This window comes from Rhinolophus sinicus, chromosome 8 (assembly GCF_057876585.1).
Source record: "Rhinolophus sinicus isolate RSI-liver-muscle chromosome 8, RSI-T2T, whole genome shotgun sequence".
Lineage (NCBI taxonomy): Eukaryota > Metazoa > Chordata > Mammalia > Chiroptera > Rhinolophidae > Rhinolophus > Rhinolophus sinicus.
In genome coordinates, this window is record NC_142508.1 from 58368683 (window position 1) to 58657040 (window position 288358).

The 288358-nt window shown below is 41.2% G+C and overlaps 2 protein-coding genes and 1 long non-coding RNA gene across 5 annotated transcripts in view; 1 reads left to right on the top strand and 2 right to left on the bottom strand.

Moving 5' to 3' along the window:
* Positions 1–106061: 106061 nt before the first annotated feature.
* Positions 106062–230053, top strand: ADAMTS18 (ADAM metallopeptidase with thrombospondin type 1 motif 18). Of its 3 annotated transcripts, none has more exons than XM_088800226.1 (23): positions 106062–106596; positions 106698–106785; positions 109716–110032; positions 164522–164804; positions 166796–166989; positions 167258–167341; positions 168894–169053; positions 170385–170490; positions 173458–173595; positions 178367–178520; positions 186243–186338; positions 191294–191442; positions 197453–197625; positions 199831–199961; positions 200828–200951; positions 201666–201910; positions 214971–215112; positions 217337–217463; positions 220576–220780; positions 222135–222320; positions 224318–224530; positions 227447–227594; positions 229897–230053. In XM_088800226.1, exons 1-23 carry the CDS (start codon positions 106507–106509, stop codon positions 230010–230012), a joined length of 3669 nt encoding a protein of 1222 aa, XP_088656352.1. In that variant the 5' UTR covers positions 106062–106506; the 3' UTR covers positions 230013–230053. The 3 variants fall into 3 exon arrangements, with proteins under 3 accessions (XP_088656352.1, XP_088656353.1, XP_019566502.3); XM_088800227.1 differs by having other exon boundaries at positions 199831–199898; XM_019710943.3 differs by lacking the exons at positions 106062–106596; positions 106698–106785 and having other exon boundaries at positions 109894–110032; positions 164522–164808.
* On the bottom strand, positions 222329–240784 carry LOC141567485 (uncharacterized). Its single transcript, XR_012490125.2, has 6 exons — positions 235879–240784; positions 230045–230192; positions 229226–229320; positions 226589–226740; positions 224048–224606; positions 222329–223257 (listed from the first exon to the last, which is right to left on the bottom strand). It is a non-coding gene; the product is annotated as an uncharacterized LOC141567485 (long non-coding RNA).
* A 46119-nt stretch (positions 240785–286903) lies between these two features.
* Positions 286904–288358, bottom strand: part of SYCE1L (synaptonemal complex central element protein 1 like) — an 11633-nt gene continuing 10178 nt past the window's right edge. The window contains exons 8-10 of the mRNA XM_088800754.1: positions 287799–287868; positions 287619–287706; positions 286904–287356 (exon numbers count right to left, since the gene is read on the bottom strand). Coding sequence (XP_088656880.1) covers positions 287032–287356; positions 287619–287706; positions 287799–287868 — 483 coding nt within the window. The 3' untranslated portion in view covers positions 286904–287031. The remainder of the gene's footprint in view (positions 287357–287618; positions 287707–287798; positions 287869–288358) is intronic.

Genomic DNA, 288358 nt, shown 5'->3' on the forward strand with positions numbered 1-288358 from the left:
TAAAGTGGACTCTGGATTGTGATAATCTCTGTGATCTTGGACTGTCTGCCCCTCCTTCTGGCTTCCTATGTGTTTTCCAACAGTAACCTTCCTCCAAAATGAACATCTTAAGTCCGAGTCTAGGTGACTCTGGAACTGTTGGTTTTAATCAGCAAGCTTAACTGATTTCTCCATTTTTACTCAAAGAAATAACCGTAGGAGCAAAACATCATGTTTTGATGTCTGTGCAAATACATCATCACTCTAAACGTCAACTTATCATGGTTTGCGTGCTGGTTGAGAATGATGGTGTGACCCATATCAAATGTGAAACCTTACTCTCCCTTCAGGCTGCCATGTTCAGGAACATTCCATTTAGGCGATATTAAGTGACTGGGGGATAAGTCACGCAGGACTGAGAAGTGGGAAACTTGGGCCAGGAGCTGTATTTCTGCTTTAGATATGTGTCCAGTGCACAGATACTGAGGAATGCTGTTAATTTATTGTGAAATAGACATAAACCATTTTCATATTGCTTTATCATTTTCTTCTCTTTCAGGAATCTAGGGAAAAGGTTGTAAGAAAATCATGTTAGAAATCTGCTGTGGGGGTGGAGATAGGGTCTCTAGCATTGCTATTTGGCATGAATTACGAATCTTCAGCTTATACAGTATATGTGGATTTGGTTTCTACTTGTGGAATCAATCTTTAACCCACTGCTCTTTCTTCCCTCATTACATCAGTCTCTCGTAGCCCCTTCTCCGATTTGCTAGGGAGAGTCATTGAAGAGAAGTAGAACACAAGGGTTTGGTGTTAGGCACACCTGTGTTTAAAATCGCTTCTCCTTTCACCTATTTGCTGTGTGATCCTGAACAAATAAATCAACTTCTCTAAGCCTCTGTTTTCTTATCTGTAAAAATTCCCAGAGCGGTTTTCAGGATTAAGTGAGATCCTCCCTGTGCCCACGGGTCACGGGCGTCACAAGGAAAGTGGAAGCTGCCACGCTTATTATCCGTCCTCCGTAGTAGCTTCCTCAGTAGCAGCCTGTGGATCTGATAACAACTGCTGTGCCTCACTGCACAGCAGGGCTCCCCCAGGTCCTGGCATATTTTTACTTTGCTCTCAACTTGGGCCCTCGGTGCCTCAGGGCCAGTGGTGAGCTGGCGCAGGCTCCGACTGGCTTCTAAGAGCTGATTACACTCGACTCACCCCAACTCTGAGTTCAGAGATATCATACTGATAGCTTGAAATCAGCCATACTGAGAGTATTTACACTATGGCAAGTGGCTGTAATGGGGGTGTCTACACCGTGGCTTTACAAGGTACAGCTCCTTCCATCTGGAGCCAATTATTAAAGGTTTACCAGCACAGATCTTCCCAGGGCTGTTTCTTCAGAAAAAGAGTCTGAATTACTAGTCACCCCCTACCATCTTCAAAATGCCTCTTCAGCCATCGCTTCCCCTTTGTTCTGTCTACTGGGCCACTGCAATAGCTTGTTATATTTTTCCTTGGTTGCCACTCTCTTCTTCTTCATTTCTTTCCTACACTGTGCTGTCAGAGGAGTATTCCAAAAGCACTGATTTCATCAGGCCCAGAGATTCCTGCTCATACTCCTTCCATAGCATCTGTGCTGTGGTGTGTCCATGTCTTCTCAGAAGAGGGATTTCTTCTCTCCACTGATGGACCTGGTGTCCATAGTATGTGGGAGTCTATATGGAAAGAGCATGGGTTCTACCTCAAGGAAGACTTTAGTTAGATTCCTAGCTCTGTCTCCTTCTAGCTGAGTGACCTTGGGAAATTTACTTCCTGTAGGGTTGCTATGGGATTACAACTGTTAGAGCATGTACCATTCTAAGAACAGTGACTGGCACACAGTCAGTGCTCAATAAATGTCACATCTTGTTATTATGATCCTTCTCGTCAATGAGCAGCCTCCTCTTGAACCTGCCCAAGGTCTTCCGTCTTCCAGGAAAATGTCAGGCTCAAGGGGACCTGTTGCTATTTTCCAAATTGAGGATGTTCTTTCCTCTGCAAATTCAACCACCCTTTAGAGATGAGAGTCTAGCCTTCCCTCACCCAAAAAGTCCTCCTTAACTTTCTCAGGCCTTCTTTATATCTCCCTACCTAAGAAAGGAACTGAAATTCCAAGAGTTGTCAAATTGTTGGGTCATGTTCATTGTGGGTCAGCGTTGTTAGGCAGAGGGGTGTTGCAGCTCCTGCCTTCCTGAGGATTACGCATTCCTGGTTGGAATATGACTAAATAAAGATTCCATCACAATACAGCACAATAAAAGTGGGGAAGAACAGGACTGGAGAAGCACAAAGGAGGGGCATCTTGTCCACAATGGTGGATTTCAGGGCGGGCATCCCTGAGGAAGTGACACATAAATTGAGAGCACTGAAGGGTGTGGACATTATCCAGATGGAAATGGGAAGAGGTGTGGTGGGATTGGATTGTTCTAGAGAGAGAGAAAAAAGGGCATGTAGGGAGGCCCAGTGATATCATGGATTTAGAGAAAACATGGCGAGATAGAATAGCACAAGAGAGTCCATTGGGGCTGGAACGTAGAGTCTTGAGGCTGAAAAGATAAAGGACAATACACTGAAGTTGGATCATTAGAGCCTTGGCTGTGCCTTTAGAAGTTGAGCTGTTGTCCTGAGGACCATAGGTGTTAAGCAGAAGAATGAGCCAATTAGATTTCCATACTTACAGCCTGCTGTTTTGCTCAGTTTGTTTCTGTGTCACCCACAGTTATGTCCATAAATAAAACACCACTGTTCTGAATCTCAATCTCATCTTCTCTAAAATAAGGTAATAAGTTCACAATTTTGTTGAGTATACTGTAGGAGATAATGTGTGGGAAAGCACATCAGAAATCCTTAAAGCTGTCTACACATGGGAGGGATAATTATTAATTTTGGGTGGAGGGAGTGGCCTCATGCATCCTGGTGTACTGGAAAAAGCTGAGTTCACACCCTAGCATTCCCACTGCTTGGGAAAGTTGCTTAACTTGTAGATGCTGATATCATTATTTCCATTTCACAAATGAGGATAATACCTAATGCAGAAGGTTCTAAAGAAGACATGTTTATAGCGTGTGATTTTAGGACACAGAGCAGTTGTTCGATGAATGTTAACCTCTACACACACACACACACACACACACACACACACACACACTCACTTACACATTCCAACTTACTTTCCTTATATAAGGGCAAAACGTATCCACATCTTAAGAAACAAAGCAAAGAATACCTAGCACAGCATCAGGGAAATAATAGTAAATTATGTCATAATGTTAAACTAGATGGTAGTCTTCTCCTGCTGTGTTTGTCATTAGACCAACTAAGTCAAAGCCCCGTCTTCAATTTCCCTCACCTTGAATGCATGCAGTTCTCTCTCTCTCTCTCTCTCTCTCTGAATTAGACTTTTTGATCCATGGGTCTTTGGAGTGATGGTTCACATTTCTTAATAACTGAATACGTACGTTTCAGATTCCTTAATATACTCGTACATAACTGTTCCGAAAGCAAACAGAAGCTTAGCATGGCCTGTATCCCTTGATAATCAGCAACACTGGATCTGTGAGGTAATTCCAGGGAGCAGTACACTCGAGGTACACTCTGAGGTTTCAGATTCAAGTGGGGTTTAACGAAGGAGTTCTCAAGTTTGCAAAATGATGGCCAAGCTTTCCTGGAACCCAAGGAACTGCTGGTCATGCTAGAGCTTCCTCCTTTATTGCGAGGGGTTTTCCACTGAATTACACATACGATTTGGCACACATACTATAAAATATATGGTTTTCATTTTCTGGGACTAGATAAGCCTAGAGCACAAGGGACTAATTAAAGACAGCAGGCGGGAGTGATTCCTCTTCCCATATCTAGTTCTAGGAGCCGTTCAGCATATCACTCTTTGGTTTGCGTTCTTTAACATAATTTGGAAACAGGGTTACACTCTCCTTATAGGTGAGGTACTATAAAGAAGATGGGGGGAAACTGCAGAGTCATGGATTTCTTAAGTACCTGAGAATGCCAAGGGTCATTGGAAATAATGATCAGCTCCATGAATCAGGTTTTGAGCTTCTGGTTTTGTTTCAAGTGTGATATTTTCTTAACTGTGGTTTTCTATAGGATTGGCCTTTATGTTGGAAATCTGGCATTAGTTAAAAGTTGGCTAAACTAAAGAGTACCTTCTCGAGTTTTATCAGTTCCCTAGCCCTGCCTCTGCAGAGCCTTCCATGTCTCACACAGAGGATGGCTGTGTCCTATCTAGTGTTCACAGACAGGCGGTGTAGACGCCATGATGGTCTGGGAGTGTGAGTGAAAACTGAGTGGGGGTTCTTACCCAGAGTACACACCAGCGTCTCCTGGCGTCTTTGTTCTGCTGCCCTCTTCCCCTCCTGATGGGGTGATGACATAAGGAGCTGGGCCTGCCTGCCTTACGTCCCATTGGCCCCCCTCCTCCCCACCTTCAACAAGGACGGAATATGTACTCTGTCTGAGGAGCAAAGCTAAGTGCTCACTCTCTAGTGGGAGCGATGACACTCACACACAAGTGCTTTTGTCACAGTGACATATAGTTATTGTGAGTTGATGGTGGTCTTCCCGGAGTTCAGGACTATAGACATTGTCCCTTTTGTGTTGAAGGGACAATGAAAGGCCACTGATAGGAGAAGAAGGATGTGAGATGGGCCCTCAGACATGGAAGGACACAAGGAACATGAAGGCATTTCACTAAAGAAGAAATGTAACTGTCTGGAGAACAAGGACACGAGTTCAAGTTCAGGGGTAAACACAAGCTAATATAAGTAGATCGGTATGTTTTATGTCCGTTGGCAGAGTTTTTTTGTTTTTTTGTTATCTTCAATGGAATTCCCCAAGGCTGGCAAGAATAAAATGAAATGTCCACATTCAGACCTTAAGAGGTAGTCTAATATATCAGCTATTCCATGTTCGATAATCTATTTGAAGGGTTAGAAAAAAATGATCATATTTATTAATTAAATTGTTAATTAGCAAAAAATGGAAAAATGGTCTAAATTACCCACAACCAGGGGATGGTGAAGTGACTGTTAATGGATAAAAATTATATAGCTCTCTTCAATGATGTATGTGAAGAGTTCATAACAGCATAAAAGTTCTTAGGAAATATTAAATGGAAAATTTAGGAGAAAATATTTATATACGCATATAATGAAAATTATTTTAAATGAACATAACAAAGCATAAAGGAAACAGACTAACATGCCTCCAGGGGTTATCTTCAATATTTACTAAAAAAAAAAAAAAGAATGGCTAGAATTTTAAGGACGATGCTTCAGATGGGAGGAAGCTGTGCGAAAGCACCTTCGTAGACGTCAAGAAGCTATCGTCTCAGGCCCCCCAGCTGATACAGATCTTCCTTAGAATTATTTTTAAGAATTATTTTTAGATGATTAGAGTTTCTTCTACTGAAGCCCCTTTCAAGATTTTTATAGTAAAAAGTGACAGAAGCATCAACAGGCCCCAGAAAACCAGCAGGCCTTGCTAAATAAATGGTAGTTTTAGTTTTCATCAAGCTAGAGCTGCCCCATGCTGGGCAAGAACGCCCTTCCTCGGTGACGGTCATGGATTGGGATGGAGAAAGCCGTACTGTGCAGAAAGACGCAACTCACGGCATCATTTACCTGCACAGAACTGCAGATCAAAAACCCAAGAATATATCTGGAAACAAATTACCCTTGATTTAAAACAAAAGAAAAAGCCATCAAACTTTATTCCCCTTAACTCTTTCCTCCCTGATTAGGCTGGGGAGTAGGAGACCTGGCTCTGGCCTGACATTTGCTCACTGTGTGACCCTGGTAAGGGTTTCCTCTGTCTGGACTTCAGTTTTTCCATCTATAAAATACATCGGAGCCAGCTCTGAACAGCTGCGGATGGAGCTCAGGCCAGCAGATCTTAAGAGCAAAATTTCTTAAGGATAAACAGGAGACCACAAAAATCCATGTATGTTTGTGTTTGTTCTAATCTAATCTAACAATCTCCAAGTAAAATTTGCAGACCAGTAAGATGCAATATAAGCAGATTTTGGCATGGAATGCCAAAGAAACACAGGATATTTAATTGATTTTCAAGGGTCCTTCCAGTCTTAGCACCCCAGCATCTCTGGGGTTTGAATTCCCTCCGAGCTCTACATTTCTGAGATGAGCACCCAAATCCACGATTTTCTTCAGCATCCATTGTGGCCTGCAGGAAAACAATTTAAGCTTAAGTGTTTGTTCTCTAGGCCAGGGTCTTGGTCAAGGGTCCTATGCATTTTAAACAATGATATGATGTTTCCTCAACTATCAAGAATCCAGGGGCCAAAATCTAGTATCTATTAATATGTGTATAGCCCCATCTTCTTTCTGTCATCCTCAAATCTAGATTTTTAGCTCCAAGAAAGATGTTAAAACTAATACTCAGTGTAATAATATTATGTCATGATTATAATATTCCTTATTAGAGCTATAAACACTAGTAATAATATTAGTAATGTTAACTGAATGAATTAAGGTTGTTTTAGAAGCAAGTCACTGGAGCTTCTCTGGGCAATCAGCAAAAAGGAGATTTACTAAAAGCAAGGGGGTTTGAAGGAAACATTGGACAATCAGACCTCAGCAAGGACAGGAAGCAGGGCTTTTTAAGGGAAGAGATAGCAGGAAGTAATAAACAGCTTCTTTGGGTAATACTTTTAACATGAATCATCTCAATCGGTTTAATTCAATTTAAATGAGAGAGAGAGAGAGAGAGAGAGAGAGAGAGAGAGAGAGAGAGAGCTAGCTGGCTGGGTTTACAGACCCATTGCCCAGGAGAAGAAACAAAAATCTCTACCTTTTTTGACCATTTGTGTGACCACATACAAGAGACTCTATCCTAACACTTTATATACAGTACATTATTTCTAATCCTCAGCACAAACTTTCAAAGAAGTACTCATATATCTCTTCTACAGAGAAAGCCCCTGAAGTTCAGAGAAGTTAAGTAACTTGCACAGGGTCACACAGTAGAGTTGCTGAGTGTCAAACCTGGGTCTTTCTGATTCCAGTCCACAGTCCCAGGCTGGTCTCCATGGTTCTTGCTCATCGAAAAATGAGCTTCTCATGGTCCAAACTCTACTTTTTTAATTTCCAATTTGTCTCCTAAATCATCTGATTGTCTTTCTTTTCTACTTTGCAAAGTTTGATGTCCTGAATCAAAAAGAAAATATTCAGTGTGCATGCCTATCAATCTTCTTACTCTGCTGCCCCCTAGCATGTATTCCCTTTCTTTCCAGAAAACAGCCTGCCATTGTATGATATACTCATTTATTTGGGTAATGCCTGATACCCTACTTGAATCTATGTTCTGCAAGAGCAGGGGTTTTAGATCCCCACTTCCCCCGAAGAGGCTCTTGATAAATATTTCTGGAAGGAACGAATGCACCTGGTAGAGGCAGGCTGGGTGATGAATTTAACTCCTTTCCTTGCCCGTTAACTAATTCCAAGTTTATTCCCCAGTCCAGCTCTTCCTCCTCCTCCCCTATTTCAGGTAATTTCTCCTCCATCCTCCTGGTCAGCCAGGTTTAACTCTTTCAGGTGTTTCTGGCCCTTTAAACCAGAGGCCATGCCTGCAACACACCCGTCAGGAATATCCGTGACATCAAATGGCTGCAGGACACATTTCCGACCCAGGCCCATTTCTTGGCGCTCTTTCCTAACCTTTTTCTTATAGCAGCGTATGATCATCTTGGCTCTAGATCTCACCCATCAGTCTTTGAATTCCGCATTTGCTTGACCCTTCAAACTTGAATCTCAACACCATTGTCTCCACAAAGGACCTTTGCCCTTTCCGTTCCTCTGGACAGCTATTCTGGCATCCCACCCTGGTGATATTACCCAAAGCCTGACGTCGAGGGCCCCCTGGCTCGGCAGGTCTCCAGGCCTCCAAAGCCTGTGCACAGTTCCACAGCACAGACACACCCATTCGCCTCGGGTCCCCTGGGTGGAAGTCAGAAATGATATCTCCCTCATTTCTCATGTCCACTCAAGGCCCTATTTCTGCCCAGTCTCTCACCATCTCTCCATTTCCAGACAGCTCACTGTAGTTCAGGCATCCATGACCTGTCATCAGACATGTTCCACCATCCACCTTCCTCGTCTCCCTGCATCCAGGTTCTGAGTCAGGGAGTTTGTAATCTACCCAGGCACAAGGGGGAGCCAGACAATCTTTGGAGCAAGGAGGCCCATGTGAATGGCTCTGTGGGTAGAGGGTCCCTGGAGCCGGGCAGCACCTTGCAGGAACTTTGGGGCCCCTCCTCCTGCCACGATGGGCCTCTTTACTCTTAAGTCTGGTTACATGTCCTCCTGTGCCCCCCAGTCCAGCCACACTGGCCCACCACCCTTCCCCTTTGCTCTGATTTCTTTTATTTCCAAGGGAAAATACGATTAAGGAACTCATCACACTGCCATGTTCCACCCTCGGAAACCTTACCCATATTTCAGGACCCAGCTCACTGCGGCTTTTTCCATCGCGCCTTCCCTCATCTCTGTGGTCAAACTCAGCCTCTCTCTCTCTTTGGGCTCCTATTACATCTCCTGCTTTTCTTAGAAGACAAGTACCATCTGCTTTGTATCATGACTGGGGTCTGTCCCCCACACCAGACCAGCCATTCTCAAGTGGCATCCTTAAATCCCTTGACAAAGACTCACCCGGGAAGGGAGGCAGGGATGAAGGGTTCCTGTTAAAATGCATATTCCTCAGCCCTCTCCAGGTATGGACTCCTGTTCTTCATGCTGTCCAGCATTTATTCCTGTTCTTTCCAGAAACAGAGTCCTAATTTCCCTGCGGTGCATTTCCTCCCCTCAGTGCATGTTTGGTCTCAATGGAATAATCCTGGAAGGTACGCGCCCTCTCTCTCATTGAGGGACAAGCAGGTGACACATTCCATTCTCTTCCTAGCAGTCTGACTTTGGAGCAAGAAAAAAGGACAGAAAATAGTTATCTGAAGATTTATCCCTTAGTTCCTCCAAGCTAAAACACCCACTGCTTTTCTGACTAAGTTAAATTTAAAAAGGAAAGTATTGTAAGGACCTGTGATACGTTATGAAAGCCTATGGTATCTCATTGAATAGAAGGAAAGCTGAACATTCAAACCTCAGAATGGGCAGCTACTGGGGTCAAGTTTTGTTGCTTCCAACGTAAGAAATAAAAGATAGAACGACTCAATCAGAATTCTCAGAATAAGAGCCAAGAGGTATGCATTTTTATCGGAACTTCCCCAGCTTTTTAAAAATAAACTTTGGGACAGTTTCAGATTTACAGAAACGTGGTGAGGATAGTAGAGGGTTCCCTTATACATCACACCATCTCCCTGCTGTTAACATTTCACTTCTCTGTTAGTTCCTGTGACCTAAAACACCTGCTCTACTACATTTGTTAAGACTAAGAAACTGACACGTTTCTGGTACGTGACTGTTAACTCAATTCCAGACTTGGATTTCACCAGTTTTCCCATTAACGTCCTCTTCCTGTTCCAGGATCCAATCTGGGGTACCATCTTGCATTTGGTCATGTCTCCCTCCTGTCCTTTGGCCTGCTACAGTCTCTCAGTCTAACTCTCTTTTCGTGACCTTGGCAGTGTTGGGTTGTACAGGCGGGATATCCTGTCGCATGCCCTCTGTCTCTTCCAGTGATTTTGGCACCACGCCAGCCTCTGAGTATCTTGAAGATAGGGCTCAATCAACATTGTCACTTTTACATGCTACATGTTGAGTGTGTGCCTGGCACAGAGGAAGAGCTCAATGAACACTTGGTGATGTCATGCCTGCTGCCGCCTGTCTCGCCTTCCTCACCCCTGCATTTCCCACTACACCTGATCACGCAGCATTTTGTGACAGGCCTGGAACAGCTCCCACCATGGAATGGAGCTGAATGCATTGGACCCGGGTAGGGTTTTCGGACAGAAACAATCACGTAATCACAAAGGGACACTCTCATTGCGGTCATCTGACCACATTCTGACATCTCTCTCTCTCTCAGTTCATTCATGAATATGTCGGTCGGGGCCCAATCAGATAGAAAGAAAGGAAGGAAAAGGGACTGTTGGGCTCTCTCGTCAGAGCTGGGAAGACCGGCTCTTGCTCTAGGCATGTTTATAAATTTAAAAAATATTTCAGATGCTTTTGCGATGTTGCTTATTCTGGTTCAGTGGTGAGGGGGAATGTGTTGGGGGGTCGGCGTTTTGTGTAGTCGAGCTGCTGCTGGTTTGTCGGTGCTGCTGTCTCTGCCAAAGGGGAAACGCTGTGCTTGGGGCTGCAGTGGCAGAGTTAAGCTGGGCAGACTCAGTTCAAACGCTGAAAACAACACCAATCAAAAGCATTTATCCAGGATAGCTCAGTGGATCTTTGCACTATATTAAGTACATCCCATACATAAATGTCTAATGCTGATACCATTCTAAAAAGCTCATAATTTTCGTTCTACTTTACTGGCGAATAGTAAATGAGGAAAGAATAAAGGCTCAAGAGAAGAATGCTCAAGACCGGGAGGCTTGAAGTGGCAAAGCTAGGGGTGGAACGCAAATCTGTAGTGAGCTCCAGCCAACACGTTGGTCATCACCCTTCAGAGCTGGCAAACGCTGTCTGCCTTGTCTTCCAGGTATATATGCACATGTGTGTCATCTGTCGCTCATTTATTGTTGTGACTATTAAATCAACAAAATTAATCTTTCCTATTATTTTTGCAATTCAATACACTTTATATCCAGCATCATATAATACAACATTCTTCAAAGTTTGGTCCATGAGACAAATGCATCACAACCCCATGGGGAGCTTGTCAGAAGTGCCCATTCCTGGACCCCAATCCAGACCTCCTGAATCAAAACTTGGGGAGCGGGGCTGCAGCTTTAAAAACCCTGTAATTGATGCAAATTCTTTCTGAAGTTTGAGAACCTCCACCGTAGGGCAGTATGCAGGACTGGAATTGGGGGGGCTCTGGGACTTTCTAATTGGACAAATCAGGGCCTCAGATGTAAGCTGGGTAGTTTCTCACTTTGCACGTTGCTGTTAAGATTATAAGAGAAAAGGTGGACATAAGTCTGCTATCCCCGAGAAAGACGGCATCTCACGGTTCTATGTAAGAGAGGAGAATGCCAGAATACCGTGATGCTGTAATGTTGTATGTTTCTCATCTGGCGGCAGGAAGGCTTTGAGGTGGCTTTACACAACCACAAATAGTACAAAGGGATTGAAACAATCCCTAGAGGGACTTGTGCTGAAAGGAAAGGATTGATACGAAAACACAAAAGCCAGGTGGAAGGGTCATATTTAATAGCACAGCCTCTAGACTAGGGTTTGTCAGCCTCAGCACTATAGATACTTGGGGCTGGATAATTCCTTGTTGTGGCGGCCTGTCTGGAGCATGGTCGGATGTGGAGCAGCACTCCTGGCCTCTACCCACTAGGTCCAGCAGCATCTATCCCTGGTGGTGACAAAAACAATGTTTCCCGCCATTGCCAAACTTCCCCACAGGGTGTGGGGTGTGGGGTGTTGGGGCTAGGCAGAACTGGCCCTGGTTGAGGACTGCTCCTCTAAGGGGGATAGAACTGGTTCAAATCCCGGCTCTACCACTTAACCATCTGTGTGGACTTGGCAATGTGTTTAATCTCAAAGCCTTGGTTTTCTTAGCTATAAAATGGAGTGGCGATAATACTCGAAGTCGCTACCCCACAGAGTTGTTGTAAGGATTACATGAGAAAACATATATGAAGAGTGTAGCAAAATTCTTGACTGTGTTCGTTGTGTGTGTGGTTTCATAAGTCTTAGAATTTTTCCAGACTTTAAACATGTGAAATATACTGTCTTCCTTTTCCTTCTTTTTGCAGAAAGGGGTTTTTAAAAAAACTGAGCATTCTTCACTTCAGGTCCAAACCCACAAACTGAGGATGTTCTCATTAGGATGGGGGCACTGAAATGTCTGAGCCGAATCCAACATTATTTTCCCTAGGAGCAGAAAACTGTCGACACCTCAGGTTCTGTAGAATACTGCCATTTTGGGACCCAGCCCATGCCGACACTTTTCATGAGGCTGCAAGTGACATCATTTATCTCGTCTCGGTGCGAACATGCTGGGGGGACACCCAGGTGGAGTTGAGGCCGAGGAGGTATTTGGTTTAGCTCTCCCCTGGTCTGGCTGTTTGAACACTGAATCTGTAGATGGCTGATCTTTCAAGAGAGCGGGAGGTTTTAACATTTGGGACAAATTAACCAGTTTGACAAAAGCAAAACAGTTCCCCTTTTAAGATGAAGTGCTCCTTAAGTGCCTATACAGTTTCCATCCCAGACCGCACATTTCTCCTCCCCTGTCTGGTCTGAAGGGGCATTGGAACCCAACGTGTGAGCAGATAATCAGACGCGGTTCTCCTGTGGGCCCAGCTCTGCAGAGTTGAGTGATTAGGCCCCGATAACAATCTCAGTCGAGCCTGAACTTGGCCTGAACCCAGAGCTCTCTGCTTTTCCTGCCATTTCTGTGGATGACTCTGGTGTGTCCCCCACCCCCATCTCTCCACCTCCCACCATTTGAATCCTTTCTCTTCTATTGTTTCTCCATCAACAATAACCATGATATACAGCTCGATACTTTCCTGGCATGGGCCCAGTTCTTATGAATATTAATCAATAACCCAAATCCTTTCTTCCAAAATCCCTCCTATGTTTTTGGAGCATGTCACATCCTGCGTGCCGTTAGTTGGTTAATGAATGTCACAAAGAATCAAGTTGATATACGTCTGCTTCCCTCTCCCTTGAGTAGCTTCCCATAGTGGCAGGACCACTTGTGGGTCACCCACTCTTTGATAAAATACTTCCAGGGACATGAACCTCATTACCTTACAAAATGATGTCTTCTCTTGTGGGACAGTGTCAGCTGTTACTCCCCATTGCAGCAGGCTGGTCCTGTCCTACCTAATGCTCATGACCCTCTGTAACTCTTTATTGTTCATTTGTTGACTGTCTGCGCCCCCTCCCCTCAACAGATATAAGCTCCACGAGGATAGCGAATTGCTTGATCTGGTGTACATTTGGTTCTGATGTTTTCCTTGAATATCAGCTGAATCAAAAGACGAAAAAGTGGAGTAAGTAGTTCACTGCTTGAGCCAGACCAATCTCCTGGTGTGCAGAGTTTGTGTCTGTATTCATATTTTGCCACCAGCACTTAGACTGGGTACTATCACAGAGAAAGCATCAAAATGTGTTGGAAGGAATGTAGATTTAGGGGCCAGATAAACCTATGTTCAAATCCCCCTTTTTCCACTTGCAAGGGCCTCCAGCAATGAACATGTCTGAGCTGCAATTGGTTCAATCTGTGAAATAAGTTTAACTGCATAGGACAGCACCCAACTCAAAAGTCATTGTGAAGATTAAGAGAGATTTTTCTAAAGTACTTACTGCTTGGCACATAGTAGGTGTTCGATAAATGTGCTTTGAATTACATCAAGTGGCGGGGTGATTATTACCAGCATGGTCAGGCGGGACCTAGGTCCCAAGGGGTGGGGATGTGGCCCGTCCATCTGTCCCCGCTAAGCTGGACTCTGTGTCTTTCCAGAGGTTAGCAGACTGAAATGGCCTGTTCATTCATTCTTGAAAGCCGTTCCAGTACACCAGGCACCTCCAGAAGTGTGCCCACAGATGTGGCAGCTTCATTACAGCGGAACTCTGAGCTGTGGCTAACTGCCATACTTATTTCATAGTATAATTGAAAATAAATACACTTATTTCATAGTGTATTTATTTTCCTTTCCTTCCAACTTGTGGCTGCCTGGATTTTTAAACCATTTATTCCCCCACATGTGCCTGGATCCTGGATGCTGCACAAACACACACACACACACACACACACACACACACACACACACTTCTCAGGCATTTGTCTGTCACTGCCTTGAATTAAGAACAAATCGCAGTCAGTTTAAATCTCCCAATTTAATAAAGAGCAGATCCCCCAGCTGTCAGAGTGTCTAGTCTTTTGCAGCGTCTTTAACTTGTGGTTCACATTTGAGCCTAAGGAAAAAAGTGGTAGATGACATGGAATCAAGAGGGAGGTGTTGTGGGAGCAGATGGGTTACTCACCAGGCCAGGAATGTGAGGACAAGTGGTCTGGGCCGCTCTCTGCCATGCAGCTGGACCACGCACAGGCCTTCTGGTCTCTGTGGACCCTGCCGGGGTCTTAAGTTCCAGTCAGGACAGCCCGGGCGGCTGCCTTACGATGAGCGGTTAGCTGTTGAGCAACAGGGATTTTCTTCATCAAGATGTGTCTAGACTGGAAGGCCTTCCAGTTCCTAATGGGATGTCAGCTTTCCAGGGCCCAAGGAGACCTCATCCCTGCCTTCATTTCGCAAAGCTGTTTTGGCCAATGGCTTGGACTGTACCCAAACTGTGCTTCTTTTTATTGTTGTTGATATTGTTCATGGGAAGACCTTTTAAAGCAGTGGGATTTGGGCAAAGGGCATGGGAGCCAGAGTTGATCCTAGGCCTGAATGTTCCATAAACTTTTTTTAGGGGTCCTAAAAGAAGTCACTTCCTGCCTCTGGACCTTTGTTTCCTCATTCATGACCTGAGGGAGGCCTCAGATCAGCTGCTTTAAAGTTGTGACCTGGGCAGCGTCGGGAGGTTTCTAGGTATTAAGGCTCTATCCCTTCCACCTGCACTTGGACCCAGGCAACCTCACCACGGGGGGCTGGGTAGTGGCCCAAATGTTTCCACATGCAATTCCTGGGCTTCTATGTCACCTGATGTGGCAGAAGGGACTTGGTGGGTGTGATGACATTACGGATCTTGAGATGGGGAGAGTATCCTGGACCATCCAGGTATATTTAGTGTCATCAGAAAGCTCCTTGTAAGAGGGAGGCTAGAGAGTGAGAGAAGGAGATGTGGTGCAAGAGGCAGAGTGAGGAAGCTCGGAAGGTGTGATGCTGCTGGTTTTGAAGATGGAGGAAGGGGCCACGAGACAAGGAACTCAGGTGACTTCCAGAAGCTGGAAAAAGGCAAAGAAAGATTCAGTCCCTGAGCCTGCAGAGAGAAGTACACCCTGCTGACACCTTGATTGTAGGACTCGTGACCGCCACATAATAAATCTGTGTTGTTTTCAGCCACAAAGTGGGGAGCAATTTGTTACAGCAGCTATAGGAAGTGGATACAGCTACCTTTATTTGAATTACTCATTGGGATTTCACCAAGATTTCATCTGAGGAAGGATGTCAGTGGGCAAAAATGTTTGAAACGGAGATTCATTGCTCCTTAAAACAATTATAACTGAGACCTTAGTATCAAAGGACAACTCTGGAGACAAAGAATGTGATGGCTTGAAGTCCCCGTGGGGCTAACACACCCATTTTGTCACATCCTTCTCCATTGTCAAGCCCGCTGTACCTCAGGAATGGCCCTTCTCTTCCTTTGAATCTGCCAACTCTACAGGGTGTGGGGAGAACTTTTGCTCTTCCAGGATGCCCTCCCTGAGAGGATAATGTAGGAGTTTTTCCTCCACTCTCTCAGCCATTTCCTGAGGCAGCTCCAAGAAGCACCCTCCATCAGGATGCCTTCTCTGATAACCTCTCGCAAATTCTCTGTGAGAGTGCAAACTCCAGGAGGTCAGGGCCATGTCTGTTCTGCTCACCACAGTATTCTCTCTACCTGGCCTGTTTTAGCTGCCCAGTGACTAGTTTTGGAATAAATGAATAAATTAATGAATAAAAGACCCCTGGTCCTTCTGGGGATGCAAAATGGTACAGGCACTTTTGAAGACAACTTGGCAGTTTCTTACCAAACTAAATTTAGCCTTAACCACAAGATCCAGCCATCATGCTCCTTAGTATTTACCCAAATGTATTGAAAACTTATGTCCACACATAAACCTGTACACAGACATTTATAGCAGCTTCATTTATAATTGTCAAAGCTTGGAAGTAACCAAGATGTCCTTCAAAAGAAGAATAGATAAATAAACTGTGGTCCATCCAGACAATGGAATATTATTCCGCACTAAAAAGCAATGAGCCATCAAGCCATGAAAAGACCTGGAAGAAACTTAAATGCATACGCATACGCCAAAACAAAAGAAGCCGATTTGAAAAGGCTACATACTATGTGATTCTAACTATACGACATTGTAAATAAGGCAAAACAGTGAGGACAGTACAAATATCAATTGACAGGGGATACGGGGGAGGAGAGACGTGACTAGGCAGAGCACAGAGGATATTTTAGGACAGTAAAGCAATTCTGTGTGATACTATAATGATGGATATTTGTCACTATACATGTGTCCAAATCCATAGAATGTATGGCACTAAGAGTGAACTCTGATGTAAACTATGGACTTTGGGCGATGATGATGTGTCCTTGTACGTTCACCGATTGCCACTCTGTGCCACTCTGGTGGGGGATGGTGATACAGGGAAGGCTGTACGAATGAGGGGACAGAGAGTATGTGAGGACTCTGTACTTCCTGCCCAATTTTATATGAACCTAAAACTGCTCTGAAAATCAAAGTCTATTTTTAAAAAGAAAAAAACAAGGCCTCCAAAGACATGGGTCTACTTGCAATTTCCTAAACAAACCATGCTTTTCTGCCTCTGCACCCTGTGAAAACGATTATCCTGAGAGAAAATTCCTTTCCCTCATTCTCTTGCCTCCTCTGAACAACTCCTTCTTATCTACGATTCTTCTGAAGACTTTTCTGTCTCTCCCCCTCCCCCCCCATATCACCACCACCCAAGCTGAGGTCTGTGTCCTCAGTTTTGTCCTCGAGACTTCCCAGTACCCACCCGTGCTAACTCTGCTGTGCCATGCATCCATGCTGCACTGTCATTGTCAATACTTATCGTGTGACCTATTGGCTATGAGTTATTGAGGTGCTAAAAATGTCTCGTATTTCTGCGTCCCTAATTTCCAACATGGTTCCTCACACATGGCAGGGCTCAGTCAACATTTGTTGACTGAATGATTGAGGTTGAAAGATTTGAACCTCAAGATTGTCACCCGCTGTACAACAGTTAAAATTCAGCTGACTGTCTTAATATTTAGAGATTTGTAAATACATTATTTAAAAGAAACTTGGAAGAAAAGTAATGGGAACTAAGAGTCAACAGAATCAGTCAGGTTCAATTCTGCCTTCCTAGTTTCCGAATAGGGCTAATTAGAGACAGAGAAATGCTAAGACTATGTATCTCTGGTTTTTAGCAACACGTATGATAATCATTGGGAAAATCAGAAAAATATGGCTAGGTTACAATACACTGAGTGACAAGTTGGTATCCAAAATAAGGTTGATGGCCCACAAGTAACTGGAGGTGTTTGATTAACAGAGAAAATAAAAACACTCAACTGGAGCATTGTAGCAGGGAATAGAGCATTAGATGGGACCTGCGACCAGGTAGGTTTCTAATCTTTCCTCCATTCCTAAGAGTCTATACTCTTATAAAAAAAAATACGTATATATTCAATCTAGGTACCAGAACTCTCAGATAGGAAAAAAAAAAAAGTACTCTCACAACAACAGCAGTTCTTTAGTCTTTTAGGACCTTATTAGCTTAATTCTGGCCAGTTATTTTTTATAGCTTTCATGAGTCTAATTCAAAACACATTGAGAAGCCAAACCTTTGCTGGGCTTGAGAATGTAACTAATAAAAAGGCGAATACATCAAGGTTGCCAAACACTGCAGAAGAGAAGTATATGACACCAGCTCTAATGTGAGAAATTGTACAGCCTTATTTTTGTTCTCCTTTTGATAGGAAACATAAGGGCTGTCTCACACTCTTGGATGGAGGCCCTCACAATACTGAGCAGTGACTTTAAAAATATCATTCTCTAACGAGAAGAACTTTCACACTGTGGCAATGAGCTAGGTAGAATCCAGCACTGCCCTCTTCTCTAGGGAGCTCCGTGCAAGGCTCGGCCGCTCAGATTTAGTGTCCTTTGGCAGCCAGAGAAACCTCAAATCCTGTTGAAAAACCAAAACCTCACATCGCAGCCCCCAAGGTGAGGCTGATGTCATGCAGGTGGCTGAAGACGGGCTGTCGCGAGGGCCAGTGTGGACCTTAGGGTAGAGAACCTCCCTTCACCTTCATTGTCGGGTGTCTCCTGCCTCCCCATCTGCTGCTCCACCCAGTGCGCATATGGGCAGCCAAACCAGTGCCCCCTTCTCCGAAGCCCTTGGTGGAAGCCCTGCAGACAGAGGACCCGTGTGCCCATTCCTTTGGCAGAGTCATGAATGGTTTGGCCAAGTGTGCAATGGCACCTCTGGTGTATCCTAAGTGATTGTCATGAAGCATATTCAAAATCGAGTTTATTTTAAAAATTCTAGCTTGCAGATTTCAGTGCCTTTCACTGAGTACTATTTCAGTGCACGTGAAGTATATGCGGGATCCCATTTCCTTATTGAATTTCACGGCATTTGGAAAATAATCCTGGGCTACCTGGAGAACAACTTTCTACTGCTCCAGGTATAAAGACCAAACTCTTTCATGTGGCTTCTGAGTGTGGTCTCTTCAAAGTAACCTCTCACACCTGTCCCCTGCGCCTCGCACAGACGGGGCTTTCTGTACGTCCTGCTCCTTCCACGTGGAGGATTCCTCTTTTCCTCCTCACCTGGTCATCTCCACCTCATGCTTCAGACCTCAGTTCAGCCATCAATTCTGCTGGAGAGCCTTCCTTCCTGTCCCCGTCACACCTACACACTATGCTCTAGGAACATCAAGCACTTCTCCTTTTAAAACTCTTAGTGACATTCTAATTTTCCGTTCACCTAGGGGATTAGTGATCAATAGATATCACTTCCGCTGCACTGTAATTTACATGAGGGCTTCCAATTTTTGTATATTTTTATTTCTAACATGTTGCATAGTGTTTAGCACATCCTTGAAAGCTCCATAAGCTTTTGTTGAATGAATGACTTTGCTCAAGTCACTGCTCACATCTCTGGGTTCAGTTTTATTCTATAGCATCAGAATATCTATACTTCCTACCTTAGGGGGCTTTTATTAGAATCATATGAAATACTGCATGGCATTTGGCGTATTATAGGAACCCAGATATTCGCTGAAATGAATGGCTGAACTTAAAACATTGGGCAGCATCTCACAACTGTGATGTACCTTACGTTTTATATTTTTATCTTCCCCCAACAAACATCTCATCCTGGACTTTCCCTTTCCCACTGTAATTTCACTGCTTGGTATTTTTCTCCCAAGGTCTCCCTGCCTTCTAGGCATAGCCTTGGAGTGACGATGGTAACAACTTTCATTTGTGTATTTCTTACAAGTTTATGAATTGCTTCGCCGCACTATTCATACATTCCATCAACAGTAGTGGATTAAAAAAATACTCTAGTATATTCACATAATGGAATACCACACAACAAGGAGAACAAATGATTAAAACTACTCGCAACCCTATGATTGAATCTAATGAACACGGTGCTGAGTAAAAGAGAAGGACGTGAAAGGGGACATGTTGCATGATCTCATTCATAGAAAGTATAAAAAGAGGCACAATTAACTTTTGATATTAGAATCGGGACAGTGGTTATCCTTGATGGCTGATGGTAATGGAAGGGAGCTTCGCATTGTGCTCTGTCTCTTGATCTGGGTGCAGGTTACACGGGTACACTCAGTGTGGGGAAACTCACCAAGCCGAACACTTCTGAAAGGCACACTCTTTTTTTTTTTTTTTTTTACCTCAATGAAAAATTTGTGAACTGCTTTTCCTGTCAAGATTTAATTTAATTTCTGCCTCGGCTCTGTGAGATCAACAGGCAAGTATTTTTCATTCCATTTTAGAGAAGAAAACAATGATACTTAGAGAGTAAATGCTTTCACGAAACTCACATCTGTCTCACGTGTTATGCCTAAGATTAACACCCAGGTGTTGTTAGTCTAGAACTCTTTCCGTTAGACCGTATTATCCTCAGCAGGTCACAAAATACTATTTAAGTGTGCACAGCTCCCAGAGGCCCATAAGGAGTGGTATGAATGGTAGAAACCTTAGGTAATTGCCGAGCATCTTATCTTGGATTGGGCAGGCTCTCTGATACACTGCAAAGCCTGCCATGTTGGTGGCTGCCTGGTTGGCGGTCCCCAATTTCTACTTGAAGTAGAGTTTGAGGGGTATTTGTAATGGTGGGCTCTTTTGCTTGTACCACCTCCCATATTAGTTGCTGATGGCTGGATAGGGAGGTCCAAATGAGCTCCAAGGACTGAAACAGTGACACTGAGAACATATGCAGAATATGACACTGTTGAACAGATGTTAGGCAGCTGGACCTCTCGCTAGCATACCCAGGCAGGTCCCAGGTGAACTGACTCAATGTCTGTGTTCTTCTGGTCAGCACTCCGTGTGCTAATCCTTGCAATGGGAAGGCAGTCCTGCCTCGCACCTCATCACCGAGGGCTTAATGCAGGAGAAGAGGTTTTGCAGGGCTCTTTAAAGATACAGGGGGCTTGCTGGTTGGTGGAAGGAAAAAAGGTTCCAGATGTAAGTACACTACAGGAGTGTGGTCCAAGTTCACGGCAAAACCGGCTACAGGATTCCATGGGTGCAGAAGACACATAAAGGGACAGGAGACATAGGAGTCTTTTGCTTCTGAAGAGAGAAAATGTACAAATCTCATGAGATACTATTTTAAGATGCAAAGCTTAGGCCTATCAGCTCCAGTGCTAGAACCCAAGGCTCGTAGCTTCTTGACCAGTGCCTCTGTTGTAGTCAGTCACCTGCTGTGTGACATTGAGCAAATCATTCCACCTCTCTGAGCAGGAATTGGGTGCATGATACTCAAGCTTGTGGTTATGCCCCTCATTTGACAATGCATCCTAGCAACCACAGCCTGCTGGTGGAGAAGGAACAGAAAAACAAGTTTGAGGGATCATAAAAATATGTTCCATCGAAGGAAAAATGAACATTCCACAGTTTCCTTTGAAAAAACAACAGATACATATCTCAAAATATTTCACAGAGCACATCTAAACAGAATCCGTATTAAGGATAAATGTATAGCATTCTTTTGACTCCCTCTTTTTAGGAATTGAAATGATTTTTATTTGCTTTTGTTTCATTTTCTTACTATTTTCTAAAGTTGCCTCATGTCGAAGGTCTAAACTTGGCCCCATTTTTGTGTTGGCTTCATTGAAGAACACTTTCTCTAGTTTTTTAAATGGAGATTTCCTGAAATCTAGTTTTATTTTCCCAATCAAAGCCCCAAAATCCATATTGTGATTTTTTTCTTATACATCTTTTGCTTCTTAATAAGAAGTTCCCTTGTAATAAAGAAACATGTGCTTATGCCCCTCACAGAAGTTCACTAATCAGAGTTCATATTCCTTTCACACAAATATTCGAACCTGCCAGGTTTTCAACATATTTAGAGCAGTCCAGCACACATTGGTGGACATTCATCTTATATTTTGAGTAGGACGCCGAAGCTGTCATCCTTCGGTCTCACATATCTCAAAGCTTGTGTTTTTACCTCTGGATGGCTTCAATCAGCGTGATAGACGTGAAGCACGGACTGTTGAAAGTGGGTTCTCCTCTGGTGGACTGCTGCTTATTTTGGCTTTGTCTCTTTCTTGCAATCTCATATTTTATCGAGTGCATAATTTCCTATCAGCTGCAGACACCAGAGTCACCAGCTGAGAAAAAGTTGGGAGGCCAGTCTCTGACAGTGGTAAATCTGATTGTGCTTTAAAAAACCCCAACCAACACACACCATCTGCTGCCATCCAAAGGAAGACTTATTTCATGGTTTTCAACTTTATGGCCTTAGATTTCAACATGACGTGAATGATGTAGAAGGGAAGTACGTTTGGATGATAAGATGAGGGTAATTTGTACTGGGAAATTATTTGCAATTGTGATAAATATCCCTGGCACATAATAACAGAAAATCTCAACCCTTGAACTGAATTATGTATGTTTGTGTCTCATAAACAAGGTAGAAAATACATTTTTTAAACTGCTGTGTTTGCAAAGTCCTTTCACTTCCAAGCCATCCTCGTTAATAATCATAAAGAAGCACATTTCGAAGCTCAGAATCACATTAATCTCCCCACACGTGACCTGATTATGCACTTTGGAGAGAATGGATGGGATGCAGTTGCCTTTGTGTGTAACTATGTGTGTTTTTTCTTGTTTTCCTGGTGGATAGCTCGGAAATGCAGAGTGGGGGAGACTGATGGAGAAACCAGTATGATAAAAAAATTAGTGTTTCAAGAAAATTGGACTTTTTGTGGTTAATCACTAATGCAATGATGGGATGAAGAGATGAGTGGAGGTTTTTGTGTGTGTGTTTCTTCCTACACTCAGGGAAGGTGAGAAGGGAATAATGTTTCTGTTCTGACTCATGAACCCTACCATCACATCTGGAAAAGCTGATGGGGAGACTTAACAGGACTTTTCTTTTGAAAGCCTGTGCTTATAAATGTTATAGAGTTGGACTTTCCAAGAGGGGGAGGTTATCCAAAGGTTGGGGGACAGGGGAATGGCTATATACAGGAAAGAACGTGAGGATTCCTCAAGAAGGGGATGGGAATGGCAGCGGAGAAAGGAAATGGTGGGATGAAGCAGATGAAAGATAAGGTAAACAAGCAAGGTTGGCTCGTACCTGCCTTTGAGGCTGCCTTCCGGGGGAGGATAAACCTTGGATGGTACATGATGACTAAGTGATTCCCGTGAAGGTCGGACACTAAGTTTGGGACCTTGAGAGACGTGAAGGTTTGCTGTGGTCAAACATGCAGTCAGTGGAAAAGAAGAATGTCTTTTTCTGTCAGGTCCTGCCATGTTAGACTACGTACAGACGACCGGTACCCAATGTTGGTTTGGACGACCTCGCTGAAGGAGCTGTAGTAATAACGGAAACCACCATGGTGGATCAAAGTCAGGCCCAAATCCATCTGATCAGAATCACACACACTCTGCTACCCTTCTTCCATACCATGCCAGCTCTGCTGCTCTTTTTATTTTAAGGTGCTTCATAAGATTGCATCTGAAAAGGGGATTCTTTTAATAAAAATCAAAGCTTGAGGACCATTGATTGAGTTCAACCTCTGCATTTATCAGAGGCAGAAACATGAGTTCCAGAAAAGTTAATCCCCATCCATATAGGAGAAGGGAATACAAAGCCACTGAAGCAGCCTCAAATAATGCAAACGGGTGGGAGCAGACACATGGGAAGGTCAGATCAACTTGTCTTGACTCCTCACAGGATACCATGCAGATCAAGTGTATGCAATTACTTTGTCTATAATCAAGCTTTATTGCCTCTGTTGCTGACCTGTTGACTAAACTCATCCAATATGTAGTTTTTATTAAGAATTTATGACTATTATATAATCAGTTCTAAGTGACGCTAACAACTGGCGGCAGAACTCCTATTTCAAAAACCATGGCGAAATGCTTTTAGGTTGAATTCTACAATCAAGAGAAAGAGAGAGAGAGATTGATTGCTTGACTACCTGGAGGAGCTTGGTACACAATAGAAGACCCTAGGGTTTCTTAGAAAGAGCTCACCTGTGCTTTAGAGGGCAAGGAAAGTGTAAGGGAACCACATGAGCAGAGAGGGGTTGGAGTCGAGCCCTGAAGAATTGCTAAGATTTGGCTAGAATCTATTTTAGAATCTAAGAACCAGAAGAAGGTCTGGGATACTCTAGTTCAACTTCTAGTGAACTATAGGCAATTCCGGGGTGTCATCACCCCAGGGATAATCTGCTCAAGCTCTCAGGGAACTTTTGCCTTATATTATCTTCAACTCACGCAACCTTGGAAAGCTATGACTGTCTCCATTTCTTAGGAGGACAGTGCTCAAGGGTATTCGATGGCTTGCTGGCCTGCCCAGGTAGTAAGGTGAAGCTTTGCAAGTCGATTTGAGCAGTTAGGAGCTAATGCTTTGAAATCACACAGGCCTGGGTTTGACAATGGGCTTTGACCCTTCGTAGTTGGGCAACCCCTCTGAGTCTCAGCTTCCTGGTGTGTAAAATGGGTTCATCACAATACATCCCACAGAGAGTTGTCATGAGATTTAAACTAGAGTTCCCAGACAGTCTTGTGAAGCACTTCAAACGGAGTCTGGCGTGTTTAGGGCTTGGCGAATGATGTGTTTTCAGTATCAGGGGAAGGAGAGAAAGAGACATAGACTGGGGTCTGAGACGACATGTGGCTTTGACGAGGGAACTGCCATTACCAGAAATAGAGGATTCAGTATCAGGTGCTGGGTGTGGGTGTCAAATCCTGTCTGTCGCCCACAGTGACAAATGTGTGTTTTCTCTGTGTTTTGCTCAGGGTTTTTCAGCCTCAGCGCTATTGATATTTGGGGCTGCATAAATTCGGGGGGAGGGCCTGCAGGGGTGAGGGCCGTCCTGTGCATATTTAGGATATTTAGCAGCATCCCTGGCCCCCCTCCCTTGGATGCCAGTAGCACTTCCCTCAGACTTGTGACAATAAAAAATGACTCTAGACATTGCCAAATGTCCTCTGGGGAACAAAACGGACCCTGGTGGAGAAGCATTGGTCCTGCCATTGCCTGTGTTTCTCCCACTGCAGCAGGACCTGGGCGACCCCCTGTAGAAACCCTGGCACAGACTCTGGCAGTGCCTCTCAGCTGGAAAGTCCTTGCACGACTTCAACAGGAATATATAATAACTCAGTCCGAGACTGTCTTTTTCTTTTTTTCTTCTTAATTCCCATGATTGTACAGTGTTTCTTTTCAGTTTTCAGCCCTGGGAATTTGTCTTTTCTCACTCGCCAAAGCCACAGCTGAGAACAACCATCAGAAAATGATTAACACTGTCTGTCTGTGCCGAAGCTATTGAACAATCGCGAGGTATATGTGTCCCGAGTACAGTTTGAACTTACCGTGTGACCCCAGTTAAAGACAACATGGTTTATATTTTTTACTGTAAGAATTTCATGGGGGAATATTTTTCTTCATTTTGTTTTCTTTTCCAGCTGTTAGAAAAACTAACATTCTTTAACTTCATGTCCTGCCGTTCTTCTCTTTGTGTCACTTTAAATAATCACTAGGAATTTCAGCGAGGGGTTAGGGAGGTCTTCAAGAGGTCACCGAGTTTAGACATGTCTGTATGGGCAGTGAGTATGGTCCAGCCCCTGTGGGAGTGGGCTATGCACTTTAAAGTCTAGATTCCTGGATATTCCTCTTGGGGGGAAGAAGGGAACTTGCATATACATTTGGGGAGGAGCCGGAGGGCTCTGGTATTAATTAAGCACCCAGCTAAGCATCTCACGCCATTATCTCATTCAACCCTCACAAAGGCATGATGTGAAATGGGAATGATGGTAATTTCACTACAGAGAAAATGAATGAGGTTCAGATAGAGAGACTCACTGACCCTGTACCACTCAGTTTATGATCCCAGCTGGGCTCCAAGCCCAGCTCTCTGATGCCACAGCCGGCCTCCTTGGCAGCAATCAGTGCAACCTCCACACGAATGGGGGCTGATGTGGTAAGATTTTGCCCAGCATGCTCACATCATTCCTTTCCTTGAATGTAAATACCATTAGAGCCTTAAATCCGCGGATAGACTCCTCTGTAAGAGCTGGCCAGGAGGACCAGGCAAGGAGATTTCCCTAAATCACAGAAAGCCTGCAGGTAACCAAGCAGGCAAGTCAAGGCTTGACACACCTTGACATATACTTCATATACCTCAGTTCCAGGATTTACTGATAATGGGCAGCCAGGGGAAGTGCAGCGTGAGACAGGAGATCGAGGGACTGGGAATCGAATATGGGTCTGTAAGACCCTGACAAGTTATCTCTTGGTTTTCTCACCTTTGAAATGGAAATGATGATCCCAGTTCACAGGCCGGGGGGTCCTGGGAAAGAGGAAATGCTCCATGAAAGCTTCCATGTCTCCTTTGGCTCCACCTTGCTATGATTATCAGGCATCAGTATAGATTTCTCCACACACCTCTCCTCCCCTGTGTCCTGAGCCTCAGCCTTGATCAAGGTCAGGAGTGATGCATCTCTTCCTCGCGGCACTGATAGCGTCTGAGATCCTGCCAATTCCCGAGGATGCTTCCAAGAAGCAGGCCTCTTTTCCCAACTCACTGGTCCTCCCAAACTTTGTCGCCTCCCAAGTTTGGGGACCCTCTCTCCTCACCGGTACACCCCTTGGCCACGGTTACTCTGAGCTTTCTTGTTCCCTCTGATTCTTGCTTGGAACGGCCTCACCCACTGTGCTATGTGGGCTCCGACAGTCACCATATCCTTGCTGACCACTGCGTGGTTGGTTTTTATTTTATTTTATGTATTTACTCATATATGAATGAACAAACAAACCTGTTCTTGTTTTTTTTTTTTTTTGGTTTTTTTTTTATGGTAACTACAATTGTCTCCTAATGCAAACAAACCTAGGCATGGTCTGACCAAGAAATGTTTCCAACTTATTTGTATTTAATATAGAAAACATTTCCATAGGACATACTTTTCCCCCCAAGCACTGTTCTAAGCACCTGACACATTTTCAGTCATATAAACCTCATAAGGAAGCCAAAGAAGCAGGTTCTTTTATTATCTCCGTTTTGTAGATGAGGAAACAGGTCTGAAGGGTGAAATAACCTGTCTGAGGCCACACAGGGAAGGAAGTGGTGGAACTGAGTCCTAAGGCCGTGATCTTAACCACTTGCATATTCAATCCTTGTGAAGATAGTTCTATGAAAAGTCTTACGATGGTATAAAATCCATTAATTTATTGCCAGATGTAAAATGTGATTTAACTGCTTATTAAAAAGGATGAAATTGAGACCGGACTGTATTTTATTTCTGAAAAAGTGTACTCGTTGGTGTGTTGGAGCCAGCTCTGAGGGCTTGCTTCTCACAGGGGAGAAATGAGAGCTTACAGACCACCAGTGAAGTTCCCTTTAGCATTGCGTGTCTGAGGGAGGAAACTAACGCCACTTATGTGGATGGCCTCATTGAGTTCCCCTCTCGATGCCTTTCTTTCCCTCAGGCTTGGAACGGAGGCAGCAGGCTCCCAGTCTCGTCCCCACACCTCCCCCAGGTGCGCACATTCAGAACCCATCCCCACGTGCCTCCTGGATGCCCCCACTCTTCCTCCTTTCCTGCCCCTCTACTCCCTCCCCTACCTCTTCCTCTACTCCCCCTGCACAGACCTGGCTATTGGTCCATGGATTTTGTCTGTTGATTTCCTTGGTTGGTGATTTGACAAAAATCTCAACTTAAAACTCTCAAATATATTTCACAATTAAACAGTTAAATATACAAATGAAATGAAAAAATGATTTATTTTTATTTTAAAAGTGATATATACGAGTACGCTCATTGTAAGTGGTTGGGGGGAAAAAAATCACAGGGTCCAGAGAAGAGAATAAAAATTAACCACAGTCCAAACCAATCAGAAATACTCCCTATTAATGTTTAGGAGTCTTTTCTCCTCAGGATAGATATACAGATGTAGATATAGCTCCTCATATATGTGCATCATGTATTTATACAATTTGATTGGTATCCCATTGTATCAACTAGTTTTAATCCTGCTTTTCTCATCCAACTTTTTATCAATAACATTTTCCCATAGTGCGTAAAGCACCCTCTCAGATGCCTACCTGGGCAAAATGTGTGCATCACAGTTTTTAAATTATTGCTCTGCTTGTTGGCTGTCTAGCTTCTTTCCAATGTTTATGCCGAAATAATCAACATTTTTCTATATACGAGTATGTGTCTGTCAGAGTTTTTCCCCCTTTCTTTGTGTGAATATTTTTATATTTTTGTTACAAAGTACAGAGAGAGACATAAATTGAATTTTCTTAGGATAGGTTTGAGGAAATCAATGGGGAAAGCAAGGGACATGTTTTGGGTTTTTTGAAGAATTTTACGCACATTATAAAATAATTTTCTAGATAATTTGTACCAATTTGCACTCCCATGCAAAGGGAATCAGACTATCTGTTCCAGTGCTCCTTTGCCAAAAATGTTTGACTTTTGAAGGCTTAATTTATTTGATAAGTAAAAAAGAAAACCTCATTTCAGTTTGCATTTTCTAAAAATTACTGGTGAGACTGAACATTTATTCATGTCATTAGTCACTTTTAATTTATATTTTAGGTATTATTTAGAGTTTTATTTCTTATTGGCCACTTGTATATCTTATGTGAAGTGGCCACATTTTTTATCAAATATTTCCATTGGGATTTTGAGGCTTTTCTTGTCAGTTTTTTATGGGTATATTTCCTAGTTTACCTACCTTTTCATTTTTATATTTAATTTTTAACAGGTTTCCAGATAGGAAGGTCTGTCAATGGTCTCTCATAGTGAATTAAAAAAGTAGTTATGCCTAGGCACACCTTGCTGAAATTTAGAAACAGATAATGTTTGTCATCTTTTTGAAAATACTATAAGTTGGGCATTGTAACTTCTGTGTTGATACTTCTACATATCCAGGAAACAGATATATTTCATATTGTCTCGTCTTTTCAGTTTGTTTTCTTGGAGATTTCTTTAACCTGTCTGCACTTTTCTGGGTGCTCCTTTTTTAGTGCATATTCTATGGATAGTATAAGTTCTGAAATCTCTTTGAAACGTTAATAAACATTTGCTGTTAAAGCTATCTTTTCTCCCTTGCATTATCTATTTCCTCCAGGATCATTTCTTTTTCTATTTACCTTGTCTTCTCTAATTTTTATGTTGGACAATTTTCTCAACTAATGATTGATATTTAATATTGAACTGGGGTTCTGTGTGTCCGGGTGGGGTTTGTGAACAGGTAGGCTTCATATTTGGTTGATCAGGAGATGGTGAGTGGCCACCACACCAGTGAGCACTGGATGCTATGAAGTGGACAAAGATGAGGTCTGCTACATGAAATGGGTAACGTCTGCATGTAGAATTCAAGTAAATGTCTCTTCCTACCACACACTCCTCCATTTTCATCCCATATCTTATTCTAATTCTCAGTGATACCTGGTTTTCACAAGTTCCAAGACTCCATAGGGTTTTATTAGGCTAACAGACTCCTTCCTTCCAAGGGTCCCCGTCCAATCTACACATCTGGGCTATAGCTTCTTTCACTCTAGGTAGCAGATGTCCCTAGAGCCTGGACTCAGTCCTTCAGCCTCATCACCACTGGCCACTATGGCTGCAGTGGGCAGTTCATGTGGGTTTGGACTCACTTTACACTGACAGTGACTCACCTCAGGCATGTGCAATGTTTTCACATTTTGCTCCAGAGTTTCTCATGCCTTACAGATATACAAAGGTACCTGTCTTCAAGCAAATGTGAGAAGCTCATGAGTTTAAGGGAGTTACTATCTCCATGGACAGTGTCAACCAATGCGGTAAGGGGAGAGAATCGATCGGTATTTCTCTTGGTCCTTGGATGGACAACTCATTCTAAACCAACCTCAGAAGCTCTGGGTGGGATTGAGCTTCAACTGCACGTAGTGGTGACCGTGGTAACCTCAATAACACACTCTTATACTGATTTTCCCTCTTTTTCTCCCTCAGTACTACTTTCTGGATTTCAGTCTATCTTGTCTTTGTCTCAGGTTTTTCTTTCAGGAACCCAAGATTCCTAAATATTTACCCTTCCATCCTCTTCTTTGTTTTTCTGTTTTCTGAGGACCCCTCTCCCATTCTCTTCAGTATGTGGAATTACATTTTGAGGCAACATTCACAAGCATTTTGATGTGAACTCAGTAAGGAGAGTTTTGAATAGAGAATTGAATCTATTGAGATTTTTCTCTCTGCATTTAAAAAAAAAAACGCTCTTGAATCTAGAGTACACATTGCTATATACCTTTTGAGGGTAGGATTTATATCAGTTTCTTCAGAGAAGACAAAGATATATCATTCACTGTGCCTCATCCAGAAAATGTTGAATAAGTGAATATATTCTCAATACCTTTTGGCCAAAAACCACCAAAAAGTCACCTACCATTGAACGAAATACAATTTATTTACTTGTTATAATGAGAGCAAAGGCGCACCATTGGAAATTGTGGATTTTCTCAGTAAGAGGGCTTTCGGAAGGACTTGTTATAGGCTTGTGTTAGGTGCTTGTGGGGAGGGCTCTAGGGAGTGGGGCTTCACCCTAGATTGGATGCTGTCAGAATGTGAAGGTAACTCTGTGATTCGAGTCATAATAATTTCTATCTAGAAGGCAGGTGGAACAAGGCAAAAGGTCCAACTATAATTGGTAATGAAGTAGCAATCACTTGTATTTGCCAGGAAAGGCTGATGTTGGGGCTTTTTAATTAATGAATATTATCATCCTCATCACATTTTGTTTGGACCATGTAGTTGTTTTTGTCTTTGCGCAGCCCTGCTTGTGAAGTGGTCTTCAATTTGTCTTGCTCCATCACAGTCACTTCCCCCATGCTGGTGTTCTGTGAAATCATTTGTCCTCAATAGGGCTACATCACAACCTGGCTGGCTGCAAGTGCCGGAAGGCTCTTACTGACACCAGGTTTGCCTGACCGTGCCATTCCAGTCCCCAGCTGTCAGGAGCTGCCTTTCTCTTTCTCAACCTTAATAAACGTTCTTCGCAAACTGGGATGTGATGCAATCTCCACGCCAGTTTGCTGGAGCTGTAGTTCATTACTGATATTAACAGGCTTTAGAGTCTAATACACCTGAGTTTTGAATTCTATTTTTGCCACTTGCTAAATGTCTTCTTTGCTATATATTAAGCTCTCTCGGGCTGTTCCACTCCATGTAAATGGTGGTAATGATCCTCATTGAACTCTGGTTTAAGGTAGTAGTTGACAAAGTAGAATATGTAAAGTACCTGGAAGACTGTTTGACCCTTACTAGGCTCATGTCTAATGTAAACTCTCCTTCCATCCTTTCCCTTCTTCATTTTGATAAGCACATTCTCCTGAAAAACCATTGTCCATAAAGGACCCACCTGCACCTGAGTGGCTATGAACATATCCCTCCCCCAAACCTTGAGGAAACCTGCCCGCACCCCACCTCCTCCACCCCTTCTCCTCATCTTCCACTCTGACTTGCTCCTGGGGCGAATTTTCACTCTGACACAAAGTTGGAAAGCTGAAGACTTTTTTTTTCCCCAATTCAGATTTGTATTACATATGAGATGTTTTGGGTCAGTGTTTTTCCTTTTTCTTTAGAAAGCTGGTAGTAATTAATCCTGCTATACTTGCAACAATGGAAAAATTGATAGGCGTTTTATTTTTTTAAAGGTTTTTATTAAAATATAGCTAACATACAACACTATATTAGTTTCAGGTGTGCACCGTAGTTGTTCAACATTTATAGACCTAAAGAAGTGATCACCATGGTAAGTCCAGCAACCATCTGGTACAGTACCTGCCATCACAATACTATTGACTATATTCCCCAGGCTGTACATTACATCCCTCTGACTTATTTGTTTTATACCTGGAAATGCGGACCTCTTCTTCCCCTTCACCTTTTACCCCCTTTTTAAATTTTCAATTACAGTTGACATTCAATATTATTTTATATTAATTGAGGTGTACAGAATAGTGATTAGACATTTGTGTAACTTAAGAAATGATTCCTTCCCCCTGACTAGTCTAGCACCCACCTGGCACTATACATAGTTATTACCATATTATTGACTATATTCTCTGTGCTGTACTTTCCATCCCTGTGACTGTTTTGCAACTGTCAGGTTGTACTTCTTAATCCCTTCACCTTTGATAGACATTTTAAAAGCTGCAAAAACTCAAATACAATCTAAAGTATTCTCTCAAAGTAATGTATCTGTGACAATAATGCATGATATTTAACGGCAAGCATTAACTTCTTGGGCATAATTTTAGCGAATTAAAAAAATACAAAACGGTTTAGGACAATGGATGTGATCCTATAGTTGTGCGATAGAGTTTATGAACGGAGTCCTCACACATATCAACCGTGCTCTGATGCTTTTGGTTCTGCCCTAAAAGCTGCCCCTGAGCAAGGATTTAAATGCAGGCAGTTTACCTGAGGCAGGAAGGAAACACCAGTAGAGGAGTGGATCGTTGAGATGGGAAAGGGTAGACAGCTAATAAAGCACGCATTATCAAGCCAGGAACTCCTGTGACCAAGGGTTTTTAATGGCGCTGGGAGCCAGTGCAGAACCAAGGCCTCCTGGAGCTCTCCTGACACAAGGCAGCTGGCACATTTATTCACTAACTCCCTCCAGTCATTGGTTGTGGGACGTTCCTGAGGGACTTTGTTTCCCAGAACATGCAGGTGGGCATGTGCATGTGGGCAGATCAAGTGGGCTTCAGCAACCAGAAAAGACAGCCAGGTTAGAAGCCAGAGAATACTCCAATAGTAAGGGTGAGGACATAGGGTCGGGAGCCAAGTGTTACAATACGGAACGCAAATTTAAATTTGAGTTAGATTTGACTTAATGGGAATGCCTTATTTTTAAAGGCAAGTGGCCTTTCCAGGGACATTTTCAGGGAGCAGCGTAGATTAGTGAGAAAGACCTAGGATCTGAAGTCAGGAGGGCTTGTTTCCAGCTGCTTCATGGTGGTTGCGTTGCTTGACTTCTTTGGGCTCTGATTCCCTTGTCCCTTCTGAAATCATAGCCAATGTCAAGTGCAGGTATCATACCCAGCACAGGGTAAGATACTTGGTAGGCATTCAAGGAACTGTCATTTATTTTTCATTTTCTCAGTAAAGAATGTTTATTTGGCCCCACTTTCAGAAAGTTTTCGAGAGAAAACTAAAAGAGAAAAACTGAAAGAGAAAAAGGAGTTTGAAACAATAGTTTTCGCCTACATGGGTTGTGACTGTTCTGTGACTTGCTGCTTCCCCAGACGGTCCAGAGAAGACTTCTAAATCCCAGGACGTGATGTGCCCTGGACTGTTGTTGTCTTTCCCTGCCCCTGCTGCCAACTGCCATAGGTAGAACCCAAGGATTATATGGGCCTTCCATTGTTCGTTGGTGGTTCCAATGGTTGAAATCAGAGCTATTATTTTCTTTCGCTGAAATCTGTTCTGATCAGGCGTGACTTCCAACACATCAAACCTAGAGAAACGTTGTCCTCTGGTTGGTGTTTGCTTATGTTTGTTGATGGACAACACTTTTCTTTTTCTTTCCATGTCACTTGGTTGAGAGATCAAGTGTTAGTTAGCCGCAGACTCTGTTACTACTACTACTGTTACTACTACTGCTATGAAACTGTTCTGGCTGCTATTATACTATTACTATTTTAATGCTACTATTACTTCTGCTGCTGCTGCTGCCACTATTACTACTGCTAGTATTACTACTGCCACTATGCTACTGCTCGTACTAGGACCACAGCTGCTCTGCTTCGGAACCGCTTCTAGCTGCTGCTGTCCTTTGACTGTTGTTAGCACAGGGCCTGGCAAAGAGATGCTGTAGGTAACGTAGGCACCTTGTTTGCACACTTAACATGTTTATCCTCAGAGCAACGCCAGAAGCAGGCACTGTTTTTTTTTTCTCCATCTTAGAGGTAAGGATTTTCAGACTGAGAGAAGTTAACTAACTCATCCAACATCAAAAGTCAGTAAGCTCCAGAATCAGAATTGGATTTTCGATCTGCTTGACACCCGTGCTTAGCTCCTAATCACTCCCCTCTACCGCTCCTTTTGAACACTCTCACTCCTATGTTTCCACTCTTTGCAGAAAGTCAAGCTGCATGAGTGTAACACAGGAGGCCTGACTATGCTAAGATGGATGGTGGTGGTTTGATTCTATGCAATTTAATACCCGTCTAATGGAGTAACACGGGAATGGGAAAACCACACGACTTACAAAGCGTGGTGAATGCACAATGCTGCATCCTCTGGAACGAGTCTTTGAGCCCCTCTGAACCTCAGGTTTCCAGCTCTATCGGGCTGAAATAGCAACAACACCGAACTTGCAGAATAGTTCTGAGGATCAAAAAAGATGACCTCTTTGTGAGAGCCTTTTGTAAATTATAAGCATAGTCAATCATAAGCTATTATTACTCTAATAAATTTTAAGGCTGTGTGATGATTAGAGAAAAATGTTAAGTAAAGCTCATAAATAAAGGGACGTAAGCAGTAGCTTTAAACAAATTATTCTTTTTCTACTTTGTTTATTGTTCTAAGGTCAATTGTCACATGAGAAATATTTAGGAAAACGGTCATCTGATGTTCCTGGTGGTTATGTGCAGAGTGAGGATGACTAAATGAAGTAGAAAAAGTGCTGCCTCTTCGTTTCTAATTCCTGGCTTCTCTCACCCTCATCTCACGCATGCCAGTGCCTGAGGGATGAGCTTGTCTCATCCAGCAGTCTGTCCTGCTGGCTTCTTCCCACCCCGGGGTGGGAAGGGGAAGAGCCAGAGCTCCTGGTGTTCCTGGCACTTTTCACAAATTAATTATTATTTGTCAAATGAATGAATGAATGAACGGCTCTCAGATTTTTACTTTAAGAAGGGTCTTAATTAGGAGATGTAAAGTACAGAATAGAGAATATAGTCAACAATGTTGCAACAACTGTGTATGGTGCCAGGTGGGTACTAGACTCATCCAGGGGATCACTATGTAAATTATATAAATGTCTAACCACCACGCTGTGCACCTGAAACTAATATAAAATAATATTGAATGTCAAGTGTAACTGGAAAAAAATAATTTTAAAAAAATCCAACCAAAAAATTATATGGAAAAAATAAAAAAGAAAAGAAGAGACTTAATTACCTCTCCCTTCTATTATTAGGCAACCTTATATTTGCTGGTTAAGGACATATATGGCATTCTAAAGAATATATAATGTAGTCATTTATTTTCAGTTCAGATCCTAACTTCCAATCTCTACAGAATCTATGATGAGAATAGCTTCTGTACTCCCTTCAACTTGTCCCAACCCCACTCTTCAATGGGCCTGGGTCATAGGGCATGGACTCTCAGGGCCTCTTTACCTGGCCACCCTTTCCCCACGGCCAGGAGAGGAACCCTTCTTTTGAAATGGTTAAACGTCTCTCTCCCTTTTCCCTCCATGGCCACTTGGAACATTTAGTCCCTTTGTTCCTCTCCTCAGCGTTCTACTTCTGTGTGGATTATCCTCCATTCTGCTCCATTTCAGGTAAGGCTGGGGTGGGGTGGGAAGTGAGGGTCATGGTCTTCTTCATCATACACAGGATCCAGTAAAAATGCCAGTCCTGACTTCCATTGAGAATACCTATTTTTCCTTTTGGGGCTAAAGGAATCTTCATTTGCTTCTGTCATAGTGAATTGCATTCCCTTCTCTTCCACTACTCACTGAACCTAAATTTTGTCTAATGAAAGGTACGTATTGAAGCTTGAAAAAGTTTAGCAACTAGTGCATAGTACATATTGGAAAATATCTGCTCAATGAAGATATAATAGTGCAGATGAAACTTTAGAAGTGAAGGTTTAAGACATTCAGCAATTCCCATAAACAGGAGGCTTTCCACCCGGTGTTTTTATCCCTGGGAAATGTCTTTTTTTTTTTTTTTTAAATCAGCCTGTTATATTTCAGTAATATTTGAGCGATGTCTTATCTTGTTGAATTCAAATCATCATGGAACAAAATGCGATGATTTAAACATTCTTAGAATGATTGACCACAGCATTCTTTTCAGGACAGGTGTAATTTCTGTTGGACATGGACGGTGGATGGGGCATATGTAGAGATTTAAATTCAGTTTCCTGATTCTTATCTGAAGAAAGTGACCTGTCACTCAGTGGAGTTTGGCCTCCACCAAAGTGCTATTTGTTTGTTTGTTTATAAGTCCTTTGGTTTCTCTTATTTATTTATTTTATTTTTTAATTAAATTAATTGGGGTGATATTGGTTAGTAAAATTATATAGTTTTCAAGTGTACATTTCTATAATACATCATCTGTATATTGTATTGTGTGTTCACCACCCAAAGTCAATTCTCCTTCCGTCACCATATTTTTGACCCCCTTTACCCTCTTCTACCACCCCTCTGCCCACTTTGCCCTCTGGCAAACTGCTGTCTGTGTTTATGAGGTTTTGTTTGTTTGTCTGTCTTGTTCATTTGTTGCTTTCAGTTTTATATCCCACATATGAGTGAAGTCATATGGTTCTCAACTTTTTCTGTCTGACTTATTTTGCTTGGCGTGATAATCTCAAGATCCATCCATGTTGTCGCAAATGGCAGTGTTTCATCTTATGGCCAAGTAGTATTCTATTGTGCATATGTACCACATCTTCTTTATCTAATCATCTGTCGAAGGCCCCTTAGGTTGTTGCCAGGTCTTGGACACCGTGAATAATGCTGCAACGAACATATTCCAGTTTCTCTTCAGGTCACATAAATCTTTCACCTTTTACAAAATGCTATTTAAAGAGTTCAGAGGCTGAACCTATACATCCCACAGTGAACTGACAGTGACCTGGTCTGGATAAGATGGGCCCAATTGTCCATCATACCCGGCTCCATGATCCCTCTCATACACATTTTCTTTGTTGTAGAAAGTTAGGCCCGGATTTTTTACCATTGAGTTTTGTTTCATGTGTATTCCAAGCAGATACTTAACCACAGAACTAAAATTATGCATTAGATTTGTGGGCCTCTAAGTATTTTATTTTAACCTGAGATGCAACATTCCTCAGTGTAATTAGGAAAAATCAGCTAGTATTAAGGAAAGCATATTTTTACTTTCATTTATTTGGACAAACAATTTATAGCTTAATTAAAAATATGTCATCTTTTCAGCTAAGATATAATTTTGTCCTTAGATCTCCTGGCTAAAAAAAACAGTTAATTTTTTTTTTTTTTTTTTTTTTTTAGAAAGAATGCTAAGAAGATATATGAGCACTTTTAGAATAATGATTAATGAACAAAACATTTAAGAAAATATTTCTTTAAAGCATCAAAATTTCTGCTCCCAAATTCTGAGATCTGGGAGATTCCAGTTTTGAAAAGAAGTGTACAAACTTGACATTTGAGGGGAAGTACCCAAGTCCTATAAAAGTATCTATTGAGGTGTTTTTTTTTCCCATCAGAATTAGTTTCACAGATGAAGTTTCACAGGCTAAATTTTGTATGGGGTCCAGGCAGCGTCCAGTATGATTTTAGGTCTAACAAGCAAAACTGGTTGTGCACTCTTGCAATTTTCCCCAGTCTATTTATGTAGTATGTTCAGTCACGTGTTCAGATTATCTCCTCTGTTGCCTCCACTTTGTTTTCTTAGCCTCTGCTTCCGGCAAACAGAATAGCTGAGTGTCTCTAGTGTGTGCAGCTGCTGTGTGGTGTTCCTAGTTTTATTCTCAACATTTTACTCACCCAGCTCCCTCACCCCTGAATTATAACCCTACCCCTCTGTTGAGTTGTAAATCACAGACGGACTGGTTAAAGGAGCACCAAATGTAACACAAGACACTTCTCTCCCCTGGCTACCAATTTGTCTTGCACTTTATTAGGTACCATGATGGGAAACACTCTAAGATGCTGCTGAGGCTTTGGGAGTAGCTGCAGGATGCTTAAAAGGCCTGGCTGCCAAGAAGTGGACCCGAGAAATAAGTGCAATTTTATGACTTGGCTCTGCTGAGAATTTAAAGTGGGAGGTTTCTCTGAAAGTCCTGCATATTTCAGCAGGTAAAAAGTTGGCTTCCAGTTAGGACTAGAATCAAGAGATGCGTGGGGTCTTAGCAACCTTCTCGCCAAGGCATGGCTTTCTCCAATGGTGGTTTTGCAGGTTCTGGCTAAATACGACTGCTGGTAAGAGCTCACTGTCTCCCACACATCCCTGAATAAGTGTAGTGTTGGGGAGTCCTTGCTAATAATTATTATATGTAGTAATAATACCATAATAACTAACATTTATTGAGTGCTTTTTTTTTTTTAATCTGTGAGACCTATCCTAAGCGTTTTGCTTTTATTAGTTATATACTGAGCAAGGTACTAATGTTATTTCCAGTTTACAGACAAGCAGACTGAAGCTCACAGATGTCAAGTTATTTACCCAAGGTCACACAAGGTTAGATTTCCAAGCCTAGTCTCTAAACTACTGTACATATTAACCAAATTCCTACTCATTCTTCCACGCCAAGCCAAACTTGCCCTCCTTTTCAGGCTGTCACATGAGTTCTGTGTCTCTGTTCTGGGGCTACATGGAGCAAGCCCGTCTATGTTTTTTCCTACTTGTTTTCATTCTGGACACGTTGACAGAGCACGTCTGTGCTCCAGCCCCTTCACATACAGTGTCTACATTAACTGATGTGTTTATCGTATGAGATAGGTGTTAATACTTTCATGTTGCAGAAAAATAACTTACGATACTTTCTGTGACCACAGCTCTGTTCAGAGATGACCAACGGTGTCCCTTTTGACTCAAGCCTCAGTTAATCTAAGGGAAGGGCTACTCTTGACACATTGGAAAACAATCCATTCCCATATTCCCATTTGTTAAGCATTTTTTATTTATTGTCTGTACAACATATGACAAAATCCTAACTAATCATCTCAGAGTTGATTCATTTTTTCACACACTTTGTGTATTATTCATTCAGCACTTAATATACAAACACACACGTTTACCAAGAACTGTATGCAGAAAACACAGACAATCCCTGAGTCCTTTGTATGCTATAGTTTATAAGTCCCTGATGTGTCAAATAGTTGTATTTTGAGGAGTGCAAATTAGGTTTCTAGAGGTGTTTTTGATTGGGGAGGGGGAGAGAAGAAACGCTGGAATCAGTTTGCCATCTCTGTCTCCTCTTTCTCACCCCTACAATTTCTTTTTGAACTCTGCTGCTGAATCACACATTCTGCCAATTCCTCTCTCTAGCAGTGAAGTATCTGTACAAGTTTCAGGTCAGCATTCACAGGTAGTAAGTCATTTTTCCTACTGCTTTTCTTGGAGTCCCCCAGCAGGCCCAGTGAGAGGAATTTCCCGAATGCATAATTTACAGTCCCCTCACAAATGATGGATTTACAGTTTCGTGATGAAAATGGAACACTCATCCCAGCTACCATTTGTTTGGCTGTTGCACTTTGGAAAAAGACATATATTTAAAATCATTTCAAGCTTATAGCTAGCCTAGTTTTGAGTTTCAGGAATTATAAACTATTTATATTACAATTATAATATTGAATTAACACACTTAACTATTTTAAATATTTTGATAACTCCTTTACCATGTTAAAGAGAAACTGTTGAAACACAGAGCGCCTGTTGAAGAACCCCTTTCCATAGGACACGGTAATAAAAAAACATTCCTGAGAATGTACTTTGATCTTAATGTTTAAAAATCTGGTGCAGACAACATTTTAGATGATTTTCCTTCCGCCTTTGATGTTTCCTATGATTGGCTGACTTATGTTTATTTTCCAATATTCTTCATGAGAGCAGAATAGTCCATATGTTCACTAGTATATCATGGAACCTACACAGAGTGGATACTTCATTATTTGACATTCAAAAATATTAAGAGTAAGTGCATCGTGCAAAAAGAAGTTAGTTGCAAAGTGAATTTCTGTTGAAGTTCATTTTTCTATTTGTTTATCTCCTAGCAAAATATTAGGAGACACTTTTCCACCTCACCACCCGATCCCTGTAGGCAGAGCATCTCATAAAGTTGGAAATAGCTTACCCTGAATAGTGCTAAATTACCTTGTGCCAGTGGGAAGAATGAGCTGTATTCCTTCCTTTCTCTTGCCACCCTAAGGGCAATTATTCTAAGCCAGAGTTTCTCGGCCTATGTTTAGCAAGCATCTTTTGGACCCCAGGTACTGTTCCGGACACTGAGATTATAATGGTGGATGAAAACAATAAGGTCCTTTAACTTTCATGGGCGTTATATTCTAGTGGGTAAATGAGACACCAAACAAGCAAATAAATAAATGTGACGTGTGATTAGGGTTAGGGAGGGAATATGCAGCTTAAGCAATAGGTGGGAAGAAATTGAGATGTTCAGGGAAGATTCCTGGGAGGAAGGATGTTTATTTGATCTGAGGCTGAAGGAGAGGAGTGAGCCAGCAAAGAAGATGAGGGAAAAACATTCTAAATAGAAGGGTAAGTGCAAAGGCTAGAGAGGGGAAAGGTCTTGGCCTGTGAGTCAAGTTTGGCCAATGTGGCGAGAGCCCAGTGGTCAAGCGGGTTTTGTAGGCTGTAGTTAGGATTTCAGTTTTATCTAACAGCCATTTGGGGATCAAGAGCTTATTTGGTGCTATGTGGAGAGTAGATGGGATGGGGCAAGTTATTGTTCCCTCCTGTCTGGACAAAGCTAAGTGTCTTGGCTTTGGAAAATGGCAGTGGAGATGGAAAGAAGTAGAGGGATTCAAGATATATGTCAGAAATTAAAATCCGTAAGATTTATGATGGCTTGATTAGAGGGCAAGGGAAGTGGAAGGATCAAAGATGACCATACAGGAAGGCTGGTGGATCAGCAATATGAGAATGTCATTGGGCGTCTAAGGTCAGAATGAGTGGGGCCTGTGAAACACTTCTGGTTTCACAGAAATGGTCCACATGGTCGTTGATGCCTGATTTGGATTATTGTCCATGACAATGACTGGCTTTTATGGAGCTATAACAGAGCTTAGGTGTCAAAATCCGGTATCCCTTTTGTATCCACTGCTGTTGTTCTACGTGGATAACCTGAAACACAGGGTCACTGGATCCTCGACTGTCACAATTGTTGAGCCCAAACATTTTCCAACCCTGATGGTCAGAGCCATGGGTATTGGAAAGCTTTCATGGTCAAGCACAGATAGATGCATGGATTGGTCCTTGCCATGTGTTAGGACTTGCAAAAGGACTTCCCCTGCTGGATAAGAAATGTGAAAACCACCTAGCCCAAACCGCTAACTTTCCAGGTGAAAAGACCAACAAGCAAGTACGACCACTTGTCCCTGAGTAGGCTCCAGAATTCCTGTCTTTGGCCTTCTTTTTTTATTTTTATTTTTATTTCTATCCTACAAGGATACATAATAAAACAATTTGGGTGAGTCAAAAAAGTATGTTCATATACACCACCTCCCTTAGTTTTCATCTGTATTTATGAGGACTATATCCCCCCCCCGCCTCCATTTTTCTAGGTGGGGAACTTGATGCTTGAAGAAGCCAAATGTCATACAACTTGAGTTTAGCATTGCACAGTTGGAACTTGATGCCAAGACTTCTTACTCCAAACTTAGTCTATACGCCTATTCTCCTCAAACAAACGGAAAATGGCCTGGATTTTTGCCATTCCTCAATTCATTTAAAATGGATGGAGAATTTACCAAGAAGGAATGGTTAACATTGTGAATTCAGTTTTTAAAAAGCCTGGGCACAAACCTAGTCTCTCTTTCTTTTAGTACGAGGAATATATGAGTATGAACTAGTCACATCAACTATATAGGCATCGGTTTTCTCATCCATTAAATAAAGATGATGATGCATATTTTGGAAGGTTGTTAGAAGAATGAAAGGAGGAAATCACATGAAAAACAGATGACTAATATAGAAATAGCTACTTCTCAGGCCCTGGACCACTGCTGTGACAACTTGATTCTGAACTAGACACTGTTGTAAAGGCAAATCTGAACGAACTCTATTTTTAATCCCAGGGTTTCTTCATATGAGTGAGAGAGCAGAGCCAAGTCTACTCTAATTGTTCATCACTATAAGTGCAATTATATGAACAAATGATTGTGACTCCCTCTTTCCCTCCATGTTCCATGGTAGCACAAGAGAAGAGAAGGATCAACTCAAATAGGAAAGCTGTAAAAGATCTGGTGCAGGAGGCTGGATTCAAGGGGAAAGGGGAGGCACAGCCCCTAAATCAGGCACGTCCCACACATCAGGCACTGCATGAAGCACTTCATCCATATTTTGTTTGTTTGTAAAACAAAGTGAGTCATTGGGTGGTCAGCTGACATTCTTCAGAATCAAGCCCTTGCCCCTTAAAGAGCCTTCCTGACTCTTCTTCTGGAACAGAGCTCTTTATCTTGTTGCATGTTCTTTGCAGAACTCTTTGATGCAGAGAATATATTAAGCGCAGGAAAAATTAGATGTGTCTATGCCTCATCAATCCCAACACACTGAGACTCCTTTGAAGGAAACACTTAAATATTTTTTAAGTGTGTGTGTGTGTGTGTGTGTGTGCGCGTGTGAGTGCGCGTGTGAGTGCGTGTGCACCTACTTGGTATAACAAATAGACTCTGGGGTCAGATGGCCTGGGATCAAATCTTGACTTCACCTCTTACCAGCTCTGGGTCTTGTTTCAGTTATTGCATTTTCTCCATCCTCAGTTTCCTCAGTCTATGCAAAGGCATAATAATAGAACCTACCCCATAGCATTTTTGGTGACGATTAAATGAATTAGAATGTGCACAGCTCTATATGGCACGTAGCTCTAAATATATAGTTGCTGTTGTTTTTCTTGTTGTTATCATTTCACATGGTTTTGTGGTTTATGTTTCTTGAAATGCTCTTCTTCCTCATGTAAACCTACCAAATTCTTACTCATTCTTCCAAACCAACCTTGGCTGTCACCTCCTGAGAGAGGTCATTTCCATCCCTTCTCTTCTCTTTTGGCTCCTTAGAGCACCTACACTCATTCCTCTTTATGGCATCCCATGTTGGATTGTGAATTTGAGGGCATGAAGCCTTCAAACAGGCCATGGACAGCGTAGGGAATCAGCAAATAAAAGCTTGGAAGAGTAAGTGAATATAGAGGAGGATCTCAGTGAATTTTGTTCAATTAATTATCATCAAATTGAAATAAATGGGTTGAGCTCATTGGTGGGCAGATACTCCAAGTAACTTTGAGAGTTGAAGAAGTTGGCTCAGAAAAGGCATGTTCATGTGCCTTTAAGAGAACGAGTCAGCTAAACCCAAAGCAACAAGGATGCTAATTAACTCTGATTAGAGAATTTATTCTCAGTACTTTGTAGAGGGATAGATAATTGTAATGTTTGTAGTGAACAAATTACTTATTATCTCTTTGAGGCATTCCCACTTGGCCAAGAGCTCTTTGATCATGGGGACATATACACACAGGCGATCATGTATTAGTTTTACATATGAAAGCCTTGGGTTCCTTTAATCCTTACGGGACAGAAAGATTTATCAGTGGAAAACAGATCTGAACCCTCCTGACCTCACCTCGACACAGAAATCCTTAATTCTGGTATAACGACAGACTGAAAAGAGCAAATGCTTTTAACTAACGTCAACACACTTTGGCACCCTTTGTAATTAATCAGGGCAGAAAATTTGCAGACAAGGAGTAACATAGGCCTCTGCAAGTCATATTCCTGTCTAATCAGCAATAGCACACACTTTTTCTTCACTCCACTTGGCGTTTCAAAAGGACCATCATTTGAAAATGACAACTGCTATTGTCGGGACTCACTGGAAACTTGGTCAGCCTTTGAAGACCCAGTGTTTATTGTTGCAGGCAAGGAATGGTAATGCACTTTGGTTTCAATTAGTTATCCCAAATAATTCCCCCCTAGAAACTACTAAATCCAGCCCTCTGACTGTGACAAAGCCTGTCTGTATTAAATCTACGTATTATTTTATATAACAAGAGAATGGAAAAGCATGAAAAAAAATGATGGCTGAGAATATAAATAAAAAACACTAATGTAAGGGTTGGAGTACCAAAGTGAATGGTTTGATTCGTGCAGAGCTTACAGTTGGTGACTTCACATTCCCAGCACGTGTGACTGCAGTCTCCACTGGACTGAGAAGCAGTCAAGGCGATTGCCAGAATAGTCTGAATACTTTCATACTTTTATCATGAGTTGGTAAACACATTAAAGATGACATCTTCAAATGAGGGGCAGTTAGCATTTTTTAAATGAATTGGAACAGTCGAGAATGATTCTCATATTTTTAATTGGGAATTTATTTTGAAATGGCTTTCATTACTCAAATTGGGGAGGACGGTGAGGCATGAGGGAAAGACTCACACGGAAAGAGACCCAGATGTTGGCTTTTGAGGAAGTTATTTAACCACCCTGAGCCCCAGGCTCTTATAAAATGAGGACAAAAATGCCTACTCTGTAGGTTTATTTGGGGATTATATGAGATTGTGCCCATAAAGAATCAGAATATAGTAGGTACCTAATAAGTGATCGAGGCTGTTGTGTTTTGTTTTGTTTTTTATAACCACGAGGAGCTCATTTATATTCTAGGTTCCAGATAGTATCTGTGAGGATAAGAAATCAATACATGGGCCAGAAATATTAAGGAAATGGGTATGGTGAAATCAAATGTCTTCTAAAACCTTTCTGTAGAAAGTTTAATATGTTTAACAGCAATTAAAATAGGTGAAGGCCACGTCCTTAGGGTTGGGAACCGGGGCTGTCTGTGCCAAGCTTTAACCCTTCGATTGTTGGATCGTATAGACATGGTGTTTGAGACAGTTGGGGCAGTTAGAGGCTCTCTAGCGTTGGGAAAAGACATGGAGGAAATGTGTGTTTATCAAGCCACTTGGTTTCCATCACATGTAGAAATATCTCAGTACATAAATAACCAATACAGACATACTGGTACCAGTGCCTACTGGCTATCAGCTTTATCTGTAGAGAAATTAGTCGTGAAAATAGTTGTACACAGTGCTATGAGGGTCGTGTGACATGTGCTGTGTTCCTCCTGTATATATGCACGGCTCCGTGTCGGGGTGGGAGGTGGTCCGGCTTGCGTAGGGCAGAGATTGATCTCCACTCATCTGGGACTAACTTCTGTTCATAATGAGGCCAGCCCAGGACTTGGATCGGACTCTATGTTTTGCTTTACTGTCAAGTAGTCAGACCTCTGCTGGGTTCTCATTCTCTCCACTATGTGGTGCCCTTAGAAGTCCAGAAGCCTGTATAGTTCAGTCCTGTGGCAGCGCCACCTTCAGGAATCACAGTTCATCATGCACAGGCATGACTGGCATCAGTTGAAGGACATTGAAGGGCACCCAAACACCCAGTCCACGATTATACTTATTAATCCTGTTTCCTCTTCCAGTCCCTTTCCTTGTCTACTTTAGCATCTTTCTCTTAACTCCTCTGGTTGGGGTCTGTGTATATGCCGCGCTTGTGCATATAGGAATACATGCACTGTAGGGAAAGAATCCTCTTCTACCTCAAATATACTCAGCATTTTTGCTTTGTATCTCTTTCTTTTCAGCACATTATTTAACTCAAATTAACCTCTGATGAGCAAGAAAGAAGAGGATACTGGGCTAATAATCAAAATATTTTTTGTTTTTGTTTTATTACTTGGGTGAAAAAGAAAGACTGGGCAATCACATGAAAAATATTCTAGTTTATTACAAAGAAAATTAGGCCTTTGGGTTCAGTGATCACTTAGCTATCTCTTTAGACATAAGTCTAAGTCAGAATGTAATCCAGATTCTTAAAATGTCAATTGAATAAAATAAATGAAGAAATATTATATAATGTGTTCATGAATTGGAAAATTCAATATTTTAGGATCGCTTCAATTTGCATCTCCTCAAATTGATCTATAGCTTCAATGCAATCCATATCAAAACCACAGCAGGCTTTGTGGGTGGGGGTAGAAATTGACAAGCTGACTTTAAAATTTTATGATATGGTAATGTAAAGAACTCATAATAGCCACAGCAATTTTGAAAAAGAAGAACAAAGTTGGATGACTTATATTATATTAGTTCAAGAACTACTTAAAAGCTACAGTCATCAAAACAATGTAAAAAGAGACATAGCTAGATCAATCAAATATAATGCCAAATCCAGAAATAGAATAAAACAATGAAAGGTAATAGGGTAATTTGATGGAGAAAATATATCCTTTTTCAAAAAAAATAATGAAGGCACACCAGTTTTTAGATATCTAAATGAGGAAAATAAAATTATTGACCCTTACCTCACACCATATACAAAAATTGATTAGAATCATAGACTTCAATGCAAAACCTAAAGCTAGAAGATAATATATATGAGAAAATCTTTGTCACCTGTAAGTAAGTAAAGTTTTATTTAATAAGAGATAAAAACTACAAACAGCATTTTTTAAAGATTAATTGAACTTATTAAAATTAAAAATGTTTGCTCTTTGAAAGGCACCATTAAGATAAGAAAAAACATTAAGCCACGGACTTACAACTCAATAAGAAGATGAATAGCCTAATAAAAAATGGGCACAATATTTGAACTGATACTTCCCAAAAGAAGAGATATGAACAGTTAATAAGCATATGAAGAGATGTTCAACATTACTAGTCATCAGGAAAATGCAAATTAAAACCAAACTGAGATACAGCTACCAACCCACTGAATGCCTGAGATTAAAAAGACTGACAAGTGTTGACAAAGATGTGAAGTTACTGGAATTCTCAACATGGCTGATGAGAGTGTAAAATGGTGCAACCATTTTTGAGAACTGTTTGGCAATTTTTTGAAAATTTAGTCATGCACTTACCATACAACCCAGAATTCTACTCCTAGATATTTGCCCACAAGGAGTGCAAACATAGATTTACACAAAGACTTTACACAAATGTTCATAGCAGCTTTATTAGTAATCGCCAAAAGCTGGAAACAATTCACCAACAGATGAATGGATGAAATGTGGACTACCCATGCAATGTAATACTATTCAGGGGGAAAAAAGAAATATTGAGACATGCTACTACATGAATGAAATGCAAAAACAGTACATTAAGTGAAAGAAGCCTGGTGCAAATGGCTACATATTGCGCAATTTCATTCATGTGATGTGTTCAGAAAAAGTAAATTTATATAGAAAGAGATCAGGTTAGTGATTGCCAGAATTTTGGGCTTACGAGAGTTGACTAGGAAAGGGAAGGAGGGACTGTTTTAAGGTGGTGGAAATGTTCTATGTCATGACATAGTGATGTTTATCTATAGGAATCAATTCATCACACTCTGTCTTCTAGTGTGTGTAAATTATAGCTCACCAAGTTGGTCTAAAATAGTTGAATAAACATTTTATTTATCAATAGTGAATAATGAACAACAACAAAAAAAAACACACGCCTAATACTGTATGTTGTTAAATGAAGCAGTGGGTATGTTACCCAGCAAGTACCGGAAAATATTAGGCTCTCAAGATTTCTTTCCTTACCTTCTTATTCCTGCCTGCCTCCCATGCTCTCTCCTTTCCTCCCTCCTGCCTCCCTCTTCTCTTCCTCTCTTCCTTTCTTTCTCCATTCATGCCATGTTATTTTCTGCTTGACAATTCACCAGTGCTGATCTCCGCTAAGGTACGAATGGCCAATAGTGTCTCAATGTGCAGTTGCTCTCGGGGTCTCTTACTGAGGAACTCTTGAGATGGTCTATCCATGGCCTTTGTGAGGGATAGGTCCCTGGGGATAGAATATTTTCTGTGTACTAGACTTTGAAAGAAAGCTGTTATTAATTAGCCCAATGTATTCTTGGCTGGGGAAATGTAACCATTTATTTAGTAGAAAAACAAACATAAATCTCCAGATAGGCACTCTGTATTAATCAGACAAGTGGAATTTCAAGCTTTGTTTCTCATGTTTAGTCTTTGTTGCTGTAGGAGGCCGGGTAGTTTTGTGGAATGAGCATCACCTTTTAAGTCCAGCAGACCTCCGTTTGAGTAATAACACCGCTTGTTAGTTATGTGACAGGAAGCTCCTCACTTTAAATTCTTACTACAATTTGATGTTTGGAAACTAGGCATTCAAGAGACATCAGAGCCAGGCTAAAAGAAGTTCACCCTGAAATAAACAGAGGAGTTTCAGTCTCCTAGGTGGACCTAGGAACTCATGTCTGGGGCTCTAGCTAGTCAGGGGACATACGACTATTCTAATGAAACAGGACCTAGAATCTGCTTTTATTTTTATTTCCTATTTTATTCTTTAGTGGGCATGGGAATGCAGACACAACCAATAGTGAATTGTATATAGGTGAGGTACAAAATGTGAAACTACATGGTTAGTTGCTTTGGGCTCCAGTTATCTGGAATTAAGATCCAGAATATATGTTAAAAAATTCTCAAATATTACATTCACAAAGCACTACTTTGCTCTTTGGAGGATATCATTTTGTTTGATTATCACAAAGGTTCAGTAAGGAGCGGGTCTAAGGATACCATCCATCTGCGTTGTTTGAAAGGCAAAGGCACAGAAGCCGAGATGTGTTAAGTGGTTGTTCAAGATTCATAGCTGGTCACTGGAGAAGGCTGGCGCGGAATTCTCATCTTTGCTATGGGGCTTTATCCTTGAGTGACACTGTGTGTTCCCCCCAGAATGCGGTTTTCAGTGTCAACCGTTGTTTCAGTCTTTGTAGTCGTCATCTGTGGCCCTCTGGGCAGTGTTGGACATTACAGGTCTGGGTCATGTGTTACATGTTAGGTCATCTTTGCTTTCAGATGCATAAAGATCTTTGTGGAAGTCACACAGCAGATCTTCAGGGAGGCAACCTGGTTGATTGAAAAGTCCATAGGGTTTGTGAACTGACAGCTCTGTTCTGATGTTCTCTGTTCAGAAAATTTTGTGCAAGTTTCTTATCACCACTAAATTCCTGTTTCTTCCTCATTCACATGAATTCCTATGAGAAATGAAATAACCTATGCCCAATTCCTGGCCTGAAATAATCCTCAAAACAAATGATGGTTCACCTCCCCCCACCCCTGCCTATGCAGCTTTGGCCAGATTTCATCTTACGAGAAAAGTAATAGTCAATAGAAGGGGTGATGAAGTCCACCGAGAGGGAAACAGACCCGCCTTCCCTTCTGTGTTTTCTGAGAGATCTTCGTAGTTTCCTACGGTTAAGTTTCTGCCACTACTGATAACTTTGAGGAATTTTTCAAACTCAAGTGCAGCTTTTAATTCTCTAAAGCGGAGGTGGAGAGAACATGAGACAACTGATTTATTTTCAGTTCTCCGTCGAAACATAGTCTCTGTTCATTCTTGCTTTGTCTGCAGAAAGAGCTTGCTCTTCTAGTCACATAAACATCAAAGTTTAGCTATTGGTGTCTCTCCAATAGGGATGGATTATCAGCATTTCTGGAGAGTGTGGGATGTACGTGTCCATTCTCTCATGTGCTGGAAGGAGCTTGAGAGATTATACGGCACAGTTCTTTCATTTTACAGATGAAGGAACTGCAACTTGAGAAGGAGAAATGTCGTGTCCAAACTCACCCACGGAGAAACCAGTGTCACCTTTCCGTTCCCCTGACGCTTCCTCACTGACCTTAATGAAGTATGAAAATCTCAGAGGTGACTGTTTGGCATCATTCGATAAGCTTTCTTGTAACTTTATCAAAATGGGAACTTACCCATAAGAAATAAAACTATTTAGAAAAAAAAAAGTTTCAAGGTAGGAGTTTTGTTTACTTCACAGAGCTATTTCTATGTGCAATTCATTGGCAAACCTTTTATTTCTATAGGAAGATCCATGGATGGATTTGCAGGGAACTGTGAGGATCTGAAAACAAATGCAAAACTTCCTATGTACTTCCTGATGAGAGGGGTCAGGTAGATCTTAGAGCCCCCAGAGTGAGCCAAACATAACCTCCCTTCAAAGGCTGTTCTACAGAGTAACAAAGGTATCATTTCTTGACTATATTGGTTTTTAATTGGAGAAACTTCTAGACTTTTTTTTTATTGGACAGGCTTGAACTCACTTGATTGTATGTGGTCATTGTGGAGACTGGGAAACATGCAGTGAAAACTCCAACAACCCATCTCCTCTCCGGTAGCTTGGTTGGGTGGCATCGAAGAATCTAGTGGAATCTCTGACCTCCCCTCTCTCCCCATCACTTTCGTCCCAGCACCCTGTCCCTAACAGTCAGCAGGATATCAATTCCAAGCCCTCTGCTTCCCTGATAGCTCAGGCGGCATTACAAAAGCATCACTCTCCTCTTGCTCCTTCCTCTTCTCTTCCTTCTTTAGGGAGTTTTTCAAGGGTAATTTTGTATTACAAATGATTTGTTATTTATGTGGTGACTTAAAAACCTTACCCTTGAATAATGTGTGACTTCAGCATGTGTGTGTGTATGTGTGTGTATATCTGTGGACCTCTCTGACTTCCAGATTTGTTACTGTTTCCTCCCTTGGAACAATCTTTTTCCAATTTGCCCTGCTTTTTTCAAAATGAGAACAAATGCAACATAATATCCTTTGGGAATAATTAATCCAGAGATATTTTGGATACCTCGTATTTTTATCAGTGGTGATTGGAGCTGTGAAAAATAAAGATGGACAAGACATTTTTTATGCTACCATAGGGATTACAATTTCATTTCCTGTTCCCTGCCCCCCCCCAAACACCACCATTCGCCAAGTACCTACTATGTTCAAGGTGCGGGGGATACGAAGAAAAACTCCACAAGTCTTGAGTTCAACCCAGTGACCATTTTATACGTGTACACGTTGTGGAACAGCCAGATGGATCGTTTAGGTTTTTCAAGTTTGAAATGTAATGAACATTTGTAATTAATGTAATTTAATGTAATTAAATGTATTTCTTATTTGAAAGTTTTAAAATGTGAGGGACAGGGCAGCCTGCCTGCCTACTGGCCGAGATGCAAAACCCTCACGTGCTGAAGGTGTTGTTGAGGAGCCTTCCTCCTCAGAAAGCAATGGCCCCTGCGAGCCTGCCAACATCAACATAAATCTGTGCAGAGAGTCATCCTGCTACAGTCACCCCAGCCTCCCAAACTGATGTGCCCACTTTCCTTCTGCCCTCAGCCTATCAGGAGCCCTGCTTCTGCTTCGGGGGCTGAGGTGGACATCTGTTTTCATGCAGGCTTCTGGGAAGGACCCGGTAATCTGTAGTTGGTCACAGGTCTCATATGAAGTGCAGCAGTCTTGTCAATGTTTCTGCATTTGGTCTTTTGGCCAAAGGACATGGTCATCCCTGGGTCAACTTTACCATGAGAGCCTTTCCACTCGCCAAAGTATGAAACGTCAACTTCACAGCTGCAGCCTGCACAAGGAAATGGAGTCCTGTGTGTCCTGTTGGACCATTAGAGAAATGAGGGGGCCGATGTGAGAAGTAGGACACAGGAGAGAGTTGAAACGGTCAAGAAGCCCCGTGACCCAGAGGAAGAGCTCTGAAAACCACAGTCAGGCACCTCCCTCGGTGGCCTGACCCCCGCCTACCTCCCTTCTCATGCTTTACACCTTCTCTCTTTGCCCTTCACACGCCATCCATGTTAAATGACCCCCGTGCTTCATGTTCTTTCTCAGTGCTGGGAGATGGCACCCATGCCACCTTCATCTGGACTATTTCCCTCTTCTATTTAGCTAACTACAGATTGTCATGGTTCTCTTTGTATCTCTTCTGTTAGCAAGCTCCCCAGAACTTTCCAGATGAGATAAATACGCCTCCTTTATGCTCCATACCCCTATGATCGTCCCACTGTATAAAATGTGTTCATTCCACTTAAGGCAATGGCTTATTTTTTTCTTGTAACCTCTTAGCGAAAGAGACCTTGTCCTCAGTACCGAGCTCAGGACGTTCCTGTTGGGCACATGCAGAAGGAAGATCGGATACTAGTAAGCATCTTGGGTTGTTGAGTCAGAGTCTGAACCATACTTTGTCGCTGTGTGATCTTGGGTACCTTCCTTAATGTCTCTAATTCTGCTTCCGTCTTTTTGAATTGGCAATGGCACCACGTTCCTTGTAAGAGTGTAGTAACGATTAGAAGGAAACTTCAGAAGGTGAGGGATATGTTTATGGCACAGATCGTGCTGATGGTTTCATAGCTTGATGCTTCTCTCCAAATATATCAAGTTGTTTGCATTAAATCTGCCCAGCATTTGATGTCAGTCAGACCCCAGTTAAGTGGTTTAAAGATTGAAAGGAGTTAATGGGCACAACATACTTGACGGCTGTTATTTATAAACACTAAAGCAATTCGCATGGAATGGGCAGCACCAGTTTCAAAGAGTGTCCCTGGCCTTCCACAGAGATAAAGGAAGAAAGAGCCTCCAATGTGGGCATAATGGAAGCTAATCAAGTCTAACAAAAATAAGTACATACTTACTGGGCATCAGCTGAGGGCCCACATACTATGTGCTTTACGTGCATTACCTCTTCAATTCTCACAGTCACCTTACAAGATAGGAATTAATATCTCCATCCTGTGCATGAGGAAGCAGAGTCTCACAGAGGGTGTGTAACTTTCCCAAAGCCACAAACACTGTAGACTAAGAATTTGAACCCATATTTGTCTAGTTTACTGTTTCACAATCGGGTGATTTTTACCAGCTCCCTCCCAAGGGACCTGTGGCAAGATCTGCAGACATTCTTTCTTGTCACATACTGGGGAAGGAGGTGCTGCTAGTATGTGGGTAGAGGCCCGGGATAGTACTAGACATCCCGCAGTGCGTAAGTCGGAGAATGATCCAGCCCCAAATGTCAGCAGTGCTCAGGGTGAGAAACCCTGGTCTAGCCTTCTCTGCATCACTGTTTTCCTTCTGGCATCCCAAAGATAAAACAATATTTCATTAATATGGTTTGGATGGTACGGAGTCCTAAAAGAGGCCTGTGCCACTGCAGAACGTCTTCTGTGCCAATAAACTCAAAGAACTCTGTGCCCTATAAAAAGTGATGGAATAAAAATGGCCAATGTAGACATTTACACGTTGAACAACCCAATTATAACTCAGGCCTGTTTGTGGTTCAAAAACTCCACACCCAGGAATCTTGGCTATGGGAGGGATACAGAGTGTCGGAAACAAAAGGAATGCAGGCGGAGGTTAGTTCCACCCCCTGCTCGACTTAGTAGCTGGTTGTCCTTAGGAAATGTAACGGATCCCCCAGGATTTATTTTCTACATCGGCAAAATGGGGCTAATTGATGCCTGACGAGAAGAGGTGATGTGATGGTCGTGTGAAATAACGTGGTTGAGTGTCTAACAAAGGAGGTGGCACATCAGTGGGTTCCATGTTACTCCCAAATGAACCCCCACTTTGATATGATTCTTTGCCTATTTCTCGGCCACGTGTAAGTGGAAGGAACTGGATCGTTACCCAATGTTGACGTGAAAGCTTGTGCTTCTTTACCTCTCCTGGACACCTTCCCAGCACTCACCTCTGCCTGATAGGACTCATATGTCTGGAGTGGACAAAGCCAACCTCCCACCCCCACTATCCTTGAACACAACAGTAACAAGTTAGCGCTTTACTTGGGTAAGATTCCCTTGCATTCTTTTTCCCACTATCCCCTCTAACCTTCGTTTCTCTGGGTGCAGAGTGGAGATTTCTCTGGTCACAGTGGGTGGGCAAACTGGGGCACCTCCAGAGAGAAAGGGTGCCGAGGACATTTGGTCTCTCTGGTCATCTTCATACTACCTCTGGTGATCTCCTCACGTGCTCTGTCTTCACGTAGTAGGTACTCAGTTGAGCAAAATGCCACTTACTCGGCACCTCCAACATGCCACAAAGTTTGCGAAGCACTGTATGTGCCTCATCCTATTTTATCATGGAGCCCACCGAGATATTCAGTGACTGTTTGTTAAGTGAATGTCATACGATAACCTGATGAAGTCAAAGCGACACACCCAGAGGCTCTGAGAAGCTAAGCAACAGGCCAAGGGTCACATGAGACCTCTGGGGAAGGACCAGCACTAGGCCACCATTGTCTGACTCCAACGCCCACAGTCTTAGCCAGGACACAATACTGCTGTGTGATGAGCAGGAGATGGCACACACGAACCGTGACAGCAGGAGTCATTCCCGGGGCTGGCTGTAAGTACGTCCCCCTTCTCTGACTCATGAAAACGTCTCCTTCATACATTCACTTATTCAACTGCTACTGACTGAATTTCAGCATCATTCCAGGTACCGTGCCAGTCTTTATAAGAGTAGGAAAAACAGACTAAGACTACTGCCCACATATAGTGTACACACCGGTGAGGTGGCAGGTGATAATCCTTGAACAAAGAAACAAATTGCAATCTACAAATCCTGAGTGTCACCAAGGAGCGGAATGGACCACTCAAGTAGAGAATAAAGGCGGCAGCTGGGAAAGCCTCACAGAGCGGCTGGTATTTAAACAGACTCTGAGGAACAAGGAGTCAGACGTGCAAAGGTTCCAGGAAGCGTGTTCCAGGCTGAAGGAGCTCAGGCTAGAAACAGCTGGCGTGTTTAGGGACCCGAAAGGAGGCTAGAATGCCTGGGGTGTAGTCGACAAAGGAAGAGGACAAATGCCGGACAAGGACATTATTCTGACTTTTTCCTACTATAATAGATGCTGGATAACTATATGGCTCTCAAACTTGGACACGTTATCATGAAAAAATGTTGCAGGTTGAATTGTGTCCCCCAAATACATACACTCCAGCCCTAAGCCCTGCTACCTGTAAGTGCAACCTATTTGGAAACTGGTTTTTACAGACAGAGTTAAGGTGCACATTACAATGAGGTCATGCTGGGCTGGGGTGGGCCCTCATCCAACATGACTGATGTCCTTATAAGAAGAGGAAGAGACATGGGGACAGACACACACAGAGAAAAGCAGGCCGTTTGACGGCACTCAGAGGGCAGACAGCCATGTAACGGAGGCCGAAATTGGAGCTATGCAGCTAAGAGAGAGAGCATGGTTCTGCCCTTCCAGCCTCCAGAACGGTGGAAGGATACGTTTCTGTTGTTTCGAGCCACCCGGTTTGCGGTAGCACATCAGGGCAGCCCTAGGAAACTCATATAAAGCCTCATTATTCACAGTGATTCTCACAGCTGATCACCATCTATTGAACAGAGAACCCCTGCTCATGAATGAGCCACGTCTGAGATGCTAACAGTCCTTGCTGGGATCCCTCAGCCGGTGACAGAGGGATCCCACCTGTCTGAACATAGCGCCTGTCCCCTTGCCAACCTTCCAGAAGGGCCGCATACCGCTTCTCCAACGTGGACTTTGTCAGAAGGCACGACACCTTGAAGAGTGGCAGTCACGCATGAGCAGCGGGCAGGCCCTTATGTGCAGCCTGGCCTCGGCCCTGACTGTCGCATGAGCTAAGTAAGGAGTCAGTTCTATATCTTGGCCCAGCAAATGGCGTTCTCAGTGCCTAAGCTTTTTGGAGTCATGGCTTCGTTCACTCCGAAAGGGTCACTCCCAGGTCCTCACATACCCTGCAATTGGGAAAGGGGGGGGGGGATAGGGTTATGCAGACTGCATCCTCTCTGTGGGGAGGTTTGGATTACCCTAACATAGACGTCAGATAATTAAGAAAAAAAAAATAAAGTTTCATTTGCCCCACAGTGCTTCTTTGCTTGAACAAGTGTTCCTCATTAGCTAAATCAGTTTTTTTCCACCCTGAGCAGCATTTGCTTCTTCTTGCTAGCACCAAGTTCTTTGTCTAAGGAATTGTTTTAAAGAATTAAACAGGAATATGTTTGAGGAAATGCGCTGAATTCACTGTTGGCACGAGAGTCTTCCAGGCAGGCTGCTGACGGCAGGCATGGGTGCAGATGCACTACGTGATCTGCGTGAGTTCGTTAACCTTTCGGAGAAGCAATCGTTCCTAATTCATAGAGTTATTATCCAGAGTCAGTAAAAGAATGTATCTACGGCTCTCAGAAGTGTCTGCCATTCTTAAGCACTTAGTCAAGGACCCTCATTGTATTATAGCTACACGGCAGCCTCGGTGTTCGTTCAGGAGCTGGGACCTGGTGAGAATGGCTCGTTAGCAGCCAAGGTATCTCCTAGGATGCATTATCTGAGGATGTGCAAACTACCTGCATGCTTTCTGGAGTGGCTTCTAGATGTTGTTTTGATGGCAGGAGACAAGGAGGAGGATGTTCGTGTGGATTTCTCGGGTCATTTTCCCTGTTTGCCCGGGAAGCTGCCAGTGTGCTGGAGTCTGAGATGGTACCCGACTTGCCATCTAACAAGTTAATCAGCCAAGGTTTTCTGCATGTTGGCAGAAGACATGACATTCCTGGGTCAGCGACAAAGCACCTTATTACTCCTGGCACAGGACCCAGCATGAGCTTCACATTTGTGTCAGCTTCCCTTGCCCAGGCTCCCAGGGTCAATGCAAAGAGGACCAGGCGACACATGCACAAGTTAGAGGGTGAGTCACAGAAGAGGAGCCATCAGCTTAGGAAGCTGAATCTCTTATGCTGGACAGTAAGCAAATGCCTGCCCATTGCTCTAGAGCAGCGGTGTCCAAACTTTTCAACGTTTTTCACCAAGGGCCATATGCGGTAAAATACACAAACAGCCGGGCCACTCACTCAAGGTGAAGTACGTATTGCCTCACCTGGTTTATTTAAACTAAATATATTTTTGGAATTTGCTGCGGGCCAATTAACAATGGATCATGGGCCGCAGTTGGCCCACAGTCCGCAGTTTGGACACCCCTGCTCTAGAGCGAGATACTGTATCTTCCAAGCCTGTCTGCTCTCCAGCCTTAAAAAGATGGTACATAACAAAGGCAGTCAGTGTCTCTGCTCACAAGATATGCAGGAATGTGTAAGACGCATAGAAAATTGTCTCCCAACAATACTATCTATTCCTATTCTGTGTTAAAATGCTAAAACTGCCCCATGTCACTCAGCTTTCCTCCCTTTTTCTCAGCCCCTTTCCTGCTTTTAATTCAGAGACAAGTGTATGGTGAAAAGAACACAGTCCTTGGAACTTGGTATAGTTAAGGTTGCTGGTGTTAAAATCTTGATTTGCTTCTGATTCATTATAGAAACTTGGGCAAGTGACTTACTATCCCTGAGCCTCAATCTTTTCATCTGTGAAATGGGAATAAGAATGCCTACCTCGCACGGTAAAAAGAAATTTGGAACATAACACACACTTAAAGAATACTGCCTTGCTTGTATTTATTTGAATGGGCATGTGATTGCATTCTTGCCCTAGGTCAGTCAAGAGGCATATAAACTTTATTTGAATGCTTGTATCTCTGCAAAGTGGGTACCAGGATAGAGGCTGGCCTGAAGATGTGATGTATGTTGAGCAAAGTTGCACAAACAGAAGCTTGCTCTCCCCAAGCTTCCCTCTGGGCTCCTTGAGGCAGACCTTGAGGTGACAGGAGACCTCACAGGTGACCTTGGTGGAGGCTCCTGAGCAGGCCAACCTCTCCTCAACCTGAAATAAGGCAGTTTTTGGACTTATACATGGAGCTCATATCCCAGGACGTATGTGTATTCCTTTATGTTTTCCATTTTGCCTCAACTAATCTGATGCAAAACACCCTCCATACTCCCACCTTGGCCTACTTTCTACCTCGTCTTCACCTCCCGGGGCCCTGACCTTCAGATTTTCCCTTAGCTGCCGCCTTTACTATGTAGGCAGGCAAGCCATATCTCACTGTCAGCCCCTCCTCCTCCATCCTTCCCAGCAACTCTCATCTTTCATCACTCCAGATGGGCTTTGGCCAGCCTCTGCAGGGAAGACAGGGTAGGAGCGAGGTGATCAGACATACCCCTGCATGCTTGGCTCTCGGAATAGAGGTAGCTGAATTCCTCCCAGTGACTTACTCTGCTTCGCTCATTCCTGATGTTTTTGATTTCCCAGGCAGGGAAAACAAATGAAACCCTTGGCTCCTTGAAGGGTCCAGAATCAAAAAGAGTTAGAGGCCCCCTGCTGATAACCAGGGCTCTGATTCTAGGGGTGGACCTGTCCCATGAGAACAGCATCTGTCACCTCAGATTCCTTACTTCTGCCCCGGGTGGTGACTGTACATGGGCAGAATGAGGCAGCTCCTCACACTGAAATCTCTTTTCTGATATTTAGCTGGTCTGTAGTGTCAGATCCCTTTTTGTGATGACTTCTGAGTGCTGGTAGTGATGACGAAGGAAAATGTCTGTTCATTCAAACAAAGTTAATCATCAATTATCTATCCATCTATTCATCCATTTATATATCATCTATCTACCTGCCCATCAATCCATTTCTCTCTCTCTCTCTCTGTGTCTCTCTCTCTCTCTCTCTTCCCCCCTGGACGTTATATTTTAGATGACCTAAATGTTACTGATGGAAACCATGGCATTAAGGATGAATGTCTGTAGTTATTGTTCTTTCTTTTTACCTGATGAGGAGAATCTGTATGGTTCAGAGTTTTATGGACATTCATTAGTTTCCAACTTCTATAAAATCCTGGCATTCGTGGCATTTACTGTTCTGTCACACATGGAGAATATGTGTTTTGTGGGTTTTAGATCAGCCCTGACAAATATTCACTGACCGTTCAGGGTTTTGGTATTACAATATTAGAAGTCTCATTCAGAAACTTTATTAACTGGAAGCATCTCTTTTCTACTTGAAGGAGAAAATTTAATTTTGTTTTAAAAAAAAATACAAAGCAGCTCTGAGGCCAGGGTATTTCTCCACTCTTTTTTTCCCCAACGAAAGCAGAAGATGTGATGATGGATCCCACATCACCATGTATTCTCGAAAGAAGAGGCAATACCAACAAATGCAAGCAGGCCCTGGGCAACTGAGAGCCTTGACAAAAAGTGGGAGGAATCACTGCAAAAAGAGGGAACCGGAAGAACAAAGAGCATGGACCCAGTCCTGCGGGGTGGGGACGGGGGGCGGGGGGGTTCTGCCTTTATCAGAACAGAACTAGGCAGTGGGTGCTGGGTCCCAGGGTTGGGCAGGGCAGAACCCTCACTTCTGAGCAGGGTCTCTGAGCAGAGCCAGATCATCAAGTATTTAACCAAAGGCTCCTTCCATCGCCCTTTCGATGACTCTGGCATGGTTCTAGAGCCTGGCGGGGACTCGAGTGGCCTGAGTTACACAAAGAAAAGTGGTGTGAGGGTTTGAGGTGCCTTACAGATCTACCCTGAGGTCCTGCGAAATTGTGGAAGAATCATTTACATGTGTTTATTCTTCTTTATTGATAACATAAAGACACCGATGTTCAGCCACAGTATAGAAAAAAATGGGTAATTGGTAACTTATTGAAATATTTCATTTCTTGAAAACTTCTATGTGATGTGGAGGTATATTTATGAAGATAGGCATTTTACCTAATCCTGTGTAATGCACAGATACAATACTTGCTGAAGGGATAAAGGCGTGGAGGCGTGGATAACAGGACCAACAGGAAAATGTCACAATTATTGATCTACTCTCATCTTCAGTCCAACGAGCCTTCATCATCTGGGTCATGCTCTTTAGTCGTCCATGGTCCCTGGTTCAATGTTCCTCCCCCCCTCAGAAACGATAGTTACTGATCACTGTGTCTTAGTCTCATTGTAAGTCACTGATTCTGCAACCTCAGCTACACTTACTTCGTTTCTCATTGGGAACAAAAGACTTTATCCCAAGGAGGCAGAATGGGGTAGACTCACTAAGGGGGACCTTTGGCCAACAGTGAGCTGGGAACTGAGGCCTCTTCCTGACTCCCCTAAAACTTATATCTTCTCTGTCTGCCCTCAGACACTGCCTTGAGTCTAAATTTTCTTATTGGCAAAATAGGTTGGGTATATGAACCTCAGATAGTTTTAGAGCATCCAATGGCAAAATGCAAACATATTTGTATCGCAAATACCTAGTATAGTTCTTGGCACATGATACATGCTCAAAATCGTAGTTACTGTTATTGCTCTTGCTAATGTCACCCTCAGTAATAGGGGCCAGGTTAAAAGGATGAAAATAATCATGCAGCAAGACTTTCTAAACATATTACATTTATTTTAAAGCTTCAGACAAATATATGGTGATGGAAGGAGAACTGACTCTGGGTGGTGAACACACCATGTGATTTATAGGTGATGTAACAGAATTGTACACCTGAAATCTATGTAACTTTACTAACAATTGTCACCCCAATAAACTTTAATTTAAAAAAAAGATACCAAAAAACCACTTTAATTAAAGAAAAGCTTCAGAAAAGACATGTCATCACTCTATTGAAATATATTAGCGATTGCTTATAAAATATGATTGTGATATAAGTCTTTGCTTTAAAGATCGCAGAGAACCTTGATGATGGAGCAGTTCCTTTGAGAATACCGATGGCGAAGTGAGAAAGCGTCAGCCTGGGGGTCCATACAGTGAGGATGCAATCCTGACACACAGAGAGATTCACACTTTGGGAACCCGCCTTCTGAATGTGAGGACACTATTTTCCTTCCTGGCTTTCATGCTGGAATTTCAGTTCTTTTGAAGACAGATGTGTCCAATTCAGACTGGGGTTCAAAGACCACAACATACTAAACACTCTGAAGAGCTGGGGATGTTCAGGTTTCTAATTTCTGGGTGGACATGTTGGAACTTCTCTCCAACTAAAGGATAGCCGGGTCCTGCAAACATTCCTGCTGAGATTCAGGCAGCCTGAGTTCAGTTAGCGTGTTCATGAGCTGAAAAGAAAGACCTAGGTGAGTGAGGAGTAGCCTGCGGGTCAGAGAAGGGCCTCCCTGCTCTCTTCTCTGTTCTTCTCAAACGTTTACTGACCACAGCTGGGTACCCCCCTGCCCTGTACCCACTGAGGAGACAGCAACCAAGACCTATCGTCTGCCACCAAGGTGCTCACGGGTTAGTAAAAGTCACGGTCACGCTAATACATCCTGCACACGCTACTTAAGTATGAAGGATTACGGAAGCACATTGCATGTAGCTGCTCAAGTTTCTAGAGATTCAGGGAAGACTCCTTAAAAGAGATTTTTCTAGACTGAATGTTGGTGTCCCTCAAAATTCACCTGGTGAAGCCCTAACCCCCCAATTGATGGTCTTTGGCAGTGAGGCCTTCGGGCGGTGATTAGGTTTAGAGGAGGTCCTGAGGCTGGGGACCCATGATGGGATTAGTGCCCTTATAAGAAGAGAAACCAGCGCTTCCTCTCTCTGCCATGTGAGGACGCAGCCGGAAGGTGACTGTCTGCAAGGCAAGCAGAGGGCTCGCACCAAGAACTAAATCTTGTGGCACCTTGATCTTGGACTCCAGCCTCCAATCCTGTGAGAAATACATGTGTGTTATGTAGGCCACCCAGTCTGTGGTGTTTTGCTATAGCAGCCGAGCAGACTAAGACAGGGGTGACATTCGGTTTCACTCCTTTAAGGATGCGTCTTAGTTTAACAGGCAAGCAGAACTAGTTTTAGCAACACATGGAAGGGAATATGGACCAGCACAGCATGGACACCACATCTGACCTTCTTTGCTCTTTGTGACTGGACTACAGATGCAGTGAGATGAAAGAGAGATGGTCAGGTACCAGTTGTGAAGGGTTTTTGTGCCAAACTGAGGAGTTTGGGTTCAACTTATGGGCAAATTCGTGGGTCTCTCCAGCCAAGTCATACCTCCTAGTTCACTGCTTCTCTGCCCTGCCCTTACATCTCATAGTAAATTGCAGTAGGGTATGCTGAGTGCGAATTTGTTATTTGTTTCTCCCACTAAATAGAGAATTCGTTGAGATCACAGATTCTGGGTTTTTCTTTCTTTCTTTCTTTCTTTCTTTCTTTCTTTCTTTCTTTCTTTCTTTCTTTCTTTCTTTCTCTGTGTGTGTGTGTGTGTGTGTGTGTGTGTGTGTGTGTAGGAATCCCAATGCCTAACACATAGTAGGAGCTCCAAAAATAACTATTCCATAAGTATTCAGATTAGGCCTTTGAGCAGAGATGACATTTCAACAGGGGCCTGGGTAGAGCTGAAAGAAGAGCTTTCTAGGTAGTGAGAACAGGCACGAAGGCCATAGGGCTTGGTGCACTTGTGTGCTTGCGGGGGACACAAAAGAGTTACAAAGGTGGGGGGGGTATGAGGAGGCCAGAGAGAAGTTCAGAGGCGTAGGACTTAAATGCCTTGTTTGGAAATACTTTGACTTCCAGTTCTTCCTTTGCTGCAAAAAGGCCCCAACAGTAAATAGTGATTGTGGCAGGCTCACAGACGACCCCCAATGATCCCCACCTCCTGGCACTCACGTCCTTGTGTGATCCCTCCCACCAAGTGTGGGCAGGACCTGTGACTGGCTTCCAACCAACAGAATATGGTAAAGGTGGTGGCATGTCATTTCCAAGATCAGGTTATAAGAGACTGTGATTTCTGTCTTGCATCCTCTCTCTTTCTCTGACTCGCTTTCTTGCTACCATGATATGAGGTGCCCCAATGGTGAGGCCACATGACAAGGTACTAAGGATGACCTCTGGCCAATAGCCGGATCGGAACTAAGGCCATCAGTCCAACAATTCTCCAGAACTAAATACTTCAACAATACACCCCATGAGCTTGGAAGCCAGTCCTTCTCCAGTTGAACTTTCAGATGAGATCCCAGCCCTGGCTGGCCAGCTTGACTGCAGCTATGAGATACCCTGAAGCAGAGGGCCAGCTAAGCTGTGTCTGGATTCCTGTGCATAGAAACTGTGAGATAATAAATGCATGTTGTTTTAAGTCGCTAAGTTCATGCTAATTTGTAATGTAGCAATAGATAACTTATGCAGTAACATTCCAGAGCTGCTGTGACAGAAAGGAATACGTAGGATGGGAGAGAAGCCCCAGTGTGACCCAGCCACACTGCTTCCTGGAGCGTTGAGCCTGGGAAGCTTCTGGGTGTGGCCTGGTTATGATGTTAGCAGAGACCCACAGCAGACAAGTCTGGCATGGTGGAACTTGGAAAAAAGTTTCTCCTAGAAGGAGCCAGTGAATCCAAATCTTCGCTCCAACTCTCACAATCCCTAACAGGAACATCCTGTGGAATCTTCTGGGATACAACTGAAATGGAAGCACCTACTTACATTTCAGCCAATATTACAGAGAACAACTGCTATCAACACAACCTAGGGAGTTGAAGTAAGGACTTGGCAGGCCAGACAGAAGGAGAAGTTTACGAAAAGTATCATAGAGCTCATTCAGAAAATCTGTTTTCCATTGAATGTTTTCTTGGGTCTGAAAGAGTGTGCAGATAAACGCTGCAATAGCAGTTGTCTTTTTCTCTTTCTGCTCTGTTCAGTGTCTGAAGCTCAGCTGAAGGAATCACTCAGGACTCTACTTGCTGTATCATATGCACTGAACTTTAAAGAAAACCAAAAGCCTTGTGAATGCCAAGTATTTCTTCTCGATTCTCCCTGAATATACTTCTGAACTTGCCTAAAGCATGGGGATTATTTCTCCAACCATGTTTAGTTGCTATTTTCACATGTTAATGAGGATCTATTTCGAGTGTGTGTTTGAACTTCACTCTAAGTGACATATTTGGATCTGAAGCTGTGCTTTCAGGGCACTGTCAATGCTGGGGTGTTTTCCTCCAAACTACATGCACTTAATTGCTTTGATCTCTTCAATACATTAGGGTTCTAGGTGAGATTACATTTGAAAAGCACAAAAAGAGGCCCAGTGAGAAAATAATTATTAAAAAATCTTAAAGTGTCCCCAAATCCACTGATTTTGAATATCTGCAAAAGATGCCGGCCATCTGCACCATGACAGATTGCATTTATTTTCATATTTAAAATGTATTTGTGAATATAATTTATTGAGTAATTACCTCATGTCAGGTGACTGGGTGAATTTATTTCAAACATCACTGTGTCATTCATGCCATGGAAAGAGCTTCTTAGCCCCTAGCAGAGAATAAAATGAGCTCTCAAGACAACCAAGGCATCTTGACCCCTGCTCTTTAGGATCTAGTGACGAGGCAGGTGACACAGTGACCAGTGTGGCATAGGACAGGGCTCAGAGCAGCTGCGCTCTGCCAGGGACAGTTCCGGTGGACTGGAAGAATGAAACGTCCCCTATTACACTCTTAAAAAGATCCTAGTTTACAAGATAAACTATATAGTTCGCCCTACTTTAGGCTGATTTGCCGAGAGTCGTATATGTGTAACAAGTGCCTTTTGGTAAAATCAACCATATTTTTTGCTTCCACCTAATGTAGCCAAAAGTTCATCACCACCGTTGATATGTTCAACTGGTATTTTGTTCGGTTCCTTTCTAGTGCTTTACCATGCCATGAACTACTGGCAATTTTCTGATTCTCTTGACCAATATGCAAGATTAGTTTTACCCAGGTCAGGGGAAAATGATCTTTAGTTGACCCACTTCTTGCAGCTACGACCGGTTCCCAGTTGCCGTGGATACCATGCATCCATTGGAAAGCATACAGATCTGCTTTCCTATACGGAGATGATGACGATCATGAATTTCTGGGGACAAAAACCTACCACCCACACTGTACTTTCTTTTACTTTTCACTCCTCCGAGGAATAATTGTGAATCAGAGAATAGCTATATGGAAATCAGAGCTGAAATAGCCTATAAATCACAGTTGTCATCATTTCCCCAAACTGTGGTTGATTTATGATACACCCTAATGCCTCATTGCTATGGCCACACCATTCTCGTGATATGAAATCACATACACACACCATCAGGGACTACTTACAGACTATAAAAAGGGAGAAATAAAAACAAAACAGAATCAAAATTGGAGAGCACTGAGTCACGTAGGGGATGCAAACACATCAGTGGAAAATCTGGGGGATGCTGGAAATAAATGTTCACAGTACGGAGAGCAAGGGGGAACTATCATGGTCAACACTGGATTCTCTTGGCTAATGGAGAATGGGGAGGCAGGCAAACGCTGAAATAATTGAATGCTTGTCTCTAGGTACAAGGATGCTCCCATGACCTCATCCTCATGCACTGTGATTTGGTTATTTCTTAGCAGAGGAATGGTCAAGATGAACTCCCAGTCATGTCAGTAGCAAAATGTGTTTGGGGAAAGCTAAGAGCATGGCCAGGAAAGGAAGAAGACGAGAGGAAGTGGGCTGACTATGGTCTTCTTCTCTCCTTATCTAAGCTAGACATTAGACATCTGGGGAGAAACTTGGGGAACTGCCCCCCATCCATGTCCACCAGATTAAAATTGCAGAGCTGGGATTCCACTTCCAGCCTCCATCAACATTACCTCAAGAACTTATTTCCTCTGATGAGTCAATAGTTAAACTTGCTCTCAGTGGAATGTCCTTCATGAAAAAAAAAAAAAAGAAAGAAAGAAAGAAAAAAAAAGAAAAGAAAAGAAAAAGAAAAAGAACTCTCCCAGTCCCATGAATTCCAGAAATCTGTCTGGGATAATTTTCTAAAATATTTCAACAAAGAGAAACAGTCAATGATGAAGTCATGGGGGAAGCTAATACGAAACCTAATTGTCCTCCTCATGGGCTGCCATGAATTTTCTCTCCCTCCAGGGCACGTCCAGAATCAGCTAAAACCCATCAAAGCAGTGTGAGGAATAGGCAGCGACACAGAGAGAGAGGCATCTGGACTGTGGTTGCCGTTGCAGGGGCAGCTCTGTCTCTTCCAGCAGCCTGTCTTTTCCAATTGTAAGTGATTTCACTGGTGCTGGTTTTTGGGAGATGATTCCACACTTGTGGGTCTTCTTCCGTCACATGTTCTGCCACTTAATTCATTTCAAGTTGCCTAGTTACTTGTCATCACTTTGGGACTTGAGCACAACCTCTTGGCCAGATGGACTTCAAGTCGTGGCTCTGTCTCTTGTAGACTCTGAGACCTCGATCAAATTATCTAATCTTTCATTTGTAAAATGGACATAATAACAGCTAGATTGTTAAGTGCTTATGACGCAAATGAATATAAATACCCCGGCATATTGCCTGACATACAGTAAGTACTTAGTGTGCCCATGCATGTGTGTGTGTGTGTGTGTGTGTGTGTGTAGAAACAGAATCAACAGGATGGCATATCTTCCTTCCTTCCTTCCTTCCTTCCTTCCTTCCTTCCTTCCTTCCTTCCTTCCTTCCTTCTTTCCTTCCTTCCTTCCTTCTTTCCTTCTTTCCTTCTTTCCTATCTAAGCTATCAAACGAGAGATTCATTTTAAGGAATTGACCCATGCCATTGTGGAGGCTTGGTAAATCCCAAACCTGCAGAGTCAGCTGGCAGGCTGAAGACCCAGGAAGAGTTGCACTTCCGGTCCAGAGGCATCCTGCTGGCAGAATTCATTCTTGCTTGGGAGGCCAGTATTTATTCTATTAAGACTTTCAAAGGATTGCATGAGGCCCATCCACATCGTGGAGAGTGATCCACTTTATGCAAAGTCCACCAATTTACATTGTTAATCTCATCCAATAAATACTTTCACAGAAACACCCAGGATAATGTTTGACCAACTATTTGGGCACCATGGCCCAGCCGAGTTGACACATAACGTTAACCATCACAGTATTTAACCATATATTTAAAGCTGGTAGCGCTGTAGCTCCTTAGATGCATTGAATGATTATATGCGTCAAATAATTACTGGCAGTATAGACTTCCTAATACATTTTGAGTAGTTACTGACTTTATGTGGAAAACAAGTTCAATAATTTTGGCTGGTCATCCCAGACCCCACATTTTGGATAGTTCAAAATCTATTCCACTCTAGTTGTCTGTGCCAAATCTTGAGTTAAGCAAAATCTCCTCTCTCAGGCTGACTGACCTGAAGCAAATCTTTAGGGGAAAAAACTGAAGCATGTCTAGGCAAGATAGATGCTGAAAAGAGAGGAAATCCAGTTACGCTCTCCTCAAAGAGACATGTGACCCCTTCTGGAACTGTAACTCCTCATTTTGGCTTCAGTGGCGTCATGCCACAGCTTTGATGGAGAGACCATTTCGCTTTGTCAGTTCCTTGAGGTCTATGGGCCTTCTCGGTGTGGGCAGTGAGCTGTTCATTCTTTTCCCACCCAAACCACACGGAGCATATTTTGCACTCATGGCAATCTTTCGACCCCCTTGAAATGAGCCCTTTACACATACGAGGATGGGCTCTCGGATCGTCAGACATTGCAAACCCATGGCACACGCAACAGTTGTTCACGAGGCCTGCTTTCCATAGTTTGCCTCTTGGCTTTGGAGACACTAGTCTTGGCTTCCCCACTTGTCTCTCTCAGATGATGGTGTCGCTTGGTGTCACTAAGTTATATGTGGCTTTGACCACACCCGTGAGCTACCTCCCCAGAAGAATATTTTTAAGAAAATGCTGTGCCTCCCTGGTCCTCTCCCTGCTTCTGGCTTTTTACTTTCTTCTTGATGCTAACAACCATCTTAGAAGATAAAACAGATGTGAAATGAGATAGGACAAGTTGGATAAATTGGTCCTTAGATATTTTAGGTTGCTCTTAAGGCAATTGTTCCAGATTGACCACATTTCCATGGATTCCTGAAGAGGCCCATATTCCAGTGTTTTTCTGAGTTAGCCAATGCTGCGTTTTCAATGCCCCCCCACCACCGTTTTTAGCAGACATGTGAGGTGAAGGTTTTCTCTCTCATCTCCTCATAGCCTCTCACGTATGTGCCATTTTCCTACATCTCCTCTCTCTTTCCTGCTAGGCCACCTAACAAACTCTTACTCATCCCACCATAACTCCTTCCAAGATGCCTTCTCTGGAAATTTAACCACTTTCTTCTCCGTGTTTCCATAGATTTTACATGTCTCAGCTACAGTTCTTATCAAGTTAGTGTAATTGTTAGATGCACGTCTCTCTCCCTGTTATACCATAAGCTCCCAAAATGGACGGGGGAGTCTTCATCTTTGAATCTCCATCATCTGGCACAAAGAAGTCCCTTCATAGAAGTTTGTTGGATGGATGGATAGATGGATGAAAGGAGCCTTCAGGAAGATCTCACAGGCGTCCCAGTCAAAGTTTCAGTGCCAACTCTACCACCAACTTGCTGTGTGACATTGAGCAGTTTACTTGCTCTCTCTGGTTTTTCTCATCTGTCGAAATGAAGGTGCCTTTTAGTTGATAACCAAATACTTTCCTGTTCAAATAATCTGTGCTTCCCACCTGCCACGAGGTTTGTGTGTGGCAGGCAGCTTCCTGCCACAGATTCATCACTATTGTATGGTCTCAGCATCCTATGCAAGCCCAGAGCATGTTGTCACTACCAGCTGGGACTCAAGCAAAAGTCTTGTTCTTCCCACGCTATTTATTGCTTGATGCATTGGGGTGAGAAAAAGGCACATTAAACTCTCAGACATCCTTCTCCGCAGAATTCACATATTGTGTGAAGACAGTTTAGCAGCCTGGTCAGGAACAGAGATACTTTGGTGACCCCAGTTGATGGCACAGCCTGAGAGGTACAAGGGGGATGCCAAAATTAGCAAGTCAAAACCCGGGAGGCAAGGCATGGAAAGCAAGTCATGAGAATCATAGACGCCCAATATTGGAAGTGACCGAAGGTCCGTGGCTGCTGCCCCCTGGGTCAGAGGCGTCTTTTCTCAGTGGACATTCTACACCTGCTCTCTTCCCCTCTGTGTTGTTCAGCTCACTACATGCTGAGGCCATCCACACTGTTGTCAGCACACTCAGAAGGAAGAATGGCCAAACTCTACTCGAACTTCCCCAAAGCCGAGGCCCGCATTACTCGAGAACAGCAACAGCTGTGACCCTGGGTCTCCCTATGGTCCAGCAGTTGGGAGTTTGAGTTCTGCATTCAGCTGGCATGAGTCAACCATGTGCTGTGTGACTTTACACAAAATACTGAACCTCCTCAACCCATTTCCCCACCTTCCAAATGGGGGTAATGATAGTATCCAACCTGTAGCATCATTATGAGGTTGAAATGAGACGATGCATATAAAGTACTCAGCACAACTGGCAGAAACTAATCACATGTATTAAACACAGACTGTATCTAGTAGCACATCAACTGCCGTTCAGAGGATCCCCATTTCCTCTGTAGTGGAGAGATGATTCAAACAGACACCGAAACATGTTTCAGACACCAGTTACATGAGAATCACGAAAAGGGGGTTGAGTTTGGAATCAGAGTATTTGGTTTTAAGTCTCAGGTCTGCCACTTCCACTAGCTGTGTTGCATTTTGTAAGTTACTTTGGGTATCAGTGTCCCTGTCTGTAAATGAGAAGTTGTCACTAAGGTAACATTACCCCCTTTTATCATAACTATAAGCAGCTCAACCCCTTGAAATTTCCAAACAGAGTAAATTGTTTGAACCACATTGAATCTAAGCAGTGCAATCATTTTAAAATATTTTTAAGTGCAAGCATGTATTTCCCCCTGGGAAAATCGGATCTATACCTTCCCATTTTCTACCCTCCCAACAAGACTTCATGCACACCAAGGAAAATCTCTGTCCTACAAGGTTTCTAAGTTTTCTCTTCCAGTCTAGAAATGCTTGCCTATTATGTGCATGGAAAACAACCAATGGAAGTTATTACTCAAAAAATTATCATAGACATTTGTTCATTTTGTCAAAAAAAAAACAACACACAAAAAAACAAGAAATTTGAATGGAGGGGAACAGTGGTATAATATTTCATAAGGTCTTTCCATCGTATATTTAAAACTAAGTGAAAGTTAGCATGCAGTGGAATAAAAGCATAGTGGATCAGGACTAATATTCATTATCTTAAAATATTTGTGCACACACGGAACTCTGGTGTATTCATATTATCCGTCCCACAAGGAATTGAAAAATCATTAAGCCCACAAAAGTTCTATTTATCCGTAGTGTCTACACCCGTTCTTTTCTTCTTCTCCACTCATTCATCAGTGACTCTGTCTTTTCCTTCTCTTGGGCTCTACTTCACACCACTGCCCATCTCAGAAGGCATGAAAAAAGGCTTGCAAATACCTGAACAATAGGTTTCCCAGGCTGGATGACTTCTTACCTCCAACCCCCAACGGCAGCATCTTTGCCCCACATTTCCTTGGCTCCCACCCCCAAAGGCAGCAAAAGGAAACAATAGCTGTCAGCCCCCGCTAAGCTGTGTCTTTCTGAGATGCAGCTGAATAATCAATTACTGGGTGAGTGTATCTGAATTTCCCTGGCTGCCTTCCACATGCCTTCAGAACATCAAAGTCTACAGGAGCGGGTCTGCGGGGTCCTCCTCCCAGATGCTCTCACTCTCCTGTCACTCATCCTGAGCCTCCGCCGGCAGCTCCTGCCCTCACCAGCCTCTCTTTGCTTCATCCCTCCTTTCCGCAAGGTGTCTGGAAAGAAAGACTGTTGTTTCCTTAAGAAAGGGACTAGTTGGAAAGGAGAGAGTGCAGACGGCAACATTTGGCAACTTTGTGGCTCAGGGTGTGGACCAGGAGCTATGAAATAGATACTTTAAACAAGTTGCATTTTCATTTCAGTATATTAAGTGGCTATATGAATAGAAAGCAAATAGATCCACCCTGTGAGGACCTTCTGTGAGAAACCGGAACCCTGAATGCCCTCATGTTTCCATGTACCCAGAACCCACACAGTCAGAGAAGGCACCGGTGCTTCTGGTTGTCTGTGGCGTTTACTATAAGAAAAATCAGAGTATCAAGTGATTCAACAGAGGCATCTTGCCACCTGTGAGAGCAAGCTGGGAAACAGTTTAAGGAACAGAAACATTTTTGTCTGTGAAGATGTCCAGTTTTTCTGAGTGTTGGTGTGGATATTTATGTCACTTGGGGAAAATGATGGCACTGGGAGAGTACCTGATGGGAGGGTGGTTGGCAGGCAGATCAGACAGCAGATTGTAATGGTTCCGTTTAAAAAACAAATATTGTTTATATAACAGGTCCCACACCAGGCCAGAGTCAGCCCTGTTAAGACAACATTTTCTAAGAGGTACGACTTAACAGCTTTTGCATTTTTCTGCTTGGCTGAAGCTAAGGACACAGATCTGTGTGGAGCAAGTGGGTTCATAATTCTCAGCCTCACCCAGCTTGCGAGGGGGAACCAGACTCGGGTGTTCTCATCTGTAAAATGGGAGCTACAGTGGGTGCCTTTACAGATGCCTGTGGTGGAGGTAAAATGAGAGGATTACCAGCTGCCAGAGAGTGGGTTTTTTTGTTTGTTTGTTTCCTCTGGGCAACACGATAAAGTCATAAAATCCACTAGGTAGCAATATGTATTTTGAAAAGTCTCTGGAGGGGATCTTGAACTTGAGAATGTATGATGACAGCAAAAAAGATTTTAACTAGATCCAGTACAAACGTATTGAGTGCGCTGGGAATTAAGATTTGTTGTTCTTTCATGCATTTAAAACATAGAAAGTAGATTACTTGTTGCTCAGGGTTGAAACTGTGGAGGGGAAAAATGGGGAGTGACTGCTGAAGGGGGTAACGTTTCTTTTAGGGTGGCAATAAAAGTCTAAAATTAGATGGTGGTAATGGTTGCAGAATCCTGCAAATATACTCAAATACATTGAATTGTATGGTATATGAATTATATCTCAATAAGGCTGTTGAAAGAACAGCAATATGTAGAAACATTATAAAATTTAAAAAAAAAAAAGAAAAGAAAAGAAGCTAGAACAAAACAAAACAGAAGAAAATAGGTCTTGGACAAGAATGTAACAAGTTGACTTGGTTTCTATCCTCACGGAGCTTAAAGTCTTGGGGGGTAGCCAGACACACATTTGCTAATGGGTCAAATAAAGAGGGGATGGGGTAAAGAATAAGTGGGCATGGGGCAGTGTCGCAGGTGCTGGTACCATCCGGGTCATGTACCCCCACCATATAATGTCCACGTTCTCTGTCCTTCCTGAGAACGGGCGCTGCGCTTAGATGCAGCTTTGCAGCCAGGTTTGTTTGGAGGACTCCGCTCTGGCCAGTGGGTGTGGACAGGTGTCACGTGTGCACTTTCCAAGTCATGTCCCTTAAAGCGAGCGCTGTTTCCTTTTCTCTTCTTTCCATGGACTGGGGAACAAGCTTCGGCCTCCTGAACAGGTGAGCACTTTGTGGATGGTGGAGCATTAAGACAGCATGGCCTGCTTCCGGCTCAGGGCCGCCTCCGTGCCTTCTGGCTGGCTGGCCTCGCTTCCGATGAGAAATCTGCTTTCATTGTATGTCTCTTTTTTCCCTCTGGCTGCTTTTAAGATTTTCTCTGGACCCCTGGCTGTAAGAAGATGTTAATTATGTTTTCGACTATTTTGAGCAGGTTTTGATGATGCTGTGCCTTCCTCTACTTCTGTTCGTGTCTCTTATGAAAGGGAGATGCTGAGTTTCTTGATCTATGGATATACAGTTTTCATTAAATGTGGGGCAGGGGAAAACAATTGACCCCTATTTCTTCAAATACTCTTTCTGCCTCCACCTATCCTCGCTTCACAGAATACAATTACACATATATTAGGCTGCCTGAAATTGTCCTTCAGTTCACGGATACTCTTTTTTTTTTAAATGTTTGTTTATTTCAGGTATACAGCATAATGATTCAATATCTGTATATATTGCAACATGATGAGCACAGTGAGTCTACTTAACATCCTTCACCGTACGTAATTGCAAAGTTTTTTTTTCTTGTGATGAAGGCTTTTAAGATCTACTCTCTTAGCAACTTTCAAATATACAATACAGTAGTATTTTAATTATTTTTTTCTCTTTGAGTTTTATTTTGAATAGTTTCTATTGTTATAGCTCCAAGTTCACTAATATTTTCTTTCATAACATCTAATCTGGAATCAATCTCATCCAGTGTATTTTCCATCATACACACTATAGATTTCATCTCTAGAAGTTCAGTGTGGCTCTATTTCAAATCATCTTTTTAAAATCTTTTATGTCTTTTTAAGTCAAAGTCATCTTCAGTTAAAATGTAACTTTTGAACATCTGGAATACAGTTATAATTGTTTTAATGTCCTTGTCTGCTAATTTTAACATCTGTGTCAGCTCTGGGTCAGTTTCAATTTATTGATAATTCTCAGTTTGGGCCCCATTTTCTGGTTTCATTGCGTGCCTGGTTATGTTTGGATGTTAGCCATTGTGAACTTTACCTTGTTGGGTGATGGATATTTTTATATCCCTATAAATATTTTTGAGATTTGTGAGGGGGATGCCGTGAAGTTCCTTGGAAACACTTTGATCATGTTGGGTCTTTGCGGTTATGATTTCCTAGGCAGGTCTGGAGCAGAGCTCAGTCTAGAGCTCATTACCCCCTACTACAGAAGTAAGACCTCCCGGAGGACGCTCCCCAGCGCCCCATGAAATATGACTTCTAGCTGGGATACAAGGCATTATTCCTGGCCCTGTGTGAACGCCAGACAATGTTCCCTTTAATCCATTGGGATGGTTCTTTCCCTTATTTCGAGTAGTTTCCTCACATGCATAACGTTGATTCGTATTCCGCTGAAATTTCAAGGAGGGCCATCTACTGATCTTTGGGGTGCTCAGTGCAGCTCTTTCCTCTCCAGAATCCTGCCCTCTAGTCACTGTGGTCCACGTGCTCTAGCTGCCTCGGTCTCCCTAGACGCTCAAGTGAAAGAGGCTTCCAGGTCTCATCTGGGTTGCCCCTCATCACACCACAGACTGCAGACCCTTTCAAGGAAGCCAGCTGGGGCAATCACAGTGCTGGATTTCCTTTTTTCCTGTCTCTCAGGGGATCACTGTGTTTTGTTGCTTGATGCACAGTGTCTTGAAAATGATTTTTCTATATCCTTTGCCTCTTTTTGTTTCTTGGTTTGTTTCAGATGGGAAGGTGAATCTTGTTACTCTATCTTGTCTGGAAGCAGAAGCTATGCCTCCCAGTATCTTATTTCATCTTATCAATGGGCCTTTGAAATAGTTAACCCCACCCCCACTGACAGGGGAGGAAGGTGAAGTTCAGACAAGTAACATAATTTGTCTGAAGCTCACACAGCTTGTGCGTGGTAGAGCCCAGATTTCATACTAAGTTTGTCTCTTGGAAATCGTTGTTTATACTATTTCCTGTGCTCTGCATTCCCTCCACTTCAAATGCTCTGGGGTGAGAGGGGAAGTGGGAGGAGAGGGGTTAGGCTTGAAACAGGACCGCAGAATATTCTTTAGAACACTGTGGGCCTGTCCCCTGCTCCTTCGGGGAGTGAAAATTCAGTCGGGGTAGAAATTTGAATACACGGTCTAGACACAAGGACTCACCAGTAACAGTTCTTTTTTCTTCTTCATTGCAAAGAGTCTTCTAGCTCAGTGGGTCTCGAAGTTGAAAACAATCAAATAAATGAACTCTTGACCCATGCGTTATTAAGAACAATAAACTTGAGAAAAGACAGAAAAAATTGAAAATTAATATTCTTAATTTTTCCCCCTGAGATGTTGGCATGTGCCCCTAATGAGAACTAATATCTTAATATCTAGGTATACATTCTTCAACATTGAGAATTTTGCACTCTGTGTGAAAGTGTGTAATTATTTATTTTGTTTCAGCACCCCACTTTCTTCTGTGGATAATCTACTCCATTCTGTTCAGTTGGGGTCAGCTGAGACATGGTGGGGCATACAATGCAGACCCCGCCAATCACCTGACCCATGGCAATTGGCCCAGCTTTTAGTTCTATGCCCCATGGCGGGGACGGGGGGGGTCATTTCAAGTTCTTCCCCAGGACTTTGTTCATCTAGGGCTGGAAGAAAAGGGGTTTCGTCTTTTGGGATACAAACCTGGAAGGCACAAATCAGGGTGATCAGGGAGCCACCTACCAAAACATGCAAAGAAAACGCGTGTACAGTAGGAGAGGCTCAGACAAGAGACAGGAGAAACACAGCCAAGAATCAGAGTACAGTGAGGAGGAGGGGAATACATCAAAAACTAAAAAGAAAACAAAGCCATCAGAGTCCAGCCATTGCTGGTCTCCAGATCCCCCAGTGCCTGAAGCTAATGCTTGGATTTCCCAGTTGTGTCATCCCATAGACCCCATTTTATGTTTAACTTGGTTTGAAGTTGGGCTTCTGTTACTTACAACCAAGAAGTCTTGGTAAACACAGAGAGGAAATAATTTACCCAACATAAGATCCTAAATTAGTAGCAGGGCTGAGATGAGAATTCTATTTTAGATACCGTGTTTCCTCGAAAATAAGACCTAGCTCTAATGCGTCTTTTGGAGCAAAAATTGATTTTAATATTAAAATAAGACCGGGTCTTATATAAATATAATATAATATAATACCAGATCTTATATTAATTTTTGCTTCAAAAGATGCATTAGAGCTGATTGTCTGGCTAGGTCTTATTTTCGGGGAAACACGGTGTACCAGGCAAGAGAGAGGACTTAGGACCCTGGAGTAAGCAAAGGTTGTCCTGTGTACAAAAACTAGTAACAGTCTTCACTATCGTTAGCGCATTATGTCAACACCATAAAATCTTAGAGCCAGGCACATTCTGCAGGTATGATATGACCTTTCTACAGCCTGTGAAGAAAATCTTGCTCTGGTCTCCCTTTTGAAGATGAGGAAATGGAGGCTGGAAGGGGTGAAGTGCCTCCAGCCCAGAACTGGTTGGTGTTGGATCCAGGGTTCTCAGATGAAGGCAGCCTGACTTCTCAGCCATGCTCATGACCTCTGTGCTGTCTCGTCCCTGTGCTTGTGTGTCAGTCACTGCTTTGGACACCAGGTCTCCCCAGGAAATGGTCTTTGACCAATCACTGATGGCATAGTTGAATCCCAGGCACTTTCATCCAGATTGCTCACTGGAGAAGTAAAGAGCAAGTGGAAGTTACATTTCAGAGCACAGGAAGAGAGAGGAACAGGAATGTTCTTCCTGTGGTGAAGCTGTTTTCTCGGTTCATTCTCCTAATGATTCCCCATCTGATGTTTGCTACGCTTACGAGAGTGCCGGTCAAGATGGCGGAGAGTGAATTTTGGTATACAAGGGAATATCCTTAACATAAGTTTCCAGAAAGATTCACTATCCCATCTCAGATGTCATTCGAGCAGAATTTAGATGCAATTCCTGCTGAATCAGTGACTCTGAAACCAATCAATGTACTTTTCCTTCAGTTACACCAAAGCACTTGATTTTACAGAATTCACCGTGGCCCTGATTACACAATGAGCAAAGAAATCCCCAAAGGGAAAAAAAATCGGGACCAGTGTGATCTTTGCAAGTTTTAGCAGGTGAATGTATACACCATCTGTGATTCAATTGGAGGCACGCACGTTACTCTCAGTGGACAGATGCCTCTTTGGACAGGTGAGGCCAGGAAGCAGTTTTCCTTATGGTGAATTTTGGTTGGTTGGTTTGTTCGTTAAAAAGTAAGTGAGCCTACAACTTTCAGTGAGACCAAATCTAATAAACAAAATGACACAGACACCTCTGGCATTTGCTCTGATGGCTTTATTTTTTGGCTTTTATAAGCAGTGGGGATTAGTGAAGTTTTGCTGGGATGTCTGAAGGGAGCTCAGTAGGGGCTGCATGTTTAGACAGGGAGGGGCTGGGAAGCAATCAGAGGAGGCCCACCCTGGGTTAGGGCTATGGGAACAATAAACACAGGGGAGAGTCCCATGTCATAGGAAGGAAGAGACCATCATTAAGCTCTTTGGAAGAACGGAACTGCCAGGTCTCCAGTGGCTTTGGGACTGGTGTCATCTCATCCCTGGTGTCGTCATCACACGTCTTTCTCACACACCAGATGGTCGCTGCCTCGGAGTTGGCAAGCTGAGGCGCCTCTTTTCCCAATTGGCCAATACCTACAGGCTAGAGTTCGTAGGAAGAAAGTGCGTTTGGAACTGAGAAAAGTGGAAGATTGCCCCAGACCTGCTTGGGCAGCTTCACTCCACAGATGGCGGACAGGGAGCCAGAAGTCATTGTCTTGGCTCTGCCACTCACTAGCCCTGTGAATTTGGGCAAATTCCATTACCTCTGAGCTCCAGAGGTCTCATCCGAAAAGTGAGCAGTTGCAGCCTGAAGAAACCTTAGAGAGTATCTCATTGAAACAAGCTATGATTCTAAAAATGAAGGGTGCGTCCAAGAGACTATGGTTCTCCTGCCTGTAGAATCTCCAGGAGATTCACAACTCTCCATATTTGTTCTCTACCCTCAGGTTGGAAGTAAACGTAGATTATAGAGAAACATCAGAATCTCTCAGAACATATTCAGAGGACCCTGTATACACTAGTATTTCTTTAATATTCATTCATCTTTTAGCAAACTAACTTTTCCCCCTCCAAATAGAAGTACTTAAAAAGGAATCTTTCTACCGTTTGCACAATAAGAATTTTAAAACTTTGTATTATTTTCATTGTATTTTTTTTTTTCAATGACCTTCTGATTAGAAACTTGTGCCTGCCAATGGTTCTAGCCCTAGGCTTGTTCTCTCCTCAATGCTTGCTAATCTCTCTTTTTAACAGAGAGCTATTAAAGACCTACTCATTCTGAGCCAAAACACTTCCCCTCGATGTAATCAGCAAGTGAGAAAGTGAGTCCCTTTCCATGATATTCAGTCCCTGCGATTGCATTGTTATTTTGTCCCTGGACTTCTGAAACCCATCTGCAGGACCCTACCAATGGTGCCTGGCTCCCATTTTCTCATTCAGATTGGGGAATGCAGACTCTCCCATGCCTAACCAGGAGTCCAATTAAATAGTTTAATCTTTGGTTGGCCGAAATCACTCTGGCCATTAGGGAGATTTGCAAAGGGCAGGACCCTGCACTTTTATCACTGTTTCCTTGGGTGCAAGTTTATCCAGGTCTTTCATAAAAATAAATTCACAGGTAACCCGCGTATAACACAGTTGTTAGATTCCTAAATATGCAAATCTGTGTTACACGAAACAAAGAACTAGTACAAAAAAGGGGGTTAGGTTCCAAAAATTAAAAAAACAAACAAACATACTATTATATTTTTATAATTAAGAGAAATATCTTTATTAAAGCATTTTCACCAAAAGTATAACATATTAATATGTATTAAATAATGTTTTCTTTGTCATCACTACTAAGCACCATTAACTGAGAGCATTTTCTTTTTGACAAGATATCTTCATCCTCTGAACTTAATACCCATGAATAAAATGGATTTAAAATTCTAATTAATTTTAAAATTCTGCAGTCAAATCTGATACAACATCCATGCTCGAATGAAAAATTTCAGAAGAGATATCTTTTGCTCTTAAAAGCTCTTATTACACTCTGGTGTTGTTTCTCTAATTCTCAAACCGTGTTAGAGTGAAACCATGTGCTAGGATGCCGTGTTGTGTGAGGGTTTCCCCCAATTCTCGAACCATGTTATAGAAATGCCGTGTTACACAGAGGTTTCCTGTATTCTCCAGCAATACTGCTCCTGGCCAGTCCTTCCTAGACAGAGACAGAATAGAAGCCTCAGCAACTAGCATGAAGCATCGTACAAGTCATCCCTCTAACTCTTCTGGAAGGTCAAGCTTCTTGAGAACTCGCGAAGTTTATAGTCATACATAGCTGTTAAAGTCAGGCTCTTCCTAACCACACAAAACATCTGTGAGCAAGTCCACATAGGTCCAAAAACGTATACACAGCAGTAGAATTGAAGGGCGAAGAGGTTTGGCAGAAAGTACCTGTTTTTCTTTTTTAAACAGCGAATGTTAATATCCGAGTGTGATGGTGGGCAGTTGAGGAGGATACAACAGGAAACGCTGCTGATAGTTAATGAAATTCACATACAAGTGACTTGAGGACCAGGTCTTCAGGCCTGGGGCTGCTGCTCCCAGACCAGGGGCTGTCAGAGAGCTTAGGTCCCATGACGAGACAGGAGGGGCCTGGTTAGGGGGGGTCCGTAGGCTCATTTATCAGGAAGGAAGGAAATGATGCTGGTGACGGTGGTGGTGGTAAGAATACCTTCACTGACCACCTGAATTCGGGAGCCGATTACTCATCATCTCTCTAGCCTTTGCCATGACCAATTATACAGGTCGAATGACTCCACTTTTGCAAAAACGACTCTGAAACGCAAAGAGGTTAAGCTACCTACAGTTGTAGAATCAGAGCTCCCTGGAATAAGGAGGGAGTTCAGTCTTCAGAATCAGACCCACTTTATTGTGTTTCCTGAAATATTCAGCCCTTCTGAGCCCCCAGGATGAATCTCCTGTCCCCAGGGGGCACCAGACCTTCATCCTCTGTCACGTGTGCTTTGGTTCTGTGGAAGCTCCAACTGGAGCATTTGCAATGCAGAAGTGTTATGTTTCAAAGACATTTATATCCTCCTTTAGCACACACACACACACACACACACACACACACACACACACAATCCTAAGTCTAGATATGAGACTAGATATATTTGGAGGAAAAGAGTTTACTAGGGTTTCCTTAATGGAACCCTGACTAAATTATATGGGGACTTTTTTCTACCCATAATAACTCAAAGAAACATATGCTATTTTGAAGAAGATTTGGAGCTAAAAAAGAAACTATATCTTTGCTGGAGAATATCTACTGAAGATGGAAAAAGAAAGCTCACTCAAATTTGATGACTTATCAAGGGAGTTTGATGTACTCTGGCTACGTTTACTTCTTCCACCCTTTAATTAAAGGTTTTCTTTAGCACCTACTTGAGTACCACTCAGGGTCCGAGGGATACCAGTGTGAATGAGCATTTGGGGGAAAGTGCAAGCTGTGATGGGAGCCTTCGATGGGGAACTAACCTAGTCTGCGGCCCATAGAGAGACTCCACAAACACACGATTTTTTTTCAATTAAAGTTTATTGGGGTGACAATTGTTAGTAAAGTTACATAGATTTCAGGTGTACAATTCTGTGTTACATCATCTATAAATCCCATTGTGTGTTCACCACTCAGAGTCAGTTCTCCTTCCATCACCATATATTTGATCCCCCTAACCCTCTGGTAACCACCACTAAACTATTGTCTGTGTCTATGAGTTTTTGTTTCTCATTTGTTTGTCTTGTTCTTTTGTTGTTTTTGGTTTATATACCACATATCAGTGAAATCGTATGGTTCTCTGCTTTTTCTGTCTGACTTATTTCGCTTAGCATTATACTCTCAAGATCCATCCATGTCGTCACAAATGTTCCTATATCATCTTTTCTTACCACCGAATAGTATATGACCCAGCATTCCCTCTCCTGGGTATCTACCCCAAAAATATGAAAACATTTATACATAAAGACACGTGTGCTCCAATGTTCATTGCAGCTTTGTTTACGGTGGCCAAGACATGGAAACAACCAAAATGTCCTTCGATAGATGAATGGATAAAGAAGTTGTGGTATATATACACCAACTTCCTTTTGAAACAACTTGTATTATGCATTTCAAGATGAATCAACCAAATTGAATGACTCAGTCATTTATCACTAGTCAGAGAAAAGATAAAGGGTAAGAAAAGGGGATGTGATTTATATTTATTTATGTATCAAATTTATGGAATCTTTGGCAGCCATGAGGGGTAATCAAATGACATATTAATTTGACCAGTATTTTGACAAGCTGCTCTGGAATGTAAGTTTTCAGAATTACTTAAGATCAATAAACAACATTCCTTGCTGGGTAAGGTGGCAGGCACCCTAATCAGCGATCCTGGAAAGGAATGCGACGCATAATACATTCCATTCTGCAGACCTCGGGCTGGCCACAGTGGGATTTCTGGGTGGCCCAGGAGAAACAAGAAGATGCAAATGCTTGGTCTTTGGGGGACACGCCTGATGAGTATCAAAGCGACAAATTGTCTTTCACAGTCCCTAGAGCTGGATGGCACACCACGGTGGTGGCTCAGTATACAAGTCACATTCCACTCTTGCAGGATTGTGAGGAACCAAGCCCAGATCTCAGAATCCTTCTGGATCCGGCCAAACTCTCCTCCTTGGGAGAGCACCACCCGAAAGCAAACACACCCCAAACACAGTGCATGTTCCCATGCACAACTCCCAAACTGTTGCCTGTCTCAGCACAATCTCAGCTTTTACAAAACAAAAGTAGAAGACCCTTCTCTAGGGGAAGGGTTTATTTCTGATTCCCTAGGAATCAGCCCTCTTTGCCAGTCGCTTCCAATTTGAACAGCAGAGAAAATGTCTCTTTGGGGCTTTGATAGGTCTTAATCGCCATGAACTCCACCATCCCTTCACGCCCGAGCGGGGAGTTTTAAATCCTGATTTCATTTCTCCAAACTTCGCCCATCACATTTTGTACATTCAGGGTATTTCCCATATTTTGCCTCCTATTTCTGTGTTTTCTCTCTCTCTCTTTTTTCCTTTATTACCCCTCATTAGTTACATGTTTCTGAATATAAAGGTCTTGTCTTACTCATGTTTGCCTGTATTACAGCACCTACAGGCTTGAAACAAACATGGTCTCAATATTTTTTTATGGCAGATAAATTCTGTGAATTTTGAAAGCTGTTTCATAGTTGCCTGTGGGTTTCAAATGTAGAGCTCTCATTGTTGCTTTATGCATAGCTGTGCTAAAGTTAACATTACAACAAACTCTGATAAATGTACTAGGGGGATATGATAGAAAAAATGATGTAAGGTTGTCATGGCACAAAATCTAGTGGTAGTATTTCAAAAGGAGAGGAATAAATCGAAATGATACAGTTTTCTTTTTAATTTACCACAGGAGAAATTGATATAACAAATGTCACAATTTATAGGCTGTCTAATATCTACAAGCCATTAATGTGAGGCCTGATGGGATAAATACAAAAGAGAAGGGTCTCTATTAGAACAGAACATTTGAAAACTTAACAGTATATATAATGCAGGTGTAGTTTTAAACAACATATTTGTGCCTGAGTGATAGCAGTATAAATTATTTTAAACATAAATAGTAATATACATTAAGAGGAAATACTAATACACTTTGACCCAATTCTCTGTCTCAGGGCAATTAATATCAAGGAAATAATTCAAGTAGATAAAAGGCAATCCTTTACTAGTATAGACAAGATTTTTTCATATTTATACAAAAAATAAATTGAAAAACTATATAGTTATTAGACTTTCAATGTTGTAAGATCTATATTATAGTCCAGACAGCTGATAATCTCAAACTTTGCTGAAATGTTACCGTTAGAATATATAAGAGCACAAACAAGAATGTATCTTGATACTAGTTTAAAAATGCAAATGTAAAAGTATATCAATGATTATGAATAGGTAAAATATGCATGCATGTAAACAAAAACCAATTTCTTTTAATTATTGGGCTGAAGGAACTCAATTAAAGAAATACACAGATTAAAACAAAGATTTGTGAGCTAATTTTCTCACTTTGAAAGATGACAAATAAATCAGACATGGCAAAGGAAGAAGAGCTGACTTGTTTGATAAAAAAGAAAAGTATTGTCCATGTAACGTCTATTCCTCTCCCTTGCTGGTTTGAAATGAAGCTGCATGTCTCTGTCTTCTAACAGCAAAGAAAAGATCAAATACATTTTTGAAAAGCGGAAACTTTCCTAGATAGGAAAGAAGATAGTGATCACACACATAAAAGCAGATATCTTCCTTCAGGGCTTGTGAAAACAATTCTAGGGTCTGAAGATTCATTAGCATAATTTTCTGTAACTTGAATTTTATTAGCAAATAGGAAAGGGTGCCATTAGATTTAGAAATATACAAATGTTCTAACATGGAGGCTAGCTGCTATTTAAGTCACCAGTGTAAACCAAAGTGACTTGATCTTTTGAAAGAGAAGTCATCCTCTTTTAAAGAGCCTAATGCAGTTCATTAAATGGATGAGCCTTTTGCCAGTGCGTGTTGATGGCTAAATGTGTTTTTGTGCCAAAGGAACTCCACACACTATGTTGATGAGGCTGGTGGGTCCCGGGGATAAAGGCATCCTGGCTTCAGAAAAGCATTTGATGAAGTTTCCCTGATAGGCGTGTGTACAGGATTGTGACATGGGAACTAGATGGCAGGACCGTGGAACACAATCAGAGATGACTGAGAAGGTTGATTAATGACTTCTTGTCAACTTGGTGGGAGGTCTGTGGCAGAGTGACATGGGGAGCCCTCCCGGGCCCTGTCCTGTTTGTCACTTTTTATCAGCTCCTTGGGTTGAAAGTATGCTTATCACATTTTCAGCTGCTACAAAGTGGGGAAGGGAGTGCTAATAGCATCGACGACAGAACCAAGACACAATGAGATCACCAGGCAGTAACAGTGGACTGAACACTAGAAAATGGAATGCTAGGGACAAAAGGAAGTCTGCACTTTTGGGGGCTAAGGGTAAACTCTATCAGTTTATCATGGGAGACACGAGGCTTGGTTAGAAAAGAGGGACAAGAGGTCTGAGTGTTCTCAGCCTTTTCCAAGGCACACATGGATCTTTGGAATGGTGAGGGCATTTACATTTAAAGATCAGAATGTTTATCTCATGGGGTCTGACAGCTCTACCTTCCTTTGCATCAGAGTACTTCTGGAGTATTGTGTCTGGATGGGAACCTCACATTTCAAGAGGTTCGTAAAAATACAGGAGAGAAATTGGAGGAAGTTCAGCGAAACAGTGAAAGGGAAAAGAAAACCAACAGGTACTGGATTCTTATTCAGTACTTGGCAATATGGATGCTGGGAACTTTGTGACATGGGCACTGTGTTCACCAATTTATGGATGAGGAGCTTGAAACGCAGAATTGAAGGAAGTTGCCCAGAGATGAATGACTTTCAAAGGGCCAAACTGAGCTTAGAGTTCAGGACTGGAAGCTGTCTAAACTGAATCTCCTTTCTCCTCCAGAAAAACCATCCAAATTTATTGAGGACGCAGGCATTATCTTTACGTATTTCAAGCATTAGCCTATGGAAGAGGACACAGACAAGAATTGGGTTTCCAGAGACAAGAAGTGAGGCGTTTGGTGCAGTTTCATAGAGCAACCGATGTCTGATTACATGAAGGAAGAAATTGTAATGAGTAGAATTATCCACCAGTGCAAAGATCTGTCCACATAAGTCTTGGATTTTCTTTTCCTGAAGGTATGTAAGCAGAGAGAGAATAGGTCCTCTCTCGTGGATATGTGGAAAAGATTCCTCATTCTGTATGGGAAAGAGGTTAAGCTCAAAAACCTGTCCCATGCCTTCCAACACTAAAAATTCTGAGCCTCAAAGCCAAGCCCACAAGACATTCAAGTATATTCAGAAAGGACAAATTTGCAGCTTCTCTGCTTCAGTACTTTTATTTTATTTTATTTTATTTTATTTTATTTTATTTTATTTTATTTATTGGGGAATATTGAGAAACTGTGTGTTTTACCAGGACCCATCAGCTCCATGTCAAGTCATTGTTTCCAATCTAGTTGTGGAGGGCACAGCTCACAGTGGCCCGTGTGGGAATCGAACTGGCGACCTTGGTGTTCTGAGCACTGCGCTCTAACTACTGAGCCAACTGACCTCCGTGCTTCAGCACTTTTGAGCGCCTGCTGTTTAATCCCATGTACATTCCAGATGGCTGGAATTTAGTATCCAGTTCTACAACTTGCAAGCCCCATGGCCGTAGATCAGTTACTCGGTCTCTCTAGTATCATTTTCCCGTGTGCAACATGGGGGTGATAGGAATACGTACCTTCTTCCAATGGTTGTACAAACATTGAATGAAACATTCACTTAAAAAAATACTAGACATTATTCCTCGATCATAGCAAAATCTCAATAACTGAGACCATTGTTATGATAAACAATGACTTAGATTTTTTTTTCTTCTTTAACTTGATGCTTCCAGCAAGGATTTCAGGCTGCTCACTGAGGAGTTTGAGGCTTGAATGGGCCAGAATATCCGAGGCACCTTTCTTCTTTTTCCACAGCACAGCTGACCTTAGAATCAAATCAGCCCCTGGCTGCGTGCCAGCCATTCTGAGTAAGGTTCGAGATGCAAATCAAGAACCAAGAGCCCCTTCCATGGGCACCTTTTGTCTTCTCGCTATTTTTATTTTTCAATATCTTTTTAATCGTTGACATGTATACATAAGGCACATTCATTGTAACATATTCAAATCATTTGCAAGTATGTACAATACAAAATGGGATTCCTCCATCACGCCATGTACTAACCCCCACCTCTAGCACACACCTCCACATACACACACATTCCCAAAGGGAGAGCTTCGTTCAGAACTTGATGTGTGTCCTTCCAGATATGTTTTTTCTGTCCAACCACAGAGAGTTTCCACTTCACTGTTTCATTTATATCCTCAGCGGTCATATGAACTGTTACTACTTTACATATGATGGCTATAAAGATCAGAGCGAGAGTGGGACGTTCTCCTACAGGTAGTAAGTAGCTGTTAGGGTGGGAACTCTGCTCTAAATCTGTTGATTCTTATCCCAACACCAGCTGCCTTGAGGTTGTTAAACCAGCCTCTTGGCTTATGGCACAAAGAATCATGCGAAAGATGATGAAATCAAAATTGAATTCATTAGTATTTGCTTTGAAGCTTTTACATTTAAGAGGAAACTAACTTATAAAACTCCAAAGAAATAGATAACTGAAATCTTTATTATCCAAGAATGTGTCATAATTATTTTCTTTAAAATGTAAGACAAAGCAATAACACTTAAACTTTTAGGAGGCAATTTAGACACTTTGATATTTTATGTTTGGAATAAAATATGATTTGATGTAGCCTCAATTTCTAGCTAGTTTAGTCTTTTCCTACCATCAGCTCGTGAGAGGAGAAGCAATTCAGGGGAAGAATATGTTTGTCTTTCTCCATAAAGCTTCCTTTTTTGGAAGTTGTTTACTTAATAATCAGAATCAGACATTTTTTTGCAGGCTTGGCAAGTGGCTACCAGTTTTGGATCCATTCTGGTTTGATTCATTGGACCACAGAGAAGACGCTGGAGCAGAGCTGACTAGATGTTTCCCTTTTTGGAAGCTAAACATTTGGGCTTTGCGGCATTTTTTTTTTTTTTTTTTTTGCCTGTATACATGAGACCACAGTGTATATGTTCTTAAATCCGTGGTTGAATTTAGAACATTTCACATTTTATTTTGCGATACCTTCTCTTCCTGATGGATAACTTGTTGAATTTTCAATTCAGAGCTCATTGTACATGAAATGTTCCAATGTGCAGTGACATGTCTGTGACAGGTCCTTGGTGTGGCTAGGGAGCCCTTCCATATGTCACAGGGTGACATGTGGTCAGGTTATGCAGACCAGAGTTTCCCAGGCAACCTAGCTGTGCCCTATGGGGATTCCTTGGGAAGTTGAAAAAAGATGTTAGAGATGAGAGGTCTGGAGCCACCATGTCTCCAAGCCATTGTTTGCTTTCTTTTGTCTTCTTCCCTACATTCCCCATCATTCTAACTGGAGTCTCCAACTTGGGGAGTGCATTCCACTGCTGGCACTCCAGAAGGTTCTTGGGGCACACAGCATTAAAACCAAAAAACGTATAGCTTAATATATAAACTATTAATATATTCACATTAGATAAAATCATTTTCAAGTTTGTAAAATGAATCAAGTTACATAAAAATAAGTAAACAGTTCAGTTGATACACAGATTTGGCAAAAGGAAGGGAGGGAGAGAGGAAGATTATGAGGTTGGCACAGGAACTATTGCACTCAATTTCTAAAATTTCTACCATTCTAGTTTTTCTATTTATGGCGTTTTTTTCTTATTTTCTTAACAATGATAATGATACCTAACACTTTATTTTCCTTCAAATTCACAACATTTTCATATCTATCTGTATAAACTGTATGCTCTTCCTTGCCTCCCCCCCCTCCACCCCCAACAAGGAGGAAGAGTTATTATCTGTTGGCTGGAGAGAGAGAGGGACCCTACTACCCTGCCTCCGGGTTCATATTAAGAGAGTTTAGTCTGGAGTCAGAGAAGGCTTTGCTTAATCCCAGCTTCATCATTAGCTAGTCAAGTGGCCTTGGGTAAGTGAGTTGACCTCTTTGTCCCTCCGTTTCTTTTGCTGTGAAATGGACAGAACAACAATACCTTCCTTGTAGGATTGTGGTGGGGATTAGATGGCGAACGCATACAACCATGTAGCATGGTTTCCAGCACAAAGTAAGCACCCACTAAATTCTAGTTCTTGTTTATTCTTCTTCCTACCATCCTGTTTCTAAGATGCAGTTAATTACACAACACCTTACTTTACAATGGTTAAAATGCAAAGAGAAGTGTGTTTCAGAGGGACAGTACATGACATCTCTATAGGGAGGCTTTTGGAGTCCTTATACACACCTCGTCAGTTTGCATCATTATTGCCTGGTAATTTACACGATTTTGGATGATATCCCTGGTGCCAAGGTTTCCTCTAAACTAAAGTTAACTAATGGCTGTTGGCTAGGGATGTCTTTGGAATTATAATTCTCGTATCATATTTTAGGATATGACATGTATGGCCTGCTGCTTCATATTCTCAAAGGGCTAAGGGAAAAAAAAAGTGAAATGCCTCAATCAATCTTAGGAACATACTTATTTCTATCCAAAGATGCAATAATGCCGAGCTTTGAAAGTTTACTTTCTTGTAACAACCCTGGCTTTTGTTGTTCAAAGAATAGGTCCCAGGTCACCTTCTAGAAACATACTCATTTGTCCAGCCATTTTGGAATCTCTCGCAACTCCTGATACATGTTTTGTAATTTTATTGCAAAAGTGCATTAGAGATGATAGTTCTGAAAGAGATGAGGTCCTCCAAAGTAATATGGATGTTGTAAAGCGATGAGGTTCTGTGCAGTGAGAAAAGTCAAATGGAACAATTGGCATCATCCATCCTCATATATGTAATACAGGGCAATATGTAATACAGGGCAATACAGGGTTGCTTGTACTTCCTTAGAGAAAAGCAATGTAACAAAGATAGTCTAATCTGTCTTAATTTTTTTTTTTTTTTTTTTTTGCTAAGTTGAAATCATGTCTCAATTTTTTCACAATTTCTTCAATGAGGCTAGAGGTTCAAAATAAATGCCCCAGGTTACCAGATGGGATGCAAAACTCAAACATACTCTCTTCCCCACCCCACTCCATTATTACACACTGGATCTTAGAAAAATGATTCTGTCAGAAAAGGGGTTGATATTATTATTCGATCAGTGATTTACTCACATAGTATGTCATTCCATAAGCAATAGTAAGAGTCTTTCTGTTGTACATTGCACAGGGTAATGATCACTAAGGTTTGTCAAGCACTTCCTATGTGCTAAATATTACATCGTATTAATATAACCCTGGCAATACATGTATGCGATACAGACTACTTCCCCCCATTTTACAGATGGGGGAACTGAATGCTGGAAGGAGTAAGTAAACTCATTCAGATGGCAGAGCCAGTTTTATCCCAATGCAGTCTGCTCTATTCTTATTTTTTCTTCCTCCCCCCTCCTCCTTTCGTCTTCATCTTATTGTACAAACCTTTATAGAACCCCTGCTATATATGAGTCACACGTAGTAGGCCCCTCCAGGATGGATCCTGAGACCTCGCGTCTTCTCACCCTATACTCCCTTTATATGCTTCAACCTGAGACATAGATGTGTGAGTCACTTCACATTTTGATATCTCCAGCCCAAATCTTTTCTCTGAGATCCTACTCCAGGCTTATACCTGTAAGTCTCAAGGGCAGTGAAAACTCAACATTTTATGAGCTTAATTCTTTGTGTCTCACCCCCCACCACGCACACCCTGTCCCAAACCTGATGCTTTTCAGACATGTTACCTCACTGAATGGTGGCCCCCTTCTTCTAGCTGTACCAGCCAGAAACAGCACTCATGCCAACACCTTTGTCTCCCTCACCCCAGCAGAGTCTCCCAGTGCCTCTCACTTCCCTCCATGTCTCCAGCTCCCTGGTCTGCTCTGCCTCGTCTCCGGCCTGGACCACTGCACTGCTGCCCTCCTGACTGTACTTTACATTCTTATTCCTTCCCAATCCATTCTCTACCCATCTATCAAAGTGGGATTTCTCTAAATGCTGGTCTGCTCATGTCGACCTACCCCGGGTGCCATGATCTTGTAATGAAGACCAACATTTGAACATGGTTTCGAGCGTCCATCCTGTCTCAGAATGCTTTGTCCTTTCATCTCAGTACTTTGGCCACCCTGATCTTCTGTCAGTTCCTTAAATCAGCCACCATCATCCAGATGCAAGGCCTTGACATGTGCTGTTTCCTTTGCCTGAGTAGCCGCCTCTATTCCAAAGCTTATCAGCATAAACCTATGTTTCCTATGTGTCTCAAGTACCACTTCCTACTGAAGCTTTTCTTAACCTCCCATAGTGGGTCAGCTCTGTAAATTTTTCTCAAAGCACCTTAACTAATTTGCTGCTTATATACTTATTTGTGTTTGATTAACATCCATTCTCTTGGCTAGAAGATAACGTCATGAGAACAAAGATCATGTCTCTCTATTTACCATTAGACCCTCCTATGCCCAGCCCATAGCCCAGCACATAGAGTAGTTAAGTAAATACTTGAACAAATACACTGTACGATAAAGCATGATAAGATTATTACCTAATTAAACTGACTTGTGTTCCAGTGATTGGTGAGAAAACAGCATCTACAGAGCAGGGATTCTCAAACTTTAGTGATAATCAGAATCACGTGGGTGCTTGTTAAGGGTGCTGGGTCTCACTTCCAGAGTTTCTGATTCAGTAGGTGTGGGGGGTGTCAAAAGTGTGTGTGTCTTATGCGTTTCCTGGTGATGTTGCTGCTGCTGGCCTGAGGGCCAGGCTTTTAGAACCACTGCACTGGCCCATAGATGTTTTTGGAAGATAGTTCTTATCTCAGAGTGTTCCCCACATTTTTGAGAAACCACATCTCTCCATTTACTGCTAGGCAGAGCCTGGGGTGCTCTGGGAGGTGGACACGGTTGCTCTTTCCTGAGTCACTCCTGGACCTGGGAGAAACTTCCATATTTCAATGGCCCTGCCTGGCGTTGCCCAGGGATTCAATTTCCAGCAGGGATTTGCTTACTAGCAGGACTCCCCTCATTCTCAACAGGGACAAGTGCCTGCAACTTAAAGTAAAATGGGGAGGGAGAATGGGGAGGCTTAGGTTTCAAACATCTTTCACTGAGGAATTAGTTTTAAAGAGACACACAACAATAAAGCATGAACTGAGTCCAGACGCCATCATTCACAGTGAGCTTACCCTCTGAAACTGGCTCCATGCCAGCCTGGAACCAGGTGCCTCCCTTGGATCTGAGTCAAGTGCCCTGCGGCCACCTACAGAGCACTCAGGTAGGATCCTGAAAGCCTCTCACCTCCATCTACCTTGCTTGATTACTATTTCAGGTCCCATTAAAGGACTCCCAGCTGGCCGATAGGGGTCCTGAGGCTCAGGCTCACCCCCTCACATCACTCATGCTGCCCTGGGGAGGAAGGGCACGACCCTCAGGAGAAGAATGGCCATTGGACCACTTCCTTTGCTTGGAGCTCACCTCAGAGAAGTATTGTTTACACATGATTACAGTATTTATGGGTTGTTATCCCAGGCCTAGTAGCTGCAGAAAGAAACAGGAGGGCCAGACAATCAAAGCTGAGATACAGGTTTTAATATGAAACCAAACAAATAATAGGACTTTGGGGGGACGGTGGGTGGAGTGGGAGAAGATCCACTGTACATAGAGAGGGGCATGTATAACATGTCCTGCAAGCAATGAGCTCACTGGGTTTAAGCTAGTACCACAAATTGATGCTTGAGTGCAATTCAGAGGGCAGGCAGGTGACATGCTATTTGCCCAAAAGGCACGTGTTTGAGTACATGCATGTCTAGTTGAATTGAAGGCAGAGGATGGGTGCACGTTTTATTAAACATTTAAAAGTATCTAGTGTGGTGGTCATGAGAATGCCTCAGAAACATTCAACTGCAGGGAGGGTAACTGACCGAGGGCCCAGCTGCCATGTGCTGAATTCTATTGCTGCATTTGTGCCAAGAACACACTTTCGGTGGGCTGCTCCTATCCAGCGAGCAGGCATAGCAGCAGTACTAAGGCAGGCCCATTCCTAGGAGGTATGTTCAGGACTCCTCTGATGGCTGGCTTTGGCTTAGGCCTCTTCAACGACCTTCTGGAACATTCCTTTTACTATGTGGAAGTCTAAGATGCTTCTACTCAACTATCCTTCCTTCTCTCCTTCAGACAGATGACTTTCCCAGCCTTTCTGGCTCCCCCCCTCTTCTTCTCACAGATATTACCCCTAAGATCCTTCCACATTTACTCCTTCTCAGAAGACCCTGGTAAAATGAAAAGGCACAAAATATTCTTGACCTGTGTGAAGAAATAGCAACATTTACTGAAAAAGGATGGATTGAGATGATAAGAAATGGAGATGTTTCTTTGTCAGTTGGTCCAGGTTCTCTTCATGACCATCATCTACCAGGATTCTCTTTCTGTTTTCTGCCATCTATTACGTCCCCTCTTCTCAGCATGCATGCATGCATGTGAGGGCATGTGTGCACACACACACACACACACACACAAAATTTATTCTCTTGCAGAGAGTCTTCAAGAAAGGTTCACCACTCCTAGGGAATAATTTACCATTCGACATCCCCTACAATCATAGTCCCCTTTTAGACTTCCTGTCTCCTTTCTTACCTTAAATGACAATCTAGCATCTCTAAAACCACCCACCATAGCCTAGGCCATTGTCAAGCCATTAAATACACAAAATGAGATAGCATCAATAATTGTATAACAGCCTTATGCTTTATATACTATGATTCCTAATTGCTTTTTATTTGGTAGGCAATTGTGTGCCATCGCTATGAATCAGGAAACATAAGTCAGATGATGTGTTGGCTTAGGAAAATTACTCAACCTCTCTGAGCTTCCACGCTATCATTTGAGATGGTGACATTACAGAGGTATTATGAAGGTTACAGAAGATAGCACTGTATGTATATGTGAAGAGTTAACCTAGCACCCTACATCCTTGAATGCTCATTGGGTGTTTCCTATTATTGTCACAAAAATAGTAATGGTAAGGAAACCGGCACATGGTGTTTCCAACCCTTAGCACAAGAAGTGATACAGACAGTGCTTAATAAATATTTGCTAAATGAATAACCTTTAAGATCAAGTTTTCTCAACCTCAGTTCTACTGCCATTTTGGACTAGAAAGCGATTTGTTGTGGGGGTTCTGGCCTGTGCAGTGTAGGACGCTTAGTGGCATACTTGGCCTCTATACACTAAAAGCTAACAGCAACCCCTGTTCTAGTTACGACTGCCAAATATATGTACCCCCCCACACACCGAAATGTCCACAAGGTATAAGGAACATCCTCGGTTGAGAACCACCATTTGAGAGCATGAACATAACCCCTTGATCTCAGAGGCTCAAAGTCTAATAGGAAATCCATCCACTTTATTTTAATTTTTTGTTTAATTTTCAATGTTCTGTGACAGAGCAAGATACTGAGTGTTCAGAGAGCATACAGAAGGGCTATCAACCCATTTGGGAGAGTTTGGGGATAGTTTGAGAGGCTTCCCATGGGGAAATCCAAGCTCAGCCTCATGCTAATTATGGCCTATTGGACTGACCTTTTATAAATGGACTCATTAGGTCAATCTGAACTGGTGAGAAAAGATCGGGGTTGGTTTTACTCCCAGCTCCATGCTTGAGAGAAAGCATTCCAGCTTTTATATTTTAGAAGTTGACAAAAACAATATTATTTTTGTCTGAAGGCTAAACTGATGATTAATATTTCTACCTTCTGAGGGAAATGGCGCTCTCTATAGTCATGAGGAAATCAATCTCTTTCCAGCTTCTTTTCACTTGGGGGGACTAGGTAAGCAGAAAGGCGATCAGAAATATCATCAGTGCTTCTGTTAGTTATTCTGTTCTACTGAAATAGAGTGAAGCAAGGAAGAAGGACCTTTTATTTCTGCAGACCACATTAATGAGTCATTTGATATGCTAAGATAGGCCTGCCTGGAACTAGACAGGGGGTGGAGGTTAAATTGTTCTGCACAAAAAGCAGGAGAAAAGGAGAGTCTTTGGGTTTATGGAGACATTAAGAAACATGGTGGGTGGCCAAATGGCTTATAAGAAAGGGCTATCTGATATCACTTTAAATCGGCTTAGACCTCCGTGATGTAAACCCATTTGATGGTGGCGATGGTTAACCATATTGTGGATGCACTTAACATTACTGAATTGTACACTTTCGAGGGGTTAACATGGCAAATTTTATGTTATGTGTACTTGCGATGGTTAATTTTGTGTGTCAACTTATCTGGGATAAGGGATGCCCAGATAGCTGGTAAAACATTATTTCCGGTTGTGAGAGTATTTCTGGAAGACATTAGCATTGGAATGGGTAGATTGGGGTAAAGAAGATTACCTTCACCAATGTCTGTGGTCATCGTGTCATCCATGAAGGGTCTGAAGAGAGCAAAAAGGTGGGGGAAAGGCGGATTCTTTCTGCTGAGCTGGGACGACCATCTTCCCTTGTACTAGGACGTAAGAGCTCCTGGTTCTTGGGGCTCAGACTGGGACCTACACTGTGGCTCCACTGGTTTTCAGGCCTTTGGATTTGGACTGAGGCTACACTGCTGGGTTTCCTGGACCTGCAGATTGCAGATAGCAAGTCGTGGGACATGTCAGCCTCCATAATGGGGTGAGCCAATCGCTCATAATAATTCTCTTCCTATATATCTATATCTATATCATCTGTATCTATATTTATCATCTGTCATCTATCTAGCTCCCTCCTATTGGTTCTGTTTGTATGGAAATCCCTACTATAGTATTCTATCACTATTAAAACAACAACAACAACAACAACATTTGAGTCCCTGAACTTTAGTAACAACTTTTACACACACACGTGCCTTTTTTGAGTGGTTCGGGGCAAACAAAAGAGGCTATCTGGTATGGGTTGATGCGGGACAGCGGAGAGAATAGGGGAAGAGCTGAGAGTCAGTGACATTGAGAGTTTAGTGGGAGCCAGGAGGAACATGAGAAAGCAGAATTCTAGGAAGTCACTCAAATCCGGCAAGGCTGCTGGACTTCCAATAGTGTAAGGGACTTAGGGGACTTAGGGACTTAGGGATGACATAGACTGTGTCTATATTTAAGGGACAGAGTGAACCGAGCTTATGTAAAGATGGAGCCAAAAAGGTTCAAAAGGACTGTAATCTATGTTCTAGCTTAGAGTTTATCAATTGCTATTTATACTACCTATCTCATAGGGCTGTCGTGTCAAAGTGGTTAAATAGCTATGCAAATTTAATACGTACCCATTTTTATTATCTGATGCTACCTTTCACACACCATTCCCTCTCTTTGCCTCTATTATATGGTTTACTCACTTGTCTTTACACGATGTTCCATCCATTTGATAGTTATTGTCTTTGTTTTTTTCTCTAAGTTTTTATCCTCCTAAATTTCCTCCTTTCTCCAGCACATGCCCTAATTTTTGCTTCTTGCAATTCCTTTCCCCTGTACTTTAAGCATATAAATGCCATCTTCTGACACCCAGGGATAGCTCATGTGAATTATGAAGGTCCTTTTGCTGAACTCTGAAAGTTAGGATGAATTCCAAACACTGCCCATTCCCAGCTGAGGTCTGGTCTGGTCAGGCTTTCCAGGATGGATACACAGACATCTGCTGGTGACTCCGGGAGTACAAGGGTTTCTCCTCCCATAGTAAGAGTCCCTGGAAACCTGAAAGTACTGCTGGCATGACTGGGAGTGGGTGGTACCCACTGGTCCAATGTGTCATGCTGCCCAATAAAAGATGGTAACATGGACCTTACATGTGTTTCTGGAAAACAGCAGACCTACTTTCAAATTCTACCACCACCACTTATCCAAATTATGTCAGCTGCTAATCACTTAAAATTTCGTGGTGCATCAGACATTCTTACTTTCACTTTCCAGATTAGTAAACTATTTTGCAGAGACTGTGATGCTTATTTTCTAAAAATGTTCACAGAGCTCGGCTGAGTACCAAGTCAGCCATCAATGAGTGAGAGGAACTTGGATCGTGGTTGTCGTTACTACTGTCCATTTCTCAGTCCAACTAGAGTCTCTCTTACCACAGTGGAACTTCCTGAGACCTGTGTATACCTTGTGCTTCTGTTTTCCTGCTGCAAGATTATTAACGAAACCTGTGATGGTCTTCATAGGCAAAACCGAATTCAAAATTGTAGCTCTAGGGAAAAGGTACAGCCTTGCAAATCTAATGTTTGTGAGTGCTGTCACTAGGTTTGTGAGGAATAGCACCCTTGAAATGTAAAGTAGAAGTAAAGGTATATATGCAACATGTATTCATGGGGCACTCCCCTTTTGTACCGTGTGAGACCAACAACACTTGAACTCCAAATGTGTGCTCTTTTGACGGCACAGCTGTGTGTCTGCAAATGGATGAAGAGTGAGAATGAAGAGAGGGCTGATCTTCATCCTGGCTCGGCCTCACTAGCTCTGTGACTTTGGCCCATGACATCACCGGTCAGTGAACTCCAGCTTCCTTATCTATTAAAGGGAATTAGTAATAACTCCCTCGCGATGTTGTTGGAAGATTGGTTGAGGGTACCGTGCCGAACATTCTCCGGCACAATGTTTGGCCCAGAGTAACTCAAGGAGAATTAGTCTCCACTGCCCTTCCCCGTTAGAGGGCTGATGGCGCAGATGTCACCATGCTGCTGTATCTGTTACAGCTCCGCTGTCGCGCCCAAGGGAGCTTCCAAGTTCTTGTTAAGTGTGTTATAGTACACTCCTTTGATGGGTTATGTCCCAGCCATTGACAATGATGGTACCAGAAATTTTAATACCTGCAGCATATTCTATAGAATATTATTAGTTGAATGAAGCAGCCCATGTAAGTATACACAATGCTATCTCAACTACGTGAAACAATGGTTACAGAAGGAAAATAGCATATTATCCGCTGTTATCTTTGAGGGGTAGATTATGAATGATTCTTATTCTCTCGTTATACTTTATTTTGCAGTGTTTCCAAAAAGAGCTTTATTGGCTTTGTTGTCATAAAAAATAAATATTTATTACCATTTTTAAATTTCATGATATGTGCAAACCCTCCATATTAAACCTACTTGTCAGCTCTACAGTGTAGGTGGCAATTGATCTGCTTTTACTTTTCTTTGGGGGGAGGGGTTGTTTTTGTTTTGTTTTTGACTGCATTCTCTTTATGTGCTTTTTAACCAAACGTGTTTCATAATTAAAGCAGGGTGTTCAAAGCTCTGTGTTGGTGAGAGATCTTTCATTTACTGTACAAGTAATTCATTGGACAGAGCAATATTTAGGCAATTGTGAAGAAGTGGGTGTTTTTTAGGCATGAAGGAGCATGGGGTGGGGAGAATTTCAATTGTAATGATTTTCCTCTGTGTCATTTAGCCGTTTTCCAGGGCTTTTTCATTATGGCAGCACTGGGCCTTTTGAGGTACCTGCTTTCTAATCAGCCTGGCTGCCTTCCAGGCAGCCTCGGCGGAAACTCACTAGGCACAGGGTTTAATTGGGGCCACCCACCATGGAAGCGCTTCCCCTCTTTGTCCAGAGAGATGGAAGCTCTTAATGTGATGCACATAAAAACGTCCAGCACTGCAGGGCAGGCACAAGCGGCTCTGATGTCCCGAGGCTGTTATTATGTCCCAGCTCAGTGTTAGCTTTTCAGAGAGACTCCATCCAATCACGGGGGAGCTAGAACTTTACAGAAAGAGAGCAATATAAAGTATTAGGTTGCAGTCTGGACACAACCCCCGATGTTTGGAACCTCTCGAAATAGATCCCAGACTGCTTGAAAAATAAGAAAATACCCCCTCCCATCCCTTTTACTATTATCCCTCTGGCACCTTGGATTCCTTAAATTAATTCCTTGCAAAAACCGGTTGAGTTCCAATAATTGTTTTTCAATGATCTGCTTCTTGAAATTGTGCCTTGCAGTCTCATGGAAACACCAGCCTCGAGTGCAGTGGGGCCAAGTCTCTATGCAGCTTCTGGAAACAAACTGCCTGCGTAATAACGGGGTACAGGCTCTGTGCAGCCCTCTCAGAAGAGCGGTGATTGTGTGACTGAGCAGATACGGTGTCCAGAAGGCCAGATCATGGCGGTGTTGTGGGTGATGCAGATAAACAAGCGCTCTACGACCTCTTAGCGTGCTTAAAATCGGGAATGTTTCATGTGGATGCGACTGTGGCATGTGCAAGCCTCCTACGGTCTGTGCTTCCCAGGGTGACACAGTCAGCATCCTGGGAACAAGGACTATACTTGCTCTGCTTGGACCCCACCGTAGTGGGCAGAGGGATGTGGGGGCGAGGGGGAGGAGAGAGAGAGAGAGAGCTAGGCTACCACTCATCAAGTGCTTGGTCTGGCCCTGCACTTGATGGTCACGGTGACCCCTTTCACTCCTCCCTACCTCCCTGTGAGACAGTGCTGTTCTTAACGCCATCCCGTAGACGGGGACACTTAGGGCAAGAAACTATTTCAGTTCACTCATTTTGTGTCCACGGCCTGTCCCTCTGACTCTCCTGCAGCACTTCTGGAAAGTGAACGTGCGACAGTCACCTGGGCGCTTGATCTGATGCAGGTTCTGATTCAGCAGGTCCAGGGCAGGGCCTGAGACTCTGCATGTCCCAGAGATTGTGGCTGCTGCTGGTCTGGGGGCTGCACGCTGAGTATGGAGACTCTCGACAATGGTTGGCTCCACCTGGCTGCATTTTAGAGTCACCTGGAGCCAGGGGGCTTTCAAAGTGTTCCCACTTCTGACCCATCGGTTCAGAATCTCTGGGGGTGGGACGTGGCCACCATGCACCCAGGTTGAGAGCATCTGCTGGGGGGGGGGGGGGAACTGCATGGCTAAAATGGTCCAGGTGAGCCTCGAGGCACTTATTTTAACAACAGAAACAGTATTGTTTAGTGCAGAAGGGAAGGAGAAGGAGAAGGAAAGGCCACTGTGTGTATGAGAGGGTGTAGGAGGGAATGGAAATGAGGTGAAGCTGGGGACTGAGGGAAAGAGGGAAAACAAACAAAAACAGCTGGAGCTAGCTAGTTCACGGGCAGGTGTGGCACCTGTTCTGTTCTGTTGCGGAATTTGTTCCTTATAGGAGGCAGTACTAATAAGGTTCCATCGCTGGGGTTGATGATATCAAAAGTGCCCGTCTCAGCTGTCCGGGTCAGTTTCTTTCTGGGCAATGAGGTTCCCGATTCAATGTATTTCTAGGTGTCTAAGTGCTAGCCCCGTTCTTGGTACCACAAACAAAGGTGACAGTGGTGCACTCTCTGGGGTGGGCAGTTGAGGAGGGGGTGGTGGTTGGGTGGGGTCGTGGCCTCCTTTGTCCTTGGCTCACTTATCTAACAGAGGCCTGAGGGAATAGTAGGTGGGTGTGTGAACAAGGAAGGTGTGCTTAGCTCAACCAGGTGATGGGGAGGTCTGTCCTGGCGGAGCGGTCCCCTTTTCTACCCTTAAAGGGTTCTACCCTTAAAGGGTGACCGATGCTCAGAGCCTGAATGAAGGCAATCAAGGGGAAAATGAAGACTGATCCTGAGGCATTTTTAAAGTAGGTTTCGTGACCAACTGACCCTCCTCTGCCCCCCTTCACCTCCCACATGCAGGGGAGGCGCCCTAACCTCCCATCTCGGGATTCTGGGCAGGTGGAGAGTAGTGGATGGTTTATGCTTGGTTTATGCCTTGAGCTTAAGTTCCCACTGATGCATCCAGTTGAAAATTCCCTGTACGTGGTTGAAAATATGTGTCTAGAGCTTGATACAGAGATTCGGGCTGGAATAGCAGATCTGGGAGTCATCAGCAAAGCAGACGGGATCTGAATGCGCAGGAATGGAGATTATTTTGAGAAAAGACAAAGGACAGGGATGGAAGTCTGGGGAGCACCCATGTTTAAGGGACATCAAAACAGCCGGGAAATAATTATAAGTACCAATTAAACAAGGAAGGAAAACACAGGACAAAGTAATGACCTGGAAGCTGAGGCGGTGAGAGGGTTTTGAGGAGGAGGCAGTGATCCTTAGTTTCAAATGCTACAAGGGTTTAAAGAAGGCTCTGTCTAAAAACGTTTTTAATGGTTTTCTCTGAATGAAAGGAGTAGGGTCTACCTCTTTATATTTCTCTGGATTTATTGTTCAATAGCTTTATTGTCCTTCCATGATTATGAAGTTATTCTTCGGCGTCTGTCCTTGGTGGGAGAGTTTCAGGCAGTGGAGGGCAGAAGGGAAGCGTAAGTGACTGAAGACATAACGTGTCTCCCTTTCCCTGCATATCCCAGCCTTGGGAAAAAGCACCTGAGGTCGTGTGAATACCTGGGAAGGATTCTGAGTAAAGGGTGGGAAGCGATGAAACTGGTAACTCGGAAATAGTAATGCAGGACATAGCAGTGGGTGGGGCAAATCTTTCCTGCTATTAGCTGCCGAATCCAAGATAAGAAAAGGCCTAACAGGAGGTCGAGACCCAAACTGGGCACTGTGAATGGCTGTGTCCTGTCTGGGCGTGAGTTGAAATGAAATCCAGTTGGTCTAGTCTCCTAAATCCTGTCCACAAAAGGGGTCATTAGCCCAAAGGGGGCAAATTGTCCTAATTTGCATAGCTTTCAACTTTCGGCCACTTTCTCATGCCTGTACTGAAGGAAGCCCCATTTTTTAATGCACGCACAGGTGCTGTGTTTGGGAGCTGCAGCCCTGAAATTACATGGGACATGTTGGGGTTCCGCCTGGCGTTTGGGCAAAAGAGCATGCAGATGGCATCCATCTCCAGGCAAGAATCCGTAGCCTCAGGAAGTGGAATAGCTGCAGGAATAAGAGTCAAAGGATGGCCATAAAAGGGGAGAACAGCTACCATTTATTGATCACCGATGCTTCTAGGTTCTGCATCACACATCTCATATACAGAGGGTGCCAAAAAATGTACACACATCTTAAGAATGGAAAACATTATTAAAATTGTAATACTCAATATATACCGATAACAAAAGATGAATACAAGTCATGTGTACACATTGTTTTTTGCCCCCCCCCCCCAGTATGTTGCTTCATTCAACCCTCATGGGAATAAAAACATGTGAAGTAAGGATTCTCCTTGTGTGAGGGGGGCACATTAAGACTTTGTGTTCAAGGTCACAGAAAAAGTACTAGGATTATATCATTGAAGGTGATAGAAACCCAGTACAGACCAGTTGAAAGGGGAAAAGAGAGTTGGAGAGAGGACTTGTGGCTTAAATGGTAGTGATTTCAAAGTTTAAAGAATAGGTAGATGAATCATGGCTTCAGACTGGAACCTGTTTATTTTCCTCTTTCTTTCCTACTTTTTGATGCATTTCATTTTTGCAGCCTAGGAAGATAGCCGCTGACAACTCCAGGCTTTACTCATATACTGCGACCACCTCAGCTGAAAGATGGGTTTATTCTCCCAAACTGGGTAGCTCCATACCAGTCAGTGATTCTAACCAGCCACACTGGAGTCCCGATCACACCTCCTGGGCCAATAATGTTTGCCTAGCAGAGAGTGTTAGTATATGTTTGAGCAGGTCCGTATCATGGATTAAAGAAGGAAAAGGGAGATAGAACTGTTTAGAAGGCAAATTACCCTCTCCTACCGCAAATCTCATCAGACAAAAAGAAATGCCGCTCATCACTAATAGCAAGGATTCAATCCCAGGCCTGTCCTGTAGTCTTGCTGTCATACGTCACTTTCTGCATAAATAAGAAACGAGCCCAAGGTATCCCAGAAGCTTCAATCCCGTTGACTAGGAAGTACTCCTGGCATTCAAGTGGAGGTGTAACTACCGTGGGCCACAATGACTGGTTTGTAACATATTTAATTACATCAGAAACACGCAGGTGTTGGTTAAAAGACAGATGTCTGGGCCTCATCCCAGACCCACTTAATTGGCATATTCATAGGGATGCCCAAGAATGCAGTTCTAACAACCCCCCGGGTGATGTTGATGAGCAGTAGTAGTTCCCCGTCCGGGCTGTCCCAGGTAAGGGGAGGATTGGCTGGTGTTAGAGATGCAAGTCGGGGGAATCGCTGGGGCAGGTGTCTGAGCCTGCGCATGCTGAGATCTTGCTGCTGAAGAACGAGAAGACTTCATGTGAACAAAAGTCATTTCTCTCTCTTAGGCAGCCTGATGTTTTTGAGGACTTTTGCGAGGTGTACGAGTATTTTCCATTCTTCCATTGTGCAGAGAGCTCAGAACTTGTCCTTGGGTTTGTGGAAATAGTCTAGATCTAATGCTGCCTCTAGCCTTGGGCAACAAAATACTTTTAATAGTCTGGCTTGGGAAAGGACTAAAAAGAGAACAGGGAAGCAGCACGCGTAGTCAGAGCATCCACAGAGGGAAGCTGAGGTCAGAAGAGACAGCCTCGTCCTGTAGGTAACTCAGAAGAGGGAGCCTCATCATACAGGTAAGTCAGACAAGCACAGGTTGCAAAAGGAAGAGATCAGTGCCAGCGTCCTCAGCAAGTGCCATGTGAGACTGAATGTAATGCAAGGAGGGAGAACAGTCGATAATCCCTAAATTGTGTTTGATGACAATCTATTTACAAAGCTAACTGTTAAGCTACGAGGTTCTGCTTCCCTGCTTCCTGTGCTGTCACTGACAAACAGAAAACAGAAGTTGTTGCATGTCACTTGTTTGAATTTTGCTCTATTTTGTGTTCTAAAGCAAACAGCTTCTCTTTCTGGATGGTTATCTCTAAAGAAGATAGAAAAAGTTCAGGCCTGCTGCTCTGTAGTCTTCCACCCCTCCTGCCTCCTCCCCACTTTAAAAAAAAATTATTAAGTTTATTGGGGGGACATTGGTTAGCAAAACTATATAGGTTTCAAGCATACAATTCTATAATACATCATCCATATATTGCATTTGTGTGCTCACGACCCAGAGTCAGTTCTCCTTCCATCACCATATATTGGATCCTCTTTACCCTCTTCTACCACCCTTCCCCACTTATCGTCTGGTACCTTCCCCACTATGTTTGAGGATAGTGTTGCTAATTGCACTTCTGTTCTGAGACACTGGCCAGAAGGCAGCCAGCCCTTCTCAGGACTTAAAGGACGATAATATAATACATTTCCATGCCTTTATTTTTCTTTTTGGCTACTGTGTTGAAATAAGTTAAGCCTTGCTTTCTGTTTCTGTTTCACCCCGTGCTAGGTTTGGATGCATGGCTCTGGATGTCTTTCTCTTTGGGCACGAAAATACTTTCTATGGGAAACTGTCAGGAATCTGTTAAATAAAACCTGACGGAACTATTCAATGCAGCTTAAAAAATGCCAGAGGAAGGGCAATATCCTTCTGCGCTCTGCATGGGAAGGAGAGGAGAAAATAGGGGTTGGTTTATAGCACAGGAAGTCAGTTGTGGTGGGAGAGGGGCTAGAAGTCTCTTACTTTCTGTGGAAAAGACGCGTGCATTTTCATGGAGCAGAGATCCAGGGAAAGGGAATAAGTAACGGGGATTGCCATTTATTTCTTGCTCTGGCCAGGAGGAGGTACTTGACTTGAGGTATATTATTGTGAAGAAAAGGTGAAACTTATGTCAGTGTAAAAAGAAGAAAAGTCAATGCCTCAAACTGTACCACTGATTTCAGAGAGGAAAAGGGGAAATGTTTTTAAATAGTTAAGAGTGAAACTGTGCAATCTCTTCATCTCAAATTTTCCCACCATTTCCTTCCTCCCCCTCCCTCTCTCTCTCCCTCCCTTTCTCCTTTCCTTCTTTCCTACCTACCTACTACTTACAAATATTTACTGAATGCCTGTTGTGTGCCAGGTTTGGGCTATGTTTGACCAAATACAGCACAACAGGGATTTTTTTCCTCTTTTTTCTTTTTCCCCATTGGTGTATACAATGGACTGAATGTTTATGCCCCTCCCCCCCATTCATATGGTGAAACATAATCCCCAATGTGATGGTATTTGGGGCTGAGTCCTCAGGAATGGGATTAGTGCCCTTATAAAAGTGATCTCAGAGACTGGCCTTGCCCCTTCCACCACGTGCAGACACAATGAAAAGAAGGGTCTCTAGAACCAGCAAGCAGGCTCTTACCAGGCAGAATATCCTCTGGACACTTGATCTTGGCCTTCCCAGCCTCCAGAACTGTGAGAAACAATTGTTTCTTGTTTATATGCCACCCAGTCTATGGCATTCTGTTATAGCAGCCTGAAGAGCCGGAGTCAGATCACTGTAAACTTCAGATATTCGTTATAGGGTCTTAGATTTATACTTTAAACATCAGCTAAATTTTGTATTTCCAAGTAACTTAGAAGTGGATGCTACTTTGCAATTCATAACAGAAAGGATGGGCCATTTGCTCATGACTCTTCTGTCACCATCTAGAGACAGATTATACATATATATATATATATATATATATATATATATATATATATATATTGCAGGGCAGTTCCTGGAATATTGATGGTATGGAATCATTCTGGAAGGTATGGCTTTGCAATGTTTGCAGACCAGCCCTACAGAAGAAGTTGGACCTGATCATCTGCCAATGAATAGAACTGGAAATTTGGTTCTCTAGGACTAGTGGTATGTGAGAAATGGGTCTTGGTTTCTGTACCAAACCATGGAGGGCTGGGAGCTACCAAGTGCAAAGGTTTACTGGGATACAGGAGAAGAGCTGTAAAATCAGTAGGGGATGGGACACTGACATTATTATGTTCAAGAGGAGGCCTCCAGTCCCTCAAAGGGTGAGCACTCAACAAATACAGGGGGTACCAAAAAAAGGATACACATTTTAAGAAAGGGAAAACTATTAAAATTGTAATACTCAATATATACCGATAACAAAAGACGAATACAAGTCACCTTTGATGTCTGCAATGACAAGAGGTGCTCAAAGTGGTTACCATCAGCATCCAGACACTTCTGATTATGGCGAACTACTGCTTGAGCGACGTTGACCAAAGTGCCCACTTGTGTACATTTTTTTGGCCCCCTGTATTTATTCAGTTGAATGACAGGCTATGGGGCTCCAGGTTGATGGAGGGAAACACCACAGAAGAGGACTGGGATCCACACTATACATCCAGATTCTCACCAGGGGTGATTTTGCTCCCCAGGGAACATCTGGAAATGTCACAACATTTTGTCACAATTGTGGGGGTGCTACTGGCATCTAGTGGGGAGAGGCCAGAGATGCTGTTAAATGTCCTACAAAACACAGGACAGCCTCCGTCACAAAGAAAGATGCAGCCCCAAATGTCAATCAATAGTGCGGAGGTTTAGAAATGCCAGTCTAGCAATGAGCATAGGTCAGAGTGGGTCTCGGAGACTGTAGACCTGACCTTGGCGAGTAACCTCTATGACTGGCCGCCAAAGAGGGCGACCCAAGGGCGATGGCTGGCTTCGTGCACATATGTCTCAGTGGAGAGATGCAAATGAGGAACGTGACGATTTTCAGTGGAGTATGAACACAGCATTTACACCTCGCTTCCTTTAGTGTTTACCTGATGATACAATTCCCAGTGCTGTCCTTCCCAGTCTCCTTTCTAATCCAGTCTGTTGCTTGGTGATAGGACTTCAAGCCCTGTTCGTACTGCATGCCCTTCATGTTCAGTTTCCTTTCGTATCCTGTTCTTGACCGAAATCACATAAAGCACCGGAGTCCCCGGTGTCAGAATCACCCAAGGTGCTTGCCACCAGTGTACATTTTAGGCCTACACCAAAACTACCAAATCAGAATTTCCATGGCTCAGGGCTCAGGAATCTGCATTTAAAAATAATTTTTTTAAATTAGTTTCAGGTGTAGGAATCTGCATTTTAAAGCCAGTAGCACAGGTGATTTTTCTGCACATTAAAGTTTGACATAGGATGCATGAAGGTACAGAAATATGGGATATCGTCTCTTCTTACTTTTTAAGTCCCTTTATGAAGCTCAGAAAAAATATATTCACTTAATCCTTGGGATACCCTTTTGATGTATTACATGTATTCCTGTTAAAAAATAGAGGCCACAGGAGCTTAAGCAGATCACGTAGAGAAAGCCCCGTGTTTTGTTTAACCTGGATTTTCTCACTGTGAGGCCATTCCAACAAGTTTTGCCTTGGGCAGAGTTGTACCACTTCCTCTGTGTCTATAGACGGAGTTTACCTCTTTGTCACCGTGTCCAATGAAACAGACTCTGCATGGTGAGCTGTCACTTGCCCTAAGCACAGACCTCATCTTAACCAGCTCAATACCCTCAAGACTGGAGTAGGGTATATGCCTCCTCCACTGCCACCAACCTGGTCCAAAATACCGTCATTGCTCACCTTGATTTTAGCAACAGCTTTCTTATTCCCCTGTGTCTCAGCACTTTCAATCCATATCCACAGGATCCACACCGTTTTTATTGGAGGAATGTTGCCTCCTACCTCTCTCTCTCTCTCTCTCTCTCTCTCTCTCTCTCTCTCACACACACACACACACACACACACACACACGCCCCTTAAATCTGATTCCTACATGCTTCACCCCAGCCTGCAAGGCCCTGTTGACCTGGCCTTCTGCTGTTTCTCTCTCTCTCTCTGGCCTGTATCTTTTCCATCATGGCAAGCACTTTTCCTAGTTCAAGACCTTCACCTATGCGTGCCCCCTCTCCTGACACTCGAGATCTTTCTCCTTTCCTCATAAAACTGACCCACTCTCTTTGGTTTCATTTGAAATGTCAACTCCTGAGAGACATCTGACATACACACTCTTATTCTCACCCCCACCCCCAACTAAATTCGATTCTGCTGTTACTCAACTAATTTAGGAGCCTATGCTTTTCCTTTAGAGTATTTGTGATCATTTGGTTCTAGTCTTGTTATTGAGTTATCCAATGAGAGCCTTTCCCTCTGGCCTGTGGGAATACGTTTTGTTTGTCACTGCAAACAGCAGGGATCAAATAAGTGTACTGAGTAAATGAATAGGCATCCCGGAGATGGGACACCCATTCCTGGTGATGGCAGCACTGTTTGTAATGGCTGATTTCTGCAGGTTGGTGTGTCTGGAGCGAGGATTCCATCTTGAGGAGTCGGAAGCATGGTCACTTGGAGAAAACATCCAGGAGAAGAGGTGAGGCTACCACCAGCTGGCTGTGTGTTCTCTTTCTTTTCTTTTTTAAAAATTAAATTTATTGGGATAACATTGGTTAATAACATGATATATGTTTCAGGTGTACAACTTTATAATACAACATCTGTATACGCTACTGTGTGCTCACACCCCAAGTCTCTAGTCTTCTTCTGTCATGCTGCAGGCAGTGACAAGGCGCCAGCCCCCCAGGCGGCCCTAGATTTGCGAGTTGAGATTATACATGAATAGCTAGGCTATCTTGAGCGCATCTAAGCCAGTTTCTTCATTTTTATCAAGGGATTAATAAGTCCCACTTTTGCAAGGATAGGGCCCCAGGTAAATGAGATAAAGCAGGGCACAGTACCTGGCATTTGGGAGTTGCTGAGAACGCTCAATACTTGGGTTGTCTCGCCAGGCAGAGGACTTGTAAAGAGAAGGCAGCAAAGAAGTCGCGCCACTTACCTGAGCCCCCCCTTCTCAACTCATCTCTACGTGCACTTAAATTACGTTTTCTAAGCCTGACCCAGGGCGCTCCGCTCCCTCTCTCGGCGGTGGGTCCCTCCCTCCCCCTCACGCTCACCCAGCCTCCCTTCCCCCCTCACCCCCTCCCTGGGAGCGGGAGCTTGGAATCCCACGCCCTTGCACCAGCCCGGGGGCTCGGACGGGCCCAGGAGCCGCTGGTCGCCAATCACCGTGCGGTGGAGAGGCGGGCGCTCGGCTCTGGCGCGCTGGGGGAGCCAGCTGGCGCTGCTTTCCCTGGGAGCCTCAGACTCTTGCACAGACCCAGACAGACGCACAGACTGGCGGGCAAGCGCGCGGGCAGGCACGGACAGAGTCCCCCGGCCGTTTGCGCTCGGAGGCGCGCGCCAGCCCCGGCCCGGCGAGTCTCGCGTTCCCCGCGGGAAGCCGCAGGCGGCAGCTCCGCAGCCGGCACCGGCAGAAGGGAGGGCGCGCAGGCGGCCGGAGGCTGGGAGGCCCCAGCGCGCCCGGCCCGTGATGTGAGCGGCGGCGGTGGCGGCTCCCACCTGGCGCCGCACCTGGAGCGCCGCGCTCCGGGGCGGCGGGGAGAATGCGCGCCGCCCGCAGCCGCCGCGCCCGCACCTGACCATGGAGTGCGCCCTCCTGCTCGCGTGCGCCCTCCCCGCAGCTGGCTCGGGCCCACCGTGGGCTCCGGCGGGACTGGGGCGCGTGGCCAAGGCAGGTGCCCGCCGAGGGGCGCGCCTGGCGCGGGTGGCAGGGGGCACCAGGCGCAAGCCCAACCGCGTCCCTCACGCGCGATGTCACCTTTTCTCTTGCAGGCGCTCCAGCTGTGCTGCCTCTGCTGTGCGTCGGTCGCCGCAGCCTTAGCCAGTGACAGCAGCAGCGGCGGCAGCGGATTAAACGACGGTTCGTATTTGCCCCTCACCCCCAGAAGGGGTCTGTCTAGGCACTTTGTCTCCTCCTTACACCCTAAAGAGAGAAAAGGTAGAAAAGTTCACCCCCTTGTTTCCCCCCCACCCCCACCCCTCCACGGGGCAGGTGTGTGCGCGTCTTGGATATGGTTCCTGTTGGGGGGTGGGGAGGATGTGGCAAGGATTTTGAACTTATCAAAAGAATCAATGCCTCAAGCTTCAAGTCACATAAATGAGAAAACAATACTTTCCCTTGTTCACAGATGGCTTGTTAAAAAAAAAAAATCCTACTGCAGTGAGAAATTAGAAAGGAAGTGGACATTGACCAAGTGGTTGATATCAAAAGGCACCTTCCTCATTTCCTTCCTCTTCTGGGAAAGCAGGCAGGAACTAATTCTTGCTGGGGGATGAAAGAATATAAGGCCTTTTCCTTCCCCATCTTCCCCCTCACTCTCTTTTCCTAGTCTTCCCTCCCTGTCCCCTTGTGTCCAGGATTCCCAAAGACCACTGTTACAGAGAGAAAAGCAGATAGCTTGGGGTATCTGGGGTCTTTATCACTTCTGAGGTTCCCCAGCTGAAAACCTCCAGAACACTCTTCATTTCTGTCATTTATTAACTTCTTGATGGCGCCCAGAAGGAAAACCCTTGTTTCCATTGTTCCTACTACCAGCTACAGGAGAAGGGCTGATCTCTGATCCAAGGTGTCTAGCAAGACCTTGATGTCCAACCAGATTCCCTAATTTTCAGCCTTGCAGGGTTATCTCTTTCTCCTGTCAGGGGACACGGGATCACACGGGGGAGGAGGGAATGGCAGAGTCATGGAGAAGGGCTGTACCAGGGAATGGGTGAGTGAGGGAACAGAAGAAAGCCAGGAATTAGCTTTTGAGATATTCACCTTTTGTCCAACCAGCAAGGTTGGCTGCAGTTTCTCAAACAACCTCCCATTGTTCCATTAGGGCCAAATGGCTGCACATGCCCTGTGTTCCAGCCACCACCTATAAGGACCTCATCTTTAGTCAGCGTCTGAGCTGACTGATCAGATCATTCTCTACAGGGGCTCTGATTGCCCTGCTTCCCATCAAGGACTATTGCCATCAGCCTGCTCATTCTCCCCCTTGGAAACAAACTAGGAGCAGGTGTCTGGGTGGGTGGGTGGGGAACTAGCTTTGCCGGCTAATCCATTAAAGGCTGGCTGGGTAAGGCTCCAGCCTGGCCTCTCAGCAAAAAGCAGGCAGAGTTTCAGATGGTTTTGGACAAGGAGGTAAGAAACAACTTATTGGAGAGACTCTGTCTGGAGCATGTGTCAGGGGTGGTTTTCACAGTTAGGTTTTAGTAAGGGAGGAGGTGGTTTTTCGCTAAGAAAAACCTGTATTTAATCTAAGAGCCACATACCTGTAAAACAACATAGTAGAGATTTTTAAAATAAGAGAAATGGTATACACCTGCTCAGTTTGTTGTTGTTGTCTTTTTAAAGGTTAAGAGAGTTTCGAGAAAAGCTTTTTTTCTCAATTACTCTTTAATATGCATCTCAATTCCCCAGTATTTCTAGTTAAAAGAGACAAAGATGGGAGAGACAGGACATAAAGGATATTGTAACAATGAGAGTTGCTCAAGCAGTAACAGTCACAGATGATGATACAGAAGAAAACATTTAAAAATTGTTATTTTTTTCCAGACGTAGGCCCAATTAGAATAATCCTTATTGATCCCTGATAGCTACAGGGCTTTTTTTTTTTTTTTTTTTTTTTTTTTTTTTTTTTTTTTGGTGTGTGTGTGGGGTGGGGGGAAGGGGGCATTGACTATTTTGGGAAAAGGGAAATTCCTCTTTTCCTCCTCCTGTAACCAAGGACCCAAGTGACTCAAACATACCTCTTAGTTATTCGGAACCTTTCTAAACACTTTCCAAATTAGTTTCCCATTCTGTGCCTAGAAAATAGAAACGCAGAGATTTTTTTTTAATTTTTTATTTTTCTTTTTTTTCTTTTTATGCACAGAGGGCATATTCCACATCATTTTGTGGGATGATACTTTTCAGTTTCAATGTTTTGTGATAGAAAACAGTGGGCTGGTTTCATTTTTTTTTTCGAGCAGCAAATTGTTTTTTGGCTCCTCCTCTCTAGAAAAAACAGCAATTAGTGCTGCTCTAGGGAGCAGTGGTGAAGGTATTTTTAAACATGCCTTTCCAGGTGTCCCTGATCTGACAACATGTCTGAGCAATTTTAAACATCAGACTATATAGGAAAAGTTCTGACAGTGTCGAGGCATTTTTCTGCATCCACTCTATTTTGTGCTTATAATGAAATGGGATTGCCCCTGTGAAAGCTCACAGTAAAATGTTAAGTGCTACACGTTCTGGAGTTTTATTGTCACGTATAATTAATAATGGGAATATGAAACTGTGGTTACTTGTTAATTTTCTGAGGTATCATCTCAAGTTACTCAGCACTGAGTTATTTGAAATGTAAAGTCTGCTCCCCCAAACACTCCCTATTCAGTGTAACATAAAGATATTCATCTCCTTGAAAACAATTTGTCAATTTTTTTTATTACTTTGGTGGTTTTATATTAATCTTGTCTCTAAAAAGTCAATTTTTTTTGTCGGGATGGCTCTACTCGACTAACATATAAAACATCCATCCGTCTCTCCCCAAGCCATGAGAGTTGTGGCATTTTCCACAAACGTTGGCATTCATCAGGATTGTGCTTGACTTTTAGTTTTTATAGGAATGGCTGTGGCAGGGCTAATTGTAAAGAGCACAGGGTTCTGCTCTTCGTGGGCTGCTCTAAATTATATTTAATCCAGGTTCAAGGCAGTTGGAACAGAGATACCTTTGAGTTGTGCGTTGCTCTTTGCCAGCCCATTGGCTGGGGACCGTGTGGCCTTGTGGGCTCTGGGTGCTGACAGCTAACCCTTTCCCCTTGCAGATTACGTCTTTGTCACACCGGTAGAAGTGGACTCGGGCGGGTCATATATTTCACACGACATTTTGCACAACGGCAGGAGAAAGCGATCGGCGCAGAGTGCCAGCAGCTCCCTGCATTACCGATTTTCAGCATTTGGACAGGAACTACATTTAGAACTTAAGCCCTCGGCAATTTTGAGCAGTCACTTTATTGTCCAGGTACTTGGAAAAGATGGTGCTTCAGAGACTCGGGGACCCATGGTGCAGCGATGTTTCTATCAGGGATTTATCAGAAATGACAGCTCTTCCTCCGTCGCTGTGTCTACGTGTGCCGGCTTGGTAAGTACCCTGCGCTTTGAGTCAACTCCCCCTTTCGTGTGTGTTTTGTATAACTTGAATGAACAGATGTCTGCAATATTAAATGCTCTTCCAGCCAACTCGACCCATTCACACTGTCAGCTTTGATACTTATAATATTCTCAATTGAATTAATCTAATCTGCTCCCAGAAAAAGAAAATATAATAGAACTTTAATTACCATTTAGAACATTCTTTTGATGTTTAATGGTCTGGGCCTCTTCATTCTCCATGTTTGAGACGATCCCCAAGGAAATTAATTTGATGGATGCCATTCGCTTTGTGAAGTCTTGAGAGACCAGGCATTATATAAATCTAACAAGCTGCATGCATGCCTCCACGTTGCTTTGAAATGGGAAAACTGTATTTCAGTGCAAAATTGCATTCAGCAGCCCTGTTAAGCCCAACCTTTGCTGTAGAAGGGAGGCCTTTTGTTTTCTTTTAACTAATCTGTTCATGTTGTACTGCTCACGTAAGACGTCCTACTAGAATGTGGCGTGTTCAAGAGCTGGTAGGGTGAAAGGTGCTGGGCAGGGAAGTAGAACACTTGGAAGCATTTGGGACAAGTGTTATTTCCCCTCTACATAATCCCCATCTGTTGAGCTCCAGGCCAAGAATACTGGTGTAAATGATACTTGCCTCAGAATTCAAATGTATGAGGCAGTAAATGGTGTTTGTGGTTGATTTCATTCTGTGTTGTCATTGAGAAGTATCTTGAATTGACAGAGTGTGTGTGTGTGTGTGTGTGTGTGTGTGTGTGTGTGTGTGTGGTGGTGGTGGAGGAGGAGGAGGAGGAGGAGGACATAATGGTCATGTTCTGGGATGACTAGAAGAAGGAAAATCTAAGAAAGCCCAGTTGAGTGTGTGGTTAGTAACAAGCATGGCACATCATGACACAGAGCAAGAGGCGGTGGCTTGGGTGCTGGTGAATGAGGACTCCCACATTCCTGGCTAGTGGAAACTTTATTATTTCACTTTTTCCCCCCATGTTTTAGCTAGAACTTAGCTAAAATCTGTCATCACCACCAGAGTAATGATATTCTTTGGTATAGTATTTAAAGTATAAAGTGAAGCAAAGACTTACCAATTCCCAACTAAGTTTGATCCATTTAAGTATCACTATGGCTCACCGATGACCTCTATATGGTTATACACACACACATGTACATGCACAAACATGAATATATCTTGGGCTTTTTGTTTTGTTGTCACATGTCTTCTGCTCTTTTGGGGGGCATCCTCACGTATCTCCCTCTCTTTTGTCTATTCCAGTATCCTAACGTCTTCAGAAGGAATTTAGGTACCCCGCCAGAGTAACTTAAACTATCCCATTCCACAAAACATAGTGATTAAGAGCAGTCTGTTCAGGGTGATTCTCACACAAACACTTAAGTAGGACCTCGGGCAAGTTAGTAATTTCTATGCGTCTCAGTTTCTTCATCTCTAAAGTGAGAATAACAGGACAGTTTACATGATAGGGCTGTGGGAATAAGTGACTTCTTACATAAAAAGTGCGACAGGAGTTCCTAGAAGGCAATAATTGCTCTCTATAGATTCTAGTTCCAGCAAAACTTAGTCTCCCCATGTTTAGCTCTCCCAGGATTCCACTCTCTGTGAGTGACAGGAAATCTGCTCAGCTGTCTCATATTAATAGACATCGGGTGATTTTCTTTTGAACAGGGAGCAAATGATCACTTAACACCTGAGAATGAGGCAAGTTAATTTGTGATGGATGTGAAAGAGGTATTTGGCCATCACATCTGCCTGTGTATAAGGCTGATATAAACTGAAATCATGAAACTCAGATTCTTTCCCACTGTTCAACAAACCAGCTGCATATACTTAACTTTATTTCTCCAGACCTCAGTTTCCTCTCCTGAACCTGTAAAATGATTTCTAAGACCCCTGCCATCTCTAGGCACCTGACTCTATTTGCCTATTTGTTGGCCCTGGCAGGACCCACTTGGTGTGGGATAGAGAGAGAATCAAGCTTTTCCATTGCATTACCCACCTCCTCATGACCCTGCCAAACACATACTCAATTCAACAATAAGAAAATAAAACAAGAAAGAGGACAGAGCCACATCTGAGAAGTTGAGACACTGCTCTGTATTAATTTTTGTAACCTTGTGTTGACATATATGTACAGAAAAGTACAAAATGTATGTGCAGAAAAATGCAAAACTCTTGGAGTACAGCCTAATGAATTTTCATACAGTTCATACCCATCTAGCTATCAATCAGATCAAGCAAGACATTACCAGTGACCCAGAAGACCCCTCTGTGTCCCCTTTCCAAATGGGAGGTAACCACAATCCTAACTTCTAACATAGCTGAGTTTTGCCTTTTACATAAGTACAATCATACAATATTCCTCTATATGAATATTCTTCAATGTTTCCATTAAGTTGTTGGCGGACATTCTAATTGTTTCCAGTTTGGGGCTGTTATGAAGAGTACTGTTAAACATTCTTGTATATGCCTTTTGATGAACTTACAGACATATACTATTGGAAACATACCTAGGAATGAGGTTGCTGGGACACAGGATATATATATATATATTCAGCTTTAGTAAATTCTGCCGAACAGCTTTTCACCATGGTTCACTAATTTACACTCCCATGAGCAGTGTCCGAGTTCCAGTTGCTTCACATCCTCACCAATACTTGCTATTGTCTATTACTTCCATTTCAGCCACTCTGATTGATGGGTGTGAAGCAGTATCACATTATGGGTTTAGTTTGTGTTGTCCTGATGGTTGTTGACGTTGAATACCATTTCTTATGTCTGTTGGCCATTGATATGCCCTCTTTTGTGCTATATCTACAACATATATGGACAAGAAATAGTACAAATGTTTTCAGCCTATATTGTGTTTTTTCCTTTCTCTGTGAGTAGAAATGAGAATTCCAAGCAAAAACACCTTTGTCAACTGAACATCATTGCCATGACGGCTTTGAATCTCTACCAATGCATTGATCTGCTTGGGAAACACTGTCAAGTAGCTATAGTGAGCTCTGTGAGATCACGTGAGGCTCCACCTTGAGGGAACCCTTCCCTGGGGACACTGAAGATGGGGATGGAAGGACATAATTATGACAGTAGGAAGAATTTCTTCCTCCTTTTGGTAACCTGGAACCCATAGACATTGCCCTGCGTCTTTGGCCAAACAAGGGGTTAATACTTTCTCTAAAGTTAATTAGCAACTACGGTAACGGATTCAGCACAGTGAATGATTCAAGAGTTCAGGAGAGGGAAAAGCCTCCAACATGCTTGTTGGAGAGACTCATCAAAGTTCACGTGTTACGAATGGAAACTGACATGTCGGGAAGGAGACTAAGAGATGACACTTCTTCCACTTGAAGTTTCTATGCCAGTGTTTCTTCAAAAGTCGGGGCTGGGCACCTGGCATCAGACCGCCCTTAGGGGTTAGAGCTGTCTTCCAGAGTGCATACAGTGTGTCATAGGAGAGTAATAAGTCATCTGTACATAACAAAGGACAAGGTGAAAGCTAACCATTATCTTGACTACTAGGGAAACCCCAGGAGAGAGCGAGAATGGTTGGAAGGGTTATAATTGTGAAATATATGTGTACATACATGCAGACTCCAGCTAGGATTTCGCTGGCAGGGAATTTCCCCCAATAATTCAGAATTAAACTGTGCTTAACATATTTTCTTAAAATGTGTTTCCCTCTTCCCCGCCCCCAAAACTGGCAGATCTCTAGGAGTTGACTAGGCAGTTATTTACTTGGAATAATTCATAAAACAGGAGTTGTGAACTTCCCTGAGTCCTGCCAACTTTTATGTCTGTGGTGATTATTTTTTTTACATTTTGAATGTTTTTAAAAAGGAGCTCTCTCTCTCTAGCTCACCACTGCCCCCTACGCACGTATGCCTTGTACTCTGTGAAGGTATTTGGGTTTTGTCGCCTTTGTCCCAGACTCTCAGGGTTGCAGATTAACCTAATCTAATCACTGTATCTGCCAGGTACTTCCTTTTTACAGTATCCAGCCTCTCCTTGACTACCACAGGGGTGAGAAAGAAGGTCACTACGTCCAGGAAGTCCATGCCATTGTTGAGAGACGCTTCCTCTTGACATTAAATGACAACCTGTCTTCTTAGGACTTTTACCTGTATTTCTTAATTTTGTTTTCTGGAATGATAGAACAAACCTGTATCTTCCTTCTTACATACTGAGAGATCTAAAAGACCCTTCTGCCCAGAAATGCTCTACCATTAGTGCTCCTTTTTATTGGGACAGTGATTTTCAGAGTGTGATCAGATGCACTAGCTTCACTTGAGGAGTTGAAAAATGGAATTTCTTTACCCACAACAGAAGGTCAGGGAATGTATCTTTTTAATTCTGCAAATGATTTGAACGCATACTCACATTAGAGAACCATGTGAGGAAGACACTGGACATACAGGAAAATTTTTTTTTAATTTGATTTGCTTGTTGCTTTGACAGATTGATCCCATTTCTGAAACTTAGTGGAAATGTATTTTGAGAAGTGACCAGAAAGATGCACTGAGTGATCATTTACACTCAACAACTGTTGATGAACCTGTTACGCCGGGCTCTGTTCAGAGCACAGTGGTAAAGCTGTAAACAAGATGGATGCCGTATTCCAGTTCATAGGAGTTCATTCCAAGGGAGAACTGGAGTAGGAATTCTAGAACTAGAAATTGCTGTTTTATTTTGAGCCACGCTATGATTCAACAGAACCCTGGAATAAAGAGTTCATGGGGTTCATAGGTTTTAGAAAAGAGGGAAGCGCGGTCAAATTAGTGTCAAATGCCATCTCTAGGAGCTTTACCATGCACATCAGCATACTAATAATCCAGAAATGTCCTACATTAAAGATGTTTAACTCTGTTTAAACCTGGAGTTTCCCTCATGTATTTGGTCCCGAAAACTTTTTTTCAAGGAACATCTCTTCGTAGTCTGGCCGTGACAAGAAAACCACCAAAACAATGATACCCGAAAGAGATACTATAATATTATGTATTGATTTCTAACTGTGAAGAGATGCTTCAGGAATAAATGGGTTTCATGACCATGTAAGTGGTTTCATGGCCATATATTCCCATAAAGTTAGAGAAACATTTAGGTTTAAACGCAATTGGGCAAATGTTTTCTATAATACACTTCACATCGTTTAATATGCCATTGTGCATTGTGAAGCTCCAAGAGGTGGAATTTTGGTACTAATTTGACTATTCCCTCCATTTTTAAACCATCCCTCCATCAACAACCTGTCCGGGCTTCTGTGGTTTACCATCAAAGAGCAATTCCTAGGTCTAAGATTATTTGCACCTTATTAGAACCTGGTGAAGTTCCAGTTGGGGAAATGCACCCCTTGCTTAAGAAACTTTTAACACCAAGAGACAGTTGCAATGTGAAGACCAAGTGAAAAGACATGCAAAAATGGTCACCCAGCTTGCATTTCCGCCCAGATCTGTAATACGTCAATACTTTACCTTTGATGAATAACCTTAGTGAGGGCCCAGCTGGCGAGAGTGGTAAACTGCTGCTCTGTTCCTCCTGGCATCTTTTGTACATTTGCTGCTTAGGGTCCAACCTCAGCAGGGCACCAGGGGCTCAGAGGGGAATGTGTGCCATGATCCAGACTGCCAGGAGATCCCTCCAGCTCAATTCCTGATGCACTGTCCAATTTTGTCACTTGATTTTCCTTCCTTTGTCTTTTCTTTGTCCCCAACCATTAAACCATAAGTGGCGTCTCTTCTCCACGGCTGGCTGCCCTAATGTCCTCCTTGTAGCTTGCGTAGTGGTGGCCTTTTTAGACTCTGACTGCTGGGACCCATTCTCCAGAGAGCCTGGGTCCCTGCGAGGAACTTTGGAAGTAGTTAGGTTTCAATAGGCGGTTAGGGACGCTTTGATCTCCCTCTTTCAGAAGTATTTTATGACTCAGAAGGCTCACCCATTGAGTTGCCTGTTGCTGGTCACTGCCTGCCCAGGAGTCTTTAGAAAGCTGATTTCCATTCATAAAACGGCTGAAGTTAAATGATCTTAGTCCAGATAGGCAGAAAGAAACCAGGCTCTGCTGCTTTGTGGGGCCTTGTTACCTAGCAGGGGTTTGCTGAATTGCATATACCCGTTGGAACTTTTCAGTCACTTGAGGAGATCGTGTCAAATTAAGGATTACATTGGGTTGTATTTACAAATTTTTGGATACAGGCTGACCCAAATGAGAAATATTTTCTCAGGTTGTTACTTGATTCATCAAGGGTAAAAAGACTTTTTTTTTTTTTGGCCTCTTTTCTGTATGCTCTCATTTGTCATGGTTTGTGAAGACAATTATTTGCCCATAGCAAAACTTTTAGCAAAATGCCAGCCAATCTCTTTTTTTCCTTCCTTTTACAAACACTTGTGTTGAAGGCTGTCTTTCAATAGATCACAAGCCAGTCTCTTCTTTAAAAAAATAGCCAAAGTTCTTACCCGAGAGCTGGACCCCAAGGCTGAATCGAGGGGTGCTCACATGGGAGGGAGAAAGGCTGCTCCTTTCCCCCAGGCTTTCTGCCTTTTTGTGATGGCCACTGAAGCACTGGACTCCCTAAGACTTCTTCATATCACCGCTCCTCAGTTTTCTCATCTGTAAAGTGGCAGTGGTACCTTTATCTCTCTTGTAGGATTATAACACCTGGTGATGAGTGCTTAGCCAGGCACGTACTTGGTTATCCTTGACTTTGGGCGAGGAGGGTTCTGGGAAGGAAATGGCAGTTGATGCTCCTTCCTGGAGCCCCTTCCAGCCTGTCAGAACAGGACACAGAGCACTGGGGGTGGCTGTCATCCTGGTGAGGACATGTGGGGATTTTTGTGGGGCAAAGTAACCGCTACTTCTTCAACTCTGAAGAAATAAGATGGAAGACAGATAAAGAATCAAAGACAGGAAGGATCAACAAATAGATAAAGCGTGTGTGATAGAGCAGAGCAGCGTAATGGCTGTGAAGGCAGACTCTGAAGTCTCAGCTCAGGTCCAATTGCTCACCCTCTCTGGGCTTCATTTCCTCATTGATAAGATGAGGATAATGGTGGTACCTCCCCCATAGGGGTTATGGATTGTTAATTGAAAGAAAAGATACTCTATGTACATTGCTTCAAACAGTGCCTGGTACATAGTAATCACATTGGTAGTGGTAATGATAGCGTAATATTGTCATTATTGTGGACCTTCTCCCATAAAGGAGTCTTCAAAATTGGCTAATGTCAATCCCCCTTACCACCCCAGGCAGGGAAGTTTTAGCCTAGACAATAATAATAGTTTATGAGCACTTATTAAGCTATTAAAACTGGAGCCATGGAGGGAAGAGTCAGCTAAGACGCAAGTCTTGGCCTTTATACTATTTATCCTCCAGTCGGCATATGGGTATTCAAGGTGAAAAGTAGCATTTTGTTTTTTCTCCATGCATTTCTAAAAGACCTGGGCACTTTGGAAGACACAAACAAAAAACCCCAACTTGTATAGAGGATGCCAAAAAAATGTATACACACTTTTAAGAAAGGAAAAAACTGCATTAAAATTGTAATAATATATTCCGATAACAAAAGATGAATACAAGTCATGTGTATACATTTTTTTGGCACCCCCGGTATTTAGGCCCCACCCCTGAAAATTCCGTAGGTCCTGGGTAGAGCCTGAGTGTTCATTTGAATAAAGGAAAGAAAAGCTTCACAAGTGGTTCCAATGGGCACTGGCGAGTGTGAATCAGTGTGTAAATGTGTCTGCAAGGGACCTTCTCAGGGGAGACAGAGGACCATTGGAACCTGTTTGCTAAGGGGGCAGGCGGGGGTGGCTAGTGTGAATCAAAATATAGAGATTGTTCTTATTTATATATTATAGGACGTTTCAGTTGCAAGTAGAGCAATGCCATCTCTATCTACGTTAAGCATTAAAATATATTTTGTGGCTCTGAGGTCATCCTTCTAATTCATCCCTACCCCCTTCCCTCCCTCCTGCCTTCCTTCTTTGTGTTAGGATGGCCAGTTTTTAGCAAGGTTTGATCCAAGGGACCCAATGATGTCCTCACTGTTCTCTTGTCTCAAGTCTCCCAGCAATGTGCCCTTGCCAGTCTTCCTTCTGTGCACAGGACATCCTGAGTTCCAAAGATAATTGAAACATGTCCTCGAGTGCCTGGTATCTCATGAGACTTACTCATCAATAGCATCACAGCTGTCACCTATATCATACATGAGAACACGTGTGTGGGGCGCTGGGCTTTATTTGCTCTCGCACCTGTCTGAAAGCCCCAGAGGGTGACGCTCAGTTCATCTGTGTATCGGAACAAGGTTCCATTACATTTTAATTTATGTATTGATAGGTGAAGTAGTGCACAGAAGGAGGTCTGGCGTGATGCACAGCAAGCCAAGAGATCCACAGTTATCTATCAGTTTGAAGCTCTTTTTGAAACCAGAGTTGATTATTTCTGGTGTGTGCGCACATGTGTGTGCGTGTGCCTTTGTGTGTGTGTGCCTTTGTGTGCGTGCATTTAAAATGTATGTAAATTGTATTAGTCAATACTTTTCCTGAGGTGTTTTTTTGGTGGGGAAAGGTGAGTGCTTAAAAATAATGTGTGTCTCGGAGTTCCTTCCTTATCACTACATACACATCTATCTTTTTCTCCTTCGCTGCATTGTTAATCATTCTATTCTGATTAACATGTTTCTAGTTTTTTGCTGTTGCTGAAAAGAACATGCAAATATATGGATCTTCTTAGTTGCATGGAGTTCTGTATTTTAGGAGAGGGAGTGCTCAGGTGCCAAACACATCCTGTGGCCAGAGATTTGCTTGTGGATGATGACGTTAGCAACCCAGTATCACTGTCATGATCCCTTTGGTTGTAGAACATGCAAAGTTACTGAGAGCTCATTTCCTCTTTGGTTTCCACGAGCCTAACTGAGTCACTTAGAAGAATAGTACTGTTCGCCGCTATGGAAGGCAGTGTGGAGGTTCCTCAAAAAATTACAAACAGAATTACCGTATGACCCAGCATTCCCTCCCCTGGGTATCTACACAAAAAATCTGAAAACATTTATCCATAAAGACACGTGTGCTCCAATGTTCATTGCAGCTTTGTTTACGGTGGCCAAGACATGGAAACAACCCAAATGTCCTTTGATAGATGAATGGATAAAGAAGTTATGGTATATATATATATATATATATATATATATATATATATATACACAATGGAATACTATTCGGTGGTAAGAAAAGATGAAATAGGACTATTTGTGACAACATGGATGGATCTTGAGATTGTAATGCTAAGCGAAATAAGTCAGACACAAAAAGCAGAGAACCATGTGATTTCACTGGTATGTGGTATATAAACCAAAAACAACAAAAGAACAAGACCAACAAATGAGAAACAAAAACTCATAGACACAGACAATAGTTTAGTGGTTACCAGAGGGTAAGGGGGGCGGGAGGTGGGAGATGAAGGTAAAGGGGATCAAATATATGGTGATGGAAGGAGAACTGACTCTGGGTGGTGAACACACAATGGGATTTATAGATAATGTAATACAGAATTGTACCTGAAAATGAACACCTGAAATCTATGTAACTTTACTAACAACTATCACCCCAATAAACTTTAATTAAAAAAAAAAGAATATTACTGTTCCACGGAACATATATGTTGGTGAAATTGCAATGGTGTCCCACCATCGGCAATAAGCAATTTAAGAGAAAATCGTACTGAAGTCCAGCTATAAACAGGCCCAATGATACTAAGGCTTTCATAACCAAAAATATTTGCCCGGGCTGCCTACCTATCTCTGCCCACAGGCCCAGGAGTTCCCCTCAGTTACATCAAGTCATTCCCATGAAAGTCTGTCCCCATGGCTTTTCTATCCAATGACAGGGCAGAGTGCACTCAAATACCCTCATGCAAAGTCTGGCGAAACGGGTCTGTCTGGAAAGCATGCTCACCCCTCCTGAAGGGGTGCCTTTGATGTATCTCAGGATTTCATTTTCAGCTGAATTCTTGTGATGGCTTATTCACGCTCCTGAGCTTTGGAGTATTTTTACCTGCCCTTATTACCACTACAAGTCAAGGGGGCATGCTTTCTAATATAAATTATATAGTGCACATCACAAATTTCCTAGATACTGGCTGTATGCACAGCCCTCTTTCAGAGAAGGCACTTGAAAGGGATTGCGGTCAGCTAGTGAAAGGAGATTCCAATGATTTACTCAGTTCTACTGCAGAGTGCTTGTTAGTGTCTTACGGGTTCGTTCTGTGATGTTACAGTTCCTCATCTCCCTTTGATATTTTACTTCGCCATTTCCTGGAGGCAAAGAAAGAGTTACCCAAAGTTAATTTCTGGAGAAATAATGAACCAATTTTTTTTTTTTTTTGTTCTACCTTAATTATTGAGCTTAGTTAGGTCTATTTTATGCAGCAGGAAGAAAGTACTAGTTCAGTACATTCTTACTCTTTAAATATGTGCATTTAACATGTGCACTCTTAGATAAATGCATTTTGTAGCACAGGCTTTTGCAGTCCTTGTTTTCCATTAAAAATGCACTGAAGTCAGATAAATTCCATTCTTTCAAAAGGATTCCTTTGGTGTGTAATTTCTGTTTAATATGCATATTTAACCCTGTCACTCATGATTAAATAATGTCTAGTTCAGTGATGCTTAACATACAGAGCTTTAAACAACACAGATGCCCAGATCCCACCCCAGAAGAATGAAAGCAGACTGTCTGAGGGGGAGGCCCAGGCATCTGCATTTTTTTAAAGGCTCCCCAGTTGTTTCTAATGTACAGTAAAAATTGAGAACCCCTGGTCTAGATGAATGTGCTTCAGAGATGCTATCCCTTTAGAAATGCAATAGTTACAGGAGGCAGGATGGTATGGTAGAACGCGTGGGGTTTTAGAAGCCCATTTCTTTCACTTACTACTTATGTGATTTTGGTGAAACTTTTCCTTTGGAAGACATTTTATTTTGACATAATTTTAAACTGACAAGAAGTTGCAAAGATAATACCGAGGGTTCCCATGTACCCTTTTGCCCAGTTTTGGGACATTATCAAATTATCCAAGAATCTAGTTTCCTTGTCTGGAAGGTGGAGATGAAAAGTTAGCTTCAAAGGGCTGCTGAGAGAATGAAATGAGATGATGACACCATACACACACTGTGCTAGTGAGAATTCTAAGTTGGCCCCTCAGTGATTCAATCAATCATTAATTTACTGCTGGGAAGGGATTTTTCAGATGAAATCAAGGCTTCCAATCAGTTGACCTGAAGATAGGGACATTTTCCAGGTAGGGTTGACCTAATCATATAGAATCAGGAGAAGGAAAAGAGGTGCATAGCTAGAGGAATTTGACATGTGAGAAAGTCTCCATTTCTGGCTTCAGAACTCAAGGGGGCCACGTGGCAAGGCACGCAGGTGGCCTCTAGGAGCTGAGAATGGCCTGCAGCTGACAGCCAGCAAGGAAATGGGGCCTGAGCCCTGCCACTGGAAGGAACTGAATTCTGCCAGCAACCTGAATGAACTTGAGAGCGGATTCTTTCCCAGAGCTTCCAGAAAGGAATGCAGCCTGGCTGACACCCTGATTTTTGCCTTAGGAAACCCTGAGTAGAGAATCTAGTCACACTGTGCCCAGACTTCTGACTTGCAGAACTGAGAGCTAATAAATGGCTGTTATTTTTAAGCTTGTAAATATACAGTCATTTGTTACACAACAATAAAAGAACGAATACAGAAAATGCATACAGTGATTATTCCGCAGGAGTTATGAAAACCTCATGTGTCCCTTCCCTGTCTGGAATCATAGCCATGGGAAATCATCCACCAACTCCTGATGCTACCTTGTGGGGCAGGTGAGACAGTGGGTTCAAGAAGAAGCAGCAAGTGGCCTTTGATAGTCAGGATTTAACATTGCTTAGGAAATTGTAGTATTTAGCAAACAGTTTCTCAGCAGGGCACTACTGACATTATGGATGGATTCTTGTGGGACGCTGTGCTGTGCATTGCAGGAGTCAGCAACATCCCCACTAGATGCCAATGTCAACCAAAAATGTTTCCAGACTTGGCCAAGTGTCCCCGGGGGCGTAATTGTCCCCAGCTGAAAACCATTGATATAGCACATTCACAAACTGGCCTCTTTAATAGAATGCATTTACGTAAGTTTACTTTTCTTCACAGCATCCTTGCTGTTGATTTCAGGTACTTCACCTACTGTGGAGGAACTTAGCTGGCGAGACTGAGTGCGATAGTGCCTGGAGGCTGGAGGCGGTTTGGGGGGCAGCAGGAAAACCATCTGCAAATATATTAAAAGACATGTATTTCCTTTTGGATTTCACAGCATGCCAACCCAGACTGCTGAAAATAACTGGATCTCTGAAGACATAGAGATATATTTATAATCAAATTGACTTTTGCATTCTTAGGATGGGAGAGAGCCTAACCATGTGGATGTAGATTAGAAATATGGATTCTATTTCTGACTTTGCTGCTGAACTTAGACCACAGTTCAATGTCCTGTGTGTTCTCTTGACCTACAGGAGTCGGGGCATGGGCAGTTCTGGGAATGAAACAGGGAATGGTCTTTGTGTTTCGTGAATGTGTGTTCAAGCTAGAGAACTTTACACAGGTATGCTAGATGTTTCTACCTACTGCACTTTATACATTTAAATATATAAATTCTTCACGGTACTCAAAGAGACAAGGAGCTTTATTTTAACTGGAATGCAAGCTAAGGAACCTAATTCTCTCATCTGCTTAGACTCACCAGCCCACCTGATCATTTAACCTATCTCTGTCATCCCTACCTTGGATAGACCCATCATCTATGAGTGAGTAGTACACTGGTATCTACAGAATTCGCAACATCCTTTAAATCACTGAACCTCTTTATAAATATGCCAGGTAAGCAAAGTCAAGGTCACTTTGGGTCTTACATTCATAGCTAACAGTAACTAATTGCTTGACATTTCTTCTTTCTTTTCCTGTTATGCCTTCCTCTTTCCCACCCACCCACCCATTCACCCATCCTTCTAACCCAAAGCATAGACTCCCAGCTTACCATGTGCATTTGTACTATGATAAACTGCGGACATGCAAAAATGATATATGGTTCCTAAATTCTAGGATATTCCAGTGTGAGGATGAGGAATAATAATGACAGGAATACAAACACACAAGGACAGTGCAACAAAATTAATATTATAGTTTTGTTTAAAGTACCCTGAGAGCACAACTAATGGAGTGATGAGACTAATTTTTATGATGGTCAAGCAGCTTAAATGATTGCATCAGCCTGTGAAAATATATAAATTCCAGGTGTTCCTATACACATATCTACGTAAATTTCGTTGCTCACAGATCGACATAAAACATAGCTGATTCTGACTACTTCTTTCTTTCTTTTTCCTGATTAGTTTGTTCATTTATTCTATAGGTTCCACATATAAGTGAGATCATACGGTATTTGTCTTTCTCTGTCTGACTTATTTCACTTAGCATAATGTTCTCTAGGTCCATCCATATCGTTGCAGATGGTAAGATTTCATTCTTCTTTATGGCTGAGTAATACCTCATTGTATAAATGTACCACAGTTTCTTAATCCAGTCATCTATGAAGCTAACCATTTCTTATCACATCCACTGCCACCACTGTAATTGAAGCCACTCTCATCTCTCACCTGGATTCCTGCAGTAGCTTCCTGTCTGATGATTCTCTTTCATCTCCTGTGTTCCTATAACCGGTTCTTCTCGCAGTAACCGTATCCTTTCACCTCCCTCTTCTCCACCAGCTAATGGCTTTCCATTACTCATAGTATGCAATCCAAATTTCTTACCATGGCTTGCAAGGCCCTATGTGATCTGTCCCTTTGGCCTTATTCCTACATCTTCTACCACCTTACACTCCACCCCAGCCCTTCTGGTCTCCACTGCCTTTCAATGTCCCCAGGCGCACCTCCTCCGGTGACTTTGCTCTTTGAATGCTCTTCCCCCAGATACTCACTTGCTGTGCTCTCCAGTTCTCTGTGCAAATATCATCATTGCAGGAAATTCTTCCCTGACACCTGTTGCTCCCCACCCCTCACCTGCTTTATCACTCAAGTAATAAACAGTATCTAACTTGTTTATTATCTTGCACATGCTCCCTTCCCCTCTTGAATATCTACTCCCTGAGGGGCTTCATCTCTGCTCCTCACGGCTGTCTCCCCAGTGGCTAGAATAGTCCCTGGCAAATAGTAGGCACTCAATAAACATTTGTTACATGAATATATGTAATTAACATCCTGGTAATTTAGAAAGAGATAAATCATTTCTATGTTTGGAATACATCATGAATTGGCTATCCCTTATGCATGAATTCATTCATTTATTGAAGAAAATCCTTAATTGGCTATCTTTCATGTTCAGATTAGATGTGGAGATCAAGAGACGGCAGAGGCCACCTGTAAGATTTTGTCTCCCTAGCATCTGTTTCCCTAGTCTTTTGGTAAAAGCATTGCCATTTTCCTTGGAGACCTACCTTCCCCACTTCTGCCTCAAGCCCTTGGAATTTGGGTGAAGGAGACATTTTTCATAGTGGCCAGTCAGAACATCAGATACCCTTGACTGCAGTGATTGGTTTAGAGATAAACATGTAACAGGATCAGAGCCAATAAAATCTAATTCTGGGGCCCTGGGGAGGGTATTAAAGAGGGTGGAATGTAAGTCCATAGTTGCTGGCAACCATCTTGTCACCTGAGAATAGAGTCATCACAATCTTGATGTCCAGCTGTGCCTAAAATTAAAGTACTTTGGGCTTTTCATTCAAATGAATCATAATCCCCACCACCACCCTTTTTGGTTAACCTAGTTTAACTTTAGTTTCTATCACTTTGAAATAAAAGTCCTAACTGTGCTAGGGATGAACAAGTTATGCATACTTTGTGCAAAGACTTCATAGTCTCACAGGAAACAGGTAAACATAATGCAACGAGGGCATTTGGCACGGAGTGGCCAACAAGTACATGCAATGGCAATTTGCCTACACACTTTGTGAATCAACATTTATTGGGTGTAATGCCCACTGAGCAGAATCTTAACTGTAGCTAGCTAGCATTGTCAATATTTGTCCCTAATAGTACATCTTGGATGTATTATCTGTCTTGTTGATTCACTGCTCTGTCTGTCAGTTGTCTTGTTATTACACACCTCTCCATGTCTGCCAACAATAACTGCAGATGACTTTAAAGCAGCAAATAGAGGCGAGCACATTATATGCCTGTCAATGCGCAGTTGGAGGGAGATGGAGACACCATGGTTGGCTTAGAGGATGACTTCACACGCCGTAACCACTTTTAATTGATTTCTTTGATTTGTTTGGACGATGACATGTGGGGCAATGTTGTAAACCAGGAATGCTTATTGATGGATACATTGCTCAACGTCATATGTAGTTCATTTGTGTCTTTGAAGATGTTTATTTTAATGAATCTAATTTTAGTATGCAGTGGATTTTTATTTTTAAGTAATGACAACAGAATTTTTTTTTCTTTTTCCTATGAAATCCTCTAATTTCCTTTTTATGATGCATGGAATTGCATCTCTTCTTGGCTCTGGCTCAAGGCTGTCTGGGAGAATGTAACGCAAGGTAGCATATGTGATTTTAAATTTTCTAGTAGTCATTTTAAACAGAAAGTAAAAAGATGATTGAAATTTGTGTTAGTATTACGTAGTTATACTACATGGATTTTTGACTTAGTAAGTGGTGGTGTGTGGGCCCCACTAACCCCCTCATTGTTCAAGAGTCAACTGTATATTTAATCCAATCTAATGAAAATATTATTTCAAAATATACACACAACAACTGTCACTCAGGTACTTTTATCTCACAAAATTCAGTGTGCATTTTACAATTACTGCACATGCAGCTGAGAACAGCTACATTTCAAGTGCCTGGTAATAGCTACTGTATTGGATAGAATGGCTCTAGTTATCTCCTATCCCGAAGTTCCCCAACATGTACAGTGAAAGCAAACAGATTGAAAAGATTCTCTCTTTATTGACTGGTTTGCTAAAATTGCTTGTCTTTCAAACAGTACTGTCACAGCACCTTCAGTTTTCCTTTGAATACTCTCTGGTGTGGACAGGTTGATATGTCCGTTTGGAGGCCTCACATTTCTACAGTTACATAGAAAAATTGCACAATTCTGATGGTGAAACTCGGATTTAAAATAAAAACGCTAAACTGAATATTTCTCTTGAAGATAAATGAAAGAGATTGTGTCTTGAAATGTTTCAGAATTGACACACATGGATTTTTCTCCTAATTATATTTGGCCAGATCTTGCTAGTTTAACTTTGGCTTTAAAAAAAAAAAAAAAAAGGAAATTTCATCAAGACTCCTCTTTCTGGTTTGTTTTCATAAGAACTTTCCTAGTTATACTAATGAACACATTTAGAAAGCAAAGCAAAAATAGAGTTTTCAAAGTAGCCATAGTCAGGACACTAAAAGCTAAAGTCACACTAGTACTAATGTCTCTTTCTAATGGAGGGGCTGAGGGAAACAATACTCTATATCAGTGAGCATTCAAAGCTATGTTGTATCTGACTTAGGATCACACCGAATATATCTGAATATTTCATTATCCCGTTGTATTTCTGCTTCAATGGATGCTGAGCAAATGTTCCTTGCTTGTGGCAATGCTAAATAACCTGGTAACTTCCACAGAGAGGCAGGAGAAATCAGCAGATGGAAGGGTCTCTTCATGCTCCACCTGACAGTGGCTTCTGCCCCAGCTGGAGAGTTAAAGCTACCTGGCTCTGGTTGTCATGTTAACAGTCCTTTCCTGAGTCTGGCTTTCTTAGACCAGAAAAGTAGAAGATGGTTTCCTCAGGAACATTTGCAATGAGGAACTGCTGGCCTCTATTCTACAGAAGGAAAGGAGACATTTGAAGTCCAGGGAAATGGCAGTGGCTGCTTTTCAGGTGTACCCCCTTCCTCTTTCTATTCTTGGTGGTAGGCTGAGCATGGGTGGGGATGTATTAGGGTTCTCCAGAGAAACAGAAGAGTGCATGTGTATGTATTACTATATATAGCATATTAATATATATAACGTGTGTGTGTATACTATACATATATTGTATACACATATACATAATTATAAGGAACTGATTCATGCATTATGAGACCCAAGATCTGCACTTAGCAAATTGGAGACTCAGGAGAGCCCATGGGGTAAGGTCTAGTCAGAGTCTGGCGGCGGTAGAAGACTGATGTCCTAGCTGAAAGAGTCAGGCAGAGGGAGCGCGTTCAACCTTTCTCAGCCTTTTTGTTCTGTTCGGGCCTTCAGCAATTGGATGAGGCCCACCCACCCTGGGAAGGGCAATCTGCTTTACCTAGTCTACTGATTCAACTGTTAATGTCATCCAGAAACACCCTCACAGACATACCCGAGAATAATGTTCAACCAGCTACCTGGGCACCCTGGGGTTAATTTAATAGAATAACCACCACTGGGTCTTTTCACTCTCCTTTGGCAGAGTTGACTTTGCGCCTCTTCTTCTCATAACATGCTCCAGTTGTGTTTTTACAGTTAGTAATGTGATGATTTCATAATGTCTGTCTCCCGAGCTAGATGGCCAGGGTGAGGAGGGCATGAACTCTGCCTTTAATTTTTTTTTTTCTCCTCATCATTGTATCTCAAGGATCTGTCACAGTGCCTGGCACTTACTTGCTTACTCATCCTCACTGTCTCTATACTTGAATATATAGGGGGTGCAAAAAAAAAAAAAAAAAAGAAAAAAAATATATATATACACACACACAACTCACTCACACACACACACACACACACATTTTAAGAAAGGAAAAAATGTATTAAAATTATGCTGATGGTAACCACTTTGAGCAGCTCTTGTAATTGCAGAAGTCGAACGTGACTTGTATTCATCTTTTGTTATCGGTTTATATTGAATATTGCTATTTTGATACAGTTTTTTCCTTTCTAAAGTGTGTATGCATCTTTTTGGCACCCTCTGTATATATGTATTCAAATATAATAACCAAGTGTATATTTTCAGATATAAATATGTAATTCCACATTAATATATATGAATGTAATCAAATAATATTTTAAATATGAAAAATAGATCCCAAATATTTCACTCAGTTATCAAATATGTGCAGCATGCCAGCCAGTAGGCAGTGACCAGGAGCAGGCCAACCCAGTGGCCCGGAAGCGGGCGTTAGCCTCAGACTGACTCCAGTGTGAATTGCAGCACTTCTACTTAGGAGCCGAGAAACCCTGAGCAACCTTAAATCTTTTGAGCGTCTCAGTTTCCTCACCAGTCACATGTGGACAGGATTACCTATCCCTTATGGTTGTGGTGAGTCTTACACTCTTTGTACAAAATACATATCGCAGTGCCTTAGAGAGAGCAAGCATCTCAGTCATTTAACATGTGTGTTTTTTGTGCCTCTTGTCTGTCAGGATGCATGCTAGGCATAGCAGTGAATAAGCAGGAAAAGTCCCTGTCCTGAGGCAGGGCAAAAACATCCAATAACACACAAACAAGTGAGTACATAGTATGTCAGAAGGTCAGAGTGCTATAAAGTGGGGTTAGGGAGCTAAGGAATGCTGGTGGGATGGAAGACAGGGAGAGGGCGTTTGCTCTTCCCTAGTGGGTGACCAGGAAAGGTCTCACTGATGAATGGACAACTGGACAAGAGAATCGAGAACACAAAGGAGCCAGCTGTGTGGCCATGCTAGGGGAGAACAGCCACAAAGAGAGGCAGTGAGTGTGAATGCCGAGGTGGCTGGGAATGGCTGGTGTGTTCCAGGAGCCCCAAATATCAGTGAGCCTTTACTCTCACATCATTGCTGCCCTATTCCTCCCTCCAGCTCATCACCTGAAACAGATAGGTAGTAGATAATAATAATGCTTCATTGGCACCTTGTAGAAAAATAGGGGGTTTAGTTATGATGAATGAACCAACTTGAAATGATGGGAGGTTCTTCCAAAACTGCTAGATAAACAGGGAGTAACTGAAAGGACAGTATATTCTATCATTGGCCACTCTATGAGGGTTAGGATGAAAAGGAAGGTTTTGGAAAGATTCCCTGTGCTTTCTGTTGCCATGTTGTCTGGAAGGAAGAAGGTGTTCTCGGCTACTTGTCCTCAGTCCTGGCTTTGGGTCCAGCTAATTTCTGCAAAGGGACCTCTAATGTTATTCGTCTTTCTCCTAACTAACGCTCAGTTTTTTTGTTCACTTTCCCAATAAAGGTTAAAGGAAAGGGGAAGGGTCATCGGCTACCTGCTGAGATAGTCTGGGAGACAAGAGATGTGGGCCTAGCCCAAGACTCTCAGGAGCTAATCATTTCCGTTCTTTGGGCCTCCGTTTCCTCATCTGAAAACGAAGGGATGCAATTAGAGACGGATTTCTCAACCAGTCATCTAGAGTCTCCCTATCTAGGTGTTGTTTGGAGTGCTTGATAAATGTTCAGATTCAGAAGCCCCATTCCAGATCTATTGAGTCATGGTCTCTGGGCTCGAGACCCTTGAAATCTGCACTTGCAGTAATTCTCATGCTCATCAAATTTGGAGAATCAGTTAAATAAAAAAGGTAGCTTGGCTCACACGTTTGAACAAAAATTCGGATAGCTGATAGAAAATGTATTTTTCAAAATTTGCTTTGTAACCAATTAGTGGGTCATGAATCAATTTAGCCAGTTATGATGAGCAGTAGTAAGAAGGGAAATATTATATAGTAGCATTAAATAGAGTAGACGAGAAATACCAGATTATCATCTAGGAAGAGTATCTCACGAAATGTTGCAATGTGGGTATGTATGTGTGTGTGTTCACTGAGCCATGTTATCAAATGTGTAGAGGTATGTCTGCTAATGTTTTAGACATGGCTTTTAGCCAAAATAGTTTGAGACACAATTATAGAGTATCCATATTTAATGACTATGTAATATGGTCTGTATAATTGTCCCTCAGGAAAGTGGTATTTTGTGAGCCACTTAGATCCAACCCAGAGAAACCCTGAGGATTATGTTATGGTGACATTAGCAGGAACTATGGAATCATTGAATAAATAAGTCTTCTCCAGCACTGATAGGTCTTAAAGATTATGTACATCTCTACATTTGTGCCATTTTTTTTCCCACCCCAAAAGCACAAGAAAGGTTTCCATTAAGTATTTGAACAGAAACGGAGCATTTTTCCTCTCATGTTAGCAAACGCTTGCCTTTGATAGCCCAGCTTTTAGCTGAGCTCAGATTCAAGACAAGGCTTGTTTGATGAAGCAGACCTGTCAGAGTGCTTCGCCATAAATGCCATAAACCTGTTGATTTAAGGCTTTCAGTGTATACCATAGGTCATCAAGCCCCAAACAGAGCACATGGTTTTTGATCTGAGGATTCAGTTTTCCATTGTAAATCTGTCAGCCTCGACTGTTGAGTCAGCTACTGAGAGCGAAATGTCTGTGATTCTATTTATCCTGTCATATCAGCTTAGGTGAACAGTTTTTTGTTACTCTCCCCTGTTAAATGCTACTTTTGACTCTAATGCAGTTTCTTATCTCTACTTTCTACAATGTCTGTTTCAGCAGGACAGGGCTTCAGGCAATGTAGCTTTAGTCTAGTTTTTGACTAAACTTGGGGCCACTCAATTTACAAGGTGCTTTTGAAATCCTGCATACCACTTCTTTTCTTTAAAAAATGTTTCCATTTCTGCTCTAAATAATTAATTGAAATTGCGTAAGTATAAAAAGATGCGTAACTAATGAGTATACGAGTACAGCTCAATTCATGTTTTCCAAGTGGCCACACTCATGTCACTGCCAACTAGATCAGACTATAGAATGTCACCAGCCTCCCAGAAGCACTGCTCCTATCCTGCTCTCAGTTCCTGTCTCCTCTCACTCCTCAAACATCACCATTACCATGGCTTTTATTACTGTTAGATGTAACTAGGTACGTGTTTCATTTTTTATTTAAACTTCTTGGAGGTTTTTAACACTTCCTGGATATGTGGCTTGAAGTCATTTTTAGTTTTGGAAAATTCTTGGCCATTATCTTTTCAGATAGTTCATCTCTTCTATGTTGTTTCATCTCCACTTCTGAGACTCCAGTGGCACATGTATGACACATATATTTTCAAATAACCAGTAGCATGCAGAGTGTACCTTTGCTACTCGACCTGTTTTCCAAAACATTAAGCTTCCCTTCAGTTGAGTCTGAATGTTTGTGGAATCCAACTGAGTGCTTGATTTTGGTTATTATAAGTTCCATTCTAAAATTTGATTTTTAAAATAGTGTTTTTCTAGTGAACATTTTTCTCACTTGCTACTTATTTTCCTGAATATGTTGACCACAGTTAAAGTCTATGGCTAATAACATCAGTATTTTCTTCCCCTGTGGTTCCCTTTCTAGTTTCTGAGATCCGCCCCCTTTGGTCCTGTTTATTTTTATGCCTTGTGAGTTTAATTACATGATGAATATTATGTATGAAAAAGATTCTAGATGAGCCTTTAGCTTCTGAGGCAGTTAGGTAAGGGTAGAATCTACTAGGTGCATCATTTCAATCATCTGATTTTGAGGATGAATTTTCGTTTTGTGAAGTCTAGTTTACTCCCAGTTTTCCCTTACGCCTAGGACCCACTCCTTCTGGTGGGTGTTTACCAGTTTTCTTCTGCCTTGGAAGTTACTGACCTTAATTTTCTTTTTATCTCTCCGTGAAACTTTCAAGACCTTGGTTCAGCTCCCGCAAACTTTGGGTTGACACTTCCTGCTCAGCTTCTCTGAATCACCACCATTTATTAAATAGCAAATTCCTTTAACGAGAGATGCATTTTGGACTATTGGATTCACCTCTTTGTGCTTCTCTTCTCTGTAGGATGTTTTGGCCCTTCGAGTCCCGGATATTAGCCCCAAACACAAGTTTCTGTCTCCCTACTTTCTTGACTCAGCGGAAAATTCTGCTGAGGTGTCTGTCTTCTTAGCAATTGCTTTAAATGAGTTTTCGGCTTCTTTCTTGAATGCCTTGAGGGGAAAGTAGTGTATGTACTCAGATCACCTCACTGTGTTTCCCTTCCCTCTGGGATCTTGACCTTTTGGGTCCTGGATGTCTTGATAGTTATTTAATATTTTCAAACAGTTTTATTGTTGTTGTTGTTTGGAGGGGTGGGGGTTTTGGAAATCTTCTAAAGTTATCTAGTTGTTGCCCATGGACAAGATGGTCCACTATAAGATAGTTTCAGTGTATGTCTTTATTGTTTTGCTATTGACTTATTGAGGACCCTGGAGAAAAGAGAGAAACGTACAATTTGGGAATGATGGGAACAGCCAACATAAACTTTCACTGCACGCCTGTTCTGTGGCTGGCACTGAGAGAGACTGAGGGGTAAAGGGGCCACATGATGGGCATTGATAAAAAGGAGTACCCGTTTTGCACGAAGTGCCACTACATTTTTTTTTTATGAAGAGTTGTCCTGGAATAATTTATTCTTGTGTCAGAATTCCTGCTATGCAGAGTAAGCTTAAAAGATGTTTTCCTTGGTCCAGGGCCTAATATTTTAAGCACTGTTCGGTACTACCTTTCAACTGATAATAAGTGTTTCCTTATTTCTTAAAATATGTTCTAAGTGCTTTACTTTGTTATTCAGTTACGTTCTTATAATAACCACATTATAGGGGTTCACTATTATCACCATGTTACAGAAGAAGAAACTAAGCCTTAGAGAGGTGTTGTAGAGTGAATGAATTGGACATTGCAAGATGTTCTCCCAAGGTGGGTTGGAGAGGTGCTTATGATATTGAAAAGAATTTCATTGTTTCTGTTTGATTTTCATTCAGGGTTGAAAAATTTAGGATGCATTTGACCAAGAGTTGCTTGTGTGGACCTGAATTTGGGTCCATTTAGCTGTCAACATACGACGGAGGCATCCGTATTTTTCTCTCCCTGTTACCAACACAGGGGTGGCCAAACGCTGCTTCAAGAAAAGTTTTCAATTGAGTCTCTTTTTTGCATTCCCCTTGTCTGGATATCAATGTCACTTTTAGTCAGAGCTGATCTGCCCAAAATCACTTGGAATTTTTTTCCTCACAAGTGGCTAAGGTGATTAACAGTAGTGCTAAAAATATTTTTCTGGAGGCTCTGGCTGTGTTCTTAAGATTTTGTTCAAACATCCTTTTCACCAAGAAATCTCCTCTGATGCTCCCACACTGAGATAAAGATTCATGCTTTGTGATCTCAGGGTTTACTTTTGTCATCCTGGAGCATTGCAATGACCTGTTTCCTTGGTCATCATCCCTACGAGATGGGTAACTCCTTGAGGAAAGAGACCAGATCTTAACCTTTGCAGTCTTAGAACCTGGCATAGACTCAGTCACACTCGAAGCACAGGATCACAGAGCAGACTGCGTAAGGCACACATGAGAAAAGTAGGTAGACAGAGTGACCTAGACTGGGCTTTGTGAGTTTATAGCCTTTCATTATACAAAGAGAAAAAGCAAACAAAAAACTCCAGCATTAACTGCCCCATCTGCCATATAATTTGAGAGTCAAATCATGTTTGCTGTTGTTTCCCATGTTGATTTTTCAACACATATTTAGCCATGGAGTTTAGAGTCAATTTTCTATGTTTGTATTTCTTATTTTCTTGTTATATTATCATCATCGGTTCAGTTATTACCTTTTAAAGAAGTCCTGGGTCCATATGATAATATAGTAGGATGGAATTGAGGTTCACACTCAAAATCTATTTCATCCCAGACCTATTATTTTGTAGCCCTGGGAAGGTAGCCTCAAAATCTATTTTCTTATCTCTGAGAAGCACCCCCTTCTCTGGTCACAGGCATCCCTCGTCTCATGGAGTTTTACGATGGTTATGGCTGGAACGTAGAATTCAATTCAAGCTCTTGATTGATTGATTGAGTCATTCATTCATTCATTCATTCACTCATTTATTCATTCATAGTTTTTTCTTCCTCTACTTCCTCCTCCTCCTTCTGTAAGCAGACACAGTATTCTTCAAAACCAGGGCTTTTGATTCACAAGAACCAGCATCTGAAGAATTGTCAGAGGTCATACCCTGAAGAAAGCTTGCCCCAGATGGAACTCCAGTTGTCCTCCGTTGTCTGTTCTGCTCTTCCCAAACGGGGTTCATTCAAGTCCCTTTGCGTTACACTTTCACAGCACCGTGTCACTCCCTTTCAGTACTCATCTCCATCTGTAATTGTATACTTTAGTATGTGTACAATTGCAATTTGTATTTTGGGTATTGTTTATGTCTTCCACTAGACCATAACAACTGTGAGGCAGGACTGTTGTCTGATTTTGCTCACAATATCTGATGTATACAAGTACTACACACACACACACACACACACACACACACACGCACAGGATGACATAAATGACTCTGTCTCCCCTAATAGTTAATAAGCTGGCTGAGTCATGAAGATCATTTAGACGTTGTCCAGAGGACCTAACTCAGCAACAGGCTGTATTTCAGGCAAAGGGAGCTGGATATCCAGAAGCAAGGAGACTATTGACTTTTAACCATATCAGTCCCAAAGACCTTCCACCCCCCATTTCCCAGCCTCATATAGAGCACTGAGGTGGGGTGAAAGCACAGGCTCTGAATGTAGACAGTCTTCAGTTCAAATCCTGTCTCTGCCACCTAACAGCACGTGATCTTGGAAACATTGCTTAAACCTTCATTTCTTTGCACCGCTTCCCCCCAATATGGATAAAATATTACCTACATCCAAATATCATTATGTGGATTAAATGAAGTGACTCTAAGAAAGCATACTCAACGTATGCTTGCATTATTATTTCCAATAATATCAAATCTTAGCCCAGAGATAAAGTCTCTCTTGTATTTATTATTCCACCTCTTAAAGGTACTGATGCCCTCTTATGATAAATTCTTGTATTTTCCTCTTCTCTATGACATTACTTAACTTCTTGGTGCAGCAGTTGTCCTAACTATAAAGTTGACATTATTATCATCTGTCTCCTATTTACAATGAACGTGAAATTGGGTTACTGCAAGTAGAGAGCTTTAAACAGGGCTTGGCACATAGTAAGCAGTTAACATGCTAGCTTTATTTGTTATAATTTATAGTGATGATTATAAAAATAGTAATTATTAATGATGTCCCACCATGTGATTGCCCAGTAATTGCCTCATGTGTATTTGACAGAGTTTGTGTTTTTATGACAGTGTGGAGCATTTCCCACGAGGAAGCCAGATGCAGAGGTAAAGAATTCAGGGCATTCAACCATGGCCAGAGTTCTTGGTCTTGAGCCAGGCATCTCTTAAAACTGTGGAGAGTTAGGATAATTTTGCAAGAATAAGAACTGGAAAGTAAAAGCTTTGTTTTCGGGGGACTAATAATGCTAATTCAGTCTTATTTTCTTTGTTTTGTAAAAAAAAAAAAAAAAAAAAAAAAAAAGTATTTTCTATTAGTATTAGTCTTTAGATGAATTATCCATGTTGATCAAATGCAGGTTCGTATATCAAGAGGAAGAGAAGGCACATAAACATTCCCCAACTTAAGGTTGATGTTTAAGGTTGTTTATATTCTGCTTAACTCTGGGACTTAAAATTGACTCTCGGAGTTGAATGTCCCATTAGTAATGTTAGCCAGCACTCAAATGTGGGCTCAGTTCTCACTTCCTGTGCTTGAATCTTCCAGGCTGTACTCAAGGGTTTGCAGGAGCCTGGAAGAGCACCCACTGTGTTAGAATCTCTGTTTAAAAAGACACCTCCAGGATTGTCAGGATCATGAACACTGCTGGGCCCTGCGGTTGCCTCTAGGAAGAGGACAACAGTGATCAGAGATGGGCGGGACTGGGCATCTCCCAGTAGAATGGCCCTCTCTTTGGGTAGAAGGCAGTGATGGGTCACATTTTGTGCTGTAACAGGAGACTTAAGAAATCGAATATCTCATTACAGAATTACAGTTCTCCGATAGCTATGTTTGTCCCACTGTTCTGGAAGGAGACAGAGCTTGTGGATTCTAGTGTTTGACGAGAATAGTGTAGTACAGTGATTAAGGCTCTGGAACCAGACCAAGTTCAAATCCTGGCTCCCCCATTTGGTGGCGAGTTACTTGAGTGCTCTGTGCCTCAGTTTGCACATATTTAAAGGAGGGTCAATAATATTCCAAAGGACTAATGTATTAATTTAAGTAAAGCTCTGGAAATGGCGCCTAGTACATAGTAAACATGTTTGCTATGATGATCTTGGATTTTTGTGCTTTGCCTCTGTTTTAATTTGGTTTCTCCCAAAGCAAAACCTGAGACAAGGATTTAGGTGCAGGTAGTTTATTTGGGAGACGATCCTAGAAGTGAGAGGGCAAGGAGAATATGATAAGGAAGGAAAAACCACAGTACTGGGGTGCTTTCTAGAGGGTTTTTCTGGGGCACAGTGAGATCAATTCTGCCAAGATTTCTTGAGAAGCGCACAACTCCTAGAATTCTCCTTGAAGGGTGACTTTCATTGGGTCCCATCCCATTCTCCATTGGTTGAGGAGTTTTAACTAACTCCATCCTCAATGCTGGGCTGGAGGCTGAGTGGGCTCTGACATAGAAGAAAGCCATGGGGCAGACATGTGCAAAGATACACAATGCTGGCTTGAGGCAGGTTGTGGTCAGCTGGGTGTAAGTCTTGAGCTCACACTGAACTGTCCATTGTGGTTGGGGCTGAAACTAGAGGGGACTGTGGGGGATGTGACAAAGGCACCACAGAGGGCTTCTATGAGATCCCGAATCGGGTGGATTTTCCACTGAGCAAGGTCAGAGATTCCATTTTGAATTTTATTAGCTTATATGAGAGATCTGGCTGTGGGCATTGATTCACTCTAACCAGTGCCACCATATACTACTTGGTACCAGAAAGTCTTTGTACTTATAGTATTTTAAGGAGAGATAGGCCAGGTGTTCGTATAAGCCACTGTCTTCTTTAAAGGTAGATCCAGATAGGATTCTAGGTTGTAGATAGCAAAGTTATCGGTAATTAATTTATATGAGACAGAATTATTAGTAGTGATTACAGGTATGGTTGTTGTCATTATTATTATAATTACTGTTAGTAATATTATTATTATTACTATTATACAATTACTGTTAGTAATAATAATATTACTAACAGTAATTATAATGATGACAACAACCATACCTGTAATCGTCTCTACTTCATGATTGAAGCAACTGAAGGTCAGTGAGATTAGGCAACGTTCCAGTCTCCTAACATCAGCAAGTAGTAGAGTCTCTGACTGACAAGAAGACGCAGACATCACTTGGTTTTATCTTCTTTTAGGGGAAAAAAAAAATAGCTTCAGAACTCCTCTATCTTCCCAGAAGCTTTCATTTCAAGAGTAAAAAGCTTGACTCACCTGATTTAAGGGAAAAAGGAAATGTCTGGTTTGGGCTGTGTGGGATTCAGGTGCTAAATGAAGATGTCAGGACTTGGTCACTCCCCGTTTCTTGGGTCTGCTTTCCCTTGTCTTGGTGTCTTCCTCAGGCCCCCCTAAGTGGTGGCAGGGATGGCCACAAGCGGTCTTAGTCCTACATGCTTCCAGCTGACCATTCTCAGACTAAAGACAGCCTCTTTCCCACAAGATCCAGCTAAGTGTGCAGGGCTGACCCTCATTGGCCGGGGTTCAGACGGGCTCGTGTCTAAACCCAAATTAAGTAGCACAGCCCCCAAAGCTAGTGGCGGGTCCACTTCATATCTGAACCACATGGAATACAAGTGAAATAGAAGGCACTTCCCCACCAAGAAGTGTGGCTTCTGGCCCAGAAGAAGAGCTGCTGGGCAGGTCAGAATGCTGGTGGCCACTGCCCAGGTTCACGTCGTCTCTATTTTCATAAACAAATAAGCTATCTTTTTGTATACAGTCGTCCCCCTTATCCATGGTTTTCATTACCTGTGGTTAGCTGCAGTCCTAAAATATTAAATGGAAAATTCCAGAAATAATTAATTAGTTGGCAATCGTTTGCCATTCTGCATAGCATGATGAATCTGCTCTGTCCTTTTCAGGACGGTAATCATCCCTTTGTCCCGTGTCTCCACGCTGTAGAGGCTGCCTGCCTGTTAGTCACTCAGCAGCCATCTCGGTTATCAGATCAACTGTGAAGTATAGCAGTGCTTGTGTTTAAGTAAGCCTTGTTTCTCTTACTGCGCCTAACTTATAAGCTTCATCCTAGGTATGTACTCGTATGAATAGAAAAAACATAGTATATATAGGGTTCGGTACCAGCTGCAGGTTCAGGCATCCACCGGGGGTCTTGGAATGGATCCCCTGAAGATAAAGGGGGGACAGCTGTACTCACCCTCTCCCCGCAGTCGTTCTATGACTTTTTTCCTTGTCAAACCTAAACTTCTGGATACGACATATTTTCAATCCTCCCTCTGTTCAGTTTTTGAATTTTCTGTTTCCTACCTAGAACAGTAGTTCTCAACCGTGGGCGATTTTGTCCTCCCACCCCCACCAACCCAGAGGACATTTGGCAATGCCTAGAGGTGTTTTTGGCTGGCACATCTGGGAGTGTGTGTGGCGGGGGTAGGGGTGCTGCTGGCATCTAGTGGGTGGAGGCCAGGGATGCTGCTAAACATCCTCCAATGCACAGGACGGTCCCCACTACAAAGACTTAAGTGACCCGAAATATCAATAGTGCAGGTGCCGAGAACCCGAGATCTAGGCCAATGGCTTACAACTGCTGTGACCAAAGTCACCATGTCCTTCTTTGTGCTGAGGCTGGCACGGTGCTCGCAGTCCATAGATTATGTGGCCTTTGGAAAGTATTTGACAATATTGATCATGTCGGGAACCCCTGCATGTCTTTAGAATATGTGATTGTTATATCATCCCCTGGATTTCCTGCTACTCTTTTGACTGCTGCTTCCTGGTTTTGTACCCTTAACATTCTTTTTATCAGGTGTCCCAAATTCAAATGCTGGGGCCAGGTGGGATATGTGAGGAAATAAAGCAGTCTGATGCATGTAAGAAGAGGGGTCTGTGGCATACAGGGGCAGGGTTCTCATCTTAAGAGGGAAGCTGCTCGTCACCTCCAGTGTCTCAGGAATGAGGCCCAGTGTCACCAGCTTCTCTGAGTTTCCCAGACAAGCCATACATCTGGAGAGTACGTGAAATCTTCCCGTGCTTAATGTAGATGACTTACTCAATATTTTTGTAAGCGACTCTATGTGGACAAAACAAAGCAAACCTCTGTGTTACCAGTGTGTAGCCACCTCTGCCTTCAACATCAGAATTTCTTGGGAATCTTTTCATAAACGCTGTTTTTCTCTCATGCTCTGAGTGGCAAGTTTATCCAGTTCTTTGGAATAGGTTAACATCAGTATGCTAATAGCTCCAAATTCTGCAAGGTCTGCCTATCTAGTCAGGATGAATCCATTAGTTTGTTAACAGACGGGCACTCTTCAGAATGGAGGTCATCATGAGTTTGTTTAATTTATTGGGGTGGTATTGGTTAGTAAAATTCCATAGGTTTCAAGTGTACGATTCTTTTTTTTTTTTAATTTATTGGGGTGACAATTGTTAGTAAAATTACATAGATTTCAGGTGTACAATTCTGTATTACATCATCTATAAATCCCATTGTGTGTTCATCACCCAGAGTCAGTTCTCCTTCCATCACCATATATTTGATCCCCTTTTCCCTCTTCTACCACCACCTCCCCCCTTATCATGTGTTTTTCTAATGTAATATCTGCTGGGTGATGATGAAAATGATTACAGGGAAGAAAAGTTAATGTGATGTATTAATATAATAGCCATTAATTAATACACTAGCATTTGCGAAGTCTGATATCCTCTTATATTTTTACTTAGGAAAGTTGGAAAAATGAGAATCCCGCCCCCACTTTTTTCCTGTGTATTTCACTTATATAAGGATATATACATGTGTAAAGTTCCTCCTTTCGGTATGGTTGATTTTTCTTCTTTCCCAAGTCTAAACTAGATCCTAAAACTGTTTTCTCTTCTTTATTTGTAATTATATATTAGATTTGGCATAATATGAGTATCTTAAAAAGCAGTGCAGATTGACACATTTAGTGTACAAAACTGGGATATTGTTTAATGTGCAACTCCCTGAAAGCAATAATGTTGTAGGAATTCACCTGGTCTGTGACTTTGGTTTACAAAATAAACCAATCCCTGTTTCTCATAAGCTTTCTTGGAATCTAGATTTCCCCTGTGAGCTGGAATTTAGAACTTGCTCTTTGTAGGTTTTCTCTTGACCAATTGTCTTACCTTCAACATTTGTTTTTTCATTAAGATTTTTACCTTTGAATATTTCCTGCGGTTTTGGTCTAAAATGATTTTTCAACCTTGTGGTTCTGATAACAACTTCCTTCAAAAATTATACTAATCATGTGAAACTGGTACATAACCCATATGGCGTCTGGAAATAGTTATTTTTAAATGACTTTATGCTGAAATGTAGTCATATTTTTGTAGAAAGGCTGTGATCTGTTTTTAATTTGCAGCAGTTTGAAGCCATATTGATATATTTCTTTTTCTGCTGATATTTCAAATTCTCTTTATGGCAAACACAGTAAGTCGATTAACCTCTTGACTTCCCTTGCTGTCAAGTGGCAATAGCTTTATTTACCCAATTGGAATGTCTAGAGATTAAAAATTCTTTGATTCTGTGTAAGACTCGGGCAGAGTGTGGTGGAGAGTTATATATATAGATGGTTGTGGTCTTGAGATTGAGCTTGGTAGTCAAATGGCTAATGAACATTCTGGCTTTTCCATACGAGCTGGGTGGCCCTCGGCAAATTGCTTAACTTTTTCGGAGGCTCGGTTTCCTCATCGACAAGATATTAATAGTATTTTTCCAACTCTAGAGGGCTGTTAGGAGAACTAAATGAAATTAAGCAGCTTGGCACCCTGCCCAGCTCATAGTGGAAAGTGCTTCATAACTGTTAGAAAGTACTGCTGCTCACACTGGTCTGTGTAGTAACTGCGTTGGAATAATCATAGAAGTCCTATCAACCACATTTCTCTAGAGTGGATCTAAAAATGCCTAAAGGCTTTTCCAATTCAGGTTTCTCCAAGTCCTGTTTTCCATTGTCCTTTCCATGCTTTTATTATTATTATTTTTTAAACTTGTACTCGATATCAGGGCCTTTGGTAGGTGCTAGAGATGGAATGATTGCCTTTTAAAAGGCGTGTTCCCACCCTTGTGGAATTTATAGCTTCTAACAGGGTTGGAGTGGATATATCTATTAAAGAATCCTAGAGACATGCAATTACAGCTTTAGGAAATGCTTCGGAAGAAAGGTGTATGTGCAATGAAGGCATGCTTGGTGGAGGGGGTTACAAGAAGGCAGCCCTGAAGAAAATGGTGATTAAGCTGAGAAGTCGTGGAAAGACACCTTACCTCAGAGCATCCTAGGTAGAGGATTGGCTTGGGCCCATGTTCTGTAGGAGGGCGAAGCATTGCTGGCTGAAGGAACCAGTGAGGCCCCCATGCTGGAACCGCACTGGATGGGCAGTTGGAGGGCAGCCTCGGTGAGGCCGCAGAGATGGGCAGGGGCCAGACCCCAGGGGCCTGATCGGGCTTTCAGAGAACTTTGGCTTTCTCGACCGAACACGCTCCCTACTCACTTTCAAACCCAATCTCAAAGCCCATTCACTAACTGGTCATCAAGTCAGAAAGGAGATGTAGGTATGGTTTCTCGTTTCTCCAAAGGTAGATTTCACGAGCTTCCCTTTGATTTCTGGTACCGTGGCTTACTCTCTTCCTTCCTCAGAACCCCTTGGACCAATAATAAAATTGCTATGAAGCTCTGCTGATGAGGAAGGATTACCCATATTCTCACTAGCAACAGGTAGACATAGCTTCATCTGCTTAGGATTTTCTGCACGTGGAGAGCCCAGACACACACCGGGGAAGGCACATGTGTTTATAACTTAGCTGCAGATGCTCACGTTACCTTACAGCTTTGCTGCACACCTAAGTGTTAGGAGGACGGAACTGGTTCACGTGTGGACCTTAGAAAAGCACAGTCGGTAAAAGACCATCCCAGATTTGATGAATCACAGTCTATGCTGGTGTGTGGTCTATGCAGTGACATTCATCTCAGGCTCTCCAGAGGATTCCAAGACACGCTGCCTTGGATTACCAGCTTTGCAAAGGCAGTAGCTGCACTTTTGCGTGTTTGGACCCCTAAGCCAGAGATCTTGATTATATTATTTATTCCCAAAAGACAAATGCATTGTTTTTGAGATTGATTTTCAATGAAAAGAGAATAAGAAATAAATTTGCATTTACTTGTTAAAATATCTGTGTGTATACATACACACATAAACACATACTGTCTGTACCTATTTTTTGTCACCTATTGGGGACAAAATGTCCTATTTCTGATTTTATGATGTTGATAAAAGATGGTAGTTTGGGGAATAAAGGAGGAAATCCTATGTTAATATTAATCACTACAGTTTTTATTTCCAGGCCCAAGAATTTAAAAAGTCTAAGAACTCCCTGTTTTTTATGCTACATGTTTCCTTGAAAATTTTTTTGTGAGTCACATTTTGGGTGAGAACATTATTTTTTTTTTTTTAGCAGTAGAATTTTTTTTAATTGAGGTATAATTGACATATAGCATTGTATTTCAGGTGTACAACATAGTGATTGAATATTTGTGTGTTGCATAATGATCACCACAGTAAGTCTGGTTTGCATCCGTCACCATGCGTAGTTAAAATTTTTTCTTTTAATGTGAGGACTTTTAAGATTTACTCTTAGCAACTTTCAAAATACGCAATACAATAGTATTAACTATAGTCACCGTGCTGTACATGACATTGCCATGGCTTATTTGTTTTATAACTGGAAATTTATGCATTTTGTTCTCCTTCACCCGTTTTGTCTACTGCCCGACCCTCTGCCTCTGGCAACCACCAATCTGTTTTCTGTATCTATGAGCTTGATTTTTTTTCTTGTTAGTTTATTTGTTTTTTAGATTCAACAATACAATATTTGTCTTTCTGTGTTTGAATTATTTCATGTAACATGATGCCGTCAAGGTGCATTCATGTTGTCACAAACGGCCAGTGTTCCTCTCCTTTTATATAGCTGACTAATATTCTATTGTATGTATGTACCACATCTTCTTCATCGGTTTATCCATCGATGGACATATAGGTTGTTTCCATGTCATACTTCAGTGAACATGGGGGTTCAGATAGCTTTTCAAATTAGTGTTTTCATTTTCTTTGAATAAATACCCAGAGTGGATATTTATGCTGCATCATATGGTAACTGAATTTTAATTTCTTAAGGAATTTCCCTACTGTTTTCCATAATGGCTGCACCAATTTGCAATCCCACCAACAGTACCACATCCTCACTAACATTTATTTCTTGTCTCTTTGCTCATAGGGAAACATTATTTTATTCTTATTCACAAGGTAAATTAAATGCAATTGATGTTAATCTCTGATAGATCTATTTTTCCTCCTCCTTTGTTTGTTAAGGAATTTTAAAATACTGATCACTTCCTTTTGACACAAATTTCTAATGCCTATGTTATGTGCTTTCTCCCAAACAATTCTTCTTAAAATAACACTAATGACTACCATTTTTCTATGTACCAGCTATTGGAAAAATATCTAATTCTCATGCCAGCCCCCGAATAAAGCTTTCATTTTCTTATTTTTTAGATGAGACTACTGCATTTCAGAGAGGTTAAATGACCTGAAGAAAGGAGCTTAGTGACTAGGATTTAAAACGAGGTTTAACTAACTCCTTGCCTGCTCTATGATTGTGGGCTGTCTCCACGTACGAAACAATGAAGAGTGTATAAAGAAACACTGAAATGCACAGGGCTCTATTTACGAAGGGAAAATCTTTTCAAAGCAAGAGCAGTATCCCCCCAACCCCACTCCACCCAAATGGCTGCTAAGGTTGTATTTTAATACACAGTGATAGCACATTGAAAGGATTCTGGGGGACAAACCTTTATCATGAAGTTGATGGTCTTGAAAAACCAAACAAAATCATCATTAATCATGTGCAGCCCTGTTAACCTGAATCAAATATCTCAGCAGCAATAATCCCGTTGGGCTACATGCAGGGTTCACAGCCAGGACATTCGTCAGAGGATGCTGGAAGAATGGACCTGGAGTGACAGTCACATCAGAGACTGCTGGATCATAACAGGCCTGACCCATTGGAGATGTTTTTTTAGACTGATTTTTATGGCAGTTCAGCGTTTAGAACACTGTCCAGTGGGCTATGCGTGATCTTAGTGCGAGCTACTGAACCCCTGCTGGCTCAAGGCTGCCGGGCTCCCCGTTTTGGGTGAACTGCATGGCCCCAGACAGCCTTTCATTTTGAAACCCCTGCATTAAGCCCACAGTACAGTAGAGACTGTGCTGAACCGGGGGACTCACCTGGGAAGGCTGCACATTGGGTTCTAGGCAGAGTATGGCCACTCTATGACCCCACACAAGCCACATCCACGTTCACCTCTATGGCGACCAGATAGTCACTGGGAGCCCTTTCATTTTATTTAAAACATTTTTTCTTCAATTACAGTTGACATACAATATTAGTTTCAGGTATACAACATAGTGATTAGACTTTTATGTAATTTATGAAGTGATCACCCAGATAAGTCTAGTACCCACCTGACACCATGCGTAGATATCACAATGTTATTGACTATAGTCCCAGTACTTTACTTCTCCATGACTACTTTTATACCTGGCAATTTGTACTACTTAATCTTTGTCACTTTTTCTACCCATCCTCCCATCTGGCAACCCTCAGTTTGTTCTCTGTATCTATGAGTTTGTTTCTGTTTTGCCTGTTCATTTATTTTGCTTTTTCGATTCCACAAACAAGTGAAATCATATGGTATTTGTCTTTCTCTATTTCACTTAGCATTAATACCCTCTAGATCCATTCATGTTTTCACAAATGCCAAGATTTCATTATTTTTTTTATGGCTGAATAACATTCCATTGTATCTATGTACCATTTCTTTACCCATTTGTCTATCGATGGACACTTAAGTTGCTTCCATACCTTGACTATTGTAAATAATGCTGCAATGAACATAGGGGAACATATATCTTTTTGAATTAGTGTTTTGGATTTCTTTAGGTAAACATCGAGAAGTGGAATTGCTAGGTCATATGGTAGGTCAGTTTTAATTGTTTGAAGACGCTCCATACTGTTTTCCATCATGGCTGCACCAATTTACAATCCCACCAGCAGTGCACGAGAGTTCCTTTTTCTCCACGTTCTCGCTAACTTGTTGATATATTGATGATGGCCATTCTGACAGGTGTGAGGTAATATCTCAGTGTGGCTTTATCATTATGAAATGCCCTTTGTCTCTTGTTACATCCGTTGTTTTAAAGTCTATTTTCTCTGATATAAGTATTGCTACCCCAGCTTTTTTTTTTTTTTCATTTCCATTTTTTATGAAATATCTTTTTCCATCCCTTTACTTTCAGTCTATTTGTGTCTTGATCTGAAGTAGGTCTCTTTTAGGCAGTATATGTACGGGTCTTGTTTTCTTCTGCATTCAGCCACCCTATGTCTTTTGATTGGAACAGTTAACCCATTTACATTTAAAGTTATTATTGATAGATATGTATCTTTGGCCATTTTATTAATTATTTACTAATTGCTTTTGTAGTTCTTCTCTGTTCCTTTCTTATTCTTCTGCTGTCTTGTATGTTGATGACTTTCTATAGCATTTGCATTTGGATTCCTTTCTCTTTATTTCTTGTATATCTCTTATAGATTTTTGGTTTATGATTACCATGGGCTTCATATATACCAAGCTAATGTTTATAGCAGTCTATTTTACGTTGATGGTCAATTAAGTTTGAACACATTCTAAAATCATTACAATGTTTACCTTCCCCTTTTATGTTTATATTTTGGTCATTATTTTTTACTTCTTTTGTGTGGGTGTGTTTGTGTGTATTATTTAATTTATTGTTGTAAATACACATGCTATTTCTACTTTTGCCTTTTAACCTTTAGCTTTATAGTTGGTTGATCCACTGCTTTTACTAAGTGTTTGCCTTTGTCAGTGAGAATTTTTTTGTTTTCTGTATTTTCTTATTCATAGTTTTGATCTTTTCTACTTAAAGAAGTCCCTTTACCATTTGTTAGAATACTGCTTTAATGGTGATGAACTCCTATAGCTTTTTCTTGTCTGCTAAACTCTTTATGTCTCCTTCAATTCTAAATGATCTCCTTGATGGGTAGAATAATCTTGGTTGTAGGTCTTTGCTTTTCATCACTTTGTGTATTTCATGTCAATCCCTCCTGGCCTTCAAAAGTCTATCGAGAAATCAGCTGACAGTCTTATGGGATCTCTCCTATACTTAACTGCTTTTCTCTTGCTACTTTTAAGATTCTCTTTTTGTCTCTAACATTTGGCATTTTAATAGCAATAAGTCTTGGTGTGGGCCTCCTTGGGTTCATCTTGTTTGGGACTCTCGGTGCTTCCTGGACTTTTATGTCTATTTCCTTTACCAGGTTAGGGAAGTTTTCAGTCATTATTTCTTCAAACAGTTTTTCAGTCCCTGCTCTCTCTCTCTTCTTCTGGTACCCCTACCATGTTTCCCTGAAAATAAGACCTAGCTGCACCATCAGCTCTAATGTGTCTTTTGGAGCAAAAACTAATATAAGACCCTGTCTTATATAATATAATATAATATAATATAATATAATATAATATAATATAATATAATATAATATAATACCGGATCTTATGTAATATTATATAATATAAGACCAGGTCTTATATAAATTTTTGCTCCAAAAGACTCATTAGAGCTGATGGTCCAGCAAGGTCTTATTTTCGGGGAAACATGGTATGATGGAAATGTTGGTACACTTGATGTTCTCCCAGAGGTCCCTTGAGCTATCGTCGTTTTTTTAATATTCTGTTTTCTTTTTGCTGTTCCAATGGGTGTTTTCCACTACCTTGTCTTCCAGATTGCTGATTCAGTCCTCTGCTTCACGTAATCTACTGTTGAGTCCCTCAAATGTGTTCTTCATTTCAGTTCTTATAGTCTTCATTTCTGACTGGTTCTTTTTTATGTTTTATATCTCCTTGTAGAAGTTCTCACTGAGTTCATCTACTCTTCCTCTGAGTTCAGTGAGCATCCTTATTACCAGTGTTTTGAACTCTATCTTTAGATTGCTCATCTCCATTTTGTTTAGTTCTTTTTCTGTCGTTATGTCTTATTCTTTCATTTGGGTCATGTTCTTTGTCTCCTCATTATGGTTGACTCCCTGCGTTTGTTTTTATGTATTGTGTAGATCTGCTATGTCTTCCAATTTTGGCAGAGTGGCCTTATGTAGTAGGTGTCCTGTGAGGCCCAGTGGCAGTGGCATAATCTCCTTGTTCACCTGAGCTGAGTGCTCCATGGCTATACCTTGTGTGGGTTGTGTGTGTCCTCTTGTTGTAGTTGAGCCTTTGCTGCTGTTGGCATGTCCGAGTTTGGGATTGACCCTCAGGCTGACTAGCTGTGAGGGCTGGCCATGACCACAGTGGATGAGATGTTGTGTGGAGGCTGCCCTCACGGAGCATGAGTTACTTTAGTAGGACTCTAGTGGCAGATGAGTACCCCCCTTTGTGTATTTCATTTGTGGAGTTGGTTGGGTGGTGCTCTGGTGTGGCCTGAAGCCGGCCACAGGCATGTTAATTCTGGAGCTTCTTAGGAGGTTGTCCAGTTTAGGCCTAGTTCAGCCACGATTTGTGCCTGGCTTGGGGCTACAATGTGATCTGCGGTTGGTTGTCACTTTTGATGGGCTTAGAGGTGCTTGGGGGAGGCTATGCTGTGAAATGAGGCCAGCTGCCACTAGTATGTGGTTTGGACCCTTTGGTGAGCACCATGATATGAACTGAGGCCAACTGCCACTGGTGCCGGGCTTGTGGTCACTTAGTTGAAGCTACGTACCAAGCCAACATGCTGCAGCTTATGCCAGGTTTGGGGCCTCCTCATGGTAGTTTACAATGCAAGCTGAGACTGGTCACCGCTTGTGTCAGGCTTTGGGCTGCTTAGCAAGGGGTACAGTGCATGCTGAGGCCAGCCACTGCTTGTTTGGGGTTTGTGAGCCTTTGAAAGGTTTTAGAAAAGTCCGCAGCAAGAGCCTTTGTCAAATCACCAAGCCATCTTCTCTCATGATGTGCATGGGACCATTGTGAGGCTATTTGGAAACACTAAAAGTGAGATATCAGCTGATCGGAAATGAATTCCTGGGTTCCTTTGCCTGCCCCCCTGCATGAGAATATAATATCTTTTCTCTCTGTTCAACTTGAAACCAAATACAGTGTTGTAGTCTTTGTTATTGTTTTCAGATATTATAATTCCCATTATTTTTAACCCCAGCAGACTATAGGTTGTTCATAAGGCTCTTTGTAGGTATTAAAAGGGAGATTGCTAGAACCTTATTGTTGACTCCTCCCCCTCCCCCTGGCTGTTGTTACTTTATCGGGAACACTGAAATAAGCACTTGTTATTTGACATTGCTGGGTTCCAGTTGGTTTGCAGCAAGCCACTTTTAGTCTTGTCTAAGGCTGAGAAATCGTGAAAGGCTGGTTTCTAATCCTGCCTCATTTCTATTCCACGTGCATGTGTGCCATGGCATTTAATTTATGTTTGTAGGTAGACAAAGATTCCTGTCTTTAGAAGTAGCTTGACATCTTTTAGTTTAAAAAGGAAAACAAAATATAAATGTGTGCAATCATGGACAATTTGTTGGTTAAAGTTGCTGGAAGGATGGTGGAGTGGTGCATCCAATACAGCTTTCCGCACGGTCCAGTATGGTAGCTGCTAGCACCATGTGACTAATGAGCACTTGAAATGTGGCTAGTGTGACTAAGGAACTGCACTTTTAATTCTATTTCATTTTAATGAATTACATTTAAATATAAATAACCACATGTGGCTGGTAGCTATCATATTGGACAGTACAAATTTGGTGGGTTGAAGGGGGTGTCTGTAGGAAGTCAGCAGGGCTGGGTGCTTCTTTATAGTTGACAAAAAAGTGAAACCAAAGGCTCTTTTCTTCTTCAGTCTACCCAGTTGCCTACAAAAGAGATCTGAAGACCTACCTTATCTACTCATTCCCAATAATTAAACCCTTGTAATTCTACATTCATCTTTTCTTTTCTTTTTTTTCTAATTTGTTTACTCTGTCTTTACCATCATTGTTTGGTTTCCATTGCCATTTTCTCTTGCAGAAACCAATGCAATAACCTCTGATGGATTTTTTGTCTCTTGTCTTCCTTTCAGTCTATCTTCCTCATTGCAGCCACATTAACTCTCCTCAGGATGAAATTCCTGTTGGCTCTCTATTTTTCTCAGGACAAAGCTCCAAGTCCTTCGCTTTCATGAACATAATGGGATTTTTTTGTTTTGTTTTTTTTTTTCTTTGCAAGTTGTAAAATTCTGGTTACTTCCATGTCAGCTAAATGCAACTTTTACTAAGGATATTTTTATTTGGAATTACACGTGAGCACACATTACCTTCTTAGTATTTAGGGCTTTTAAAAAGCTGCCACTTTCTACTCTCAAAAGCATATGCGTGCCAGTGCACATAACCATTCTACGCTTGACAAATCAAATAGCTGCAGGCAACTGAGCCGCTCTTTCTCTTTCACCTTTGCTCCCTCACCTGGATCCCCCCACGCCCACCCCCACCTGCCTTGTTCACCTGGCTGACCCTAGCCTCATTAAAGACTAAGCTTAGATATTCCCTCTTCTAAGAAGCCTTTCTAAGAATTTGTTAAGTTCCCCTTCAGTGATCTCCCAAGCTCCTAAGGAGGATTGGGAGTGGGGCAGAAGGACGCTTTCTTGCAATATCTGCTTAGCTGGTTGGTCTCCCTGGTCATAACCTAAGCACCCTGAGGCACAAGGGCCAGAATTCTTTCATCCCTTATCCCCAGGGCCTAGATCACTGCCTAGCTCATTTTAAATACTTAATATTTATTGAATGAATTAATCTGACAGTCACATGCTGTCATATGGGGAGTTTTCCAGAACCCACCATCTTCCCCCCGAAAGAGTAACAAAACCAGACTCTTCATATAGGCTGTAATATTATATACATTTTGTGGAACTAGATAATGCAAAGTTTGGGATACTCTTGTTTTCATTTTTATTGAATCACGTCCCTGGTTCTCTACTTAATGACTATTTAGTTGACTGATGGCTGCTGCATTAATAGCTGCTATCTTGTCACGGAAGCATTGTTGGGAGGTCATTCATTCAATCAGCAAATACTTATTCAGAATCTGTTATGCATCATAAACTGCTCTTGGAGGTGGGAACTTAGGGATAAAAAAATGGGATGAGAACACACAAGGTCGCTCCTCTCTGCTACCCCACATGCTAGTGAGAAAAGATAACCAACCAGTCAATAGAGCAACAAAATACTTCCAGGTACTGAAGCAGCAAATGAAATAGACCAGCTAGACACTCACTGTGTGTCAGACGCTATTCTGAGTGGTTTACATGTATTAATGCCTTTAATGCTCATAGTAAGCCTCTATCTTTCATTTAGCCTCAGGAAACTGAGGCACAAAGGATCAAGTCACTCAACCAAGGTCACAAGTCTTAACAAGTATTGGAGCCGGAACTTGAACCCGTCTGTGGTGTGACCACAATGCAGCCCACAGTCATGCTGTTAGTTAGGAGGGGTGTTTTTAATTAGAAGAACTTTCTCAGAAGGTGAATCCAGCCTTACAGAGAGCTTGGGGTTTACCGTGTTCCTGTTGGAGAAAACCCCAAACAGGTTTGGCAAGTCTAAAGAAGAGCAGAGGCCTGCCTCCTGCTTGGGAAGTATTAAAGGGTGGGGGTGGGGGTGGGTATAGTGGTGGAGACAGAGCCAGAGAGGATACCAGAGCAGGCTTTCTCACTCAAGCTGTGGAGGTGAGTTTGCAGCACCCCAGTGAGGGCAGCCGTCATCAGGCAAATAAACTACTGGATAGCAAAGGTACAGTGTTACTCACACTCTTGGTTGTTGATGGACAAATGTAAGATAGGAGCTGTAATCCCAGTACACATGTTATCTTAGCCATGGCTGGAGAAACAAACAAAACTCGTTTGTTGGCAGAAGTTAAAGAGCTCAACATCCTGTTGCTGATTTTCTTGATGTGATCACCGTAAACCACTGATATGTAGTCTGTGATCTCTGATTAAAGAGACATGATAGCGAAAGCAATTCACTTTAAAAGCTTTACATTTAAATAAAAGAATGGGCTATGGAGTAAATTGCAGTCAGCGTCTGAAGCATGAGCAGCTGAGTTATGATAGAGCTGTTTTCGTGGGCACACACTGAATAGTGCATTTCAAGATTGCTTCCAGGCACCTCGATGTCCATTTTTATTAGTAATCTGGAAGCCTACACATGCTTGGTTTGAAGTCTAATTTATCCTAGGGCAAGTGTGGCCTGAGCCATCTGACATTTTGAATAACTTTGTAAGCTGATCCATGACCCATGACAGACTAATATGTAACGATTGACATCAGATGGAAGTGACCCAACATTTGGCAAGAAAACCACTTCTCTTCTCTTCTTCCTGCCACACTGCGCTTGAAACAGGAAGAGCACTTGCATGACAGTTGGACAAGCCAAGGAAACTATGAGAGCCTGAGGAAAAACTTGGAAATCACCACACATATTCAATTAATCGTTCTGTTATATGTTAACGAGTTAACAGCATATGTGTTTGCCTGACATGCTATCTTATTTATGTCCTTCTGAAGCTGAATCTGGATGGAGGGTATTAGTTTTAATTTAATACAAATGGTTCTTTGCTATTTCTGCCCTCAGGCTCCCCTCCTCCATCCCCTGCATCTGTTTGGTGTAGTAATTTGGATGCTACAGAAGGCAAGTTTAGTTCACAGAACAGAAATGTTTATCCATTTGTAGGCTTCTGTAATAAGTTTCTGCATGAAAGCACCAAGTATTTGCAAACTCAAAGACTCTATAAGGTAAATAAACGAGGCTTCTGTTCTGACTTTCTAAGAAGGCAGTGTTTATCAGCCTGCATCATGCAGGCACTGACCATTTATTGATCTCTTAATGAATGTTTGTCATCAAGCGGTGTGCTTTTCAGGCATTACCTGACAGAACCCCAAACAATGCTAAAACGATAGAATTCTATGTTGTTCTCATCTTACAGATGAGGCGACTAAGGCTAAGAGGGGTAATACAAATGGTTCGAGGTTGCGAAGATTTTAAGAGGTGGAGTCAGAATTTGAATCTAAATCCAGACTCAAAATCCCAATTCTTTTCCCTTTGCTCAATATAGACTCTTCATTCATAACCAGATACTTTTTTTGTCAATGATTATATTTGTGGAGCTGGCACTGTGCTAGCTGATCTGGCTGGTAGAAAAGAAGGAAAAAAGAAATGTCTCTGATAATAAAACAGGACTTTTATACAAGCAGTGAATCAAATATAGGGTGGAATTAGGGCAGAGGTCACAAAGCCAAATGTCCACAGGCACCGCACTGGGGTGTAATGCTGGGAGTGGGGAAGGGTGGGGCTGATGAACTGGCGAGCATATGCCATGTCTTTAGGAGATACCACTCCTTAGCTGATGTCCAATAGTTATATATACAAAACAGAATTTCTGAGTTTCTCTTGAAAAATTGGGTGAAATGACAATATTGGGTTCAAATTCATACATGGAAAAAAATGTTAACACAGAGTGAAACAACAAAACCTACTAAGGGGGAGTGATGTCAGCAAGATGGTAGAGTAGAAGCTTCTGGTGCTTGTTCCCTCATAGAAGCCTCAATGTGAACAACCACCCATGCATGAAAATACCTTTACAACAGCTAAGCTAAGTGAATTAAAGACTTAAATTAAGACTGGAAACTGTAAAACTACTAGAAGAGACTATAGGAAAAATTCTTCTTGATAATGGTCTGAGCAATGAATTTTTGGATATGACCCCAAAAGCACAGGCAACAAAAGCAGAAATAGACAAATGGAATTGCATCAAGCTAAAAAGCATCTGCACAACAAAGGAAACAATAAACAAAATGAAGAGACAACTTATGGAATGAAAGGAAATATTTACAAACTGTACATCTGGCAAGTGGTTATTAATATCCAAAATATATAAGGAACTCAATAGCAAGAAAACAAATAACCTGATTAGAAAATAGACAAAGGACCTGAATAGACTTTTCACAAAGGAAGGCATACAAATGGCCAACAGGGTTATGAAAAAATGTTCAACATTACTATCATCAAGGAAATGAATATCGAAACCACAATGATGAGGTATCATCTGACACCTATTAGGATGGATATTATCAAACAGACAAGAGATAAGTGTTGGGAAAGATGCGGAGAAAAGGAACAACTTGTATACTGTTGATGGGAATGTACAGTCATGGAAAACAATATTGAGATTTCTGAAAAAAAATAGAGCTACTACATGATCTAGCAATTCCACTTCTGGGCATATATTCAAAGGAAATGAAATCAGGATCTAAAAGAGATGTCTGCACTCCCACATTCTTTGCAGCGTTATTCACAATAGACAAGATATAGGATCAAGTGAACTGCCCATTAACAGATGAGTAGATAAAGAAAATGTGTCATACAAATAGAATGGAATATTATTCAGACATAAAAAGAAGGAAATCCTGTCATTTGCAACAACATGGGTGAACCAGGAAGACCTTATGCTAAGTGAAAGAAGCCAGATACAGAAGGACAAATACTACATGATTTCACTTATATGTGGAATCTGAAAAAAACCACACTCATGGAATCAGAGAATAGCATGGGGGTTACCAGGGACCAGAGGGTAGGGAAAATGGGGAGATGTTGTTCAAAGGGTACAAAGTTTCAGTTACGCAGGATGAATAAGTTCAGGAGATCTGCACAGCATGGTAACTGTAGTAAATAATAATGCATTTGTACACTCAGCATTCATTTCTGGCTCTTCCACACCACCTGGGAGAGCTTGGGAAGTCCAGTCAGTCACCTAGCCTTTCTGTACAGCTACCCAATGGGTGGATGCCTCTTGGCGTACTTCATCATCTCTCTAACAGCTGGTTATTGGCATGGCTTCCAGCTACAGCTGTCTTTTGAAAAAATGACTGCTGTCAGTTCCAACGTAGGCAGGGCAAGGTGGGGTGGAGGGCTTGACATAAGCCATCAGCACTACAGAAACAAGTATAAACATATGTCTTCCTGATGCTGTGTATCAGGAGGCAGCAGCCTTGGCAATGGAGGAGCATCATGTATTTCAAAATGATGGCTCCACTATCTTGCAAATAGAACAGACACTGTTGATGCAGCTCTAGCTGAGTGAGAGGACCCATGTCCGCTGTTCCTCCAAGGAAAATCACTATTTTCAGCAAACGTGTATTAACCATCAACGACATAAATGCCTTACGCTCTAAACTTGGAAACCAAGTACCTTTGGATAGTGAGAATTTAAATAGCAAGAGACACCACTAGTATATTGATTATTGATTTTCAGATAATAAGGAGTTCGAGGTTTGATGGCAGGGGATTCCACTCTTACATGGAAATATGCACCTTAGTTGATTTGATACTGAGAGTTTAGATGTCCATACTTGAATATGTTTACCATGTTTCCCCAAAAATAAGACCTAGCCGGACCATCAGCTCTAATGCATCTTTTGGGGCAAAAATTAATATAAGACCCAGTCTTATTTTACTATAATAAGACCCTGTCTTATCTAACATAATATAGTATAAGACTGGGTCTTATATTAATTTTTGCTCCAAAAGATGCACTGGAGCTGATGGTCTGGCTAGGTCTTATTTTCAGGGGCATCTACAATATTTAGGCTCTTTAGAAAAGAAATCTGAAGCAAAGATAGCGTAGTATGAGTTGATAAATTGGATATTAGCTAATGTGTGCTTGTCATATAATTTTCTAGTCTTGTCTAAATTTTTGTCATATTTCATGATCATACCTGACAAAACAAAATGTCAAATTAGTTTATCCTTCACTGTTACAGGAGGCAGAGAGTTTTTACAACTTGGGTCCAGGCAGGTTTCTATAAAACAGATCAATTCTTATGGCTTTTTCCTTCAAAACTTTCTGTTCCTTACTATACAAGTGTTTGAATAGTATCCTCAGAGGTGGTCTGCCCTGACTTTGTACGTCCACAGGAATTTGTGTAGTCCTTCATTGAGTCAGTATGATTTGCATGTCATGCCAATGCCATGTGAGTACCAAGGATATAAAGTCAAGTACAATACTGTCTCTACTTTGCAGGCATTTACGTTGCAAGGAGAGGATAAAAGACCCCTTTGATAAGTGCTGTGGCAAAGTAGAGGTTGGTAAAGGAGCCTACTCAAGGAGCATGTAAATTGGGATGATAAATCAGGACCGAGATATAATATATCTGATTAACTGGTTATATGATTGTCTTCTGTTGCAGAAATGTCCTTAAGTCCATCAACGTCATGCTTGTTTTTATGTCTCCCTTAGTACCAAACACATTGCCTTACTTCTAGCTCATTAATGAATTCCACAAATATTTACTGAGCACCTACCATGTGCCAAACACGGGACATACGAAAACAAGCAAGATAGACACAGCCCTAGTTTTTATGGAGCTAATACCAATAGGAGTGGCGGACAATAAACACATGAGAAAAACCGCTACACGATGAACCATCAAGTAATGAGAAGGGCTGCACAGAAAACTAAAGCTGACTGACATGGGGGAATGACGAGGTTTACTCTATTTTTATGGGGTGGTTTGAAGAGGTAGCCTTTGGGCAAAAATCTAAACGAAGTGGGGTATCTGGGGAAAGTACGTTCTAGATCCAGGAAACAGCATTCACCAAGGTCCTGGAATGGGAGTTTGTCTGTGTTGTTCATGGGACAGTGATGGAGCCAGTGTACCTGGACTTCTGTAAAAAGGTGTAGAAGATGGGTAGAGAAGCTCCCAGAGTCTGTATTTAGATTGGACTGGATTGCAAAGTGGTTTGAAATCCCTACTTCTTGTACTGGCATTCATCTTGTAATACTGCAGCATGAATGTGAACCTGTTCAAAACGAAGCTTTACAAAAGTAACTTTGGAGCAAGAGAGGATAGGGATTGCCCACAGGGAGATGAGAGAGCTTTATTGTAGGCCTGGGGTGGTCCATAACTAAGCTGGAATGAGAACGTAGGGAAGGGCAGAGTTAGATGCTCAAGAGATCAATTATACGTTGAAATTGGTCAACGTTGTTAACCGCATGATGCTACATTCGGTAGACTGTTGTTAGGATAAAATGGGAATTTGGGGTTGGGAGCACAAAGTTGGATTCTGAAATTGACATTACAAAACACTATGTAAATGGATGTGAGTTATGACCATCTTCTCCCAGACATTTAGCATGCTCCCCGCTTCCAGAGGATGCTGACATGTGATGGAGGAGGACTGTTAGCAGCAGACACAGCACCAAAGTCTGGAATGATCTAGGGAGAAAGACTGGCTGCGTGGTCTCATGTGAAGTTCATGGAAAGTCTGGTTTCTATTAAATCCAGACATGCTAGCTATCTTGACTTGGTTCCTCACAATTAACCAATGGCCATTGTGGCAATCATGTGTTTTCCAAATGACATCCTTCTGAAGCTTCCTTTGAGTTGATCTGCTTCTCAAGGAGAGGCTGGAGCAGAGAGGATTGTGGGACACAAGACTGTTATATAGCTTCTTCCCTAGGTAAGAAAGTCTTCATGACCAAACTGCTGATAAGAGTCATGCACCTTTGGCATCTGTCCTTCTTGTTGATTGTCAGGGCATATTCAGCTATTAGAGGGGGAGGGAAGATGGGGTACCTCTTCCTTCTTATTTTGTGTATTTATCTCCCAAAGATATTGTGGAGTATCTCTGACATATAGGACGTGCTGTGGGTGTTGCAAAGCAGAGTAGCCCAGCCCTGCCCTGGAAGTACTTGCAATACACTAGAAGGGAGAAAGCAAGAGCATCGCGGGGTGAATCTGAACTAGATTAGTAATGTCCTGTAAGGGTACGTACCAGAGAGCAATTGAGCCAGTTATCTTCAGATCCATGGAGAAGCTTTCTCAGTGACACTGTTGAACACTCTCCCTTTGGTGTACAATTGAGAAGGTAAGTAAGCCAAAGGGATGACACTCGGATTTTAGTGCTACCTGATCCTAGCCTTCGTTTCTGGAAGACCTGTGTTATGGGTATCTGTGTTCTTTGGATCCATCTTAAGGGGCAGAAAAAGATAATTGATACAAGTTACGACCTACATTAAGCCAGCCCAAAAAGTGTTTTGTTCTTAAGAGACATACCCTAAGAGTATTTATTTGAGTTGCTACCCTACTCCCCCCCCACCCAAAACGTCATATTGAATCTTTCTTTTCTTTGTTCAGCTTTATTGCGTTTTAATTGACACCATTGTAAGGTATTTAGCGCATATAATGTGATGATTTGAAAATCATGTGAAAGGATTTCCCTCCATCAAGTTAATGAGCGCATTCATTACCGCATATATTTACCTTATTTTTAAGTTTTTATTTTATCTTTTAGGGGAATATTCAACTTCTCTCTTAGCAAATTTCCATGATACAATACAGTGTTTCTGGAACTTTTCCTGAATCCTAATGGATGTGTGTTTAAGGGCAAGGATGGCTGTGTGGTCAGACAGCCCTGGGATACAGAGAAAATGCCCATGAAATAGGACTGTCGTAAGAAACAGATGAGAGTTTGCAGATAGAATGTTTTGCACAGCATCTGATACACAGGAAACAATGAACTGTTCCTCCAGGTGGGGGCAGTGAAGGAAGATGGGGGAAAAGGAGAGAGACTCAGTGGCATCTATTGATCATGATTAAATTACTTGGATTCGTTTACAAATGTTGAAACATAGATTGTGACTGCTTATAAAAACTGTGTGCACGTATGAACATTTGTGGATTTAATTTTTTTGAAATTAATACTAAAATGTAATAGGCCACGGTAAACATGTCAACCATTTTGATATTAATACATTGTTTAAAAAATAAACAGAGCCATTTAGGAATATATGCCCTTCTGAAAATGGACACAGTCACACATTGGACAGAACGGCTCGCATCATTCCACCCATTGTGTTGTGAGCCACTGCATTTTGGTCTCATGAGATTTGGGCTGTTGAAGTCGTTAAGTGTTTATTACAGTAGAAATGTTAATTAACCAAATAAGTACGTTTCATCAGTGTGTTATTAATATCTCTTAAGAGCCACTAGAATGACATAATCGATACCAGTACAGACAGTTTATAGTTTGAGTGCTTTGAAGAAGGGCCTGAGATGATTCATCTTTATGTCAGTAGCGTAAGTCTTTGCACAGGGTCAAAGCCAGGCTGGTTAATGTTGTTTTGGGACCAAATTTGGTAAGAGTAAGTGAAAGAAAAGGATAGTTCATTTTGACCCTACTGGAGTATTTGAAGAAGTAGCTGAGCATCCCAAGCTAGGAAAGAGAAAAATGCCAGGCATTTCTAAGAACTTCTGAAGCAAGAGTTTTGGCCCTTTTTTTCCCTAATCTGTCATAACCAGTGTGACTCAGGAAGCCATATTGACTGTGAGTGCATGGAGATTCTACCTGCCTCGCTGAGCTCAGGGGTCACCTGGGAAAACATTTTGCCCAGTGACTTACCTGCACGTACCACAGGTGGACTGCTCAGTGAGCATCTGTTGAACAGTCTTAGAGTGATCTGCGCAGGTGTTCACTGGGAGGAGGTGGGCCTTTACCTGTCCCATTTAAACAGGTGGCCAACATGTAACTTGCGCACTTCAGACCACAGTCATGGTGCATTCTGCCATATTCTCCAGAAGTCTACTTTACTTTATTTTCTCCCAGCAGTAACCATCCATTTAATTCTTTAAGACCCTTTCTCCATGACGCTGCCTCTTTTTAGTGGAGGGCAGGTGGATACGAGATCGGGTCTTCAGGTTGGATGAAGGCTGGATTTAAACGTGTTAACCTGTGAACTTTATGGACAAGAAGTTAATGGGTCCAAAAGGGTCATTTAAGAGGAGCAGTCTAGTGATTTCCTTTCCACCTGCCATTCCCACCCCCACCAAAACAAATGAACAAACAAATCAAAACCAAATCTTTGGGTGAAGCAACTCTCTCCGGTAGAAAATTCATGATTTTTCCTCTGTCTTTAAATATCGTCAGTTATGTTTGCAAGAATTTCATTAATATGTCTCTTTTCAGGTCTTAAGGCCACATTTAGTCCTCTCATTTTTCTTCTCAATAAACGGAAGGAATATTTACGCCACTTTCCAGAATTACAGGTGTTATTGGAAGGGAAAAATCACAATACACAGTTAGAAACAGGCATGACTTCTCTGATTTGTTCCCTCCAATCATCAAATATAGTAATGATAACAGTAAACATGTCATGAGTGTTTTCTCTGTGCCAAGCACTGTTCTTAGCACCTTCAAAGTATTAACTCATTTCATCCTCTAAAAATCCTCTAAGGGAAGTGCTATTATTATCCCTATTTTACAAATTAGGGACTTGAGTGTCTGAGAACTTTGTAAACTTCCCTAGGAGATAAGGGGAAGGATGAAAGGGGCCCTTCACCACTACAGAATAGAAAATACTTTGTGGCTGTTATTAGCTTCATATCCCCCGCCCCACCACCACCACCACCACCACCACCACCAGGCTGTGAGCAATTTGGGGATATTGACAGTAGCTGATTAAATTTGGATTCACTGGGCTTTTCAGTTTTTTGAAGGAAGATTACTGTGTATATGAATCTGGAAAACATACATTCCCTTCTAAATCATAATTCTATTGTGAGTCCTGTTGATGGTAATACTGATTTCAACGAATAGATGGGAAATGACAGATTTTTGTTGACATAGATATTTTTGAGTTTTTTTTTCTCCCAAAGAGATTTCTTCCCTCTTTGACAGTCATAGGGAATCCTGAACACACATTCTTTTTTCAAAATCTATGTCCATAGGTGAGAACCTGTGCAATTTATCTATTAAACCATTTCCACATGTGTAGATACAGATGGCAGAAAGTTCAATTTAGATTTCTTAGAATTGTGTACCTTATAGAGAATTGAGGATGCTATCAATGTCAGTTTACTCTTGGAAAAATAACATCAGATTTTGTCTCCTCAGCCTGATCATTGGCCTACATGGTTCTGCTTGTTCTTACCTGGGACATGGTAAACAATTTTTTATATATTCTCAAGTCTCTAGTTTCCTTTTGAAAAGTCACCATGGCTCTATTTTTTTACGTTACTATTTACTGAGCAATTCACAATTTAGCACTGTGCCTGATAAATATTCACTTATTTAACCAATGAGAAACCCCAAATAGGGATACTTTCATTCCCATTTCACAGAAGGGAAAAAAGAAAAACAAAAAAATGCAAACAGAAGTTCAGAATGCTTAAACCTGGCCAGCAAGCAGCAGAGCTTAAATTTTACCTCTAAACTGTTTCATTTTTATGTTGAACATGTCCCTTAATTCCATTTTATCTTAATGTTTGTTACTTCTTCACAAAATCCTAAAACATCCTCATGCTGATGGTTTTCCTTAATTAAAGACATTCTCAGCCTTTTCCTTCTTAGGCTTTCATTTCTTGGATGCTGTCTCTCTCCTCCCCCAACCCTTGGACTGTGGATTTCTGTTTCATATTGACTACACTTTCTTAAGCTTTTTCCTTATTCTGAACTGAGATTTCTCCGTTGGGGTGTCCTCATGCATGTTGGACCACAAATCAATTATTTTGTAGTGCTATTGTTTGGATAAAATAATAGTGTTTAAAAAAAAAAAAAGAATGTGATATCTTGACTGAAGTCACAATACTTTTTTTCCTGGTGCTGTTTTCGGAGATAGGTTAAAAATTGAAAAATGAAAAACAGTTGCCATTATTCAATGATAATATTTTGCATTATTTGATTACTGATAACCACAGATGTATGCCTTTGCCAGTATTTCTCCAACCAGCCTCATGAGAGCTACTTTGTTGTTCTGTCATTTAGTCTTTACCAAAAATAGAAATAGAATAATGATACTGCCCATGGGGTTCTTTATTATTATTTCAAGGTATTTCTTTAAGATGTATTATCTCACTTGAAGTTCTGGTTCACTTTTCGCAAACATCATTAATCCATTAAGCCTTTTAGTCTTTCATTATTTAACAGGTATAAGTGCTAGGATACGAGTCACTTAAGACATGGACCCTGCCTTCAGGGAGCATACAGCTTCCTAGTTTTCATTTATCTTCAAGGTTGTTCACTCTGAAATTTTTAAAAAGAATTGTGCTTTCACACCACCACTTAATTTATCAACTATTTCTGGATTCTGCAGTCTTCCTTTTTTGGTGTGTTAAATGTAAAGACTTTGAGCACATTTAATTATGACCTAGAGGGAGGGTTGTTTAAAAGGGAAACTGAGGGGGCTTTCTTGAAGTGTGATTTAGATCTGACATGAATTCTTTGAGAATTATTTTGGCCATTGAAATCTAAAAGAAGAAACAACTGGCAACAAATAAAACATAGTATCTCCTTTTTAAAAGTATAAAATGGTAAAATATGATCTGAATAAAATGTTGACTCCTGGTCAGTATCCATTTAATGTTTAAACTTAACAGCTAAGTTATATGACTCAGACTTTAGGTCTTTAACATTGAGAAGATGGAACACTTATTGTGGGAGCAACATTATGAGCTGACACTTCAGTCCAGAAGGGGGCGCTGCCAGATCTTTATCTCTAGCTCCCTTGGTCTTCTGAGTGAAAGGGGGCCCCATGGGTGAGGAGTTGAGGACAGCACTCAGCTTGTGACACCCACATCTTCATGGGCTCGGGGACTTTCCTCTCCTTCTCTAGCCTAGGGGAAGCCTGAGGGTGTCTTCATGCCCCATCCCCTTCTTAGCCACTGGGTCTCTGATCCCCTCCTCTCTCTCACTGGCTTCTTCCCGCCTTAGTTCTGAGTTGCCCATCTTTTATCTCCATCTGGGCTTCCCCTGCATGAACCAGGAAAGGGCTCTGGTCTCTGTGAAAATGCCCGTCTCAGAAAAGCATCACATCACCTCCCATTCTAAAGTTAGTTTCCCCATTTTCCTCATCCTTTCCGTTATTTTCTCTCCGAGAACCCTGCTGTTTTTCTTCATGCTTTACACAAAGGAATATTTCATACCCATTTGTGATCTTTCCTTGCTTAATCCTTGCTTCCCCCATTTAATCAGAAGCCACATGAGAGCTCGTGTCTGTTTCGCTCACCACTATTTAGCCGGAAGGTCGCATGTGTTCAGTAACTCAAAGTGCTTCATAGTTTCTACAAATAAACAGATGACTCCTTTTAGATGTACTAGGTTTATATTTTTAAACTATAAAATGTATTTATTTGGTTAGCCCCCAATGTTTTCCATCAAACTAAACCCCCAAGAATAGTTTTCTTCCTTAATATCCAGCACTTTAAAACCCTGTTTTCTTATAAAGAATTGTTCTCAATTTTTGTCCTTGTTACTCTGAACTGAAAAATAGAGGGCTGTGTGGACCCAGTGTGTTTGTACTATTATAGGATGACAATTCAATATTATTATTATTATTATTAATTATTACTTTCTCAATGCAGAAGTGTTCACTTTGCATTTGAGTTGTCTACGGTTCTCATGAAACTGGGAGAGAAAAAAAGAAAGCTTCCAAACCGGTTAGTCCAGTTAAGACACTTAAGTGGTTTAAGCCTTTGATATTAGTTTAACCAAGTTAGGAAGTTAGTAAGGCTGGAGGGCTTTCATGGATAATTCGCTTTTTTTTTTCTTTTAACTGTTCACTGTGTCTGTTGGAGACTGTAAATGGTGTCTTTTGTCTTCACACAGCTTGGAAGAGGTGAGGGCCCTCCCTGCTGAGGGAATGGGGGACCCAAATTCTACCTGTGCTTCCAGCTGTGATTTCCTCACAGGGTAGCTGTCAGGTTTAAATCAGGTATTGCATGGAGTCCTCTGTCTTCACTCCTGCCATGTGAAAAGCATTCATGGTTTCATGAATTTGAACATATCACTTCCCAGCTCTGGTTCCCCCTGCTGTAAGGGGGCAGGCAGGGTGCTGGCATGGCCTCAGCATCCCCACCACTCTGAGTGAGTTTCTTTAATTCACTTATTCAACAGATGTTTGATTGGCTGGTGACGTGTGACATACACCAGGGACACGACAGTGCAGCGCCTGCCATCAGAATGTACATTGAAATTGTACATCCGAAGTGGTGGGCAGAAGGTTGAATTTTGTTTGTTTCTTTCTTTGAAGATAGGCTAAAGCAAATAATCTGTGGCCTGAAATAATTTGGAAGTGGGGGGAGGGTGGTTTTAAACAGGGTCATGAGTATAGCTTCTCTGAGGAGATGGTGTTTACGACAAGACATAAGCAGTGAGCACCGAAAGCCTAGCAAATCTATGTGAGAAGATTGCGGGTGAAGGAAGTGTGTGCAAACTCCACTAAGAGAGCATAGGGGAGGAAAAGTCATTTTATCTTCATCCTTTTTAACCTAAAAATAAAAAGCCGGAGTGAGAGGCAACAAGTGTTTATTTAAGAGCACAGAATTGCAATCCCAGGGCACAGATTCAGGCAGGAAACCCAAGTCGTGTCCTGATTACAGGGTGAGGACAAGGGGTTTTTATGAGAAAAGGAAGGGAAATGATTGCATGAATAGAGGAAAGACATTTCTGTTGGTGCTAACAAGTTGAGTTATTCTTTAGTTGTACATGGCTGATTACTGATTTTATCTGCAGAAAAAGTGTCCACAATCAACAGTCCTTGTGGTCAGGCAGGGTCTGTTTTCCTCTTAGTTTCACAAACAGTTGTTTGCAAGACAATGTTCCTCTGGCCCAGTCCAAAGGTTATTTTACCCAGTTTACACTTTTCAAAGGTTCAAGGAGTAAGACATGCAGTTCCTCTGGAATGGCAGCTCTGGCTCTGTTAGATCAACTTTTCACACCTTCTAGGTTCTTGGCTGAGATGCCTCTGTAATAAAAAACAGATTTAAGGTGGTGGCTGGGGCCATTTTGGCAAGTTTTCCTGGGTATCTCCCATGTATACAAGAGGTGTACATGTTATTAAACATCTGTTTGTTTTTCTCCTGTTAGTCTGTCTCTTTTTTTTTTTTTTTTTTTAATAAGGGTGTCTCAGCCAAGAACTTAAGAGGGTAGAAGGAAAACTATTTTTCCTCTCTGATAGTGCCAATCCTAGCTTTCCGAAGACTTACTGTCTTGGCCTCAGTTTTCTCATCTGTAAAATGGGGGTGATAAGAATTGCCACTGGTAATGGTGCAGATCAAATGAGGTTACACATGTCAAGCATTTAAGACAGTGCCTGCACACAGGGAGTAGCCAATAAACAGTTGCTGAAAATCAACACATAAAAAAAGGATACGTGGAATCATTCACGTTTTCTTTGTGTTTGGGTTTTTTAGTCAGGTCTAATAAGGACACGGAAAAATGAATTCCTCATCTCACCATTACCTCAGCTACTGGCCCAGGCACACAACTACAGTTCACCTGCAGGCCACCATCCTCACGTGTTGTACAAAAGGACGGCCGAGGAGACGGTCCAGCGTTACCATGGCTACCCAGGCTCCAGCCGGAATTATCCTGGTCACATCCCAAGTCACACTCCCCACACGTCTCAGAGTCAAGAAGCAGAGCATCACCATCGAAGGTTGCAAAAGCAGCATTTTTGTGGACGACGCAAGAAATGTATGTAAGGAAACTTTTTCTTGTTCTGTTCTTATGGGGCCCTCGATAGGTTTCCTTGAGTGCCATTCGGTGTGCTGACTTTGCAAATTAAGGTGGGGCTACACTGAGCACCCCCAGAAATTAGTCTTGGAGATGGACCAGTCATCATCCCTATCAGAGAAACACTAGGTGCTCAATTCTAAATTTTGGGAGGTTAAGCTAGGCAAGATTTTCGTATGCTTTTTTGTTCTTTTAGCACCTCCTACTTTTTAGTCACAAGTTCTAATATTGTCTCTGTGCTCATGAGAAAAATACTAAGTTTTCCAGTAATGACAGAAATCAGAGGTGAATCCGCAGGTGGGGCTGAGTGTTCCTTTTGAAGACTTGAAGGAAAAACTTCTCAGGAAACAACATTGGCATCTGAGAGGAGGTAGCAGTGAAATGCAGGACCCTTGGTTTGGTCTGTTGACCCAGGCACAACCTTCTGCTCTTTCCAGACCAGCAATGTCCAATAGAAATATAATGCCAGCCCCCTATGTAATTTTAAATGTTCTAATAGCCACATTTTAAGAAATTTTAAAAAGAGGTAAATTAATTTTAATTATATTTAATAATATATTTCATCTCACCCCATATGTATAAGATATCATCTTACTGTGTCATCAGTATAACAAATTATGTTTTACATTCACTTCTGGAAATCTAGTATTTATTTTACACTTAGAGCATGGTTTCAAGTCTGATGATAATCTGTTACCGGAAATATTTAATCTGTATTAGATTTCACGAAATTTAAGGTTGAAAAAGTAGATTTACATATTCAAGTTGTTCCAAACATACTGAAGTTTTTCAATAACCGAATAAGGTATTGCTTTTTAAAGTTAATTAAAATTAAATAAAATTTAAAATTCAGTTCCTCCAGTGTCACCAACCACATTTCAAAGGCTCAGTAGCTGCAAGTGGCGAATGGATTGGACAGAGCAGCCAGCTGATGGTCTTACCCACACAGAGCAGGGGAACCGGTACCACTGATCTCAGTGCCAATTGGGTGCAATAATGAAAAACAGTGTTTTTACTATTTTAACTGTTTTTCACATTTGGGATGTTATTAAAATATCCTCCTTTAGGGACATCTACTTATTATTACTAATAATTGTAATGGTATTGGTAATGACAATGAGGTATCAAAGCTCAACTCAGGGTCACTCATCAGAGTAGCCAACCTGAGGTTTTCAGTCTACCTCTAATTGGTTTCATCTTTTAATTCCCCTCTGGAGAGCAGACGTCACTATTATATGTAACTGTACCAGCTGTTAAAGTACTAATATAATTCTATTTTAGTTTACATAGTTACTTTCCCAAGGCCAGTATCCATTCTTTTAAAAGGGTTCCCACACCTTACCTGTTACAAAGTATTTAACATGGTTTTCAATATCACCCCTGACTATGCTGTTGCCTCAATAACTAAGTCAATAGTAGGCCAAAGAGACTTTACTGACCACTCATTTTCTGCTACATCAAAGTTTGTGTTGCTAAAACAAGAGTATAAAACATTGGACAATGTTCTACAGGGTATGTATTTCTAAATTTTATTTAGAAAATAATGTAAAAGTGTTACCATGAATTCAAATGCAAAGAATGTCTATTTCTGCCGTTTTTTTTCACAATAAAATAAAATGAGCATTTTCTCTTTTTAAAGACTAATCCCACAAAATTGATTTTTCTTGGCCTGCTCTACCAACCAGAATTATAGCGTTTCTTTTACTCATTAGAGCATTTTTGAGTTATTGAATCCATCCATCCATCCACTCATCCATCCAAACTTCAACTGAATGAATCTTTCTTGACCACAAACTGGGTGCAAAACCCCAGGACAGGCACTGATGGCGTCACTTATCAGTAGATTAGTGAAGTGTTGGTTACATAGTCCTTCTCCTCCCCTGGTTTCGGTTTCGGTCTCACCCAGAGGTTTGTACTGATAGCCCTGCCAAATGCTCTTATGTTCATTGCAGATGCCCCAAAGCCTCCCACAGAGGACACCTATCTCAGGTTTGATGAATACGGGAGCACAGGACGGCCCAGAAGGTCAGCTGGAAAGTCACAAAAGGGCCTAAACGTGGAAACCCTTGTGGTAGCAGACAAGAAAATGGTGGAAAAGCACGGCAAGGCAAACGTCACCACGTACATTCTCACAGTCATGAACATGGTAAGGGAAGCTGTCAGGACTCCAACCCTTCTGGCTCTCCAAAACAGCTAGAAATCCGAGAATTCCCTTGTGGGGGTTGAATAGCAGATGTAGCCATGTGATTTTATTGAGAGAAAAAAAATGAGTTTTGAGGAAATTGGTTTCATTATACATATATTTGGTGAAACTAAAGCATATCTACTTACAGATATTTCTCATTGAGTCTCCTCCACCGTTTTGGACATTTTCAGACTTTGTTTATTTTTGTTTGATTCCCATTGTCCGTCAGGTGTCCAGCCTATTTAAAGATGGGACCATTGGAAGTGATATAAACATTGTCGTGGTGAGCCTCATTCTTCTGGAGCAGGAACCTGTAAGTGGCAAACTTCACTTATTTCTTCATTCATTCTGCCAGTCAGGATATGCTCATTGAACACCTACTGTGTGCCAATCCGTGTACTGGTCATTAGAAATTCAAATTTGAAACTGTGCTGACCGTACCCTCAAGGAAAGTACTATCTTTGTTGTATAAATATCACAAAAGAATTACATATATTATATGTATAACATATGTATATATACGTATATATACAACACAAATATGATTTAATATGCATGTATAATATAAATACAAATATTACATTATATATAAAAATATAAATATTATGTAGGCTTCACAAGGAAAGTACATTGGGTAATAGGTTTAAGGGTTAGTTGGAGTTTGCAAGTTGGATATGCTGGGTATTAGCAGGCATATGCAAAAGAATATTATGAAAATATGCAGAAAATAAGTGATCAGAAAATTATTGTAATAAACCTACCGTCTTCAGCACCATCTAGGTACTATAGATAATAAACAAGGAATGTTTTACTGTCCCTGAATTGATTACAATGATTTACAAGACAAAAGCATGGGGTGATTTATCAAATGAGAACATAAAGTGTTAAATTTCATGGCACTCACTGCTTTGTAGTGTTTGATGTTAAAACTGTATTTTTCTGAGGTGGGGATTACTAATCAGACCATTTTTAAAATCCCCTGTGGCTTTTCCTCTTTCTCTGTAATGCCAATAAATGTACAAAGCAGGGAGTCAGAGACAAGACAAAAATGAATCTAACTGTCCAGGTGTGTAAAGCTACAGAGGTTGACAACTTGTCGAATTATTCTTGGAATTTTAGAATGGTAGAACGGGTGTGTGTTGTTTGGAAGACAGTTTTGTCTTTAACCTACCACTAATACTTTGCTCAAGAACAGTAAGCCCGCAGCATCCTAATTCACTTATAATTGAAGATCTTCTCTAAAAACCCTCAACTTGGCCCTAACTAATGTTAAGCAAACGTTTTGATAAATAATTATTTTAAGGGTTGGGCCTACCTTACCCTCTAGACTCTTATAAGTATTTGTTTCTTCATCCATCCAGTGAGCTTTCACTTTGATTGATTGTAACCTATTAGGTATGCCAAGCTCTTTGCTGAAAATTTTGACAGAGGGGTAAATAAACTATAGTCACTACCTTTTTCATGCACTGGTGAAGAGATATTAAACTTTATCATCATAAATTTGTAATTATGTTCTAAAAGTTATAACAGTTTTATAAAGGTGGTATCAGCATGAGATAAATGAATATGTTCCGAACTGATGTCACGTTATTTGTTGTAGAAATATAGTTGTTTGTAAATTGCACAACTGAAATTCTGTAGTTACTTTAAATATTGTGAGAATTTATCTGAAATAGTTTTTAGTTAGTTCTCTCTCTCACTCTCTCTCGCTCCCCCGCCCCATTATCTTTAACCTTAGCTCAAATTTTTTCCTCTACTGACCTTTCTCCCTAGAAACATGTTTCTGCGTTTGCCTGTACAATGGAATGATGCAACATTTTCATCTCTGACAAATTCATGCTCTGATTTGTGTGGGTTTCCCATAGGGAGGATTATTGATCAACCATCACGCAGACCAGTCTCTGAATAGTTTTTGTCAGTGGCAGTCTGCCCTCATTGGAAAGAATGGCAAGAGGCATGACCACGCCATCTTACTCACGGGATTTGATATTTGTTCCTGGAAGAATGAGCCATGTGACACTCTAGGTATGATATGAACAGATGCTTCACACACACCCCTGTTAGCTGAAAACACAGTATGGAAACTTTCTATTGGGTGAGTGGCCCTTATTATCCTTAATAAGGAGAGCTAGTATTTACATTGCGGAGTATCCTAACTGTACCCTCTGGTGAATATTGTTCTATTTATCTGAACTCAGTGTGGAATGGGGAACCCATTTGCTTCATTCCTTTTGTAGTTTTCTTTATTAACTCTATTGATGCTCATTGAGACATGAGATAAATTATTTAACTAGACAAGCTGTGGTTTATTCCATAAGCATCATGACTACAAAACTGGGTAGCTGAAGTGAATTTGATTGGTCTCCATGGTACTTAACTGTGCCCCTTGGTAGCAGTCCCACCTTTAGAAAGTTACTTGACCTTTGAAGGACTCAGCTCTTCTATATTTGTACAAGACAGTGAGTAAGCACTAAATCTTTTACATCTGTACTATGTTTTCTAATGTTTTCCATTGCACAGAGTAGGAATGCAACACTTTTTTTAATGAATTGATGGTCATCTAGATCAGTGTTGAGGATGATGGTGGTGGTGCCACCCATGATATGTGCCTTTGTATTAGGTCTACCAAGTGGTCTCACTTACATCACGGCAGCAAGGTGGGTGCAATCAATTCACAAGAGTACGTAGCCTTGTTCTACTGGTTATAAGGATCCCAAACTGGGAAGAAAGACATTTAACACGGTCATTCATGTAGTTCCAGATGGAATCAAGGACTGGCTGGAATGATTTTATAACTGCTCGTGGACGGAAGCAGTTTTGGGAAACAGGGATATTTGTTGCATTACAGTAAATAGGAAAAAAAATGAATTTAATCTACTCACATTATTTAGGCATTTCCATTTTATATGCTTTAGAAAAAGACCAGAATGTGTGTTCTCTTAGAAAATGTACCTTAAATTTTGACACTAATCCTACTGTTAAGTGAACATTGTACATTGATTTAGTTATCATTTCAGCAGTTGCTCTGAGCCAAATAGTAAACTTAGACAAGGCGTATAAACTTACTGTCCTATTTGTAAAATGAGAATTACAGTGTTCATACTGACTTCACAGGGTTGTTAGGAGGATCAAGTGATGACAATATCTTAAAAGGAAAGAAAATACTAAGTACTGCATTTATCTATTAGGACAGGAGAGAGAACCATATACTTTTAGTGTTTTCCTACAAAAAAAATAAATAAATAAATATGTGAATCCATTAAACTAAACCTGCAGCACGTTTTGAGGACATAAAAATGATCAAATATCTGTGTGTGTTCCCTTTGGACTAACACTTGAAACTGACCTTTCAATAGGGTTTGCCCCCATCAGTGGCATGTGCAGTAAGTACCGAAGTTGTACCATCAATGAGGACACGGGGCTTGGCCTGGCCTTCACCATCGCACATGAGTCAGGGCACAAGTAAGTGACCCCTTGATTCACCACTTTATATGAAAACTGGTTGGGTGATTCATTGGCATTCCTCTGATGATTGTTATTGACCAAGGCAGAATAAATAGGATAAATCTTGTGCAAAGCTTACAATAGTGCCTGACTATAAGAAGGGCTCAAACAAGGCCAGTCATTGTTGACATTGCTCTTTTTAAACAACAACATTTAAAAACCACACAGTATTACACTGTGTCCATACATGGACTGCAAGTTATTTAATGGACCCTCTGGTCATTTAGGCATTGATTTTCTTCCATGTTTTGCTGCAACAAAGATGCTTTTAGTTCATTATACTAAGAAAATAATCATGCAGAAATGTAAATTCCCAGAGTGTAATGGCATATTAACGGTTTAAAAACATGATGTATTTACTGGATATTCTTTTAGTTGGTGTCATTGCATGCACTTAATATTCATTTAATTGGTGTTAGTAAATCTTTTGTGAGACTAGAGTTAGAAATGAGGAATGAGAAAAGTAAGAGTAATGAGATGAATTTATTTTACGGGGCATGCAATCGGGTATGAACACAATTCTACAGAGAATTTTCAAACATTGGAACAATCACACCTACATTATAATAAACATATTGCTTTGCAAAATGAGTCTTTGAATGTATGAGGTTAGGGATGTTTGTGAGTGTGTCTTGTATTCAACATTTATATTGAATGCTCATTTTCAGAGCATCCAATTAATTTCCAACTTAAAAATAAAAGCAAACATCATCTATTCCACATCTACAACTTATATTTTGATATTTTTGTTAGTGTCGCTTATGAACTAAATTTGTTATCTTCAGGAAATTTGAGTCTTGCCCATTGCTGCTATCCAACCGATTCCCAGCATGTTATGTATATACACAACTACTTTCTTAGCAAGATATGAATGAATCAATTTTGCTGTGAATGGTGGTACAAAAATGCCCATTAGACACAAGGCCCATTTGTACAGAGCAGGAAATAAAACATCTATGAATGTCAAACATATGTCTAAATTTGTTTCACCAGCATGAAGTCCAAATGAACAGATCTCTCACTTTTCAAAATACTGGCCATTAAAAATTTTAATCATTCTTGGTTATGAGTTAAAATTACCAAAATCAAAATCCAACATTTTCGTAAGGAAAAGCAAAGACAGTCTCCAGATGGGGTAAGGAAAGAATAGCCAGAATTAGGGGGAAGAACAGATAATAAAATAAAATACATACTCAAGTTCTAAGTGATATGGCCTTATAGAGGTACATTTTGAAACAGACATTTCAAGAGATTTTGATATGACTTTTGCCATGTGCTAAAGAAAAGGCATATTCTAAAATGATGTTAAATCAAAGGAAATTAGAAAATTAAAAATTTTTTAAGTTCAACATTCAGTTCAAACTTGGTTTTCTTATGTCCATAAAACTCCAGTGACAAGCTAATTTAATTACCATTTCCTGTTTGATTAATGGCTTCAATCTCTCCCCACCCCATCCTCATTTCTCTCATTCTTACTCTTTCCTCTGGTACTTCATAAACTTCCTTCTGTTTTTGACTTCCACATATATATGTAGAAAGGGTATCTCCCAAACAAACCCCCTTAGTTTCCTAGTTCAGTACAAGGAACTGAATTGGGCAGAGCTGAGGAGGAGAAAATGCTTTCCTTGAATATACTCGTACGTTGATTATACTCGTATGTTGAGTATATTTATGAATCTCTCACCTCTGAATTACCTGGGACATTCACAGACAGGATCTCATTATACAGCCATCCTGGCGTCACTTGTCTGATAAACTGGGGAGACTGTGGGGAAAATGTCTAGTTTATAGACATGGGTCATAACAGTTTCCTCTCTGGTTAGAACATAATTATTTATTTGTATAGGCTACCTTCAAAGGATAGCTATGTTAATAAGATTATATCAGAATAGTATGTGCATTTCTACAGGAATCATATCTTCCTAAAAATGCTCTTTAGAGGCAATAATTATTCTTTTAAATACTTAGGTAGAGAACAACTAAATTAATTACAAAACTGGTATGACTCTATCTTTGGCCTCCCTAGAAAAACCACAATGTTTTTTGTGTGTGTACTCAATTTCTCAGAGATGACCAAAGAAGCGTATTCTCCCATCCCCTACCACTTCACTATGACCTGAAGTAAACCCTGTCTTTATGGTGTATGTGTCATATGTGGGTATATATATTAGTGTCACATGTGTCCTACCAGCCAGAGGATTTGGGAATCATTTAGGTGTAATGTACACGATTTCTAGGGAATAAACCACCTAAAATTATTTTTATCCTGTAATTGCTAGAACCTGCTGTGGTAAAAGGGACAAATCAAAGTTTTCTTATAAAATGCATTCACCACAAGTTTTTTATATGCCTTCAATAGATGGGTTCAAGCACTAGTTATGAAAGATGTTTATGATAATAAGGGAGTTTAATTATAATCAGAGTTTGTTTTTATTTCAGCTAATAAATGGATCTTCATTAAAAGTTTATGTCACTAGCTTTTTGCATTAACAGTCCTTAAACAACTTATAATCAGCTTTTCTCTGTAAGTCCTACTCACTCTGAACCTCCTTACCACAGGTCCATGACTAGTGGGAAGAAAAATATTTTGCTATTTGAAATAAAAGAATTTGACTATCCCATCACTTCAGTTTAGCTTAGAAATCTTGACCAAAACTTTCTTGCTCTTAAAATATGTAGCAGGTATACCATTCTTTGGTTGTAGTGGCCAAGACATACCATAACAAAGCCCTCGGTGTTCTTTAAAATTTTCTCCATGAATTTTACAATACTTCATGTAGTAATTCATTTTTATCTTTCCCTTTTGATGACTCTGCCTCTCATTTGGGTTCATTGATTCTCAGTGTATCATTTTTTTCCTCTGGCTATCATTGGGGAAACGGGCTGTTCACAGAAGGCTTTTTTGTTGTTATTGTTGTGTTTCAGCTTCGGCATGATTCACGATGGAGAAGGCAATCCCTGCAGGAAGGCTGAAGGCAATATCATGTCTCCCACACTGACCGGAAACAACGGAGTATTTTCATGGTCTTCATGCAGCCGGCAATATCTCAAAAAATTCCTTAGGTAAGACAGGCCAAAGCCAGGGCTGCTCCCGGGTTTGGAGTGGTGCCAGCAAACTATATTTAATAGACATGAAAACAAATATGCAGTGGAAATATCTTTTGACTTCCAATGAACAGAAAAGCTGACAAATTCTGATGAGGATGATGATGGTGATGATGATGATATTGTCATTATTGTCATTGTTGAAAAAACAGATTGCAGACCTGATATTGTGCCAAATGCTCTCCACATTGTAACTCATTCAATCCTCACAGCAGTCCTATTATTTCCTCATTCTAGAGTTGAGGAAATTGAGGCATAGAAAGGATCATTGTGTTACTTAAGATCCAGCTGGTAAATTGCAGAGATAAGATTCAACACCTAGGTCTGTTATGACCCCAAGATCTATGCTTATAACTATTTCTCCTTCATGACCTCCAGAGGCTGCTAGATATGCATATATCGCCCTTTTTTTTTTTACTGTGACTAATTGTTTTATCTGATTAATCAATTTGGTTGTAAGGGTATTAAAAAATGCTAAAGCGGTGAGCATGTTTTTGATGAATAGAGTATTGTCTTGATTGGCTCTTTTGTTTGAAAGGGTTTGAAATGGCCATGAGCTGGCTCTATGTCGAAAACACATCCAAAGAAAATTTCTTTGGTTACTCAAAACGCCTAGATTGCATTAGTAAAATGGGGATTAGAAAGATAGCACTACTTGATTCATATTAAATGATGAACTAAAAATTGAAATTCTTTGACGTTTCCTTGAATGTTATTTAGCCGTAATACCGGGGGTGCCAAAAAAACGTATACATATGACTTGTATTCATCTTTTGTTATAGGTATATATTGAGTATTACAATTATTTTCATTTTATTAGTTTCAGGTGTACAAAGCAATGTAATAGTTAGACATTTAAACCCCTCATAAAGAGATAACCCACCCCCAAAGCTACTACCCCTCTGTCCTCTGACATCTTATATAGCTGTTACAATACCATCGACTCTCTTCCCTATGCTGTACTCCACATCCTATGATTATATATACCTATATATTGAGTTGTAGTTGACATTCAATATTATTCTACTTCAGCTCTTCAAGTGTATAGTGCAGTGGTCAGGCATCCACACAGTCTATGACGTGATCCCCCTAATAAGTCCAGTGCCCATCTGGCAACTTACATGATCTTTACAACATTGTTGATTATATTCCCCATACTGTATTAACTACCAATTTACATTTCTTAATGCCTTTACCTTTTTCACCCTGACCTCAACCCCATTCCTATCTCTCATGCTGATAGATCTAGTATTGTGTTTCCCCCAAAATAAGACCTGGCCGCACAATCAGCTCTAATGTGTCTTTTGGAGTAAAAATTAATATAAGACCCGGTCTTATTTTACTATAGTATAAGATTGAGTCTTATATAATATAATATGAGACTGGGTCTTATATTAATTTTTGCTCCAAAAGACACATTAGAGCTGATTTTCTGGCTAGGTCTTATTTTTGGGGAAACATGGTATCTGGCACCATACCTAGTTAGTTATTACAATATTGATGACTGTATTCCTTATGCTATAACCTACATCCCCATGACTACTGCATAACACCCAGTTTGTTCTTAATCTCTTCCCTTTTCACCAATTCTTAACCCCCTTCCCATCTTAAAGAAGTCCCTCTAAGAGTCCTTGTAATACTGGTTTGGTGGTGATGAACTCCTTCAGCTTTTTCTTGTCTGGGAAGCTCCTTATTTGTCCTTCAATTCTAAATGACAGCCTTGATGAGTAGAGCAATCTTGATTGTATGTCATTGCTTTTTGTCACTTGGAGTATTTCCTGCCACTCCCTTCTTGCCTGCAAAGTTTCTGTTGAGAAATCAGCTGACAGTCTTATGGGGGCTGCCTTTTAGGTAATTAACTGCTTTTCTATTGTTGCTTTTAAGATTTTTTTCTGTGTCTTTAACCTTTGGCATTTTAATTATGGCAATTTTAACCTTTGGCAATTTTAATTATGATGTGTCTTGGTGTTGGCCTCTTTGGGTTTATCTTGTTTGGAACTCTCTGTACTTCCTGGGCTTGTATGTCCATTTCCTTCACCAGGTTAGGGAAGTTTTCTGTCATTATTTCTTCAAATAGGTTTTCAATTCCTTGCGCTCTCTCTTCTTCTGGTGCTCCTATAATGCAAATGTTGGTACATTTGCTATTGTCCCAGAGGCCCCTTAAACGCTCCTCAATTTTTTGTATTCTTTTTTTCTTTTTGCTGTTCTGGTTGGGTGTTTTCTGCTACCTTATCTTCTACATCGTTGGTTGGATCCTCTGCTTCATCTAATCTGTTGATTCCATGTAATATATTCTTTGTTTCCATTATTGTATCCTTTATTTCTAATTGTGTGTGTTTTTCATGGTTTCCATCTGCATTTTTATGAGATCATTGAGCATTCCTATAACCAGTGTTTGGAACTCTGCATCTGATAGATTGCTTATCTCTGTTTCGCTTAGTTCTTCTTCTGGAGCTTTGTTTTGTTCTTTCATTTGGGACATGTTTCTTTGTCTCCCCATTTTGGCTGCCTCCCTGTGTTTGTTTCTATGTATTAGGCAGGGCTGCTATGTCTTCCAGTCTTAGTAGAGTGGCCTTATGTAGTAGATGTGCTGTGGGGTTCAGTGGCGCAGTCTTTCTGGTCACCTGAGCCGTGTGCTCCAGGTGTGTCCTTTGTGTGGTTTGTGTGTGCCCTCCTCTTGTAGTTGAGCCTTGGTTGTTAATTGTACATCAATGTGAGGGACTGACCCTTGGGCTCACTGGTTGTGAGAACTAGCCTTGACTACAATGGAAGAGTTGTTGAGCAGGGGCTGACCCTACGGAGCAGGATCTGCCTCAGCAGGGCTCTGGTGCCTGCCCAATCTGCCCCTTGAGTGTGTTATACTTGGAGACAGCTGGGTGATGCTCCAGCTTGTTTTGAAGCTGACCACTGGGCACCAGTCCCAGAACCACCTTTGAGGGGATCCGCTGTAGGTCTATTTCAGCCATAGCCCGTGCCCCACCTGGGGCCACCTAGTAGGAGCCAGAAAGAAATCCACAGATGTCTGCTGCCTGTGCTATACTTGGAAGCACCTTGAGAGGCCAAGCTGCGAACCAAGGCTAGCTGCCACTAGTGCCCGCTTAGGGATGCTCAGCTAGAGAGGTACAGGACACGCTCAAGCCAGATGCTGCTTGTCGGGGTTCTGCGAACCTTTGAGAAACCCTAGGAAAGTGCAGCTTGAGCCAAGACAAGCAGTCTGCATGAAAAAGCCACTGGAAGCGACCTGGGTGTGCCTGAAAGTTGGGTAGGGCCGGGTCTGGAATTGCCAGGGCATGGTGAATGAGCCATAGTAACTCAGATATGGCGGCCAGATATGGCGGCCACCTGCAGCTGCCCATGGGGAAAGGGGACAGCTCAGCAAAGAAACAATGGCCTCTGCCAGCTCCTCCGTCCAGGAGAAATCTGCCTCTCCAGCCCCCGTCCTAAGCCAGACAACTCAATTCCCCACCATTTGTTCCTGCTGCCTTTCCAGATGCTGCCCCAGCACTGGAACTCAGAGAGAGTGATTCTACTGGTGGGTAAGTCTGCATGCAGTCCTTTAAGAGGAGCGCCTGTGAGTGCAGCCACACTATCTTACTCAGTCACAATCTCCGCTTAATTTTTCACAACCAAAAATTATGGGAACTTCTCTCCCCGGCACTGGAACCATGTGCTGGGATGGAGCTGGTATCTCTCACTCCTTTAGGGGATGGGGAGGACCCCCACAGCTGAAATAGCCCTCCCAATCTTTAATGGTCATATGCGGGTGTGGGACCAGCACATTCTGTGTCTCTGACCTTCCTGCCAGTCTGGAGGTGGCTTCTTCTGCATGTCCTTATTTGAAAGGCTTCAGTTCAGCTTGATTTTAGGTGATTCTCAATAATGGTTGTTTTGTAGGTTAGTTGTAATTTTGATGTGGTTGTGAGAGAAGGTAAACACAGCATTTACCTACTGCGCCATCTTGGTTGTCTCTCGAGTATTACAATTTTAATACAGTCTTTTCCTTTGTTAAAATGTATATATGTTTTTTGGCACTCCCTGTATATATTTGACCGTTTGACTATTGTAACAACACTATAGTTGTTATATGTAAATATATAATTTTATATGCATGTAACCATAGCTTAATAATCTATCCATGCCATCAAGACTGATATATATATATATATATATTTTTTTTTTTTTCTCAGCACATCCCAGTTAAACATAACCACCAGGAAATTGTCCTGCCTTGTACCCCCATGTGTCCTTTCTCCTGATTTCTTTCAAAAAACATTGTTAATTTTTTTTCTTGTAAAGATTATTTGAAGTGAAGTACATCTTTGACCACTGTCCCATTATCAGTAAAAAATATAGCACGACTTTCAACTCCATGAAGACAGGTACTGTCTCTGGTTTATTTGGTACCTCTAGTGCTTAGCCTAATGCTCTCCACAGAATAGGCGGTCAATAACAAAATTGTCGAATGTTGTTGAACAAGACGGTTGGGGGCAGTTTTCAAATATGTTGAGCTTTCCTATCTCTTAGCAGGCCATGCCACGTCACTGGGATGTAAATTCCATCTTCTTAGACAGGCCAGGACTCACTCTTTGCTATAAATATACATTTTAAGCATATACTTGTTTCTCTAGCCATGTTATATTTTTCTGTGCATGAATGAACTCAGAGGTGTATTGTTTTCAGTGGAAAGCTCAGAGAAAATCATGGTAATAGAGCTGTGTTGTCATTGCAGTACACCTCAGGCTGGGTGTCTGGTGGATGAGCCCAAGCAAACAGGACAGTATAAATATCCAGACAAACTCCCAGGACAGATTTATGATGCTGACACACAGTGCAAGTGGCAATTTGGAGCAAAAGCCAAGCTATGCAGCCTCGGTTTTGTGAAGGTATGTTTGCTCGTGATTTGAAACTTACATTAAGATTCTGCAATGTGTCTGTGTACCTAACAGAAGTATAAACATTTGGTTTGCCAAGGCCAAGGGTTAGAGTCTGGGTTATCTCGAAAATGTCAGTTGTTTGGCATGATAATTAAGTGGCACTTTTACTGTCAATGAGTTATCCAGGCTTAACCCCCATAGACCATGCCTGGTTTAAATGCCATGTGACTGCATCCTTGTAAGAAAATTCCTCAGCTGTAGACGAAGATTTTTATCACAAGTAGTAAATTTGGGTGTAATAGCTTTTACCTACTGCTCATCTCTATTTTAGTTATTGTTGTGTTCATAGTCCCTTAAATTTTTTTTTCAGTTACAGTTGGCATTCAGTATTATTTTATATTAGTTTCAGGTGCACAGCATAGTGTTTAGACATTTATATAATTTATGCAGTGATCCCCCCAATTAGTCTAGTACTCACCTCATACTTGTTGCTTGTGTTCCCTTTTAATGTGATACATTTAAAATCATCACCTCAAAACACAGACAGATGCCTTTTATATTATATGACAACTATTGTTGGCAGCCAGCTTTTTTTGATACATAAAAATTCAAGGAATATCTTGAGTAATCTTCAGATATTTGTGTCAAATCTTTCATTCACTATTGTGAGAAAGATAGATGGGGAAAAGATAGATGGGGAAAGACAGATGTTCCAGTTGGTTAAGAGCTATATCACTGACAGTCTCAACATCATTAAGAAGTAGAGCCATTTTTAAGTTGGTTTATTCCTACTGTCTAAAGAGAAACATGGAAATCTTAGGTATCTGGATACAGAGACATTATGGGGTTTTATAGCTCTTTTTCCCTCCTCTATTCTTCCTCTTTCTACTCCTCCATTTTTCTTCTGCCTCTTCCTCTTCTTCTAACTAGCACCCACCACCACCAGCATTCTCACCACCATCATCAGCAACAAAACTACCTCCACCAGCACCACCAACAGCACCAACAGCACCGCCTCCACCAGCACCACCACCATCACCAACAGCACAGCCTCCACCAGCACCACCACCATTCACCGCAATCACCACTTCTCACCATTTATCACCACTCACTATCACCTTCCCCAGTTGCTAAGTGAGTCTCTGCTCCACATAAGGCGTTCTACTTAGAGTTCTTTCATTTTTCCTCAGTCTTCACAAAAGAACAACAACAACAACAAAAAACTTTTGAAGTGAGAATCTGCACTACTTTTTACCTGAAGCTCAGAGAATGTATTTAATTTGCCCAAAGCCACACAACTTTTAAATGGTGGAACCTACACAAAATGCATCACCCACACTGATGTTAAGCTTCCTTCTCTCCATTAGTCAATACCAGCGTTTCCTAAACTTCATAATAAACTTCATAATAATTACCTTCATTAGTTGTGCTGTATCTCTGTATTATATTCACTTGTTGTTCTATAAATCAACTCACTTAAAAAATATATGTCTAATCCAAAGAAATAATAACTATTAACTCACAGGTTTGATACAGGATTACATATTTTTCTAATACAATTTAAATGTGTAGCTATAGGAAAGTTTACACATACACCATACACAGTTTTTTTGTTTGTTTGTTTGTGTGTGCGTGTGTATGTGTATCCTCCATGGTACATGGACCTTACTGTGGCAAACACTGGTGTATGATATGCATAAATTAATAAATTTACAACTGTTCCAAATTGCCTATTAAGATGATTCATTTGGCAGAAGTAAGTAGCCACTCACTTGGCTCAAAAAGTTTGCTACCTTCATTTCCTGTTCACTTGATTCTTAAAGGATTTGCTAGCTTATTCATTAATCAAATACTTATTAAGCACTTAGTATGCAATAAATGCACAATTGGCAATGAGTTTGATTTTCTTTAGAAATATAAAGGAAGTTTCTAAAATTACTATCATTCCTTTAGGATCATACATTCAACAAATATTTGTGTGGTACCTGTTCTCTGTCAGACAGTGTGCAGGGCTTAAACAACCATTCTTAAATTATAGATCTTTTTCTGGAACCACACCATGTTTTTGAAAGACAGCATCTCATTGCAATGGACTTCCCTGAGAAGCCGATCAAAGGGAAATGGAAATTCCAGACTAGGGGACTGAATAAAATGAGGAAAGGCACAGAGTTAGGAATGCCTGGAGGGGTAGAGAGATTTGCTTAAGAGAAGTTGTTGAAGATGACCAGGAGGTAAGATAGAGAAGGCAGGGCTGGTTGGTGAGTTCTGAATGTGGAATATTTTTCCCCACATCCTAGCTTTTGGATTTACTCCTAAGCCGACTTATAATGTGAATCGTGTCTATACTTCTGCGGATCATAAACAGTTCCCGTCCAGGCCCTAAGTAGGAGGGGTTTCCAGATCGGCAAACTCTGCTTTTCATCCTGCTGGTTTCAGACCAGCTCCAGCAACATCAAAAAAAAGATGAAGTCTGTTTTCACGGTTTCCATTATCTTATCATTGTAATCCCTTCGTAACCCTTTCTTCTTACTGCCCCCTTTTTTTCCCCTCTATGCCTTTTAGAAAAGCAGTTTTACATGGTGGTTACAACAAAAACAAAAACAAAAAGGAAGGAAAAAGGGGAAATGATTTTCAAAGTATCCTCTCAAACCAGCAGATGGAGTATATCAGCATCACCCGGGACTTGGTAGCAATGCAAGTGCTCAGGTCTCACAACAGGCCTAACGGATAAGAACCTTTGGGGGTAGGACCCGGCAATCTGTGTTTGAACAGGGGCTCTAGCTGATTCTGATACATGCTCAAGGCTGAGAGCTACTGAATTAGACAATATTAAAATTTAAACACACACACACACACACACACACACACACACACACACCTACCTACCTACACCTACACCCTTACACACTTACCTCTGGCTTTTGGAGTTAGATTGACCTGGGTTTCAAACCTTATTCCACCACTTCCTACAACCCTGGGCAAATGACTTAACTTCTCTCAGCTTTTATGTCCACCTCTGTACAGTGAGGATAATAGCATTTCTTCCCTGGTAGTTGTGAGGACTGACCCCTCCACATAGTATCACCACTTAATAAATAATAAGGGTTTTCTTCTTGCTCTCCTCCTTAAATCTTCAACAGCAAGGTCATATCGTGCCTGGCTGTTCTCTCAGGAAGTGCCTTCCTTGTGAAAGGACCTGGGGCTAGCTATTTTTTTTAATCACTTGTCCTGTCTTTCCTCCTCTCCCAGCCTCAAATTTATTGTTTCTTCAGCATGTCAAGCTTGATCTCTGTTCCCTTTCAAAATGTTCAAGGAAACGAGTTACTTGACTAGTGGTTCCACATTATTTGGACAGACCTAAAGGAGAGTTACCTCCATAGCAACTGGGGAGATTTGACTATTGAAAGCATTTGATTATTATGTACTTATTAAGTGCTTGCTGACCCAGTGAGGGAGTTGATGCTTTTTGCCAGAGTGCTCCAAGCGCGCTAAGAGACTGACCAATGCTTCTATGCGGACTGTTTTCCTGTGTCAGAAATGACCAGCCTGTACTCTGTAACTGTCCCCAGCACAGTTGCTGTCACATAGCAGGAGCTCAGTCAGTTTTCTTGTATAGAAACACTAGAAGGGTTTGAGGCAGAATAGGAATTACAGAGAAGGTATTTGAATGCTAGTGACTACCTGTAGGCTCATCACCTCATGTTCCAATTATATTGCTGTCCTAGTATGTTTTTCAAACATTTCCTGCTCTCATATCTGTAAGACTTTGCGTATATGCTGCCCATCTTAGAGTACTGCATGTCCATCCATGTGACAAGTAGCTGATCATTTTTTATTGTTGTTAAAGATTCAGCTCAAATATGAACCTCTTTTTATCCCCAGGGAGATTTAAGTATTCCTTTCTCTGAGCTCCATTTCCACTCCATATGTCACCATCATAAACTTGTGATACTCTATTATAACTGTCTATGTATGTCTCTTGCCCCAGTAGATGGAGAGTATCTGCAAACTTAGCGAATATCTGATATATTAGCAGATACTCAGTAATTATTTATTGGATTTTTGATGATAACCAAAGAAAACATTTTTTAGCACTCCCATTTCCATAAAGTGGAGGATTTTGCCTCTGTCCCCTTCTGTCGCGAGCACCTGTAAAGCCACTCCGCTACATTTCAGTCTATTCCTGAAAGTGAAGGGGACATTAACCCCTTGGCAGGACCCTACGTCCCTGTGTAGTGCTCATGACATGAGTGGGGAACAAAGTCCTGGCACACAGGTTTGGATAGAGTGAGTAACACAGCTTTATTTGGGAACCAATGTCCCTCCAGAGGCCAATGCTCTGGTAAGCACAGAGAGTTATACAGAATAGAAAAGAATTTAATAACGAACCAAGTCCCAAAGTCAATTGAGGTAGTGAAGGCCTCTGGTCTGGGAGAAGCGACTAGGACCACGATGGGTCTGAGACAAGCTGGTCTTGGAAGGAAGAACTTTGGAGCGTCACGGAGTATTGCAGCTTGCCCCTCACAGAGGGTCTTAGCCGGAGTGTCCAGTCGGACCACATGGCACTGCTCTGCAGTTCTGCTTTTATCCTCTTTTCCTTGGACTTGTTTACTTCTTAGGTGATCACCAGAAGTTGTTTTCCAGGAGTTGTTTTGGTGAACGTGTCTATCACTCAATTTTGTCATGCTCAGTTTCACTCAAAAACATAAACATGTTCACTTTCCCTTTACTCTTGTCAGTCTCACACATGTGCGGCCATAGTCCTGTCCTACTAGTAAACAACTTGTTTTGCAAACCTCAATCCAACATATATAATACATTTTATATGCTCCATACACCTTCTCATCACTCCTCAAGGAAGCAGGAATGACAATCTGGGAGAAAGGGAGGAGACGAACGTGAGTCCAGGATTTTTTGGTCGAGGAATTTGCAGGTGTCATACAGTGAGCTGGGGAAGGCTGAACATGCAACAGATTTGGTGGAACAGATGGGGAATTTTGTTTCAGAGGTGTCAAGTGTGAGATGCTTTATAACATTTGATTTGTAAAGACCCTGAACATTTATAGCATGTTGGGTTTCCCTTGAAGGGGCATCTGTCCTTTGGAATACGACAGGGGAGCATGACCACGGACTCACAGGACAGAATAATGTACTGCACTGTGACTCTTTCCGTAAAGTAACACGAGACCTCGAAGTCTCTGTGGTTATTTCTTTTCCCCTTAAATTATGACTGAAGTCTAAGGAATTACAGATAAGGAAAAGTTAGTTGAATACACTGGAAAAAAAGAAGAACAAGCAAAAAAAAGTGCCCACTCTCATTTCTGTTTACTTAGAAAGGGAGCTTACTCAGAAGGCTCTCGTGGTCGTCAGAGCGTGGAGTTGGCTGTAATTACGTTTGCCTTCTGTACTTCACCACAAAAGAAATAACATGCTCGTACCGCCTGTCTTATTTCACCCTGAAACCCCTGTGTTTTTGCGTCTTGCTCGATTTTCCTGGTCTTCTCCAGCTGCCCCCTTTTCCTTAGCCGTGTGGCTTGGCGTTGGCTGTGGAATCATGCCTCTTGGCTTTGGTCTGCCCTCAGGTCATTTTGGTGGCTGCCACATAGGCTATGGGTGTGCGTTATGGCTTTCCACTGGCTGTAAAAGGAAAACAGTTTAATCCTGAAAGCCTTTCTAACTGTGGCATTAATTGTTTCAATGGTTCCATCCTATTTCTCCATTCTCATGTAGACTGCTCTTTTTTCACATTAACTTGTCCGCCTCAGACCCAGGGTGACAATATGGCAGCACACAGGCATGAGGAACCTGATTTACTTTGTTGATGTCAGTGGTAGGTCCATTTCCATGGAAAACATTTACTTATTGTGTCTTACAAACTGTTTGGAGATTTGGAAATGGTATGTGTGGCACATGTCTGGGGCTGTTGGTGGTGATGGTGGCGTTTCCAAGCAGTGTCCTGACTACCCTTCCATTCTCTTCTGAGGATTTTATGGTCTGTAAGAGCAGACTCTCTTGTTTCCCCATGTTTTCTTTTCTCAGTCCTGTAGAAAACTTTTTTGTGAAATATTTCTAAAAAGGTTCTTGCCATATTTTCTAACCATGAAATCTGTATTAACTGGAATGCGTGGGGAGTTGGGTGCCTGGTTAATTGAATTTTCAGGGTTACAAGTGACCACAAAAATAATTTTGTTTCCTCCCTTGTTGTTAATATTTCCCCCAAAGTGTATATATTCACACTTCTGTCTTAGTAAATAGCATGTAGCAAAACAAAATGGAATCACTTTGATGTTTCATGATTTTGACATCCCATTGGTGACGTAACTCAGAAGAGCAACTTCAGCTGTGTGAGCTGGAGAGAATCTGGTTCAATCTCCTGACTTTATAGACAGGCAACTGAGGCCTGGAGTAGATGGGAGCTTCCTAAAACCTATTAGTGGCAAATCAAGGTCCAGAGCAGTGATGAAGGACCTGGACGCTGGAATCAGGCCTTTTCGAGTCCTGCATCTGCCACTTACCAGCTGTGTGACTTCACGGCTTTGAAAGTGTCAGTAGCTGGCTCCGGTTCCTCATCCAGATGAGTTTGTATGAGGAATTGGTTTAGTGTCCACCACTAAAGGTGTTGGTAACAGTATTAGTTTCCTATGGCTGCTGTAATAAATCTCCACGAACTTAATAACTTAAAACAACACAAATTTATTTTTGTACAGTTCTGGAGGTAGACATTTGAAATGAGTCCCCCTGGGCTAAAATCAGATGTTGGTTGTGTTTGTTTTTTTCTGGAGGCTCTAGAGGAGCAGCCATTGTCTTGCCTTCTCTAGCTTCTAGAAGCTTCCTGCATTTCTTGACTCAGGGTCCCTTCTTCCCTCTTCAAAGCCAGCAACATCCCCGAGTCTTCCTCACACTGTCATCTCCCCAGTTCTCTTCTGTCTTCCTCTTTTCCACTTAAGGACCTTTGTGATTACCTTGGGCCTTTCTGGAAAATTGAAGATAGTCTTCCCATTTCAAGGTCAACCAGTTAGCAACTTTAATTCTCCTTTGCTGTATAACCTCACACATTCAGTTTCCAGGGATGAGGGAGATGTGCTCATTGGAGTGGGGGGGGCGCGGGCATTATTCTGCCTACTACAGTCTAGCATGGGAGTTCAATTATTTCACAGATTGAGTGTGGGAATTAAACTGTCTAAATGCTTGAAAATCACTATAAAGGTAAAGGTAATGACAGCAATAATTTGCATCATTTATCCTTAAGAAAAACCTTATAGGGGCAAGTGCTAATGTTATCACTGCTCCACAGGGGAAGAAACTGCACTTGAAAGGTTTTTATAACATGACCGTACATCCTGTAACCAGGAATTCCAGGAAAGGATTGAATCAGGCTTGTGTTATGCCGGTCATGGCCTATTCTGCTTCCCTGGTGGTGGTGGTGGTTATTGTTATTGTGTTGTTGTTATTATTAGAAGCCAGGTCTCTTAGTTTCAAGCCAAGTGGTCTCTAAACCAACTATTGTTACCTCCCAGTCATTACTAAACATACATTAACATGCAGGTGGGGTAGAAACTTCCTGCTTATACATTGGCTAGAGTATATTATTTTGCTCTACCAAACTTACTTGCCTCTACTTTCTGTATAATGTCTCATTTTGGCCACCTCAAAATATTGTATACCAAAAGCTTTGGATATTTTCCATTTTTACTGTATTGTCACCTTTACCAGCTCCTTCTTTCCTTTCAGGACATTTGCAAATCACTTTGGTGTCACCGAGTGGGCCACAGGTGTGAGACCAAGTTTATGCCTGCGGCAGAAGGAACCCTCTGTGGCTTGAGTATGGTAAACTGCATACTTGTTAGTTTTTAGTTCTAGAAACTTGATGAAGCATAGAACCCAAGCTCTTGTATTGGGACCTCGGAATGAAATGCCATGGCTGTGTACATTTTCTAATTTCACTTTAAATCAACCAGCTTTATTTAGCAGCGATTATAAAACTCAGTGCTAATAAATCCAGTTGGTTCAATTGTTTAAGAAGATTTTTTTTTTTTCCTTTTTGCTTTTGTTTTCCATTTTTAGATGGAGGCTTGGGTCAAAATATTTCTGTTTCAATGAGCTGGTATGTTTCATTGTATACCATTTGCCTTTTAAACTTGGTTCAGTTTAGAAAAGCTGCAGGGAGCAGATTTCCCTTTTAGTAGCAAAGAAAGGACTGTCCCTCCGTACAAGGCCTCTGTTTCTCACCTCACAGTACCTGTCATGGAGCTTCTGACGTGCTCAATCCTTTTGAAGGGTAAATCACATCTCCATCTAGGTTGTACCAGAAAGTATTTTTGCTTACAAGTATCTTCAACCCTAAAAACTATTTCCATTATGGAAGATTATGGGAGATTTTTGTGTTTTGAATGAAGAACTCTCATATGTTAGTTTCTATGCTTTCTTCCCCTTTCCTGGTAGAATCTGGAGGGAAAGATACACTTGCAGTACCAGTAAATGATCCAGATTTAGGGCATTGCTTTGAAAGAGAGTGACAGGCAAGCTGTGAATGATGAAAGAGCATACGATGTTAACAGGTGTTTTTGTTCCCTGCTTTTGGCTCTCTCGAGGCAACACAAGCCTGCATAGAACTGGCCATTGAAAGTGAATTCAATTCCACCATAATTTACTGACTACTAGATAGCATAGGAAACTCTGGGGATACAGAGATGAATAAAACTCAGTTTTATCTCTTCAAGAACCCACAGTCCAGTGGGGAACTCTGTGCAGACGCCAATCACTCTTTAAACACACCTTCTTTAAACACACAGTTGCTATCGAGGCCCAAATGAATGAGAAATGCATCTTGCTCAGGATTAGGCATGCACTTAGAATAAACTACAATGCGTGTGTGCACCGAGATGAATGTTGGCATTTGAATTGAAGTTCCTTAGTTGAATAGAGAGAGAGACTTTCAGAGACAGACTAACAATTAAGGCAATGATACAGACATGAAAGCAAATGAGTGTCAGAAAATGCTTTCTGATATGTTAAGTCGTTGATTCAACATCTCTTAAAAGATTTGCAATTTTTAGCTCTTGCCTTAAAGAACATAAACATTTATAAAAATTTCAGCATTACGTGCAATTTTTAATCCGATGCACCTGTCTTAGGCAATTCCAGTAAGGATTCTCATTGAAAAATGGACATAGGAGTGTTTTTGCTGTGATACAAAACAATGAGTTAATTGAATAATTAAAAACAGATACTGCTCAAGTCATTTTTATTTTTAAAGCATCAAAATTTAGAACTTGCAACTTGAGGATTAATGGGTATTTTTTCATTAAGAAAACAATAGCATTAAACTTAAGGTGGATGTACAAGGAAAGACTGACATAACAAATGAAGAAAATGAGTGCTCAATTGCATAAGTTTGAGGCTAATTACACAAATACACCCAGCATCTAGTTCCATGGGGATGAAAATCCCCATGGATTAGACTTCAGTTAATATAACCTGAGACAAATCAAGCCAGGAGTTAGAAAATAGATGATGTCCTAATATAACTTTCCCCACCTCATTATTTTAACAGACCAGACTATGGATATACGAGGTGTGATAAAAAGATACAGTGAATGTTTAAATTTTTGAAAATGTATTATAGTAAAAGACACACTGCCATTAATCCTCCTCAAAATACTCTTGCTTTGAACACACTTATCCCATCGTTCTTGCCACTTTCTGAAGCAGTTCTGGAAGTCCTCTTTCGTGAGTGTCTTTGCTTAATCCTCCATGATGACAATGCTCTGTGTCACACATCCCTTCTGCCGTGTTTCCCCGAAAATAAGACTTAGCCAGACAATCAGCTCTAATGCGTCTTTTGGAGCAAAAATTAATATAAGACCCAGTCTTATTTTACTATAATATAAGACCAGGTCTTATCTAACATAATATAGTATAAGACTGGGTCTTATATTAATTTTTGCTCCAAAAGACACATTAGAGCTGATTGTCCGGCTAGGTCTTATTTTTGGGGAAACACGGTGGTACGGCAATTTCTGTCAAATAAAAACATTATGGTGTGTCCTCATCCACGTTAATCACCAGATCTGGCACCGTGCAACTTCTGGCTCTTCCCCAAAGTCAAAATGATTCAGGACATCAAGGCATCCACGACAGTGCAACCAAAGACACTCATGAAAGAGGACTTCCAGAACTGCTTCAGAAAGTGGCAAGAAAGATGGGATAAGTGTGTTCGAAGCAAGGGAGAGTATTTTGAGGGGGATTAATAGCCATGTGTCTTTTACTGTAACAAATTTTCTTTTAATTTAAGCATTCACCGTACTTTGTGATCACATGTTGTATATGTTATACTGGGGAAAAGCCCTCAATTGTAAGGCCACCCTCAGTTGAAAGCATTCTGATATGTTTCATCCATTATCACTCCAGTATAATTATTCGTCATTTATACATATGGTTCTCTGAATCTCCTTTCGCTAGGGGATATAATTGGCTATTTATTAGACTGGAAACTCCACGAGGCCAGGGTCATGTCTTACTCATCCTTTATCTCGAGTGCCTTGTGGAGTAGCAGCTATTCCATGTTTTGCTGTTTTTCCATAACTGGAAACCCACAGAATCCTTCTGCATCCTTCCCCGTTCCCTCCCTAGTCCTCCAGTGACATTTACACCATGAATATTCAGTGACCATTTGAGGATGTGAAAAACACATTCTTTTTATCTAGGTTACGTGTACAAAGAAAGAAAGGTTTGTGCTTGCTAGCTATCATAAAAGTTATTTGCCCAAGTCGTGGCCATTCAATTTGAAATTAGAAGCAGTGCTAGAAATATATATGTATGGATAAAGTTATATGTGTACATGTTTTATACTGAGGGTGCCAAAAAAAATGTGTACACGTGACTTGTATTCATCTTTTGTTATCAGTATATATTGAGTATTACAATTTTAATACAGTCTTTTCCCTTCTTAAAATGTTTTTGGCACCCTCTGTATTTACACGTTATAAGTAGAATTTTATATATGCCTGTGGATTTATATATGTGTGTATATTCCTGATTCCTATACTGATTGAAAAACCCAGAGGAAACTGTCAGCAACCTAACCCAACATGAGGATGAAATACTGATATTAAAAAAAAGTCAAATAATTAAAATGTTGGAACAGACCTGAAAACCACATTTCTACAAAAGGAATTAGGTTAGAGGTCAGATACGTTGGTGAGCAATTTGCCTCTGAGGTGAGAAGCCTTTTGTCCTTAGGAGCTTGGGCTACTCAGTTTAAATCCAGTCTCAGTTGTGTAGCTACTTGGGTAGCTGTGTGACTCTGGGCAAGTTAGTTAGTTCTGATGCAGAGAATAGTTATTAAGTCCTAAGCACTTTGTGAGAATTACACTAGATACTGCATGTGAAGTCCTCCCTCTTCCCCATGCCTGCACAATTTTGGGCACGTAGAAGCAACTTTGATTAACTGTAGCTGCTTCTGTTGTTAGTATTGGCTGTTGGCTGTAGTTGCTGTTATTTTGTCTCAGCCACTGAACTCTGTCCAGGAGAGTCCCAGGGACTCCCAGGAGGGAAGATTCAGAGTCGTGCTTGTGGTAGACAAAAGTCCTCAAATAACCGATTGCTTTCCCCGGCAAAGTTCTCAACATGTTATATGATTTCGTGCAAACTCTGAAATGGCACTGAATCCAAGGAAAAGAAAAATGAAAAGCAGCAGAATTAATCAGTCCACGGCAAGAATGTGAGGACAGGAAGCCATCTCTAGATGTAGACAAAGTACACTAGCAACACCGTCAACAGCCGCGAGGCCAAGGGTATCATGGGGGGAAAGTGAAGATTGGAAAGTCAAACAACTTCCCCATAGTTCTGTAACTGAACCCCCACTCCTCAGCAGAATCTGGCATGGTCCAAACCCCAACCCTTTGGATCTAATTGCAGAGGCTTTCAGGAAAGTGTGCAGTTATGCTAAGTCATGCAGAACTTGCTCGTAATAAAAGCACCACAGGAACAAAACCACTACCAGAGGCTAATGCAACCCCCAAGGACAGAGATGACCAGCAAAGCCTGGAATGTGTCACAAAGGAGAACTAACACAGGAAGGTCAGCGCAAAAAACACTTCTCACCCTGGCTTGAGCAGATCGTTTGGCAAATGAAAGACCCAGAGCTAATTCATAAAAGACACTCCGAGTTCAGTCACCCGAGGGTCTTGTTGGGGACCTTTTGTACAGACAAAACAGCACGTTATCTAAAAGCACAGTTTGCGTAGACTGAAAGCTATTGCGTTTTAAATGCTCTATAGGATGGTGTGAGATAAACAGAAATGTATGCACAATTGTATCTGTCTTTCTGATGAGATAGTCATGTAAAAAGATAAATTATCTGTTAATACCTTTAAAACTGGTTGGCCAAGCTATGTGTGATCCAAATTGTTCTCTAAGCGCAATTGTTCCTAAATGTCCAGGGAGCTCTGTTGACATTTTGTCTGCGCTGACTCCCCTGGCTGTTGGGTGGAATCACATCTGAACATTTCCCCTCCGCAGCTCAGAAAGCATATAATACTCAGCCTGCTGGTGACAGATGCCCCTTCTCTCTAAATGTCAGCCTTCCCAAATGCACGCAGTAAACGCAGATGAAGCAGGTGTTTATAAAGCGCGGCCAGCAAAGAAATTCTGTCAAGGTGTCATGCATCCTCCATTTTGCCAACAGACTCGTTTTTCCTGTTAATATGCAGGTGTATGTATCTCCTTGCCCTTTCCCAGGTGGTTTCTGACAGGAAACATGTCACCTGTTCTTTTCACAGTGGTGTCGGCAAGGCCAGTGCGTGAAGTTTGGGGAGCACGGACCCCGGCCCATCCACGGCCAGTGGTCTGCCTGGCTGAAGTGGTCAGACTGCTCCCGGACGTGTGGTGGAGGCGTCAAGTATCAAGAGAGACATTGCAATAACCCCAAGTAAGGCTTCAGCAGAAAGTATTTGTAAGGCGCTAACCTTCAGCCTGGCACAGGCTGGCTCTGTTTTCTGTTGCTGACACATTGTTTTCAAGGGTACTTGTCTTCCCTCCATTCCTACCGTGTTTCCCCGAAAATAAGACTAGGTCTTATATTAATTTTTGTTCCAAAAGACGCATCAGGGCTATGTTCAGGGGATGTCATCCTGAAAAATCATGCTCAGGCTTATTTTCCGGTGAAGTCTTATTTTCGGGGAAACACAGTAGCCGTCAGCTAGGGTTTTACTGTTTGCATTCAAGTGTGTATGCATGTGGCAGGGGGTCAGGGGGTGTAGTGGACAGAACTGGAAAAATAAAACAAAACCAAACAAAACGGCAGAGGAGTTATTCTGTGTGTGAATGTGAAGATCAAGGGATGGTCTGAGCTACTTTCTGAATCTCCATGAGGACTACACATGCCCAATCCAATGCTTGTGATCCTGTGGCGCAGAGAAGCTTGGCGGGTGGAGAGTGTGTTTGTGTCTCTCTCAAACTGATGAACTAGAGAAAGTATGCTGATTTTTTGCCTTGAAGGAATGTACATCAACACGTGTTGACAGATCTCCCTGACTTTTCAAGGGAAACCATACATCTAAAAAAAGATTGTGTGTGAAATTTCCCAATTTCTGAAATATTGATGACAAATTCCATTTTCTTAAAAAAAAAAAAAAAAAAATCACGGTGAGGACTCATCCAAACATGTATGGATTGCGATTGGCCCGCGATCACCTGTGGGCACCCTCTGGTCTCGCACCAGGATTCTGAACTTCCCTCTGTGCTCCATGCAACAGAACGTGGCTTGGTGTTACTTTTATCAGCTCTAATTCCTACGTGAAACACATGTGTATTTCCTGATTGGCATGGTTATGTAGCAAGAGCCCAGGTTTCGGAGACAGAAGGACATGACTCCCACTCTTGGGTCTGCCACTTAGTAACTGTGTGGCTTTGGGGAGGCCACGTGAACTTTGAGCTTGGGTTTATGTCCAGAACGGAGATGATAATACCCATCTCTGAAGGTCTGGGGCGGATTACAAATTGCATCTGTAGAACGTCTGACACTGAGGGAGTATCCAGTGGGCATTCAACAAAAGGTTCTGAGGTCCATGTGGTTTTCATCATTTCATCTTAAACGCACCAGGAGCACAGGGTAACAGAGAGCCAGCCCTCAGAACCAGTGGGAAGAGAACCTAATAATGAAGCTGGACTTTGGAGAACGCTGTGGAGTGAGGAGGATGTGATGGGGTGGTGGAGAATAGTGGATTTGATTTTACCCCATGACTTGAGTGGTGAGTTAGCGTGGAGGCTAAGAATGCAGACGTAATTCTGATAACCTGGGATGGCCTCCTAGCCCGCCACTTCCTAGCTGCGGTCACAGACAACTTACTGTCCCAGCTCTAGGCTTTCTCATTCGTGAAAGGGCATAAGGATAGGACCGTCGTCAACTGAGTTAATGCATGTGAAGTGCTTTTCTTGGGTGCCTGGCACGTTGGAAACATTGCATGGATGTTTGGTAGATTGAGAACTAAACTAAATAATGAAACGAGAGCCCAAGGAAATTTTTAGAGAGAAATCGTATTTTATGTGAATGAGCAGGCTGAGCTGGATCAAAAGGCCAGTTTGTTCCAAAATATAAGGAAAGGTTGAGCGATACGTTAACCATGGTTTCTTAGGCGCTCTTTGGGATATCTCAGGTTAATAATGTAGGATTTCTCAAGATTGGCACTATTGGTATTTTGAGCTGGAAAGGAGTTTTGGTGTGGGGCTGGGTCCTGAACGTGGCAGATGTTTAGCAGCATCTCTCATCTCTACTCACTAGATGCGAGTAGGATGACTGCCCCACGGCCCCAAGCCTCCAAGTCCTGATTACCAAAAATGTCTCCAGACGTTGCCAAATGTCCTATAGGGGGCAAAGTCATTCCCAGTTGGGACTTACTACTCTAATCAGACCCAGTAACGATGTATAATTGTAGGGAAGTTTGTGATACATTTACAATTTATACCAGATTGTTAAAACCACCCTCCTCTACTTCAACCGTAGCCCATGTCTTGGATAGAATTGTTAAAATTCATTATACTGCTTTTCATTTTTGCAGCATATTTCATGGATCTGGTTTTCATACATCACAACATTTTACAATCTCGATATTTTCCCAAGAAAGAAATAGATTACCTAATTTAATAGCTCTGCTGGTAAAGTGCAGGAACGATGCCCCTGAGATTTAAATTAAAACCTCTCCCATATCTGTGGGATTGAGAACTCTCATTATTATAGGGCATTGTTTATGGAAATAGCATATGACAATTTCAGAGATGCCTAGTAGAAGAATTACTTACTAAAGTAGTTCCACTTGGTGCAGTTTTATCATTTTAAACAAGATTAAGGTACTGTTTGCTTTAATTAAACTTGGAAGTCACAAAAACAAGTAAGTGATCGGCTGTCCCAAGACAATTAGTTGTTCTCTGTTCTTATTTCACTTTGTTGCAGGAAAGATGTTTTTTCTCCCTATTTCAAGTTCCTGATTTCTTTCTTCCTTCAGTTTAAACATTCAGTCTGTTCACATCACTCAGCATAACCATTTCCATTTTTTCATGTGAAAGCAGTGTGAGCTTTTTATTTCACACAATGATGGTTTTCCCAGAACATATTTTTGTTGCATAAAAAAATGAATTATTCCTGGCTGTTCAAGGATCTATCAAACTTTTCAGCTTCAAGAGAGTTTAAAGGTTAACTGGTTCTGGCACGGCCAATACCAGACACATATGACCCTTCTTTTTTTTTTCCCCCATGTCTGTGGCAGACATTTTTAATTGATCAAAGCTCTGTTTTCTACTGAGCCCTCAGGAACCTTCTCCAAACGTTTGCTCCCAATCAGGTTATAATCAGGTTATATGTGAGTTGCAACCTGTTGTCTAATCCAGTTATTTTACACATGGGTAACCGGGGGAGGCAGATGGCCCCATTCACACCAGCAACTCTTGCCCAAGTCACCAAGCTGGTCATTTTCCCTGACTATTAAATTGTTACGCTTAAGAGATCCTAGTGAAATTCCTGTAATTTCTATTCACGAAAATCATGAAATTAAAATAGTGAAAATTAAATGTGCTAAGGCACTCTAGAACTTTCCAAAAATGTGAGTCTATTTGAGAAAGAATAATATGCTACTAGAGTCATAGCTTCAGAATGATAATAATTGAATCAGATCTCTGGCTTTTTTTCCAACCAGTGATGTCCAGACTCAGCTGATTATCAGAATCACCCACTGTGCTTTAAAACACTGATTTTTGGATCTTCCCCATAATATAGTCTTTTTTTTTTTAATTAAATTTATTTATTTATTTTAATTAGTTTCAGGTGCACAAGACAAAGCAAAACTTAGACGTTTATCATTTATATCCCTCACACTGTGTTAACCCCCCTCCCCCCATCCACTATCCCTCTGTATGTTCCCCAAATTAATTTTCAAACCCCCATGACCATCTTGTGGTTACCGACTATTTTTCAAAACCTCTCACCTTCCCCTTATCCCCACCCCCCCCGCCCCTCTAGCAATGAGAATGTCTGTGGAGGGGCCCAGGAGTGTGAGTGTGTGCCTGTCTTTAGCAGACTTCCCCAAGTAATTCTAATCATCAACCAGCCAGTCCACCTTATAACCATTCATAGGAAGCACTTGATAAATTATGCAGAAGTAAATTATGGGTATACTTTATAATAGTCTATAATAGTCTAACTATAATAGTCTAATAGTAAAGACAAAATCATGTGCCTAGACATTTCTTTTCTGACTCTTTATATTTTTGTTTTTAATCTTAAGGAACTTACTATACCAAGGGGTGTCGTAGTAGACTTTTCTGTTAATGTATTCTAACACTCATGTTCAATGCTGCAGAAAAATTTACCTGTATTTGAGGATTTGATGGGAAGGTCTAACTTCTTGCCAGGCATCCAAAGTAGAAAGCATTTTTATATAGTTGTAATTCATTTGTGTTAACTGTGCTCTAGACTGCCGTAAATTCTTTACAAACCTTGTCTCAGTGAATTGTCAACATTGCGCCCACTTTGCGGATTAGGAGGTTAAATAAAATTGCCTAAAGCTAACTTTAGGGAAGAGGCAGCACATATTTCAATCCAGATCTGCCTGGTGAAAGGCCAGCTCCCTGACCCTGGTGCCTTACTTGCTTCCTTTCCCATGCCCAGGTCCTATTGCTTAACTCAGATAAGTGTGGGCAGAGCCAAGTAGGAAAAGAATCCTGAAGAGTAAGGAGATAAGAGATTTAGCTCTGCTCTCTTCTAGTTGTGTGACCTTTATTCAGCAACTTCTGTGAGCTCCATCAGCTATTTTTCCCTTCCTCTATAAAATGAGGGGTCGGCTATATGAGTTTTGAGGTCTTTTCCATGTTATCGTTTCTGAGTTCGAAAAGTAACACATGTGGTCCTCCTGTTAAATTTAAATCTAAATGAGGGTTATTTGTAAAATCTCAGACAGAGAGTCTTACACTGAGAGAGTTTTAAATATGCTTGTAAAGATGACCAGGAATAGTAAGGCTGTCAGATGGCACTTTAAAAGTTTCTCTAAGTGCTTTTTAGATAATGATTTAAGAAGTCCTCGGGGATTGGTTGTAGCACAATGACTGCTGAATGTTTAAGTAGTTACTCCAGAATGTTTTGAAAGAGCAGAAAAATCTCATACTGGCAGTGGGACACTTCCCGTTTCTGTTGAATCCATTTTAGCATGCCGTTATAGGAGGATTTGATAAAATATGCTGAAGCAAATCCAGAGGTGTTTTATAGCATTCTTGTGCTTCCTAAAGAGACAAGGATTTTTAATCACATAAATTTATTAATCTGGAGCCTTCTTTCATGTTACATGTTTGCATTGAGTTTTTGTGTGAGACGATCCATCGTTGGGTTTTTAGCCTTTGGAGAAAACAACAAAAAAAGTGGGAGTCAAAAGAAGCAATTGCTTTGTGCCTGGAGTAAGCTGGCTAAGATGTTATTGGTAATTTTCAGTGTGGTTTGTGCTCCTTTTTTCCTTTATTTTGCTTTCTGGTTTTTGCAGCCTGCCTACCAAGATCTTAAAAAGCTTGCCATTAGATCATAATTATTTATGTTCTAATGGGATTCCCGACTCTCACAATCCATTTCCCATCGTGCTTGGCAGGAAAAGAGTAGGCCACCTGCAAAGTTAAAAAGTGATTGTGCAGATGAGAACAAGGGAATGTTTTGCATTGGAGTTTAGAATCAATTAGAGTAAAACACACAAGAGTCAGACAATAATCAAAATATCAGCTCAGTGACTGACAAAGCTGGGATTGGAAAGCACGGCAACTGGGGCTTTCTGCTCTTTCTCCCTAGTGTCCTGACCTTCTAAATAGCAGCAGGTACAAGGCAAACTGTAGGAGAATGATGACTGTTAGAAATGGAGAGTAGGTTGGATTCGCGTCTGAAGAGCTTTGATGCCAACATAGGCGGTGTTTGTGTGTGTAGCACACATACACATTAATAAGAGCATGGAGGTGTAGTTATAGATGTTCTAACACATGAGGTGGTAAGTGTCAAGAATATGCTTTCATTGATCTTTAAGAAAATTGCCAGAATGTAAAAAGTGGATCAGAGATGGCAAATAAGTTTAATCTAACATGCCATTTCTAGTTGATGAGCAGTGGTGGTACCTACCTTGAGGGCTATGTTGAGAGAGATCTTGAGGTCATGCCAGGCTCTGCCAAAAAAATAAAAAATATAATAACATAAATAAAAATAAATCAATAAAATCCCAGATTGATTAGTTATGTCTGCCATGGATACAAGAAGAGATGTGGCAAGCTGTATGCTACGTACTTCCATTCTCATAATAGTCTGTAGACACTGTATATGCTGTGACAATGCTCATCTGGATTGTTCCTCTATGTATTACTGCCTGTGACTAATAGTGAGTGCTTTGATTACTAGCATTTAAGTTCTTTAATTTTATTTTTAGGCCTCAGTACGGTGGCAAGTTCTGCCCAGGTTCTAGCCGTATTTATCAGCTGTGCAATATTAACCCTTGTAATGAAAATAGCTTGGACTTTCGAGCTCAGCAGTGTGCAGAATACAACAGCAAACCTTTCCGTGGATGGTTCTACCAGTGGAAACCCTATACAAAAGTGGAAGGTAATTTGGTCTCTATAACCTTCAAATAAATGTATCTCTATGGATGGTAATGTGAATGAATAACACAGAAGAAATTGCTGCCTATGTGTAAGAGTTTCAGTTTTTATCTTTCATTTCCCAGACCCGTCCTGGCCCATTTTTTAATTCACTTCCGTAGGTTTTGTTTATTTTTCCACATTTTTTTTTCACAAGACACCCCTTGTCTCCCACATCTGTAAGCCAAAGTGTTCTTGTGTTTGGAATGTACTTATATTTCTAAACTTACTTTTGACATTTCAGCAATTAAGTCTCCCAGGGATGTTAATTGAAATTGGTATGAATTATCCAGACCAAAAACTCATGAAACCATATATGCCCCATAGAGACACCATACTCGGTAACTGACATGTTAGATGATTACAAGCATGGAAAGGTCTAGTTGCAAAATGTACACACATACATACCCATTGAATTAAAAATGTCTCCGTACTAGGTTCTTAGTAATTGTTATAACTTAAAGTAATGGCTTGTATTTTACTTTTTAATTTGTTTTTATTTTGGTTAAGCATCAAAACATTTATTTTCATTATAATATGCAAATTTAATGTGCTTTCTATTACCTATGCAGAAAAAGCTGTCACTGTTCTAGTTGTGTCCCTTCCATTATTTTCATTCACTGGCTTTATGAAAACTCATCCATGCTCCCTTGAAAAAGGATGCATATGAGTCCCAACTGCACATGTGTAAGATGGAAAGATGCTAAATTTAATGACAATTCATGGAAATAAGACAGGGCTATTCCTGTGCAAAAGTTCAAAATGAACCTATGTCACCAATTACCATGAAGGAGCTAATGTAATTAGAGACCTCAACATAACAAAGGGTATATCCAAATTAAAGAAGATGATAGTGAAACTTTGCTCAACACCGACCAGCCCTTGCAGAAGAATCAATCTGTTTCTGGGTCGTGAGTGTCCAAAACACAGATAGACAGACAAGAAAATTCTGAAATCTGTTTCTTAAGGGAAAGTGAGGGATCTATGTAGATATTTCCTATAGAAAAGAAATTAGTTACCTCCAAAAATTCAAAGAGCTCTTGAATGGAAGGGGATTTATATTTATTTGAAATTGCTTCAGTGAACACAATTAATTCAAGGGCTAAGAACTCCCCAGCCATATCTCCTCCTCAGAGAGACTTTCCTTGCCAGCCTACCCAAAATACCCTTCCTTCATATCATTCTTTGAAACTTAAACCTGTTTTATTCTTCATAGCTCTTATCGGCACATGAATTTATATTGTCATTTGTGTATTCCCTTTATCCCCACAAGAATTTAAGTTCCACAGGGATAAAGCCTTTGTCGATTTTGCGTATGCTTGTATCTTGAACATCAAAGAACAGCACTTAGCCCATATTTATAACTTTTAGAATGAATGAGTAGATAAATATCAAGTGTCCATAATGGAGGTGTCCCTTTATGAGTTGTAAGCGCTCCATTGTTAGAGGCATCCTATCCGTAACGGAGTAGTTACATAGGAACCATATCGTGCAACAGGTTCCAGTGGACAGTTTGATAGAATAGCTGCAGATGCTTTCGGTTCTGACATTGAAGATTTATTTTCTCTTGGTTGTATTCTCCCATAATTCCATGTTTCTTATTAAATTCCATGTGTCTGTCCATCCTTTCATTTCTCCTTATGTTCTTTGTCTTGTCTTCTTGGATATTCTTTGGCCGTTCCCACATTACGTCTTTAATTCAAATATAGTGTTTATGGAATCTGTTCATAGGTTATCGTCATCTTTTAAATAGGTTCTGTGTGGAATAAATAACATTTTATTTCAACTTGCAACACACCTTCATTTATATATTGTCAATGGCAGACCATAGGACCCATGAAGCCTCAAATTTTTACTATCCAAGGAAGGGAGCTATACAACTCACCGATTATGTGTGGTGTGGCTATTACTAAGGATTAGAAAAATAAAATTCATGTGTATTAATGTTAAGTCAGTTTTATGTGGATTGCTAAATGGTATTTGTATTTTTAAAAGCCACATACATGTGCAGCATATACAGGCACAGACACACACCCACTAAAACGGCATGACATGATCCATTGTGATCATGCTAGTGTTCTACATAAATGTAGTTCATCCTTTGGGTACTTGTGTCATTTTCCTATGATTTCCTCTTGACCAGGCTCTATCTTGATCTCTTTGCTCCTAGAGGAAGATCGATGTAGACTGTACTGCAAGGCTGAGAACTTTGAATTTTTTTTCGCAATGTCCGGCAAGGTGAAAGACGGAACTCCTTGCTCCCCAAACAAAAATGATGTTTGTATTGATGGGATTTGTGAAGTAAGAGAACCTTTCTGCTTTGGGATGTCTGATCATGTTTGTGTTTCCTCATATCAAGTGCACACTGTGAGATGTGTTGCAAGAGATTCTCTATCTGGAGAAAAGCAGGTGGCATGAGGGTAAAGGGGCTGCATTTTCAAATTGGATGTGAGCCTATCTCCAAATTCCCCACTTTCTGCATGACCCTTGTCCAAATTTTTCAGTTTCTCTTTTATTCCATTTCCCCATATATAGAATGGTGGTGGTATATCCTACCTTACATAGTAGTTATAAAAATTAAATAAGAATGTAAGTAATAAGTAGTAAACTTTTACCCAGTGTTTGCTAAATACATTCATTATATGATTAGAAGCTCACAGATGTGTTTTGAAATAGTACTACTATTTTTGTGTTAGTTTTCCTTTCTCTTTGGTTGTCCACTTTCTCCTTTAATTTGACTGTGAGATCTTTGATCTTTTAACAGTGTGTGTGTGTGTGTGTGTGTGTCTGTGTGTGTGTGTGTCTGTGTGTGTGTGTGTGTGTGTGTCTGTGTGTGTGTGTGTGGTCTAGTATTTTTATGTTTCAGTGCTAGAGTTGGTCCCAATAAGCTCACCTGCCATTAGTAGCAATGGTGACTTTTCATTCGAGTTTTACAGATGAAGAGTCTCAGCCTTAGATAAGTTATCTAACTTGTCTAGCCATGCATCTAGTAATGGCAGAGGAAGTATTTGAACCTCTAATCAAACTTGAGACTGTGCTTTTAACCATAAAGCCGAACCTCTTTCCTGATGTTCTGTAAATACAGAAAACCGTGAACCCCTTGGTTATTCTTAGCCGTTGGCATCTCTGATCTTTGATTTTTCTCACTTTTTCTCTGTTTGTCACAGCCAGTAGGATGTGATCATGAACTTGGCTCTAAAGCGGTTTCCGATGCATGTGGTGTTTGCAAAGGTGATAATTCAACTTGCAAGTTTTATAAAGGCCTGTACCTCAACCAACATAAAGCAAATGGTAAGAGATGCTTCTGTTGCATTGCTGTCACTGGTGGGACACATCCTTTGCCACTGAACAAGTTGGAGTCATGCTAAATGTGGTCGAGCCTTTTACTGATTCACCTGACATGTGGAAGTTGATGGCTTTTGACACTTCTGTAAGAGCTGGGGAAGCTAGGTGGTTTTTTTCAGTGTGAGGAGTTTTATCAATATGTACATCTCAGGGATGGGTTAGACAAATGCCTTTCTACTTTGCAGTTTTAATATGCTGACCAGCCTGCCATCTGCCCCACATGCATTTTTAAACAAACAATTTACAGTGCAACTTTGACGATCCACACTCACAAACGATAGATGAATATTTGAAGCAATTATCTAAGCATCTTGAGTAAAATTAAACATTGAGCCCTGTTTTCTGAATATCACTACTGAGAATACATGGCTCTAAGTTTCTTTTAGGTAGATTAAAAATGCAAAGCATTCTTGAGTTTCGTGGCTTTGGAGCATGTCTTTTGTCTGCACATACATGTTTGGGAAAGACACATGCATTTCTCGCTCTGGTGTTCCTACCACTTAGAAGGAACATGAAACAATTATTTTGCTTTATACGCATAGAAGTGAATGTCAGTGCTGATTCAAAATCCTTGCTCTGCAAAAAATGGCTACTACATGTCTCTGAGCATTTCTAGTCACCTTCAATGGAAAACAGACATGTTCTGTTCTTTCCACTTAGAATATTATCCAGTAGTCATCATTCCCGCGGGGGCCCGAAGCATTGAAATCCAGGAACTGCAGATATCCTCCAGTTACCTCGCAGTCCGAAGCCTCCACCAAAAGTATTACCTGACCGGAGGCTGGAGCATTGACTGGCCTGGAGAGTTCCCCTTCGCGGGGACTGTGTTTGAATACCAGCGCACCTTCAACCGCCCGGAACGTCTGTATGCACCAGGACCCACAAATGAGACGCTGGTCTTTGAGGTAAGCCCCTCCTGTTCTTTCCATCTCAGTGCCTCTTGTTAAATGTATAGTGATGACCCCAATTTGAGCTAGCGTGAAGCACTCCAATCCTTCTAGTTCACTTGTTTCCTAATAGGGTTAATCTCAAAGTGCAAAAGAGAGCAACTCCATTTTGGAGAAAAAGGGCAGGAATCCAATGGGTCGCCAAGAGAATGCATTGATCTTCACCTTTAGATGCCAACCTTTCACTGTTCTGAGTAGGAATACTTCTTACATGGTTCCAGTTTGTCTGTGTCTGTCGTTGGATAGCCCATTGTAGATATTCGCCACCCTGGGCAACTGGCCTAGCACACAGAATGACACAGTAGAAAGAGCACTTGCTTTAATCATAGCAACAGTTTTAATTATAGCAAACCACCTGACTTTTGTGGGTTGTCATTTTCATAGAGGTAAGAAACGAAGAAAAATTAATGGGTAATAATGGTTATAAAAATGTTGTTTGTATTGATGGGATTTATGGAGTCAGAGAAACTTTTAGCCAACATATCTGCCAATGACTGCTAGACTCATATCGTGTGTACGTTTTCCTTCATCCTCATCATGTCTATAGTTTATAAAATGGGCCTGATCGTTTGCTTTCAGAGGCAAGTGATTGGTCTCAGGTTGTGTAGAAGTCACACCAGCTCCCACTTACTGAGGCACTCTTATTGGACATTCTGAGCTTTAATTTCTCACCCACAGAATTAGGATAGAAGACCTACCTCACTGACTTGCCAGAAAAAAATAAGCAATAAGGCACGAAGAAAGCTGAAAAGATTTGCCTAACTCACACAGCTAGGGAACAAGCAGAGCTGAACTGGAGTCCAGGTCTTTTGTACCTACACTCAGTCCAGTCACACATTGCTCTTCTCAACTAAAGAAAACATAAGCTTAATTCAATCTTATTATTAATTACTATTACTATTATTATTAAAGGCATTGGCCTTAAACATTTACTAAGGAAAATGTGTAGAACGCAGTTTTAAAAAATGACCACGTGTAACTTTGGATTCTAGGTCAGATATTGTACACATAGTATGGTTAAAGCAGAGACTACAACCGTGGGCAAGTTTCTTAACTTCTGTGTCACTTAATGTCCACATTTGTAAAATGTGCAAACAATGCTAGCTAACTATTAAGGCTATTATAAGGATAATTTAAGATAAATGTGATGTTTACAGAGTATTTGGCACACGACATTTGTAACCATGATCTTCATTTGCCTTCTGAGCATAATATATCTGTATTTATATTTAAATATAAACTGGTCAGGTTAATCAATCTACCTCCTTGCAATAAAACAGCTCCTTGAAAAAAGAAACAATTAAAATGTAAGGGAAATATTAGATTTAAATAAAATTATAAAAACATAAAGTCTTCCCTAGTTTCAATTGGGTATGTATAATATATTTTTTAAAATAAGTTTTGCTGCAGTATAAATAGAAATAAGAACCATAATAATATCTCTATTAATACAAAATTACAGTTTCACTATAGTGGGGGAAGGTCACCTTTGCTTAGCTATTGTTTTCCAAAATCTCACTGTAGGTGTTCATTCTACTTACAGAATCAATGAAAGCTTAAATTAATGTCCTAGGAATGTGACCTGTCGGAAAGCAATCTGGAGGGAAACTTACGTGATTAATTGGACACAAATTACTTGTATTTTTAAAGGAGTTATGGTTTCATTCAAAACTTGCAACTATGTTAGGAGCTGGGGAAAAAAAAAGCATATCCAGTAACCTAGTATTATGTCTAGTTTATCTTTTTAAAATATTGGGGTTAATGACTTTAATATTTAAATTATACTTTATTCCTCTCAGGAGAACATCGTCAAATTTAGGTCAGTTTTTATTACATGAACAGACCTCTCCTAAATCGATAGAACACAGTGATTTTATAAAGTTAAAATCCTGATAAGCAATAAATTACATTTTTCCCAAACTGGGCTATATGTCAGTATCCAAGTAATCCATGGCTCTATTCTTTAAAGGAAGTTAAATAAAGTTCATATGCCTTTCCATTCAACTATGAATTGAACCAAAATGAATACTTTTTGAGCCAAAAATATGTTCACTCCAATATAAAAATGTTAATGTATTTTACAATCCTGTGGGCTGCTGAAATCAAAGTGCGGGAACCAAAATGAAAAATGCTGTTCATCCACAGAAAATGTAAGTCTGTGAGAGAAAGCGCCTTTTCTCACGGCCACATAAAATTTCTGTGTATTCACGCAGTTCTTGTTGTAGGTAACATTGAGCAGAAGCGTATGTTTGCCAAAGCACTTGAGGATGGCGTTGTGAGGATAATGTCCCTCTTTTTATCTCTGTCATATAGATTACTCAGATCCTTCAGTACCTTAGCTAGTTCCCATCTTCATCCACCTGGGTATGTACTGATTTAGGTAACTACCTTCAAAGCAAGTTTTCTCTGCTCACTTCCTCTCGATGTCTTAAAAAAAAAAAAATTTGTTGGATGCCCGATAATGCCCTACCTTGTACTAGACGTTGGAGATACACAAGTGGTTGAGGCATAAATCATGTCATCAAAACATTAGCGTCTCAGGTCTCTAAAGACTATAAACTATAAAGAGTGAGCGTGGGTTCGTGGATCCCATTCCTTTTTGGAAGCAACATGGGCCAGAATAGGGAGCATCAGTGTAAATAGTTGGCACTATGGGTTAATTTCTGTGCTACTCCTGATGTCACTTTGCATGAGTCTCTTAAACTATCTGGTCCCCGCTTTTCTCATCTGGGACATGATTTCCCTAAACGAATGGCTTCCACTGTAGCACTGTCCTTATGCACGTGAATAGCACCTATAGCAGCAGAAAGATGAACTGTACTCACCTTTGTATGTAACTTCTGTAGCTGGCATAGTACCTGCACCAACACTGATGCTCAAAAAAATATGTATCAGATAAATGATATCCAATGATAAAGTTCATTTAAAAAGTAGAATGTCCTTTCCAAGTTGAAAAATCAGACATGGAGGCAATAAATAAATTAAAGGAGCATTTCTCTGACCAATGACAGGCCCAGAGGCCAGCCTCTCCTTACCCCATTTCTTTCCCTCTGTCCCAAACCACAGTGGCAATCTGAAGTTCTCTGAAAGGCCTAGACTTCTGCTTTACACATTTAAAAAAACCACGGGATTTCACCATCTTTTAGGACAAGTCCTAGGACTATGTACAGTTTAAAGTCGAATATAGGGAATAGCATTTCAAGTATTGAAATCTGATCTCCTAAATTGCATTTGAGGAATCAGTATGCTCCCTAAAATGCTTGCCTTTCCCAAAGTGAGTCATGTACACCTACGAAGTTGCTGACCAGTTACTTCACAGTAGACTCACCTCCATCTGGGAGAGGAGCCACTTGCCCTCCCAGGCTGGTGAGTTTCCCAGATCTTTTCCCTGATTTCTGAACGTTCTTTAGTGCAAGTCAGGGTGATGCAATACTGGGAATAATTGACTGCTGTCAGTTAACCCCAAGAAAAAAGTACATGACCTGACACCAAATAAAAGTGTCTTCTGCTTCTGGTTATTTTTATATGTCAAAGCTTTATAGAATGTCTTCATAGAGAAGCTCCGTTTAAATGGAAAACAGACCTTCACTTTTATCACTGAGTCACGTGCCTGCCCACTTTTAAAATGCAGTCTCTATTACAAACATTCATTCTCCTTGGAACCTGGACTCTACATTTGCAACAGGTGGATATCAATTTAAACGGTGCTGGCCCCATCGATTTCCTCTATGGCCAAAGGAAATCCGTAAGGATAACCATGGACTTACGTGATTATCTTAGATCTTAAATTCTTTAGGCATGATTTAAGTCCATCAATCAACTTTTTTGTTTCTTTGTTTTTAAATACATAAACAAGTTGGAGAAAAGGAGCTAATTTGTATTCTATTTCTCCGTTGCCCAGGGAAAAACTGCTCATACACATGAACACTCCAGCACCAAAGGAAATCAGCATTGATTTGGCAATCACACACATTCCGAGGTCACTACAGATGTACAGTTATTATAAACTAGATAATTTCCATATATTTCTTTTATTCAACTCATTCCGTGCAACATTAAGTCTGGAATAAATTGGAAGGAATTTCTCATTGAACTAGTGCACTTGTCAGTCATCTGAGAGATTTAAAAGTCAGTTTATATTTCAATAGCCTTTGGGATATTATGTATAGACGACCACATTGTGTTTATTTTATTGGGTGTGGGAAGACCAGGAGAAACTAAACCTATGTTACCTCCACATACCATATAGCTAAATTGTGTGTGTGTGCATGTGTGTGTGTGTGTCATGTAAGGAATTAAATGTTGAAGTGGTAGAAATGTGAAAACTGAGGATCAGAGTTGAAATTTATACATGCCTTAGTTGAAAAATAATCATTGCATCTGAAGTCGACATATATATGCTGGGATTTTGAGTGTGGCTAAAAACTTGATTTTTGTTTTTCCCTTTTGAGATTAAGACATAGGTAATATAAGGTCACTGACTTTCTTTTTTGTTTAAGCGTTGTGCAAAAGGACTGTTTATAATAGAGGGCCTTGGCAGTAATAATTAAAAACACAGACATTCTTTTTTTCATGCTTAGCTAAGGTGTCCTCTTGAAGATGAGACATTCTTTATAAGTGACTGCCGATGAGCTTCTTTGCTAGCTGATGCTCTCTCTCTCTCCTTCTCTTCTCCTCTTTCCTCCCTCTCTCATTTCTTCCGCTCTCTCCTATTCTCCCTCTCCTTCCACTTCCTCTCTCTCCCCCTCATTCTCCATTTATCTCTGTTTCTCTCCCTGTCTGTCTCTGTTTCTGTCGCTCTCTCACATATGAAACAATGAATGAGTCACATTCTCTATCAAACTGTCATGCAGTTGGAGGGTCGGTGAGGAAATTCATCATGAGTGTTTCATTATGAAGTAACTTCATCTCTGTCTGATTAACGGTGATTCGGGATGACATGATAACACAGGTTGCTAGTCGAAGACTGAAATGCGATCACCTGTGTTTTTACAGCATTCCTTTTTTTTTTTTTTTTTTACTCTTAAAAATGAAAGGCTCTCCTTTATGTTCAGAATTTTTCTCTCTCTCTCTCTGTTAAGCGGCAAAAGGGGGTGTTTAACTCTTTGAAACCCCATTCCCAATTAATAGTGTACCAAGGGAGATTCCTGAAGCTGAAAAAGACAGCAGCCTTTGTAATGACAGTAAGTGAGAAATAGGTTAACCACAGGCCAGTTTCAAGGCAGAAAAAGACATCTAAAGAAAATTACTATAATAAACAACTTCCTCCAGTCTTTGGCAAAAGGAGATGATGGAGGGGTGGGAGACCAGGTGGACGGGCACATTGATCAATGAGATGACAGTGTGTGAGCCCACGGACGGAGCGTTGCCTTCTCATCAGCTCCTTCCTTGTGACCCTGCTGTCTGAATCCCCCCCAGGGAAAGGAGCTGAAATGAGTAAAGATGTGCCTCGAGATAAAATCAGTCTAAGGGAAAGGAGATTAGCCAAGCGCCATGGACGGAGTGAAGACGCCAAACACAAAAGAGGCAAAAACATTAGCGGAGGATTAATTCAGAACAGATGATCTAAAATTCGGAGTCGCAAGGACAATTAAGAGGTGCTGTGGCAGTGCCACGTCGTTTGTCTAGAGAGTACCATTCGCCATTTGCAGCGCAGGCCTCAGTTAATTCATGGCGAACACATCTGTGATGGGTGGGAGAACACTATTTATTTCTCTCCACTAAACGCTGAGGAATGTTGATGAGTTGAATTAGAACTGCAGTCGGGGTTCAGTGTATCAAGCCGCACCTTTGAAGCTGCCTAACAGATGGCGTTTCCAAGTCCCCATCAGCATCTCCGTGTTGCCGTCTCTTGTCAAATCCAACTCACTCACACATAATAGCAGTGATGTACCCGGTCGTGTTCTTCAAGCTTTGAAGCAAACAAGAAGAAGGCAAAGACAGCTGGCGGACTTTTCACATCACGGGGGCTTCCAGAAATCACAGAGACTCACAAAAACAGGGATCTTCTCCTAGCACCACGAAACTATCCCTTTCCAGAGCATCAATCCACACACAACGTGTGGTGCAGTTTGTGACTTATCAGGAAGGGTCAGTCTATAAAGTTTCTCGTGTTTCGATTGTTAAAAGAGTGGTTAAATACCACATCTAAATAAATGCAGTGGAAAGGGGATCAAAGAGATTGAAAATCATGGCTGCTTAAGTCAGATAGTAGCATGTTCAAGAAATGAAATGTTCGAATTTGAACCCAGTAGCACCATGTCCATGGTACAGCATGCTTTTGAATCCCAGTGATAAAATCGTTTCAACAGTTGATACCGTTCTTAGACTTTTACATTAGAATCCTAGACATTGTGTTTCATAGCTAGGAGGTACTATCACTGGAGTTAAGATGCTAAGTTTTGGAGTCAGACAATATCAGAGATTCGAGTCCCCGTGCTTCGATTTACTAGCTTTGTGATTTGGTGTATTAATTTATTCATCTTTAGTATTGGACTAGTAATAGCACTATGCCTTCCTCATGTTCTCAACTTTAAATGCACGTGTAATACTTTGCCTGGCATACAATAAGTGCTGCTATTCGTATTTTGTAAGCAATCAGATACATTATTGAAGACAAGAAATAAGCTTTCTAGCATTAAATACAAAGCCAGTCTTTCAAGTCTATCCATAACTCTTTGATTTCCGTGGGAGAATAGGAGAGCTTCTTAGAAAAAAAAAAAAGAAAGAAAAGGCCTTCAGTAATGAAACCAATACAAAGCTGGTTGAAGGCATTTATAGTTATAACACTAAAAAATTAAAAGTGGAAGCAAAAGGTGGACACACAATGGGATTTATAGATGATGTAATACAGAATTGTACACCTGAAATCTATGTAATTTTACTAACAATTGTCACCCCAATAAATTTAAAAAAAAAAAAAAAGTGGAAGCAAAAGAAAGAAGGCTGTTTACCCAAGATGCCTCAGTGTACCCTTTGTTTTAACTTCGTGTGCTCCAAGCAGAAGCTGCATCCTTCTCCTTCAGGGGCCAGTTGGTAGAGTCCAGCCCCTGTCTGTGGTTTTCCAACTTAAGAAGCTGTAAATTTTATAACTCTGTACCCTGCGGTCAAAGCTGCTGAGTGTTGTGTCTGAAGTCAGGTGGTTCGTGTGTTAAAGGTAGACATTAAACAGTTCTACTGAGGACCTGGAAGCATTTAAGGAGGTTGCTTGCCAGCTGTAAATTAGAGACCCAATGCCAGTTGGCTGGAAAATTCTCTGGACTAAGTCCAGTTAAGTAGATGGAATCGCTGGCGGTCTTTCCAAATGTGTGTATTTAACAGTGAGGTTATACGGGCTGACATAACAGCCTGGGGGGTGGTTGGGAACAGCATTGTTGTGATGTTGTGTCATGACAGAAGTTGTGGGGGGGGGGGGGAGGGATGTGGCATTCCTGTGACCTGTGGGGCACTCGTGTTCTCCACCAGGGCTGAGAAAACTTCTTGACTGCCCCTGACAAGGTCACTGAAAATGTTTGTGAATGATGGGAATTATTTTCAAATGAAGTATTATCCCAGATGTGTGTTCCTCAGCATTCACAGAGGCAGCTAGAATCTTAGCGATGTGGTGATTGTCCCAAGGTCTTCCTGCTTCCAAGATTCCGATGGGACCAACTTCCTGTGGTCAGGGTGATGGTCATGGTTACACTGAGGTATGTAGGTATGAACAAGCCCACCAAATTGGAGGCTACCGTCTTCATCTAGGAAGAATGGGTGAAATCATTGTCAGACCACAGGGCCACATGAAATTTGGCAAGTTTTCAATTGTGTCTTAAAACTGATAACGGGAGAAAACCTCCACCTTAAGGTTGGACAGAGCTGGCCTTATGGATGTGGAACCTGCCAAGTCGCATAGGACTTCATGCTCAGAAGGACCCTATGTTTGGGTAGGTGCTCTGCTGTCACCAACATGAAATTCTTCATAATTTTTAAAACAAGGGGCCTTCGATTTTCATTTTGCCCCGGGCCCCCAAAATTATGTCGCCATTCCTGTGAGTAGGATTGATTTTTTTTTTTTTTTTTAAGTCCAGTCTCTTTGAGAATTTCTATTAGCCGGTAGGACAGTCTACTTCCAAAGGAAATAGGAAAAATAGGAAAAAGTAAGAGAGAAAACTACTGCTGTGTATTCTGTTCTTGCTCACTGTTCTCCTCAATGCAGGGTAAAGAAAAGGGCAGAGATATACCTTAATTATCGTTGAGAAGCAAATTATATGTTACAATGGGAAAATACTCATCTTTTATATACGTGGTCTTGGCATCGATTTGTTTAAATAATTACTGTCTTTAAGAGGCCTTTATGAGCTGATGCTGAAATTCTTAAGTCAGCTTTCTGCTGGTTTATACAAATATTGTCTTTTCACCTACGTGAGCACACATACTACTCTGTATGTGAATTTACAGCTGCATAGACATTATAGTCAGGCCTGAGTCATTTGATTTTTTAGTTAAGTCTTTTATTCATTGTTGCATTCGTTGAATGCATTAATATGTTCAATAAACAAAATATAAATATGTCCTACATGCCAGTGACTATAAAACTATAATAGTAGCACGACAATAACTAGCCACTGTGTATTTTATGAGTTAGTAATTTAAAGTTGCATAATCCTGGGAACATTTACAGTAAATTGTGCAAGTTATTTCTCTGCTTGCTTTGGCTGGATAAGGAAACTTATTACCTTTGATGATATGAAATTGATTTGTTGCCTTCTTGCTAGTAACTTTCTGTTTCCTACTTTTCTTAATTTTTGCTCAAGAATTTGACTTTTCAGGGGATCTTTACATGTTTTTGTTTAAGCGATGAGGGAAGGCAGATGGGAAACTCAATATAAAGGCTTGTCTTTTTAAGGGGAGTAGAAATCCTCAAAGAAAACTTAAGTTCTCTTTTGTTGTTTTGTGGCTTTTTTGCTGAAATCATCCACCAAGATACTTTCTCAATTAAATGACAGCTACAAAGCTTCTTTAGTCATGTGATCTCCTCCCCCGTTTTCACAAAAGCATTTGTTTTTCCTTCGCAGGTTTAATGGCCCTTTGTTTTTAACCCCTTCAGTAGCTGTCACTGTATTGTTTTTAAGTGTGGACCTGTCTCATTTCTCCCACTGGAGATTATGTTTTCTCCTCATCTCTAGAGTACCGTGACCACAGAAATCAGAAGAGATGATGACACCTTAGACCACGGCAGCAACAGTAGCAATAGATAAAGTGAAACATAGTCAGATTTGGAATATGTTGAAAGTAAAGATAATGCCGTTTCCTGATCGATTAGCTATGGAGTGTAAGAAAAGGGCAGAAGCTCAAGGTGCCTCCACCGTTTCATTTTGGCCTAAACAATGACAAGTATTGGGCTGCCATTTTATGAGATTGGGAAGAACAGGAAGGAAAATCATTAGTTCAGTGTAGGATGTGGGTATACCTTTTAAACATTCAAGTATAGATGCCACCTAGGCAGTTGAATATATGAATATAGAAGTCAGAAAATGGGTTTCCTCTACAACTGTACTGTCCAATATGGTAGCCACCACCCACACATGGTTGTTATTTAAGTTTAGATTTTAAATAATTGACATGTTAAGTTCTGTTCTTCAGTCACGCTGGTACTCAGTAGTCACATGGGGCTGTGGCTACCACATGGAACAACACAGTATGTTGTCATCGTTGCAGTAAGTTCTATTGGGACACGCTGGTGTAGCATTATGGATTTGGGAGTGTTCACCATGTAGATTGTATTTAAAATCACAGGACTGAATGCCATCACCTAGAAAAGTGAGTATAGATAAATAAGAGGTCATTTTGATATTGAATAGTTAGGAGATAAGGAGGATTCAGCAAAGGAGACTAGAAATGAAGGTCAGTAAGTCTGGAAAAGAACTCAGAAAATGGGTGTCTGGTGGTGAAGAAAGGAAGTGATCAACTATGTCCAATGCTGGTGATTGGTTGAGTAAGACGAGGCCCAGCAACTATTGGATATAACAAGGTGCCCTTGAAAGAGTAGTTCATTGTGGAGGGGAGGGATACGTGATAGAGAAGAATCATGGACTAATGAGGAAGATGTGGAGATGGAGTATAAAGGCAACTCTTAGAGGATTTTATATATATATATAAAGAGAAACAGTGGAATGGGACATGCGTTGGAGGGCTATGTGGAGAGAAGATCATTTTTTTTCTTAAGATAAGAGATATAATAGTCCATTTGGATGCTGATGGGAATGATCAATAGACAGGAAAATTTCACAAAGACTCGAAAGAGAGGTCAACTCCAGCAGTGATGTCCTTAACTAGGTGACAGAAGATGGAATCTGGAGCATGAGGGACAATCTGGACAGGACAGGAGCCAGGACAGGGCATCTTGGGTAACCGAGGAGAGAAGGAATGTGTGGGGGCGGATGTAGAAACAGGTTTGGCAGGGGGAGATTGTCTCAATTCTCTTCTTAGTAGCATTGATAAATTTTGTGGTTGGCTTTACTGGAGACCTGGGGAAACTTGATATCTTGGTTGTTTTTGTTTGCTCAGTAGTGATGACGCTTTGATCTTCAGAGTCTCATTTTTTAAAAATGCATCCTGTTCACAGAAACATTTAAAAGTATTTTAGAGAAAAACCACATGCCATGTATGGCTTAGGTTCTACAAATTGTCTAAAAGGTGAAGGTAGAATATATTTTCAATGCACATTGAAAATGTGCGGAAACCGCTGTTAAATCACCTGAATACAAGTCCTGGCAATCCCAAAAGCAAGAACTAATGTTGTTTTTAATTTTCTTTGCGTTAACATTGGGGATCACTTTCCCCTGTGGCAGTAAAAGTCAGGATCTAGTTTGAATGGGGGAAATGGGTGGTCCTAGAAAGTGGAGATAAGTGAGTGGATTTCTTCCCCCATCACACTCACACTTGAATATCCTTCCTTATATGCATGTGTGATGCAGCTCTGCTGTATTGTAATATCATCTTGCCTATGCGCCTTAGCTCACTAGAACTCCTGTGCACATCACCTGTATTTTGCTACCACACATGTACATGTGGTGCACTGCATTATTTCTCCCCAACAAGATCTCTGCATTTCTAGTGCATTAAAAAAAAAAAAAAAAAAAAAAAAAAAAGACAACCAAAAGTGTTGCATATGAGATACTACTTTAATTGAGGGAGAAATTGAGTTGAAATATCAGTGACTATCACGGTTATCTTCTGAATGTAAAACTTCTCTCAGGATTCTAGTTTGATTGTGAGTAAAAGTCTAAATTGTCTGTTTACTTGATATCACATGAAGACAACAGAAGCACTGCGAAAATCTCAAATAAGGAAAGCATGCTATTTATTCAAAATGTGTGAAATGTTATAACATAGTTTAACACATAATTCCAAGAACAGTTATATGATTTAGTTGCAAAAATAAGAAAAACAAAGACTAGAAAGACCCTCAAAACTAAAAGACCCCTAGGACCTTGATTTTGAGAAGGTTTTCATTGGTGAAATTGGCATTTGTCCATTTTAATGGTACTACTATCTTTTGTGTTATATTTTTTGTTTTGGATGGGAGTGAGGGGAACCCATCTATTAACATTTTGGTTGTTTCTGGGAGGCACCAAGATTTGCATGTGTTTTTATGTTTGTTTGTTTGTTTGTTGTTTTTTGTACAACAAATGACGTCAACACCATGGAGTCTTTAGAATAAGCCATATTCCTGGAGACATTTAAGCTAACAGCAAAGTGGGAACCATTTTGTAGCATCCTAAGGAGGGGTCTGGTATGATGGAGGTCCCTGAACAGCTGCCACTCACTCAACTTTAATTGAGGTGGGATCCCACCAGACAGAGATAGAGCCAGAGGTTTCTATTTTTAAGTGAAAATCTGCTTTGCTTCTTGGGCATGAATGCCCAGTTCTGGTGGTAAAGAATTTTCCACAAGACTTATGGGGAAGAGACAACCAGCTATTTATATTCATGCTTTGAGCTTGAAAGAAAAGAAGAAAGGAGTGGTTAAGAAAAGAGAATCAGGAAAGAAGGCAAATAATGTTTGCCTGCACCAAAAACAAGGTGATGTATTATAGTGTTTAAATACATTTTGTTGGAGGTCCTATGTTCTATTTTAATTTCATTCACTAGTCACCTGTGTGATCTTAGACAAGGTCTTCTCAGTTTCTTTCAATGGAAAAAAATAGGCAGCTACATTACAGAGGTGTTAGAGGAATGTTTTGAGATGATGCATAGAAAAACCCAGCAGGGTACCTGTAAATGATTGCTCTTATTCTAGTAGTCAGATCTTACAGGATCAGATTTATCCTAACTCCTTGCCCTTTTAAGGTTAAATCCATTCCATATTTCTTTTTTGTCTTATCTGTTCACCTCAGTACACATATTAACAGTTAACAGTACACAGTTAACAGCATATTCTCTTTGGAAGCCCTCTTGGAAATCTGCTTGGATTCCCAAGTTGATGATTGATAACTCTACGTGGGGTATTCTAAGGTTTTTGGAGTGTGTCCCTTGTGTACAGCTCCTATGGGCACCCAGAAGAGGGATTATAAATTGTGGTCCAAGATAAGTCATAAAAATGTATATGTGTAGATTAAGTTTCGTCCCTGATCTGTGGGGCACCTACTGTATGTTGTTACCATGCTAGGCTTTCAAGTTCAATGTGAAGGTTAAGACCTCATAATATAACCTCCTTTTCTTCAATATAATGTAAAAAAATTGCTTTATTAATGCAATTACTTTTTATTAAATTATACCTAGAGTTGAGTGTTGTGGGCTTATGGCAAATGTCAAGTCATGTTTCCTTACGGAGCATCTATTTGATGATAAGGAGTTACACATTTCAAAGTGTCATGGGAAAATTTTAAATTAACCTAAAACATACTTGGGAACAATGATGTGAACCAACTTTAAGGTCAAAATGTCATACAAATATCTGTAAAATGTTCAGTGAGATTTCTGGAATTCCAGGATCTGACCTATATCTTGATCTCTGATTTGTATCCTGCGCTGTCCAGATTCTGATGCAAGGCAAAAATCCGGGGATAGCTTGGAAGTACGCACTTCCCAAGGTCATGAATGAAACTCAGCCAGCCCCAAGAAGACACATCCACACCTGGAGTACAGTGCAGTCAGATTGCTCCGTGTCCTGTGGTGGAGGTAGTTGATTTCTTAATTCCATCCGCCAACTCTCTTCTTAAAACAGGTTCTTTCACTCCAGGCCTCTTTTCAATTGTGTGGTTTAAATAAGCAACAAAAGAACTGTCTTTTATGGGAATCATCTCTGTAAAAAGCAAATATTATTGTACTATCTGAGGATTTTACTTTGTAGAAAGAAACCAAGTCTTACAAACTCAAGTCAACCACAACCAGGACTCAAAAGTTGTACATCAGAAACTTATGGGGTAAACTATAGAAAATGCATATTTATAAATGTAAGAAGATATACATATATATTTATATATTTTGAATTTTTTTCAGCTTACAGTTTAGTTTCTCCCTGTCCTGACTTTTCTGTTGTTATAAACCTCCCACTGGGACTTAGAGAGGGTAGGGTCACGACAAGTGAGAATACATGAAAGGCAGGCGTAAGACAGTGCTCTGAAATGTGGCTATTGTGCCATTCCATTCCCTCAGGGGTGAGGTCAGCAAAGTCCCTCTCAGTGGGGAGATGGATTCAATCTGAGAAATAACCCTTGTAAGGAAGGAAAAACAACAGTTCTCTTCTCAGCGAGTAGAAGGCAGGCATTTTATTGAGATCCAAAAACATCACATATTTGTTTGTAAGTCAATCTTTGTCACACTTACTCCTTTGGGAAAAGGAAGGAAAGTCCATAAATAGGTCCATGAAACCGAAGCATCAAGGGTGGCCACTCATTCCTCATATTCAGAGCACCTGGTAACTGGGTCTTCTAACTATGTCCATTCTAGTTAGCCAATTGAGGAATCTTGGAACCAGAAACAGACAGAAATATAGAAAATTAAGAAACTCTTAGGCCTGTTTTTCAGGTGCTTATGCTAATTAACAAAATATGAGGAAACACTTCTTTTTAAAAGATATGCAAAAGCAATGCAGTTTTATTAATAAACATTTTAAAGGCAATATGAGCTAAAGAATAATCTCCCATAATCCTTTAATCAGCAATAGCCAATGTTAATGCTTTGGTCTATATCATGCCATTCTTTTTATTATGCAAATGTAAAAATATGTGTGTTTGACATACTCAGACACGTACCATAGGTATCATTTCGGGGTTTTTTATTGTTTTAACCGAATGGAAACTATACCATAGACATATTTTACACTCTTTTTTACTTAGTCTTGGAGCATGAGCAGTTTTTTATATGTCAAATATTCTTTGAGATCATTTGCAATAACTTCCTGGTATTCCAGGGAGAGCACAGTTCCTTGGGAAGGGGCGAGATGAAGTCCGTTTTCCATTTACAGGGAATAAATCCAACCAGAGGGAGGATGCTGGAGAAGTGCATTGTGGGATTCCCTCTTGCCTTGATTAGCAATCCCTTCACGTGACTCACAGACCGTGGTGCCTCTGTGGCATCTGAGAAGAAGAGTCCAAATGATTATTTCTCCAGAAGTAAACTCTTCACTTTAGGGAATCCCAATGTGGTTTTGATTAGTGCCTCCTGAAAGAAAACCTACTTCAACCAAATCGTTATAGCAGGAGTGACTTTTCATTGCTTCTTAGATTCCATTTTTAGGAAAAGCACCATGTAAATATAAACAAACACAATTCAAAGAGGAGGCAGCATTCCAATTTGGGGAACTGACAAATACAGTTATTTTCAAAACAGTTTATGCCTCTGATGAGAAGTCCTGAAATGAGTGTTGAAAGTAAGACAGCAGGATGCCACTAAAACAGACAAACAACAACCCAGAGTCCTAGCTGACAGGTATGAATACATATTCAGTGAGCTCAACTTTTCATTTATATATGCATCATACTGTAAAAGATGCTTCATGGAAGAGCAGGATCTTAGAGTTTCTACACATAATCACCGGTGGTTTTTCTTTGCAGAATACTTCCATTAGGTGTGTACAGTGGGAGTTCAAGTTGGTGGGATGTTTCCTTTACAACCGTCCTATTTTCAAAAGGTTTTATGTATCACTATATTGTTCTAGAATCCACAGCAGTCTGGAAAATGAAGAAGCTACACGTTAAAATTATTAATATATGAAAACTATTATGTCGGGGAAAAATGGGATTCAAATTAGTGGCAGATTTTATCAAAAGAAGGCGTTCTCACACAATATGTGGATCGTAAATAAAATATGACAACCCTGATAAATCAGAAGTTAAATGTGGAAATGAAATTGAATTGGTTATCTGTACTTTCTGCTTTGTAACTTGTGATGTCTTATTAGGTTACATAAGTATAAAGGCCATTTGCTTACGAGATCAAAATACTCAAGTCAATTCCTCATTCTGCAATGCAAGAACCAAGCCAGCAACCGAACCCAAAGTATGCAATGCTTTCTCCTGCCCTGCCTAGTAAGTCATCTGGAACTGTCTCCCTGGTTATATTTGTACTTTGTGTGCCTTTTTATTGGTATGAGATAATTAAAGCCCACTCTCGATGCTTCTGATCAAAAGTGATACAAAGATAGAATGTCCAAAAAAGTAATAGAAGAAAGAAGGTAGTTGAGGTTAAAATATATAAAACTTGAAAAACACAAATATGTTTTAGACAGTCATTTGACTCTGACTATGCAAACCTAACCTTGGGATATAAAGGTGTCTGTTTTTGTTTTTGTTGTTGTTTTTTTTTTCAGCCGTTACATAGAAACTCTTCTGAACTAAATCAGATATTTAAATAACAGATTCCTACATTAGTTAAGTTTACATATGGTTGTGTGTTTAACTTTTATATAGTTGTCTAAGAATTTACAAATCATAATACTATGTAGACCATGAAACCTCAAATGCAAATTACACAGTAGCAAGGCACAAAATAAAAAGAAAGGGGTAGAGGCCAAGTAGTAATCCACTTCTGATGATGGTACCCCATGGGGAGCTCAGTGGGTTTGTTTTTGGATGGATTTTAGCCACACTATTGTTTGAACCTAATTTTAAGTAATCTTCCCAGCCAAACAGAGTCTTTTCTTGTGTGATTTATCTTCTGCCAAATGTACTTATATAGAATTGACAGAGTTTCTTCTAAAGCAATGTTTTGTGTTCACTAATGTTTCAGATCATCTTAATAAGCAGTGTTTGCTTTGTGGTGATGCAATTATATTGCACAATCTTTATAAAAAGATTGCACATATATTTTTTCCTTACAAATAGTATATTTGTCATAATTGTTTGGGGTCTTAGCTATCCACCAATCCCATATGTCCAATTGTCAGCCCAGTTTTTCTCTTAGAATCTGGAACCAGCTCTATCCCATACACAAAATGGAGACATAAATTTGGGGAGGGAGCTTTCATGGATTTTCCCCTTTTGCTAAGAAATATCTGCTTCTAAGAAATATGTGACCCTAAGACATCTTTACCAGACAGTGTTATTGACCCTTATGGAGTATTTTTTCCTTTAGGTGTGTGTGTGTGTGTGTGTGTGTGTGTGTGTGTACGCACGTACGTGGAGGAATTGGGAGTATGTTTTATTTTAAGCCTCCTTCCCATCATTGGTTATCTCAGCCAACCAAAGAAAGGGACGCCATTCACTTTTACATCCATGAAAAGAGAAAGAGCCTAGGTCATGCCCAACTCCTAGAACTTGCCTGATGACTCCACATAGAAATGACATCGTGTGCAGTAACAAGTGTACCCGCTGTGTAAAAGCAGAAGAGCCCCTCAGAATGACTGCCAAGTTAGGATGGTGAAGTGGGCAGAATCTTTGGTTGCTTTCGCTTCTTCTCCACCTTGTTATTTATATCTCATTATTTCCTGTTGGAATAATGGAGACTTGTAGGGACTATTCTTCCCTAGGGATATATTAGAAGTAAGATTTCGACTCAGACTATTGGAACTAGAAGGACAAAGGAATTAATCTGATCTAACTCCATTAGTTCCCCATGTAGCAGTCATGTCATATGCACTTACTGTATGCCAGCTCTGAGCTGAGGACTGGGGTTTGGAGATGAATGACTTGTGTCATCAGTGAACGTGCAACCAAATGGAAGAGTTGGATGTGTAATGAAATAATTGCGAAGCGGTGAGATACATGCTAAAAAATGTTATATTAAAAAAAAGCAGTAAAGGAAACATGGAGTTGGGGCTCTGAGGTAGGGATTGATTGGGGAATGAGGCGAGGTGGAAAGTGAGCCTGACACCCAAATGTGGAGAACCATGCATGTCACGTACAACATCTATTTGTGTTATGCTTTTTCTAGTACTTTTACAAAATCATCATCTTTGACACATAAAGCCAGGAAACTTGCATTTGGTAGATGAAATGTCATCTTCATAGGCAGATGTTGAAAGTAATTGCATAATACGTTTTGTTTATATCTTATAAATACAAATAATTGTACAAACATAAGGAATTATTTTATTTAGATATCTTTCTTTAAGTAAGATAATATGGGTTATGCAATGTTGTAGAATACATAAAATCCTTGAACCCATGTGCTAAATTCTCTGGACTAAAGGCCTTTAATTTCACATGTCAGGCTTGTGGAGGAAACCAGAGAAAAATTTATATGACTAGGAAAGGTAACAGAAATGCAAAACTATAACAAAAAACTTTTGTGATATTTCTTAAAATTATACTTAGAATGTTGGTAAAAACAGCCTGAGTTTTAAATATTGTTGCTATGACTCACTATGTTAACAGTCATATCTGTTTTGTTTAATGCTAAGCCTTCAAATCATAGAATTTCAATGAATCCAAAGTAGTTGTTGAAAAGGATTAATAGTTTCAATCAGTTGCTTACCCTTCAAATATAAATCAAGTCTCAGACTGCTGCAAAAATGGTGGTCGGTTCGGCCATCTTTAAATAGAGAACACAGGTTATATCTCTAATCCATCAGTAAATTTTAAGACTAACCAGAATAGTTGGGGGAACTGCCTACTTAGAAATATCCTCTGTGAGACCCTCTCTGAATGCGCCCCTCTCTTGCATGGATGTGTGTACACACACACACACACACACACACACACACACACACACCCTCAATGATCATTCATTAGTCTCATTATTGCAGTTTGTATTAACTTCTATTGTGGCCATTATCAGAAAGTATTGTCTTTACTGGTTCACATAAAGATGCCTCTTCACTATGTTGTAGGCTCCTGAATGGAAAGAACATCGCCTCAATCATTTTTCCAACCCTAATACGTAGGAGAGTCCCAAAGTTAGCCCAAGCAGTTTGGCTGAATGCATGAATTGCCCAGCTTTCCAAATGGCACATGTTTCTTCCCCTGCAGAGAGGGCAGGGGTATATTTTTCCCCAGGACTGTGTGGCGACTATGACTCCCTGTAAGTGGACCATACTAGTGTAGGCTTCAAAATCTTTAAAAGAATAATTAATATGATTCACCCTCATTGGTTCTAAAATTGATGTAAGGCTTTCTTTCGTCAGGTGGTTAATGTTTTGCAGTAACTGCTTTGGAAGTGATGAGCCAGAGTCTCACTGGAAGTTTTGTTTTTCACTGACAGCTGGAAACCAGGTGAATGGAGTGTATGCAGCAGGCCGTGTGCGAGGGGCCAGCAGAGCCGGAAAGTCCAGTGTGTCCAGAAGAAGCCCTTCCAAAAGGAGGCGGCCGTGCTGCACTCCCTCTGCCCAGTGAGCACACCCACTCAAGTTCAAGTCTGCAACAGCCATGCCTGCCCTCCAGAGTGGAGTGCTGGGCCCTGGTCTCAGGTAACTGAAAAGACTTGTTGGTCCTGTTACCCCAAAAATATAGGTGGTATCTTGGCTTTCCAAGAGACTCTCAGCTGTACACACCTTTGTGGGAATCACGCTGAGCTAATGTAATGGGGCATTTTAATTTGTCTTAGTGATTCTTATGCGACCTGCAGTTGGGGAACCCTTAGAAGTCTAGACATTAGAGTGTGGGGGCCATTTTGGCTACACTGGGGAGCAGAGCTAGACAGGATTTGAGTGGCAGAGGACTGGCAGGAAAATTGGCGACTGAATTCTCCAAAGCTAGCAGAAAATACAAAGAATGAGGCATAAAAAGGACATTGAACTCTTGCTACAATGAAAGAGGTGGGGTTAAAAGAATACAGAGAGGAGGTGGGTATAAAGTTTACTATTGTCACAAACTCCCGGTGAAAGGTACACAGTTATAAAGTTGGAAGAGGCCTAGAGCTACCTGTCATTCACAACTCAGAGGTTCTCACACGGGGGCATTTGGCAATGTCAGGAGACATTTTTGATTGTCACAATGGTGGGATGAGTGCTACTGATCTAGTTGGTAGCGATAAAAACCCTGCACACAGGACACTCCCCAACACAAGAATTCTCTGGTCCATATTGTGCTGAGGGTGAGAACTCTCTGCAGTAGTCCGCCTCTGCTAAACCACAGATGGTGACACAATTCTGGGGAATAATGTAAAAACAGGGGTTTCATCACCTGAACTCTGAGGCCAGGTAGCAGCCCCTGACCACATTTCTGCCATGTTGTCCTTTAGGGCACATTATATTGTGGAGGGGGTTGATTTCTGATTAAGTTTAGCAGTACACTTCCATACCCCTAACAGAGGTCAGAATAAGGTTTCTTTTTTTTTTAAATGATAGGATATTACGGATTTTTTGTTGTTGTTTAATGTTAGGACTATGTCTGTTAGGGGATTAAGGAGCTGAAAGCAGGGAAGACTATCTCCCAGCATGCTTAGGTGTCCTTTTAAAGTGAGGGAATATGTTCACTTATCACAGAAGGTAAATGTAAGTAGTACATCATGTTGAGTCTGGTCTCTTTCTTTGCAATTAGGAGTTACAATTCACAAAATTCAAAGGACTGTTTTAGCCAAATATGTATGATGGGCATGGATTAAAGAAATGGGGGGGGAAATGGGGAATTTCTTTAAAAAAGGAGCTTTTTAGTTCATGGAATTTACCCCGAATTTCACATGGAATTATTTTTGAGAGAGTAGTTTTCTTTTTAAGTTTTATTTTTTGACTACTAAAACCAAATGTATCTCTTTAAGAACTTGAAAATCATTTGAAACTAGCATGCAAATGGCATTACTATTATTATTATTTCCATCTCCAGTGTTCCAAGACTTGTGGGCGAGGGGTGAGGAAACGTGAAATCCTGTGTAAAAGTGCGGCCACGGCAGAGGGCCTCCCCGAGAACCTGTGCTCCAGCAGCCCCAGACCAGAGTCCCAGGAGGGCTGTGTCCTAGGACGGTGCCCAAAAAACAACCGGCTACAGTGGGTTGTCTCTTCATGGAGTGAGGTATGAGTTTAGAGGTAATGCTGGGTTTGGGGTGGTGGTTTAACAACACTCGGCTGACCCACCAGCGTCCAGATGCTCAAAGCTTCTTTCTGTTCCACACACATACACCAGGTACATTCTACTTATTTATGCTTCCCTCCTGATTTCTTCATCAAATATTGATAAAGCACCCATCACACTGATTGGGCAGGGGAGGTAGAAAACTTCTCATAGAAATGGTATAGACACACAGGTAAGGTGTGTGGAGTGCTGTGGTGGGGGTCTGTAATTCCATGGGAGAGATTGAGGCCCACCAGCCTGACAAAGGGACGACTCCTTGTCAGAAGAGACCTTCCAGGAAGTGTGAGCCTGAAGGATGAGCAGGAATCCGGCAAAGGCGGGGCTGCGGAAAGGTTGGTCCAGAAGACAGGGTGTGCCGTGTATCAGCGAGAGAATCTAACACACTCAGTAAGAATGGAACACGGGTGTGCTGGAGCTGGAAACTCCATCAAGAACAGGTCATGAGGGCGTTGGGGAACAGCCTAGAAATATATCCCATAAACGATGGGGAGTAAATTAAAATCATAAGCAGTGGAACAGGCAGGTTTTCGTTTCAGAGAAAGGGGAGCCCATACCAAGCAGGCAAACCCAGAGGCAGGAACAGTGGCCAGCATGGGTGTTGCAGTAACGAAGGCAAAAGGAAGTTTCTCAGGGATGGAGAAAGGTAATGTCTTTGAGAGTTCCTAGAGCGGCCATCTGGGACCTTCAGGCCTGTGCAGGGGTAACAGAAAAGGAAGACTTGAAGTTGCCTCCTAGATTTCTGGCTTGGGAAACTCGGTTGAGTTCACAGACGTAGGAAACACGAGTAAAGGAACCAAGCCAGAAGTAGGCTCCGATAACCTGTGAGACGAGGCCTCTGCTCTGAAGGAGTTCACAGTCTGGTGAGGGAGACAGATGCCTAGAAAGGGAAAAAGTCAAGAGTGAGGACAGTGAGGTTCATTGGAGGAAGGGTTTCTATCCCAATAGACTCTGGATCTTTCCCATCAATGCCCTTTTCTTCTGTCTAAATGATATATAGCAATGCATCCTTCTCTGTTGTCCTCCCTCACTTTCTTTGAGACATTATACCCCAGTGGCTAAGGGCTTGGGCTCGAATCAGACTTACCCCGTTGAAATGCAGCCTTTAAGATGTACTATGGGTGTGACCTTGGGCTCACCGCTTACCGTGGCTAAGCCTCGGTTTCCTTGTCTGTACAATGGAGCCAACACTTGCACCTCCCGCACAGAGCTTTTGTGAATATGAAACTTGGTGTCATCCTTTGTTGTTTGATTGTTACCCTCATGCCAGTTCTTATTTACTCAGTTCATCAAGGCCCCATACGTTATCCTGTCAGGAACAGGTCATGAGGGCCTCGGGGAACAGACTAGAAATAGTCTGTTTTAAAATACTTCAAAACAAGTTTTCTCACACTGATTTCATCCTCTCCCTCTCTTTTTTTTTCTTTCCTGCCCTAACTCAACATCTCAATCAAGAGAGAGGCAGATAAATAGAAAGGACAATCAGCTGCCTCTGATCCTCATCTCTGTGTCCTGCCTCCTTGGCACAGACTCCCAGCCTCTTAGAGAGGACGCAGGTAGACCTGGACCCACAGGTGTTGGACCCCAAACTGGACATCCAAATCACCACCACACAGACCCTGATCCCACCCTCCGCCGTCTGATCTTCCTCTGGGTTTTGCCTCACTCACATCTGTGTGACGTCCTGGGTCCTGCTGGCCAGTGCTGAGGAGCTCTGGGACTTGGGGAAAGTGACTCAAATTCTCGGGCCTTGGGTTTTTTAACGTATAACATGATGAACTTGGTGCCGTTTTTAGGATCCTTGCACGTGTGTGGTTGAGCTGCCATCATCCCATCCCTTTCATTTCACCTGGGTGGTACGCCCTTAGGTTGGAATCCATCTGCTCAGCAGACTTGACTGTGGAGCTCTGCACACTTACGCCTCCTTTCTTGGCTCCTAGTGTTCCGCGACCTGTGGCTTGGGTGTGAGGAAGAGGGAAATGACGTGCAGCGAGAAGGCCTCCCAGGGAAAGCTGATCACTTTCCCAGAGCGAAGGTGCCGCAATATTAAGAAACCAAACCTGGACTTGGAAGAAGCCTGCAACCGAGGGGCCTGTCCAGCCCGTCCAGTGTACAATGTGGCAGCTGGATGGTATTCATCGCCATGGCAACAGGTGAGCACACAGATTTATGAGGTTTAAGTGAGATTCAAGAAAAGGAGGCAGTCCACCCAGGGTTGCTGTTAGAGACCTGTCCAAATGTAAAGAACAAAGGGCTTCAGTTCTCGGCCAGCTCCACCTGTGTGGCCCTGGACAGGTTACATAATCTGCGAGCCTCAATTTTCACACCAAAAAATTGAGATGATGCTATCTTGCAGGATTTTCATGAGTAAATAAGGTAATATAAAACACTCAGTATCTGCCTAGTCACACAGCACTAATGTTTGCTGCTCCTAGTAAAACCTTCACTAGAGTCGTCTGTGTTTTAGAAATGCTGCTCACAGTCTCGACGCATTTGGTTCTGTCGTGTTTCTGAGTAATACAATAATAGCTGACATCTGTGAAACCATTGCCGGACACTGTGCTGAGAACTTTCCATGCATTCTCTATTCCCGCTTCCTCCTGGAAGCACTCTTGTCCCCGTTGTGTGGTACGGCAGGGAAAGCTCAGAGTTAGGCAGTGGAGCCACGGATACTCAGCTTTCTCAGCTCCTCAGATACTAGCGGCACCTTTTTCTCAGAAGACTTAGATGAAGTTTGGGTCACATTGGTTTGATTCTGACTGTAGGGTTCATATGTGATGCTAAGTCTAAGAGAACAATCTGTCCTCAGGAATCCAATGCTGTGTTTTGGTCCTTGCAGCATTCCGACTGAAGAGCTATATTGCATAGCTCTTCAAAGAACACGCTGCCTCCACTTCACCATGAAACACGGGCAGGCGGGGGGGGGGGGGGTGAGCACAAGTGTACGTTTCTGTACGTGCATGTGTGTGTTTATATATACATATATGCATGCATGCATACACATGTGTATACATTTGTAAGTACACATACATGTACTATACCAGGGGTGCCAAAGAAATGTACACATTTTAGAGATGTTATCTATGTATTACTATTGGTAGTTAAATTGAATTATAGTAGTGATGTGTATATGACATTTGTTCAAAAGATGTCATTAATCAAATGAATGCTGGTGTCATTCACTGTATTACAATTTTAATACAGTTTTTTCCTTTCTTAAAATGTTTGTACATTTTTTTGGCACCCACATACATATATATATATATATATATATATATATATATATATATATACACACACACACACACACACACACACACATATACATATATATATGTGTACATATATATATATGTATACCTATGTCTATGTATACAGTTGAACCTTGAACAACATGGGTTTGACTTGCATAGGTCCACTTATGCATGGTTTTCTTTCAATAAATACTGTAACGTATTTTCCTCATGATTTTCTTAACACTTTTTCTCTGGCTTACTTTTATCATAAGAATACAGTATAGCACACATATTAGGCTGGTGCAAAAGTAATTGCGGTTTTTGCAATTAATTGAAATATTTTAAATAAATATAAATTTAATAAAAATTAAATATAAATATAAAAAAAAATTTAAATTATTTTAATTATTTTAAACTGCAGTTACTTTTGCACCAACCTAATATAACATACAAAAATATGTTTTAATTGACTTTGTTATCAGTAAGGCAATAGTAGGCTAGTAGTAAAGTTTGGTGGAGTCAAAATTATATGTGGATTTTCAACCGCACAGGGTTCAGCACCCCTAACCCGTGTTGTTCAAGGGTCAACTGAATATGTGTGCCTTTGGGAGGATCTGGGAAGTAAAACATGGAGGAAAGGAAAAGAAATTAGCATGAGTTTCTCTCTCTAAATGACTAGGCCTGGTACTAGGTGCTATACCTCGTGCTATGGATTTTTTCATGAAATTTTTATCATTATTTTACTCATTTAATAGATTTGGAATTTAATTCTTGTAAGAGTAGTTAGATCAGTAAACAACTGCCAGCATGCCAAATGTGCTCCCCTGCCTGTTTTTGTAAATAAGGTTTTATTAGAACACAGCCATGCTCATTTGTTTATGTTTGTCCATGGCTGCTTTCATGCTACACAGGCAGAGTTGAATATTTGCAAGAAAGACCTTATGGCCCACAGAGCCTAAAATATACTACCCTTACCTTTACAGAAAAAGTTTGCCAAGTCGTGGTTTGATAACAATCATACAGCTATATTTGAATTGTAGGCTAATTCTAAAACTCATACTCTTTCCACCTGAATGTATTTTTTTCCATCCCAAATACCAGTTGTCCAAGAAGAAGTCTTCACCTGTCTGTAATAAAAGAAAAATAAGCATAATTAGTAAATTTTTCAAGCAAACCAAAACATCAGTTTAAACAAGAAAATAACCGGGGAAAAGACGGCCCTTTATTCTTTGGTTAGGAAATATTTTTTTCAGACACACATGAGAATTTAAGAAAGTTAACAGTCCTTGTTAGTGATCTATTTTTTAAAAAAAAAAATTCTAATTGAACAGTAAAATCACTGACTTCTCGGAAGCACCATGTCTACCATGCTAACCCAGAATTTGGCTGATCACCGACAGCATAATTCCAAAGCTGTCCCAGTGTATCATTTCTGTCCTAGTTTTGAACTGTCCCCTCCACTAGTGCATCTGCAGAGATTATTTGGAATTCTTTAAATACTGTGATTAATTGCCTAGATGTGTCTGTATTTGTTTCTGCATTCTTATAGCAACTTCTGTATTTCTGGAAGCTCTCTTCTTTATGAGTCACTTTAACTGGGAGACACACACTGTTGGGTGAGAAAGCACTAGCCTAAGATTCTGCTAATCCGATCAAATGGCTCCCACATGTTAGAAGGGACTCTGGACAGTGAGCACATGGATCTGGCTCTAGACGGCCCCATTTTATCAGCAGGCATCTTGGTAATATCATAAAGCATGGAGATGCCTTCTCTTTGATATCACGGACATTCCAGCTGAATGTTTCTGACTCCTTCCTCTCTTTCCTCTTCAGTGCACAGTGACCTGTGGAGGAGGCGTTCAGACCCGATCAGTCCACTGTGTTCAGCAGGGCCGGCCCTCCTCAAATTGTCTGCTCCAACAGAAACCTCCAGTGCTACGAGCCTGTAATACAAACTTTTGTCCAGCCCCCGACAAGAGAGGTAAGAAAGACCCTACCTTCCAGTCAATTTTACTAGTAGTCTTCAGAGAATTTTTCAAAAACCCACCCTATTTGGTTGCGTAGCTTGTATATTGCACACCTCAAGGGGGTGCTATTCACATCAAATTCTGTGTGAACAGTGCTTCTTGGAGCTGAGCAAGCCACAAATCCAGGCAGTTTCTGCTCAAAATGATCTTGTACGCAGAGAACATTTAATTCTATGATAAGGCTTTTTAGTCATTGATTCTTACTTTGAAAGGGGGGAAACGGTAATCTTGCAAGTCCATTTTTCTAAACTAAATTTTAGTTAAACAAATAAAAAGGTAAGTACGGTGTGCCAGAGAGTGGAAATGCAAGAGTGAACAAGCATTGCCCTCGTGGCGCTCACATTTTAATTCAGAAGTTAGATCAATTACAGTGACTATGTATTATCCTAGGACGAGAGTTTAAATGTTTCCTTAGTTCAGATCAGTTCAAATGAAGTACAGTGAGGGAAAATGGGAAATTCAGTTATTTGAGTGAACTATGCCATTCCTTACTAGTGCAACTTATTTTAAAGTAATCTTACAAACACCACGAGATATTTTTTCAGCCTAATCAGATTTCCTTAGGCTAAAGAAACGTTTTCCATCAGGTACCTGCTGAGTTTTCTTTTTACCCAATCGCAGTTTTTCTAAGACTGCCCAATCTCTTACCCTACGCTTTCTAATTGGTGGTTAATCAGATTCAGAACTGTTACTCACTTCATCTCCCCTGTCCATTTCACTTCCCATCTCAATCTAGAATCTACTTCTTATATAGCCTTGGCTCTGGGCATCACTTTTCCTTCCTCTACTTTCTCTGCTATGTTATCTGAGGCTCGCACAGGACCAGAAGACCAGTAATAGAGCAGTTGCTCAGAGCCAGACCACCTCTAGGCAATAGTGGACTCCCACAGACCTGCAGTCTTTTTCAACAGAAAGCTTATGGGGAAAGAAACATGCATGTTGAGCAAGTGGTCTAGGCGAACTTGACCAGGTCCTCCTTTCTTCATTAGCAATGATTTCGAATGTCCACCCTTTAGTCAGGTGGCCCCAGACATACCCACACATACAAAGACTGTGGGAAGGAGATGCTGGGGCCCTGTCGGCCATTTTAAGAACTACCTTTTATTCTGAGTGGCTGGGAGCGTTTGGGACAGAGGCAAGACATGGCTTGTGTTTCCAAAGGATCACTGGGGCCACAAGGGGATGGGATGTGTAAAATGGAATTTTAGGCAGTAGAACCAAGGCTCCAAGCAGGAACTGTAGGCAGTTCTGAATAACAGAAAAATAGGCTACAAATTGGGAGCAGTAGGAGAGCTTTGCACGCCGTGACCCAAAGCTCAGTGGAGAGCCACTGAGGATGAATTCAGAAGGAACATGAGTGGGTACCGATGGGCAATGTATGGTTTTGGGTGAGATGAAGGTAAAGGCAACTTAAGGCTTGCATAGAGGAGGGGAAAACCACCCCAGCTGGGAATCAAAACATTTATTCACGTTTAGGGTGGACCCTAAATATTTTTGAAGTAAAAATTCCTTGACAATCTAATAAGATGACTGGGCCCTAACTCTCCAAACCTGTGTTTGTTTACATAAAGGACATCTTACTTACAATTTCGTGCACATTCTGTATCTCATGAGGCCCTTCTGGGTAAGAATCTCTGATGTGCAGTGTCCTGCTTCCCATCGATAATCAAATCCGTTATCCTATTTAAACAATGCAAGAAGTTAGAAAGGACTGGTGTTGACTTAAATCCACTTAGTTGCAAATGGGCTCTGAGATGTATTTAAACCTACACAGTGTTGGCAGCCTGGCCTCCAATCCAGGTCTCCCAACTCTCAACCTAGTAGGCTCTTTGCTCCCCAAAGTAACTTGTGTGCGCCAGCGGCAGCACCCTGCATGCTTGTTAGAAATATAGCATCCAGGCCCTCACCACAGACCTCCTGAATGAGAACCAGGGATGTCACAAGATCCTCAGGGGATGCTCAATGTGCTATTCTAGGTAGTACTCCAGTGGCTACTTGGGGTTAGAAGCAAACATTAATCTCTGGCTAGATAGGAGTTTTCCCTTAACATCCACTTTTCCCCCACCTGTTTCAATTGTGCTAATGGTCATTAGTCCCTTTTGGTGTCCTAATCCTGCTTTCCCCAATCTCATGCTAAAATCCTAACAGCTAAGGAGGAGAGACACTCAGAGGCAGACAAGCAGAGCTGTAGGCTCTCCCCTCGGGAAAAGAGGTGGCGCCTTTTCCTAGCATGCGACCTATGTTTTCTCCTTTTAGAGGACCCATCCTGTGTAGATTTCTTCAGCTGGTGTCATCTCGTTCCTCAACATGGTGTCTGCAACCACAAGTTTTACGGTAAACAGTGCTGTAAGTCGTGCACAAGGAAGAGCTGACCCCTGGCCGCTCCTGAGGGCCAGGGCCTTACCTTTCAACATCTGGAGACACCAGCCGCTCCCAAGTGGTTTGCAGTGTCGGAGGAGCAGGTGCTGAGGAGCAGACAGGCTTCTGATTCAGTTCCCCAAGGCACATGGTACTCTGAAGCACTTGAAAAGGGGAAGCGACGACAAATCTGACTTATAAAGAAACGAACAAAACAACGTCAATTTGCACTGTTACACTAAAGAAGTGATGAATCACACTGAGATACATCAACTTTGGGACAGATTCCCTCTTTGAATTTGAAAGGGCTCCATGGCAAAGACATCTGTTTGGATAAGGCCCTTTAAGACTTCAGGTCACAGACAGTTGGAGAATCAAATACGGATGGAACACTGACTTGGAGCTCACAGTTTGCCCCCCAAACAAGGAGTTATACAAGAAGCCAAATGGTGCTCACACGTGTGCTTGCTGCTGGACTAGCAAGCTTCATGTTATGTTTATTTAGTGTGCGTGTGTTGTTTTTATTATTTTGTTTAAGGTATATTCTGCTTATAGAAAGTCTCCAAGACTAAAATTCACAACTTGAAAAGTATTCCAAGGAATAGTCTGTAAACAGGGCAACATGGACTACTTAAGATCTCCATTTAATTGAAATTCACATTCTGGAGACAAAAAAAAAAAGCTCATAAGAAAGGCAAATATTGATGCCCTCACATTATATCAACCTCATAACTTTTGGTGCTAGCTGAACAAGTAGACAGGATCCTCGAGTCTGCTCTTTGGGAATCGGAATGAGTGAGATGTCCATTTCTGGTAAAAACCTAAAAGGAGTTAAATAGCAAAATCGCCATGTGTTGAAGGAAAGGAGACCGTCATTTGTAATGCTCCCTACATATTATCAGAGCTGCTTGGAAAATTAAAGGCCACTTGTGGTTGTTTCCTACCAACTGACATGTTTAAATTTGCCCTAGGATTTAGTTAACAAGAAAAAAAGTCATAGTGGCAATAGAAAAATCCGTCTGTCTTCCTGCTATGTTAATATTAATAAATCATAATATGCCAAGACCCTTCAATGAATAAGAGTATTTTACAATCTTCCAGATGATATTTTCAGTCTTCAAAAGCCAGTTGTTGGTTGGCACTAAGGAGCTTAAAATTGTTCTCAATTGGAAAAACACCACACTATTTTGCCAAAACCAAAGTAACTTACAAGACTGTGTCCTTCTGTAATTTTTTGAGATGCGGTTTATAAAAGACATATTTATATAATTCTACTCTATTCCTCAACTTCTTTGATGAAAGTAACCCAATTTTACTGCTTTAAAAAGTCTCAATTCAAACAGGGATTTGCCAGCTCAGCACAACCAACTACATAGTGGTTTGTTAAATTTAGAGTATCCTTTGTTCCCATTGTAATTAAAATCATGTATTCTGGAGTCTCAGAGAAATCATTAGAATATTCCCTCAACCTACTTGTCTTGGCCTAGAGTAGTGGTCATTTTATCATCTGAAAAAAGTTTCACATTATCACCCCTTGCCCTCTGAAAAATTGCAAGTTATTTGTACTTTATATAATTATCATTTTATTATTTTATGGAAAAATTAATTTATTAATTAATAGCCTATTATGTGTTCTCACTTCTCTGAGTGATATTAATTCTGAGGAAAAGTGTTGAATAAAACCATGAGTTATAGAGAAAAGTCAAAATATATGTAATATTTAATTATTTTATAAGTTTTATAATAAAGTGTTCTGTTTCTTTATCTTTGAAACTTAAGTTCTTGAATAAATTAGAATTCTGTCAGTTATTTCCAAGGTGATTAAACTGTATAAATGTTGATTAAGAATCTCAGAGTAATTTCTCAATGAAAAATTGAAAAAAGTTGTGTGGGAAAGATATTAATGATTTTTCTTATTTGTGTATGAGAAAATCAGAAACCATCAAATACTAGGATGAAATAGATGTCATATTTACCATCTTATGGGATACTGAATTATTGTTTTCTACTCTAATCATATAAACATTTATGGAATTCATCCAAGTTAGTGAGATAAACCTACCATAAATGTATTTAGCTTTTTTTTTCTATTTGAAAGTCATTCTGTAAAATTATTTTGCAGGGAGGAAGAAAAAACTAAATAAGAGCCCAGAAATAAACCTACCTCTATATGGTCAATTAATCTATGACAAAGCATGCAATAATATACAATGGGGTAAAGATAGCCTCTACAATAAATGGTGTTCGGAAAACTGGGCAGGCACATGCAAAAATATAAAACTAGACCAGACCACTTTCTTACACCATATATAAGTATAAACTCAAAATGGATTAAAAACTTAAATGTAAGATCTGAAACCATAAAACTTCCTGAAGAAAACAGGCAGTATCTCTTTGACATCACTTTTAACAATATTTTTTGGATCTATCTCCTTGGAAAGGAAAACAAAAGAAACAATAAACAAATGGGACTACATCAAACTAAAAGGTTTTTGCACAGTGAAGGAAACCAACAAAATGAAAAGACAACCTACTGAATGGGAGAAGATACTTATTTGCCAATGATATTGAATAAGGGATTAATATCCAAAATACATATAAAACTCATACAACTTAACATCAAAAAGAAGCAATCTGACAAAAAATGGGGCATAGGACCTAAACAGATATTTCTCCAAAGAAGAAATATCTTCTTTGGATAGCCAATAGACATATGAAAAGATGCTCAGCATCACTAATCATTAGGGAAATGCAAATTAAAACCACAATGAGACATTACCTCACACCTGTCAAAATGGCTAGCATCAATAAATGAAGTGTTGGCGAGGATGTGAAGAAAAGGAAATCCTTTTCTTCTTGGTGGGATTGTAAATTAGTGCAGCCACTAACAGTATGGAGGTTCCTAAAAACTTAAAAATAGAACTACCATAAGACCCAGTATTCCACTTCGGGGTATTTATCTTAAGAAACCCAAAACAATTTGAAAAGATATATGCACCCCTACATTCATTGTGACATTGGTTACAACAGCCAAGATATGGAAGCAATATCAGTATCCACTGATAGACAAATGGATAAAGAAGATGTACTACCATACTCATACACAATGGAATATTACTCAGCCATAAAAAGAAAAAAATGAAATCTTGCCATTGGGACAACATGAATGGACCTAGAGGGTATTGTGCTAAGTGAAATAAGTTAGACAAAGAAAGACAACTACTATATGATGTCACTTACATGTGGAAGCTAAAAAACAAAAGAAATGAACAAACAAAACAGATAAACTCACAGATACAGAGAACAAATTGATGGTTGCCAAATGGTTTGGGGGTTGGGAAGATGGGTGAAAAGTGGAAGGGATTAAGAAGTACAAATGGGCAGTCATAAAAATAGTCACAGGGATGTAAAGTACAGCATAGGGAACATAGTCAATAATATTGTAATAACTATCTATGTATGGTGTCAGAGGGGCACTAGGCCATGATCACTTCATAAGTTTCCCCGAAAATAAGACCTAGCCAGACCATCAGCTCTAATGCGTCTTTTGGAGCAAAAGTTAATATGAGACCCAGTCTTACTTTACTATAAGACCAAGTATATAATATATAATATAATGTAATGTAATGTAATATAATATAATACAGGGTCTTATATTAATTTTTGCTCCAAAAGACACATTAGAGCTGATGGCCTGGCTCGGTCTTATTTTCTGGGAAACATGGTATTAGGCTGGTGCACAAGTAATTGTGGTTTAAATGGTTAAAAATAACTGCAAAAACCGCAATACTTTTGCACCAACCTAATACATGTCTAATCACTGCTGCACACCTGAAACTAATATAATACTGTATGTCAACTGTAATTGAAAAATAAAAATAAATATTTTTGTAAAAGATGAATGAAGAATAGGAAACTGGAAAATATAAAGAAACTTTGCAAATGTTCTCTTGGCTAGTCTTCCTCAGATCAGAGCTAAGGGAAAGGCCTTAGGATGTGATTGGAGATAAAAGCTAAAAGCTAGGGTAACAACCTCAAAAGAAACAATCTCAAACCAAAACAAAGAAACAAAAAGACCTAGAGCTTTATTTACAAATTGTAATTCTAAAGGGTGGGCTCTGCCCCAGTTTAGTTGTAGTGAATTGATTTCACCAGAATTTAGTACTCCACCATCGTACATAATTGTACCAAGTTCAGGATCATTCTGGGCTATGATTACAAACTTTATATATGATCCTTTTCATTGAATAACTATTAGATCAAATCTTTGTGCAATCGTCAGTTTCCTTCCCTAACAAACATTCAAATTCTTAAAAAAAAAATAAAATAAATAAATTAATTAATTAATTAAAAAGCAATTTACTCAGGTTTTCCAAATTTTAAATCATTATACCAGTGGAGAATAAAAACTATCTGGGCAAATCAAGTCCAATTGACCTGAATATACAGTATTTTCCCCTGCATGTGTGATTATATATATATATTATGTGGATGATTTATACATATGTATTTTTATTTAAGAGGATTTTTATATGAATTGTTGCTATCTGGCAAACAAAAGAAATTATGCTTAAGAATTAAAAATGGAATAGATGGCAAATAAAATAGATGACATTAAAGAGAAGGTGTCTTTTACCTTTTGGTAATAAAATACTATTAATAAAACTAAGCATATATTAGTATTTATACCAGGTACTATGTTAATAATCCCTTTATATAGGTTATCTCACTTAATCATCACAACAGCCTCGTTAGGAATATACAGTTATCTTCCCATTGCAGGTGAGGACTCTGGATTCAGAGATCCTGTATTTGGCCCAAGGGCACATGGTCATTGAGTGATGGATCAGGATTCAAATCCAGGTAATTATTCTCTTGACACTGTGCTGTGTTACCCTGGGAGAGAGGACTTAAAAAGGACATCTAGGCCTTAGAACTCTATTACAGCTCCTGAGACACATGTGAAAAGGATTTGGTCATAAATGAGTTAACAATGGAGAATTATGGACAGAGCTGGGATGATTTAAGATGCGGAATTGGGAATGGGAGGTAATCAATTCCCACTTAGCCTGTGCTTTCAACAAATGCTACTTAAAGACTTGCTGCATAACTAAGTATTCGTCGTATCTTTATCCTCTAATAATTTCTACTCTCTGGAATGATAGTGTTTCCTGGGCAATAGAACCTGAGAGTCTGAAGCCCACAATGTCAAGTCCATTCGGATAGAGAACACAAGCAAGAGAGTGAGGAACAGTGCTCTTGGCATGGATTCTATATGCTAACTGAAAGGAAGGGTGATCTCACAGCAGCATGTATCATGTAATAAATGCTTTAGGGAATGAATACCATAGGACCCAGCAGTGCTAAATGCAATGTAGAAAAAGGTAATTTACTTATGATGTTCTATGTGGGTTTATTTTAGAACCTAAAAATACCAGGGGGTGCCAAAAATGTATACAAGTGGACACTTTGGTCACCGTTGCTCAAGCAGTAGTTCACCGTAATCAGAAGTGTCTGGATGCTGATGGTAACCACGTTGAGCACCTCTTGTAATTGCAGAAGTCAAATGTGACTTGTATTTATCTTTTGTTGTCGGTATATATTATTATAATTTTAATAGTTTTTTCCTTTCTTAAAATGTGTATCCATGTTTTTGGCACCCTCTGTACATACAGTAAGTCCTCACTAAATATCATCAATAGGTTCTGTGACATTGAGCAAAGCAATGAATGATGAAACCAGTTTTGCCACAGGCTAATTGATATAGACAAGAGTTAAGTTCCTACAGCTTCTCATCAACGGCATAACAAAATAACGTTAACCGAAACGATATTATTTAAGGACCCGCTATGTACAGATTTCATGTTTTGTTTGCCTTACCTGGTCTTCCCAGAAGATCTTAAGTCCTCAAACACCTCTGTGGGCTCCACTGACGCTCAGGATTTTCACACTGGAAGTAACTTTTCATCAGTCAGCCCTGGGTCTAAGTCACTGTAGCTTCCTCGTCCAGGGAGGACCAGGGGGAGAAGTGAGTCTTGAACTGCGGTCATTCATTTACTATCATCTTGAGTTTCCCTATAAACTCAAAACACCTCTACTAAATATTTATCTGTTTAAGTAAAAAAAGATTTGCTCTAATAAAATATTGTTTAAAATGAAAATGGATAGCTTCTTTAAATGGAAAATCTGTATTATTATGCCATAAATAGAAGATAGCTAAAAAAGTAAGTCCACTAAATAATATTAACCTTTACATTGTTAATGTTAATTAAAAATATAGTGACTATAATTGGTTTATAGAACTCATACCGAAAAAAAATCCTCAAATAGAATAAGTGAACTGTGCATACATAGTTCCTCAGAAATATTCAGTTCAGCATCACTAAGCTCAGGATAAAGATGGAATTTTCTGTTGATAAGATTGTTTTTATCTTGAATCCCCATTCACATGTGTACATAGAAAAGACAAATTATTAGACTGGTGCAAAAGTAATTGTGGTTTTTGCAATGATTTTTAACCTTTTAAACCACAATTACTTTTGCACCAACCTAATACATCCATTTATCTGTACCTTTGCTGATAGAGTTAGACATTGAGAATCACGATATACGTGACTTTTGTTCAACAATTTTTGTGTAGACAGAAGCCACCAGCAGCAATATCCAGAATATATTTTTCTGAAGGTGTCCAGTTGCTAGTTTCTGTAAAGTAATGGCAAATTGCCTTACCCGTGCACACACCTATGAAGAGATACTTGCAAGGTATTTCTAAGCGTTTTCCTGACCTGTGTTTAGTGAGGGTCACGGCTGAGTTCATAGTCACCTCATTCGAGAACAGAAAGTAATTTATATGATTGTTGGTTGATTTAATGACGATTGAGGTTCAAGGAGTATTCAGCATCCTAACTGGGTTGGAAAAGAGGCACCAATGTCTAGGAAAAGGAAATCCTTTGGCCATCTGTCCCTAACCTGTTCCTCTCTGTTCCTCTTCTTCCCTACACTGCCTTGGCCATCCCACAGAGACTGCCTCTGCCCCGTACAGATTGGGAGATCGCCTGACATTACCTGGCGTGGCACAGCAATGCCCAACCACATGTTGGGAAACACTCCTCTAAATGAGCACCTGGTACCCTTAACCCCCTACCTCCGTGGCTAACAGATCCTAAAGCTGGTGTGCAGTACAACAAGTGGCATTTTCGCTGTGATACGTTAACAATCAGAGCCCTTGGAGGAGATGGCCTTTGAAAGTGAACCAGGGCCAGCGGCTGTTCCTGCTCAAGACAAGGCCCAGACACGTTTCTCTCCGACTCCCTCCTCTCTCTTCTTTTATGTGACTGGCGCCCAGGAAGGCTGGGGCAGCCCCCTCTTGGCAGAAGGCCTAGCCAGCTCTACTGTTCTTGAAGACTTTCATTCCATGTACGGTGGGATTGAGTATCTCCCCTTTCTTGGAAAGCGGGTCCTCTCCCTTTGAAAGCAAGTTGGATCTAGAAAAAGGCCCTGGATAATAGTTTCTAAATAATTAGCGACATCACAGTCACCTAAGAATATTTTACATAAACTTCCCAGGCCCCATTCCAGAAATTTAATTAATTATGCCTGGGGTAGGGCTTGGGAATTTATATTTTAAAAGGCATTCAAGTTTCTCAAGGAAGAGCTAGTTTTGGAACCACTGCTCTAGGGCAAATAAAGAAGAGTCTTGGGTCTGCCTGCCTTGTGTAGGCAGAGGGGTTCACTTGGCACCATGCCCTCTGGTGTAGCTCTGCAGGGGTGTGGGCCAAGCTTCGCTAACAATGAAGGGGGACCTATTCTCATCCTCTGCATGTAGGTTTCACCTGGCAAACTCTTGAGGCAGTAAATAATGTATCAAGGGGAGGACTCAGGAGGGACCAGTTCCCTGGTCATCTTTCTCTCAGTTTCTTCTCATCTCCAAGCATGTCAGTAGCCTACAGCAGAGTTTGGTGGGCAGTAGATTAGCAGTATTGAGGACAACGGGCCATTTCTCTGTCAGGCACCTACATGCAAGAGCTGATATACTGTGTTTTTGTTTTTGTTTTTGTTTAAAAGTAAAGGGCATGCAATAAAAAGTCTGTGAAATTCCCATCAGAAAGTGCCTTTTGGCAAATTACTCCCAGGGGCGCATGCGTGTGTGTGTGTGTGTGTGTGTGTGTGTGTGTGTGTGTGTAGAAACCCACAGTGCATGAAAACAGTTAAGCTCCTGAGATCCAGAGTCAAGGCAGAATGAAGGCTCCTGTTCTATTTCCTGCCCAGTCATTAGGTGCCAAGAGGTGAATTAATCATTTTTATGAATCGGGCCAACTGTCACTTCCTTACAAATTGCCAGAAATACACTGGCTGACACAACTGAATGAAAACGGTAACGTTAGCTTTTGTACTACAGTAGACAAAAGAAACGTCTTTGATAATATAGGGAAGAGCTGCTAGAATGATGTTTTTTGGCCTTGCTAAAGTACAAACAAGTTTATTTCATAGTATGTGCTGTTCTGGGCCTCTGTGTTTTTCTTGTTTAATGGCTAATTTCATTAATTTATGAGATTTTTTAAAGATTGATTCCAGATATTTAAAATGAACATGTCTGGATTTCCAGTCAAGAGGGAGGAGTAGGTTAATTCTGTGCTCACCTCCTCCTAGGACCACATCAAAATTGCAACTAAATTATAGAACAACCATCGTTGAGACCTACCTGAAGACTAGATGAACAGAAGTCCTATAACTGAGGATACAAAGACGAAGCCACAACAAGACTAGTAGAATGGGTAGGTGCCATACCCATGGTGTAGTAGTTAAGAGTCAGGGGGGATATCTCGGCTGCTGAGGTTTCCCCTGAGTAGCGAGGGGCTCAAACCCCCCACTGGGCTCCACAAGCCAGGGCATCAATACCAGGAAGAGGAGTCCCCATAACATCTGGCTGTTAAAACCAGTAAGGATTGTGTCTGAGGAAGAAAAAGTCTGGTATACATGGCAGCTAGCCTCAGTTCACATTGTGGTGCCACCGAAGGGTCCCAAGCCTGGCACAGGTGACAGCTGGCCTCAGTTTACAGCATAGTGTCTCCCATGCACTACAAGGGCAACCAACCACAGATCCCTTTGTAGCTCCCACCAAGAGGCCCCGAGCCCAGCACAAGCAACGGCTGACCTGGGCCTGCATTGGAGCCCTTCTCAAGAGGTTGGCGGACCAACTCATCTAGTGGCCAGCTTCAGACCACACCAGATCACCATCCACTAAGTTCCATAAGTGACACACCCAAAAGGCAGGCTCAGCTGGCACCAGAGCCCTGCTAAAGCAACTCCCTCTCTGTGGGATCAGCCCCAGCACAGCAACTTCCCTACTGAGGTCACAGCCAGCCCTCTCAGCCAGTCAGCCTGAAGGTCAACCCCACTCACTTATGTTCGAGCAACAACCAACGCTCAACAACAACAGGAAAGCGCACAGAACCAACACAGGGAAACTCCTGGAGCACCCTGCTCAGGTGAGCACAGAGACTGCACCACAAGATACCTTCTACATAAGGCCACTCTGTCAAGACTGGGAGACATCGCAGACCTACCTAATACATAGAAACAAACATAGGGAGGCAGCTAAAATGAGAAGACAAAGAAAAAACACGCCCCAAGTGAAACTCCAGGAAAAGAACTAAATGAAATGGAGACAAGCAATCTACCAGGTACAGAGTTCAAAACACTGGTTATAAGGATGCTCAAGGAACTTAGGTGAAGAATAGATGAACTCAGTGAGAATTCCACAAAGAGATAGAAACCATAAAAAAAAGAACAATTCAGAAATGAAGAATAACTGAAATGAATGTATTAGAGGGGAATGACACTATATTAGATGGAGCAGAGGACAAAATCAGAGATCTGGAGTGAAGGGAGCAGAAAACACCCAATTGGAACAGAAAGAAAACAAAACAAAACAAGAAAACAAATGAGGATATTTTAAGGGAGCTCTGAGACAATCTCAAGCATACATGTGCATCACAGGGCACCAGAAGGAGAAGAGAGAGCGTGGAGTGAAAATGTATTTGAAGAAATAATGACTGGAAATTTCCCTAACCTTGTGAAGAAAATAGACATACAACCCCAGGAAGGGCAGAGAGTCCCAAACAAGATAAACCCAAAGAGGCCCACACCAAAACACATCATAATTAAAACATCAAAGCATAAAGACAAAGAAAGACTCTTAAAAGCAGCAAGAGAAAAGCAATTAGTTATGTACAAGGGAACTCACATAAGACTATCAGATGATTTATCAACAGAAGCTTTACAGGACAGAAAAGATTGGCACAAAATATTCAAAGTGATGAAAGGAAAAGACCTACAATCAAGATTACTCTACTCAGCAAGGCTATCATTTAGAATAGAAGGGGAGATACAGAGTTTCCCAGACAATGCCAGACTTATTGGTGTGATCACTTGGTAAATTCCATATGTGTCTTATCACTATGTGGTATCCTGAAACTAATCTAATATTGTATGTCTACTGTAGTTGAAAAAAAATTTTCCTAGACAAGAAAAAACTAAAGGAGTTCATCTCCACTAAACCAGTATTACAAGAAATGTTAAAGGGACTTCTTTAAGAAGAAAAAAAAATGAAACTATGAATAAGAAAATATAGGAAAGAAAAAAATTCTCACTAACAAATGTAAACACGTAGTAAAAGCAGTGGATCACAGCAATCCCACTCCTAGGTATCTATTTGGAGAAATCCAAAACTCTAATTCAAAAAAATTTATGCACCCCTATGTTTATTGCAGCACTATACACAATAGCCAAGACATGGAAACAACTGAAATGCCCATCGGTAGATGACTGCATTAAGAAACTGTGGTACATATATGCAATTGAGTATTACGCAGCCATAAAGAAGAAAGAAATCTTACCATTTGCAACAACATGGATGGACCTAGAGAACATTATGTTAAGTGAAATAAGTCAGACAGAGAAAGACAAATACCATATGATCTCACTTATATGTGGAATCTTAAAAAAAAGAATAAATGAATGAACTAATCAGAAACATAGAGGAAAAACTGAGGGTTGCTAGATGGGAGGGTGGGTGGGGATAAGGGGGTAGGTGAGGGGATTAGAAAGCACAGTCAGTAACCACAAGATGGCCATGGGGTTACGGAAGTTAATTTGGGGAATGTAATCAATAATGTTGTAAAGATTTTCTAGGGTATATGATGGACACTTGTCTCGTTAGGGAGACCACCTCAGGGATGATGTAGATGCCTGATCACTGCACTGTACACCTGAAGCTGAAGCTGAACAATAATGAATGCCAACTATTATTTTATATATTGGTGGCTAAATAGCATGCTACTCAACCATGAACAGGTTAACAATGAGATCAATGAAGAAATCAAACATGGACAGACCTAGCAGGTATAATACTTAGTGAAATAAGTCAGACAGAGAAAGAGAAATGCCACATAATTTCACTTATATGTAGTATTTAAACAATAATAATAATAAAAAAAAACTGGACAAACAAAACAGGAACAAACTCATAGATAGGGAACAAATTGGAGGTCACTGCATGGGAGGGGGTTTGGGGGAATGGGTGAAAAAGGTTGAAAGAGATTAGGAAGTACAAACTGCCAGTTATGAAAATAGTCACTGGGGTGTAAAGTACAGCATAGGGAATATAGTCAATGCTATTGTAATAAATATGTATTGTGAGAGGTGGGTACTAGACTTACCGAGGTGATCACCTTGTAAGGTATATAAAGGTCTGATCCCTGTGTTGTACATGTGAAACTAATATTGTATGTCGACTGTAATTGAAAAAAAATTTAGTTAGAAATAAATAAATAAATAAAATGAACATGTTTGTCTACTTATATACCTGCATAGTCCTAAGCCAATACAGGAATAATTATTATTGTATTCAGTAAATTTCTTCCTTTGTTATGATATCCAGGGCTTTTATTACTTGCAAATAGGTCTGCTGAAGGTCAAAAGTTTCACATTTTCTTAGAAGTTAGTATTTATTTTCATGCTAAAATCTCTCTGACATACAGAGTCACACTCACCCTTCTGTAGTTTTGTATGCCTAACCTAACATTTTTTCCGACATGTTTGCTATCTAAAACATATTCATTCTTTCAACAAGCATTTATTGAGCATCAACTGTAATGTGAGATCCAAGCATAGGAACAGATCTTATTTCTAACCCAAAGGGATTGATGCTTGAAAATATGGGATGCTTATCCATACAACAGTTAGGCAATGGTCCAAGGTCATACAGTCCTAAGATTTTTTTTTAATTCCTCACTGTTACATTCACGGCAGTCAACATTCGACGTGTTAGTTGTATTATTGTCAATATCAAATATGCAAATGAAGGTAATGTTGATAGCAGACATGGTTTTTTTCCCCTTCTAAAACAATAAAATTGCAAAATTATAGCGTTAAGGAGAAAATGGCCCATTGCAAATTAATGTATAGAAGTTAAGAACTGAAAGAGAAGTTAGTTATCATTTTATTCCCTCTCTTAAATGTAGAAACTGGGACCCAAACATCTGAGGGGCTTTCCTAAAATTACTATTGAGTTAATGGTAAATCCAGATACAAAGTCAGTTTTAATGATTTTCATGTAAGTATACTTTTCACTGTCTGATAAAATACTTATATTTTTTTACTTGACAGGCAAACAATTTTATTGAGTTTAAGGACAATTTTAATGAGTCCTAAGTTTCAAATAGAAACTTAATAAGAAACATTGCTGAAGTCATATGATATCTATAATATTAACTTAGACTCTCCTCCCTTAAAAGAAATGCTCTGGTACCATAAGCATAAAATGTTCTCAGACTTCCTCTACATAGGACAAAGGTGACCTCATGAAAGTACCGAGTTTTTAAACTATCTGACCCATTCCTGTTCCAAAAGTCTGGCATCTTCAGGGAACTGAACTACTGCTCTGAGACATGAGTTAAGAAGGATGTTGTAGGCCGCAAAACTCTGTAAATATGCTGACACAGTGTGAGGGATACTGGTTACTATATCCCTCCATTGGATTGGAAGCTTTAAATGGTTTTATGGCATGTAAATTATGTAAACTATATCTCTAAAAAGCTCTTCAAATAAAAAAAATATGCTGGAAATGAAGACTGTCTACATTCACACCTATGGTCACACAGGAATTTTTCTGTGTAATGCCAATTCTTCCTGTACTGTTTCCACCCCATTGGGGTATTTACTTGGCACAACACAGCTCCCCAATCAAATGTGGATTATAGAAGGGGCCATTCTATTCATCCATTTGCTGTGTCACTCATTGAGTAAACACAGAACGGTAACTTTGACCTTATCCTTGGTGCTAAAGATACAATTAGAATTAAAGTCCATGAGGGCAGTGGGATTGTTTTGTCTTGTTTAGTACGGTGTCTCCATCACCTATGAATTGATAATACACGGGAAACAAGACAGACACAGCCTCTGCCTTGTCAATCTTATAATCTAGCTAGAGATTCAGAAAATTAAATAGTACTTTCAATACAGAATTGACTATGAAAGAGAATGCTGGGGCCAGGAAAAGAACACTGTATGAGATTGTCTTTGCAGTTCCTTTTTGTGATTATTTAACTTGATGATTGAAATGAAAAGGATCGACTTAATGTTAGCATTTGTTTTAAGTTTAAGATGGCCACACATGCCCAGTTAAAAGAGTCGTTTGATTTACTTTGCTTGTTGTGTTAAAACAAAACAAAACAAAACATAGAACAATTGAAACAATGATAATTAAATCCTCCTGCCCCTGACTGGGTCGTATGAAGAAATAAACTAGATTGGAAGTAAATCCTCCATTTTTGTTGCGACGTCCTTGAAGGATAAGGACATGGTAGGAATGAGACTATTTCTACTGGCTAAGAATAGGATGGGAGGCACTTGCAAAGTTCTGAGCTCTGGTTGTAAAATAATTTGGAGAATTGGGGGTGTTATACCCTACTCATTCAACCTACTCTTTAAGAGTTTGGCAAGAGCAGCTACACCTGCATTTGTAGCCCCCTCCATCCTAGGGGCACGGAATATTTATATATATGACAAGGTTGAGGTTAGAAAGGATAAAGGGAAAGAAGAACTAATTTGACCTTGCTCCCTTTTTTCTACCCTACACATTAAAAGAGGAAAAGAGATATACTTGGGGGAAGTTATCTGGGCACAGTGTTACTATCCTATGGATTCTATGAAATAGACTTTGTTTTTAATTGATGTTTTAAGAGTTATCTGATGAGATTTAAATGTTTTGCTTATTTTCATAAAATGTTCCTGACTTCGAAAATCAAGAATAGCAATGTAATAGGACGCTCGAGTTCCCAAAGACTAGCAACAGGAATGAGAAGAGCAGGGAAAGGCAATGAGGATGCGATAACGATGGCACAATAACCAACATTACTGCACATCTGCCTTGGGCAAGAGGTACTGTGCCTTTCGCACATATTAATCTGAATTTCTGTATTTATCTGAATCTTAACACAACACGTGAAATTATTATTATTAACTCCCCTAATTTTGCATATGAATCACGGCTCATAGACATTTCCCTTGATGACATTAGGATTCATGGAGACACTATTACACGTTGATTAAGAGCAAGGAATTTGCATCCACACATACCTCAAAGTCATATACTGAGTTTCCCCAAAAGACTCCTCTGGCCAATGCCAATGTCATCTCATTTCTTCGAGCCTTACTTTGTTCATCAAGGAACGGGCATTTAATAATTTATTCAACAACGTTTGTACCACTTGTGCTGGATACAACAAGGCTGAAGAGAAACAGACGGGATTCTGCCCACGTTGGGTTTTTGATTCATGAATGAGGACAGACATTAACCAAGATCTCTCACAGACAAACACAAAATTACAACCTGAAGGGCTAAGCAGAAAATGTGTATGGCTGCAGCAGAAGCTACGTAGTCACTAGAACCCTCTCATTTTCTTGCACACCAGTCTACGGTGTGATTTTACTCCCAAAGCCAGCATGTACGTTTCTCTTTGCAAGGTCATGCTCTTGTTGCCAGCACCCACGTTGCCTGCAATTCCAACAAACCACAAGTGTCTGGAAATGTACTCCCCCTCTCAACCCTAGGCAGACCCTAACCTATGTGTCATTCATTTATTCCTGACTGACCTCGTCAGGAGTAACTATAGTAACCAGAGCTGTTTAAATGTTCAATAAGTATTGTGCACTGAGCGGGAATCGCCTGGCACACTGTACTACTCAACAGACTGTTTAACTACACAATGACAATCAACAGAACGAAGACAGGATAGTGAAGATGGCCACAGATGCTCTGGCAACAACCAAGGAGATCTGAAGCGTAAAAGAAGAGTTTTATGATTTTGAAGCTTTTCAGAAAATAATGAGAAGCAAGTTGATTCATGGCCAAGGTTTCTTGAGGCCCTGGATCTGACCCTCAGCTGCCAGCCTCCTGGCACAGGTACATGGCCCAGGCCCTCAAAGGACTGAGAGCTGGCAGCCTGGGAATGGCCAGCTGCCAAACTCCTCCTTCCCCCAAAGTGGGAGGAAGTTGGTTCCTGTGTGACTATTAATTAAATCCTGACTGGGTGGGCACTTTTAACATCTTTTCCAGTGGCAGTCTCACTAGCAGAATTCATAACTGAACGGCAGCCAGACTCAGTCAGGGAACAGGAAACCACCTTTGGCTGGGGCCAAAGCACTTGTTCTCCATCCAAATTGACTCACCCAGGTAGAGGTCTGAGTTGGAGGTCAGCCTGTGATTTTCAGTGGATCAATTGTTTCCGCCCATCTCCCCTCTGCAAGGCCCGGAAGACATGAAATAGGATTTGGGCAGATTAATGGGCCGCTTTACCATATTGTCTATCTAGCAGGCACACTCTGGGTATTGTTCGCCAGCACAAAGAGGCTTTCAGAGTTGCTCTGTAAGGATTGCTCTTTGGAAGATTATGTTTGGGAGTTAGGTGTCTCAGTCTCCCCACTACAAAGTGGCAGGGAGATTTAGCAGTGATCTACATAATCTTATCAACCCAGATAATTCAGATGTCAGTTTTACTGCCTTCAAATGCAGTAGCCAAAGAATCACCAGCTAGTTCAATTCCTTTCCAAAGCTTTCACAGCTACACAAAGAGAAGTGGGCTGACATTTACGAAGCCCCGATCATGTGCCAGATATTGCGTTAGGCACGTTATCAGCTCTCTCTCCTTTAATTTTTGCATCAAATCCCTTATTATCATTTCCTCCCTTTTAAGGACAAGGAAACTGAAGTTCGATAAAGGTAAATAATTCACTTAAGGTCACACAGTAAAACATGACATTACCGGGCTTAGAATACAGGTCTGTTTCAGGTTATAAAATCTTCCCACTTAGAAAAGAGAGGAGCCAATTTTTCAAAAACAAGTCAATAATAAGATCTGTTTAAAATTGCCCTGTGGCGTCCACTTATAGGAAGATGGTATTAGCCTTCTTCCTTTTGTTTTTTTAATTAAAGTTTATTGGGATGACAATTGTTAGTAAAGTTACAAAGGTTTCAGGGTATAAGCCTCCTAAAGACCAACTTTTAAACAGACAAACTTTGGACAGAATATGAAAAACATCCGTCTAAATATCTGGACAGTAAACAAGCAGGCACATTGCTGAGGGGAGTCAAACGTGGAGAAAAAAGGAGTAGGTTTCTTTTCCATTCCTCACCTTCCCACGAGGAAGCCCAGATATCGGACTTCGTAAATAAAGGCTTTAAATCAGCTATTTGAAATATTTCAGAAACGAAAGGAAATCATGTCTAATGAACTAAAGTGTGATGATAAAATATGAGAATGGTGTCCGAAAGAGAGAATGTCAATAAAGAGATTGACATTAGAAAAAAGAAACACATAAAAATCCTGGAGTTTAAAAAGTCCAATAACTGAAATGAAAAAATAAAAATTCTAAGAGGGGCTCAGTAGCAGATTTGAGGAGGCAAAAGGAACACTCAGCAAACTTGGGTCAGTTGCAATTACTATAGCTTTGTAATATAATTTGAAATCAGAAAGTGTGATGACTTTAGATTTGTTCTGTCTCTCACATTGGTTTGGCTATTTGAGTCTTTTGTGGTTCCATTATAAATTTAGGATTATTTTTTCTATTTATGTGAAAAATGCCATTGGCATTTTGATAGGGATTGCCCTGAATCTGTAGATCACTTTAAGTAGTATGGAGATTTTAACAATATTAATTCTTCCAGCACATGAACACGGGATAGCTTTCCATCTGTGTCTTCTTCAATTTCTTTCATCGATGTCTTATAATTTTTGATGTACAGCTCTTTTACCACATTTGTTAAACTCATTCCTAAGTATTTTATTGTTTTTGATGCTATTGTGAATGGGATTGTGTTTTTAAATTTATTTTTCAGATAATTTGTTGTTAGTGTAGAAGTACAACTGATTTTTAGATGTTGATTTTGTATCCTGCAATTTTACTGAATTCGTTGATTAGTTCCAACAATTTTTTGGTAGGACCTTTAGGGTTTTCTATATAGAAGATAATGTCATTTGCAGAGAGAGACAACTCTTCCTTTTCTAATTCGGATGACTTTTATTTCGCTCTCTTGCCTAATTGATCTGGCTAAGACTTCCAGGACTATGTTGAATAGCAGTGGGCATCCTTGTCTTGTTCCTAATCTTAGAGGAAACTTTTTACCATTGAGTACAATGTTAGCTGTAGGCCTGTCATATGTGGCCTTTATTATGTTACAGTCCTGTACACCTAATTTGCTGAGATTTCCCTTTTTTTTATTATGGTGAAAGGATGTTGAATTTTATCAAATGCTTTTCTGCATCTATAGGTATAATAAGATTTTTAGTCTTCATTCAGTTAATGTGTTGTTTCACATTGATTTATTTGCATCTCTTGAACCATCCTTGCATCCCAAGGATAAACCCCACTTCATCATGGTGTATGATCCTTTTAATGTGCTGTTGAATTCAGCTTGCTAATATTTTGTTAAGGATTTCTGCATCTATATTCATCATGCATGTGGCCTGTAATTTCTTTTTTTACAGTGTCCTTATCTGGCTTTGATATGAGGATAATGCTGGCCTTGTAAAATAAATTTGGATGCATTCTCTCCTCTTCAATTTTGGAGGAGTTTGAGGTTTGGCATTAATTATTTGACAAATGTTTGGAAGATTTCATCCATACAGCCATCTGTCCTGGGATTTTGTTTGTTAGGAGGTTTTTGATTACTGCTTCAATCTTCTGGCTTGTTATTTTTCTGTTTAGCTTTTCTATTCTTCATGATTCAGTCTTGGAAGGTTGTATTCATAATAGCCAAAAGTGAAAACAATCCAATGTCCATCAACTGAAGAATGGTTAACCAAAGTGTAGTACATTCATGAAATGGAATAATATTCACCCATAAAAAGGAATGAAGTACTAATATATGCTAAAACATGAGTGAATTTTGAGACCATTAAGCTAAATGAAGGAAGTTACTCACAAAAGATTACATATGATTCCACTCATGTGCAGTGTCCAGAACAGGGAAATCTATAGATTTGACTAGGGCTGCGGGGAAGCTAGGAGACAGGGAGGTGATAACTAAAGCATGGAAGGTTTCTTGTAGAGTTTTGAAAATGTTCTAAAATTGACTATGGTGGTAGTTGCACATATCTGTGAATATATCAAAGCCATTGCATTGTATACTTTAAATGGGTGAATTTTACGGCATGAAAACTATAGCCCAATAAAGCTGTTTAAAAAAACAAACAACTTAGGCAGTGCAGCCACAGAAACCTTTCAATCATAGAATATCAGAACTGAAAAACAACAACAAAAAAACAATCTCTGGAGATCACTAATCCAGGGATGGACATCAGAGTCACTTGAGGATTTTCTAACATACATATTCCTGAGCCGCTGTAGATTTCCTAGATGAAAATAGTTGAGCGTGGAGTCAGAGCTTTCATGTCTTTTAAGCTTACAGAGGCGCTGGTATGCAGCCAGGATAGAGAACCATAGCCCTAGACTGAATGTATTCAACCTATGGCGCATGGCTCACCTATGGCAAAGCTGATACCAGAACCCAGTTTTACCTGACATGCAACCAAACATGCTTTCTGGGCTGCCTCTCAGAAATAATATACACAGCCCAATTCTCAACAACAAGTAATGGAGCCCAATATGCTGGTGACTGATACTCTTGGATGTCTGATGTTCATTCCTTAAAGAAAGAGATTTTAAGATTTACTGTCTCTAGCTCCTGAATTGATTAAGTAGACATTACTAAAAAGACCACACTGGAAGCCAGAAAACCTAGGGTTTCACCTTTGCTCTGTATTGACCCTCTGGATGAACTTGATATATTCTCATACCCTCCTTGAGCCCAGGACATCATTAGATCTCGTGATTCTCAACCCTGAATGTATGATAACTTGAAGAGAATGTAAGAAAATATTATGCCCATGCTTTACCTCCAGAAATTCTAATTCTACTGATTTGACATGGAGCTACAAGTTTCCCAGGTTATTCTTATTCAGCAGGGCTGGGAACCATTGGTTCCTTTCCAACAACATTGTAGATGAGTCATTTAAGGGCTCTTCCAAGCCCTTGCATCTTTCATACTTTTACGATGGTTTCTATTCTCACTGAAAATCTAAGAATGACTTCAGCCTATTGTGTAAGTGGCCTGAAAGTACAATTGCTAAAGCAATTTATTTATCTGCCCCGGGTGGATTCATCAAACAAAAATTAAAAACATTTGTGCTGAGTACTAGTTGCTACAGTGACATGGGACACAGAGGGATGCAGAGAAGTGGTCCTTATGGAGCATGCTGTTGGCAAACTCAAATCCAGACCTCGATAGATATATGACACTGTCACGAGGATGCCACAGCAAATGCCCTGCCTGAACCTTATTCATGGGCTTGGCACAGCGCGGCACTAGAGTTGTCTGGTTCCACAGATACCGCCTTTTCCTTTTCCTCACCCAGGAACATCTGAAGACTCACATGGATATAGGCATAACTCTTGACAATGAGAAACTACTTGTACCACTTTGGATGGTGCAGGGCACAGAGGAATGAGACAGGGGCATACACGATCCCTGATCTCCCCAGGGGGAAAACTACAGCTGAAATTCAAGATTGATTTGAAAAAAGTTAGTGTTCTCTCTCTCTGTCCCCTTCCCAAGGCCCCCAGGTCCCCACTTCTAAAGGAAAGTCAGCTTTATTGCTGAATGCTGATCATCAAGACTTGCTTAGCAAGTCTTTGTTATTGGATTTATTTGTCCTTCTCCGGAGGAAATCCACCCCATTCTGGAATTTAAGAGTCTGCGTCAAGAACAGAGAACATTGCAGCACAGAGGAGAGGTAAATGGGGTGCCCCTGCAAGTTCTCTTTTCTTTTTTAAAAGAGCTCTTCTCTACCTATGCCTGGTACCAGATGCAGAGTCTTCTCTTTATGTTTCGGAGCTCACATCTGTTTTTTCCTGTCCCTTGTGACTCATCCTGTTAATTCACTCTACATGGCTCTTCTTTAAGAAAGACTGATGGGGATGAAATTAGAGGTGTTGGGTTATGAAAGGGATAAAAGAATAAAAACCAAATCTATTCGAGTGATTTAATTCTCTTCTTTTTATCAAGATTAGTTAACTCTCTTTTCTAGTTTCTACCATTAAAAACATTTTATTAAAATCAGGCCTCATTTTTTTCCCCCGTTTCCCAAAGGAGAAATTTGGGTAACAAATTTTAAGGCTTTTTTCTGCTCTAACAGTTGTAATTTGCACTTTATCTCAACTTTTCCTTACAGAAAGTTGTTTCCTATTAAAACTATATGTAGGTTTAGGATTTAAATTAAAAATAACACTTGGTGCCTTTATCTTAGGAGCTATTTTGTATTTTTACTCCATTAGTATTAATTTTGGCCCCTGAAAGTAGGTTAGGAATAAGATGAGGGAAATGATATTAATCCATTGACATATTCCATAAGTACCTGTTATTTGCCAAAATTTAACTCAATATTAGAAACACTAGATAAGACATGGTCCTTTCTTTTACATACCTCTTGGCCCTTTCTTTTATATGTCTCTTGGTGGAGAGCTAAAAATTGTACTTTACAATAAAATGTGTCTTTTTATAGGAGATAACACAAAAGAATGTGCAAAGCTCCATGGGGAAACAGAAAAGATTATTATTAGTTCTATGCAATGAATTCAAAGGAGACTTCACAAAGGTGGTTGCATTTGAGATGATTCTAGAAGGCTGGACAGGAAAGTACTAGGTAAAGGTCAGGGTAATCAAGGCAAAAGGAACAGCATGTTCCGAGTTATAAGTGCAGCAGCCAGCCCCGAAGAAAGCCCCCTGTGATCTATGCCTCCTGGTATTCATGCCCTGTGTAGTCCCCTCTCATATTGAAAAAGGCTAAGCTGTGGAACCTCTACAATATTGCCACAATCATTGTGTGTGATTTCCAAGGCCAGGTCATACAAAACATTGTGGTGTCTGTCTCGGACCTTCCTGGGTTTCACACTTTGGGGAAGTTACTCTGTTGTGGTGATGCTCACGCAGCCCAAGAAGAAGCCCCAGGAAGAAAAACTTAGGCCCCTGACAAGAACTAGAACCAGGTGAGAGTGCTACCTGGGAAGCAGATTCTCAAGCCCAGACAAGTGTTCAGAGAGCTGAGACCTGCCTGACATCTTGCTTGCAACTTTGTGAGAGACTTCAAACTAGAACCACACAGGTGACAACTTCTGAATATCTGTGGGATAATACATGTTTACTGTTGTGAGCCACTCACTATCTTTGGGAATGATTTGTTACACTGTAATAGAGAGCTAATATAGGTGGCATCCAAGTTTATGTTAAGCTCTGAGATAAGAAGAGGATGGTAAGGGATGGGGTACAAAAGGAAAGGAGACCCTATTGGAAACGTTTTATAGTCAGGATGGACCACAGAGAATTATAAAAGGGGATTGTTGTTGATTTTAGCCATGAAGTGATGGCGTTGGACTTGTTAGTTAGACAGTAAATACCGAGGCACTAGACCATGATTTGCAGAAAATGTTGGTAAACATGATATTTGGCATGAATTATAGTGAATTTTTTTCCTACTGAATTGTCTATGTCTATCTTTATTAGAGGTTGACTTTCAGAGTTGCAAGAAAATTTATGGATTCCCACCTCCTTCCCTCTTCAAGACTCTCATCACAGCCTACTCGATAGATGACCTTCCTGACTCTATTTGAATATCTCCAGGGATGGGGATAAGTTCATCACCAGTTAAGCCAGACACCAACATGCTGAGTTGAATTGCTATACGACTCCCTATAATTCTAACGAACTACTAGACTGGGTTTTAGGCTTGTCTCTAAGAACTGGTGACCTTGGGACTAGAACATTTAACATCAGTATGGACTTGGATGGGGTTCAAGATTCCAGTGCCTGCCACCAATCTGCTCCTTCTCTCGAGAGGAACTCACCTAGATCAGTAATAAAGGAATGGTTCTGAGCTTCAACCCCAGAGAGCCTTATTAACTCTAGGTTGGGGTCTGAGAAGTAGAGTGATTGAGACTTTACCCTTACCCGCATTTGTAGATCTGGCTTTACTAAATTGAACAACAGAATCATCTGAGGGAAAGCTAAACTCTTAATCTCTCTACTTAACATCCTATTTCGCAGCTATTTTAAAGCACTGGATTGCAAGAAGAGGCTTTGTATTGATTTGTAGTTCCCTGAATACTCCAGAGAGTTCCTACGGTAATAGATGCCATGCTATCCCACTCTGATGGCCCTCAAGTGGCCATTGATTGGAGGTGGTCGGAAGGTCGCAGTCTCAGGATATCTATAATGAAGATGAGGTCATGGTTAATCAAGATTTGGCTCAGACCAAGCTCTGGTAGAGGAAGCATCAGAAGCATTCCAGCTTGTATAAATCCCTTGCCTTTCCAGTCCTCAGTTACAACACTTGGCGACCATCAGAGCCCTGTTAAATGATTTGGATGTCTATAAAGCTGCTTAATCAGTAGGTCCAATCATCTGGGGTTTTAATAACTTTTAATCATTCCGTATATTATATGATCCCTGTAGGTTCTGCCAAGACACAGTTTCAAGAGAGAGGAAACAGAGTAATGGAAGCAAGATTGTGAATGAACAGGTCACCTTCTATCTTGTTTCTCATAGTGACTTAAACTCTCATATTTATACTGGTATTGTACTGATACTGGTCGTTCATGTGATCTTTAAAACTTTATTTCAGGATACGTAATAGGAGACCCCTTACATTTGAGAAGTGGAGTGTAGTAAAAAAAAAAAAAAATGGACTTTCAAGTCAGACTGACCCACTTCCTAATCATGATTTTTTTGGAACATATAGATTCAATATGGCAGGGAGTCCAGTTAACTGAGAACTTCCAGCTGCAGAACCTTCATTTCTCACCTCCGGCGGGGATACTGGAGGATGACCATTTCTGCTCAATGTGACGCATCTCTAACGGGCAATCTTGGCTTATATTTGGTCAAAGCCCCATCCCCCACCACACACACACACACACACACACACACACACACACAGAGCGAACCATTTGAACTACCAACTCCATTTCACTGTCTGCTTCCCAAAGGATCCAACTTAAACTCTGAGATTCCATTTCTTTCTCTTACATTGTTACCATATACATCATCAGAATTTGAAGAGATAAAATGAGGTAGAGTCCATAAAGTACCCTGGCTCATAGGAGATCATCACCAATAATTTTATTTTCCTTTCTTCAGCTCACTAGTAGGATCTTTCTCATCCCTGGTATGTAAAAATAAGGGATCTTCTTCACTTTCATTCATTAACTACGATATGCCTAGAATAGCATCAACCACCATAACGGGAATGGGATGCTGGAAACATAATTGTAGAAGAGTGTCACACATCTGTCACAAGTCTGTGAGCATCTTGAGGGTGGGAACTTCAGGTTTCCTAAGTGCTGTGACAAATATAAATACAGTGTGTCAGAGAGGCGCACAGAGCAGGGAGATCTAGCCTGGAATGCAAAAACCAAAAAAGCTACCTGGGGAGAAAAACTTGATTCCAGTCTGGAAGAATGAGAACACATCCACCAAGCAAAAGAGGAAAGTTGTTGCCAGAAGAGGGGACAGCCATTGCCAAGTCTCAAAGACACGGAGAACAAGGTAGAGTAAGACAAAGTCAAGGTGTTCCACAGATATTATACCGCAAACTGGGGAAGGAGCAAGAGGTGTCCCAGTAGAGCCGCCGATGAGGGGTTCATGGCAGGGATTATCTGCCCCATTGTACAGGGCCCAGAGGGGTTCAATACCTGGCCCAGGTTCACAGTCTAGTGGTAAAGCCACTGAGCCCCCCAGAGACACAGCCGAGGTCTTAGCTGCTCCTCTATCTGCCAGTGTACAGAAACCACCCCATCCCAGGGAGGTACTGGGCCATCCAGACAAGGCCCAAGCAGGTGCTAATTAGCTGACTGCCTATGGAGCTGGGGGAAGGACGCAGGAAACCACCTCAAAATTGACACGAGCTTTTTTCTGGGGCGAGGAGCTCTGTATTCAATAGTTCAGGGAACTTGAGCTCCTTTAAAGCACGATTTTGGAGAAACAGAAGCCAATGTACACATTCACAGCATTCAGTTCCCTGAATCAATTATGTTAAGGGCCTGACAGAGCCACAAAAGAAAGAACAATCTCTAACCTCAAAATTGAAGCTGATCCTCGTGCCTTAATCTAAGCCATTATGTCTGGACCTACTTGCAAGCCCAGGTCTGGTTCTCATTGCTTTTGCAGATGGATTTAAGTGAGATCCTTCCCATAACTTCAATCAGGGTTTGTGTTGATGATATTTCTTTTGTTATACTATAAAAGAAGAAAGAAAACACCTAAATCCTTACAACCCAGGCCATGGATCTAGTGGACATAGGCTGTCCCAACAGATGGGGAGAGCGTTTTCCCTAAGAATGAGGGTGACATCCGTGTGGGTGTGGCCCATGAAGTGTGAAGTGCAACCCCTTTTAAAAGAGCCAGATGGGCTCGAGCTGTTCCCATCCCCTGCTATTGCTCGTCAGCACAGAGAGGCTAATGCAAACCACACAGGAGCAGATGGCTACTACAATAGGCTGCAGGGACAACGTGTGGGACTGCTGGATCAAAAGCAGGCTTCCGACGCCAACTTTCTAGAAGAAACCACTTCTCATGCTGAGTGAGAACACAGAGACCACTAGAGCTCGCCTTCCTCATCTTTTAGATGGAGAAATGCAGGATTTGATTGGACAGATGACTTGCTCCAAATTAAGGTCAAGTTCATGGCACAGGCAGAACTGGAATCCAAACTTTCTGGTTTCCAGACCACCACTCTGATTCGGCTCAGCTACTCAGAAGGCAGTAAAGCCTTCTGGTTCCAAGTTGTCTTTCCACTTGAGTGAGAAAAATGGGACACAATTCTGAAAGAAAAAGCTACCCAGGGAACCATGGGTGAAAAAAAAAAAAAAGAGAGAGAGAAAAAAAAAAACCCAAACAGTTTTGGCAGCAACAAAAATGTTGTGAAACACATCTTTAGATTTTGCTCATTATCATCTTCTTTGCACATGTACTGATGGGTGTGCATTTTACCCAGGTGGCTCTGTGTAAATATAGACCTCCCAGTTGCCTGTGCCATGTGGTTTGGAACTGACAGATGTGGCCCCTATGCCCACTTGTATCTGATGCTGAAACCACAGAAAGAAACATCAAACATAGGTGTGTGGGTTAAGAAAAATATTCTCAAAGTTGAGAAAGCTCTTAGATCACCCAGTTCAGTATGCCACTGAGTAATCCATGGGAAGAGATCTGCTTTTATAGAAGGAAATAGAGCCCATGATCCAATGACTTTGGGAAACTTTAGTTTAATCCCAATCAAACAGGTTTCTTTCAGAGAGGACTCCTTTCCTGCAGGGCGTTTGTTGGCTACTGGTAATATGCATTGAGGATTTCTAGGAAAGGAATAAAAGATATAAACTTTCCCAGACTTGCATCTCCTCCTTTTCACTCTAAAAACAATCTTATGAGACAAATGTTCCTTGGCAAATAACCTTTAAATGTTGACCTCTTCCAATATCCTAATTTTACAGAGGAGAAAAAATGAATCTTGAGAAAAAAGGTGACTTTCTGTAGGTTGCCCTAGTCATCAGTGGCAGAGCCTGGTCTCAGACCTAGACTTTCAGACAGTAACCAAAGGACCAAATACCTTTCTTGCTACTGTATCCCTAATGTGTTGTCAATAGTTATCAATAAGTAGTAAGGCAGTGACTAATAAATAATAGCCGAGCGTTTTACCTGCCTTATCTTACATCTTGATTCAAATCTAAAATCCTAAGGGATAGAAACTCTTATTACCAGCTTTACAGATAAGGAAATGGAAGCTTAATATACCAGCCGCTTGACTTTGGGCAAGTATGATTACCCAGAAAATGAGTGAATGAATGAATGACAGAGGATAGGACACTTTTTACTACAGATATAAAACCCTGGGTACTTCCCCCCAGTAAAGAAGCTATCGAGGCAAAGGGAGGAATACTAAAGGAATGTGGATTCCTCGTGACCATGGCAGAGCTACCTCTCTCAAACTTGAACTGAAGTTCACACCCGAGATTCACCAGCTCTGTAACGCAGTCCCATCACCAGCACCGTTTGTGCACAGACGAGAGAGGCTATGCAGATCTTGCAACAGAACCCCACTCTGAGCCTCTCTATCAAAGCCTGAGCTGTCCCATCCAGGCCATAAGGAACGCATTAGCTCAGCCCTCCCACAGTTTCATTGTCTCTTGAAAGTTGCTCAAGTCTTTTCCACCATCACAGAAGTTCCATCTCTGGGGGTTTTATATTGTTTCCCATCCTTGCCCATAATTCTGTGCTCCTGTCTCACAATAGAAAAACCCTAAAACTTAAAGTTAGAATTCCTGATTTTGGACCCTGGCTCTGGTCCTTACGGGTTGTGTGACCCTGGACAAATCATTTGAGGGAGAAGAGAATCACCACTATCACCATCGCCATAGTGCTTACTGGTTGGTTTTACCTACCATTATCAGCTTTAACCTCCACAACAAACCACTGGATAAGTTGTTATTATTGTCCACATTTTATAAATAAGGAAATATGACACAGAGAAGCTAAACTAGTTCTTCAATTTATGACCTTTGGCAGATAGCAGAGCTAGAGTTGGAACACAGTCTGACTCCAGGGTCCACTGCTTAATAACTGCTTGATAAGATAAATGCTTTGAGGCGTATGTATTGTATGTATGAGTGTGTAAGTGTGAATGAATTCTCCCGTCATCACAAGCCTATGAGATAGGTATTATCATCCCCGTTATAAAGATGAGGAGACTGAGTCTCAAAGAGATTTAAAAATCTGGTACATGTCATGCCCACAGCCAGTGAGTGATGGAGCTGTATGTCTGCAAAATCCAAGCACTTCTGATTGGTAACTGAAGTAACTGAAGTTACTGAACCACACTTTCCTCATTTGCACATGAATATAATAACAATGCTTCTCTCTCAATGATGGTAAGTGAAAGATCTCTTAAGCTGTATGCCCGATGATGGTTGCCTATTTCTCATCTTTGTCTATGCAAACCAACAGTGAAGAGCCTCTCTGGCAGACTGCCATTTGCTGACTCTGGGTTGATGTGTTGGCTGCAAGTTAGATTCACTCACCTAATTTTTTAGGGCCTTTTACAATGTATGAGGTCACTTGTCTTTGTTAGCAAAAAAGATTTAGTGATGAATTCACCCTACAGCATAATTAGCCCCAGGCCTGTCTGTCCCGGAGGGAATCCTTGCTATCTTAGCAAAATATAGGGAACTTGAGGTGCCGGAGCATGTCACTTTATAGAGTCTAGCTAATCTAACACAAAATGCATTGACTCAACAGCTCTTTCTTCCTGCCACCTCTAAGAAACCCTACCTCTCCCCAAAGCAAAACAAAGGAGCAGTTTTCACCCGCATTAAGGTTGATGGAACAACAGGAACCCCAACTGCTAACTATTAAGAATTGCTGGATCCTTGGTTTGTGTTTCTACAGATGCTCCTTTGGGTTTAAAGGAACAAAGGGGTATACTTAGGAAACGGAAGACACTTGTTATGCTTGCTATGGCTTCAAGAGCATGCCTCTACTTGACTTTCAAAAGCCTTTTCGAACATAAAGGCTAGGTGGTTGCCAGCCCACCTCCAAATGACAGACGGATTTACTCAGAAGAGAGAGCTTGCACTTTAATTTCCAGTCATGCTTTGTTCCTGCCCACAGAGTGACCCAAAATGTGAGGGAAAGTTTGCTATCCATCCCCAGTGGCTTAGATCATTTGGCTATCATATGACCTTTGTGGATCTAAGTCACCTCTACCCTGGCTCTGCCAAAAAGTTGATTGCTATTCAGTTCTTCCTCTCAAAGGTCATTCAGCAATAAAATGTCTTCTCCCTACTGAGTGAAGATAAATAGGGGGCGGGGGGCAATCCCATGGAAATCCAAGTGGCGTTCGGTAGGTGTTGGCATAGATGGCTTCTGCCCACATGGGCTGCAGTCCACGTGCTTGCACAGTGGTCCCGAGAGCCACTGGTTTCAGTGTCCACAATGAAGCCAGAAGGAGTTTTTGCTGCCAGCTAAAAAAAACAACACCTCTCCTCCACTCCCAAGAAGGAACATGACCAAAACAAGGAAGCAGGACTCACGGAGACGATCAAACCAGGGGACACAGCAAGCACCAATAATTATGCTTCTGACCAAATCATAGGAATGAAATCATTCCAAGGCTATTAAACGCAGGCTCTGTGAAACGGCACCAAAACTCACTGTCTAAATCCCCTGACGGAAATGTTCTCTTGCTAAACTCTATTGATCATGAGGCCCTTCATGAGCTCATGCTTCTCCAGATAGAATCAGTATTTACCGAGCACTTCACAGGCAACCCAGTGCATTGTGGGACACTGCTAGGTGGGATGACACTCTTTTCTTGCTGTGTCTTTCCCCACAACTGCCCCCCTGGTTCTTCCATACCAAACCCTGTGAAGTTCTCCAAACAGTTCAGCCATGCTCTCCAACCTCTCCCTGCAATGTGGTGCCCTCTCTGCTCTCCTTAATAAAATCTTATCTATCCTTAAAGACTAAGCTCAAGCTTTGCCTCTCTGGAGTCACCTTTAATCGAGTCTAGATTGGGGTTTTAGCATGATTGTGGTAGGTTGAAAACTATGGCCACAATATTTTGCCATGCCTCCTATCCAAAATTGGAGCCTATTTCCATCAATAGAATTTGGTGACACTACCTCAGTCCTTCAACCCAGTCCCCAAGATGCCTTGAAATGCCCTTTGTCCTCTTGGAATGCTGGCCTGAGACCATAATATAAAGGAGATCTGTTTATCCTTTCCCTGCAGAGAAGAACCAAAGAACACCCAGAGAAAGCTAGCACCAACTGCCAGAAATTTGAGGCCATTTAGGCCATCCAGCCCAGTCGAGCTGACAGATGACAACAGCCCAACTGATCCCCAGACAAGTCAGGAGAAGAACCACACAGCCGAGCCCAACACAGACTGCACAGTCACGAGCAAATACATGGTCATGGTTCTAAGACACAGCATTCTGAGGCGGTTTGTTAGACAGCGGTAGATAATAGATACAGTAAGACGTTTTTCTCAGTATTTGGGAAAGGGCACATTCGCATAGGAAGTCACGCAAACCTGTGTGTATGGGAAGCAGATTATTTCTATGAAAAATCTTCTCTTTCTCCCACCCTCTTTCTCTAAGTCCTATTCACTATTCAGGCCTCAAATTACATCACCTTTCCTTGGGAATTCTTCTCCAGCTCCCCTGAGAGGGGCTTAGGTGCTTCTCTGATGGGCTCCTTAGCATCCCGCTTTTTCCCCTTTTATAGTACAGCTCACACGCCATGGTTGTAATGCCTGTTTGCCCCATCAGACTGAAGGTTCGATGAGGCACGGGCAGAGGCTGCCTCAGTCATTACTGTGTTTCCACCTTTAGCTTAACATGTGCCATGTGTGGAAAGGAGATAGATATATATATATATGTATGATGTATCATACATATATATATATATAAAATCAGTCCATCATGTGTTTATTGATCCCCTCACCAGGCCACCTGTTCCACTGTGGGACAGCATATGTGTGACTGTGGTTCCTCGGCCTCAGTGTCTATCTTCTGTCCACAAGCCTATATCTGATCACAGCGAGCTCCCCAAACAGCCCCTGCATATTTGCATATTTGAATACAGTTGCTATGCTCTCCTTAAATCATCTCTTCTTCAGCCTACAGTGTAAGAAACAGCTGAGGCCCCTGGGCATGTCTCACCTGGAGTTGTGGACCTGACAATTGTCCTCTTGCCAAAACGTGGCAACAAGAATTTAGCACCACCAGGAATGATCTGATCAACATAGAGTAGAGGAAAATGGTCACATCCATTATTTCAAACTTTTTTTTTTTTTTTAAATTCATGGCACCGAATTCATGTTGATTTACTGGACAGACTCAGTGTACAGATTATAATTCCGCCCTCAGCAGCCTGTGTGAAGGAGACTCCTGGGTCAGCGTTCACTCACATCTCGCGCTGACTGGAGAATCTGCAGTTGATTTTATTTTATTTATTAACACTTTAGAGAACGAGCACAGCATTTTTCGTTTAGCCTTGTTCCAAAACGTATATCGTAATTGGGCTTGTTGGGTGCTATTGTGACTACTACAGAAAATGGATTATGCAATGCTCCTGTGAATTCACAGCAAGCCAGAATTCCACAGCACATTCCACTTAACTAGAACTTGACTTTGGTAGAAAAGTTTCTATTTAGCATTTGGCAAAAGTTCTTTGTTTAATTCAAGTGTATTCTATTTGGAAAAGGAAAAACAATTACATGTGATACTAAATTCCTTTCAGAGAATTGAGTATTTTTTCAGAGAATTGTAATGTTCCCGTGCTGCAGGGGAAACAGCAGAAAAAGGCTGTAGAAAAAAAACAGTGTTTGGAATCAGATAAACTTGGGATTTGATCTTTCTGCCACTAGGCAGTTTATGACAATGGAGAAGTGACTAAGAAATGACACCGAGAATCAGTTGCCCAAAGTATAAAGGGGGGATAAAGTTACTACTCTCACAAAATTAAGTTATATAAAAGTGTGCAAAAAGTCATCGGATACACACATACCCCTCCACAATCACAATGCCAGGCACAGAAGCACAGAACGAGTCCTAGTTCTTGATTTGCTGTTGTTTCCTACTGGATACAACCTCTGTCCATCTGGTATCCTGGTTGACCTTGGTGTCTAATAAATCCTGCCATTGAAACATGTGTTTAATGTACAACACGTCCTGTGATCTCCAAAGTGTAAAAAAGTAGATAAAGAAAGATGACACGTCCCCCTGAATCTTGAGATATGGGGGCTCCCCGGCTCTGTTTCAGCTTGGGTGTGTGTGTAACAGTTACACGTATGTAAACAGCTGCAGAACCCTCTCTGTGCATAGCTGTAGGCGTGTGTGCGGAGGAGGTTAGTTGGAGGGTAGAGACATGGGGAGGACTTACAGAGACCCTCTGCACCAGTACACGTTTGTAACCAGCCATGAGAGCTTAGAGCCCTCTAGTGTTCCTTAAACGTATTCCCTGGAGTTGGGAGGCAGGCACAGCTGGTGGGCGCATCTCTAGGCAGATGCTGCCATCCCCTGGTAAGAGTCACACTTAGCAAGTCTCAGCGTGTTCGGTGTGCTAGGCTGGAGGCTGCCAAGGGCTAGGCGTTTTACACCTGAATCTGAAGAGCTGGCTTTGGGAAGGCGTGACACACACACAAAGGAAAAACAAGCCAGCTGTCAGCAGAGCCCATGATTTCCTTAAGACATACTCTGGGCCCCTCATCCCCTACGCAAACCTCTGTCACTGTACTTTCCAAAGTGGCCTGTCCTCCTAGTTTTCTTTCTTGTCTTTGAAGGCCTGTATGAGAGGCATGATTCAGGAGCATAAATGTTATGAGAAGACTATGTTGTTGTTGGTGGTGGTGGTGGTGGTAGGAGTTAAGCAACTTTACCAGAAAGTAATTTTTTTAATTTGAAAACACATTGAAACAGGTGATCCAAAGTAGTGGTAAATAGCCTGTAACATAGTAGGTATTCTTCACATATTAACTCCCTTTCTAATCACCGCCCACTCAACACACCACACCCCAACCGGGCCTTTTTAACATCCCAACCACTGCACACATCTGTGACTCGTCAGCTGTGGCCTAACCTTGTTTGATTACCTCTGCTGACAGAGCTCTCACTACCCACTGTGGCTGCTGATCCTGCTGTTGGTATTTGTCAGCAAGTCCTTATTTGTCTTCATTGGTTCCTTTCTCACGATATATATTCAGATGGACAAAGAGAGTTTTAGTACCCAGGTCTCTGTTCGTCAGAATAAATATTCTTAGGTTCTTCAGCCTTAGGTTTCATGACCTAGATTTCAAAATCTTTATCCTACTTCCCCTACGTATTTGGATGCGCTTCGTTTTGTAATATCCATCTCAGACTGAGTTGACGAGAGTTTTATAAAACACCCCGAGCAGCACTAAGCCAGCAGAACCGTGATCTCCTTGTGCTGAACATTCGCGTCGGATCAACATGTTTAAAGATGTATAAATATGGTTTTAACGGGTTAGTAAACATTCATGCACAGTGTCATCCAGGTCTCTTTCCCAGGAACGACTGCTACATTTTCTGTACACAGATCCTGGCCATTTAGCATCATATAAATTATTCCCATTTATACCATCACAAAGTTGGTTCTGGCCTCTTTTTTCAGACTTCCCATAGAGGTGTCCTCTCTCTGATTATGACAGTTTCAGGCTGTAGTTTCTGTTTACCATCCTTGAAGTACCGGGAAATACTGATTGGAACACATGCTCTCATTGGTCACAATAGGGATTCATTTTATTTTAAATGTTTCTTTAAATAAGCTCCTTTGTATTAAAACACAAATGTATTACAAAGAACCTTTTTGTTACTATCACATACAAAAGCCTAGCACCCTTTGTCTTTAGAAATAAAATGCAAAACTAAATAGAGGGAAAACTAAACAAGTACATTAAGATCTAGAAAAAGAGAGTTGCTTGCCAAAGGCTTTATTGAAAGGGGGGCATTAGAAGTTTTAGGGATTTTAGGCATTTTAAACCAAAATATTTTTTTTCAGGGGAGACTGGGGAGTTATTGCTTAATGGGTAGAGTTTCTTTTTGGGGCGATGAAAAAGTTCTAAAAAGAGAGTGGTGATGGCTGTACCACATTGGAAACGTACGTAATACCACTGAATTGTACCCTTAAAAATGGTTAGCGTGGCACATTTTATGTTATGTAGTTTACTAGAGTGAAAAAGACTTTTTAAAAAGAGTGTTTTCTCTAAACGTATTTAACCATTTTGAAAACTTGGAAAGGGTTAGAAGATCTGCACCATGTGATCCAATGTCATGAACTGAGCCACCTGCCCCACGTGGATCATGAGCATATGAGTCCCAGTTGTGGAGAAGCACTGACCTAAGCTACTTGATACAGATGATTACGTTATGACAGATCTATTTAGCCTTCAAAGCTGGGATTGAGGGTGGACATACAGATATGCTTATCATTCCCATTAATGCATAGACTGTGTATTATAAAATAGTGGTCCCTTTAATAAGGAAGAAGAAACCTTGACATTATCTTATTTCATCCTATAATAACATTAATTAAATTATTATCACAATGTCTACTTACAGGTGACATAACTGTAGATGAGAGAGCAAAATAATTTATCCTGGGTCACGTATTTAGTGGTGGGGATCCCAGACTTGAACCTGACATTTTCTTCCTTCAAAGGTTATGTTTTGGTTTTTTTTAAATTTGTTTGTTTGTTTGTTTAATCCCACCATAAGAATAGACATGAAGATATGGAGGAGTTCAGAAGCTCTTCCTTGTGGCAGGTCAGTACTTCTCCAACTTGGTGGGCAAGTCGTTTGTGAATGCTGATATAGATTTCCCCCCTCTTTCCACGTGCATAGGCGGAAAAAGAGGCCAAGAAAGATGAAGTGACTTATGCAAGACGGTAACAGCAGAGATGAATTTCAAAAGAGTCTTAATTCTCCCTGTTGAAAAACGGGAAGAGACTTTACTTGCTTTTTCGTAGAGCATCTACTGTATAAACCTTGTCAGCTCTTCCTCTGTTTCTTTGAAATGTATATAAATCTTTCTAAAAGCTGTGCACAAAAAGTGGGGTTCTACTGAAAGTAACCTCACGGGGCGATCTGATTAGAACTGGGCAGGTCATGGTGGGCAGTCAGGCCCCAGGCCTGTAACTTCTTTAGTGAAAGGTTTTAAGCTGGCCCTATCCATTGTTCTTGTGCATCTAGGTTAACAAGCCTTTGAAATACAAGTAATACCCCTTGCAGGAGTTAGCTGTCAAGAGAGCATATAATCTTGTTAACTGTCCTGCAATCCAATCCCGGTCCGCTTCCTCCCACTCTCATGTAATCTTCCTTACGTGTAATCCCTCCTGAATTTCAAATGCATAAAAGAAACTGCAAACTGTTCTTCTCCAGAACGTTTGAGAGCTTGCTTCCCAGCCACTCTCATCAGTTTTGGCTCAAATAAACTCTTATAAAGATTCTCTACAGATTTGCATGTTCTTACGTTGACAAAACTAAGTAAACCTCTTATCACCTTTATGACCCAGGAATGTCTGCCTTAAGGACACAGGACCCATCTCTCATTTTTTTTTTTTTATAGTGGATGGGGGGAGGGGGGTTGTCACTGCGTGAGGGATATAAATGATAAATGTCTAACTATTAAAAAAAAAGTTAGATGACCTGAAAAAAACAAACAAACAAACAAACAAATAAATAAAAGGACCCATCTCTTTGAGATGGAATCATCCAGGAAGGGAATGCCCCTGTCACCTCATTTCTGCAGGAGGATAGCAGCCTGATGTAGCAGGTGCTCTGCTCCCAAACCACCTCCTGTCACTTAATTTTCCTTTGGGTAAAGCCACTTAGCTAACATAGATGGTCACTCCAATTACCAAATGAATTCAGGAGGACTTAGGTGTGACAAATGGTGCTATCAAGCCTGCTATTTGAGGACCGGTTACTGTTTATCAGTGGACTGCATCTACTTGGCTGTATAAAAGGGTGAGATTTCTTTCTGTCTGATCTTCAGCGGGCATCACATTCTAGGTTTAAGCTTCTTCAATAATAAAACTGGTTTGTTTTGTTTTTCTCTTCAACTTTTTGTGGAGAGGTTTTCTGGGTTGGCAGGAGATTTTGCTTTAGTCCTATTTCTCCAACAAGGTTACACAGTGAACCAGGGCTGACTCAAAAAAAGGAACCACCTGGTTCCTGGCCTGGTACTCTTTCCAGTGGCCTCACTTCCTCTTAGGAGTAAAGGGGATCAGAATATGCCACCCCCAAAAAATGCCTGTTTGGCTTACTGATTATTTTGAGACGGTTATTATTATTTTTTAAAATGAAAGTTTATTGGGGTGACAATTGTTAGTAAAGTTATAGGTTTCAGGAGTACAATTCTGTATTACATCATCTATAAATCCCATTGTGTGTTTACCACCCAGAGTCAGTTCTCCTTCCATCACCATATATGTCCCATATCCCATCATCTACCACCTCCCTACCCCCTTACCCTCTGGTAACCACTAAACTATTGTCTATGTCTATGAGTTACTATTTTTTAAATCTTCTTTCCTGTTTAGCTGCAGATGTTACTTAAGGTGGTGGCTTGGGCCATTTCGGGGAGTGACTCAGTTTTCCTGGGTATCTCCCATATATACAGAAGGTATACATTTCTCTACACTTCTCTGTTTTTCTCCTGTCAATCTGTCTTTTATTAAGGGGATGGGGGAGAGGGTCTCAACCAAATACCTAGAAAGGTACAGGGAAATCTTTTCTTCCTCCCCTACAGAAGCATAGTGTTTTATGTGCGCTATTTGCTACTGTTGAAGGGGTTCAGAACAGGCCTCCCCAAGATGTGCCACTTTGTCACGTGAATTATTCTGAGTTGAAGGCAACTGAGACCCTGCAGGCTCATGGGCTCATGAGAAACTTCTCCCTCTCCCTTAAAGAATTCAGATTAGGGGCTTTGCCCATACCACAAGGTATCAGCAGAGGTAACTTTTATGACCTATCTATAGGGCAGGGCAAACTTCTAATTATCAAACATCTGTTCTTCTTATTGTCCTACAGCTAACCTCCCCCCCCCCCCCCCCACCCTGGCAAAGCCCCAAAGTACCTTACCTCCTCCTTGGCTAGAACGTTATATATACCTCATTTTCTTTGTCTCTGACTCTCGCATGTGTGTGGGGTTCCCCTAGGTACATATGTAATCAAATTTGGTTATCTTCTCTCGTTAATCAGTCTCATATAGATTTAGTTTTTACAGCAGCCCAAAGAACCTTGAAGAGTGGAGGAGAGCTTATTCTTCCCCCACACTGAGTAAATCTTCTGCCTCCAGTGAACTGTAAGTTCCTTTGAGAGCAGAACCTGTGACTATACATTTCCTGTTATTTTCAGCATGACTAACAAAATGCCAGGGACATGGCAAATGCTCAATGAATTCAAGCTGAATCACTGAACTTGGAAGAATTAAGTCAAATGGGTTGTGATCTTTACTCACTACAAGACTGTTAAAAATAAGACAATAGGCCCACAATGCTAAGCCCCACATCACTACACCAAGACTTCAGCTTGCCTAGAAAAGGAATCTATTATTATTATTAGCTTCAGGTGTACAAAACAGCATAGTGATTAGACATGTAGAAATGGCATCTTAAGCCAGCCAGTCAGGAATTGCCTAAGCCGCACTAGTTAGGTCATCTGCCCGATAGACCCCTGCCATCTCCTACAGGTAAGTGACCCTGCAATAACCAACCAGCTTTTTTGTCTAATATAACTTCCTTGTTTCCACTTCCTTCTGCCTACAAAAGTCTATCACTTATTACAGGAGTGAAAAGAAAACCAGCAGATTCTAAGCCTGGCTTCTAAAACAATGTCATTACACAGTGAAGACTTACGCTGTCCTCTCAGACACACCTGCTCTTTGGTGAAATATTCTTTTTTTCCATCTAGTCAAATTATTAATAATGTTAGTAGTGACATGATACCTAAATCTTGAATGATATTGGACTGTGCTTGGGTTGGGCTTACAAAGCAGCTCCTCAAAGAGATTGGAATGAGGAAGAAAAGGAAAACTCATAGTGATTCATCTTTGCATAGCATTTTAAATTTACAAAACATTTTCTCAAGCCTTCCACTCTCAAGGAAACCTAATTAAAAGAAGACAGTGCAGCCCAACAAGAGAGATTTCTTAGTGGCCAAGTTGGAACTCAAATGCCGTATTCAAAACCCGAGTCCTGGTCACTTCCCAGGGAAAATCCTGGTTTTCATGGCATGGACACTGCAATGTTCACTGCCACCAAAAACAGATTTTTCCCTCTTGTAATTTCCCAAAGACAAAAGATACGATTAAATTATATTAAACTTCACAAGCAGGTGAAGCAATTTGTTGTTTGTTATCTCTAAATTGTGATTTCAGGTCTGATTTCCAATTGTTCATATGGAAAATTGTGGGATTTGAAGAACCCAGAGGAAAATGGGATTCTTAGTAACGTAAATGTAATGAACCTTGGTATCCCCCATAGACGCCCAGGGCAGGGGGCCGAGTTAGTGAAACAACTGTTCGCATCATGCCCTGGTTTGGTCACTTTGCTTATGTGTTTATTTGCTGCTACTATTATCTGCTGTACATGTTATACGTGTAACATATTCTGATTACATTGTTACACATGGAAGTTCTTCCTTCATATACAAAACATGCCTGAAAAAAAAGAAAATGATGACACAACATGGCCAGGAAGACGTAGTGCCTTGAAAAAATTTCAGTCTAATGATGCTGAGGTCCCAAAGAATATTTACCTCACATGGGGGTGGTTTCTATTATGTTATTTGTGCTGGTTTTTGGTGGGAGGGGGCCAAGTATGATGCATATTATTGTACCTTTAAGGATAGTCTAGTACTAAACATATACATAAGTGTTTTAAAAGGTTTGGTGAAATATGTAATCCAGAAGAATTTAGGATATACAGTAGATCATGCTGTCACTTAATGATTGATATTTTTAGTGAACAAATAGCTGCTAGATAAGAAAATAGACTCTCTCTCTCTACACACACACACACATATCAGTGTGTAACTGAAATTTTTTGAAAATATACTTATCATTGTATATCTTGGAAGCAGTAATTTCTTTATTTACCCTTCACTGTAGAACCCTACATTATATTTTTAATAAATATTATACCTTGATTTTAAAAAAATGCATGTGTCATAGGAAACCAAAGGTAGTAGGCTTCTCATTGACACACACAGCTCTGACATTCAAAGGGAACTGGGATATGATTTTCACATATTTAGTCTCTGAAGGGTATTTTAAAATATTTTAAAATTCATGGGACTAGTTAACGGAAGAATTACTTATTGGCAATGAAAAATGCATTGAAAGGTTTTAGAGACTTTGCAAACTGCCACTCAAGTGTATTGTTTATGAATTCTTTGCTCTTTAAAACTGAGAACAGAGCAATTAACTACAATTTCACACCTTCAGGAAGACTAAGAACACAGCCTGCCATCTATTGTAAATTCCAAAGTGTATTCTTTCACTTAAATTTATGGTTCCATTGTGTGGAGATTTTCCTTTTATTCAAAAGAAAGTTTGAAAGTGAATCTTTTATTTTGTTCACTGAAAATGGGTGATACATACCAATTTTGTTCTTAGGAAAATAAGCTTAAAGGAGCCCATTGTAAAAATAATGGGAGGCCAGCATTTAAGAACACGGCACGCACAGGCCGACCATATCAAGTGGACAGTGTGCTCCGTGGCTTGTCCGAATTCTGGAAGCGTGAGCCTCGGTCACCACTGGCGGGTCAGTCAGTGAGCAGGGGCGCTCACGGGGGTCAGCCCTGTGCTCACGGATTTGTGGAAGCCCCTTGATCCCCACAGAGACCACACTGAACTCACACCACCCTAACTTCACATGCACTTGTACAGTGAGGTCAGGGAGGGTAGCCGATGAACTGCCAGCCCCACAAGTGGGAAGACACGGATTTGAACCCAGTAAGTAGTCTGACCAGAACTTGAGTACTTCCCTGTATGGAAGCTGTGTTCTACCCAAATACGAGTAGGTACCGGGCACTACGAAAGGTCAATGGCATGACACCAATACACTACCACTCAACACATGCTCCACCAGCAGCAAGTAACACGATGCTGCTTTTTGACTCGACAATTAAAACAAGAAATAACTCACTTGATTTCCACACTTCAGAGCTGCTCAAAGAAGGAATTAGAATTGAACCTCTATCCTCGTGTTCGTTAGGTCTCAATATGATCACATCTTTCCTCCTATTCTTACTGCCTCGGTCAGGCCCCTGTTGCCTCCTCCAGAACTATTACATGTGATTCCAACATCAGCTTTCCTCCTTTGATCTCCTACTCAATTACACTTTTCAAAGAGTGGTTCTGCTCCCCATCACTCTCCTGCTCGAGAAACCTCTCCGTGGCTGCTCGTGACTGTTCGATAAAACACGCACAACACAGACTTCCTGTGCTCTGGTTCCCGACTGTGCTCTCCACACCTCCCTTCCTTCTCCCACCGAGAGGGAACCACCACGTCAGCCACTTCCATATGACTCCCTTCGCCGCACCTCAACCCCAGGACTCTTCCCCAAACACTTAGTAGGGCCTTGCTGTGGTGGTCTGTGACGGACACTCTGATCAATGCGAATATATAAACTCTACGTGGATCCTGCCCTCGAGCCACAGATAATTTAGTAATCAGATGAACCAGGCACACGCCAGCTTCAGAAAAATAATTCAGAAGAATGAGTAGAACTTTGGAGATTTTTACTGAATTCAGTTAGGAAGTGTGTATTCAGCTCAGCTATGCTAGGTATCGTCACAACCGAAGCAAACTAACATACTTGGTATGAAAAAGGTGCTGCGTTTCAGACTGGGAAAGAGTAGGGTCATGATGTTGACCTTCAGGAGGAGAGAAAGACGCAGTGACCCTCCCCCTATTTTGCCTACATTTCTGCATTAACTTTATTTTATTTTTCAAATTTGCTCCTAATACACTTCCTCACTTTCCTACTATTGGTCACCCAGTTTTCTTGGTCTAGAAGATTTTTTTCTCTCACTTCCGCCTACTAAAAATGTATTATAATTATAATATTACTAATCCATCAAAGCTCAGCATGTAGCCCATTTCACTGTAAAGGACCATCCCCTCTGTGAGGTCCAACAGCTCTCACTGTTCCCCTCAGTCCACGCTTCTACCATTATGGGGTATTTTGGGAAGCAATGCATTTCCTTCATGATCAGATCACGGTTAATTGAGCTGTCATCTTATCAGAGCCTAGATCAGGTCCCTAAAAATTTGTTGTTCAAGAAATATTCTCCCCTCAAAATTCTGTCCTATTATTTTTCTCTATATATATTTTAAAATAACTTCTTTCATTTGTTTCCTCTTTTTATTCTTTAAAAAACTTACAACTGCCTTTCCAATGCCAAGTATTCCAAACAACTTAATATGTTAAGCCTCAGTTTCTTCATCTGTAGATTGGAAATAATATTATTACCTGGAATATAAGGTCATTAGGGAGTAAACTACAGAAGGGTATGCATCATTGGGAACTTGGATCCCACAGTAAAATAAACATAAATGAACCATATCAGAATAAATATTTTTATCTTACTAGGTGAGTTTTACTTCTGATAATAACCAAGAGTCATTTGGTGACAAATAAGATGGATAAAGGGGTGAACAAGCTGGGTAATACTGGCTTATGTCAGAACAAGCAGTTTGCAGCAGTCATGCTATTCTCAAGATGAGTTCATGCATGCTTCGCCCTTGCTTGCCAATTCCTTCACCTGGAACTCCCTTCGTGACCTGCAAATAATGCCCATTCTTTAGGGATTGATTCAAATTCTACTCTCTCTATAAATGTGTTCATCCTTCCAACCAAATGTTATCACTCTCTCTCTTCTGAATTCACCCCTCCCAGATGTTTTCAATTTCTCTTGCACCAACTACTAACTTTTTACTGCATTGTAATTGTCAATGTATATATTTCTTCCTCCTGATCAAGCTTCAGTACTTTGAGAGGAAGGACAGTGTCTTCTTCACTAGATGTCTTGCATAGAGGGGTTCTAGCAATTATAAAAAATACTGAATTACTGTGTAAAGGACAATATGTTAGACAGCACACTATAGAAAGAACTCAAAAATATGGAAGAGACTAAAGCACAGAAGACGTGAAGGGCTAGCTGGTAGAGAGAAAAATACATTTTGAGGTTGAAAGAAGGGTAAACAATGATTATGGAAATGTCCTTTCGATGACAACGCTGTCCCCAATACTAACCGATCCTGCGTGACTTCCCCAACAACTGAAGAAAAGTAAATGCTTCACAGCACTGTGGACGTTCTTCATTTTAACATTCTTGACACATAGATAGGGTACAGCATGTGTATTTCACAATAGTTTAAGTTTCTACTCATTTCCATAGTTTTTGAAAGTACAGTGATCCAAACTGGAAAATGGTTCCATCTCCATTACATTATCAATTCCTGAATTCTGTTTGTCATACTATTTTTATCATATAGCATATCATGTCACATGATACCATCACACAACAACAAACCTAAGATTTTTCAATCCATTGAAGTTCAAAAGAATCATGTTAAAGATTAAACATGAAATGAGTTCTAAATATGTGTCCACCTCTTAATTTTGTCTATGTCATTTCAAAGTCATTATTGCCTTCAGCAGTCTGCCCTTTCACAAGCCTGTTCTTTTTCATTGGATGGTCTGAGATTATTTGCTACCATTAAAATAAATATCTGATAACATGTAGAATAAGATAACATTTCATTCAACAAACTGTATTTGTTCAATAATTTACATTGAATAACAGAAGACATACCAATTAGTAAAGAAGAAATGGGGTTACCATATTGGCCCATTTTATATATATAGATGGCTGTATAGCAAGAGTGATTAGACTAGGCTCAGTGGCCTCATTGTCACTGTTTCCCCTTCCACTCTCCTTTACCGCATATCCAGCACAGAAGCTCTTCTTGCCATTGTTTTCAGTGGCCCAAGTTTGTGACGACCATTGGCCTGCACACGCACACAGCCATTACTGTGCATTTAGAGGAAACCACTGAGTAACGGTTACTCCTTTTTGTGAACTTCTTGGGGAAGCTGATTACAGATTGTCAAACACCTTAATAACGAAGTCTAACCTAACAAGTATATAAATATTAGTCAAAACGTTATATTTTGAGGCTATTTCTATATAATATTCTTATAAATAAGAGACAAATCTAGGCATTCTAACATCGTTGATAGTCTTTAAAAGCAAGTTCTGGAAAAATACATCTATCCATCCATCCATACATACATACATGCATCCCTGCTCTGACAAACTCTGTTTCAACCTAAGAATTCTACTGTTTATTTTCTTCAACCAGAGAAGAGCAGTAGTCTGACTAGTTGTAACAACTGATTACACTTATAATCTATCTCCTAGGCTCAGACCTTAAGTCAGACATTAAGACATTGTTATTTAGAGCTCACGAACAAGAAGGACAAAAAATGATGGCGTGTAAATACCCAGGAGGTGTTTCATTTTAATCTTGTATAAACATATAATACTTGGAGTAAAGCTGGACATAAATGCAATTATACTAAGGAAAACCGATTTAAGAGAATTATGAGAAATCAAAATTTATTTGGAGTTTTAATATGTATTGGTTCCTATTTATGCCATACTCATATTATAAGGTAATACTGACATATTTATTTAAGTTATCAATAGACTCTTTTCTTTGTTCCTTTGATGATCCAGGAACATAAAATCTGATCTGCCCAAATGTATATATTAACAGATCAATTGACAGTTCAATCCTAATGTCACAAATGCAAGCAGTAAACACGCATCTTGCACTAAGTTTTTACACAACCAGGCCTAGGTAGAGGTACCTATGATGGTGACAGTCTCAGGTGTTCTTCAGTTTGGGCACACAGAATAAGATGAGTAAATACAATTTCAGACAACACTACAAGTAACAGTCTAAATGTGATTTATGGGATGTGCACTGCTCTGCTGGAGTGGCTAATGTGAAAAGCCAAAGGAATCCCAGTTCTACTCCAGGGGCTCAGGTGAAATGCTGGCTCACAGCTTTATCGCTACTGGTTCATCTGATGCCCATGTGTGATGCCTATCCAAATGGTCTGCAGGGAATTTTTATGGTTTTTCTATCAGGTAGTAAGAAAACTTACATATTCCTAAACAAGAAAAAAATAGTCCAAACTTTTTTCCCCATTGGTGCTTAAAACTATAATCTCTAATTGTGGTAACTTGATATTCTCCAAAGAAAGTACACTGACATTTATCCGAGCATTACACTGTGGAAAAAGCCCTCACTCTGAAATCTGTACACTAGAATCCCTCTTTTAGCCCTAACCAAGGTTACCGGCCAGAGACAAGTCAGATTACTTCTCTGAGTTTCAACTTTCTTTACCCCTAAAATGGTATAACTAAAATATGTCTATACCATATGCAAAAAAATGTATCACTCGAATAGATTGAGATAACTTGAAGATTTATATTATTTACTGTGAGCAAGCCCTAAAATAACAAATCATTGTAACTAATAAATCGACAATGGAGATAACATGGGGGAAAAATACAAAAGAAGTTACCAAAAGAGAAAGAAATAAGCAAATACCGGATGAAGCTAATAAAAATACCAAAGAGTAAGATGATGAACTTAAACCCAACCAAAAATAATCACATGAAATGTAAATAGTCTAAACATGTTATTGAAGACAGAGGCTGTCAGATTGGATGAAAAAGCAACACCCAACTTTAAGGCGCCTACTAGAAACTCACGTTAAATACAAAAAATGCAAATAATTTAAAATTAAAATATGGAAAAAGATATCAGACAAAGTAGATCTTAGAGAAAAGAATACACCAGGGACAAAGAGTTTCATTCATAATGATAAAGCAGCCATAAAGAAAAATTCGCCAAAATACACAACCCTAAGCCTTTATCCACCTAATAACAGAGCTTCAAGATACACGAAGATAAATAAAACTAATAGAAGTGCAAAGGAAATACACAAATCCACAGTTATAGTCAAATATTTAAACACTCCTCTCTCCATAATTGATAGAAAAAGTACACAGAAAATCAGGAAAGATAGAAAAGACTTGAATAATATTATTTACCAAAATGATTGCCCTAATCGACATTCATAGAACATTGCATCAAAAATAGGATAATGCACATTATCTCAAATACATGCGTCTATATAAAGAATGCTATAAAATCTATTAAAAACTCCTAAAATTCTAAGTTTAGCAAAGTTGATGCAGATCAATATACCAAAAAAAATTATATTTATATATCCAAGAAAGTAACAATTTGACATTGAAATTAAAAATTAAAACATCATTTATAATAATATAAAATATGTAATAATTAGGGATGGAACTGACACAGATGTCATCAGAAAGAAGATGCAAAAGCAAGTGCAAAGGCCCTGAGGCAGGAGCATTTTCAGCCTCAGGGAGGTAACTGGACCTGAATGAATAGAGGGAGAGAGTCTAGAAAAGGAGTCAAGAAGAGACTGGATGTTGGAGGGTCTTTGAGGCCATGGTAAGGACTTTAGATTTCATTCTTAGTACAGTTGACCTTTGAGTAATGCAGGGGTTAGGGACACCAACCCCTGGTGTAGTCAAAAGTCCATGTATAACTTTTGACTCCCCAAAAACTTAACTACTGATAGCCCACTATTGACCAGAAGCCTTACTGTTAACATAAACAACCAATTAACACATATTTTGTATATGTATTATATATACTGCATTCTTTTTTTAGAATAAGAATTTAACTTAATTAGAATTGTGTGCTTTTTATTTGAAGCTTTACAAAAAGCATTTTTATATTTTAAAAAATTAGATTATTATTTTTATTGCTACATTGTATTTCTTTGCACAATGTACCTATTCTATTCTTTTTACTTTTTATTTTTCAATTACAGTTTACATCAATATTATTTTATATTAGCTTCAGGTATACAGCATAGTGGTTAGATATTTATATCATTTACAAAGTGATCCCTCTGATAAGTCTAGTACCCACCTGACACCATACATAGTTATTACAGTATTATTGACTATATTCCCTATGCTGTACTTTACATCTCCATGACTATTTTGTGACTACCAATCTGTACTTCTTAATCCCTTCACCTTTTTCACTCAGTCCCCCAAATGACCTCCCATCTGGAAACCATCAGCTTGTTCTCTGTATCTATAATATGAGTCTGTTTCTGTTTTGTTTGTTCATTTATTTTGTTCTCTAGAATCCACATGAGTGAAATCATATGGTATTTGTCTTTCTCGGTCTGACTTATTTCACTTAGCATAATACCCTCTAGCTCCATCCATGTTGCCGCAAATGTATTATTACAATAAAGTAAGCTAGAGAGAAAAGAAAATTTTACGAAGAAAACCATAAGAGAAAATACATTTACAGTACTGTACATATTTATTTTAAATAATCCACATATAAGTGGGCCTGCACAGTTGAAACCCATGGCATTCAAGGGTCAACTGTAATTGTTTTCTAAATGACCTAGTGTCCCTTTGCAAAAATTGTAGCATTTTGCTGATAATCATATTCTCCAGATTCTAGGTGTTAACGTCCACCTACTCTCTAAGGATCTCCCTGACAACATATACATAAGGACCTTATAGTGCTTGTTCCCATCTCTACCTCTCTTCCCAATCCAGTAAGCCATCTATGTATGCATGCTTTTGTATGTCTAAAATGGCTCTTGACAGCAGTAGCTGCATTCAGGCCATAAGTGCAGCTATTTCTAATAAACTCTTTCCTTAAGATACACACTAAGTGGAAAGAATCTGTTCCCTACAATTTTGATTTGAGAACTTATCATGAATTCTAACAATACTGTTATTGTTTACAAGACTTTGCATGAGTTACTTAATTTCTCTACATCTCACTTTCACCATGTGTCAAACCAGGGAGTGCAACAAATATCTTCCATTGTTGTCATGGAGATAAAAGGAGTTAGTTAGGCACAGATTCTGACATGAGGTTCAGAATACCACACAACATAAATATTAATGATTGTTGCTGCTAGGAGTATAACTTAGAATAAGAGTATAAGTAATACATTTACTTGTGTTGTTTTAAATTTTAATTTGACATTCTTTAACTTTCCTCTAGAATATCCTAAAAAAAATTTAGTTTGATTTGTGTTATTTGTATGGAATAATCATTTTAAAAAATTTGTTATGTCCTACCTTAATTAAAGTCATTAAAAACACATTGATACAGTAAGCTTAAAGGTCACAAATTTTGCATTTTATCTCAGTTGGGTGTATGTATAATGACAGTCCTCTCACATATATGTACTCCAACAGACGGCCAACAGACATATGAAAAGATGCTCATCACTAATCGTCAGGGACTGCAAATCAAAACCACACCGAGATATCAACTCACGCGTGTCAGAATGGCCATCATGAACCAATCAACAAACAACACATGTTGGCAAGGCTGGGAAGGGGTTGCCCAGATGAGCAGATGAGCGTGGGTTGGAGAGCTAAACTGACTATCTCCCCAGACTTGCCTATGGTGCCACTGGGCACCCAGGCATCATCCCACCAAAGGCCACTTTCGTCTTTGACGCGGAGCTTCTAAAAGTGCAATGACAGGAATGGCCTCCTCCCTGAGCTCCCTGTTCTTCCATGTGCCATGGAGGGATCTGGGGCCCCAAGAGACACACACACGCGCATCTGTACAGAGCTTTTCCTGATGCTCCCCTACACTCCTTGTATAAACATCTACCCCGACTGAACGTGTTCTGTCACCCAGCTCTGCTCTTCCCCTTTCTCCTCGTATGTGTGTCGACCTAAACGGTATGCCATAAACTTCAAGTTACTCATTGTATTTTGTTTTTGTTTTGGGGTGAAGATTCAGTTTCAGTGTTTTGGACCTAGGTTTCCAATTAAGTATTAGTCAGGTATTGACAGCACAAGTAATGGGTTAACTTTAGACTAGGAATTGGTGCAAGAATCTTTATTCCTCACTCAGGGGACCACACTTGGAGTACTACTGCCTTGAATTATATTCTACAACTTTTACGCAGATTTTTAGCTATCTTATGTATCTGATCACCTAACCTGGTCCTAAAAGGTGCTTACATTTCTTATTTAATAACTAAATTTTGAGACCCTACTGTCTGCAAGCTGGGTTCACATTCTAGCTGACAGAAGGGGGAAAAATGGGAGTGACCACATACCTCTCTCTTTTAAGGACACGGGCAGGGTTGTGCTGGAGGTGGCTGGTACCAACCAGCTCATGAGAGCCAGTTGTTAACTTTTCAGGAATCACATGAGTTGGCGGTTAAACACAGCCTTTAGTAAAAGTCAAATTACAGAAATTCGTAATTAAGCAAATTATACTGAAAACAAGGGCAGCAAATACTGGAAAACCAACCCTCCTTAATTATATCATTATATTTCACTATTATCTAAGCCCTTATGGTTATTTCCTCCTACTGCCTATGCATGGAAACACTATATAATGGTACGCTCCTGCGTGTCTTTTTCTGACAGTGAAGATACTTCATGTCGGTAGCTTGAAATCAATCATGATGGGTGTATTTACACTGTAGAAATTGGCAAATACTGCAATCCAGGCCTTAATTTATTGTTTAATTGATTATCTACACTGAGCTGGCAAACCAGCACACAACCTGCTTTGGTTCAGTCCTTAAACTAAAAAGATTTTTTAAAATATTTTAAAGTATAAAAAGAATGAAGTAAAGAAGAACGGGAATGAGTAAGGGAATACATGACAGAGACAAGCGTATGTGCCTGCAAAGCCTGAAATATTTACTAGCAGGGCTTTCCAAGAAATGTTTCCCAAATCTGATGGAGAAACTATTAATAATGTAAATGAAATTGAAAAGCTCCATTGCTGGCTGTCAGCTGGATGTCACCGTCAGCTTATAGAAGCAGCCTCACTCCTTGTCATGTGGTCCTGTCTAGCTTCAAAGCCAGCAAGGGAGGACATCCCTCGTGTTGAATCTTTCTCAGGCCTTAAAGCTCTTTGGCCAGGAAGCACCCAATCCCTGTTAAGGCTCATGGGAATAGGACAGGCCCATCGAGGCTAATCGCCCTTCCTTGAGGTCAGCTGTGCTGTATCGCATATGTAATCACGGTGTGATATCCCATCGTTTTTATAGGCCCTGCCCCCCAATCAAGAGGATGGATTACACATGGCTTTGGGTCATGGGGTCATTCCAGAATTCTTCCTACTACAAGCGAAACCTCCTAGTTTCTGCCACATCTACCTTTTATTTAAGTTATTATTTTGAGAATTTAATAAGACCACAAATATATGTGTGTATATATATATATATATATATATATATATATATATATATATATATATATTCTCTATATGTATGCACATACATGAATCTATGATGCTTTTTTCAGCAGGAAGAGTTACGACATCTGATTTGGGCTTCTTTTTAAATGAAAGCAGTATTTTAAGCAGTGACGGTTAACAACAACTTACTTCAGGTGCAGAGATAAAGCAATAACCAATCAGCTGTATTTTTTACGAGGTCCGCAGAAACACTCGGTTAATAAGAACTTACTTCAGGGGCAGAAATAAAACAACCCAAAAGCTGTGTTTTTCACAACATCTGCAGAAATACTTGGAACCCACACGCATATACGTGATATATAAAGAAAACTTTGCATGTGCCATTTCAAATGCCCAAGGTGTCCCTTCCACCCCATCTTTTCAACAAGGATAATGGCCCTAGCCTTTGCTAAAAACAAGATAACAGGCCCCAAATGGGGCTTATGCTCAGCCCCATGTCACCAAGCTGAGACTTCACTGAACTACAGTTTCAGTTCTCCCAGAAACGGAATCTTAAACCAGTCAGTTGGGAATCACCTGAGAAGCACTCGTTAGATAAGCAGCCTGACAGACCTCCGCCATCTCCTAAAGAAAGTAACTTTGCAATAACCAACTTCTTTTTTGCCTAATAAAACTTGCCTGTTCCCGCTCCCTTCTGCCTATAAAAGTCTTTTTGTACAGCTCCACCGAGCTCCTCTATCCATCTGCTAGGTGGGACACCACCCTAGTTCAATCGATTTTTGCTCAAATAATCTCTTAAAATTTTTAATATGCCCCAGTTTATCTTTTAATAGTTCTGGTCTCAGAAGAGAGAACCAAAGGAGACACCCCATGGCCTCTCAAGAGCAACAAGGAACCAGGAGAGGGTACCTGCTGAGCCCTTGAGCTCGCTGCTTTCTCGCTGCCTCTGGAGGAGTTGGACACGTCCTTCTCGGATCCTGGATCCTAGCTCTGCAGCTTTGTGTCATGAGCTGTTAGACTTTGAGCATTTCTCTCCCCGGACTGGTGCGGAAACCTGCCGAAGTCAAACTGGGTCTGACTTAGAACCCAGACTGGGTCTATTTAAGCCGGCATGCAGCCAATGTGAGGGCTCAGGTGAATCAAATTTTAAGGCTGAGCAAGCAGGTTAAACTTATCAAAGATAATGGAATTTGAGTGGCCACAGGGGAGGACTTTTAAACCTAGATAAGCTTATCAATTTACGAGTTGCCCTAGAGAAAAGGGGTCTCAGGCAGGCACTCCCCGTAAATGGTAGAGAAAAATTATTTTTCCTCCTCTACAGTTTCAGGTGACGAAGATGAGCCTTGCTGGGACACTCTCGCTGCAGAACCTACAGAAGGGACCTGAGGAAAACCGGCAGAAGCCAGCAAACGGTAAGAATTCTTACCAAAGTCAGCTGTCCCAGATCTCTATCTGTGGTGCCTGGTCCAGAGAGAAAAGTAAAATTTCATATTGTCTTTTGAAAGTTCAGACTGTGTGAATTTGGTTTTGGGGTGCCCATTGGTTGTTGAATGTTTCTCTCCCAGGACAGCTTTTTTTTTTTTTTAAGAGTTAATGAATGTGACTTTTTTATACCATTGGAGGATGTGTGTGTGCGTGTGTTTCTGTATATGCCTGTGTATATGTTGTATATATACACAGAACACACACATATTTCATCTATTATCTCCACCAAATCCATCTTCTCACCAGAGACTTTAAAAAAGATCTAAATATTGTAGCAATGTTAATTTTATTATCTTGACAGGACATCTTTTCGCAATAATTGCTCTGCAAGAATTAAATGCTAAATCAGCAAACTTCTAAAGTATTCAGTAGATCTGCTATTATGCAAGTTTATGCAATTTCTGTTAAGTGGTGCCCAGAGACTTACAAACAGGTTAACTTTGTCCAAATGTGAATTAATTTCTTTTTTTTATAATTTGATTTACATACATTGTGCAATGATTACCACACTCGGTTCAGCCAACATCTATCTTCTCACATAGATACAATAAAAAGAAAGAAGAAAAGAATAAAGGCAAATTTTGTGCTTATGATGAGAACTCTTGGGATTTACTCTCTTAACAACTTTTCTATGTATCCTACAGCAGTGTTAGCGATAGTCATCATACTGTATATTACATCCCTAGTACTTAACTTACAACTGCAAGTTTGTACCTTTTGACCACCTCCCTTCAATTCCTCCACCCCTTACCCCTTTGCCTCTGGTGGCCACAAATCAGATCTATTTCTCTATGAGTTTGGATTTTTTATTTTATTTTTTAGATTCCAAATATAAGTGAGATCACACCGTATTTGTCTTTGACTTATTTCAGTTAGCATAATGCCTCTGAGGTCTATCTATATTGTCACAAATGGTAGGATTTTCTCAGTTTTTTTTTTATGGCTGAATAATATCACATTGTAGATATGTACCACAACTTCTTTATCCATTCATCCATTGATGGACACTTAGGTTGTTTCCATAGCTTGGCTATTGTAAATAATGATGCTATGAACATGGGGGTGCAGATGGCTTCACAACTTAGTGTTTCTGTTCCTTTGGCTATATTCTCAGAAGTAGAATGGCTGGGTCATATGGTAGTTCTATTTTCAATTTGTTAAGGAGCCCCCATTCTGTTTTCCATAGTGGCTGTACCAATTTATCGTCCCATCAACAGTGCACAAGGATTCCCTTTTCTTCACATCCAAACCAGCATTTATCTCTCATCTTTTTTATAATGGCCATTCTATAATAACAAGCGTGAAGTGAGATTTCGTTGCGGTTTTACTTGTCATTTCCCTAATGACTAGTGATGTTGAGCATCTTTTCATGTATCTGTTGGCCTTTCATATATCTTTTTTGGAAAAATGTCTTTTTGGGACCTTTCCCCACTTTTTAATTAGGTTATTTGGGGTTTTTGCTATTGAGTCGTATGAGTTCTAAATATGTTTTGGATATTAACCCCTTAGCAGAGATATGGTTTGCATATAATTTTTCCCATTCTGCATGCTGTCTTTTCACTTTGTTGATAGTTTCTTTTTCTGTGCAGAAGTTTTTAAGTTTGATGTAGTCCCACTTGTTTCTTTTTTGTGCTTTATTTTATTTTTTGTGTTTATTTTATTGTTTTTTTGTGCTTTAGGTGTCGTATTATTGCCTTCTTGTTTGTCTCATTTTGTGTCCTGAAGCTTCCCAACCTGGAGGTTGGGGGCCCCCAAATTGTGGCCAGACAGAAATACAGGTTTCATTCCCTTTGCAGTTAGGGTTTTGCTGACTGTTGCCAGTTGTCAGGGGAGTTGTCCAAGTCTTTCTTTCTTTGGGCTGTCTTTGGGAGTGGCTCTGGATCTTGGTAGGGTAGTAGTTTTTGTGCCCTCTTTGGGGACATTTCTTGTGTTCAAGGGGTTGTTCAACACTGCCAGAAATATTTACTGTTTGTCCCAACTTAAATCTGACAAGATATTTGAAAGGGTTATTTTGTAAAGTAGCTCCATGGTCAGAAGTTGACCAAATTGGAAGCTGTTATTTACAGCTAATAGGAACTTTCCTTTTTATGCCTTTTCCCCTAAGCTAAAATAAAACTATGTACCCAGAAGGAAAGAAAAACATTCTGAAGACTTTGTAGAAGGATTTACTAAAACATTGCAGACATACAGCTCTAAATCTAGAACATAGGAATCTTTTAATTTTCATCTTAGTTGAAGATCTTCTCCCAGATATAAAGAAGCAAATTGAAGATAAGGTAGTTAGACGGGTAACTGCAGCCATCACCTAAACAAAGGTGACTTTGCAATAACCAACCAGCATTTTTGCCTGATTTACCTTTCTTCCTCTTCTCCCCCTTACCCCCCTCCCTTCTGCCTATAAAAGTCTTTCATTTGCACAGCTACTTGGAGCTACTTTCTATCTGGTAGATTGAATGCTGCCAGATTTGTGAATCATTTAATAAAACCAATAAGATCTTTCAAATTTATTCAGTTTTTGTTTTTTAACAAGATGGAGCAAAACAGATAAAGAAAAAAAAAAATCGAAGAAGAAAAAACCAGGGCGGAATGGAAAACAATGCAGTGTGCTGTGGCATGTAGAACAGGAAGAATTCTGGGCCTGTGGTGGGAAGACCTGGGCTGAAATACTAGTTCTGTCCTGGTTTTAGTTACGTCACCATCAGTTTCATTTACAACAAAAACATATGTTTCTGCCTGTGTAGGATGATCGGGGTGATGACCAAATGAGGATATGAAAATTCTTGGTAATAATAATAATGGCTACCACCAACCAAGTGTTTCTGATGTGCCAGTTCTTGTTTTAAGCACTTTCTATATATGATCAATTTACTTAACCCTCACAACAGCCCTCTCCTTTACAGACAAGGAAACTGAGGCATAGAGAAGTTAAGTAACTTGCCAGAAGTCACACAGCTAGTGTGCAGCAGAGCTGGGATTCTAACGCAGACAGACTGGCCCCTGGTAATATTCTGTTAACTAGCAGCCTCCATCGCCTGCCCAGGAGGAGATCATTACCCACCTGAAGAGTCTAATGAAGTCTCGTGGCCACGCCCTCTCCTCTGCTCTGTCCACCATGCAGCTCAAGCTGTGTTTGGAATCCATCTCCCAAGTCCCTCCTCTGGCTCCTCTATTGTTCACAGTTGGTTTCTTTCCAGTTCAATTCTTTTAGGAGTACCCTTCAGCCTCTTGGCAATGCGAGCTCCCCCAGGTCCATTCATATTTGAACCTGAAAGACAAGCAAAGAAGCAAAATTCTGAGAACAAAGTTTGGGAACCAAAAAAGAAACAAAACAAAAAAATAACAAAACAAAAAATTGGGGAACCGAATACAGGGAGGAAGTGAAGACAGCTTGAGCTGGGGTATTTTCCTGGATGATCTAATGTCATCACAAGGGTCCTCATAAGAGGGATGCAGGAGAGTCCAGTCAGAGAAGGAGGTGTGATCATGGAAGCAGAGGTTGGAGCAAAGTAAGTGAAGGATTTCAAGCAGCCTTGAGAAGCTAGAAAAGGTAAGGAATAGATTCCAAGGGCATCCGAAAGGGACATGGCCCTGAGGACACCTTGATTTTAATTCTGCAGAATTGTAAGATTAAGTCCCCCAGAGCTGACACTTCTCACCTCCAGAAATGGAAGGTAATAAATTTGTATTTAGCCACCAAGTCTGTGGTAATTTGTTTCCACAGTCTATTCTTCATGACAGTGACTCCATTCAGGTGTCTAGGGCAATCGTCCTATAGAACTCACTGTGCCTGGTTTCTATTGATTAAACTTAAGTTAAACCTTTTCATCAAGAACCCCACATGGATGACGATGTGTACCTCCCACTCATCACACCAAGAAGAAGATAAGGTCAAACTGTCCCATAACTGGTCCCTACACGTGGTCCTTGGCTCAGGTGGTAGCCCTCCAACCTTCCCACTGTAAAGGCACATCCTTTTGCAGAGCGAGTAAATAAACCATAGGATAAAACTTGAAGAGCATGTGATTATTTTGCTCCTCAACAAGTCATTCAAGTTTTGGTGGCATGAAAGTTGTGTAAAATGTATTCTGGGAACCGGGTGAATTTTGTCGTCTACACATTTTGAGCCTCTTGCTAATGGCATTAGAAAAAACTTTGTACTGATCTAGTTATTCAGGTCAAATCAGTGCTCGTGCTGGAGCTATCGAGGAAACCCGGTTATACCCAGAATTTCCAAACAAGGTCCTGCAAATTTATTTTTTAAATTTTCTTTTCTGAATGCAAGACCCTGTGGTCTGTTCATCCCCAAATTGAGATTTGTACACAGAGAAGGGACCAGGATGCAAATCCCTGTGTGTGTGCCCTGCGCGTCCATCTCAGAATCAGCACCCGACTTACAAACTGCTGCTCCATTCTTCAATGCTGAACTCATGGCAGCAAAGGGATCAAGCTAGAACAGGACATTAGATGGTTTAGGAACTATGTGGCCTGCAGATAATGGCTACAAAGGGGCCAGGAGCACAGCACATGGTCCAATCCCCTTCCACACCCTCTAATAAAACAGTGCTGTGCAATAGAAATATACTGTGAGCCACGTATGTAATGCAAAATTTTTTACTCGCCATATTTCAAAAGATGAAGGAAAAGCAAAACTAACTTCAATAGTGAAGCCCATTTTCAATGAAATATTATTACTATAACTCTTTAAAAATATGATCACTTAAATATGTAATCAATATGGAAATTATTGATATATTTCACATTTTCTTGTACCAAGTTTTTGGAATCCAGTGTGTATTTTGCACTTTGGGCATGCCTCCATTTGGACCAACCACATTGCAAGTGCTCGGTAGCCCCAGTACCTGTCACATCTGACAGCACAGCTCTAATCTATAGCATAGTCTTTTGGAAGTGCAAGGCTCACATTCTAGTCAACATTGCCAAAGACCAGCCTCCTGCCTTTTCAGCTCCCCTTCCCAACCCATGATCCCAACACAATCAAGATGAAAAGGCTAAAGAGTGTCTATTTTTATTGTTTTCAGGCGTTTCACCAGGGAGACGAAGTGGGTGGGGTGAGTCCCCTCGCTGAGAGTTCCATCTGGGAGAGACTCTCCTGTGCACCAACCATCTCCTGTACTACACCGCATCCACACAAAGGGCAGTTGAGCTTATCTAGGGGCTCAGAGGAGGTTGCAGGAGGAGTGAGGAGATGGCCAGGTTTATAATAAGTTCTGTGCAGTTGGTATCACCATTTCACAAATTTGGTAATTTAGTTTTGGAGACATTAAACAATTTGCCTGAGCAGGAAACTTCCCAGTCACTGAGCAGGGAAGCCAGGATTTGAATCCTAGGTGGAAAGTGATAAATGAGTAAAATATCCAGGATGTTCCCCATTTGTGTGACAGAGGGGAAGAAACTAAAGTTTCCTGGTGGCTGGACGAAGGAAGGTGGGCAGTGTCAGTGGGGGTAGGGGATCCGTACCCAGGCCTGGGGTCAGCTGGGCCTAGTGTGAGCCATGATGCAGGGATTAAAGCTTCCTGGGCCTCATGTGTGCACTTGGGATATTAATAGCAATAATAGTGAGACCTAACATTTATTGTAGGTTTACTGTATACATTCACTGCCTCAATTTTCCTCATCTCTAAATTGGGAATAATAAGAAGAGTAATGAGAAATAATAAATAATAGGTACCAATTATTGGGCATTTATTGCATAAAAAAACCTCTGTTCTAAGAGAAATACACACTTTGGTGTTCCTCATCTGTAGCCTAGGGATAACAATAATAACTTAATAATTATAATACCAATTCATTAAACACTTAATGGATTATAAGCCCCTGTTCTAAGTGATTCACACACCTTAGTTCCCCTCACTGATGGGCCGGGAATAATAACGAATCATCATCATCATAAGTGATAGGTAACATTTACTGAGTGTTTGCTGTGTGCCAGGGCCTGGTCTCGGAACAGACTAGCTAGACAAGGCCCAACTTCCTAGGTCCCATCAATTCTTCTATATCATCTCCCCTCCGTCTTCACCTCCCTGTGCCTCACAATGGTGGCCTCCTCCAGATGGTCCTCAAACACAACTAAGCTCAGTCCCCCCATAGCCTTTGCATGTGCCGTTCCCTCTACCAGGTACACCTTTCCCCACATACCCACATAGCCCACTCCCTCCCTTGCCCCCCTCACCTCCCTACTCAGACATCACTTCCTCAGTGAGAGCTTCTCTGACCATGCTATTTAAAATCCAGGGCCTACAATAGTGTCTGCTACAAAAGACATCCAGCAAATGCTTCTTGCATCAATGCACGCTAAGTGGCAGCGGCTTGGTGCAAGGTGCCTGTTGGAATGGGGTTCTCCGGACCCGCCCCCTGAGCTGCCGACATACCTAACAGACCTGCTGGGTAACTAAGGGCAGAAGCCGGGGGAGACCTGGGGGAAAGCACCTCAGATGAGGGCACAGCAGCGTAAAGGCTCTAAGATGACAACGTGCTTGGAGAAGGGTGGAAATCTGGAACTGGATGTGTGAAGGGGAGCCAAAGTGGGCGGGCAGGTCTGAGCGGTCCGCGAGGTCAGCGGGAGTCTGTGGGAATGCAGGGTCCCTGGGAGACTGGGATTAGACTCTGTACCACAAGAGATCCACGGGACCTGATGTGGGTTTTTAACACGTTCCCTCTGGCTTTTGTTAATAAGACAGATGGTTCAGGAACCCGCGATGCAGCGGTGGAGATGGATGGCCTTGACACCCACTTACTCATTGAGCTGATAAGGGACATCCACAGTGTTGAGCTTCAGCGAGAGCCCTCCCAGGGCCTAGTGGGCGGAGTCCGGCCGAGGCCCCGCCCAGAGTGCCTGGAGGCCCGCAGACGTCCCTCACCCCCAGTCCCTAACCCCCGTGACTCCTGGAGCACAGACTCAGCGGAGGAGGTGGGGGATCGTCCGAAATCACAGCCTTTATTTTTGGGCGGGCCTTTACGTTAGATGGGGACCGGGAGGGTCCTACTGGCCTTGCGGGGCGTCAGGGCCAGCTCCACCGGCGGCTCCCGGTCATCCTCGAGGCGGGTGCCCAGGAGCTCGGGGCGGGCCTGCCAGAGCCGGGAGTCAGGCTGCCGGACCGCAGCTGCCTTTGCCCGGTCATCGTCAGCTCCCGGGGGCGCCCTGCTCCCCACAAACCCTCTCTCTGAGGGACTCTGGGGACACCCCCGCCCGTCCTGTCTCCCGCTCTGCCCGCCTGGCCTCCATCCCGGGCTCCTGACCTCTCCTTTTTGTCAGCCAGGTCCTCTGGGGTGCTCTGGGTCTGGACAGGGACCTGCCCCCGGAATTCCTCCAGCTCTGCCTTTAGCCTGTGGAGAAGGGGCAGAGGAGAGAAGAGGAGGAGAGCTAGAGTGGGGGGGGATGGGAAGGAAGCCACTGAGGCACAGAGATCTGAAGTCGCCGAGAGAGGCCGAGGCTGGAGGGCCGGGGCGGGAGCAGAGCTCACGCACTAAGGCCCCGCCAACCCGGCCCAGAGTCAACCCTTCTGGGAGGGGTGGTGCTGTGGGGGCATCGGCCCATTTCCTTCCTCCTTGCCCCCTTCACTTCGCCGAGGCCGTCTTTCCCTCTCACCCGTCGTTCACTGCCGGGGCACCCTCGACCACAGGGGGCAAGCGCAGCTGCTGCTCCACCAGCTCCAGCTTGGCACGTGCCAAATTCTCTGCGGGGGTGGGGGCGTCACAGGCGGGGCCTGAAGCTCCAGCGGGCTGGCGGGACCCGCCCTTCGTCCCCGACCCTACTCCTTAGTCCCACCTTCAGTGAGCAGTTGCGCCTTGCTGCTCTCCAAGGCACGGATCTCCCAGGCCAGTCGCTGCTCCAGCATCTGTGAGGAAAGAGAAGAGGCCTGTCCGTCTGTCCTCTTGGACCCTTCCTCCTTCACGCCGCTCAAAGTCCTTACCTGAATTAGGTCATTCATTCATTCATTCAACTATTAACTCAACGTGCAGTTTCTGCTCTGGCTGGGTGCTGTTGGAGATGCATTTCCCCTCAATTGCTCCCCATATCTCCGTGTACTCTCAAATCTCATCTCTTCCCACTCTCCTTATCTTCCCTGCTCACCTTCCTCTTGCTCTTCCTCAAATGCTCCAGGCACAGTTCAGCCTCAGGGCCTGCGCACTGGTCTTTCCTTCTGCCAGGAACATTTGCACCCAGATACCTGCTTATTTTCTTGTTTAAAGTCTGGGTTTGCCTCCTTCTGCCCCCAGCCATCCCGGGGACAGCAAATCCTCAGCCCTTGGGTTCCCTACTGTCTCCTCCTGCCTGGAATGCTGTGGAATGCATCCAGTGACGTTAGCTAAATAAGGAATGACGTG

Bases quoted from the DNA above. Each gene is read 5' to 3' on its own strand.
- ADAMTS18 (XM_088800226.1), top strand. From the start codon at position 106,507: ATGGAGTGCGCCCTCCTGCTCGCGTGCGCCCTCCCCGCAGCTGGCTCG. The intron at 200,952-201,665 runs GTAAGAGATGCT...CTTTCCACTTAG, and splicing joins CAACCAACATAAAGCAAATG to AATATTATCCAGTAGTCATC. The intron at 222,321-224,317 runs GTATGAGTTTAG...CTTGGCTCCTAG, and splicing joins TTGTCTCTTCATGGAGTGAG to TGTTCCGCGACCTGTGGCTT.